At 36.6% G+C, this 288,358-nt stretch overlaps 17 protein-coding genes and 8 non-coding genes across 38 annotated transcripts; 15 read left to right on the top strand and 10 right to left on the bottom strand.

The window, feature by feature from the left end:
- Nucleotides 1–6,533: 6,533 nt before the first annotated feature.
- Nucleotides 6,534–14,379, top strand: LOC128507703 (claudin-4-like). The gene is made up of 2 exons (XM_053478770.1): nt 6,534–7,166; nt 12,879–14,379. The coding sequence occupies exons 1-2, from the start codon at nt 6,611–6,613 to the stop codon at nt 13,526–13,528; spliced, it is 1,206 nt and encodes a 401-aa protein (XP_053334745.1). The 5' UTR covers nt 6,534–6,610; the 3' UTR covers nt 13,529–14,379.
- A 4,328-nt stretch (nt 14,380–18,707) lies between these two features.
- On the top strand, nt 18,708–19,666 carry LOC128507942 (claudin-4-like). Its single transcript, XM_053479105.1, has one exon. The coding sequence runs from the start codon at nt 18,708–18,710 to the stop codon at nt 19,611–19,613; it is 906 nt and encodes a 301-aa protein (XP_053335080.1). The 3' UTR covers nt 19,614–19,666.
- A 3,462-nt stretch (nt 19,667–23,128) lies between these two features.
- On the bottom strand, nt 23,129–34,704 carry LOC128507826 (methyltransferase-like protein 27). Of its 5 annotated transcripts, none has more exons than XM_053478944.1 (6): nt 34,675–34,704; nt 25,831–25,949; nt 25,620–25,748; nt 25,377–25,512; nt 23,815–23,907; nt 23,129–23,664 (listed from the first exon to the last, which is right to left on the bottom strand). In XM_053478944.1, exons 2-6 carry the CDS (start codon nt 25,945–25,947, stop codon nt 23,459–23,461), a joined length of 681 nt encoding a protein of 226 aa, XP_053334919.1. In that variant the 5' UTR covers nt 25,948–25,949; nt 34,675–34,704; the 3' UTR covers nt 23,129–23,458. The 5 variants fall into 5 exon arrangements, with proteins under 5 accessions (XP_053334919.1, XP_053334920.1, XP_053334921.1 ...); XM_053478945.1 differs by lacking the exon at nt 34,675–34,704 and adding an exon at nt 33,749–33,767; XM_053478946.1 differs by lacking the exon at nt 34,675–34,704 and adding an exon at nt 28,546–28,563.
- A 6,290-nt stretch (nt 34,705–40,994) lies between these two features.
- On the bottom strand, nt 40,995–45,399 carry mettl27 (methyltransferase like 27). 2 transcript variants are annotated; one of them, XM_053478269.1, is made up of 6 exons: nt 45,248–45,399; nt 42,872–42,990; nt 42,661–42,789; nt 42,407–42,542; nt 41,482–41,574; nt 40,995–41,335 (listed from the first exon to the last, which is right to left on the bottom strand). In XM_053478269.1, exons 2-6 carry the CDS (start codon nt 42,986–42,988, stop codon nt 41,130–41,132), a joined length of 681 nt encoding a protein of 226 aa, XP_053334244.1. In that variant the 5' UTR covers nt 42,989–42,990; nt 45,248–45,399; the 3' UTR covers nt 40,995–41,129. The 2 variants fall into 2 exon arrangements, with proteins under 2 accessions (XP_053334244.1, XP_053334245.1); XM_053478270.1 differs by lacking the exon at nt 45,248–45,399 and adding an exon at nt 44,619–44,778.
- Nucleotides 44,653–56,764, top strand: nf2b (NF2, moesin-ezrin-radixin like (MERLIN) tumor suppressor b). 2 transcript variants are annotated; one of them, XM_053478268.1, is made up of 17 exons: nt 44,653–44,794; nt 45,443–45,549; nt 47,885–48,010; nt 48,147–48,269; nt 48,380–48,463; nt 48,757–48,825; nt 49,977–50,059; nt 50,365–50,440; nt 50,530–50,667; nt 50,850–50,924; nt 51,026–51,139; nt 51,312–51,434; nt 51,653–51,870; nt 51,972–52,074; nt 52,326–52,468; nt 52,619–52,772; nt 54,036–56,764. In XM_053478268.1, the coding sequence occupies exons 2-17, from the start codon at nt 45,460–45,462 to the stop codon at nt 54,081–54,083; spliced, it is 1,767 nt and encodes a 588-aa protein (XP_053334243.1). In that variant the 5' UTR covers nt 44,653–44,794; nt 45,443–45,459; the 3' UTR covers nt 54,084–56,764. The 2 variants fall into 2 exon arrangements, with proteins under 2 accessions (XP_053334243.1, XP_053334240.1); XM_053478265.1 differs by lacking the exon at nt 54,036–56,764 and having other exon boundaries at nt 52,619–53,112.
- Nucleotides 56,765–112,484: 55,720 nt separating this feature from the next.
- Nucleotides 112,485–161,354, top strand: caln2 (calneuron 2). The gene is made up of 6 exons (XM_053478655.1): nt 112,485–112,905; nt 129,711–129,832; nt 132,912–133,055; nt 135,799–135,911; nt 155,774–155,930; nt 158,234–161,354. The coding sequence occupies exons 2-6, from the start codon at nt 129,718–129,720 to the stop codon at nt 158,359–158,361; spliced, it is 657 nt and encodes a 218-aa protein (XP_053334630.1). The 5' UTR covers nt 112,485–112,905; nt 129,711–129,717; the 3' UTR covers nt 158,362–161,354.
- Nucleotides 161,355–162,894: 1,540 nt separating this feature from the next.
- On the top strand, nt 162,895–168,453 carry LOC128507563 (legumain-like). Of its 2 annotated transcripts, none has more exons than XM_053478575.1 (6): nt 162,895–162,981; nt 165,217–165,307; nt 165,409–165,538; nt 166,431–166,601; nt 166,695–166,762; nt 167,932–168,453. In XM_053478575.1, exons 3-6 carry the CDS (start codon nt 165,416–165,418, stop codon nt 168,014–168,016), a joined length of 447 nt encoding a protein of 148 aa, XP_053334550.1. In that variant the 5' UTR covers nt 162,895–162,981; nt 165,217–165,307; nt 165,409–165,415; the 3' UTR covers nt 168,017–168,453. The 2 variants fall into 2 exon arrangements, with proteins under 2 accessions (XP_053334550.1, XP_053334551.1); XM_053478576.1 differs by having other exon boundaries at nt 162,944–162,963.
- Nucleotides 168,454–168,796: 343 nt separating this feature from the next.
- On the bottom strand, nt 168,797–174,066 carry sdf2 (stromal cell-derived factor 2). The gene is made up of 3 exons (XM_053478574.1): nt 173,855–174,066; nt 172,680–172,876; nt 168,797–171,803 (listed from the first exon to the last, which is right to left on the bottom strand). Exons 1-3 carry the CDS (start codon nt 174,042–174,044, stop codon nt 171,507–171,509), a joined length of 684 nt encoding a protein of 227 aa, XP_053334549.1. The 5' UTR covers nt 174,045–174,066; the 3' UTR covers nt 168,797–171,506.
- A 2,050-nt stretch (nt 174,067–176,116) lies between these two features.
- Nucleotides 176,117–195,732, top strand: supt6h (SPT6 homolog, histone chaperone and transcription elongation factor). Of its 2 annotated transcripts, none has more exons than XM_053478485.1 (37): nt 176,117–176,227; nt 176,889–177,005; nt 178,270–178,422; nt 179,398–179,468; nt 179,627–179,804; nt 179,888–179,969; nt 180,116–180,371; nt 180,543–180,644; nt 180,731–180,844; nt 181,440–181,529; nt 183,315–183,457; nt 183,578–183,726; nt 183,810–183,923; nt 184,133–184,262; nt 184,371–184,521; nt 185,359–185,513; nt 185,655–185,850; nt 186,060–186,199; nt 186,327–186,444; nt 186,530–186,606; nt 186,751–186,886; nt 187,310–187,447; nt 188,528–188,695; nt 188,799–188,926; nt 189,013–189,220; nt 189,598–189,745; nt 189,849–189,991; nt 190,457–190,597; nt 190,779–190,974; nt 191,803–192,041; nt 192,198–192,311; nt 192,546–192,670; nt 192,760–192,872; nt 192,994–193,071; nt 193,520–193,704; nt 193,839–194,041; nt 194,229–195,732. In XM_053478485.1, exons 2-37 carry the CDS (start codon nt 176,900–176,902, stop codon nt 194,413–194,415), a joined length of 5,175 nt encoding a protein of 1,724 aa, XP_053334460.1. In that variant the 5' UTR covers nt 176,117–176,227; nt 176,889–176,899; the 3' UTR covers nt 194,416–195,732. The 2 variants fall into 2 exon arrangements, with proteins under 2 accessions (XP_053334460.1, XP_053334459.1); XM_053478484.1 differs by having other exon boundaries at nt 178,267–178,422.
- A 1,512-nt stretch (nt 195,733–197,244) lies between these two features.
- On the bottom strand, nt 197,245–202,962 carry rab34b (RAB34, member RAS oncogene family b). 2 transcript variants are annotated; one of them, XM_053478760.1, is made up of 11 exons: nt 202,815–202,962; nt 200,969–201,029; nt 200,617–200,702; nt 200,451–200,516; nt 200,162–200,263; nt 199,319–199,383; nt 199,176–199,227; nt 199,009–199,090; nt 198,829–198,919; nt 198,508–198,615; nt 197,245–197,813 (listed from the first exon to the last, which is right to left on the bottom strand). In XM_053478760.1, the coding sequence occupies exons 2-11, from the start codon at nt 201,020–201,022 to the stop codon at nt 197,749–197,751; spliced, it is 771 nt and encodes a 256-aa protein (XP_053334735.1). In that variant the 5' UTR covers nt 201,023–201,029; nt 202,815–202,962; the 3' UTR covers nt 197,245–197,748. The 2 variants fall into 2 exon arrangements, with proteins under 2 accessions (XP_053334735.1, XP_053334736.1); XM_053478761.1 differs by having other exon boundaries at nt 199,033–199,090.
- A 132-nt stretch (nt 202,963–203,094) lies between these two features.
- On the top strand, nt 203,095–206,417 carry rpl23a (ribosomal protein L23a). Its single transcript, XM_053477907.1, has 5 exons — nt 203,095–203,168; nt 204,116–204,296; nt 205,480–205,656; nt 205,837–205,906; nt 206,356–206,417. Exons 1-5 carry the CDS (start codon nt 203,144–203,146, stop codon nt 206,368–206,370), a joined length of 468 nt encoding a protein of 155 aa, XP_053333882.1. The 5' UTR covers nt 203,095–203,143; the 3' UTR covers nt 206,371–206,417.
- Nucleotides 205,324–205,394, top strand: LOC128508114 (small nucleolar RNA Z17). The gene has a single exon (XR_008355873.1). It is a non-coding gene; the product is annotated as a small nucleolar RNA Z17 (small nucleolar RNA).
- Nucleotides 206,217–206,282, top strand: LOC128508109 (small nucleolar RNA SNORD42). The gene has a single exon (XR_008355868.1). It is a non-coding gene; the product is annotated as a small nucleolar RNA SNORD42 (small nucleolar RNA).
- Nucleotides 206,418–209,240: 2,823 nt separating the features above from the next.
- tlcd1 (TLC domain containing 1) lies at nt 209,241–215,179 on the bottom strand. Its single transcript, XM_053478701.1, has 4 exons — nt 214,762–215,179; nt 213,361–213,443; nt 211,560–211,642; nt 209,241–210,811 (listed from the first exon to the last, which is right to left on the bottom strand). The coding sequence occupies exons 1-4, from the start codon at nt 214,965–214,967 to the stop codon at nt 210,428–210,430; spliced, it is 756 nt and encodes a 251-aa protein (XP_053334676.1). The 5' UTR covers nt 214,968–215,179; the 3' UTR covers nt 209,241–210,427.
- A 6,233-nt stretch (nt 215,180–221,412) lies between these two features.
- On the top strand, nt 221,413–228,610 carry ca4c (carbonic anhydrase IV c). Its single transcript, XM_053478568.1, has 8 exons — nt 221,413–221,510; nt 223,940–223,987; nt 224,192–224,359; nt 224,571–224,716; nt 224,817–224,909; nt 225,005–225,071; nt 226,660–226,823; nt 228,390–228,610. Exons 1-8 carry the CDS (start codon nt 221,456–221,458, stop codon nt 228,579–228,581), a joined length of 933 nt encoding a protein of 310 aa, XP_053334543.1. The 5' UTR covers nt 221,413–221,455; the 3' UTR covers nt 228,582–228,610.
- A 118-nt stretch (nt 228,611–228,728) lies between these two features.
- asl (argininosuccinate lyase) lies at nt 228,729–243,234 on the bottom strand. 3 transcript variants are annotated; one of them, XM_053478566.1, is made up of 17 exons: nt 243,006–243,233; nt 242,428–242,622; nt 239,082–239,165; nt 238,700–238,756; nt 237,888–237,985; nt 237,712–237,789; nt 236,413–236,490; nt 236,251–236,303; nt 235,301–235,363; nt 234,867–234,981; nt 234,487–234,571; nt 234,292–234,351; nt 234,101–234,184; nt 233,778–233,858; nt 233,597–233,703; nt 228,932–229,068; nt 228,729–228,853 (listed from the first exon to the last, which is right to left on the bottom strand). In XM_053478566.1, exons 1-17 carry the CDS (start codon nt 243,018–243,020, stop codon nt 228,849–228,851), a joined length of 1,395 nt encoding a protein of 464 aa, XP_053334541.1. In that variant the 5' UTR covers nt 243,021–243,233; the 3' UTR covers nt 228,729–228,848. The 3 variants fall into 3 exon arrangements, with proteins under 3 accessions (XP_053334541.1, XP_053334542.1, XP_053334540.1); XM_053478565.1 differs by having other exon boundaries at nt 228,771–229,068; XM_053478567.1 differs by lacking the exon at nt 235,301–235,363 and having other exon boundaries at nt 228,770–229,068; nt 243,006–243,234.
- Nucleotides 243,235–243,793: 559 nt separating this feature from the next.
- On the top strand, nt 243,794–251,364 carry crcp (calcitonin gene-related peptide-receptor component protein). Its single transcript, XM_053477848.1, has 6 exons — nt 243,794–243,874; nt 244,422–244,458; nt 244,613–244,711; nt 247,678–247,772; nt 248,439–248,496; nt 250,550–251,364. The coding sequence occupies exons 1-6, from the start codon at nt 243,867–243,869 to the stop codon at nt 250,691–250,693; spliced, it is 441 nt and encodes a 146-aa protein (XP_053333823.1). The 5' UTR covers nt 243,794–243,866; the 3' UTR covers nt 250,694–251,364.
- Nucleotides 251,365–252,891: 1,527 nt separating this feature from the next.
- tpst1l (tyrosylprotein sulfotransferase 1, like) lies at nt 252,892–261,070 on the top strand. The gene is made up of 5 exons (XM_053479216.1): nt 252,892–253,159; nt 257,912–257,969; nt 258,101–258,955; nt 259,414–259,612; nt 260,793–261,070. Exons 3-5 carry the CDS (start codon nt 258,117–258,119, stop codon nt 260,835–260,837), a joined length of 1,083 nt encoding a protein of 360 aa, XP_053335191.1. The 5' UTR covers nt 252,892–253,159; nt 257,912–257,969; nt 258,101–258,116; the 3' UTR covers nt 260,838–261,070.
- Nucleotides 259,929–260,000, bottom strand: trnaw-cca (transfer RNA tryptophan (anticodon CCA)). Its single transcript has one exon. It is a non-coding gene; the product is annotated as a tRNA-Trp (tRNA).
- Nucleotides 261,071–261,388: 318 nt separating the features above from the next.
- On the bottom strand, nt 261,389–261,460 carry trnaw-cca (transfer RNA tryptophan (anticodon CCA)). Its single transcript has one exon. It is a non-coding gene; the product is annotated as a tRNA-Trp (tRNA).
- Nucleotides 261,461–261,578: 118 nt separating this feature from the next.
- Nucleotides 261,579–261,650, top strand: trnae-cuc (transfer RNA glutamic acid (anticodon CUC)). The gene has a single exon. It is a non-coding gene; the product is annotated as a tRNA-Glu (tRNA).
- Nucleotides 261,651–264,126: 2,476 nt separating this feature from the next.
- Nucleotides 264,127–264,198, bottom strand: trnaw-cca (transfer RNA tryptophan (anticodon CCA)). Its single transcript has one exon. It is a non-coding gene; the product is annotated as a tRNA-Trp (tRNA).
- A 3,031-nt stretch (nt 264,199–267,229) lies between these two features.
- On the bottom strand, nt 267,230–267,301 carry trnaw-cca (transfer RNA tryptophan (anticodon CCA)). Its single transcript has one exon. It is a non-coding gene; the product is annotated as a tRNA-Trp (tRNA).
- A 371-nt stretch (nt 267,302–267,672) lies between these two features.
- On the top strand, nt 267,673–267,744 carry trnae-cuc (transfer RNA glutamic acid (anticodon CUC)). Its single transcript has one exon. It is a non-coding gene; the product is annotated as a tRNA-Glu (tRNA).
- Nucleotides 267,745–268,395: 651 nt separating this feature from the next.
- Nucleotides 268,396–275,987, top strand: zgc:152891 (uncharacterized protein LOC767741 homolog). 3 transcript variants are annotated; one of them, XM_053478891.1, is made up of 15 exons: nt 268,396–268,454; nt 269,223–269,393; nt 269,482–269,695; nt 269,930–270,011; nt 270,144–270,233; nt 270,413–270,528; nt 270,671–270,843; nt 271,050–271,193; nt 271,361–271,564; nt 272,558–272,644; nt 272,855–273,024; nt 273,526–273,647; nt 274,031–274,131; nt 274,286–274,456; nt 275,297–275,987. In XM_053478891.1, the coding sequence occupies exons 2-15, from the start codon at nt 269,247–269,249 to the stop codon at nt 275,474–275,476; spliced, it is 2,001 nt and encodes a 666-aa protein (XP_053334866.1). In that variant the 5' UTR covers nt 268,396–268,454; nt 269,223–269,246; the 3' UTR covers nt 275,477–275,987. The 3 variants fall into 3 exon arrangements, with proteins under 3 accessions (XP_053334866.1, XP_053334868.1, XP_053334867.1); XM_053478892.1 differs by having other exon boundaries at nt 268,449–268,485; XM_053478893.1 differs by lacking the exon at nt 271,050–271,193.
- Nucleotides 275,988–288,358: the final 12,371 nt, after the last annotated feature.

The raw sequence follows: 288,358 nt of genomic DNA, 5'->3' as shown, positions 1-288,358 counted from the left end.
CCCCACCAAGATAATGTCTGATGGAGCAAACAGTTCCTGGTCCAAGACTCCAGCTGCTCTCAACTGAGGTACCACATCGGCACTCAGAGTAGTCGCCATCGAACCACTATCTAGCATCCCCCTCAAACAAATTTTGTCTTCTACCAAAACACTGGTGTAAAACAGGCTATCATTCTTCATTGACTTAATAGTGTTTTGAAAAATCACAGTTTTGTCTTTATGTACGCTCTCACAGTAAAATGAATAGACAGACTCAACATCACTATCCAAGGAGGAACCTTCATTTCGCCCCACATTGCCCTCCCCCCAATGGAGGCTCTCTAGTTTCCCTGAGGTGTGTCATCTCTTCGTCTGCCAGAGCTTTCCCCTGGCACAGTTCTATCACAATCAAAGCTTCTATGTCCCGAGGAAAAGCACTTGAAGCAGAGATTGTACATCCTGCAATGGGCAGTAGTACTGTGGTCTTTGCTAGAACAAACTCTACATTCACGACTCTGTCTGTTAGAATTCTTGGACCAATTACCATGCACAGACTGTGCATTGCACACCAGGGCCCTTTCCAACATGGTCAAGACTTTGTCTAGGGTGCCATTATCTGCGACTGATGCGGGAGTTTCAGACCTATGAGAAGACAAGGGTGGGTCATCAACAGACTCCAGCACTGTTTGTTGACACACAACTCGCTTTGCTACTTTTTGCTCCCTAAGCATCTCGTCCAATCTCTCTTGTACCTCAGTAGCTGTCCACGACTGTGCAGGTTTGCTTTTAAACACTAAAGACAGTTCCTTGTCAGGGCAGTGCCGAATAAACATTACTGCCAGCTCTCTGCTTCGATTACCTAAGGTTCTGCCCTCCTCTCTGAGACCCTGTTCAGCTACTTCAGCTGCTTTGTTCAATCTTATCCAATAATCCAGGGAGCTCTCATTAGGGTAAGGTTTTACAGAATAAAAATCTGCTAGAGGCATCCCTGAGCTACTGTAATCGCTAAAATGGTGTCTTAGCACCGCGAACACAGCATCTACAGTTGGAGTAACCATCCTATTGCTTAACCAGACCTTTATGATGTCCCTCGCCCTCCCCATTAGTCTGTTCATCACTTCTCCAACCCTTTCGGAGTCTACTACTTCTTTCTTGTCAAAATACGCTCGCATCAGTTCCTCCCACTCCATCATGGAGCACTTATCAGTACCATCTCCACGATAATAGGGTGGTGCAGTTACCTCAGACTTCACTACCAGATTTAACTTAGAAGCATCGATAATGGTTGCATTCGACACATTACTCTCTGAAACATTAGGGTTATCTCCTAAATAACCACTAGGTGGCAGACTAGAGTGTCTAGCCTGCAGCAAACTGTCTCTGATAGCTTCACCAATTTCAGATCCAATTTGTCTGATAAGGCTACTCATGTCACTTGGAAGTCCTGAATCAGGTTTGGTAAATTCTAGGTTGCCAGGGTTTGTAATTGGACTACAGCTCACGTCAGGTCCAGCATCAACTAGTAATTTATTTGTTCTGCCCCTCCCAGTGCTTGCGTGTTTAGGACCCATAAACTGAAAACCTCTGTCAGGTGTGGTTGGAAGCGCACCCCTTCCTCTACCAGCCATAGTCACGCTGTGTTCAACTGCTAACCCCTCAATTTATTAGTAAGCAGACAAATAATATTGACCCACTATCAAATCGTCCTTAAAGTCAAGCACCTATACTTGTTTTAATAGAATAGAACAACATACATAAGGAGTTGTCCCTCCGAAAGATAGGGAAATCAGAGTCCAAACCAGCCACAGATGAAACGCTCCAGTCACGCCAAGCAGCGATGATGTCACCACAGCCCCAGGACAAACAGTCACTCTTGCAGCATCCCAGGCGGCCAGCTACCAGCAAACCAAACGTCGGGTCACGGCACCATTTTGTAGTGGATTTCCTTCTGCGTTGTGTGTTTGTAGAAAAATGAAAAGATCCAACGCTATGATGCGGTGGGCACGTGATTTATTTTCAGCTGCACAATCTGCATCAGAATATAACAGACACCATCAGACAGCAACAGGAAAATGTCTAGTCTAGCCGTGCCTCTCACCACACTGACATTCCGTGAACTAGAGAAGGCTATAACATATATCAACAATCATAAAATCAAGAATAGTAATATAAAAGAAAACAGAAAAATAAACCATAAAATAAATACCATAATGATCCATTTACGTACCTGCATCAGAATATAACAGACACCATCAGACAGCAACGGGAAATTGTCTAGTCTAGCCGTGCCTGTTAACCATTGCATACTGTTACATTTCACATTCTTATTACAAGAAAAATACATTCAAGCCACGCATGAATCATTAAAGTTAGACAGGTTTAATTTTATACAATCCTAAATGTGCAATCAGCACGTGTAGCAGTAGCCACTGCATGACATAAGGCTTCAATTAAACACATTTTTACAACAGTCATAACTTGGATTCCTAATCCCTTAAAATAAAAATGTTCATAAACAAATACATTTGGTGCCGAAAATCCATAAACAGTAATTAATTAACCATATCTTTAACACTTTTTAATTTCTTTGAGGAGCTGATAAAAACATACCTCTCACCACACTGACATTCCGTGAACTAGAGAGGGCGCCCGGAAATTACATCAGCTCTACCCTTTCTCTCACACACCCAGGTGACTTGAAATGACCACTGCTTCCTTTTTATATTCAGAATTAACAGTTCTCATTTCAGAGAAAAAGCAAAAACAATAGCACGGGAAACTATTTATACAGACTTCAAAATACAGACAAAAATAATAATATTACTGTGATCACATGACCATTTATCACCGTTCCAACTTCTCCCGATATAAATTTCAAAATAAAAGTCTCCTGCATTGGTACCATTAATGAACAGTAATTTCAATAATCTAGTGTAACAACATTACACTTGCCACATGGATGTTGGAAATTTATCCTGGTCCTCAAATAAACTGGAATTTTCTTTTTAGCCCAAAGATAAATATAAACCAATAATGCTTGATTTATCTGCTATAGCCTTAGTAACTGGGTGATTTTTCACTGAAGTTCCTTCTGTCTCAAGTTACATTCAGTTAAATACACAGATTTGCAGTTACTCAGTAATGAACATCTAAAGCTTGTACAAATCTGATGTTATTTTGTGAATGCAGTCATCTTTTTTTTCCCCAATAGTCTAATTGTAGTACCAGCTGGAAATTATTTAGATGGTAACGTCAGTTCTTTTTTATGGTAGGTATGCTTTAAACTGAAAGATGTTCCCTCTCTAGTAAAAACTATCAATGAAAAATATCAGCTAAATTAATAAAAAGTATATGTATTCCAAATTTTCATTTATAATGGCTTTTAATCAAAAGGATATTTCTTTTTGAAATTAACACATTTTGTAAATCATCCTAAATTTCAATTTTGTGAAATGTTCAAGAAACATTGTGTCTTACACTACATTGCTTTCCCTCATCAGTCTTTCTCTTTTACTTTTCTCTTAATCACTTGAACTTAAGATCAACCACTTTAAAAGGGAGTCAGGATTGCATTGCACTCCCAGCGGCTGAAATATTGCACTATGGCAATATTGTATACTGATTCTAAAATATGTCCAATTAAATCATTTCTTGCTGGGGAAATTAACGCGTTATCGCTTGCAAAAGAGGATTGTTTAACACATTTAAAAATAAAAACCTTGACGTCGTTAATAGAGCGTCCTTTTTCGTTTGTCGTTGAAGTTTTAACACACCATCGTCATTGAAACATACAGTATTCTTATGTGTGTTAGTAGTGACCGCTAGGGGCGCTTTCTCATACTGATTACTGTTCAGCACGTTCACTTCAGTTCATTATCATTTTCTAGGGCATTAAAATTCAGTCTGGACTTAAGTGGTATTTTTGTAGAAACGTAAGTGGCACATTGGAAGTCACATAATGTCACGTGACCTGAGTGCTGACAAAGATTTTAGTACAAAACCATGGAATGAAACACGATGTTTACTTATAAGACACTAGTTATAAAATATATATATATATTTTATATATAGCCTATATAAGCCTACAGTACTATAACAAGAGGTAAATCTGTTGCTGAGCATTTTATATTTGTGTGTGCATGTGCATTGGATATAGGTTATTAATTTATTCATTCATCTTCTATTCCATTTATGTGAACAGGGTCACAGGGGGCCTAGAGCCTACAGTATCCCAGAAGACTTAGGGGACAAGGCGGTGTACATCCTGGACATAGTGCCAATCCATCGCAGTGCAAAACAAAATTTATGTATGGATATTTTATAGTTTTCATAGTTTGACATATTTCTTTTAACAGCCTGACATGACTCAATTCAAATTTTTGTGCCCTAATGTGACATAGATTAGATTTTTTTATGGCTGTCTGAACGCACAAATCTGATGTTTTTTAATCAAATCTGAGTCACTTTCATTTGTGGTCCTAGATTGGATACATATCTGATGTCCGGCTTAGGAACAGGCAGGCATAGATAATAACACTAGCTGTAACTAATAAAACAGGTAAAGCAAGATGTTTTTCTTTATTCTGGACTGCAACAAATACAGCCCACTAACTGCTTGACATTCTCCGGAGCAAAATCTAAAACATATTTTTTGCTGAAATGGCATTAATGCGTTAGCACTTGCAAAAAAATGAGGATTGTTTAAAAAAGATGTATTGAGTGGTTGCATAAACTTGGGACATGATTCAACCTCTTAATCAATGATTCAACCTGTGCCATTTCAGAGGACAGATGTGTCTACATTAGAGTTAGATTAAAGTCACTTCTAATTATAATTGCAAACCGTCATGATATGCACATCCGATCTGACCAAAAAAATCTGAATTGAACAATGTGGCTTGTAATGTGAATGTACTATAACCCAATTTTTTAAAAGAGTACATAAAAAATAAAGATTAACAGTATAATATAAACCAATTGATATTTGACTTTTTTTTTTACCAGCCTTTATGACTGCCAGTGTGTGTGAGTTGTGTGCCCTTGTGTAAAAAGTTAAATACTGTGCATCAGCTTGTGTATGATATAGTACAGAGTGATCAGAAACTTCTTTGTTTTCCTGTGTTGCCTAATAGCAAGTGTGTTATTATTATTTTCTGCTACTGTAGTATACTGTCCTGCTTACCATTATTGGCACCCCTGGTTAATATGTGTTCTTAGGCTTCTGATAAATTATTTTTTTATATCTTTTTAAATCAGTTTATTGGTGGGTTTATTGTTTTTAATTATTATATGTAGAGTCTGCCATACAGTTCATGGTGAAAAATCTATAAGTACAAAATTGTTTGAATAAGAAAAAATGAATATAAACTTCAGAGCTCTGAACAATAAGAATTAAGAATTTAATATCCCATTGTATCTTATATTGGTAAGATATTGAAAAGAGATTGGTAAGAAGATCAGTATATGCTGTATTAATTTTTTAATATTTTATAATAAGTAAGGCTATACACCCCCCCCTCCAAAAAAAAAAATTAAAATTAAATAAAAAAATCATCATCATCAAATAAAATACAGAAATACACAGTCAGTTTGGATGATTATAATCCCAAAAGTGATCCAAGTGAATTAAAGGTTTAACTGAACAAATGAAAGTATACATCAAAGTAACAAACTGGCATAATTTCAATTGTCATAATTGTTAAATATATTTTAAACTGATGGCACGGTGGTATAGTGATTAGAACTTTGGCCTTGCACCTACTGGGTGGACGGTTTGATTTCCACTTCGGGTCTGTGTGCGTGGTGTTTACATTTTCTCCCCATGCTTGATGGGTTTCCTTCTAGTATTCTTAACTCACATAGTCGAGAGACAGGCAGATTAGACTGGTTTGTTCCCAAATTGCTCGTTGTGTGTGTGTGTGTGTGTGTGTGTGTGTGTGTGTGTGTGTGTGTGTGTGTGTGTGCACGCACCCTGTGATAAATTGGCACCCAGTTCAGTGTGTATCCCATCTTGTTCTGAACTTTTCCTGGGCTCCAGCCCCATGTGACTTTGTACAACATAAGCGGTATAGAAAATAAATGAATATGCTTTCTGTTATTCTTAGCACTAGGAGAGACCTGGCTATAAATAAATGATGTTATACTATGATAGTCTCTAACTGTGAGAACAGAAATCTGTCCCTGTGCTGGGCTTTCTGCTTTGTTTAATGATCATCTTTTTTTTTTCAAGTCACAGGGATACTAGAGAGGAATTTTAAACCTTACTTTGGGATAAACAATGAGTTCTTTTCATTTAGCTCTATTCCCACACTCTCTTGTGCTGCTCTTGTGTTCTCCTTTGTATAGCGTGCACATACAATACTGGTTGCTCTCTCTCTCTCTCTCTCTCTCTCTCTCTCTCTCTCTCTCTCTCTCACTCACCTGCTACGTTCACTCCTGCATTCTTTCTTTGTACTACAAGTAGTCAATAAAGAAACCTGTCAAACAGGAAACTGCAGTTCTGATAAACAGAATATCCACTCCTTCTTACTTTTACAAAGTGAATCGTTCTTACTGCTGCATGTCATTTTTTTTTTATCTCACGCATTAATTTAGTTGTTAAAACTAAAGAGGTAAGCTTAAATTTTTGACAATGATTGGACGGCAAATCTTGGCAGCGTTCCTGGCTGTATTGGGCTTCCTGGGTACCATCCTGGTAGCTGCTCTGCCCATGTGGAAGATGTCGGCTTTCATAGCAGCCAACATTGTGACAGCGCAGATTTACTATGAAGGCTTGTGGATGAACTGCGTGCTACAGAGCACTGGACAAATGCAGTGCAAAGCATATGACTCGGTTTTGGCTCTACCTCAATACCTTCAGGCCAGTCGAGCCTTGATCTGCTTCTCTGCTGCTGCTGGACTTGTTGCCTTTGGATTAATGGTCGTTGGGGGCAGATGTACCAACTTCTTCCGTAATGACTGGAATAGAAAAGCCAGGATTGGTATAGTAGCTGGGGTGGTCTACATCATTGCAGGGATTCTTTGTTTGATTGCTGTTAGCTGGGTAGCATACATCATCATCCAGACCTTCAACGATCCTCTCGTTAATTCAGCAAGCAAGGGAGAGTTGGGGGCCTGCATCTATATTGGATGGGTAGCTGGAGTCCTCCTTGTTTTGGGTGGAGCATTATTCATCTGCACATACAGAAGCAGCTGCTGAGCTTTAGAACAAACACATTTAAATCTGCATGTAAACTGCACAAAGAATGAAGGAATGACTGGTTTAACAAAATGATACTGATGAATCTAAAGCTTTCATCTTTACTAAGCACTTGCAAACCCCTGCTGGTCAGGGATGAGGAAGGAATACATTCTGGCTTGAAGATTGAGACATCACAGAGCGAATACCAAGACTTTAAAAAAAATTTCTGTCAGTTTTAAATATAAAAAAAAAACATTTTTGTATGTTTTAATGGTTTCTTAAATAATTAATGGTTCTTGACTTCTAAAATAATTAGAAGTCTATTTGTTAGGTAAACACTCTTTAATGGTTTCCCCAGTTGGGGTTAATTTTTTTTTTTTTATAGGATATATGTATGTATCTTTATGTAGTCTATGATTACATGTGGGTAAATGAAGTCTTACAAAACATAAACATAATTAGCAAAGTACATTTCACATTCCAACATTTAAAATGATGGACTCTGAATATTATTAATAATATTATCTACAATATTGATTATTAATTATAATATTGTCTATATTAGAGAATAACTTTAAAGACATATTGTCCTTGTAGCTTTTTTGGCCCTGTTTTCTGTAAAAAAATGTATATATATATATATATATATATATATATATATATATATATATATATATATTTGCTGAATCTGTAAAAAGAATTCCTAAAAAGAAATCCTACATTAATAGGATAAAAGATAAAATAAATAAATAAATATCTGGAAATTGATTTGTTGAATATGAACAACTGTTATAAATATATGTTGATAATCAAGTTGTATATGTATGTTTGTTTGTCTTTCAAGAACAATTCAATACCAGCACTGGTCCAATCATGTGTTTTAAACAGCAAGCTAATCACAACTACAGGACAATGTTATGTTGTATATACAATGTTAGGGAGTACAATGCACCTCTGTGGAAGTGCATTTACATGTGACAGTGTCTCTGCATGCTTATTTGTTTATAAGTTTTAGGCTTGTGAAAACCTTTGTGCGATGGCACTTTGTGGAACTTCATTTATGCATCAATTTAAATGTTTAATGTACAGCAGGTGTGAGGATTTTGTATGTAATAACACCTATTTAACTGAAAATACTGTATGTTTCTGTAAATACACCATATAGACATAACATTGCAATGCAAAACATTTGACCCAGTATTGTGTTGGTTTTTCTTGTGCTGCTGGGGTGCACTGGCCCCTTAGGGCAACACTCCACAAGACCACTGGGGGTGTGCTGAGCAGTTTTGTTTTTGTTTATAGATAGGAGTGCATGACATCGCTGGAGAAATGCATGTCTTTTAAGGACGCATTGGACTATCGATCAGAAGGCCTCAAGTGTAAACCCCACCACCACCAAGTTGCTTCTGCAGGGCCCTTGAGCAAGCGCCCTCAACTGCTCAGATGTACTGCACAGTATAATAAGATATAAATGTAAGTTGCTCTGGATAAGGTTATTTGGCCAATGTTATAATGTAATGTAAATATTTCATGACAGAAGATACATTTTCTTAGCTGATGACCTGAATGTACTTAATGAACAAGGAATCACATCAATCACATTTTTCTTTTCTGATGGCATGGCCATATAGTACACAAATTGAGTGGTCCTGGGAATTATTTTCACACATGAATGGGACACCGCATTACACACAATAATAAAAGCTTGAGGTTGACTTAGATGTAACCATTTTTCCTTGCCAGACAGTGTATAAAAGCAATATCACACTTACAATCACCTATGGCTAAAATAATTGTTCTGATATTAATAAAAACATAATTATTTGTGCAATATAGCTTAATTATATACTGTAAATTATTTATCAATATCTGTGATAAAATTATTTATCACAGTATGATACATTAATCTATCTGTCTACCTTATTAAAATGATAAGTTAAACTTTCTTTTCACACTTTTTTTAGATTTCAAATATGATTACGTCCACATCTGCATGGTTCACATAGAAAGGATATGATAGTACTGATGTGTTTGATTGTATTCTAATTTTGCCATATGATTGGCTGACTAGTGTGTGGATAATGTGCAAATGAAAATGTGTTCTGCAGATGCAGGAGATATCACCAGAATTAAGATGATTAACTAAGGCACCTGTTGCCAGAGGGCGCCACGTGAGTGTTCTCTCTCTCTCTCTCTCAGTCTGCTGAGGTGAATTGAAATATACCTACTGCACTCCTGCTATGACATACTGATTTTAAATCATTTATTTATTAACATTTACATTCAAAATCTAAATGTATTATCTAGTGGCAGTTTCTTAGATTAAACTAATCCTGCAGGTTAAGTTAAGATGCACCTAGATTAAAATAACCTTTAAATTCTGTTTGCCACACATTTTCTAATGTACATATTTATTTATTTTTATGCATGACATTGATGCATTATTATTTTTATTTAACAAAATGTTATGTTCCTTAAAATCAAACAGCATCATTGCTTTTGCTTGTAGAGTCATTACTAATATCCCAGTTTTGCGTGAACATGTACTGTAGTTTACATTAAAATCCAGTTCAAGTTCCTGAAGTGACCTACCCTTAGAGGGCGTCAACACTACAACTCGCTCAGGGCCCTGAGCACAGCACTGTTGAATCTGAATATATTGAATTATATTTTACACTATTATGAGTTGTGTGCTTAGTACTTTGTGTCTTTTAGTAAAAGAGACATTTTTAAGTTTCTGCATTTATTAAACAAACACCTCTGGGCCTTTATGGAGTAGGAAATCACTCCTGAGAGTCTCACCATTTTAGTCCTACTTTTTAGGAGTAGGAGTAAAAGTTATTTATCAAGATTCTTAAAATAGAAAAACACTCCTATCTCCACCAAAATTTGGGACATCTTCAGGGGTGTCCTAACTGGCGATAGGCGTAGCAAGGAAATGCCGTTCAGGCAGAGACGCAAGAGGAGAGGAGACGTTTTAGTAACACTGAGTGACACAGAGCTAATAAAAGACGTTTGGACAAAATTGAAATCATTTTGTTTAAACATCCAGTTACAAACGTCTAGTAACAAACATGTTGTATGTTATCTTCTCAGGTGACTGTATGTTTTTTTTTTATAATAACAGTGAAGCTTTGTAACAGTGACACAGTCGACAGTGTCTAAAATAACTTATTAAACTATGCACTGCATTCATGGAATTATAGGCATCATCCATGGCACACACATTATATACCCACGTTTGACATTCCTCAGCATTATGTTTTTTACATCTTTAGAGGTAAGAGTACAAACAGAACTTTTAGTTGATTATTTCTTTACCTATTACTTCCTTCTATGCAGGCAAAACTTTCTCATCCTCTCTCCAGTTTCGTTTTTTTTGTTTTCAAAGTCCTTTTGATCAGATTATGAAACTCCTACACAGCTCTATAATAGGGGCTTTAAAAAGATGTGACTGAAGAAGTCTGATTAGGATAACATCTTGCACCGAGTCATTCTGACTTTACCATTTCGCTTTACTACCATTTAAAACTACTAAAACTTCTTAAAACCACAACACCCACTATAACGTGCAGTCCACTTTACAGCTTTCAGTGTCATAAAAAAGTGCCATCACACACCTTGGAGCAGTTCTACTCCTCGCTTTATAAATTACTTTCATGTCCTACTTTGAGGTAGGAATATTTTCAGTCCTAAATAGACTTTGAGCTCAATTCTTAAACTACTAGTGATTTTGAGATGCTTTGTAATGTCACTGACTAGAGGTTTCACCTTTCTGACCTTGCCATCTGCACTAGGTTGAGCTTTCACAACCCTGGCGAGTTTGCACTCATTTCTTGGTGCACTGTAATTTTGTAGAATTACTACATCATCTAATTGTGAGTTTTGTGAGGTCTTTTGCCATTTCTCTGATTGTTGGAGGTTTATTAGGTATTCCTGTTTCCATTCTTGCCAGAATTTATTGGCTAAAAACATACATGTAACATACAACATGAACATGCTTTTACAGACTTGTAAATGTGTGAGAAGACCAGATTTCCACATCCTATGATCCATATATTGATTGCACGTAGCTCGTTCATGGTAAATGGAGGTGTATGAGCTCATAATGATGTCTGACGAGCAGGGCTGACACATGAGATTTCTTCTGAAGTATTACAGGATGTTTTATGGTGTAAGGCTTATGATGAGATAGCTGTCCTCCCACCTTTAGGACATTATTCTTGTTCTTGAAAGCATTCAACTGGCATAGCCTATTGTGCTTGTTCAGGGTGTCTTCCTTCTGGGCTTTGATTTTCTTTATGGCTTCAACAAAGGTTTCTCCATGCACAAGTTTAATGATGATGATTTCCGCTTCTGTTTCTTCTTCATGGTACAGTAAGTTGATTCCTTTATTCTTGTTTGAAATCCCTTAAAGTCTTTGACAAATCTTTCCCTTAACAGTTCTCGCCATTTAAAACCAGTCAGAGAATTTAGCGAAGAGGTTCACCATTGAATCCAGTTCTCTTGCCTTGACTGCATGAACCTTGCGTAGCTCAGAAAAAGTTGCCTCTATTCTCTTTATGTGAAGGATTCTGCTGCCAACAAAAGTTGGGTACTTTTAGCCAGTTAGTCTCAACTTAACTGATGGATGGACAATCGGAGTAACTTATCGCACTATAATTCTGTGGCTGGTTCCTATAGCATCACTGTCGGCTCTTGCTGGATTTAAGCAACAATGCTACAGCCAAGATCAGTCTGCTATGCATATGGATGATTCTCGTCACCAGACAGGATTTCCTTTGAAAGAAGGACTTATTGACAGTTAAAGCCAATTAGAAAGCTTACTTTGCAGTCCAACTGTGGTAAACAAATTTTTAATAATTAATCCAGAAGAGGCCCTCTTTGGGCTTGATTTGTACCTGCTGGGGATTAAGGAATAAGAGAGGGACCTGAGGCATTGAGAGCTTGTGCTGTGACTGGCAGAGAACGGGGTATGAATGGAGGACTTGATGAGGTCTCTTTGTCTGCTCATCAATAGTTTCATTGTTATGTAATGTATATGGTTCATTGGATAATTGATTGAAGGTATATACAGTGGTTGTGGAGTAGGGGGGTCTACAATGATGGAACCAAGCCGAGAATTTTTTTTCGTCTAGCAGTCAATAAGAGGGGTTGACAACATGAAAATAACTTTGGGATCAATCTTCTATTTATCTATATATGTCTAACATGATCCCAGAGTGCCATTCACTTTTAAAGGAACCTCCTGCATATTTCACCAAACATAAAGGTTATTTTTCCCTTTGCATGCTTAAAATGAGGATATTGAATCCACAAATGATGATAAGTTCATTCAAACAAAAACTGTAATGAGTGTTTTTTAAGTTTCAGGCTGCAATTTCCTTTTTTTTCCCCTTATATTATAAAACAGAAAATAGTTACTGTATAGTAATCATATCTAGAACAATTAAGTTTAGCCATGCACAAATCTACACACTTTGTTTGGTTGAGAAGATGTGAGAGTGGTGCCTTGCATCAGTGAAATTCTGCTTTCTGTCGCCTGGCATAGCAAAAAACAAGTCTGACTGGAAAAGCACAAAACTGGTTTCACGTACTGTATCAACATCAAAATTCCAGAGTGTCAAGCAAACACTCCTCCCTATACACTAAAGCAAACTGACAGTGAAGACCAGCCTCAGATTTTGCATACATTCACAGACAGACACAGAACGCTAACCTTCCTACAGCAAAATGATATCGCAGAGACTTCAAATCCTTGGTCTTGTCCTGGCACTGATTGGCTATGTGGGCACCATCGTCATCTGCGGCCTACCAGCCTGGAAGATGTCGGCTTTCATTGGAGCCAACATCGTGACTTTTCAAGTCTATTGGGAAGGCTTGTGGATGGATTGTGTGGTTCAAACCACAGGTCAGATGCAGTGTAAGGTCTATGACTCCCTGCTTATTCTTCCTGTACATCTGCAGGCGGCTCGAGCCATGATAATCGTCGCCCTCATTGTTGGAATCCTGGGAATCATCGTAACCATCATTGGTGGCAAATGCACCGGCTTCGTAGAGGATGTGAGCGCTAAGGCTAGAATCACCATCGTTAGTGGGATCATCTTCCTCATTGCAGGGCTTCTTGTTCTCATTCCTGTGTGCTGGACTGCAAATGATGTCATCAGGGACTTCTACAACCCTGCCCTTACGGATGCCCAAAGGAGAGAACTGGGACCTTGCCTCTACATCGGTGCCGGATGCGCTGTACTTCTCATTGCCGGTGGAGCCATCCTTTGTAGCTCGTGTCCACCAAATGAGGACAATAACTATCCTGTAAAATACACTCCGGCCAAATCTACAGTGAGCAGCAGCAAGGTTTATGTGTAAGAAGGAAACACATTTGATTTGCAGTCACTTTATTGGACTGGTAAAATGATCAAGCAATTTAATTAAAGAACTTTGAATCACTATCCAGTGTGTATATTACAATAAAATGTAGCATTGTGTCTACATTTTAGTGTAATGTGTTGATAAGATGGTCATTTCCAGTACATCATTGATAAACATCATTAACCAACATCTAGAGCATGGAATTTTACACAACACTAAACATATAAAATTGTATTTATTTGCATTTTGTTGAAATACGGTAGCATCTGAAAGTACAGAAACTAAAATCTAGTACAGAACTACTTTATATATATACCATACACATATGCTCATTTATATTGCATTGTTTGCAAATTACTGAAGTACTATGTCTGAAGGATAGACTTAACTTAATCTTATATCTTGCACTGAGGTTGGCTTGTTCAAACAAAAAAAGAGAAGTCTGAGAAGTCTTTATACAATAGATTCTTTTTTGTACATGAATTGAAGAATTTTGACACAATATGCGGAACAGTTAACAGAATGGTATGGAATATTGTTTTGTTTTTTTCTTTTCTGTCCACACACATATGTGAACTTGTCTATGTTAATGTCCAGAGACAAAAAGATGGCCAGAAATACTACTGACCTGGTAACTGTGAGAAAGTAAATGTCTTTTGTTTTTTTTTGGAAATGTTTATGATTTGTGTTTTTGAAGGAATGTGATTTATTTGTTTATTTAAATGAATCTTGCAATCAAACAATTATCTGAATAATTTGTCTGAAAAGTATTAATTTTGGAAGCATCAAAAAGTTTTGTTTTTATTCACTGGGTACCTTTTTATATTATTATCATTACCATCATTACAAAGTTGTGCATTAGTGTTGAATAATAAGACAAACAAAAATTTTTGGTGACTCTGTTGGTTTTTTTCTTAGTTCTCATATGATTTATTTTAGTGTTATTAAAAAATGTTGGCCACAAACTGTATAACACAAATATGAACAACAGTTCTCAGGTTACCATTCCACCCGTGAGAGGACTAGTGAAAGTGGAGCGCCACCCTGTCCAAATACTTCCTGAGATAAGTCACGTTTCGAATCAATTGTGGTAATTGTGGAAATTTCTCTAATGTATTGAATATTAAATTTCTTTTTTTTTTAAAATAACGTTCAGGAAGACTGAGCCAACTGAAAGAATTTTTAACATGCCTAAACAACATGCCTAGACGGTGAAGTCAGTGTTTCCAGCTCTTTTTAGTGCAAAGTAACCTATCTGCATCAAGGCATCATTCACAACACAATACTGTACATTAGATTACACAATGTTTATTACCTCCTTTGTGTGATTTGTTTTTATTTACTGTTGCTTAATTTGCAATGATTTAATTTGATTTTACTCATAAACATAAGCCTTCAAATTTGAACCATGATTTGGTTTTAAAAAAAAAAAATCTAAATCTAAATTTAAACCATTTCTGCAAACAATTGTGTAAACTGAAACCTAACTACCTTTGTTAATAATATCCCTCTCTATATAACTGACTGACAGGGAAAAAAACACCTGCTGTATTGACAACATATGAACAAAGGTACATCGCAAATCTCAAACAAAAATGAGTGACTAGACTGTGCGTTGTTGACTCTCAACTGACTATTAGGGAGTTACTCTAAAAATATAACCAGGGCCTGCCTCTCAGAGAGCTCCTATCTTAGCCTAAAAAGTCCTAGCTGGAAATCTTTAGTTAATGTATTTAGGAAACTTCTCAGAGCCACTCTTAGTAAGGAAAGTACTATTTGTATTTGTGAAAATAGAATATATGATAATATAATAAATGAAGCCTACTTTATGCAAAGTTTCTGTTATAGGCTAAAATAAATATCTGAAAGTTAACTAAAACAACCAAATTTTAAAGTGTCTTTTAAAGCAACCAGTTTCCACAGAGTAATTACTATATTTAAGTTCTTACATTTATTTACCCCACTGATCTTATTACTTATTATTTCAGATTGATGGAAGCAAAAAGGCTCAGCATTAAACAATTGACATGATTGCAGGACAGTCTATTTAAGTTACACTTTTGGATGGTATGTAACCACCAATCGAAGAGAGATGGAAGGAAGTAAAAGGATAAGAAAAGCGAATTGGACAGAAGAGCAGTGTTTACTTTTAGCTTTATGTTCAGTGTTTGGAGAAAATTTCTTCTTTTCGCCATTTTATCCTCTGATATAGAAACACTTAAGCCTTTTAAAAGTCCTCCTCTCTACTCTTAATTTTTTCTTCTGTTTTTAGGGCTTAGGAGTTGTTTTTAGGGCTAAGATGTTTCGTGAATCATATTTATCTTTACTGAGATTTACTCCTAAATTTAAGGGAAAATTCTAAGAAAATGTCTTTTATAAATGTTATTAGAATTGGGAACAGCTTTTAGACGTAAGAAGCTTTGTAAATATGGGCCCTGAAGTCTAACCCAAGTGTGGTGAACGCTTGACTTAACTCTGTCTAGCTGCTTTGATAACTTTTTAAAATAGACACAATGGAAATATTTACGAATGGAACAGCTCACATTGCTTAGTTGTAAAAATACAAAAAGGAAATTAATGATTTATTGTTGGAAAGAATGTTGATCAGTAATTGGCTATTGTGTCATTAAGAGTCTGCTGACAGAAGGTGATAAAGAATGCTTGGATCATTGAAGCCCTGCTAGCTGACATCTGCACCATCTACGCCTCCAGCTGCATTCACCGTTTGCTCAGTATTATCAGGGATCACTAATATTCCGCTTGTCACCTGTTCAACCTCCTGCCTTCAGATACAGCTCAATAAAAGCACAGACTACATGAATAAAAAATATTTTTTCCCCACCGACTGCTCAACACAAACCCCCAGCTCACAACCCTCCTTTACCCCCGCCCCCCTCCAACACATACACTACGTAACATCGGTGCCATACGAAGAGGTGTCTAAAGGGTTCCAGATTTACTCTGTTTACAAGCTCTGTTTTTCCTCCATATGCCCTCCCTCTACCTACAGTAGCACTAGATTTCGCTATTGACGGTCTGGCCCCTTGGGACAAATTCTTGGTGCACAATATCACGAATGTTGAAAACTGTTGTTTTTTTCCTCTCTCTCCTTTTTTTTGTTCAAGCCACACCTGATTGGTAAACTACATGTCATTATGTGTGGTGGTGTATGTGCACTGAGTAGGAGTGGAGGGGCAGGGTTACAGAGACAGCACACAGAGGGACGGAAAAACAGGAGGGAGGGAGAGAGAACAGACAATACACAGACGAGATGCTGGAAAAGGTGCGAAAATGAGTAAAAGCAGGAAATACAGTAAAATTTGGATGCATTTCATTGCAAATAGTTTATAAAGTTTATAAATAAAATGCATACAATCAGTGATTGGACCTTTTTTGTCTAACTGAGAAAGGTCTTTGTTTTTGTATTTTATGATTAAATTTTTTGCAGCACTCTTGTTGAGTATAATACGCCATATAAATAATAAACATTTGATATACTGTATGCTTTTTTTTACATTATTAGTTCATTAGTAGTTTAATTTTTATAATAAATTTTTTTAAGTAACAAAAAATATGAGGAGCAACTTGGACGCAGAAAGAGCCAGCTCTTTTTAGTGAGCCAAGCCAAAAGAACCATCTCTCTAAAAAGAGATGGAATTCCCATTACTAATGTACAGTCTTCACAGTGGAGTCCATCATCAGCACGACTGAAAAAGGCAATGCAGGTCCGCAGCTTTTCGCCTTTTTCGACATTCGAAAGTTCATCGCCAGGGGCCAGGCCATCAATAGCAAAATCTACATACCGTGAATAAACAGATCTAATCTCTAAAATTTCGTTTACAACATACAACATTAGTTTTCATGTTAGCTTTTTCATTCCCACTAATTTTGGGGACCTGCTCAGCCACCATCACTGCACCTTTGCAAATTTATCCAGTGACCCACAAAGTGACTCATTACAATCTCTTTAAGCATTATTCATTCTCAGTGCCCGACTTGTGGTTCATCTGAACATAGCAAAAATTATTTTGACAGCACAATATCTTGCTGCAATATCATACTGAAATATGGTTACATTATATATATAGTCTTCCAAAAGTTCATCAAACAAATGAAGGCGGCATGGTGGTTAGAACTGTTGCCTTGCACCTTCAGGGTCTGGGTTCGATTCCTGCCTTAGGTTTGTGCGGGTGGTGTTTGCATGTGCTCCCCGCACATGCCAGTTTCCTCTGAGTACTTCAGGATCCTCCCACATTCTAAAGACAAGCAGATTAGGCTAATTGGTGTTTCCAAATTGCCTGTTGTGTGTGTGTGTGTGTGTGTGTGTGTGTGTCCTGCAAAGGATTGGCATTCTGCCCTGGGTGTACCCTGCCTTGTGCCCAAAGTCCCCTGAGATAAGCTTCAGGCCCCCTGTGAGCCTGTAAATGAATAAGCAGCATGAAAGATGAATGAATAAACCATGTAATAAACCATGGCTGCAGAAGTAATAACCGTATCCTTTTTAATGTGGTAACAATGAATAAATTCTTTGATGTTCATTCATGTACAAACTTTAAAATGTTTGTAAACTCACAGACACTCCTTACATGAAGAAAAATACCTTTAAAACAACAAGGTAAGATATGTGTGTGTGTGTGTGTGTGTGTGTGTGTGTGTGTGTGTGTGTGTGTGTGTGTGTGGTTCTAAAATCAGAGAAATAAAATTCTCCAAGACAGTGCAACTGCTCACCTGTATGAATGGGTCAAGTTCAGCTTCCTGAAACATGACCAAAACAGGTTCAGGACAAACAAAAAGGCTGGATTTGTGTTTACAGGTGCCTTAAATTATAGAAAGAATAAAGAAAGAATCTGGTTTGCCTAGCAGTGTATAACTTAACAAACATGAAGGGATGGTCTGCTCAGGAGCACACACCTCTTCTCCTATTCTCATCTTCTTTAGTTTAGTGTACTGTATATGTGTGACCTATCCTCATATGAATGCTTTGCTGGTAACAGGAACGCCGTCTGAGAGAAAGAGAGTGAAACAGCTGTTTTGAAACACAGTGCCAGAAAAGTCGGAGAAATAGTAAAGTAGAAGAGAGTCTCTATTAAACAAAGGTTTTAATTTAAAGTTTTAGTTAACTGTAGTTTTTTTTACCAGAAGAAGGAAGAAAAACAGTGCAGTGATCCAGGGAGAAATGGCTTCACAAGGGATGCATTTGTTGGGCAGTGGTTTTGCCCTGCTTGGCTGGCTGGGTGTCCTTCTTGCCTGCCTCATGCCAATGTGGCGCGTGACAAGCTTCATGGGTACAACCATCATTACCTCTGAGATCACGTGGGAGGGCATCTGGACGGCTTGCGTGGTCCAGAGTACAGGTCAGATGCAATGTGACCCTTATGACTCCATGATGGCACTCAGCTCTGAGCTGAAGGCAGCCCAGGTCCTCATAGTAGGATCGCTTCTGACTGGCTCACTGGGTCTCATACTGGCCTTAATCGGAGGAAAATGCACAAGCTTTCCGGACAACAGTAGTGGAGCTGTAAAAAATAGAGTTGTCATTGTTGCTGGTCTGGTACTGATGATTAGTGGCCTGCTCTGTATGATTTCTGCCACATGGGTTGCTGCTGTTGTAATCCAGATGTTTAGCAACCCACAGATACCTGTCGCCCAGCGCAGAGAAATCGGTCCTGCTATCTATGTGGCCTGGGCCGGATCCGTCCTTCTCTTATTGAGTGGTATCATGCTTTGTGCCACATCCTGTTCCAAGAAGACAGAAGATGACAGCCCTTCAGTTGATTACAGGGTTGTTCGTTCATCTGGAACTGTATCCACCATCAGAAGTTCACAGCAAGTCCGGGTCTCCAGTCAAAGCCAGAATAGAAAGATTCTGTCAAAATCTTTCAGCAGTGACAGCACTCCACTTAATCAGCATGACAAATTATCCTCTGAAGGATCCAAGAAGAGCAAGATTTCTGTGATAGACTCTGAGCAAAGTGATGGGCCATCGACAAAGTCCCAGCTAAATCACACAAACTCTAATAACAGCCTTAGATCTTCTAATAGTGAAGCCATTTCAACTAGTCCTATGAAGACCTACATCTGATCCAGAAAGTCTCAAAAAAATTGTCTTAGGATGTATCACAGACTTTTACGGATTTAAACAGGGATTAACTTTTAGTGAAGAAACAGTCAGGACATTGGATGTTCTAGCAAAACAGTATGAACCTAAAAGTGCACCTTAAATAACATTTCACAAGTCTTCACTGGAAACTTGTTAAGGTAACTTGTAATTAATACTCTAAGTAATTAACATCCAAATTTGTAACCAAGATAAATGCTAAAGCAATGGTGTATACAGTACACTGAATTTAGCTAAAAGATTAATGGGGGAGCTATGGTTTTAATTTTGGCTTATTTATTTATTTATGGGAACTCAAGCTGGCAGTTTGTGTAAAACCTTATAACCATTTTATGGACAATTCTCATCAACAGTAGGAATAGTGTAAAATTCCGAACAGCAAATATTCGAATAATATCAATTGCATATTTACTATTCGATGTTTATTATTTATTACAATCATTTTTAACTGTCTTGTTTTATGAGTCTGTGGCTTTTGGCTTTTTTATTTTCTTCATTCTGTTCCTCGCTGACTGGAGCTGATGAGGTCTTCTGCTTTTGTCATTAATAATGCTTAAGGTTTGATGTTTGGTGCATGCTGAGATGTTTTTCTGCTCACCACAGTTGCACAGAGTGATTATTTAAGTTAATCTATCATTCTTGGCAGCTCATACCACTGTTTATAAATGTTATCACTTACACAACATTTTTGTTTTCCACACGATTCTGTGTAAACTCTAAAAACTGTTTTACATGAAACTCCCAGGTTTATGAAATATTAATCTGGCTCCAACAACCAAGCCACGGTTAAAGTAGTAGAGATCATACTTTTTCTTTTATTCTGATATTTGATGAAGTACTTCATTTTAATATTTGATTATTAAAAAAATTGCTGGAACTCTTGACCAATATCTATTTGTTTGCATTGTGCTGCTGCCACATGATAGGCTGATTAGGTAAGTACATTAATATTTAGGCATACTAGTGATAATAAATGAAGATGTGTCTATTCTGTTTTGTTTTTTGTTTTTATTGCAATTTTACCATGAGTAAATTTGAGTCTTTTCTTTTTCTTACTGTTTGCTATGGTCCCATTTTACTTTGATGAAAGCATGCATTTAAGCAGGCATGGACTCCATGTTATATAAACCCCACTGGAATGTCCTCTGAACACATACTTCAATGGAAAGGATAAAAGTAATAAAAAAAAAAAAACATGTTTTGTTCAAATTAGTTTAGGGTGATTAATATTTAAAAATTAGCGTAAAATTTAATTAGTTACATAGAAATAGTGCATAGTCTTGTATACCTAACATTTAAAATGCTAACCATTGCCTTTTTGGCATTTTAAATTGTTAAACTTACATTTCCAGAATGTTCTGCTTGTTTGTTTTTAAGTTATAAATGTTTTTTTGTTGTTTTTTTCTTTTTTTTCTTTTCTTTTTTTTTAAAGGTGTATAAGCAGTGCTATGTTGGGTTAAAGATTGCCTTAAATGTCCTGTAATCATACCGGTTGCACGATTTATTAACCTAACCTAATCTAATCTATTTCACAAAGATTGACTGAATGTTTTTTTTTTTTGTGGTCTCAGTATTTCAAAGTACAATATTATAAAGTTAATAACTAATTAACAACATATTGTTCAGCTTTAGCCTCCATAACCCCGGAAAAGATCTAATAAGCCATTAATATTTATAAATCAATTGAATTTTTCAAACAAAATTCTACACCAGGTTTTACTTGGATAGAGCAAGCTTTTGTAATCCAGAAATAACAAAAAGGGACAAACATGATGTGGACTATAAAAACTTAAGCTTTTTTAGAGCTTTAATGGGCTGTTTACGAGAATGATTGTACATTCTTAATATGATTTACATTTAATGGAAAATGTATCACTTTACAGTATTCAGCCTTCAGTGACCTGTATTTCTTTAATAAAAAAAATAAAAAAACAACAACACTAAATTATTTCAGTCAGAATTTAATCATAATAAAACCATGTTTACATTTACATTTAGGCATTTGGCAGACGCTCTTATCCAGAGCAACTTACAAAAAGGGCTTTAATGTTTACATCATTGGATACATACTTACACTGGGTTAAGCTTACTGTATGTTGAGCAGGTGCATCTGAGTAATATTTGCTCAAGAATAAAACCCCCTTTTGTTTCCACCCTTCTACATTACCCTTTCATCATGGCCTTCTGGAGTAAAAAAAAAGTTCCAGGCCAAACTGGTTTGACAGAAAGTCACCTCACGGAAGTGGTTTACATAACATGCGGTCTCAGGGCATTCATAAAAGATTTAAATAGTTTCACTGCCTTTAGTGAAGTATATTGTAATAGTGTGTAATCCAAAATACACAATTCACTTGCTGTGAGTAACAATGATGTATGAAGATATTAGTTTGAGTGGCAAATCAACTTTAGACTGGTTGCACTTGTTATTTCTGTAATTTTTATTTCTGTTCCTTAGACATTTGGAATTTTAGTTATTTCATTGCGTAAGTGCTGCTCTGTGCTGTTGTCTAGTTTTAGGGTTTTGGATTCAAAAACACTGACCATTATGGTCAACATGAAAATTTGAACTCTGAAAATTTAAGACTGGCCTACTTTCTTTTAGTAAGAAAGATGTTTTAAATATTAAAAAAAAAAAAAAAGCACTAAAGTATAAAAATGCCTTTATTTGGCTTTTCTAGATGTAAGGAAAATAGGCTTAAAATCCTGTAAATCCAAGTATAATTTATTCAATCTTCAGATCTAAATAAAAAAAATTGTGAATGTTCTGGTTAATCAAAATAACCTGTGCAAATTGAGGAAAATCCGCACACCAAAGGACTTGTTAGGAACTGGAACAAATGTTGTAGTAGTGCTGCCATCTAGTGGTGGTATAAGACGAGCTCCCTCTTCTTTTAATGTTAAGATTTGTTTAAAATGAAGAATAGATATTCATGTTGCATTGATTTGGTTAGAAAACATTTTATGCATTTATATTATATTATAGGATTCCTTGTTCTTTTTATTATTATTTTTGAACACTTTGAAAAGCATATATTAAAAAGTGATGTGTTAGCAGTAATATTTACTTAAGGAAATCTGTTTAAAAATCAAATAGGATGTTTGCCCATCCGGAATATGGGCTTATTCATTTATTGCTAAATAAATAACTAGAAAAAAAAAGGTTATTGCAACATAAATGTTTTTCATGTTGCAGAGAACATGAAACCTCCTCATCTTGAAGACTGAAGAATATATAATTGCAAACCTTTTTTTTTTTTTAAAGTTGCATGAAATAAATATTGTAGCTGGAGGTACTCTCAGATTATTTCCCCTTTATTTTTAATTAACATATTAAGCATTTGATTATTGATTTTACGTTACATTTTATATTATTCAATCAATCAATCAATCATTATCTTTATTTCAAATTTAAGAATTAGTTACTGTAAAAGAGAGCATTACATTTCAGCAAGACTTCACTGTGGAGACATTGGTAAGAATAATTTTGAAAATTATTTTTTATTATGATTCCTTTAACATTCTGGAACACCGAAACCATGGTTTTAAACTGTGATCAGTTACACAATATCGTTACTGTTCCAATAACATTGTTTTATATTTTAAAGATTTTAATAAAAAAATACTTTAAAATATGATCCTAAAATATGATCCCAAAATATGAACTGTTTTCATTAGCCATTGTTTATTTAAAATCACCCTGACTAAATATTACACACAAATTCACTGTCAGGCCCTTCTGCAATTTCAAGCCCATGCATGCATATACAGTATCATGTCTTTTCTCCCAGCTTCTAGCACTAAGTCTGTATCTAACAAGTTCTCTGATAAAGATAAACAACTCCTGTTATGTACCCACACTCTTGATCAGATACTGCCTTCTCCCACTCGTTCACTACATTGACAGCTATACGACGCCATTTCCTTTCTTCCTCCATCTCTTGAATCACTCGTTCCAGCTCTGCTTTGTACTCCAGATTATCAGCATTCCCTCTTGTAGTCATGCACACATACCCACCTGTAACAAAGAGCAAAGTACAGTAGTTTAAAAAATTTTTTTAAGATGATTTCACATTTCATATCCACATATTACATGTCTGAAAATGAAAATACACACTGGAATTCATGTGAATGTGTATGCAACTGGAATTGATCAGAATTTACCTACCCGGCTTGGTGGCTTGCCAGAGCTCCTTGATGACCGCCACTGGCACGTTCCCAATACTGAGAGCTCCCACAATTACTACAACATCATTTGACTCTGAAATGATAACAAAAGTGATCTTAGCAAAACATACAATAGTCATGTACAGTGATAGATACCAATGGATTGGATACTTACAAAATATCTCTAATATCTCTATACAGTATGGTAACATTAATGGATACATGTAGGTCCTAGAATGTCTTTATGAGTTGACAAGTATTCTTCTTGTTGTATTCTTCAAAAGTTTGGACACACCTTCTCATTTAATGTGTTTTCTTTATTTTCATGACCATTTACATTGGTAGATTCTCACTGAAGGCATCAAAACTATGAATGAACACATGTGGAGTTATGTACTTAACAAAAAAAAAAAGGTGAAATAACTGAAAACATGTTTTATCTTCTAGTTTCTTCAAAATAGCCACCCTTTGCTCTGATTACTGCTTTGCACACTCTTGGCATTCTCTCGATGGACTTTAAGAGGTAGTCACCTGAAATGGTTTTCACTTCACGCAAAGTGCGCATGCGCCGTACCCGTTCCCTGACCTAAGCAGGGGGGCACTGGCATTATTTGTTTGGACGAGAGAAGGAGAGATTGTTGTGGATCATTTCCTTTCGAAGATTTTTTAACCGGATTATCTTTGACTGGACATATTCCCCGGACTTCTCACCCTCCGTCATCGGCCTCTCGGACTTTATTAAGCCCGGTGAGACCGAACCATACTCCTCTAATACACATACAATCAACACGGACTTCTGACATTTTCCACTCCCTCGCACACGTACACATACCGTTTATTATATATAGTTTGTAAATATTGTTTATATCTTTGTTTGGTTGAGGTGCACCTTTTTCATTTACTTTATTTAGTTTTGTATAATACACGTTTGCTTTATCTACTTGTATGTGTTTGTCCTTTTTGCTCACCGGCCTTTTAACGCAACACCGACACAAAGATAAAAGACCTCTCGATTTTTGTAGAAACAGTTATTATAAAATTAGCTGGTCATTACACGGTAAAACCGACACCATCTTTTCTATGTATTGACTGGTCTCCAGAGCTGTCGTTCAGTTATGGTCATGGGCGTTTCATTTCCGAGACACGCTGTAGCAGTAGACCAGTCATAAATCACCGCACCATCTGACCAATCACAGCACTGAGGAGGGGTTTAGACAGACTGAATCTTCAAACTGCTTCACAAATGGGGTAAAATAAAAAATTTATTTTTAGAGAAAACTGAAGTGTTTTTTGACCTTGCATACATGTAAACCTGTTTTAAGAGACTCATTAAGCAATATTAGCAACCTTTAAAAAGGCATAATAGGACCTCTTTAAGGCAGGACTTGTATTAAACTGTCATCTACCATGTTTATTATGAGGTGAAGTCAAGTTTGTTCATTAAAATGTCAGCAAATCCAAGGTTAACTCAGTTGATATCATGGGATGAATCTTCGGTGACCCCTGCGCGTAAATTAAAATCTGGGTTTTCTCACATGTTCAGATTGCATATGAAAAGTTTACCATCTTCTACAGGCAAGGGATCCTGACACAGCATGCACTGCTTAAGCTCCTGATACAGGCCTGTTCTTCTGGCCAGATTCAACATTTTCTCGCTTCCGTCCACTCCCACAAAATGCAGAAACCCCATTTTCTTCAGCTGAACAAAGACAATTAATCACACTATTTTAGAGGTCATGTAACTCAAATGAATCAAAATCTAATAAAATTAAAAATTATGTAAAAATTTTAACATTGTTCTCTTACATGTGCAGAGACCAGCCCTGTCCCACAAGCCACATCCAGAATAACGGCTCTCTCTTTCTCGCTTGTGAAGTGTAAAGCAATGCATTCTGCAGCTAAAAAAGGGGCACGGTAGTCCAATATTGTGGTATCCTACAAAAAATTTTTCAAACACATTCATTTCATGGTCGATCAGATATAAACATCTAAAAGTGTGTTATTTTGTATTGATTACCTGTTCATAGCTCTCAGCCCAGGTGTCATAGAATGCAACCTTCTCCTTGGGCCCTGTGTTTTTATGGGCTGAAAGAAGTGTAGTCCTCGCATCTTTGAAAGTCCTGGTATCTGCCATTACTTATAAGAAACATGAATATAACTATGAATATAACAGTATGGATTCATTTTCAGATGCTCACAGCTTAGAAATGTCCATGACTGCTAAGTATTACGAGAATGTATGAAGAGTTCGGTCATTTATTATGCTTTCAAAATGTTATTCACAAGTATGATTATTTATTTGCTTTAAAAAGGAAATTAGATTAATTAGTGTTAACTGGAAGTGTGTTCAAACATTTTGCAATTATTATTGTACACTGCCCGGCCAAAAAAAAAAACCTGAAAAAAGTCAACACCTGGATTTAACCAAGCAAATAATTATTTCTTTGGAACTGCAGCCAAGTTTTCCAATTGCCACACGCAAGCATTTGTTTTTTTTTTTCTGATCTCTTGAGATATACACCTTCTAGATTGCATGTACAGGAACATTATCACAATTTTTTTTTTTATGATGAGGTCGATTACCTCACTATCATGACACTAAAATCCTTCTTCACTGTTATACTCCATCTTTCCTAGCATGAAATGAAGACAAATGTCAAGTTAGAGTAACATGAAAGTCACATGAATTTTGATTTGAGTGTTCAGACCAGTGGTGCCACTCCTTAAAAAGTTCTTGGGATTTGGGGATCACTATATGATTTAACATTAATTTAAACATCTTGTATTTATTATGGGAGTCTTCTCCAGCACGTCCCAAAAATTCTTAATGGAGTAAGGGTCTGGATCTATACAATTTGAGCCTAAGCAATCCTGGCACTGTCAACTTGGAATAAGCCTGTGCCATCAGCGAAGAAAACATCCATTGATGGAAAAACATGGTCATTCAGTACATTCAGGTGGTCAACAACCGCATTTTTCTGGACACAAAACGTTGCTGAACCTAGACCTGACCAACCAAAGCAACCCCAGATCCTAGCACTGCCCACACCGGCCCTAGACATGATGGGTAGACATGTAGACATGATACATTAGTTTATCCGCCTCTTTTCTTACATTGATAGACACATCACTCAACAGCTAGGTAAATCTGATCTCTTCAGAGAGTATGACCTTTTTTCAGTGCTTCACAGTCCATTATTATGCTCCCTACCAAATTGAGGCTTTTTTAATTACCTTTAAGTTTAAGTGGTTTTTGTAGGGCGACACAGGTGTTTAGTCCCTATCCCTTGAGTTCCACTCCGCATTGTGCCTGTGAAAATGTTCTTACTTTCAACATTAAATATAGCTATGAGTTCTACTGTAGATATTTTTCACAATTTGCTTTTACTATACATTTAAGTGATCTCTGCTCATGATCTTCAAAATTTTTGTGCGACCACTTTTCATCCTCAAAGATGATAGTTCCATTTCAGATTTGGAACTTCCGTTGAAATTATTATTATTATTATTATTATTATCGGAAAAGTGTGAATGATTAAAATAATGTGCATCTGATCTGCATCAATTGTTGTAGTTTAAACAGTGCGATACTCACTCATTGATCGTCTATACTGCTTTACCTTCTATACAGGGTTACAGGAAGCCTGGAACCTATCCCATGAGACCAATCCAACACAGAGACTGACACTTATTTGTGATTTTTTAAATTGATTTTTGATATTGCTATATTTAGATCAGCTTCTATGTGTTTTGTGCTGCACACTGTAAAGGAAAACAGATCTAATTTACACATAAAAAAGAAAAAAAAAATGTAGGCCTGCAGTGTAAACACAGCATTAGACACTACAATAAGTCCATGTTCTCCTTTGCGCCTGTAGAGCGCTTCTCAGTGCAAACTTCTGCCAACAATCTTACTCTACTCCACCAAATATTAAATTACAGCAGCGGCATGCGAAACAGCCAAATCATAACTTTAGAATTATACATATAGTCCTAGATTACGTGGCAGATGTGTTCACTCGGCGATGATTTTATGCTTATTGCATGTAGTGCGAAGAGGCTAGTCAGCTAGTAGAACAGCTCCGGTGCGCGCTGCAACTTTCATCCGCGCTGTTGTTCGCCTTTGTGCGGAGACATTGGAAAATTGAGTCCGGGGATTCGGCCTGGGACAATAACCGCGGGAGTGTGGAGACAGGTATTTTGTTTTCTTTTATTTTATTGTGTCTTCACAATACTTTAAAAGACTCCCGTTTAAAATAACAGTATATTGATTTGAGCATAACTAGCTAGAAGTTAAGTTTTAAATGCCAAGTAAAATGCAACACGAATAGCAACACAAGTGTATACAAGCTAACTTAGACACCGGTTTTAAAATATAAGCCTATATTTATTCCTTCACGCTCATTTATTAGTATTTTTTTATTTAAAATTAATAAACCTTTATTTTTAATGTTGTAAGTTCAGTTGTGTGCTGCAGCAAGCCAATTTACAACAACATTATTTTAATACGACTCGAGGCAACATTAGCAGACAAATGAGCTTAACAGCCTGCATGAGAAACTAGTGCATATAGCTGACAGCAGTTACTGAAACGTTATGTATTTTGTGTGTGTAAACGTTTTCTGTAAGTCATGGCACATGTAGTTCATATATCATCTCACTAGCGCTGTTTTTGGACTGTATGGTTAGGTTTAGGATTAAACACCATAAGTACAAACATGCTGCTTCTAACCTTCACTCTTATTGTTACTGTTTGTATTTGCTTGGGAATGAAATCCCCTTTTGTTTCCTCCCTTCTACATTACCCTTTCATCATGGCGTTCTGGAGTAAAAAAAAGTTCCATGCCAAAGGAAGACGTTTACATACCATGCGGTCTCAGGTAATTCATAAAAAATTCAAATAGTTTCACTGCCTTTAGTGAAGTGTATTGTAATAGTGTGTAATTCAAAATACACACTTCACTTGCTGTAAGTAACAATGATGTATGAAGATATTAGTTTGTGTGGCAAATCAACTTTAGACTGGTTGCACTTGTTATTTCTGTTATTTTTATTTCTGTGCCTTAGCCCTTTGGAGTTATAGTTATTTCATTGTGTAAGTGCTGCTCTGTGCTGTTGTCTAGTTCTAGGGTTTTGGAATATCATGCAAATTTACTTTCTTTTAGTAAGAAATATGTTTTGAATAGTTAAAAGAAGTATATATAAAGCACTAAAGTATATAAATGCCTTTACAGTGGAACCTTGGATTACGAGCATAATTCTTTCGTTCGGGAAGCGGGCTTGTATGGAAGCAGATCAGTCTTATAAATAATTCACACAAAAAACACGATGCACACATGCGTATCCCAATTCACATGCATGAAACCCAATTCACATGCACGAAAAAAATATACACAGAGGTGGAAAGAGTAATAAAATTTAGTACTCAAGTACTGTTACTTCAGTAAAATTTTATGCTGAGTAAAAGTTACCGAGTTACTTTTTTTTTTAACCGCGGGGGTATGTATGGCGTTATATAACGCCATAGATAGGGGTTTGCTTCATAAGAATTTTTTTGTCCGTCTCCATCGTTTTAGCGCGTTTGTTCTCCCCGCCCATCAATCAATCAGTGCACTGGTTTCTGGGGTGCAATTTTTTCGTTCCCCATTGCATTATTTTAATTATTTTAAAATTTGATTCATTTATTTTTTTACTCAGTAGCGAAGATGATTTCAAATGTAGCGAAGTACAATACTTCAAACAAAATATACTTAAGTAAAAGTAAAATTACGGATTTTAAAAACTACTTTAAAAAGTACAGTAAAACTACTCAATTACAGTAACGCGAGTAAATGTAATTCGTTACTTTCCACCTCTGAATATATATTCCTCCCTTCTACATTACCCTGTCATCATGGCGTTCAAGAGTAAAAAAAAGTTCCAGGCCAAACTGGTTTGACAGAGAGTTATCTCACGAAAGAGGTTTACATACCATGCGGTCTCAGGGCATTCATAAAAAATTCAAATAGTTTCACTGCCTTTAGTGAAGTGTATTGTAATAGTGTGTAATTCAAAATACACACTTCACTTGCTGTGAGTAACAATGATGTATGAAGATATTAGTTTGTGTGGCAAATCAACTTTAGACTGGTTGCACTTGTTATTTCTGTTATTTTTATTTCTGTGCCTTAGCCCTTTGGAATTATAGTTATTTCATTGTGTAATATGGAAGCAGATCAGTCTCATAAATAATTCGCACAAAAAACACGATGCACACATGCGTATCTCAATTCACATGCATGAAAGCCAATTCATGTGCACGAAAAAAATATACACAGAGGTGGAAAGAGTAATAAAATTTGGTACTCAAGTACTGTTACTTCAGTAAAATTTTATGCTGAGTAAAAGTTACCGAGTTACTTTTTTGTTTTTTTTAACCGCGGGGGTATGTATGGCGTTATATAACGCCATAGATAGGGGTTTGCTTCATAAGAATTTTTTTGTCTGTCCCCAATCGTTTTAGCGCGTTTGTTCTCCCCGCCCATCAATCAATCAGTGCACTGCTTTCTGGGGTGCAATTTTTTCGTTCCCCATTGCATTATTTTAATTATTTTAAAATTTGATTCATTTATTTTTTTACTCAGTAGCGAAGATGATTTCAAATGTAGCGAAGTACAATACTTCAAACAAAATATACTTACGTAAAAGTAAAATTACGGATTTTAAAAACTACTTTAAAAAGTAGAAGTACACAAAAAACTCAATTACAGTAACGCGAGTAAATGTAATTCGTTACTTTCCACCTCTGAATATATATTCACAAAAAACCTCACATGCACTATATATATATAATATACATTTCACAAATGAAAAACACAATTCAAATATGTAAACTGTGTAAAATTTTTTGAATGTTTAAAATTTACGAGTGCATCATAGACTGTGCATGTGAAAATCGACTTACGTGTGTGTGAATATCCCTGGATATTTGTGTGTATTTTTTAGACTTTCCTCGCTATAACCTGCCAGCAAAGTCTTAAAAATACGTCATTCGTGCTCTTTAACCAATCAGATGCAACCTCACCATTATCATTTGTATAGTGCTTTTAAAATGGCCATTGTCTCAAAGCAGCCTTACAAAATCAAAATAAAATGATAAGAAATTTAAATTATATATAATTATATAAAAATAAATTATATAAGGGAAGCAATGTAAATAAAGTTTTTATTCATAAATATTATAAACAAATATTATAGTATTTATTTTTTATTTAATGAAGTATTAGTATATACCAGTTTCGTTTGCCCATTGTGTGTTTTTATTTACGTACCTAATTACGTTACCATATAGCTCATTGTTAGACTACATCGACTAAAATTCAAATCGGATAACTTTACTTATAAACCTTTATTTACAACGCTTCCGTTAAGCGGTCGATAGTAGTGCCACTTGATTGGAGGAGAAACAACCGATCAGAAGTAGTGTGTGGATGTCTGTGATTGGCTGGTTTTGTGGCAGTTTTGTAACACTGGACAAAGTTGTGCGAGCGTACAGGCAGAGTCGAGCGCGCACAGAAAATAAGTGTTGCATGCGCGTGCAGGCAGAGTCGAGCGCGCGCGGAGAACATGTTGAGCGAGCAGGGGAGACATTGCACGCGCAGAATCGAGCTGTTGAGCGCGCAGTGGAGACATTGCACGCGCATAGAGTGCATTGTCTGCTCTCAAAATGTCAAACCACGCGCTCAGAATTGTGGCAGGAATATAACGCCATACAGGAGCGCGCAAGTAACTCAGCTTTGCATATCTTTTGCGCAGTCTGGGTTAATTACAACGGAAATGAAGTTTTACCTACTTAAACTATGGAGTAAAATCACTGTCAAAAATATTCGCACGTAAAAAAAAAAAAAGATTTGTGTGTAATTCTGTCTTTTGTCTGGCCCACACGGAAAAAACCTATATAAAACATATATGTTTTAATATAGGTTTGATATAGGTTTTTAATATATGTGACATATATAAAATTGGCCGTTTTCCTATATTATATGTACATATATGTACATATATGTGTACATATATGTACCTATAGACATATATGTGACATATATAAAATTGGCCGTTTTCCTATATTATATGTACATATATGTACATGTATGTGTACATATATGTACCTATAGACATATATGTGACATATATAAAATTGGCCGTTTTCCTATATTATATGTACATATATGTGTACATATATACGTGCATACATGTACCTATGTGCATATATATGCACCTATATTTTTACCTAGATATTAGTAAAATTATTAAAATCCAAAGCTGTTAGACAACATAAATAAAAGCCCAAAATGTAGAAATGTAATTTTTTAATTTTTTTAAGAACAATCAAATAGTAAAAGAACAAAAATAAGACAAAAAAACTCAACAGGAAGAAAACATATATATATATTTTGAGGACCTTCTCAGCTTCGTAAGCTTTGAATTGATAGATGTGCCTGTCTGCCCTCGGGTGGCTGCCGGCCACTTCTTCAATGTAGAATCTAGAAAAGACAAAAATAATAAGACAGTATAATAATAATAAATGATTATTTATTAAAACGTTTATAAACGTATGTAAACTCCATAAGGCATTAGCTTAGCCACCGGGAAATATCATGTTTGTGCTACATACAGAAAGGCAGCATGTTAGCATGATTTACCTAAACTATGTAAATGGCATTGAAAGCCAATGTGTCACACAAGCTGACAAGAGCTAGCTGAGGTGAGGAAAATATTTACTAATATTAGTTTAATATTATCAGAATAAGAGTTATATAAGACTTAATAACTTACCCAGTGTGTCCTCCTGGATTCTCTCTTCAAAATGCTCCCCGTTCGTCATCAGGGCCACACAGTCTTCTTCTGAGGTAAATGTAAACTCCTCCCACTTTCCAGAACATTCTGAAGAGTTTCCTTGTCCGGGGGCGTGGCCTAGTATGTAAATTAGCCGGACTGATTTCCGTGTGATTGGCGTGTGGGCGTGTCCTGCCTCGGGTCATTAGCAGATAATGCGACAGAAATTCTAAAATGTGTTTTTTATTTAGTTAGTTCTTAGTTATTGCCTTGATAATAGAAAATATGAGCGCATCATGTATGACAGTTGCCAAAGTGAGATATGAGCTAAAATGACCAGATCCTGCCATGAGCTACATAGGAGACATATCTTGTATGTACATATAGGGCTTATATGTGGATATAAAGAAGCAATACAGGAGACCTATATGGCCTGTATATGCACATATATGCACCTCAATTTTGCCAATATGCAGCATATATATTATCATATATATGCATTTATACTGCATATAGGCTTCATATATGCGCATATATACTGCATATAGGCCTTCATATATGCGCATATATCCTCATATAGGTCAGGTTATATGTGCATATATACTGCATATAGGTGAGGATATATGCGCATATATCCTCATATAGGTGAGGATATATGCGCATATATACTGCATATAGGTTTCATATATGCGCATATATCCTCATATAGGTCAGGATATATGTGCATATATACTGCATATAGGTTTCATATATGCGCATATATCCTCATATAGGTTCTTTCCATGTGGGGGATTCCAAAATCTACGGCCACGACAGCTTACAGATACGAGATTTTGTGTGTTTGTTACAATACAGCTCTGAAATATACGACTCTGACCGTTTATAGACACAAAACTCGTTTTTACAACTCCTCTGTTTCACGGACGAATTGCGAAATTACGCCCACGAATGCTATGTGTTAAACCACTGTCAAAAATACGTCATCAAGGCCACATGCACGGGTATTACTATCCGAGGACGCCTCCTAAAATCTTACCTACTATTGTTAAAACATCTCTGTAATTTTACTTCTCTTAAACGTGTCCGAATCTGTAAAAAAAAAAAAAAAAAAAAAACCGTACCTGAGACGATGAGAGAGCGCTCGGCTGCTGATCTGGCATTTTGGCGCCAGTGGTTTAAAACAGTGGCGGGGAGCATGCGAATATTTTTGACAGTGATCTTATTCCATACCATCGTCCCCTTTAAATTTCATATGAAAGCGGCGGCAGATTTCGGCTCCTCTCCGTCTTTCAGCGCGGTCTTCAATTCGCCATCACAGAGGGGAGCTTAAGGCAAGGTGTGTATTTTCTATAAATTGTTATATCTGCACCAGTGCAGTCCTTTCTCATGAGAGATTAATCAGTTAAATCTTCGCTGTGTTCATCCTCATCACACCAGCTGTTTTACTCGAGTGAAAATGAAGCCCTCTATGAATCTATAGTCTACTTTATAAAACAATCATGCCGTTGCTGTTTTAATTGGAAACCTAACTGTCTATATAAAACATTGCACAGTGCATATGGCATTAACTACCATAGAGTTCTGCACATAAATGTTTAAAAAAGTGACAGTGCACTCGTTTTAACTGCATAGCAGTGTGATTTACAGAGATAGAAAAATACATTGTTTTTTTTGTAATAAATTTAATAAATATTGTATTAAATAATGTCCCAAATTGTAAAATACATTAATGAGCCTTAAAGTGTAAAGTTTTTGTCACTTTGATTTAGTAAAAGTTACTTTTTTAATGAATAGAAACAAAAAAAAGGAATATTATAAAGATGTTTAATTACATTAAAACAATGTTTGTTTATAATAATGAATTTGAATAAATAGCCTAGTAGCTATGAAAATTTAGGGGTTAAATAGAGAACCTACTGTCTTATTTATGTAGCTAAAACACTAAATTATACTAGATAACATGATGATCAAAGTTTTAATATTTATATTTAACTGTAGATGGAAGGTTTTTCAAGTCACATGAAAAAAAAAGATATTCTATTCTTACCTGCTGCTTATTTGGAGACCTGCTCCCATGTGACCTAAAAACCCTTCCATCTCCAGTTCTCTGTTCAGTTCTACAGTACTCTGAAAGGGCGGCCTCTCAGGCACATTAACACTGTGTTCCCAACATTGATTGAAGTCATTGCATCAGACACCTTTTTTTTTTTTCAAATTTTTTATGTCTGCCTGTTTCCAACAAAAAAGCAGCAGTATTGTCAAAGAATTAACAGATAAATGTTTGACATTATTGGCACCCACACAGTTTATTCCACTGTCCAGCCTCATAGGTGTGTTGTTTATATTGCTAATTAATGTAAGTTTAAAGTTACTGTATATGCTGTTTTCTGGTTACATTTTTATGATTTTACCTGTACATAGAATAGGGTTTATATGGTAAACAGTGTGTGTGATCAAGAAGACTCATTTGAGTACTGATTCTGAACAAGCCAAATGTGTGTTAAACATCTATGGGGGCTGAGCCCCCCTTAACTAAAAATCTTGTTCCATATCACAGGGTATACTGATATATCTGAATGCCACCAGATTTGCTTTGATTTCAATAACACCTCAAATAATGTATACATAATATAACAATGGATTAAAGCTCCACGATTTCAAATTCGCTTTGGGGCCGTCACTGAGCCAGAGAGCGGTTGTCATTTATAGGTATTATTATTTCACAAACAGTTTCTTTAGTCAACATTATTTCTTACAATATGATTTTCTTACAATAATTAAAATTATCAGAGGTACTGGGATAAAAGTTTGTATTTCTGATATAAACACTAACGTACAAACCAAAATAGAGTTTTTGACAATTTAAAACATTTTAAAAGTAACTTTAGCTTCAAATAAAGGTTGTATCAATTATATCAGGAGGTGGCGACAAGTGGTTGCTAAAAATTTACTTAATTCATTCATTCATTCACTCAAGAGATTAGTTAAAAATGTTGATTTATCCAGTAATGCAATAAGTAAAGCCTTGTGGGAGAATTATGTTTATTGTAAAGAATCGAAAATCATGGCTCTCAATTTATCCATTCATGCAGCTTAGTTATATATTGGTGTATATATATTGGTGTGTATATATATATTGGTGTGTATATATATATATATATATATATATATACACGAAACACCAAAGCACCAGACACATGACCAGTTGGATGACTATTTAACAAGCCTTATGAGACAAGACCAGAGTCAGTGCTACAGTTACAATGTACTGTGCAAAATTACCGGCTCCTTACGTCACACACTCATCGTCGCTCTCAAGCTGAGCAACAGGCACGCCGCCTGTCTCCAGCAGGAGATAAACGGCATGGCAAAGAAGAGTCCTACAGCGTCACAGAGGAACTCAAGTCCGCCTGGTGCCATGATCCGTCAAGTTAACAAGGTGCACTCATCTCCCCCCTGCTGAGCACGACCAGGTCCCCTGTTCTTGGACCGACACGTAGTGAAAGCAGTGAGAGACGGAGTCGACGCATCGCCAGCTCCCTCCAAAAAACCCAACCTCCTCCCCCGTATAAATATGTTAATGACTCCACTTTGGCAAAACCAAACGAAAAAGCAATGGCAAAAACAAGCAAGAAGAGAATCTTTACAGAATGTGAATTGGAGGTGCTCTGATCGGAGGTAGACCGGAGAAAAACTGTGTTATTTGCAAGTTTGTCCTTTGGAATTAATAACAAAATAAAAAATAAAAAAAACTTAGCTGGAATAATATCTTTAAATACATCACTCACCAAGAAGCCATCCATCTTGCACCCTGCCACCCTGGAGCCTCATCCCAACCATGCTGTTTGTGAGGATGAATGAATCATGGGTTGTCCCAGGCCACCTTGCGCATTTGAGCATCACATATTATTTGCACATTTTATTAATTGGAAATGCAGTGTGCGTGCAGTCAATCGCTCCGATTACATTAGGAAAACCGGCGATCGCTGCAAATTGGGCTTTATTGTTTGGCTGGTCAACTGCATGGTATGGAAACCTTACATAGGCTACCTGCTAGACATGCGGATGATTCCGTCCCATACAGCTGGCATTGCTCAAAGACGACTGGCTTAACCCCGAGCGGTCTGCCAGTTCCCTTTGGAAAGAACCAGGAAACCAAGCGTTGTCAGCACCTGTAAGGGAACGGGTATTGCGTGGCTCCTCGCTGTCTCTCTTTCCAAATTTGGACCCAACTCAGCACAGAGCTCCAAAAGGATAGCTCTTGGAAATCTGAAACGGCTAATAAGCCAGTCATCATCGTGGGCCAGAAAATCACTGTGATCCCTAAAAACGCGTTCCCTTAGGATTCGGCCATTGACCATGTCCTCTAATAAGCCCAACACTGCCATTGCCTTAGACTAAGGGTTGTATACATTTGCAAATGCTTTTATATGTTCTAAATCAAATAATTGGTAGAAAAATATTGTGTCAATTAACCCATTTTATCAATTATAAATCAATAGCAATGTTTTTCATGTGTTGGTGTGATACTTTGTAGTGTGCAATTTAACATAATTGCCTCTAGGAGTCGCCAACAGAAATAAAACAAACACACACAATAAATACACGTACGCCAGACATGAAGTTGGAGTGGAAGAACGCACATTCTCACGTTAATTTCACTGTTAGTAAATCCGACCGTGAGCGTGAAAACTGGCGTAAGCAAAGTTTTTGTGCATACGCAGCGTTGATACATGAGGCCCCAGGAACCTGCTCGCCACAGCCATTGCACGGCGTAGACCTCAAAGACCTCGGCAAGCTTGCCAGGAACATTGATAAATTCACGCCGCATATGCCAGGCAGCCAAGCCAATCTTATGTATGAAGAGAGTGATTTTCATCTTGAAAAGAGATCCCACATCACTGATCAAGGTAAACTTTACTTGCTTCGAACAACATCCAGCCCTGAAGTGTGCAGCTTCCTAGACCAGCAGCATGCTCACACAAAGACTGACTACCATCTGCTCCAAGAAGCTTTCAAAGAATTTGCTGGAAATGAGACAAGGTCATCACAAACCTTTGCAAGTCTACTACAGCCGACTGAGACAAGCATATTTCGGCACTTGGAATGAAACAGACATGGATGAAAAATGGAACTGTAAACACTCTTACGAAATCTCCATTCTGGAGTAAGCCACCACCTTGGCACTCTCGCATATCCACGAACAATAAAAAATCAGCAGTTGCGAAACTTGGCACAGAAAGCCTACAGCAAATAGAAGATGACTTCAGGGAAGGGCGTCAAAACCACAGTAGTTGCAAGACTTGGCACAGAAAGCCTACAGAAAACAGAAGATGGCTTCAGGGAAGGGCGTCAAAACCGTAGCAGTTTGTGACTCCAACACTCGAAGTCAGAGTTAGTTGTCTTGACCTGTCTGTGTCCTTGTGCCTTTTTCCCTTGTGCTTTTCTTTTCTTCTGTGTTTTCCTTTTCTCTCTCTTTCATCAGGGAACTACCTTAAACAAGCTTGAGTCCAGATCCAAAATTAGATTGACTCCTTTCACCAAGAGTAAACATATTTTAAACGTCTTTAAAGTGTGCCAGTAGGGCAAAACGCATATACATATATTTACTCAGCTATTTTATTCCTGTGTGTATGTTTGATTATTCTGCATAACTTAAAAGGTGTAATCAGCATTTACAAACACCTTTTATTAGATAAAGGAAGGAATGAGTGGGTAAGATATGTAATGTTTGATATCAATCTAGAGCTGGCTTTATTCAAAGAACGTAGGTGAACACGGGTAATTGGTAGCATGAACAGAGCTCATGCAAAATTACTTAATATATATAAGGTATTAAAAACTCCAACCGGATGGGCCCCACGTGATAGCCGAAACACCGGGCTAAGGTATGCACAAAAGAGGGAACCACGTGAGGTGTGGCTAAGCCCCGCAACCACATCCGATTGAACCAATCATCCACGGGACGGACTGACCCCGAAGGGTCAAGAACCATAAGGAAGTCTACAACTCTCAGTTACAGTACCATCCACTACTACTGAAACCTACAACCACTTCCAAGCAGCTCGGGCTTCTGCCCTTGCGGGCGCTATGCCACCGCTGCTGGCGTCATCCGCTCTTCAAGAACTCTTAACGAGACTTTGTGCCAGAAATCCAAAGTCCCGCAACGAAGAAACCCTCAGGAGTTTCAGAGTGCAGCTATCGGTAACCAGGCAACCAACGCCTCACCGAAGGGCTTTCCCGTAAGATGTCATCTCTACAACAGCGCACCAACCAATGAGCAACGCCGTGATTTCTTTGCTCAAGGTGAACCACTGGATGAGAACAAAACCGCAGTAAACAAACAAAGCTGTAAACAAACAAAGCTGCATACCTTGCTGAAATGGGTGCTTGTTTTATAACTAACTTTTCCATAAGATTAAACCCAAGACTCTGCTCTTGTGACTTTCGTTTATCTTGTAAACAAGACTAGAATAGCTTCATTAATTTTTACCTTCCAAACTGTTTGTATATATGTGTGTTTGCGCATGCGTTTAAGTAACATAGTTTCATGTTTTGTAGATTAGTCAAATAAATTCTCGTTTCTTTATAAAGAACTGTTGTCTTGGTCATGTATTTTAAAGTCTAAACACTTGCCCAGATATTGTTACCTTGCTCATAATTGCTAAATTCTAGATTTTGTGTTATAGCCGTTGGCCACGTGATGAGCAGAACTGGTAAGATACACTGAATTGTGCTAAACGCTGCACGGGTAGTCGATAAAGTGTACACTATAAATTTTGACTCAGTTAATCAAATTAATCCGAATTGTTAAAGATTCGATACACCTCTGACCCAGAGCTAAATATTACATATTAATGGTGAAGAATGCGTTGGGGATTGTGTCCACATTGAAATGTCTATATATATTGGTAGAGAATGCCACATTCGTTGTCATTATCATGTAAACCCTACAACGCATACACGGATGTTAATTAAGAGACAGGGATGTTGAGTAAGAGACAACTAAGACCCAGCGGGGAAGACAATTACCCCCAATTCCGCAGCACAAGAGCGAGAAAAACCGTTGGTTCAATTGTGATAATGTGACGCTCTGTGTAAAAACAAGAAGCGCATGCGTGCTACATGGTACATCAAGACTTGTTAATGTGTAAAAACAAGAAGCGCATGCGTGCTACATGGTACATCAAGACTTGTTCGTTTTCCAAGTCAAAATTTATATAAAAAAAAAAAATCTTTGCTTGTCTTGCGGAACACTCACAAACCGTGTTACTCGCAATCTGAGGTTTCACTGTATATGGCTTCTCTAGATGTAAGGAAAATAAGCTTAAAATCCTGTAAATCCAAGTAAAATTTATTCAATCTTCAGATCTAAATAAAAAAATTATGTGGATGTAACCTGGGACTGTATGTATAGCAGTGAATTTTATGGTTAATCAAAATAACCTGTGCAAATTGAGAAAAATCCGCACACCAAAAGACTTGTTAGGAACTGGAACAAATGTTGTAGTAGTGCTGCCATCTAGTGGTGGTATAAGACGAGCTCCCTCTTCTTTTAATGTTAAGATTTGTTTAAAATAAAAAATAGATATTCATGTTGCATTGATTTGGTTATAAAACATTTTATGCGTTTTTTCTGTATTTAATATTTTGACTATTTTATGATAGGGTCCATTGTTCTTTTAATTTTTATTATTATTATTATTATTATTATTATTGAACACTAATAAAAGCGTTTGTGAGTTTATAATGCATATATTAAAGCATATATTAAAAAGTGATGTGTTAGCAGTAATATTTACTTAAGGAAATCTGTTTAAAAATCGAATGGGATGTTTGCCCATCCCGAATATGGGCTTTTTCATTTATTGCTAAATAAATAAATAAAACAAAATGTTATTGCAACATAAATGTTTTTCATGTTGCCGAGAAACCAGAGAGCTCCTCATCTTGAAGACTGAAGAATATACAGAATTGCAAACTTTTTTTTTTAAGTTGCATGAAATAAATATTGTAGCTGAAGGTACTGTCAGATTATTTACTATTTATTTTTAATTTACATATTAAGCATTTAATTATTGATTTTACATTATATTTTATATTAATCATTTATTATCTTTATTTCAACTTTATCAATTAGTTACTGTAAAAGAGAGCATTACATTTTAGCAAGACTTTACTGTGGAGACATTTGTAAGAATAATTTTTACATTTATTTTTTATTATGATTCCCTCAAAATTCTGGGACACTAAAACAATGGTTAACCATGATCAGTTACACAATATCGTTACTGTTCCAATAAAATTATTTTATATAGTGAGATTTTATTTTTTTTTAAAAACTTTAAAATATGATCCCAAAATATGAACTGTTTTCATTAGCCATTGTTTATTTAAAAAGACTAAATATTACACACAAATTCACTGTTAGGCCCTCCTGCAATTTCAAGCCCATGCATGCATATACAGTATCATGTCTTTTCTCCCAGCTTCTGTCTGTATCTAACAAGTTTTCTGATAAAGATAAACAACTCCTGTTATGTACCCACACTCATGATCAGATACTGCCTTCTCCCACTCGTTCACTACATTGACAGCTATACGACGCCATTTTCTTTCTTCCTCCATCTCTTGAATCACTCGTTCCAGCTCTGCTTTGTACTCCAGATTATCAGCATTCCCTCTCGTAGTCATGCACACATACCCACCTGTAACAAAGAGCAAAGTACTGTACAGTAGAAATGTAAAGATGATTTCACATTTCATATCCACATATTACATGTCTGAAAATGAGAATACACACTGGAATTCATGTGAATGTGTATGCAACTGGAATTGATCAGAATTTACCTACCCGGCTTGGTGGCTTGCCAGAGCTCCTTGATGACTGCCACTGGCACGTTCCCAGCACTGAGAGCTCCCACAATTACTACAACATCATTTGACTCTGAAATGATAACAAAAGTGATCTTAGCAAAACATACAAAAGTCATGTATTGTGATAGATACCAATGGATTGGATACTTACAAAATATCTCTAATACAGTATGGCAACAATAATGGATACATGTAGGTCCTAGAACGTCTTTATGAGTTGAAAAGTATTCTTCTTGTGTGAAATCTACTTATTTTAGTAAATAAATTGGAACAAATAAAAAAACTATTGACTCACCATTTATCCAAAGGAAAACTTAATATAAACTGTGAATTTTATGTCGGCTATGAAACTATGCAAGGTTATCGTTTATATATATATATATATATATATATATATATATATATACATATACATACATACATTCACATGTAACCTGATTAATTATTAAATGAAAAAGATGAAGAAATCTATAGTTAAATAATTTGTAGAGATATGGGGGGTTCTTTAAAATAATTGTCATTGATACAATGTTTAAATTTAAACTGGAAAAAGTTGCCATTTCTCTGTAATTCAGAGGGTGGTGCACTTTAAACTGTAATATCCTATAGTGTTAGTGTATGTGTGTAAATCATGTTCACTATTTATGACACAATACCCCGTAGTTTAAAGCAGGACTTAATATATAACAGTTTAAAACTGTCATCTCCCATGTTTGTTATGAGGTGAAGTCAAGTTTGTTCATAAAAATTTCAGCAAATCCAAGGTTACCTCAATTGATATTATGGGATGAATCTTCAGTGACCCCTGCGCGTAATTTAAAATGGTTTTAGTCTGTAAGTGTTTGGATAAAAAAAAAAATCTGGGTTTTCTCACATGTTCAGATTGCATATGAAAAGTTTACCATCTTCTACAGGCAAGGGATCCTGACACAGCATGCACTGCTTAAGCTCCTGATACAGGCCTGTTCTTCTGGCCAGATTCAACATTTTCTCGCTTCCGTCCACTCCCACAAAATGCAGAAACCCCATTTTCTTCAGCTGAACAAAGACAATTAATCACACTATTTTAGAGGTCCTATTATGTAACTCAAATGAATCAAAAGAAGATAGAAATGAAATAAATTTTTATGTAAACATTTTAACATTGTTTTCTTACATGTGCAGAGACCAGCCCTGTCCCACAAGCCACATCCAGAATAACGGCTCTTTTTTTCTCGCTAGTGAAGTGTAAAGCAATGCATTCTGCAGCTAAAAAAGGGGCACGGTAGTCCAATATTGTGGTATCCTACAAAATTTTTTTAAAACATTAATTTCATGGTCAATCAGGTATAAACATCTAAAAGTGTGGATTTTTTTGTATTGATTACCTGTTCATAGCTCTCAGCCCAGGTGTCATAGAATGCAACCTTCTCTTCGGGCCCTGTGTTTTTATGGGCTGAAAGAATTGTATTCTTCACATCTACGAAAGTCCTGGTTTCTGCCATTACTTATAAGAAACATGAATATAACTAGTTTTTCTAAATATATTACAGTATGGATTAATTATCATTAATTTAAATTAATAAAGTGTCCATGACTGCTAAGTATTGCGAGAATGTATGAAGAGTCTGGCCATTTATTATGCTTTTAAAATGTTATTAATAAGTATGATTATACATTTTTTTAAACAAGGAAATTAGATTCTGAAATTTTAACTAGAAGTATGTTCAAACATTTTGCAATTATTATTGTACACTGCCAGCCAAAAAAAAAGGCTGGATTTAACTAAGCAAACAGTTATTTTAGGGTTTTATTTTTTTTTGGCACTGCAGCCAAGTTTTCCAATTGCCACACACAAGCATTTGTTTTTTCCTGATCTCTTGAGATATACACCTTCTGGTTTGCATGTACAGGAACATTAACACATTTTTTTTTATATGGTGAGGTCCATTACCTCACTATCATGACACTAAAATCCTACTTCACTGTAATACTCCATCTTTCCTAGCATAAAATTAGGACAAATGTCAAGTTAGAGTGACATGAAAGTCACATGAATTCTGATTTGAGTGTTCAGACCAGTGGTGCCACTCCTTGAAGTTTTCTAAAGTTCTTGGGATTTGGGGATCACCATATGATTTAACATTAATTTAAACAGCTTGTATTTATTATGAGAGTCTTCTCCAGCACGTCCCAAAGATTTTCAATGGAGTAAGGGTCTGGATCTATACAATTTGAGCCTAAGCAATGCTGGCACTGCCAACTTGAAATATGCCTGTGCCATCAGCAAAGAAAACATCCATTGATGAAAAAAACATGGTCAATCAGTACATTCAGGTGGTCAAAGCAACCCCAGCAACAGCTAGGTAAATCCGATCTTTTCAGACAGTATGACCTTTTTTCAGTGCTTCACAGTCCATTATTATGCTCCCTACCAAATTGAGGCTTTTTCAATTACCTTCAATAAGTGTTTTGTGCCTGTGAAAATGCTCTTACTTTCACTATTAAATATAGCTATAAGTTCTACTGTAGATATTTTTTACAATTTGCTTTCACTATACATTTAAGTAATCTCTGCTCATGATCTTCAAAATTTTTGTGCGACCACTTTTCATCCTTGAAGATGATAGTTCCATTTCAGATTTGGAACTTCTGTTGACATATTTGTGATTTTTTAAAATTGATTTTCGATATTGTGATTTATGTAAATGAAAAGAGGCAGCACTGGTTCAGACTGTCTGATTTGGAAGCACATATGCCTGTGGCCCTGATCATAGTTTAATAAGATCAGCTTCTACGTGTTTGGTGCTGCACACTGTAAAGGAAAACAGATCTAATTCACACATAAGAAAGAAGAAAAAAAAATGTAGGCCTGCAGTGTAAACACAGCATTAGACACTACAATAAGTCCATGGCTGTTGAATGTTTTTGAGTTTGTGAACTCCTACAGGAGAGTCTAACTAGACTTTTTGCTGTTCTCCCTTGCGCCTGTAGAGCGCTTCTCAGTGCAAACTTCTGCCAACAATCTTATCCTACTGCACCAAATATTAAATTACAGCAGCGGCATGCGAAACAGCCAAATCATAACTTTAGAATTATACATATAGTCCTAGATTACGTGGCAGATGTGTTCACCTGGCGATGATTTTATGCTTATTGCATGTAGTGCGAAGAGGCTAGTCAGCTAGTAGAACAGCTCCGGTGCGGGCTGCAACTTTCATCCGCGCTGTTGTTCGCCTTTGTGCGGAGACATCAGAGAATTGAGTCCGGGGATTCGGCCTGGGACAATAACCGCAGGATTGTGGAGACAGGTATTTTGTTTTCTTTCATTTTATTGTGTCTTCAAAATACTTTAAAAGACTCCCGTTTAAAACAACAGTATATTGATTTGAGCATAACTAGCTAGAAGTTAAGTTTTAAACGCCAAGTAAAATAGCAACAGGAATTAGCGGTGAATGCAAGCTAACTTAGACACGAGTTTTAAAATCTAAGCGTATGTTAATGTACAACACAGCACTTTATCCGTGCTTATTATATATTATTTTTTATTTAAAATTAATAAAGCTTTAATTTTAGTGTTGTTCAGTTGTGTGCTACAGCAAGCCAATTTACAGCAACGTTATTTTAATACGATTCGAGGCAACGTTAGCTAATAAATGAGCTTAACAGCCTGCATGAGAAACTAGTGCATATAGCTGACAGCAGTTACTGAAAAGTAATGTATTGTGTGTGTGTAGACGTATTCTATAAGTCATGGCACATACCTGCAGCTGCTCACACATGTAGTTCATATATCATCTCACTAGCGCTGTTTTGAACTGTATGGTTAGGTTTAGGATTAAACACCATAAGTACAAACATGCTGCTTCTACACTAACCTTCACTCTTATTGTTACTGTTTGTATTATGTGCATTGTTGAGTGTTTATAAAGTTCTCATTCATTTATTTCTACTTTAAGGCCATTAAGAGGACAAAATGTCGATTCTTGGTCTTAAAAAGAAACAACCCAAGACTTTTAAAGTCAAAGTCATTACCATGGATGCAGAGATGGAGTTCAGCTGTGAGGTAATTCAGATTACTTTTAGGAAAGAAACAGTACTTCTATTTTTATTGTTTGTTTATTTATTTATGCCAATTTCTGAAACCATGTGCATATTCGACTGGTTCAATACAGTTCTTATTATTTTGTGGAAATGAAGGGGAAAAACGATTCAGCTATGTTTTGTAAAATCGCTCTGGATAAGGGCGTCAAGCAAATGCCTAAATGTAAACGAATCACGATTCTTTTGTGTGGCGTTTAGCGTGACTATTAAAAAAAATATATATTATAATGTCTCCCGTCCAGTATCAAAAATAAAGCGAGTTCAAATTAGTTGAAAATTGCATACGTGAAGCTGCACACACATGCGTACCTGCAGCCACTCAACTCGGGCACCCACTGTCAAGTTGAGTACTGAGACTTTGGAGGCGTTTGAGGAGGTAAACATCGTTGTTTATAATTTGCACATTGTGTATATTTGCACATTTTCATTCTGTGTGCTAGGAGTGAATTATTTATAGTTTGTTTTAAAATAACAGTTATGGTGGATGACTGAGGTACATGCTGCTCAGTAAAAATGTAGTTATTTGCTTAATTTAATTTTAAGTTGAATATTAAATTCTTGTATTTGAAGTTAATTTGTATTGTTTAAATGCCAACCTCGGTTTTTAAGTGAGAAACTAATGTTTTAAGGAACAAGCTACATTTTTTTTTTAATTATACCATTTTTATACCATTTCTTCCATATCATTGACATTTGAGGAGTTTGGGCTGAAGACCATCCGGTCGAATTGAAAGTCCTACCACTTCCAGCAGTTTCAACTGTTTGAACCAATTGATTTCTATAACGTGATAATCATAGCTTTTAGCATTGATCAAATGAAAACCAGCAGTGTGCTACAAGTCCTGTTCATACAGGATATGTTTTTTAATTATCTATCTATCCGTTAAGTAATTTTTCTGAATAATATGGCTATAGCTTTGATAAGTGATCTCTGTATAAGTCACAGAGATGAGATTCTCTTTACAGGTCAAAACTCCACGTACTGTGGAACCTTGTATTGCAAGTAATTGGTCTGAGAGCATTTTTGCAAGACAAGAATTTTTTTTAATGGAGTTGATAAATGAGCGAGGTCTTAATATACAAGTAGTATGCATGTGCTTTGTCTGTCAAACGTCACGTGATCACAACTGAGCCAATGGTTAACTTGTATAGTCAATATCTGTGTATGCGTGTACTGTTTATTATAAAATTGTATGTGCGACTGCGTAAATCAAAAGCAAGTGTCATAAGATAGGTCCCTGGTTAAAGATACAGTTTACGGAGTCTCTGAGAAGGAACAGAACAGTGTTTTCGTTAGTGTGTGCGTGTGTTTGTGTAAACATTGTCCTACACAGTAGCCCCCTCCATCTTCTCGCCCTTACACATACACAAACACACACTAACGGAAACACTGCCATGTAAACACTGTATGAAGACTTGTGCCAGAAACTTATAAATTTATCTTAAACTCGTAGAAGCATCTGTTATCTTGTGTTTCCTGTTTCTCATTTTAACCTTTTTTTGTAAATTTGTTTTGTTTTGGTGGGAGACGTTTAAAGTCTGGTTTTCGGAGTAAGGGCAATCAACATAAAAAAAGTTAAAAAAAATAAATAAATAAAATTTCCCCAAGCAATGATGACATTAGATGGGATTTATATGAGCATAAATTATTTTTATTTATTTATTTTTTGGAGTTATTAAAAATACAGTGTAATCTTTGCACACACAAACATTCAGGTCATAAAAATGACAGGTAACAGATTCAGACAGGACTAACATTCCAAGACACTGAGACATATTTTTATTGTTTCACCTTTTCAAGTAAAACTGATCCAAGATAAACAAGGCTTAAGTTAAAGTTTTTAACTTTTTTTTTTTTCAAAATTGTCCAGTCTCTAACAAGACTTTTTAAAATTCATTTAAAAAAAAAAGGTTTTTTAAAAAAACTTTTTTTTTTTTTTTTTTTTTAATATTCAATGCTGTACTTAAAAATGCTTTTTTGTATGATTTACCAGACCTTAATAACTCAGCAAGAGGTTTAGTAATTATGTCCTGTTCATGTACGTGTAGCAATAAAACTCTTATAATTGTATAAGTGTAGCTCTTATAAAGAGCCAAAGTTTACTGTACATATTTGTGTAATTTATCTAATGAATATTTGAATTATGTTTATGTCCTGAGAATGCTTATCACTAAATTGTCTTTTTAAACGTATTTTCATAATTAATGTTATACTGTATCTAACAGGTATATACATAATGTTATATAATATCAAATTCTAGTCATTTTGATGCTTGACATTATATTATCATTACTAGGTAAAATGGAAAGGAAAAGACTTGTTTGATCTGGTGTGCCGAACTATTGGACTGAGGGAAACTTGGTTTTTTGGCCTCCGGTACACTGTGAAAGACACATATGCTTGGCTGAAGCCTGACAAACGGGTATGTGTAGTTATTAGGTTTTTTTTGTTTAAATAATTATGATCAATTTAATTTCTTAGGCTTTTTTTTTTATTTTGAAGTTCAAAGAAAAAATGACCTTTACACAACATTCTCCTCACTGTTTTTTCATACGCAGGTTTTGGATCAAGATGTACCAACAGACTCTCCTATAACATTTCATTTTCTTGCTAAATTCTTTCCTGAAAAAGTCGAGGAGGAACTTGTTCAAGAAATCACACAGCATCTTTTCTTTTTACAAGTGAGTGAGAGTTTATTATTGAAAATAATCCTGCTTTGATCATTTTACATTGTTAGTTATTGGTAGAAATCTTACAATAATGTTGCACAATTTTGGTACGTCTCACCAAGGTAAAGAAACAAATACTAGATGAAGAGATCTTTTGCTCTCCAGAGGCCTCAGTCCTTCTGGCATCATATGCTGTTCAAGCCAAGGTCAGTTTTTATAACCAATTTTATAAATCACTCCAGTTTCAATATGTCATCAATCTCAGCATGTCATCAGTTAAAATCGTTGAAAGATTTCCTTGTAATGAAAATTTCATTTAATATGAATCAAATGTATTACATTTAGGAAGAAGAGAGAATTGTTTCTCTTTTTCTCTCTTTTTTCATATTAGCTGGAAATTTATAATGAAAAATTTTCACATCTGACTAATCATTAATCTAAAAAAAAAAAAATATTTAATTGCTAATACAGTATATAATATATATTTTTTTTAATGCAGTATGGTGATTATGACCCAAACTTCCACAAGCCAGGCTTCCTAGCCCAAGATGAACTCTTGCCTAAAAGAGTAAGTATTGTTGCCTGCACATTTAGATGTGATTTGCATGAAAATTGTGATAAGTAAAAATATGTTTCCTTTTTTTTTTTTTTTTTTTAGTTTATATTCAAATACGTGATGCAATTAAAAAAGAAAAAAAAATGGAGAAAAATAATTAGAAGTAAAGGTTAATGTTTTACTTTTTATATGATTTCAGTTAAGTTTATTGTTGTGGAATGTCTGCAAAAAGTTCATGTTATCACTTACAGTATGTTATACCAGTCACTCCCTCATTTACTACTGAGCTCAATACAAAATGTAAAACAAAACAATTGCAGGGACTAGAGACTTCTTCTAAATTTTAAGATTAACTTTTTAGAAAATATCACCATACCACTGATGTACAAGAACATATTTTTAATAATATGTAATTTCTAAGTTAATTTAAGCCTTTATTTGTCACCTACATTACAGCACAGTGAAATTCCTTCTTCGCATAACCCAGCATAACTGGGGCCAGGTTAAGGGCCTTGCACAAGGGCCCAACAGTGGCAACCTGGTGGAGCTGGGGATCAAACTGCCGATCTTCCAATCAGTAACTCAGTGCCTTAGCCATCTGAGCCACCACTACCACCCCATTTCGACCATAGAAGGCATTATAGAATTGATGACTTGCACTGCCCTGGCCAAATATAGTTTATGCTATAATAATTAATTCATTAGCTTTGATTACAAAACACAATGTGCTGGCCAGTTCCTGTGTAATCATGATGGCCCCAGAACCACACTTTTACTTTTTTTTATATATTTGCTGGAATATGCCTGTGCCATAAAGGAAGAAAAAGTTTTCATTAAATTCAGGCTTAATTTTTTTTACTCATTAACATTGCTAGACCTGACCAACTGAAGCAAACCCAGTGGCTTGTACAGTGGCCATTATGGATGATGAATTTCTTGCTTTCTAACCCTGATGGCCCCAGAATCTAATACCATCAGAAATAAAAAATTTTAGTTGTTTTGTTCACTTGATTCAGCTCAATTATTTGATGACTTTTTTTTTTGGCCAGGCAGTGTTTTAGAGTGAGTGCTTTTATATACAGTAAATGTGTCCTAAAAGGGAGGAAGTGAACAATTCAGGGGGTATAAACGCATTATCAGTGTTGTTATGTGCACCTCTCCAGGTCCTGATGCAATATCAGATGACCCCAGAGATGTGGGAAGAGAAGATCACAGCTTGGTATGCTGAACACCGAAATATAGCGAGGTAAAACACCATAATCTTTTTATGTTTTTGTGATTTATGTTTAACTTCAAGGACCTAATGAATATGATTTGCAGATGTTTTGTTTAGTAGTATCTAGTGATCATCATTACTTCCTCAGTCAGCAATGTGCCATTGGTTTGCAGAAGACTGATGTTAAGGTTAAACTTCAGTACACTTTTAACTTTCAAGCAGATTTCTACAAATTGCTTGTATTAAATAAAATCGCATTCACATATTATCTAAACTATTAACAACTGATACTTACATCCATACTGTTCATATACTAATCATATATATTTTTTTAGGGATGAAGCCGAGATGGAGTATCTTAAAATAGCACAGGACCTCGATATGTATGGTGTTAGCTATTTTTCAATCACAGTAAGTCATCATCTTATCTAATGATTTGTACATGCATAGTTTATCTAGAATAAACACCATTAGAAGAATAACTTATGGCTTTTTTTCAGCAAAATAAGAGGGACAAGGAGCTCTTGCTTGGCGTTGATGCACAGGGACTTCATATCTACAGCCCCAACAGCAAACTGAATCCCCAGAAGTCGTTTCCCTGGAGTGGTATCCGCAACATCTCTTACAGTGAGAAAGAGGTTTGGACCTGTTCCACAAAAACATACCGAATTTAATCTCTCTGCTTTTGTGCAGAGCAGATTCAGCATTATAACTGATTGAGTGACCTGGTGGAGCAGGAATGATGTTGAACAGTGCGGTGTTGTGTCCTGATGTATCTCCTTATGTACTGTAACACTACAATCTTGTGTTTGTGGTACAGTTTACTATTAAGCCATTGGACAAAAAGAAGGACGTATTTAAATTCTATTCTTCACAACTCCGAGTGAATAAGTTGGTAAGTTATCTGTCCTGTATAAATATCGCTCATGGCACATTTTTCAATATATAAAATGCTGTGTCAAGAAAACATATTAAATATTTATGTAACTTTTTTAGATTTTACAGCTGTGTATTGGGAACCATGACCTTTTCATGAGGCGAAGAAAGGTGGACTCAATTGAAGTACAACAGATGAAGGCTCAGGCCAAAGAAGAGAAGGCTAGGAAAAAGGTCTGCGTCTTGTTTTTTTTTTTTTTTCCAGTCTTTATAAAGTCATAAATTATTTATCCCACTGTAATTAGTTGCAAAATCTCTCGAGAGTTGGTGTTTTGTGATGTCGGTTTGGTCAGGCTGCTTTTAATCTTCATTTTCATCTTGTGGGGGTATTTTTTTTTTGTATCAGATGGAACGGCAGATACTTGCACGAGAGAAGCAGATGAGGGAGGATGCAGAGCGGGCTAAAGAGGACATGGAGCGCAGACTATTTCAGCTTCAAGACGAGGCTCGTATGGCTAATGAAGCTCTGGTGAGAAACTTGCCAATATGCAGAAGTCAATGTAATGTGTTTAAATGTGTGCTAAAGCATCCCTAAAGAGCTTTGAATAAATATTAGGAACATGTGCACAGTTTGCACGAGCAAATCTGGTGGAATATATTTTTGGGCTGTTCTGGTCTATAGACAGAATCTCCATGACTTTGTTCATGCGTGTTGTCAGACTGTCTTATCTTTATCCCTTTACATAGCTGCGATCTGAGGAGACAGCCGACTTGTTGGCGGAGAAAGCCCAGATTGCTGAGGAGGAGGCAAAGCTACTGGCTCACAAAGCTGCTGAAGCAGAACAGGAGAGACAGAGGCTGGAGGTCACGGCCCTCAAGACCAAAGAGGAGCACAGGCTAATGGAGCAGAAGATGAGGGAGGCAGAGCAGCTCGCTGTAAAACTTGTGGAGCAGTCAGAGAGGAGGTTTACTTTCAGAGCTTTCTCTGCATTTCCATTAAATTTGTTTGTGCTGGCATACAGCAGAACACCCAAGAGTGAGTAAGTGTTTGATTTGTGCTTTCCAGGTCAAAGGAGGCAGATCATCTAAAGCAGGATCTTAACGAGGCCAAAGATGCAGAACGCAGAGCGAAGCAGAAGCTGCTAGAGATCACCAAAACAACATATCCAGTAAAACATTAGGGCTTTTGGATTTAATTTAGGTTGTTTTTATTGCTGTTTTCAGGTTTGAAAAGTAAAGTTTAACTTGGGCAGCTGACATAATAGGTTAATATTAACCTTGTTGTGGTCTGTTATCAGAATCGTTGGTAAACTTTATACAATTCAGGTCCTAATCCGATGTAAGATTTACTTTTTTTTTAGCAAATGCACAAATACAGTTGTTAAAATGGGGGGAAAAAGTGCTTTATGCTGTTTTTCAGTTGATAGCTGCATATTCCGGTCCTCCACCGCCACCTGCTCCTGATAATACAGAGATCCAGCAGCTCGACATGGCCGCCTCATACCGACTGGACTTTAAAGACTCGGACATGAAGAGACTTTCCATGGAAATCGAACGTGAACGGTACAAATGTGAAGTTATAACGTTAAAAATTTAAGTGGAGCATGAACAAGCAGTACCTGCTTTTGGTGGAAGCGCTGTTTGGGATGTTTTTTACAATTGGTTAGTTATTGGGATACAAATTTGTGCATGTGCGCTATGCATTCCCATCAGGCTGGAGTACATGGAGAAAAGCAAGCACCTGCAAGATCAGCTGAAAGAGCTGAAGTCAGAGATCGAGTCCCTGAAGCTGGAGGAGCAGCAGCAGCAGGCAGGGCTTTACAGCCTGAGGGGCTACGCTGAGCCACCCTACATCCCCCACAGCAATGTAAGCCTTCACACACACAAGCCCACGCCACAGCATCAGCAAAGTGCATTCTGTGAAACCTCTAGTTACATTAAATGGGATTCTGTATAACTGGAGTCAGCAGATATTTGAGATTCAGTCTCTGGCAAGAGTTTCCTGCGTTTCAATTCTGCCTGAAGTTACTGTTTGAAGTATTGCTTATCTTATATTCATGAGGTATACAAAGGATAATCCACCCACCAGGCATGCGGACACTCCAAGCTATCCAGTGCAGTAGGTTTCACATAGTGTTTGTGACAAAAGAAGAAAAAACATATTTACGTCTTTGTTTTGTTGATGTGTTTAATTATTTGGTCACTGGTACTTATAGCAGCAGAGCTATATGAAATATTGTGCTGCATTCTGTTTGTGTTTGTTTCTGTGTTTCCACATTCTTTCATGATTCTGAAAATATCAGTTGTGCATGACAATTACTTTTTTTTTTTTAATTATTTTTTTGCAGAAAGTTTTTAGTAAGTATGTTTTGTTTTTTTTTCCCCTGAAATATATACTGTAGCTCAGCTATGAAATTAGTTTGTTCCAGTCTAGTAATTCATCCTACCATGTAAAGTAATAGGCAGTGTATTATATTTCTACCCAATCTATAACTCATACTTGTGTCCATGGGCATTCATTGACTAATTAGATGTTAAATATTGTGTAGACATTGTGGTAATAATGGTAGGATTGCCAGCAATTTTTTACTTGGAAAATTTCCAAGATCTTCTAAACTGTCAGAAGGTCACAAGATAGTAATGCCAAGCATGGCAAAATTGGACCTCAATTATGTACGTGATCTCATTGTATGGCCAAGAGAATGTGTGCACTTGACCACTGAATATATCCTGGTGTAAAGTCTGCATTCCAGTTCATCCTTGTTGTCTTCAATGAATTTGAAGTCAGGGCTCTGTGCAAAAAAAACGTTGTTGTTTTTTTTGAGCTCTCGCAGAACACTAGACAACCTTTAGGGCATTGTGTTGTTAAACTGTGTCATTACTGATGAAGAACAGGACAGCTTATATTCTGGTTTGAATTCATACAACTGGGTTTTTAAACATGGCTGTCTAGTATTGTACATTACTCCACTATCAGTCTACTAACCTCACAGATGTATAAATATGCAGACAATACCAGGACCCTATCCTGTTAGGCCGGATAATACCAATTACCACGGTCTTAATGCTTTTGGTTGTTTTCAAAACTCTGACGGGTAAAAGATTCTGACTGTGTGCTGGTGTTTTGCAGAGGAATTCGGCCTACATGGCTCAGATGGCTTTCTTTGAGGAGGTGTGAGTAGACAGAAATCTGACAAGGAGGCAGGAGGTGAAGAATTGATCACTACAGTGGGCGACTCTCATCAGGGAATGTACAATATCAAGCACGGAATTTCAATCGCACACTCCTGCGCAGAACACTTCAGGGTAAAAGTGCCTTTAAATCTTTTTACTGACAGGTTTGGAATCACAAACTGAAAGTGCTATGCACAGAACAACACCAGATTTACTGTAGTTGATAATGGGATGTCCTTTCAAGCAATCCATTTTTGCCATGTCAAATCCTTTTATTTCTTTATAAGACTGTATCCTAAAATTAGCTTTGGGATTTTTTTTCCTCCCCACTGTATATTTTACTAAGGAACAGTACATTTGGTAAATTCAAGTTCAGCTGATGTGTAGCTGTTCAAAATCAGCCATTTCATTTTATTGGTGCCACATTTCCTAAACAAAAAAAAAAACTCTTGCACTAGTACCTTTTTCAGGTTTATGTACTGTTTGTTACTAATACAGAGGTGAATTAAGAAGCCTGTTGACAGGATAACACTACACAGCTGGTCTAACAGGCCTGATGCATTACAGTTCTGGCAGCTCATTTTTAGCATTACTGTTTACCCACCTCTCTTAGAGGACATGGAACCTGGCCTGGTACACTTTCTGGATCAATGTTAAAAGATTTGGCATTCAAACTACTACTGCAATTCTATCCTTTTAGATGGCCTTGAACGTCTTCTTATTGTTGTTGAGGATGAGACTAATCTGACAGAACCAAGCCCTTATCATATAGTCTATAGAACTTTCCTAGACCATAAGTCTTTTTTTTCTTTTTTCCCCTAGTAGACTTTGCAACTTTCACAGCGAACAGAACGGGTTTGTGTGCGTGAGTGAAACACACTTTTGTTCTACAAAACATAAAATACACCAAGGAGTGCTGTTGTAAGCAAATATTTTATGAAGAAATGAGTGTTCAGCTTTTGCCACAGTAGTTTCCTAGTTTCGCAATTTTAGTGATTTCAATAATGAAATAATTGTTGTAAATCAACGTCAGCGAAGTTACTTTATATGGTTCATCACCTATCTAGGCTAATAATTTTTACAAAAATTTAAACAAAAACACAACATTTAAAAGCACATTTATTTAAACATAAGAATGTGCAGTGGGTTAGGTCTGATTCTGTGGCACATCTGATATGCACGTCCTTTTATAAGTTGTTACCATTAAAACATTGGCATATTTATATACACCGGTCAGCCATAACATGACAATGCAAAACATTATGCCTAGTATTGTTGTGTGGGATCCCCTTCTACCACCTGTGCAGCTCGACCCACTTCGGGGGAGACTCCACAAGACCTCTCAGGATGTGCTGGGATTACTGGCACCAGGATGTGGTGTTAAAGTTAAAGTTTCAGAATTATGTGTTGTTCATTTTATGGCTAAATGGTGTATAATGATACATTCAATAATGAAACATTTTACCAAATTTCATTCTTCAAAAGCTACAAATGGGATATTTTCAGGACTTTAGCAAAAGCAATACTGGTCTACAACACAGAAACACTATCAGAACAAAAAGTAAACTACACTTCACCATAAAGGGCAATTTGTTTTTGAAGTGGTGCCTTAAAAACAGCGTTCTAAGTCATTATGTAAAAAAAACAATGCCTGGTATGTATGCGTGCCTAAATTGGTCCAAATGTGCAGCTTTAAAAGTCTGCTTTCATATAATCTAAATAACCCATTTCAATTTGAATAATTTAAAAGCAGTGTCCCTTATTCATGTTTAATTGGTTATGGCACTACATTTTCTTTACTTTGCTCTGTTTTCTTCTTGTCAGTGTTGCAACTGTTTTTATATTGTGCTTAAAAAAATGACATCTTTATTTCATATAATTTATCCTGAAATCGAATGTCTTTTTTTTTTTTTTTTTTTTTTTTTTTTTTAACATATGGCGGCAGTTTCCCCATTTCAGAATGTTGTTGATTTTATGCAATTTTTGTAGCTGTTTCTTGGTATGTGCCTGGTCATAAAGAAACTGCATGATTATTAGATATGAATTTGGAATGTCCAAATTTTCATGCACTGATTTAAGTACCTGAAAATGTTTGTCCTTTAGCAATAAGATTTAAACGGTTTTCACATGATTCAAGCCGCTTTAAATTTTAAAATTTGACAATTCTCCATTAACACATGTAACACATAATCCTAATGTCATTGTATGTAGTGAAAAACATTCCTTTGTTCCTAATTCATAACCTTATGCAATGCACAGAAGGCAATTATTCATGTTTTAATGAAACCTGCCCGTTTTTGGCCACGTGTCAATCTCTAATTTATCATTATCATTTTATTAACTACAGATCATAAGTGCCTTGTGTTTTTGTGTAAGATTTAAAAAAATATATGTTTTTAAAATGTTTATACAAGTTCAGTGCTACGTGAGTTGCAGTATTATAGCCTTTGTTTTGAACCTGCCGTAGTTTACAATTGACATTTTGCATATGTTTTGATCCTTTTAACCAAAGTGACTTGCATGTGAGGCAGCAGAGCCAAACAGCAGCAGTCTGGCAGTGTGTGGATTTGAACTTATAACCTTCTGGTTCCCAGCACAAAGCACAAAGGCTTCATCGTTGAGCTGTTACACATACTGACACCTTTTATCTGGTGTTGTGAATTGAAAACTAATTCACCAATAAACTTTTTTTTTTTTTAAAAAGGCTTTAGTGATGTGTGGTCATATTATTCTCTAGTCACATGAACCTAAAGGTTCTCAAGTCTTCCTTTAAATCAAGGTATGTGTGTCTTTGGACTGGTTTTAAGCTAATCTTAAAAAAAAAAAAAAAAAAAAAAGGAAACATCTTTGGACAGACCAACCCTCATTCTTGCTCCAAAGCCATCCCAATTTGGTGAAAAAAAGGACATGGACATGGCAAGCCTGTTATGGAAACCATTTGGCTGATTCTCAATAGGATGCACAGTAAAAGCTTATTATTAAACGAAAAGTTTAACACTGAAGGTTTCGTAAAAATAAAGCTGTAAACATTCTTAAATTCCCACACTGCAATATTTCTAATTTTTACCTATAGAGGGCAGAATTAAGCAATTTATTTCAGCACAGGATGTGGTGCATTCATTTCTTAAATTTAAATAATATCCCAGTGTTCTCTGTTTTTTAGCATATGATATTTGGAACACAGCATCAGTGTTAGAACACACCTCTAGTTTCTCTAGACTGTCTTTACAAGGAGGCTGTGTGGTATATAGTTTCAAGTTGAACATTGAGTATGTTTATATACTTTTTTTTTCCAGCATGAGACCATTCTTTCACTTTATAAAATAAGTGCTTATTGTGTAGTTATAATAATTAGAAAATTAATTAATCGAAAAATAAACTGGGTGTGCATCTCCAATGCGAGAAACCAGATCATATTTAAACATTAAAAAATATAACTTGTACTTAAGATCGATTAACCATCACATGAAACATTTCAGTATTTCTCTGATTTGGGCTCACGGCTCATCAAAATCAAAACTCCAGTATGGTAAAATATTAGAGTATTTAAGATTAATCAAAAAGGATTTACAAGACAAAAATTCTAAAAAAAAAAAAAAAAAAAAACTTGTGGTAATTTATGCACTCAATACTTCTATGTAGCTCCTTTAGCAAAAATTACTGCATCAGTGCAGCATGTCATGGGAGCAATCAGCCTGCAACCGCCCCCCTCCCCCCTCAATATTACGTGTTTCCACTGAACCACGTGGCACCAGTCGACCGCATCTTTTCTAACTGCTCGCTCACGCATCATTGGGGGCGGCGTAACACACTCAGGACAGCGCTATCTGCTCCTTTCGCTTGCATGAACTCATAGACGCCCCTGATTATCTGTAAAGCCAAGATTAATGTGGGAGCACGAAGTACCTCTCATTCTTCCCCTCTGAGAGAGCTTGGCCAGTCAGCTGTTTCTAGGCCTCTGGTTGCGAGAGGTTACAGCATCACCCAGAGATGAACTCGCGATCTCTGGATCATCATCCAGATGTACCAGATGGGCGAGTACTGTCATCTTCCTCTTGACAAAACTTCATAGATTTTCTATAGGTTTCGGGTCTTGTGAGTTAAATGGCCAATCAAGCAAAATAAGATGATAATCATCAACCCAGTTACTGCTAGTTTTGGCACTGTGGGCAGGTGCTAATCCCTGCTGGAAAAGGAAATGAGTAACTCCAGGAACTTCACACTGGACTGCAAGCAGCTTGGATTCTGTGCTTTCCCACTCTCCCTCCAGACTCTGGGTCCTTGACTTTTAAGTGAAATGCAATTTACATTCATTTGACAAGAGAACTTTGGACCACTAAGCAACGGTCCAGTTCCTCTTTCTCCTCAGCTCAAGTAAAAATTTTCAGAGATTGTTTCTGGTTCAGCCGTGGATTGATACCAGGAACTGCAACAGTTAAAGCCCATTTCCTAAAGTGTACTTGGTGGCACTTAAAACCTTTCAATCCTTGTAAAGTTCTACCAAGTTATTCAATCAGCTTTGCTTGAGGCTGTTTACTAAGGCTCTGGTCATCCCTTCTTCTTCTTCTTCTTCATTTTCACATTTGTGTATTTTGTACAGATAAAGGTCTTTTGGACAAGTCAGCAGTCTTCCCTATGTGTGTACTGAACTAGACAGGGATACATGAACTGTATGCCATAATCATTGAAATGTAAAAAAAAAAAAAAAGCTTTCAATATTTCACATGGCATGTAATGAATCTATAATATGTAAATATCTGTGCTATTTACATTATGAAAAACAAACTTTTGCTATATTCAAATATTTTTTAAGATGCACTTTATATTGCAATAAAATATTTAAACCATCTCATAAAAACAAGTTGTTTTATTATTGAAATCCTTGTTGTGACTATTTGCTCATAAGTAGTATTATAAGCTGTTGTCTTTCCAACAAGGAGATCCAGTAGGGACAGAATAAATACAGTGAGAAGGAGGAGAATTACAAAGCTATCAGAGGTTTAAAAAACAACAATGAGCTGAAGTAAAACATAAAAATTTAAAAGTACAGATTTGGCTGTTTGTTTGTTTGTTTTTAAGAGTGGACCATACAATACTTACAGTACCTGAATGATTCTAATTAGTAAACCATTTTGAAGTTGCATGAAAATCTTTCCTTTCCATAACCTGGGTCTGCAGTACTACAGTAGATCATAGAGAAGGATCTGGAACATATGGGGACAGACAATCCATAATGTATGATGGTGCTCTGGCAAACTGACAGCAGGACATTACAATCTATCTTGAAATAAAATGGGGGCCAATGTAATATCAGCCAGGGCTGGTGTAATACTGTATATTTGTGTGTACCTGCTAAAACCCCTGCCTGTCAATTAGATTATTTGGTATATTCTCAGAAAAATGACTTAAACTCCATCCATCTATTATCTATGTTGTTTATTCTGTGTAGGGTCACAGGGGGCTGCAGCCTGTTCCAGGGAACTCAGGGAGGCCGGGTACATTCTGGTTTGAGTGCCAGCCTACATGTATCAAATATAAATGTGTATGAGATCCTGCATGTATGAGAACCCTTTAGTTTGGTGACCATTTGGTTTTTTATTTTATTTTTTTCCTAAGTAAGGACTGGTGGTCATTTTAAACGCGAAGGCTAAAATCACATATATACAGTCAGATTCCTGGATTTTAGAACAAACTTTTTTTTTCTGGCATTTGGCCTCCGTACACCACCACACTGAAGTTGAAATGAAAAACTTTTCAAGATGTGAGCAGAAGTCAAGGTTTTCAGCTTTAATTCAACGGTGGCATTAACCATTAAGGAATTCCATTCATTTCTATACACACACACACACATTGGGGATCCAAAAGTAATGGAACAGATGGCAACGACAAGCCTGCTGTGGTATTTTCTCTCATTATTTCATGACATATCGAGGTGGTGAAAGGCCTGGAGGTGGTTTAAAGTGTCGCATTTACATTTGATAGCTGTTCACTTAAATGAGGTCGAATGATGTGTCCATGCAAGGGAAGTAGACTGAAAAAAAAGCCTTTGTGAACTAGAATAATGCCCACCTTTCTTGTACCCAACTTTATTTCACTTGCACTATCAGCCTAAATCTCAGGGGTGTTTATCTTTGTATCATCACACATGATTGTGACTGCATGAATCTACAATCAGGCTAGAAGTAGATCAACTCCAACCTCACTTCTTTATTCTGTGCATTTTTTCTGACAATTGTTGGTTGTGGTTTACCTCTTAGTTCCCCAGGAATCCCAAATAACCAAGTTTATATAAACTTAATATGGTTGTTAAAAATAAAAACCTTTATTCATACTTATAATTATTTAATTTGAAGATAGGGGGACGCTAAGTCATGTTAAGTATTATAATAATCAATTTCTGATTATAATTTATATGTAACAGATTAAAGATTGTATCAATGTTTGTACCTGAGAAAAGAAACTCCAGCCTCCAGATTCAGTAGCGATTTTTTTTCTCTTCTGCATTCTCAAGCACATAACATAATGTATGAAATTAAACTTTCATAAATATTCCACATTTTAGAAGATGTCGTGGCTTTACCTGGATTTTCACCTTTTTATACCCTTGTATGTAAATTAGAATTTCAAAGTCCTTTTGATGTTTTTTATGTATTAAGAAAAAAGTTATACGTGTGCAGTAAGTTAATACGTGCTTAGATATATCAAACACTATAAAAATATAAAAATGCACCAGAGAAATGTTATGCCTTGTAATCTTTTAAATGAATATGCAAATGAAATTATAATCTGTCTACTAATCAGTTAAGGCCAGTTGCTTAGTAAGTTGAACAGAAGCTTTTTTTTTTTTTTTACTGTTTTTATAGCCATCTGGTACAAAATTGCAACCATCTGATGAATCAAAATGTTGATTTTTCTTCATTATATGCTTATAATGTTACATAAATTTACTCCAGATGGCATGGTGACACGGTGAGTAGTGCTCCTGCCTGCTGGATTGATGACTCTGAATATTTAATTTATAGGTTCCTATCTAGTGTATTTATATTTCTGTCTTGAACTCAAGGGCGCTTGGCTCTGGAGGTACTCCAACCAAAATAATATTTATAAATTATTATTATTATTATTATTATTCTCCCTCTCTACACTCTGTGTAACCTCAGCGTGCTCGTCCTATGCTTGTTCTTTATCTTACAAATGCTTTGCTATGGGTGTTTATTATTATTCTAGTCCTGTGTCTGGGTTTATCCTGTTATAACTTTTTTAGCTAATTGTGTTTACCTGTTTTGTATTACCCCTTAATGAATTTGTCTGTTATTTTAGTTTATTGCAAAGCCTTATCATGTGTTTATTGTCTTATTAAATCTTGTTCTGTGCTTTGTTGTTCTTCCTGGTTTCGACCCTTACCTGTCTGATGATTATGGATTACCCCAGTTTACGGCTGTGTCCCTGTGTACTGTATTGAAAGCCATGATGGATTATGACGTAATGAAACATCCTAATAAAAGCAAATTCACTTGCACTAGCATCCTGCTTCATCAAAACGCAAGTTACACAGTTGCTCACACAAAAAATACAAGAGAGACAGACAAGAAGGCTGTTGTCATGCAGAGTAAAGATTTTTTGGAATGGTGGTCAACAGCCAAAAAACAAATTCACAGACATCTTTTTCTTTTCTTTTCTTTTTTTTCTTTTTCTTTTTTTTTTTACCCTCATGGAGCGCGATACCCAGGGTCAAATCTTTTCACTTTTCACAAGTTTCACACTGCACAAAATGTCAAAAAATGCCAAATGTTTACATTTGCAATTGCTCAGACTCCAGTTAAACTGTTTTACTTGATTTTATTTTTTTTTTTTGGAACAAGCCAACTTAATTGATGTACTGTATACCTGAATGACATTACATGCAAACAAGGACTTTTGATGAAATATTTGTCATGAAAACCTATTGGGATTTTCAAAAAAGAGTTCTAGTAGAGAACAGTGATGAGACTCTTCATGGGCTGAGGTGGCATGGAACTGAGGTGCCATGGCGCCGAGATGGCATGCCATGGCATGGAGCACACTACAGCCCACTGGAACTCATCCTCCTTACAGTCCAGACATTTCTACCAGTGAAACACAGGGATCAGTTCATTAGAGAAGCGGGAGATTATTTATAGAAATAGATATAGTTCTTACTCCCATAACTGTGCTCTGTACGAAATCAAAAGTCCCGTTTTGACTTGAACGCCCCTCATTATACAATCAATAATTTAAAACTGAATAAACATCAGACCTCATTTATCACATTTTTAGTAAAGCTGTGTGTAAAGGTTTGCATAAGCCAAATTGTTTTTTTGAGACACTGATTTTCTTTGTACTCTCATGCACATGTTGATGAATGCTGATTACCTCGTGAGTTACCAGGCCCCTGCATGCTATGCTGATTTACATTTGCTGACACCCCAATACTCCATAAAAGGCAAAACACACACAGCTAAAATGATATACATGAAAGTTGACTCACTTATATGTCAGTACAAATATATAGTAGCTTATTTAGCAGCTTAAAATAATAATTGTGCTTCTAAAAATGATCAAATGTGATCAAACTTTACACTGGGTTACTAGGTTACTAACTAACTGCCATCAGTCAAACAGATGACTTTTTTTTGAACAAATTAACCAAAATATCTAAGAAACAGATTGCTCTTTAGTATAAAATTTATATTATATAAAATATACAGTATACTAGTATATTAATAAGGAATTGATTGGAAATTGATCAGTTGTGATCCACTTAATTTTTTTATGCGTATGCTTACGTAGGCAGGTAGGTATAATACAGGTATTTTACGGAAATTACAGAATTTCAATGAACTCTAGATGAACTTCTGAATAAATCTGTGAATATCCAGCTTGATACATGACTGAAGCTCATGGTGTTTATTTATAGCCCACTAAGACACCTGTAGCCTGTACTGTACATCTCTAAATACCATTCCTGCTACTAGCTGGCTGGGTTGGCTAGCACTAAGATTATGTTTCGAAATGAATTTTACAATGCAGCAATTGCCTTCAAATACATTCGCATTTAAGTAAGTAATTAACAGTAATTACATATTAGTATTAATAGTAATTAATTAGTAAGTACTGTAAGTAATCTTTGTACCATGGGCATGTCAGATAGCTGTTTTAGATCCTATGTAATATGAATGACATAGTGTCTCCTGAGAGTAAAAACAAAAATGTAAATTATGGCTATCGGCAAAACTTTCTGAGGTCTCGTGAGAACCAATTTAGTTGATTGAGTGGTCCACATATGAGACTAATTCTCTTCCTTTAATATTAGGATGTATATATATATATATATATATATATATATATATATATATATATATATATATATATATATATATATATACAGTATTTTGTGATGGAATGGTTCTTGCCTGTGATGTGTTTAATACAAATATATATATTTTTTAACTTTGAGACTAGTTTATACTATATAAATAATAATGCACTTGCTGATGTCACTATTTTACCATTAATTATTGAGGCCTAATAATGAGCCATCCATGCGTTTTGTGCCATCAGTTCTTCAGACAAAAGGCAAGTGTCTCCTTCTTTCTTGTGGCTTGCCAGGCTAAATTGTATATGGATTTTTCTGTCCTAGTTTCTGAGCTGATGTGTCCTCAGGTCCCATAACACATGTGTTGATTTTGTCTTTTCGTGCTGCAGTCTTACAGTCTCAGATCGACCCATCTCACCAGGGACCGTGAAGTGCTTGCACGTCTACTCAGGCAGCAGCTGAATAGAGCAGGTCCTTAAGGAGCATGCTGGGAATGTGAAGCACATGAATGTTTTTTTTTCTTCTAGTCTATGTAGGTGGTTTGTGCAGTTTTTAATAAAGCTCTGGACTTGCATTATAAACTAGACACATTGCTATGATTTGCTTTTTTTGACGAGACAGGAACATTAATGACATGGTAATTATCACATCAATTAGCAACAGGTTTGCAAGTCAAGAATATTTTTTTTTGTATTCCAGTTATTAGTAATTCCAATTTAGATTGTAAAAAATGGACAAACGTCTTACCTAATGTGCTATGAAGTGATGTGTTCACCTTGTGGAAGGAAAGTTAAAATTCATCATTAACTATATAATTTCACCAACCACTTTTTATTACCCTATCAGCCATTAACTGAAGAAATCACAGGCATCAGTTAACAACTTTTTGTTATCAAGGTCATCTCAGGTCATCCTCATTATTATTATGAATATGTATGGAGGCCTGGGTAGAACAGTGGCTTAGCGTATAGCACTTTAAATTAAAATAATGTAATTATAATTGTTCGTTTATGATTAAATAACCCTTATAAAAAAAAAAAAATAATTAAAAAAAAAATATATATATATATATATATATATATATATATATAAATGCATCTGATATACTATATTATGGTGTAAGGATTTCTTAGCTGCATACCGTCAGAGATGCATATAATTCTGTACTTAATGTTTCTATACTGTAATGTTCTGTAGCCTTGCTTTTTTTTTCCTGAGGCCAACTTTTTGTACAACCTGATCTTTCGGGTAGAAAAATCCACTCAATAAAGACATGAATCCTCCTCATTCCAACCCCATCTTTTCTGAAAGCTATAGCTGGATTGATGGAGTTCATTGCTAAATTGTAAACATACGGCCTTTTGTTCTTACAAACTCGATGAGCCATTAATAAATACATTCATTCCTGAAATCCTCATTAGCTCTGTTTCTGCTTCACTGATAATCATTTTCAATTAAAATGCCTCCTCTTCTTTTTACATTTCCATCACAGTCATGAGAGACACTGAGGTTGTAAAGAATCATGGATTTAATTAAAGTAACAAACTTAAGGGAACAAAAAAACAAACAAAACATGATGGCCAATATCTTGGTTACGTTTCTGTCAGTGTTGGAAAACAAGATGTTCTGCCAAATTTCATTGCCATTTAAAACAAATTAGGCATGCACAGGAGTAAATTCATCTCGTTTTAAGCAAAAATTAAATTTATATTGGTTTCTCATAATAAGCAAAGCTCCTTAGTTCTAGTTTTTTTTTAAACCTAACATGTAAAGAAAAAATATACGCACTACTTTTGGTAATGTTATAAAATGCCACTTGCATGTATATTGACTTAAAACAAGTACTCGTTCTACAAGCAAGTATGCAACCATGTAAAATATAATTGGAGCTTGTAATCACTTCAGCTATGGCTTAGTTATCTGTCATGATTAGCATAACATCTGTCAGAGCTGGATGTTTCTGTTAATTACCAGTCATTTTTGCTTTGCTTTGCTTGCAAATTTGTCCTGAGGCAGACAGAAGGACAGTGTGACTGGAAAAAGCTTTTAGCTTAAAACACATCTGTGGTACAGTAAGATCAGCAGCGGCTTGTGACCATAGAGGTTTGCGCGGGACGCCATTATTGATGACAAAGTCTCCAACAAATTCAGTTCAGAGCCTGTCATACTTGATATATGCTACAGGCAACCATCTTGTGGATTTTTTACATAACTTCGTAATAGGCCGTTGAAAGTCAATGACATACAGTCATCTGGCATACACAGTCTAGCAGCCTGGTTCTCCCTTCGCAGTGCTTGAGATGAATACAGAAGAGCTAATATCGCTGACATGTTGACAGGTTTCAGCAAAATTTTCTGCACAACTCCATTTTAAAACCACATATCAGACCTGAAAATAGCCCACAACATTTGGATATAGGAAAAAGCATTTGTGTGGGAAACAAGGTCACCTTGCTGTGCATGCATTTTTTATGTACATACATTATCCAATCCATAACCTTCTTTCCCTCTCATAGTCTTTAAAATATACAGTATCCTCCAGTAGAAATGGTTTTGTACATTATAGTCACATTGTCTTTACTGATGTTTCCCCATGATTTATTACGTTATAAGTCCAGTTATTTACTATGAGAAAAAATCTTAGGAGCCACAGGGTATTTTTAAACTAACCCAGTTTCACAAAAAGCAGCATTGTCATTATAACTGCTTTTTCTTCACTGATGATGTCAAAAAAAGAAAAAGCATGCATGGGGCACCATGGTTCCTACCCTAATGGGGCTCTATAAGCTCTCATTCTCGTTATTTCATTGATAAGGATGGGTGAAATAAAATATATCTAAAATATCTTGTGGCGGTCCAAAGTACTAGAAAGAAGGCAGAGCAAGCAGCCTGCCAAAACCCAAAACCTACAATCCAAATTAGTCACAAAAAAAATTATTTTAACTTTTAGCAAGAAAACACATCTGCTAACATTATGTAAAGTTGTCCATTCATCCATCCATCCATCTAGGAACCTCTGTAGTCCCACTAGGGACCATGGAGGCCAATTGCACTTATTATATTTGGATTTATTCCCATTTTACAACCATGGTAGGACCTCCAGTCAACATTCACACGCACATTTAATCACTATGGTCATTCGGTAATGCTCTGCAGTCTTACCGTGTGTTAGGAGGCTGGTAGTTCAGTATAACAAGAGATGTGTTAATATGGTTAAGTTAATATGGAGTCCGGTTTTGGAGACTTAGGTAGACTATAGGAAATTCCAGTCCTGAACTATTGTGCGACAGACTAGGAGCAACATGTATAGCTCGACAGAGAGACAGGGAGAGAGAAAGAGAGAGAGAGACAGAAAGAGAGAGAAAGAGAAAGAAAAAAAGAGAGAGAAGAGGAGAATTTTAATTTGATTTGAGAATAGAGAGTAGAAGAGAGAGCAGAAGAGAAGGAGAGAAAACAGTTAGCCTATTCTGCATCTCTTTGGACTGTGGGGCGCTGACAGGTTTGTCACTCACACAACATCTTTGTTAGACACATTGTTGTCAGCTAACATGAGCTACAAGGCTAACTAGCTTTTAACACAAATCTTGTTCCCAAATCCCTCTCTAACCCCTGAACAAGGGCAATACTTGCTGTGTGAAACAAGAGATTTTGTTTTCCATTGTACACTATTTTGGATTCAAAATCTATTAGGTAGCTGAGGCTGTTTTAAAGCGGAATAAATGGAGACAAGAGAAACTTATGACATTTACAGGACCCACAATGTTCAAGGTTTAATCCCATCACATTTTGGCTGCATACTGTAGTACCAACAAAAATTCTATGTCTATAGCATTGATTGCACGACATCTAAAAAGGTGACCAAATCAGTGGTCAATTTGTGAAAATACAACGTTTTATGATTGTATTTAAAAGTGGTTGTTAGTATTTAAACAGGATTTTAAAGAGTGGTAAATGGGGACTTGGTGGCGTCCTTGACCTCCCAGATGGGCCACTGTAATTTAAAATTGAAGAAAGCAAAATAAAACTTTAAAGTGATAATAAATCTGGCTAAAATTCCTTATAATTTAGTAGTTTAAAAAACTAAGAGGATTTGTTGTTTTCTGAAAAGCAGTCAAATGGTGTTCTATAAGTGTCACTGAAAGGTTTATGACGGTACCTCTGAATGATTGTCTCACTCTTAAAAATAAATTTAAAAAAATCACAAATCTTTATCAGTCACAGAGTCTCAGTTTGGCTCACTTTCTTTAGAAATGTATCATTATAACAACCAGCTAGTGGTACATTTTATCTTAGCCCCTAGCTTAGAGCTGATAAATGTTTCTGAACTTAGAAAACATTTGTCTTAAAGGCAGTCCTGTCTGGGTCAGTCTGGTGCAAACCGTTTCACTTTGAGTCTCCATAATTTTCTCCCTGCACAAATTTGGAGTTGAATAATTTAAGCCTTTTGTATCTTTTTCAGTCAAATTAAATCATTTATGAATTTTGAACACATTTGTGTTTTCAAGTTGAAATATTTGTGATTCTTTTGTCTTTGAAAATGTCCTTCTCGCTGATGTCAGGGTGGATTTTATTAAGCTTCTTTATTTTTAAAGAATATAACATTTTTAAAAAATAACATTAAAAAAAACCTTAAAGAAAAAGAGTTTAATTTTAGCTATGTATCTCATCATTATCCTGGCCAGGCTCGATTCCTGTCTCTGAGTGCATGGAGTTTGCGTGTTCTCCCCGTGCTTGGTGGGTTTCCTCCATGTATTCCGGTTTCCTCCCACGGTCCAAAGATATGCAGGTTAGGTTAATTTGTGTTCCCAAATTGTCCGTAGTGTGTGAATGAGTGTGTGAGTGTGTGTACAGTATGTGTGTGCCCTGTGGTGGATTGGCACCCTGTCCAGGGTGTACCCCGCCTCGTGCCCTAAGTCTCCTGGGATAGGCTCCAGGTCACTGCGACCCTGAATACAGGATAAAGCGGTATAGAAGATGAGAGAGTGAGTGAGTGAGTGATCATAACATTAATATTTATTGTAGTTTTTACATCAGAAATTCCACTTTGCTATAAAACCCTTATCGAGCCCCTTATGCAGCAAAATTTCTGTTTCGTGAAGGCCTATGTGAGTCTATTGTGCGCTGCTATATGTTTGATGAGATCGGACGAGACAGGTCTGGGTCACTCAGCTCCAGACAGGTTCAGTTTGGGTTTCCTCAATCTTTTGTCAGTTTCCTGTCCTCTGGGATTTTGCTTGGGAATTATTTATGTTTTACATCTTTATTTTTGAGAGCCTGAATAACTCATTAATATCTAGCTCTGAGTAGATTGAGAAGTGGGGCATATGCAAGCTATAAAATTTGCATTTTAATTCAGTATGCCAGAATAATAGGCAAAATCACTGTGTTTCATGGGGTGAAGTTTTCATCCTGCATTTTTTGTCACGTGCATGCCTTGTCACTGATTTTCAGTTCTGTCTTTATGACAATTTAGAAATGTCCTTACGGATGAAATTGACTTTTTTTCAGAATTGCTTTTACCCTCCAGAACATTACCTTTTCAAATTAAATATCTTACACACTCTTGATATTTCATAAACAGTCAGTAGTAGTAGCCCTGTTATGTTACTGTATGTTTTTATTATTATTATTATTATTATTATTATTATTATTATTATTATTATTATTATTATTATTATTATTATTAAAGAAATGACTGCTCTGTTAGTATGGATCCCATTGTCACACAATTAAGAGGCTGTCATACAATTGTTATTACTGCTAAGAAAAAATAAGGTAATGAAAACGAACGATGGTCTTGAGCTTAGTCCTTCTCGACATATCCTCCTTGTAAGGCAACACACTTCTTCAAACAATAGATGAGCTGGTGGATATCGTCTTTGAAACAGCCTTCTTTTTGGCTCTTGAGGAAAAGTTCCACCTCTGTACCCTCGTCTTCGTCAAATGCCTGCCATGAAGTGGTTTCTTCAAGTGATGGAAGAAGCTCAGGGGAGTAGCGGGAATGAGGCAGAATTTTTGTACCCCAAGTTGCCTGAAAGAATGCTTCCCCTAATGAAAGTTGTAATTAATTAGTTAATTCATCTTCAATAACCACTTTATCCTGGTCAGGTTCACAATTGATCCTAGGCATATCTTGGAAATCCTGGGTGCAAGTCAGATGTGGCCAATCCATATATATAGTATTTACATGTTTTTTTTTCTTTTCTTTTCTTTTTCTAAGAATGTGAACAGAATCACACATAGACAGGTATAGGAAGCAAAAAACTGGACAGGCAGCAGTCGCAGCTCAGGATTGATGCACATACTGTACTCTAGAGCATTACTGAACCAGTGTGCTGCTCTTACAGTAGGTATAATAGAGAACTGTATTGCAAACATGACGTGATTCTTATTTGGCTTCCACTGTCTCCTTTTAAAGGGCAGAACCCTTTTAGAACCCAAGTGGCTCAACAGAAAAGTGTTCCAACTGTTCAGTTCAAATCCCCATCATGCCAAGGTCTGGTAGAGTGTAACTGCAAGGAGGGACAATTTAATGCTTTCCTCTTTTCATTCAGTGCTACCCTAGCCAATCATTGGCTGTCCTTATACAGTAATGTGCAAAAATCTTGAGTCGCCCCTTATTTCTTCCTATTTTGTTTACACAGAGCCGGACTTGAGGAATATTTCTCCAGGATTCCTGAAGGTTATGACTCTCACGTTTGGCAAGTTTCGGCTCTCATTTTCAGTCCCTGTACCTGAGCAGTTTCAAAAGAAAAGTTTTAGTTTATTAAGCCACACAGTGGCCCATGAATTATTCAAGCATAAAATAAACATCTAACTTAAGGCATAAAGCAGCGAGAAAAAGGTGCAGATGATGACAGATGATCAGGCCGGTTATTAGTATACTGGTGATGTTGAATGCTGAGGGGTTGAAACAGACAAGAGGGAGAATTCTGCTGAGGTTGTTAAATTAACATGCAGTTTGTAAATTGTGTCTTTAGGCACATTGCAGCCTGTCGCAGTAAAACATTTCTTTCATTTAATCTAAAGAATTTAATTTAATTTAATTTAATTCAACTTAATTTAATTAAATTTGGAAAAATGAAGGGTGACTCAAACTTTTGCACAGTTTTATAGATGTTAAAACGAGTTAATTGGGCTTTCTACTGATTCTTCAGCTTTCATGTGACGCAGTGGACGCAGCACTTATGCACTACTTATGTAGCTCATTTCATCTGTCTTGGATGAAACATATATACTGTTTGTTTATATATATATACACCTTCCAAAGACATGCAGATTAATCTAATTGGTGTTACCAAATGCCCATGAGTGTGTGAGTATGTATGTGTGTGCCCTGTGATGGTTTGGCACCCAATTCAGGGTGTACCCCACCTTGTGCCCTAAGTTTCCTGGGATAGTCTCCAGGCTAAAGTGTATTGATGGTGATTGAGTGTATTCTATAAAGCCCCATAATTTTATGGTAATAGGTTTAGTTGGTTGTACTGTATGTAGTTCTATGTAATATGTAGTATAACAATGAAATCCAGGGAAAAGAGGTCTTCCCTCCTGGCGATAGACACTAGCCTCCAGCAGCAGGAAGACATTCATCATGCTGAAGCCAGCTGTCAGAGAGAAGATTCACCTCTGGATCCCAGCAAGGGATGGAGGAACAGATGCTCTGTTTTCCAATATCTGTACTTATGAGAAGAGGATCCATCAGTTTGCTTGTCAGTGCCTACAATAAGGGTATACCAGTGATGGCTACCACCTACGTACTATATTACTTTTAACACAATGATGTTGTTTGTTGGTTCATCTCACTTACAGCAGATTCAGTTTTTCCTGTTAGGTTTTTATGAATTTTTAACTCCTCTTTGCTGGATAATTACACAAATTTGGCTAAAATTTGCCAACACAGTGCCAAAGTCCAATTCTATCCTTTCACAACAAAGACTATAAGACTGTAAAACTATAAAATTGCTTCTATAGCTTAAAATAATCAAGTCCTAAAATGTACAAGATTAATAAATGTTGTGGTGGAATATTAACTATAAAAAACGGTCATTCATGTCCAGTTATTCATTTTCAGTAACCTATTTATCCTGGTCAGGGCATGCTGGGTCTGGAGTGATAGCAGGACAACTGAACACATGGCATGTGTCGAATAGAATGCATACTACATTTTGAAAAGGGTAACAGCTGTTAAGTCAATCGCTTGCTTAACAATGTTAATTAAGACTGATACTCTCACAGACACAAACATCTTGAGCAATTGTATACTAAATGTAGTTTTGAGGAATTGTTGTCCAGGCTTCATGAAGGACTTTCATGGCTCTCATTTCCAGTGCATACCTGACCAGTTTTACGGGTAAGATTTTTGGTTATTAAGCCACACCGTAACAGTAAGAAACAGGTGCAGATGATGAAGGATGATCAGGCCGGAGATTAGTATACTGTACAGTACTGCACTGTAAAAAATAAATTGTATATATTATGGTAAAAAAAAAAACAGCAGCTGTATTTGCCAGAACTTTACCATAAAAAACACAGTGACAATGTTTTTGGTTATACGGGATTGCACTCTTTACTGTATATTTTATGGATTTCAATAGTTTTTGTTTTTTTTTTCTTATGGTTTTTATAACTGTCTAATTAACATGTTTATGATATTATAAAAACAGTTTATACGCGTCAAATTCCAGGGTTTACATTGTAACAATTATGGATCATAACCAATGTTTTTTTTACGGCTCATAAATGTCTAATTTATAGATTTATGTTGTAATAATAATGGTTTATTTCCAGCTTTTTTACAGCTCAAAACTCACTCACTCTCACTTATCATCTATACAGCTTTATTCTGTATTCCGGGTTGCAGAGGACCTGGAGCCTGTCCCAGGAGACTTAGGGCACGAGGCAGGGTACACCCTGGACAGGGCACACACACACACATTCACACACCTGCAGGTCTTTGGACTGGATTACATTGCAAAGCTTTCTGATTTTACTGTTAAGAAACTATTAAGAGTACTTTTATACTAATTGATGAATACAAACAAAAATCAAATCATCAAAACCCATCAAAATCTATTTAAGACTTGGATATCAGCATGGTTCCATGTATTTTTTAAGACAGCAAAACAATATTTAAATTCTCAAAATATACAAATGTCAGGGTGGACATTTTTAAGCATTTTAGGCAGACAATCCAAACATATAATTGTGTAGAAGGGATTTTATTTCAACATCACACAAAAAAATAAGATTTTTCACACACATGTTAAAATTGTTTATGACCTCTGTCCTGCTTTGTGTTTTTTTAAGTGCACACAAGATTGTGCAGTGGTGTCGAATATGTTCATGTATTTTGTAACGGGTTTGGCACACGGGCGGCAACAACAAACACGGACATGAGACGAGGTCTTACGGAAAAGAATTAATTTTATTTAGGGAAGGAGGAAGAGAAAAAGGGAAGGAAAGGTGTGCACGTGCAGATCTGGTGGGAAGTCCACGCTGGCATGCGGGCACAGGCTGGTGACAGTGGCAGCGGGCAGAGTGGAGAGTGCTCGCGGCTGTCGTTGCCGCGTTGATCAAAGGGCGAAATACCATTCACCACTTTAAAGTCCCTGGGGCACGTTCCATTGCCCCACTCACGTGCCACTCTTCCTCGGTTCCGCACGACTCTGCTCAGTGACTTCTTTCAGTTTTACACCGATAACCCAACAGTCCCTGAGCTACACTCCAGGTGTGTTTTATAGCGCGGAGAGTTTTGAGTGTAGAAGTGCATATGCACTAGTTTTCTATTTTTTTCAGATATTATTCTAATAATCTGAGTAAAATATAAACTGATGGTCCAGTACTGTATATTAGTAACAAATACCTTCTCTGAAAGTTTATATGTTACATCCATGACACATAATGTTCTATCCATAATGCTTCAATTGACAAAGACAAAATAACGTTTATCTTTTTATCATAAATACAGTATATCGTGAATTTTAATGCAATAAACCATATTTTCATATGTTTTAACTGTTAAATTTAAGGTTTTACTTTTTAAAACTAATTTACTAGTTTTTTACTGTAAATTCTATGGTAATCGCATGTTTTGTAAAATACAGTTTTATCCTGTAGCATTTCTATGGTATTTTACTGTTAAATATACGGACATTTTTTACAGTCTGGCGATGCTGAGTGCTGAGTGGTTGGAACAGAGGAGAGGGGAAATGAGTTTTTGTGATTAGGGTTATTTTTGCAAAAAAAAATTGTGTGGTCGCCACATCAGATAATTCGGTCCACACATCAACTTGACACTGTTGAGTCCCGTCATTGCGGGAGCATTATGGCACTGCAAATGTAAAGTCAGCTGTAAACTGTCCACCTCATACATATTTCCCTGTGGGCACAGGATCAAATCAAGCTTTTGCAGAAAAAAAAAATACTTGCATAAATATGCAAGTAATTTGTCACAAGGATTCGGATCAGAGCTGCTCAACAGAGAAACGCTAAACCCGAGACCACAGGGAACTTTCCAGTAATACCTAAATTGAAAAAATGAAAGAAAAGTCATGTTCCATATTATTAAATCCTCTAAATGGAATTAATCTTAGTATGAAATCTATTTCAAGTGTAAGTAAACTGTCCCAGGTAGCAGGGTGGATTAGTGGTTAACACTGAGCCACATTGCACCTCCGGGTTCGATTTATGCCTCGGGTCTTTGTGCATAGACTTTGCTTGTTCTGCCCGTGCTTGGTGGAGTTCCTCTGAGTACTCTGGTGCAGATTACGCTAATTGGCGTTCCCAAATTGCCTGTACTGTGTGCATGTGTGTGTGTGTGTGTGTGTGTGTGTGCTTGTGGATTGGCACTCAGTCCAGGGTGTCCACCTTGTGCAGGGATAGGCTCCAGGCCCCTGTGACCATGTATACAGGATAAAGCGGTATGATAATGAGTGAGTGAGATGATGAGTAAACTGTCCCAGCAACAGTGAGAATTTATTTATTTTAAGAAACAAAGATTTTTTTTTATTTTTATGTGACTGAAAATAGCTGAAGCTGTGAGGAGACCTTTATTAATCATTTATGGAAGGAAACTCTAGCATCAGAGCTTTTGCAAGTTTTCCACCATGGGAACATCTTCGAGGCAGATTTTCTCTGTAACGTGACAATTTTGTTTTAAAAATAAAATGTAACCTAAAAAATTTAATAGTAAAAAAAATTCAATTTATAGTTTTTATAACATAAGTGATATCAATAACTACATTATTTGGTTAATTGTAATCATACAGGCAGCATGGTGGTAAAGTGGTTAGAACTGTCACCTTGCACCTCCAGGGTCCGGGTTCAATTCCCGGCCAGGCTCGATTCCTGTTTTTGTGTGCATGGAGTTTGCATGTTCTCCCCGTGCTTGGTGGGTTTCCTTCAGGTATTCTGGTTTTCTCCCACAGTTCAAAGATATGCAGGTTAGGCTAATTGGTGTTCCCAAAAAAAAATTGCCAGTGAGTATGTGTGTGTGCCCTGGAATGAATTGCCACCCTGTCCAGGGTGTACCTTGTGCCCTAAGTCTCCTGGGATAGGCTCCAGGTCCCTGCGACCCTGAATACAGGATAAAGCGGTATAGAAGTTGAGTGAGTGAGTGTAACTATACATGGTTAATAATTGTGCAAATTGTTATGGTCTATGAAGGAGATAATGCACCTCAGGCTATTTTGTTATTATAAAACAATCCATTTCTGGGAAGAGACAATCAACCGTCATTGATTCATTTTGGCACGCCTTGTCAAGTTTTATTCATGACTTATTATTCCTATATTTATTATTTTGATATAATGCAGGCACCATTTTATGAGCCATTTACGTTGAAATCCCCCCCCCCCCCCCCCCCCAAAAAAAAATAAAAGGTTTCAATCACCCAAACACCGTCATTATAAAGTATTTGACTTTTTACCACCAAGGTGCCTCCTACGCCATTTTTCTATTGTTCAAGGGATTTCAGTACTGTCATGCCGGAGCAGATGGAGGTGATTAGTAGCTGATATGAAGCACCTCAAATGGTATGATTTGCTAAAGCAATTACCCACCCAGCAGGCCCATTAATCTCTCTAGCAGCATTTGATTACAGTATGATTCAAATGCCTGCAAAACACACATTACTCTACAGTATCACAGGGGATTGTTCTGAATGAAAAATCATCAAAAGTGTTTCTCGCAGCAGCTGAGTCAGTCAGCTTGCTTACTGTATACTGCATATGTGGTGCAGTTACTGAGTGATGCTAAGACGACTGGGGCTTTCGTGAGCTTTAATTAGTGACATACTAGAGTAAAGACCCTGGCTCACTCTCAGCCTGGGTAAGGTTTGTTCCCAATGTGACTCTTTCCCAGACCTGCCTTTTAAGTCAGCACTTGCATCAGTGAGTGCCTAAGTCCTTTTTGTTTGACAGCGCTCATGTTTTAATGACTATGCTGCACTGAGTGAATGTGTAGACAGCTTTTATTCACTCAAAAACTCTGCCTTTTGTTCTTTCTTTTCAATAGACACGTCAGCCTGATTGTGTTGTCAATGTTGTTCTTCAGCTGAGGAGTTCTTTCATCTTTATTAGTCTGATGTCAACACTATAACTAGTGGCATTGTAATTTTAGTGGAACTTGCACACCTAACTCTAACTCGTACAGTGGTCATCTGTCTTCCTTAACATATGTGATAGTCAACACATTCGGCGCCTATTGAAACACAGGAACAGAAACTGGGCTCCTGAGGTTCCTAGGAACAGGGCTGTAATCATACAAAAGAGGTGGTAAACTAGTCTGGACTGTAAGTGTAAAAATTAAGAAACTGTGAATCTTCTTCAATTATTCTACATTTTTGAGTGAAATATTTTATGAGAAAGACCATTCTTCTCAAATTGTTTTAGTGGAAATTTTAAATAACTGTGCGTAAAGTTTTGCTTATTAATTACAAAGTATTTCAAAGTAAAAGTCGCACACTATAGCATTTCCTTCAATCACATCCACAGTAGCTTGATTACAGCTCAGTTCAGTGGTGGCCAGTTCATGTGTGAAAATGATTCCCCATGCTCCCAGATAAACTCTTCCACAATCCGAATCCAGGACAATACCAGTGCCATCAGGTCGAAAAAGTCGAATGCTCTGATAACCTGGTCATTCAGTTCATTCAGGTTATCAGTTGACTTCATTTTATTGCCACATAAAGTTATGTTTCTAGACCTGACTTATTGTAGCAACCCCATACCAATAGAAGCAATCCCATTCACACTGCCTCTAGAGTCTTGTGGCCACTGTACTGTACATGATAGGTGCATCGCATCATGTTTTTCCGTTCTTCTTCTTCTTAAGAGACTTCACACACACATCCTCTCAATGGACTTTTCACCCTGTTGCCTTCTGGAAGGAGGTTCTGCAGCATGAGGGCCAGGAAAACCATGTTCTCTAACAGCTTCAGGCCATCAGACCGCTAAACTCACATTAACTTCACCCTTGTCTCTCCACATCTGCACAGTTTTGCTGTGTTGTGTTTTTTTGGTGCAATATATTAACATTTTCTAACAATCTTCTATTGATATTTATTACTTATAAGTTTTAATTCTCTTTTTAAGGTCACTGGCGGCCGTGTAAGCATTTCACTACATTTCGTACTGTGTATGACTGTGTATGTGACAAATAAAATTTGAATTTGAATATGAATTTGAACATTAGTCATTTGTGCACGATATTATCTTTAGTGTATTATATTCAATATATTTATTATATTCTGCAGGTAACTTACGGTGCAATATATTTTTCACCATATTTTTTCCAATCATGTAATATTTTGTTACTTATTAATTATTCTCATCAGCTCTACAATATATTATTAATCAGCCTGTAATTTATTAATTTACTGTGCAAGATATTTTTTACTTATTTATTTACTGTTCACTGTGAAATACATTCTTTTTTCCCCTCCTTCTATCAGTCAAAACAGCGAGTCAACTGCAACATAATTTTGTTCTGAATGTGCAATACCATTGTATGTTTTTAAATGATAATTAAGTATTAAGTTTCTCCCTGGAATAGGATCAATCTGAACTCATCAGACCACATAACTTTTCTCCATTTCTCCAAAATCTAATCTTATACCACCTATAAAACATTATATATACTTTCATATCTATATATATATTATATGTTCCCTTTCTATATCTTTTAGCTTTTTAGCAATACCAAATGTTAAAGTGACCTGCATTTTTTCTTCATTTAAATTTTTTCCCACAAAACTGGTGGTTTAACACTATCCTTCCAGGTTGTGATTAAGTGATGAAGTGCCTTTAACTTACAAATCTCCTTAGTTGTTTGCTTTGCTTGATGCAGCCCAATCAATTAACCCTTCTTAAATGATGACATTTTTGGTCAGGCAATTAATGTTTTAACTTTAGATGTTTCTCTACAGTAAAAGTAACCTAGTGTCTGACCTATCTCCTGCAGTTTGTCAACACTTTTCCCTGCGACATTCTTTCATCCTCTTTCATCATCTTTTATAAAATGTTATAAAGTGTCCTCTGTGCCCAAATATTTTTGATTTCATGCCTAATCCTTTCAAATCCTCATAGCTTAGCATAACATCTTGGTTAACTTTTGGCTGCTTTTCATGTCTGATCTCATTGTCCATATGGTGAAAATCCATCAGAGCCTGGATGTCCGCAGTGGCTTTTTCTTCCCTGTGTCTATGGACATAAACACATTCCCAATGCTGTCTTGCTGGGGCTATACAAAAATGCATCTCGCTCTGTTATTCTCTCCCTCCATACAGACATACTTTGATTTATCCACCACATTCCTCACTGTAGGACATCTGTGTTTAGAGCTGCCCTCTGAAGTGGCCCTTTATACCTGTGGCCTACGGAGTTTCCAGGTGGTCCATGTGGGCAGCAGGCAGCAGCAGTCTGATTAAGCATAAAGTTTCCTAAAAGCCTCGAGAAAGCTCATTGTTTTTGTTTTGCTCTAAAGTTCCCCTTATTGCAATTAATAAACATAGCTGCTGTGTGTGTGTGTGTGTGTGTGTGTGTGTGTGTGTGTGTGTGTGTGTGTGTGTGTGTGTGTGTGTGTGTGTGTGTGTGTGCAATAATAAACATAGCTGCTGTGTGTGTGTGTGTGTGTGTGTGTGTGTGTGTGTGTGTGTGTGTGTGTGTGTGTGTGTGTGTGTGTGTGTAAATATAACCATCTGGATGAATAGATTATATCCTTTACTCCATTAAAAAACATATAGGCATACACACTACCAGTCAAAAGTTTGGACACAATGATCTTCTCCTCTGCAGCAGAAGTAAGTTTTGGTCTTGCTTTCCTGGGAAGGTCTTCATGAGAGCCAGTTTCATTATGGTGCTTGGTGGGTTTTGCAAATGCACTTGAAAATACTGTTCTTGCAAGAATGTTCCAGAACAGCTGACCTTTATGTTTTGTTGTTGTTGTTGCTTAATTACCTAATGCCATGTGTTATTTTATAGTTCTGAAAAAAAAACTCTATGGAATAATCATACATGTAAAACATATCATGAAATCTATTAAAAAATAAAAACATCCCAGGCAAATTCTACTTGTTTAGCTAACACATTCCAGTAGTTATAGTTTGCTTAGATAGCTAGCTATTGTAGCTTGCATAGCTGTCAGTCAAGCAATTATCTTTAGTAGCTACTGTAGCAGCAGATAAATCTAGGCGAGACAAATTGCTATTTTATTTTTTATTGAACTTTTTCATATAGTATGTATTACAATTGGTTTAGAAAATTTTTTTTGCATTGTATTGTATTTTATAAATTATGTATTCATGCGTGACCTTCATAATAATAATAATGATAATGTTAATAAATCATGTGACTTAGACTAGACTTGAATTTTTTATTTCAAACATGAAACAATGAAACAATATATATATATATATATATATATATATATATGCTTCTGATCAGGAACCCAGTAACTTACAGCCCCAAAACATATTGATTTGTACTTACAACTTTCCAATCTAAACAAACATTCCCCTACCAGGAATCGAACCCCAGCCACAGCAGTGAAAGCGCCAAATCCTAACCACTAGACCGCCAGGGAAAACTAAAGGTTCTTGAGTTATTTCAGCTGCATATTTGTTGTATTGTCTTTTATCTTCTCCAAACATTCACTTTCTTGCCTGATAAGATTAAATCCTTCTGTAATATATCCCATCGCTCCATTACTGCTGTTTGATGATAATGCATGGTGTTCTTGAGATCATATGCACAAGCCTTCTTTCTCTGATGAAGACAGGCTGAATTATTTCCATAGAGTTCTATTTTTGTTCCATCAGTCCAGAGTGTATCATTTTAAAAGAGTTCTGATTCATCAATTTGCTTTTAGGTAGGCATTTTTGTGCTGCCCTTTAAGAGAAGTTTTGCTTGTAGTGTAGAAATGGAGATGATCACAGTGCAGTTCATTACTTTTTGGTTTCTGTTGTTTCTGCTGCTTTCAGTTCATCATGCGTTGCTCCTGCTTCACATCTTCTCTCCTGGCTTGCGTCTTACATTCCTTATTATTATGAGGTGCACACAATCAGTGAAACAAACCAGTGACCAATACAGGGCCAAAAACATACCAAAATAAACATGAGCCCATGCTGACGGTTTCCATGGAAACCATGATGTGCGAAAACAGTTACACTTGTATAGAATTCATAATGAATCTCTTGTCCAAGTACATACCAAGTACAAGCACCAAATATTACCAGGACAGTTCACTTCTGTAGATAGATTTTCAGCTTTAATAATACAAATTCTGATTTGTAATATTGTTTTTTCCCTATCAATTTATGTAAGAAATGTTGAATCTATGCTAATGTTCAGAGAGGCAGACAAAGTTCAGTTGTCATGTATAAGTTGTCATGTAAAAGTGCTCCATTCATATTAAGCATGCCATTGATTTTAAGTTCAAGTAATGTTATAATGACTCCTACAGTACACCTCTCTCTCTCTCTCCCTCATTTTCGAACCTCCATCTTGCTACCTGATCACCTTGCACTACCTTGCTTTCCATTTACCTCAATATTTTCTAATTTTTACCTCATTTCTACATTTCACTCTCTCTCCCTCACTTATTCTCTATATTGTTTATCCTGTTTGTACACCTACTGTAACTATAACTCGACCTGAATACTGTAGGGTGTCAGTCCATCTAAGGGCACAAGAATGCACAAACAACATTTTGTATTGTAAAACCCATTTTCACATAGGAAATGATGTAAATGCAGAAAAAAAATATTAAAAAATTATAATATATATAAAAGACCCCAAAATATTACCAACATTACCAACTTCCAACAATATAATCATATTTTGCATATTAAACAATCCAAACATTTAGAAAAATAAAAAAATTGACATTAAACCTACAGTAACTTAACCTAAATTTATGATTCCTCTTGGCACTGGCTGCTTTAAAAACAGAACTGAAAGTGGCTCCCTTTTCTTCTTGCTACTGTCCTTGCTAACATTCTTGGGACCCATAGTGCTATGTCTTCACTAAGTCTTGCACAAAATATAAATAGAGTTAAACCTTGGATTGTAAGCATAATTAGTTCTAAAGTCGTCCTTGTATAGCAAATAGATTTTCCCCAGAAGGGGGATCAACTCCGATGATTTGTTCCGTAACCAAAAAATATTTATATAAAAATAATTAATACAAAATATAAAGTAAAGAAAAAAAATTAACTTGTACTTTACCTTTACATGGATGCACAGTGCATGAGTCTGTGTGTGTGTGTGTTTGTGTGTGTGTTTGTGCGTGAATGCTTTCTGGCAGAGAGAGATTCTGGATCTTTAAGAAGAAACCTTTCTAATAACACAATGTTATAGGGAGAGATGTCTGTGCACTGAGACTAAGCATGGAAGATCATTACCCATAATCCTACAGCATGAGAGAAAGAGAGAGAGAGAGGAGAACAATTTGCTCATGCGTACTACTCGTTTATTAAGCTCTCACTCATTTATTAAGTTAAAATGTATTTTTAATTTGCGAACCAAGTTACTCGCAATCCAAGGTTCCACTTTACCCACAAGTTTTAAACAGCTCCAGCATGTATGCAACTTAACTTAACTTGGGATCAGCTCGGTTCAACGTGTGTGTGTGTGTGTGTGTGTGTGTCCTTAAATGGATTGCTGCTCCATCCAAGGTGTCCCCTGCCTTGTGAGTTCCCTGTGATGCTCTCGGCTCACTTCGACCCTCTACAGAAAAGGAGGTACAGCAAATGGATGGATGCAATACTATGATGGTTAAATAAATTACCTGAAATTGTTATTCTGCTTTTCCCACAGCTTTTCTGGATCTAAGTGCATATTTGTATCTCCTTTCTGCACTGTAAAATGTAACTGATGATCTCACTAATAAAAGTAAGTGATTATAACTTATTTTGAATAAGTTTGTTGACTTTACTAAGTTTAACAAAGTAATGACAACTTTTGTGCACTAAAAGTAATTAAACTAAATAGGTATAATTAAACTTTACTTACAATAATGAGTATTTTGAAATAAGTGGTTATGCACAGTTCCACCAATAGGTGGTGTCGATTTGCGGCAGTGCATCTGACGATGGGAGAACCACATGGAGAGGTGAGTCATCTCGTGTTTGTCATCTTTTTCAGTTGCTTATTTTACAGTAATCGACCATGTAATAATCAGAGTAAGTAAAGTAGAGATACATAGCAAGATTGAATGTTATATATTTTTTTATCAAATTGTTGGATTGTGCTGGATTGTGTTTATCGGAATGAGCAGTCTAACATTTGCTAATCACGGCATCTGTGGCTGCATTTTTTAAAATCAAGTTTTTGTTTTGAATGGCCTCATTCTTGAAAATTCAGTTAATATGTAAGTTGTTCATTCCGTTCTGATGTAAATTTTTAGGTTCATGAAAGTGTTTTCTAAATGTTAGTAGGTTTTACACCTGCTTCCAAGCACATGTAAATTGTGCTTGAAACATACAATGTTCTATTCTTTTAAGCAAACTGCATTTAGTTAAAATTGTGTGCAAAAATATTTTAACTTTTACATCCTACGTTCACAACTACTGAACAAAAAAAGGAGAAATAAATATTGCCTGTGTGACTGCATTTTTATATTCAGTAATTGGTGATAGAACAAACTATATGCAAAACCAGATGCTGGTGTAAAATATTAAACTGTGGATAATCCATCTCAGCTGAAAAACGCTGTACCACCAAAGTGCTGTCACTGTTTGCATATAGACAATTTATTGAAAGGGAGATAATGCTGAGTGAATGGCACACATATGCTATTTAATGATTGTGATTTAATAACAGACACATGTTTGATTGTCAAATCTGTGGTTTATAAATCATTTGTGAAATCCAGATGAGCGTTTTCGTGAATGTCTGGTTTACGCACAGTTTTCCGTAAATTTATTCGGATATTTTCATGAAACTTTCAAGAATGAGGGAATGTGTGCAGTGCCTGATGAAAACATTAGAGATTACTCTGATTCACTGATTTATATTTGAATGCTATTTTAGATGTATGATGATAATAACACATTCTTTTACTTGCAGATCTTACTAGATGATGAGACATGCAGTGGAAGTGTAAGTATTGCTTTTTTTCCTGTGAAAAGAGATCTCTTCTATTGAAGCATTATCGCATAAATCATGGAAGCTACTCTCGAACTTGTCCAATTCCATGCCTTCACACAGACTGTTTGTGTTCATTCAAGTCTTTTAATGCATTGAAGGTACATCTGACACGAAATCATTCCCAACATGTGGATGCACCACAAACAATTGGATCAAAAGAATCTCCTTTAATATTTCACTGTTCACTCTGTGAATTTAAGGAACCTTGTTCAGAATCTGAGTTCTTCACCCACTTGCGTCATCATCTAAAAAATAATGAAAAGGTTCAGTGTCCGTACAATGAGTGCAATTTTGAGAGCCAAGTTTATTCCACATTTAATGCTCACAAATGTAAAGCACACCAATTAAGTAGTCAGAGGGATTTAAAACCAACCATTGCAGTTGAAACTCAAAACGTAGCTGCAGATTTGCCTCAAGATGTTAGACAAAATACAGTGTCTCAACATGAGTGGGTGGATTCTACTGAATTTGACCAGGATGAACATGAAGAAGAGGACCAGACTCAAAACCTGGATGTTTTACAGAATCAGCTAGAACGTAATATAGGCTTGCTCTTTCTTAAGATGCAAACCATTTTGCATATATCTGATGCAGCGGTACAAGAAGTAGTTCAACAAATTAATCAGATCTTTCTTCTCTCAAAGCCCCTTTTGTGTAATGCCATACAACAGATTCTAGATAAACATGGGGTCAGTTACAGTGATTCTGTTTTAAAAGAGATTGTGAAAGCTGTCACAGAGAATAATCTGATCTTGAAAATGACCGGTTCTGGTGAGTCACTCTCAACAGTGAGTAAGAGAGCATCATATTTTCAAAATAAATTTCCAGTTGTAATGCCGATAGAATATAAACTTGGGAAAGACTCGCAATCATTTGCTTATGTGCCAGTTCTGAATATGTTACAGGTGCTTTTAAACCGAACTGATGTTCTTGAGAAAATTCTTTCTCCTGTTGCCAATGCAGATGGGATCAGCTCTTACATAGACAGCACTAACTATCATGAGAATGATTTTTTGGTGACAGAGAAATTCCGGATTTTGCTTACCCTATACACTGATGAATTTGAGATTGCCAATCCGCTTGGCACCTCAAAAAAGAAACACAAGATGTTTAGTGTGTATTGGGTTCTTGCTAATCTTCCATCTAAATACAGGTCTTCACTTCAGGCAATTCAGCTAGCACTCTTATGCAAAGCTGGTGCTGTAAAACAATATGGACATGAGAGAGTCCTTCACCCTCTTGTGCAAGACCTCAAAACTCTTGAGAAACATGGTGTCTATGTGGAGCAGTTAGGAGAATGTGTAAAGGGAACTGTTCTTAATGTTGCTGCTGATAATCTTGGTGCTCATTCCTTGGCAGGATTTCAAGAGAGCTTCGTTGTGGAACACCCTTGCCGCTTTTGCATGGTGAAAAGGAGTGAAATTCAACAGAAAGATGTATTGTCAGGAGGATTTGAACCCAGGACAAAGCAGAATCATGACAGGCAAGTTGAAGAAGTTTTAAAAGACCCAAATTTGACGAAACAGTATGGTGTAAAAGGCAGATGTGTTTTAAATGAGCTTGCCCATTTTCACTCTGTCACTGGTTTTCCACCTGACATCCTACATGATCTCTTGGAGGGTGTCATACCCGTTGAAATGGCGCTCTGCCTTAATGCTTTGTTTAACAAAAAGTACATCACCCTTGAGTATGTGAACAGGATGATCAAACAGTTTCCATACCAATTCATGGACAAGATTGATCAACCTCAGGTCATTCCAACTACGTTTGCCTCTAGAGGCACGATAGGTGGAAATGGCTGTGAAAACTGGACACTTTTAAGACTTCTCCCACTAATGATCGGCTTTGACATCCCAGAAAATGATGCAATATGGGAGATTTTAATGCTTTTGAAAGACATTCTAGAACTGGCGACATCCTTCAGATTCACTGATGACACTATTGATTTTCTTGCGGCTAAAATTTCAGAGCACAGAGGTTTGCTTTTGAAAGTATTCCCTGATTTTGTGCTTCGTCCTAAACACCACTACATTGAACATTATTCGCAACTAATTAGGACATATGGGCCACTTAGAGATGCTTGGACCATGCGTTTTGAAGGCAAGCATAAGTTCTTCAAACAAATCATTCGTGAGACAAAAAAATTCAAAAACGTCCCACAAACTCTGGCTGTCCAACACCAAAGAATGGTGGTGTACCATGTGGTCTCGTCATCCTTTTTTAAACCTTCTGTCCAGATGGACAAAGTGAGGTCTACGCTGATTTCATCTTTTCCTGAGAGTGTTCAGAACATACTTCAGCAGATTTTTCCTACACAAAGCACTGTACTTGTCACATCTTCAGAGTGCATCGATGGCATCAAGTACAGTCCTGAAATGGTTCTGTCTGCTGGTGCAAGTTCATGTCTGCCTGATTTTAAGCAAATTGTAAAAATTGTCATCATCAACACCGACATTTTGTTTGTATGCAAAAAACAGACATCGTGGTACATTGAGCATCTACGTTCCTACGAATTGTGCAGTCATGTACCAGACATGACTGTCACAAAGCTCTCTGATTTGAATGACATTTTTCCACTGGCATCCTACAAAATTCTGGGTAGGACTTTTGTTACAGCAAAACATTTCATCTTGTGTTAAATTAAGCTTTTAAAAGGATAGTCATTCTGAAAATGAAAATAGTCATTTATTCATCCGTTTCTTTTTTTTTTTTTTTTAACCCTGTATGACTTTATTCTTCTGAACACAAAATAAGATATTTTTAAGAATGTTGGTAAACGCAGTTTCAGTTCCTATTGAGTTCCATCAGGAACCCGAAGTTAAGAAAACCAGTGTTCTTAAAAATATATTTTGTTCAGCAGAATAAAGTCATACAGGTTTAAAAAAGGGTGAAATAAAAAAAAATATATATATATATTTTTCCTTGAATTTCATTTGATTTCATTAATTTTTCTCATTTTTAGGTTCACAGGACACAATGGAGACAAAAACTATACTTAGAGTGGTAGTAAATGAGAAGGACATAAGGAAAATCACGCTGCATAGGAAACCACAAACTTTGACTTCATTGATGGAACAGCTTGTGGAAAAGCTAGGTCTTCCATACACGTTTTATCTTCAGTATGAAGATGCTGATTTTAACAATGCACTGGTTAACCTCACAGACATTGCAGATTTACCTGAAAGGCCCACGTTAAAGGTGATTGCTCTTGCAGCATCTCCTGCAGCATCTCCTACACCAAGTACAGCTGACACAGATATTTTGTCTTTGACCTCAGAAGAAGGTTCGTCTAATGTACGCCAAGCTCAGTGGCCAGAGACCTTTGAAATCCCAAATTTTCCTGTAGACATTGAGTACAGATTGCGCCAAGGAAATCTTCTCTACATGAAAGACCAGACATATATGCACGCTCCTAGGGACATGAAGCATGAAATCCTTGAAAAACTTGCTGAGTCAATGTACAACTTTAAAGCATATCCCTCTGATGACGAATTCAATGATGTTGCATCTGCACTAGTCAAAAAACATCCATGCCTTATTGAGCCAGGTTCCTCGACCGGATGGAACGGTTGGAAGAACAGCCTCAAATTTAAAATGGGGAACTACAGAACAAAGCTACGCCGAGCTGGATGCACAGATGTTCTTATAAATGCAGGGAAAAGGGGAAGCCAAGATCCTGTGAAAAGTGTTAAAAGACCTAAACGATTTGAAATAAATTTTCTTCCCAATTGTCCTGCTAATGAGGATGACTGCAGCATGGAATCTAAACGCTTACAACTTGTGGAGGAAATTAAGAAAAGTCATCCAAGTTCCACCTTGATATCACAGCACATGGATTCCACTTTCTCCTTAAGAAGAAAAGAGATTGTAGAAAAGGAGCCTCCAGTAAAAGAGACTCTCCAAAGATGGCCATCACTTTTCACAGAAAGACAGGTAAGTTATAATTAAATTACACCATAACACAAAATATAAAGAACGCTTCATTTACTTACCCTCATGCCATGCCAGATGTGAATTGCTTTTTTCCCACCAATATAAAAAAAAAAAAAAAAAGTGTTTAGAAAACTAGTCCATCTCTGTCCTTTTATTGCAAGTGAAGAGGTGCTACAATGTGAAAGCTCAAAAGCACAAACAGATATTGTTACTTTAATCCATACAACTCTGTGAACTCAGGGATGGGTTATTTTGTATATTATAAATTTAGTCATTTTGATTCATTTGAAGGTAGTTATGTAAATCTGGGACAGCATGAGTGTGAGTAAATTAAACAATTTGCAAGTATCCTTTTAAAAGAGTAACAAAAAGCCCAATATACTTTTGTTTCCTTTTACAGATCAAAATAGAGATTTGAATAGAATTACAAGCAAAAACCTCAAGCAAGAATTTTTCTCTGCACTCGATAAACATACTTCACGATTTCTGGACATTTTTGAGAGCAAGAAAGGGGCTGTTGGAAAAAGACTCTCTGAATTTCTTCAGCAAATCAAACCTGTGGTAAGCTTATCACTTTTTTTCCTAAACTAAATTGTTACTGTCTTATTAACTAATTTCATAATTAATTTTATGTTATACGTACACTATAAAATGTAATTGTTTTTTTTTTTTGTTTTTTTTTTCAGAGCACTGACATCACTGCAAAGCGCACAGCAGTTCTTCGTGGCCTTCCACTCATTCTTGGAGAAGACGCCTCTAACTTTTTTACAACAGCACTGGTAAGTACCTTTACTATAACCCCCACACAAACATCACATTTAGGCATTCGATTATGTTTTAGGCAACTCCCTAATTTGGACCAGATAAGTAAATTCTGCTTTTGTTTTACATTTCTTAATCAAGCCCTTGTACTGTTCATTTTGTCAAATTTCTACAATGTACTTTAACAACAGTTTTTATTAGTTGTACGTAGAACATGGCCAAGAGATGGTCCTGATTCTTTAGGTGACATATACTTTTGTGAGATTTCCCATTTATAATGTAACAAGAATTGTAATATTGCTGTTCCTTTTTTTTTTAATTAGGACTGTGAATGTGACACACCCCAGATTTCAATTGGGATACTGACTGTGATACCAGAAGATAGCCAGGATTCCCCACAAGCACTGCATTTGGAGGCTTTAAACACCGCAATCATCTTGGAAGGAATCATCGTGATGGATGATCTTGAAAATCTTCCAGATGCCATGTGTCTACTTTTTGGGCTGATATATGCACTGAATTTGGAGTACCCTCCACAGCTCAAGAACACCTTTGATTTTATTCAGAGAGTTTTTCTCTCTCTTGGACACAAATCTCTGAAACCAAAACTACAGTCACTTAACAACCTGCTGCTGGTGTAAGTTGAGGCTGATTGAGATTGTTTAAAAAGGATAGTTGAATCCCTGTAATATTTTGGTTGCACAGAAGTTTAATTAAACAGTTTGTTGCCTGTTATTTCTTGTTATTTCTGTTATTTCTTGTTGAAAATGTTTTTAAACATTAAAGAATGTTTAAAAAATGTTATTAAGTTTTAGAGCAATGGTATTGCTAAAGTTTTTTTTTATTGCCTTGTTAAGACTTAAGCTAGTGTTGATTATTTTAAAAAGTCACCTGTTCAGTTTCAGGTCAAAGATTCTTTTTTTTTTAGATGCACTTAAACTGCACTTTTAGTTGCTTTAGGAGATGATAACAATGTGTTTTTTGTTTATTAAAAATTGTTAATGCTACATTTAAAAAACTGTTTACAGAGTTGGGTCATCTGACTTTGTTTGGCTGTAGTACCTGAAGAGATTTAATATATAATAAACTGTTAAACTCAAGTTCAGTTGTTGCTTTTTGTCTTAACTTATTGTTTTTAGTTTGGCTTACTTGGGATTTTTGAGGCAATCGGTTTCCTAATATTTTCCTAGTAATGTGAACACTAATAGAAAGTTAACTCAAATAATGATTTTAAGTCAACAGTACTTGAGTATACTTGATTAACAAGTTGTCCCTACAAATTGTGTTATGCCAACTAAACATTAATACTCTACTTTACTTGGAAATTTTAAGGCAATCGGTTTCCTAACTTTTTCTAAGTAAAGTCAACTTATTACATTTTACAGTGTGTTCTCCCTCTAAACAGCAAAACAGCATAAGGGAAAAGATAGGTAGATACAGAAAAACTCCTGGCTTAACTGTTGCAATTGATCACAGCTTAAATTTGACATTTACTTCAAATTTAGTCAATATTTTCCCATGCCTGATTTTTTAAATCTAGCATTTTTCTGTGGGTTTTTTTCCCTATGGCTAAGTTTACACTTATAACGCTGACGGCTGTGAGATTTTAATCTAATAATTGGAGTAAAAGGGAATTAACCAGCTGTGTACAGCTCTTTTCCCCAAAGGAACGAAGTATGCCACTTTGGGGATTTTCCTGGAACAGAACACAAACCACACTCTGCACCTTTCTTCTCTAAAGACTGTCTCTAAAGACTGTCGTTAAAAATAGAGCACTGAGTCAGACTGCTGCCTGCACAGTTTATGACAGACAACCAGAATTTAGAAAGATATATAAAAAAAAATTATAATCAATTCAGGGTTTCAAATTCACAATAGCAGAGACATTCATGCATTTTAGCACTTAACCAGACCATTATTTTTTTTTCTACCAATAGCTGAAAATATACATGTTGCACAGTAAGGATTATGTTAATACGGTGCTTGGTCATCAAAAAACTGTAGTGTGCTGCATATATAGTAAAAAAAAAAAAAACAGTAGCCATAAATGTTTCACAAAAAAGTTCTACAACAAGCAATAAACAGTAGATTCGATTCCCAGATAATTAGATGTTATTTATTCAGTTGGTCAAGCTTAAAGCAGACCAACTGAGGGCTAAATATGGATGCGAAGACCTGTCCTATAGGTTCTTCCAGAAACCTTGGTATTTGAAATCACATAAAGAAAGTAGCTATGAAACGTTTATTCATTTATTCATCGTCAGGGTTGCAGTAGATCCTTGAAACGATAAAAAGAAGAATGATGTTAGGCTCCAGAAGGCATGATGTAAAACTTTAATAGTATGAGCATTATTAGATATTCTTTTCCTTGTACAAAACAAAGATAACATCAAATTTAGTCTTGAGAGCTCACATGCATAGGCATCTTTTCCCTTTCCCCTAGCAACATGCACACACACCCTAAAATAAGTTAGTAGTGCCCCTGGCATCCTAACATGATTACCACAAGCTAAATGTTAACCTATAAAATTGCATAAACACACTCCCTTAGAGATGCATTAGATACATGTAGTCCATAGAGTCCCTGATTTGTCAGGTGTCATACAGTGATGTATAATATTCAAAAAAATTGTTTTGGTTAGATAATTATAAATATGCAACAATCAGCTTTAACATGAACACAGAATAACATTGATTATTGATTATATAATGTACCAGGAAACTGGTGACAGGATCACCCAAGGCTCATCTATTTCTAGGGGAGGCTTGCCTGTCAATAAAAAGGTACCACAACATCCAATGCACCACAGTCCACTGCACATGGTTCCCAGCAGGCAACTAACCCAAGACTGCTAGCCTGCAAATTCCCCAGATCCCAATATGATTGCGCAACCATGAGAAACGCCAGACAATCAAGTCCGATCCATGGAGGCTCCACCCCACAACCCATAGCACCCAAAGGAACTGCTGTCAACATTCTGGTGCCAGGCACCACAGCACACCCCCAGCGGTCTTGCGGAGCCCTGCCCCAAGGAGTCAGCTCTGCTCAGGTGACACAGGGGAAACCTACACAATATTGGGCATAATGATTTGCGTTGTAATGTTATGGCTCATCAGTGTCTAGAGTATATGTCTAGTGTGTATATTTGCTCCCGATTTCACATATTATTTTTATTAACTTTGTACTCATTTATATGAAAAAATTGTGTATTTAAAAAAAAAAAAAAATGCTATGGGAAAAAAAAACATTTGGACACCATGACAACATAGGCTGCAAACCTGTGGCTGTCAATTACAGCATCAAGAAGTTTAGAGTTTAGAGGAAGTATTTCACATTTTGCAGGCAATGTGCCTTAGTTTTGGCCCACTGCTCTTGGCAAATCACCTTCAGTTCCCCATGGTTACAAGGGTCCCTCGGATGGACACTCATAATCCTCCATAAATTCTAAATAGAATTCAAGTCAGGAGATTGCCAAGGCCAGGCAAAACATTTTCGATTTATTTCAGCTTTTGATTTGTAGCTTGTTGTCTTGTTAAAATGTCTACCTCTTCTCTCCAGATTTATATACTTGGCTAAATATTTTCCAGTTCACTGCTTCGTTCATATTTTCTTTAAAGATATACCGTAATTCATACTGATTGCAAAGAAACAGGCCCAGATGATGTTAATACTGTAAGTTCAAACATTACATGACAAGCTGAATTATTACCAAAGAGTTACAATTCCTTTGTAAATGCTTATTTTTATTGCATATTGTGTTCTGTGCAACTTTCTGTTTGCTAGATTGACTGCTGTAAACTTTCTTATTGTTAATATGAAAGCATGTTAACACGGGAATGTACAAGGGATGTGTCAGTAACTTCCAGCCGAGCTCCATTAATGTGTACGGGATATTCAGGAATGATTATCTGAATGAACAGGTTTCACGCACTGACTGTTGATGGTAGTCAGCACTATTTAAATGTTTTACCGTAGCTACTAGACTCATCATGGTACTGTACTTAAAGTCTTCTGTAAATGCCAGACTTTCTTACTTTTTATGTAAACATGCCCCAACTAATAACATTAATAACAATGCCTTGTCATAGAGTTGACCATCTATGTCCATGTTGCATCAGCAAAAAAAAAAAAAAAAAAAAAAATATATATATATATATATATATATATATCACCCATACAGTCTGGACCTCACTCTAAGTGATTTCCACAAAGTTGGGCCATTAAAGGTGTTCCTGGGGGGCCAGGGTTTCAGACAAGAAGCAGGCAGACTGATCAATGCTCGAGCGTACTGGAAAACCTTACTATCTTGATGGTCCCAAGCACTAGTGAAACACTGGGGTAACTGCATTAGTGTACCAGTGGATTACATAGAGAAATAAAGGCTGTCTTTACAATTATTCCACACAGTCAAAAGTTCCTATTTGACTTGAACACAACTTTACATTAAGTATCTCTAAATAACTACAGAATATCTGACATACTGTAAGTAAAAAATCTTTTTTTAACATTTGGGATGTGAGACTGCTCTGTGTAAAAGTGTATCATTTAATATGACCTTCAGATCACTTTGCCTTGAAACAGCATCTCTCTTGATCTTCACATATGCTGTCGATGCCTACTGTAGTGAGACATGGAGTGTGTATTGTATGAAGCTGCCATTGAGGTGGAGGAGATGACCTTTCTATATACAGTCTGGCATTCCACATCAGTGATTCATATTAAGTGACCCAAGTAGACGTCCTCCAAAACAGAAAGGTGGTATTGACAAGACATGGTGTTGGATTCTTCCTTGTTTGTAATTTTCTCTTGTTTGCTCATGCATAGGAATGATTGAGGTATGTGGGTGTTTTTATGAATCCTTCCATAACTATATGCAAATAAAATAGCTCAGAGTGCACTTCACACCCTGCTGCGTGTTGCTTTAAATATTGTCTGCTCTCTCTTGTGGGCTAACAAATACAAAAAAAAATGCTTTATGTATAAGCTATAACAGCTAGTGGGAGGCTTTACGTGGCTCAGTGAGACTTTGCCCGTTTTATTACACAGAGCCAGACTGTGGCATGTCAGATTCAATTTCTTTTCACAGAGGACCGAATGACAGTAAACCAGGTCAATTTAATAATGACACAGTCACACACACGCTTCATCTGCCAAAGATATAGACGTGGTCTCAAATGCAGTTTTGTTAGAACTTGAATGTAAAAAAAATTTAATTTAGACAATTGTCCCAAGAAAAAAATTCTTCTTCAAGTTTGCTCGGAAGTTTGCTATATATATATATATATGGGTATTTTTGCTACTTGTTTTGAGTCTTTCAGTTGCTCCTGTTGCGGGGTCTTCACAGCAGCCCATCCAATCCACTCAACAATTGACATAGGGCTTGGGACTGCATTCACTGGCCTGGGTTTGGTAGCTAATGAATGCAAACCATCCCCATGTACCACTGAACCACCACAGGTTTTACACAAGATGCTCTTCCTGATGCACGTACAATAATCAGTGTATTACTTTATTTTTAAAATTTTCATTGGAAATGCTGCTGGCAATTATTTAAATAGAAAGAAAATGCATTTTATTAAGGAAAGTGGGCGATTTCAGCCAATTATGGTAATTAGAGAAATCTATTGTCATAATACAAAAAACTTTAAGTTTTAACAACACAGAGAAAGAGAGAAAGAGAGAGAGAGAGAGAGAGAGAGAGAGAGAGAGAGAGTTGTTTTGGCAGATGAAAGATTCGACTTATTATTGAGCTGAGCCGAATGATAAATGAAACAGCCAGAAATGAAACAATGATGTATAAATTATAGCCCACTTTCTTTAAATGACATAGTACACTAATACCAAATAGACATGAACATCTTTGTAAAATAGCAGAAAACATCTGTTATAGTAATAAACAAACTAAACAAACTACTTTTGAATCACTTTGTGATCCCGAGGTACAGTACAGTACAATGTCACTCAAAAGAGGTTCCAGTTAGAACCCTTCAAGGAACCTGAAGATAAAAGGGCCTGTTTACTTGAACAATTCCAGTCAATATCTTATAGTTAGTGTGTCAATAATTTGTACCTGACTTGTTGCTAGCTGTAGAGTATATTAACATTTTGACAACAAAATGAGATAAATTAATGTTCATTAGAGAACAGCTGTCTCCATCAGCCAAGTACAAGACCATCTTCCTGGTCATGTGGAACCCTCCCAAGCAGACCACATGGGGCCATGTTAGGTGCTGTATGCTAACAGTCACATATCTATGACAGGACTTAAAAGGAAAATCCAGATATGAGAGATATGATATGAGAGCTAGGAAGTAAAGCAACACAGTATGTTTTTTTGAAGTGGTGTAACATTATTCCTTGTTTCTTGATTTTCTTTTGAAAATATTACCGTAGTAACTACGTATATCTAAGTTAGGAAATAGGCCAGGATTCTATTTCACAGAACATACCTACAGTATACTCCATTAACGATGTGGTAACTGCAATGCCAAAAAAAATCCCCCCCATTCAACATCCTACAAAAATTCTTTGAACAGATTTCATTTGCTCACAGCTGCGACTGCTTACTTTGTGGTTTTGGAGCAATGTGTTTGCTTTTTCGGCCTGTGAGGCTTAAAGTGTCATTGTCTAAAGTCTGGAAGGTCAAGGCTTATATAAGAAGGTTACATAGCAGTTTCCAGATTAAAATTTAATTTAATTAAGATTTTAGTTTTGGCAGCCTTGTGTGCCAGAGGGGAAAAAAAGGTGTTTATCGTGTTGTTTCTCAAAATTCTGATAAAATAAACTTTTAATTTGTCACAATGGACTTTACTAAAATGTGTGTATGTGTGTGTGCATGTGTACTCTCAGACTCTTTATATACAATACTGTATATAGTATTCTCTAAACAGTATATATATATATATATATATATATATATATATATACTGGGGCCCCACGTGGGGTATCAATGAGGCTAAGAATGGTGAAGAATCAGCCCAGAACTATACGGGAGGAGCTGTGCCGTGAAGAGAGCTGGGACCATAATTTCCAAGGCTACTATCAGTAATACACTAAGATGTCATGGTTTAAAATCTTACATTGCACGGAAGGTTCCCCTGCTTAAGTCAGCCAATGTCCAGGCCCGTCTGAAGTTTGCCAGGGACCATCTGGATGATCCAGAAGAGTCATGGGAGAAAGTCCTGTGGTCAGATGAGACAAAAGTAGAACTTTTTGGTCTTAACTCCATTTGCCATGTTTGGAGGATGAAGAATGATGAGTATCATCCCAATAATACCATACCTACAGTAAAGCATGGGGCTGGAAGCATCATGCTCTGGGGGTATTTTTCTGCACAGGGGACAGGACGACTGCACTTTATTAAGGAGGGCCATGTATTGTGACATAATGAGCAAAAACCTCCTTCCCTCAGTCAGAGCATTAAAGATGGGTCGTGGCTGTGTCTTCCAACATGACAATGACCAAAAGCACACAGCCAGGAAATCCAAAGAGTGGCTCCGTAAGAAGCATATCAAGGTTCTGTAGGGGCCTAGCCAGTCTCCAGACCTAAATCCAATTGAAAATCTTTGGAGGGAGCTGAAAATCTGTGTTGCTCAGCGACAGCCCCGAAACTGGTCTCATGCTTTTTTTTTAGCTCATCCACAACAAGATGCAATGTTTTGTGCATGCTTTGATGCTTTTCTGCTCAGCATGTTTGCAAAGAATAAATATTTGACTCAATATATTCTTCCTGGCAGCTTAAATCAATCTGACCATTTTCCTCTGACCTTTCTTGACCTTTTTTGATAAATAAGGTATTTCCACTCACAGGCCTGTCACTCACTCAGTGTTGTTGCTTTATGCCATTCTGTGTAAACTCTGGAGCCTGATGTGTGGAAAAATCCCAGAAGGGCAGCACTTCCTGAAATACTCAAGCTTGCTTATGTGGCACCAACAACCATGGCATGGTTAGAAAAAGTGGATTTTTTCCCACTTCTCCAATTTGATGTGAAAATAAAGAAGCAGTTGACATAATTGAAGATGAGTGTACATTTAATTAAAGAAATAGGAACAAATGTTTTATTTCAACAGGCTGCGAATTGCCTAAAGAAACAATTTTTAAAACTGCAGCAGCAACCTCATTTCCCCTCTCGTCTGTTCCAACCACTCAGCACTCAGCATTACCAGTACACTTATCACCAGCCTGATCATCTGTCATCATCTGCACCTGTTTCTCACTGGTTCATGCCTTAAGTGAGATTTCTTTTTTTTTCTTTTTTTTTTTACGTTTAAATGATTCATAGGTCACTGTGTGGCGTAGCCCTTAAAGCTCAGAGCATTTTAGCCATTATTTTTTTTGCTTTGTCTTTAAATGATTAAAAATGATTTTATAAAAGTGTATCAATCGACATAATGATGTTTGATCACTGCCAAATTGCTCTGGTAGAAGAGGAATAAATGTTTCAGAATGTCTTGTTCTTGGAAAATAATCAATTTGGTGGTAGCAGTAGCTCTTTTCATAATCAATTTGTTAATTATTTTTCTATAACCGCATGCCCCCAAGCATTCATTATCTATACATTGGGTTTCCAGCTGTGTGTGTGTGTTTTATTATTATGATACAAAATGCCTACTTGGTTTACATAATTTATTTCCCACCAGCCTTTTCTCTCTCTCTGTGTATTTATGTGCTACATTACTTTTTCTTCTATTTTTTCATGGCATTCTTTGCATTTATTTTTCTGAAATTTGCCTAGTAACCAGTGGAGTATATCACCGGGGAGGTGGGTTGGTGGACGGAAAACGGACAGAAAGAAACACTGCTTTGCTGGGAGACATCTTTTGACTCCTCACTGCCGGCACACAAGCAGCAACCTCTCCTTTTCCCCTGTCAAGACAGATTTATCAGGGGGCCTTAGTGGGTGATCATTATTCTAAAGGCTCCTCCATGCCATCGGTTCCACTGGTTGAAGAAGAAATCAGAGAATAGCCACCAGGCTAGGCTTGACCTCATTTTATGGTATCTTTGCGGAGAGCATCGGTCATTGAAAGTCTGTGTGCGTTACACACTCCGACAATCCCCCCTATTTACTCCTCCTATGAAATTGTTTGTGAATCTAATGGTGTGAAGGTTGTTGTTGTTGTTCAGAGTACACCAGTTGCAATCATAGAGGGTCACGGCTGAATGTTTTCCCGCAATTAACACATCTGATTCGATACATCGGCAAAATGGCACATACTTCACCAGTTGAGTCAGGTGTATAAGCAGGAAGGAAACAAATAACCCAATTTTTCATCTCCTGGGAGTCAGTAAGCAGCTGATCTCATTTTCGGGCCAGGGTAGCTGTGTACATTTTCTCAGTTCCTGAGTTCTCTTCAGGCTTGTTGCAGGAGCATTTCTTTTTATTACCAAGCAATCAGCTCTGTTGATGAAGAATCATAGATGAGTCTTAATGTTGAACAGTTTCCAAAATGGTATCTCAGTTAATGCTTAAAAGCTTGCTTATGACTGAAATGAAAAGAAAAAAAACACACACACATCTGAAGTTTTTTGACAACATGAATCTGCATGGCAGTAACAAAAGGCTTTCAAATATATGTTAAAAGTATATTGCACAATTCATTTTTTTTATTACCGAGAAGCAATGAGGTTGTGACGCATGCAGAACAAAAACCATAAAATAACTGATCAAGCCATGTATGATTGATTACCTAATTTATTCCACAGTCTACATCATTTACTGCAGACAAGTGGATGATTTTGCCACGCTACATTATTCTTATTTGTCACTGTGATATGGTGAAATTTCCGTGTAGGTGAATAAAATGCCAAAATCAATCAAAAAAAAAAAATCACAACAGATCAGAACAAGTTTTTGAATGAGTAATGACATACCTATATTTTAGCCTGCATTAGGTGTTCGAGTCTAACTGGCACTTTAGCTTGTGCAGAATAACAGAACACAGAAAGCAAAAACTACCTTTATTCCTTTATATAATCATGTGCTACATTAATGTGCTTACTTTATCTCAGTGTTTCAATAGTGCATGAATTGAAAAATAAGGTGGAAAGTCTACTGCAGTGGGTTCTGAGTGACCTTGGACAGGATCATCATTCACATGAGTGCCACCTTCTTTACACTATTTGCACCATTCACATGTTTTATTGCGGGTAAGAGTCTCATAACCAAACTGTGCTGGAAATTTTATATAAATTTAAATTGCTTTTACATGTTTATTCACAAGAAATTATATCACAAGTCCTACTTTGACTTGAACATCCTTCATATCTAATATAAGATCATTTAAATTTCTGGAAATTTTTATCGATTTCTATGTTTGAAAATTTCCTATCCTTTTGGAAGACCAGCTTAACTCTTTATAATAACTCTTTAAAATAAGCACTATACCTGTCAATATTCACGCCATAACAATGATGGCATAATTGTGTTAGGTGTTTTGGGTTTTTTCTTTTTTTTGTGTGATGCTGATATTGATGACTAACTTAGTGGTTATTTGCTGCACTGCATATTTTACTTCCCTGTAGTCTTTCTACACAGCAGTCAATATCCATCTGCTCTTAATCACTTTTGGCAATAAGTTCCAGCTTAAAATTTAATCAGTCCTTCAATTTTAACCAGTTTCAACAGAGGGAAAACTTTTGACAAGGCACATCAAGGAAAACAAATTTAGCTTCCACTCGTTTAATTTTTCATCAATAAATGTCACCCCCTTTCAAATACATTGTCAATCATCCATGTTTTATTTATTCTCAACATAATTTTTTTGTTATAATAATAACACCTTAATAATGACATAAAATGAATAGTATTTTTTTCATTTTCAGGTAAAATCTTAACAAGAATTTAGAATTTTTTCCTACTTTTTAGGTTGATTTCTTAAAATGTAATAAAATTCCCCATCTCTTTAGATAATGTATATACTGCATGTTTAGTAACAAACAGTATTCATATTGCCAATAGTATTCGCTCGTCTGCCTTCACATGTTACACTTGAGTAACATCCAATTTTTAATCTCCTTTAGGGTTTAATAATATGATGTTAATCCACCCTTTTCAGCCATAACAGCTTCAACTCTTCCGTGAAGGCTTTCCACAAGGTTTAGGAGTGTGTTCATGGGAATTTTTGACCATTCTTCCAGAAGTGCATTTGTGACGTTAGACACTGATGTTGGACGGGAAGGCCTGCCTCGCAGTCTCTGCTCTAATTTATTCCAAATAGGTTCTATAGGGTTAAGGTCAGGACTTAATAAACTTTATTTAATACTTATATTTAGAACAATACTTAATAAACACGATCTCACACCAACATTCCGCTCACTTCACAGTAAAAAGTAAAAATCTTTGTTTGTAATCTTTGTAAAAGTAAATTTCATGCAGAATTGCGATGGGCCGATTGCGTTGAAACACAGCCTATATTCTACCTTAAGCAAAGCCAAATACACCTGTAAAAACACCATTAACATTTGGTGTTTTGGTGTTAAGTTTTTTTTATATGATGCGTGCACAAACAGACAGACAAAAATTCCAAAAACCATCTTGATGTGTTATATTACTAATCTTATATCCCCTCAAATAATTTTTTTGCAAATATTTCAGTGTACAGATGTTACCTTTACAATTTTATTATATGGATAGATAAGATATGCCCGTGACTTCATTCGCAGGGAATTTAATTGCACACTTTAATTGACTGTGCAGCTGAACTGGTGGAGATCTTTGCCACCATCATCTGTCCACATCATGTGCTTGCTTTAAAAAAAATCCACAATAATCTCCATACCCAAAAGATCACATATCACCATTTGATGATGCTCTAATGATATCTTTTTGTTATTTATACTGTTATTTATAACAATGACAATAAAGTTAAATTGAATTGACCTAAATTGAATTGAACACCATTTGATGAATGTTTGGAATGTTAACGTAAAGTCAGAACGTTAAGTTAGATACTAACTTAAAGAAATATTCTTGATTCTATGCAGCTTATTTTAGATATAATGGATTTACCTTAAAATGTACATGGGCCACTTTGTACTGACACTCAGAAAAAGCATTACACAAAGCACTACAGAGTGACTCCACTGTATGTCATTTCGCGATCTGCATTTTTAATCTTTTAAAAATAAATTACTTTTTCTTTTTTTTGGTGACTTGGTGTCTTCGAGATTATGATGCAAAAATGTTAAGCTGTAGCATGTCATAAATAATTCAGTACCTTTCCCAATTAAATGTTAGCAAAAGAAGTCTGTATCAAAGTGCTTTGAATCAGAGAGTACTGTATGAGATTTAAAAAGACAGACAATTCTGTTACTGCTGTTTTTAAATTCTTTCTTCATGTTATGGATGTTGACTAAAATACTATGTTATCCACTGCCTGGCCAAAAAAAAGTCACCATTTTAGAAGAGTCACATTATTGGGCTGCATCAAGCAAAGAAAACAACTAAGGAGATTTGAGGGACTAAGGAGAGCCACATGCTACTTTGCGCATTTAAACACTTGGTGAAACCGCATAGTAAAATATCAACAATAAAAAAAAAACATAGCCATGTTTAATAGTGAAAGTAAATGCCATGGTCATAAGAACCCCGTTGTTATTTTACAGTAATCAGAAAAAAGGCTTCAATTTGCTAGGCAGCATTTTGGGTGTATCAGCGTAAGAAGGAAAGCACATGAAGCGATGCAACCATCATGCATAGTGGCCACTGTACAAGCCTCTGGAGGCAGTGCTAGGATCTGGGATTGCTTTAGTTGCTCAGGTCTAGACTCAGCAATGTTATGTCGCAATAAAATGAAGTCAGCTGATGACCTGAATCAACTGAATGACCGGGTTATCACAGGCATATTCAACAACTTAAATTACATAAGGAATCATTTTCACACATGAACTGGACACAATATTGTGTGCTGTAATCAAAGCTAAACATGATTGAATGGAATCTTAGAGTGTGTAACTTTTTTTTTTTGGCCAGGTGAAGTATACTACATTAGACTGTTGCTGTTGTTGGTTTTGTTTTGTTTTTTGTTGTTGTTGTCATCAAACTCTTATTACCTTCACCTTACCTTCAGCCTCAATAAATGATCGTGTTTTGTTTTTATTCTACATTCTATGTGCATAAAGTCTTGAGTCGGTTTCTTTAAGGTCACTTTGAGTAACGCGATTGCCTTTTTTCACGCTGTGCAATATTTCAGACTGAAATGGGGTTTCATTTTATACATGCTATTCTGTGACCTGAGTCCAACTGGATTTACAGTGTATGGTTATCATTTATGGAGCTCACTGACTGCTTTTTTTTTTTTTTTGTCATGTGAAATTACTCAAACTAGCCCTCATGTTCACTGATCTTTGATTTATGGCCCAAATTACAAATGTGGTTTAAAGGGGTGGCAGCAGCAAATTCAATTCATGTTTATATAGATCTTGTTTGCATTCACATTTTACTTAATTATTTCATTTCATACATTTTTTTTTTTATTTTTATTTTTTGCTATTTGATGGATACAAGCTGATGTTCCCATTGATTTGTGCACACTTCTAGATATTGGGCAAGTCATAGTTTTTACAAAAGGCATTCAAGTCAAACCAGCACTTGGATGAAATTTCTCATGAATGAAGGCATAAAACCATTTGACATTTACAGAAGACTTCAAGCACAGTACAGTGATGAGACCTCTAGCCACAGTAAAGCATCCGAATGGTGCAAATGTTTTAAAGAAGGCCAAATGTTCATGGGTGGCACAGTGGCTTAGTTGTCATCTTGCACCTCCAGGGTCAGGGCTCACAGTCCAAAGACATGCATACTGTATTAGGCTTTTTGGCATTCCCAAATTGCCCGTAGTGTGTGAATAAGTGTGTGTGTGTGTGTGTGTGTGTGTGTGTGTGTGTGTGTGTGTGTGTGTGTGTGTGTGTGTGTGTGCATGTGTGTGTGCATGTGTGCACCCTACCCTGTCTTATGCCTCTCCTGGCATATGCTCCAGGCCCCTCGCGACCCTGTATGCAGGATTAAGAGGTATAGTTGCTAAGTGCTTAAGTGAGAGTTAATGTCCATGAATGATGATCCTGGCCAACGTGGCTGGAAGCCCACTGCAGTCATGCCTGTGAACATACAGCAAGTGGAACACCTGTTTCTTAAAAAAATCAACACATCTGTCTAGGGGAACTGTACACATCATTTACAAACACCACTTTCACATTACAGGAATTAATGCTAGCAAGTATTGTCATATCCTCCTTACAGTTCTGACCTCACTCCAAGCCATTTCCACATGTTTGGACTGTTAAAGGAGTTCCTGGGAGGCCAGTGTTTCAGACATAAAAAGCTGGCAATCCAATAATGGCTCAAGTATACTAAGAGATTTTACAGTCTTAATGGTATCCAAGCACTAATAAAACACTTTGATAAGTTCCTTAGTGTAGCAGGAGATTTTATAGGTAAACAAAAGTTGTTTTTATGCTTATAATTGTGTTCTGTTATTCCCGGGTTGACTTGAACATTTTGCTTCCATTAGGGATCACTACAGTGGATTAGATTTGGCACAGGTTTTATTACGTATTTTATACAGGCTTGAAACCAGGACTGAGAGTGACTTGTGTACCCCCATGAAAGTCAAGGGTACTCACACCATACAAATGGGGCAGATGGGACAGCAAGTGTCTGTCTTATTTAGCTACAGAGAGGCTTTTTTTTTTTTTTTTTTTTACTGAACCTTGTGGTCAATGTACGAACTGCAACAAGAACTAACAGGTCCAATGGTAGATTTTGTACACAAATGTCCAATACTACACATTTTGTTAATGGACAAGGTTTTGTTAAATGTCATTGTGGGAACATTCAGGGGAGTATGAATATCACTGCTCGCCTCTACCCACCATCTCTCAGGGATCGAGGAAGCCATTCATCCAAACTGTTCTGGCACCTATAGGTGGTGAAATGAACTTCCTTTAGATGCCCGTACAGCAAAGTCTTTGACAATCTTTAAACAACGACTCAAGACGTATCTGTTTCTTCAATACTTGGAATGATCCCTTCCACATAAAAAAAAAAAAACTTCCCAACTGTGTTTGGCTGATGGCACTTAGTTAGTAACCCAGTGTATCTATCAAGCCAATGATGGAAACTTCAAAGCACTTTTTGTATCTCGCGCTGGGTAAGAGCATCTACAGTATCAAATGCCTAAATGTAAATGAGTATGAGTGGCAGATATGACAGGGTTGCTGTTATGCCAGTTTGGGGTAAATCCTAAAGGATTCTTTGCCATAAGTAGCAAATAAACAAAAGTAAATGTAAAAATATATATACTGATATAAAGAGTGCATATAATTTACAGAAACATTTCTATTGTAAAATACAATAAAATAAAAAAGGTTGTTGTAAAATAAAAGAAAAAAGCAGAAAAAGTCTTAGGTCGATTTTACTTGGGTTGTAAATTTTGCTAAAAGCTCACATCGATTGTTGATTATATTAGCTTTTTGTGAAACACATGCTTTACAGAACAAAGTTGTGTAAAACATTAAAAGCCTGTAAGCTGGATACAAATGAGTTCAAAAAGTTACCAGATATTCAAGTGTAATAGATTCCCTGTTTAATTTTGGATGAGGCTTGGATATTGTTAATGTTGTCCTGCTCCAAGAAGATCTACAGTATGGTCACTAGTTACTGCTACAAGCCTCTCTTTTTCTTCAGGAACGTTTGCATATGTAAGAAAAACAGTCCAGTTTTCAATTAAAAGATTGGCCTTTTTTGGTCTGATTTATTAAACATACCAGTGGAAGACAAATTTCTTTGCTTCACTCTCTTTATTCATTGCAAATCATTTGTGAGGCATGCACATGTTTTAAAGCCTAATAACTGAATAGCCTTTCTCAAGGGCAAAGCAGCAGCTTAAGATTTTTTCTCCAAGTTGAATCCTAACAGATCAGTTTAAACGAAGGGTGTGGAAGTAAATAAACAGATGGGCTATGGTGAGAGCGTGAGTGGATTAGTGACGAGGAAACTCAGGCATTCATATTTGCTTCACAGCGCGGGATGAGAGCAGGCTGACAGTGAAGGGTTACACTCTTCTAATATAGTGTGACTTTGCACACAATCTGCCCAAGGTTTCATCTAAACTCAAGTCATTTTCATACATAAATCAGTGTTAGTGAACCTTATACACAGAGGGGGAAAAAAGGTGTTTTTCATCAAGTTCAAGTAAAGCATGCTGTTAAATCGGTTTTATATATTTCAGAACATTATTAATGTCCGTGCCAAGGTTTTTGTAGTCCCGGACAGCACATCCAAGCTGTCATATTTATTCCAACGAAAGATTACATTGATAATGTGTGAAATTTAACTGTTTATCCATGAACATGCTCTTGTCTTTGAATAAATTTTTTAAGTGATTTTCTATCTTTAAATTATTTCCAAGTTGTCATGCCAAGTTTTTTTATTTTTATTTTATATATAAAAGAACTGTTTACTTAAAGGGATATTAGGTTTCTGTTAAATCCTCTCCATCTCAGTTAAAGCCCATTAACAAAATTGCAGTTTTGGATTAACTGTAGCGGAAATTCATTTGTTGCTGCTAAATAACACTTTTTTCAATAGTTTGGACATCACAATCTGTGCAGTCTCACAGCAAAGGAAATCAACTTTAAAATTAGCACTCATGAATCTGGTGTACGTCCAACTCACACCACCAGAAGTACGAAATTAGAGCTTGAGGATGGTGTTTTCTTCATGAAGGTCACGTGTCCATGTTATACCCTCAATGTGTTGCATTATTCATTTGTAGTCACCTTCAGATGCTTTATTAAATGTCTTTATTTATTTATTTATTTATTTATTTATTTATTTGGCTCTGTAAATACATAACTGTTCTATTTTATTAGATAGAAACACTTTGAGTTAAAGGTGCAATTGTCTTTTTTGTTACTGTGTCTTAATGGAGCAAATAACCTTGAAAAATATGCAGAAGATGCTTTTAAAAATATTGTTGTGCACTTCACATCCATCTCATGCAACACGAAATTACACTGCGCCAATGAGGTTTGCAAAAAAACTGACATAAGCGTTGATAGTGCTATTGCAAAATAAAAACTATTATAAATTATAATATATATATATATATATATATATATATATATATATATATATATATATATATATATATATATATATTTTAATAAGTAAATATAATAAATAAGTATTTAAAGTTAAACTGTTTGAATGGGTGGCATTATATAACACATCAGGGAAATACATTTTTAACCCCTAAAAGTTTATTTGTTCTAAAGCTTTGGATGAAACACCTTCAAAGATATGTATAAAATGAGTAATACTGTAATTGTATCCAGTGCCAGTGCAGATAAAAATGATAAGTCAAGTTAAGATTATTTATATTCTACAACCTGGCTTGGACTAAACAGCTATATGGCCATAAGAAAATGACTTGTTAGTGAGGCTAATCAGTAAAAAAGACTTTGATTTGCTAGAGATTGGACGTAAAATTTAAAAAGGTCATGTAGTCTGGTGAGTTTAAACTGACTCTATTCCAGAGCGATGGATGCATCAGGATAAGAAAGAAAGAATAAAGTGATGCACCCATCATGTATTCAAGCCTCTGGAGGCAGTGTTATGATGTGGGGTTGTTTCAGTTGGTCAGCTCTAGGCTCAGCAATGTTATGTGACAATAAAATGAAGTCAGCTGATGACCTAAATGTTGATGGCTGAATGACCAGGTTATCACATATATGGAGTTCGTCGTCCCTGATCGCAATTGAACTGAAGCAATATTGTACAGAAAAATGGGACAGATTTCTCTGTCAATGTGAGAGATTGATAAAGTTATATAGGAAATTATTCCTTTAAGGTATATCGACAAGCTATTGAATAATGGGGGCGGGGGTGGGGGGGGGTATTTGAATAATACTGAAATGCACAATGATGAGTTGAATTTTATGTAGATTTTAAACACAAACGTTTAAATTAAAAACTGATTTTTAACCATGACTGTATATTTATTTATTTATTTAATCATATCTAATAAAGCTTATTTTTACTGACACATGTTTTCTGTGGTTCACAATATTTGGAACATTAATCACACTGCATACATAAAATTTGCAACACATTTACAATTTGTATAAAAACACTTACCTAAGCTTTTAAAACATTTATACATGTCCTATCCTTAATCTCATTTATGTGACAACATAAAATTGATACGACATTTAGTTAGAATTGATAATAAAATATGCAACAGTCTATACAATATCAATAAAACTGCATTTAGATATTTACATTTTAAGGGTTCTTGTGAATGCCATTGCACTACTTTCTTAAAATTTGAATTGTGTCCTAAAAGGAATATATTAACTATAAATAAAATCTCATTTAAAAAAAATTATTATACACCAAAGATGCTCGTTAAGTCTACGAAAAGCATAATGAGACCAATTTACTTCATATTTACTTCATTTATATTCAATTATATTTAACTCATCAAGTTTGCTTTTATGACTAGATATAAGAAGTGTGCATGACTAATAGAAATTAAACCTTTTGCACAAACTGAAAAAAAAATGTTGACTGTTTATAAAAATACATTATTGGTTTCAATATTTTTTAGCATACCTAGAGGAATATTTATTCCAAATATGGGACATGTCCTCATAAGCTTCTTTTAAATTTAGTTTTGTGAAAAATCTGACTTTGTTTTGACATGATTATCCTCTTCATCTTACTTGCAGGGTGCACCACACCCTAAAGTTGTTTTACACATTGTTGTCTATCAATCAAACAGCTTGGCCTTAAAAGTGCATTTTTTTCTTTAGTGCCACTTTGTGGCCAATTGATTTGCAACTTGTTAGACCTTTTCCTAATGATGCCTTGCATGTGTACATGAAATTATACACATCATAAATTATATGATGATTGATTACGCTCGCTAAATATTGATTTAGCTCGTGGCCATGATTTAATGTATTAAGAGCATTTAATGAATATGGGACACACCCCATAGGTTTGGCCTATCAACTGTGTTTTGATTAATCATGAGGGTCAGTCAATTGGTTCATGAGAAGTCAAAAAGTAAAATCGATGTGATAGCGCCACCATCAGGTCAACCAGGGTCATTTTACTTCTAACTTTCTTCCTTTTAACTGGGCATGGGGAATATATGTTCCACATTTTGTAATTCCAGGTATTACAGTCTCTTATCCTATAGGGAAAATATTATTTAAAAAATAATAATAATAATAACAACAATAATAATAATAATAATTATTATTATTATTATTATTATTATTATTATTATTATTATTATTATTATTATTTGGCATGATAGATCATTTCTAATTACCTAAGCAAAATGATAAATAATGAACAACTCAGTTTAACACAAACATAATAATAATATATTACAATATAGTTCATGATTGATGCATGGCTTATGAAGGTTTACGAATAGGATACATAGAAATGTGGATATATCTGGGCCTCAGGCCAAAACCTAACATCTAAACATCTTGTGAGTGGGATTTGAGCCTGCCTGATCTTGTGTTCCTCAAACACATGGGATTCTATTTATATCTCAGTGTAATATTACATAACCCATAAATCAGATCATACTATTAGCAGGCCGTTAACAGTGCTAGAATATTATGGGCTAAGATAAATTGCTCATATTATCAAAGCAAGGACATTTGGTCCTGTTTTCCCTCGCTGTTGATTGGGCTCTTTAATCCTAATCCAGAGGAAGTCAATACATCAAATTGAGACAATGATTACAATCTAAAAGTAATTTTCAAAGTGATTGGTTTCCTTTATTTATCTCATTATCTTTTTAATTAAAACACATTGGGTCCTCCCTCTTAAACACCAACTGATCCCATGCCCATCAAGTTTCTCTCCATTTCAATTGCTAAATAAAACACAGCTTGGGTTTGATCCTTAATATAGACGCTATTAATCAGTTTATGTTCATAGTAGTGAAACAATATAAGCAGTAACAGATTTCTAGTTTTTTTTTCGAGATTCTAGTACTTAACATTGCAAATGGCTGACCATTTGCTTGTGATAGATTTTAGATTATATATTTTGTATATAAGGAATAAAACCTAATATGCTATTACAGAAAAAATGTATAATGGGGTCGGATGGTGTAATGGGGACTTACTCATACCATTCAAACACCCTTAAATGTTTTAAGCCTCCTATGCCGGAGCAGTTCGCTTCTCTCTTGGTAATTTTCCCCATGTCAGTAAACTGAAAGGAACACCTTTACTAATGGGTGTTACAGAGCACAACCACTAGAGACTCCTTCCAAAAATGCTAACTAAACATCTCCATCAGTATCAGCAACTACACCCTTTTTTTTCTCTGTGAATTAGGTGTTATGATTATTCTAACTATTGTCATAGTTGGTGGTAAAGAAAGTTCATCAGTACCTTCTGACCAATTAGAATTAATAATTCAGCAGGATTGCTGTATGACAGAAGTGATGCATATCTCTTTGCAAATTTGTTATGCTGTACACTGAATGCTGTACAGAAGCATTCACATGGAAATATAAAGTGCCTGTCAGATGGCAGCCTGTAAGATTCTGAAGCTTTTGGCCAGAAAAGTGTAAAACAAAACAAATTATTCATGAGCTGTAAAAGAAGCACTTAAGGCTGAGGCCAAGAGTATCATGCTGTTATAAACCCATTTGGGGTATTGTCGAGCGATGGTTTTAATTACAGTCTTGCAGTATGCTCCATTATATTACAGTATCTTCTTGCTGTTATTTCTCCTGTAAGACAATCTAGTGCCAAACATCCAGACAGTGCTGTTGTGGGCAGTGTCATGTGACTTCTTTGACCCATAGAGTTAATTAACTTCCTGACTCTCGCCCTGTTCTCAAGATCACAATCAGGTGGAGATTTCAAAGCATGCTTGCAATTTCCCTGCGAGTGCCACAGCCAAGTGGTCTCAAGGTCAAGGTAAAAGGAGAAATCTCTTTTTCAGAAGAAGCAGACACAAAACAAGGCGAGTAGCCCGCTTTTTTTTGTTAATATCATTCCAGATTGATATGATTTGAATTCCTGTATGATGTTAATGTTTTTATTAGAGTAGTAGCTCCATACAGTATCAGTCAGGCAACTTTGGTGTGATAGCCAGCAGTTCCAGTCTACTTGTACTGTACATTAGTTTCATTTTGTGGCTTGATCTCAGCAAACCTTTGTTCTTGTACTCTTTCAAAAGTCAAAACTTCACTATTCTAAACATAACACTCACACAGGCAACACAGGATGTCCAAATAACTTTAGAAGATAAAACATGAAAAGCTTTAAAAGGATTTTTTGGGAATTGGTGGGTTTCCAGCGGGTGCTCTGGTGTCCTCCCACAGTCCGAACACATGCATGTTTTTAAATTGCCCATAGTTTGTAGAGTGTATGTTTGCGTGCCTCGAGTCTACTGGGATAGGCTCCAGGCCTCCTGTGACCTTAAATAGGATTAGCCATATAGTGAATGATTGAATGCGGATTTTATTTTGGTTATTTTAGGAGTCCTGCTGTGAGTCACATTACCATTACTCTGAGAGGAAAAACACTGTGGATACTGTATTAGGCCATGTGTTATAAATGCGTCTATAGTAGCAGTTACACATTCTTGGAATGTTCTGATGACAGTGAAAGTGATCTTTACCGAACTACAAAATAACGACTTGACTTTTGGGGATGTCAGTAGATGGCATTTTGTTAGATCAATATGTATGTCCTTAATTTGCTCCTATCTCCTTATCTTGGCAGTTTCTGGACATCTTAAATTATGGACATAACCTTGTATTTGGTCAAAGACAAAATGACACAAAAGCATTTTATATTTTAAAAATATTTTCTTGTTGTATGTGTTTTGTATTTTAATTCTTTTTAGTAACTTTTTGGAAAACAACAATTCTTTTTAATCATGTTACGCAATGGGTAGCATCTCATCTCAACCATGTCAAAAGGTATGTGCACAGGCCATGGAAAGGATGTTACTGTGTTTCCTGAGGGTCAAACTTATTATCCCTGTTCCAGTGTAACTGGTGCGTATGGTAAGAAGGGAAGTGCATAAAGCAGTGCACCCATCATGCTTAGTGACCACTGTACAAGCCTCTAGAGGCAGTGTTATGATCCGGGTTTGCACAGTTGGTCAGGTATAGACTCAGCAATGTTAATTCGCAGTAAAATGAAGTTCGCTGAATACCTGAATGTACTGAATGACCAAGGTATCACTATTGATTTTTTTCCTTCCTTGATGTCACAGGCATATTCCAGGATTTAAACTGTGAAGGAGTTGTTCTGGGTACATAAGGAATTATTTCCATATGCATCAATCGGCCACCACAGAGTCCCTACCTTAATCCACTGAAAGTGTTTGGGATGTGCTGGATAAGAGTTTATGAAGTGGTCCAACTTAATGGTCCAAATTCATACGACTCCTGGCCAAAATTTTATGCTAATCTGGACCACAATAAATGTTGTAATGTTGCATAATTTTGTCAAAGCAATGTTTAAATGAATAATTTATAGCCGTTGCTGTAATGTTTGTTTTATGCAATAGTTTTGCTCATCACTTAAAGGGTGCCAAAAATATTCAAGTTTACTATATGTTGTTCAGTTGGAAGGAGCACAAAAAGAAATTTGCTGAAAGTGTCAGTTAAATAGCACCAGAATTTATAGGCCTGTTGCGTATGAATAACCAATTAGTTAATTTTGTCCACAAACATATAAGATTTGTCCATTTTTACAAAAATGTATAATACAGTACTCAGTTTTTTATTCTTTAAATACACATAATCACATGACTGCCAAAAGATAGATTTATACATCATGATGCAATCCTAATGGTTTAATAATGAGCATAGCTTCAGCCGCCTGCTTATCTTTAGAATTTAAATTAGATCTTTGAAATAAAGGATGTGTAACTCGAGGTCACCACAACTCAGTAACATTTGTATTTCTCATGATGATGTCTCACACGGCTAGATCTCAGGCACCCAGGGCACAAACTGAGCTGTGATGGATGTCAAGGAGGAAAAAAGTATGTCAGTCAGTGTCACCATATTAGTTTACCCTTATTTTAAACCTGTATTTGAGTTCCTGTACAACATCCATGCTCGAACAAACCTAAATCCACTTACTTATTACCAGTTCATTGCAATTAACTTAATAAATCCATTTAACTTTTTTTTATGCAAACAAGTAATAACAGTTTAGTCAATATAATTAATTGGATAAGGATGGTAATTTCATGGACACATGTTTTATTCATAAAAGTAAACAGTGCAACCAGCTTCTTGTTTTACTTAAGTTTTTTTTTTTTTTTCAATAAGGTTCCTAGGTTTTTGTAAAGGAATTCCTCTGTAGTAGTGCACCAAAGAAAGCTATTAAGGTCCCCTATGTAATGATCAAGGGTTGTTAAGAAACAGCACTTTAAAGTCCTACAATAATTTGAGTTCTTTTCTTACAAGCTCACAAAGAAAGCTAACATGGTGTGCTGTTTGATCTAAAGGCTGTATTACCATCTAGGGGTAAATTTTTAGTTTTACCCAAAATTTTTACCTAAAAAATGAATATAATGTACCTTTAAAAACAGTTAAAGGTACACAATTGGACCTTTAAAACTTTATTATAGAACAAATTAAAGCTAGCTGACATGTTCCCTCCCAAGTAAAAGATACCTGCTAAAGGTAATGGAACCACCCTAGAGACAAGAAAAAGTACAGTTTGGTACTAATAGTTAGAATGTTCATTCTGTGACTGCTTTTAGCTTTTCACAGAAATCGATGAGGTTTAAGTCCACAAGTAGCTGGGGACCCTCCAGATCTAGCCAATGTTTTTTTTTTTTTTTTTATCTGAAGTCCATTTTTCTTTTCTTAACATGGAAAGTGTGACAAGCTGGTAACCACAATATGGATTACTATGCAGAATTGATTTTTATTTCATAATCCAGTCAGAGGTGATGACTGGTTCAGAAGTGACTGGGAAAAAGCTAAGAAGGACACTTTTGTTTCCGCCCATGTTTAGCTCATGCAGGACTTTACGTCTCTGGAAGAAACCGAAGTGTGAATTTTTGTACAAGGTTTTTCTTTTACACATCACGTGTTTGAAAGGTCAATGCTTCATCTATATTAGTTCAAATGTATACTGGACACATTACAAGTCTGTTATTAATTCCTGTAATTTGATAGAATGCTTGTTTGCATGATTTGTTCCATTTATTTAAGTAGAAAAGATTGATAAAATAATAAACATCTTAATAATGAAATAAAATAGATAGATTGGTTTTGTTAGATTTGACTTTTTTTATCCTGGATTGTTGGTATTATTACTCTCTCTCTCTCTCTGTGGGTATGTGTGTCCTGGTCTTTGTTCTGTTTTGTCTTTCTTTTAAGGAATTCTACCCACTGTCCTTGACGTGACCCTTACTTCCATACCTGCTCCATAAATATAATATTTAATAAAAATGAATAATTTTAGAGCTAGGATCTGGGTCAGTAATTAAGTAGTAACTTATTTGGCCCACCTAGAAACATACAATATTGCTCTATTTAACAACTGAATGAGCTAAGACCGTTCCACCCTCTATCAGTTTGGTAGAAAAAAGGGGGGAAACAGGACGGTACTGCGGAGATGGATGAAGGTGCGCGCGCGCACAAGCAAACGCACACGCACGCACGCACAAGCACACATTCACAGACACGCAAAGAGACAAGAGACTTCGCGTTTCCCTGGCGTTTGGCGTCATTCACGTGTAAAACTGGCGCCCGATCTACAGGTTATTGCGCATGTTTCTGGGAAGGTGCTGGCAGGAGGACGGAACACCTGCTGGAGAGAGGTGCTAGTGAAGGTGGTGAAGGGTGAGCGCTTCTCAACACAACATCACCTCTTTCCATCTTGATGCCATGGAGACTGCCGGAGCATCATTCCCCTTCACTGATCTCCCCGCTGTGGAGTCTGCACACACCAGCGCCAAGACGGATCTATGAAACCTGCATGGATTTGACAAATGCTTTCTCCTTCTCTCCTCTGACTTTCCTGTGATGATATGAGACGACGGATCGCGGACATTTCCCCCGCATCCTGGGCATCCCGAACGGACTGAGAACGCATCTGCAACAGGACTCAGCCTTCCCAGAGGTAGGAGGTGTAATTTCACACTAGCAGCCAGGTTGAAGTGCTCGCTCCTCTTGCAGTCACATTGTAATGTTTCTGCTCTTCACCTGTTGTAAATCTTGTGTCGTCTGGCTGAGCGTTTGTTAAACTGAAAATGCCATTGATTGCCATGGGCGAGGCATTTCTCCCACACTGTCCCAGATAGTGCTGTATGGCGGAGTCAATGAAGGTGGACATGCTGCTCAATTACTGGATTTCTCTCCATGATCACGCCTGTTGACTCCTCGTAAGCTTCACATTTGATCCATTTTGGTCAGTTTTACGCAAAATGTGTTTCTGTGAATTATAGTGAGTAGGATCCTATATGATCCTATATGAGTCATCTGTTGACGTGAAATTAACCATTATAACACACTCTGTATGAAACATATCAGCAGGTGTAAGTATATCCCTCAAAAAGAGAAAGAGAGAGAGAGAAAGAGAGATAGAGAGAGATGTCAAGAAGTTGGGTTGTTTAACCGTTTAGTCCACAGGATAGGGTTTTGGTTTGCACGGAGTTTTGACCCCTACAACTGAAGCGAGCAGACTCTGTGTAGACTACTTCAGGGTTGTATCCCAAATCACACACCAGTCTGGTTCGTTTGTCTGATTTAAAGCATGGTCATATTATTTATTTGCGTACAGTTTGCGCAATTTCAGTGTGCGCGCTCTTTGAGACGGTGTCCAGCTCACGTGGGCGCGCAGCAGCCAGGCGCAGGAGTTTTTCTGGTGCCCTCAAGAAAGTAAACTGGGATTCATATCTGGTGTCAGGAAACATCCAGCGTTCCACCGGGAGCATCTCCAGTGAAGTGAGAGAAGGAGCGCAGGCGGATCGGGAGTCCTCAGCGCGGGGAGATTTGGGCTCTGCAGGTGGCCGGTGAGCGCGTGTGCTCTGGGAATAAGTTTAACCCTCAAACTGGCTTATTGGACTAATCAGGCGATTCGTAGGTGACTGAACTGCAGTTTTCTTGCTTCGTTCATATATTTTTTGTATAGATGCTTTTAGAGGAACTGCTTGCATTTTGAATACTTATTATTGCAACTTAATAGCGCCAACTGGTGTAAAAATCCAGGCAATAAAATCAAGAGGTGAAATCTCTCTAGGGCAGGAAATATTTACACAAATAAACATTTAATAAAATAAATGCCAGAGATCTGCTTTCTCTGTGTGTGTGTGTGTGTGTGTGTGTGTGCGCGCGCGCGCACTTGAGCAGTGAATGCAAATTGCTGCCATTTTAATATTTTTATTCTTCTGCTAAGAGCATTTAAATTCTCAAATAGGCTTATAATACAAAGGCTTTTCAAGGAAATATTTTGTAAGAATTTTCACGTTTTTTTTTAAATGTAAAAAAAAACATGTAAATGACAAATGCATTAGAAATATTTGATATTTTATCTCATTTCATTGTTTGTCAGTCATGAACATGGGTTATCTGTTTTGACCTAAAAAACTTAACTATGCTCTAAATGTATCCATTCCAAATAACTTTGATTTAGTTATAAGTTAAAAGAGTCATTTAGGTCATTTGCTTTACAGTGACACCTTGACTTGCACGCCCTAACCTAAGGTGAATGTGTTGAATATGTATGCTCAAGAAGCTTAAGGATGAAGAATTTGACATTCATGACTTGTCTTTTCCCCAGTGTGCACTGACTAACTGTCGTGCACGGAGATCCATTATTGGGTCAGAGTTACATTGAACCATAAAACAACATTTGTGACCTTAGTCTTATAAGATACTGTACAATCTTAAAAAAATGAATGAATGAAAGTTAGGATCAGTCAGTATGGAGTCAGTTATGGTCTGCTGTTTTTTTTCTTTTTATGTTTATGTCTGAGGACTTGTCTATGATGTCTTAAACCTGCTTTTTTAACTGGGCTGTTTTATATTTGTGCACTGTTTAGTAATGCAAGCTGACATAACTGGATATAAAATAAAAAGCGTGTTCACTATCCTGACAGTTAGCCTGACTGGTTGATTTAGGAGGAGATATTATTGTGGGCTATATTGTATAGTGGCAGAACAAATCATTTCTGAAACAAGCATTGATTCTGACTCTGGAGATCTGACTTCTGAGACAAATGCAGTGTCTAGTTATTAGTGTTACAGTTTACTGTTATGATACAGTACACCATAAACACATAAACACCGTCCTGATATCACAAATCCACTCTAAAGTTCTCTAAATAAAAATAGCCTTTCCATTTGGGTTATTTATATGATACATAACTTAAATGCTTTAAACTGCAGATTTAGTGCATACTGTAAAAGTCGATTCTATGAAATAAAATTTGTCATGTACAGGTTGGGCTTTTATTCTAGACATTGCCATCCTTCTTGCAAGTTTTAAATCATTGCAAATCTTGCAAATCAACAGCCCCTGTAGCAATGGTTTGCCAGATTTAAGTGGAACCTTTAGTCTTTGGCAGGCCTGTCACTGTCTACACTTTATTTATATGGCACTTTCCATACATAAAAGGCAGCTCAAAATGCTACGTAAAAACAACATTTATAGAAATAGAAGAGCTTTGAAAATAAATAAGCTGCTTGAAAGAAAAGAGAAATTTGTGGTTGTGCTGCAGCGAGTAGTATGGCTGCTTCATGTCTTTATGGCCTGGTTTGATCCTGAGCTCAGGGGTTATGTCTCTGTGGAGTTTTTTCATGTTTCCTCTGGGTTCATCAGCTTCCTTCCCCCTCACATAAACATGCCATTATCTGCATTAAGTACTGCCTTGCCTTGGGATATACTGGCTTCCCATCAAATGTGTATTCCACCTCATGTATAGTGTTCCCACAATAGAAAACATTGAGAGAGGTCATATAATTTTTCAATTCCTACATTATAATTGTAAGCTACCCACAATGCTGGTCAGCTACCTGCTGATAGTATCACCAGTGGTAATTAATGCTTGCTTTACCTTTATTTAAAGACTGATGCAGTACTTTAGTTCTTGAATCTGTCCAGGTTTTTTCACCTCCTCTGTATGTTCTGCCTGAACATGTTATCAGCTAATCATCACAAATCTCTTACATAACTCAACACAGCTGTGTAGTATATCAGCATTGCATCCTGAAAATACAATGTTTGATGTTTCCACTACTTATACATTGGACACCACTGGAAAATGCTACTAGCATGCTAGAAAAGTAGCTTTTTTATTTTTTAGACTTAAAAAAAAAACTAACTGCGAACTTGCTTAAAAATGAAAAAAAAAAAATACAGCACATTAGCACTTAGAGTTACTAAGCATATCAGTATATAGGAACCTCTTGTAGTCCAACTGGGGACTGCAGTGGTGACCATATATTCCCATTTTGTAAAAACCATGTCAGTCAACATTCACACAAAATGGTCAATTTGGGAACTCCAATTAGCCTAATCTGCATGTCTTTTGTCTATGGAAGGAAACCAGCGAATCCTGACGAAACACACCAAGCACAGGGAGAAAATGCAAACTCCATGGACATAGACCTGACACAGGACCTGGAGGCAAAATGCGACAGTGATAACCACTAGGCCAACGTGCTGCCACACACCACATTAAACTAGCGTTGGTACGTGTTAAAGCTTAAAAAAAGATGATCAGCTTTAATGTAATCGATGAGATTATTATTTCAGCTTGAAACCCACATACTTGTTGGCTGTCTTTCTGTACAGGAGAACTCTCTGCCTAACTTTTTAATACAAAGAAATGAAACTTTGTAAGATTAAATACCTTATGTCTTGTTTATGCTAAGTTTTACTGCTTTCATCATCAACCAAATACACTCTCCGCTCAGGAAAGGTTTTTTCATAAAATGACACTGTGGTACAGTCGACCACTTCAGCCTTGTTTTTTTTAGCAGTAAAAAATATTAACTAAATATCTATTGGTGCAGGGGTTTGTTTACATAGATCAAGTAACATATTAGTATCTTGTTTTAAAGGAGATTATTAAATATGGCACATAACGGTTTCGAAACATATAAGACAAACTGGTTTCAAACTTCCTGCAGGAAGATTAAACATACATTGATCTGTCCATTCATCTTTGAAGGTTCAGTTTTCATTGTCTCCTTGCATTTTTATTGAATAAGCCATGTGTTTTGCTAGGATTTGGGTGCTTTGTTAGGTGCATTAATATAGTTTCTGTGTGTTCCGCATACTCTGTGTATTTACAGTCAACTATCATGTTGATTGGCTGTGTAAAGTGATGTGGACAGCCACACCCACCATGAGGGGAAAAGTTATACATTCTTCCAAATTAAAAAAAAAAACGCTGGATGCTGTATTCTAATCTGGCGCATAACTGCTCATAACATCCCTCTACTCAGTGTTTTGATTTATGGTGCATTCATTGGGCAGGTTTAACTTCAGGCAAAGGACTGGCAAAGTTTTATTAAATTCTGTGCTCCCAGTTTTGCATAATGCTGTGACAAAATCGGCTGCACAGATGTACAGACATTCTGACCAAGTTGTACAGACAAAACCGGTCTTTTATTTATATATACATTATATGTCTTACAGCGGTTTCCTTTAGCACATTCATGTTAGACCTTTGACCAAGAGTACTGAGATGACAACATATCCGAGTTATGCGGGATCCCATGTGGTGCAACAGAAATGCATTTGCCCTGTTGTCAGGTGATCATAAGTATTAAAAAATGTGTTTATTGATATTTAACTCCATTGGTCCCAAATGATGCTCTTCTGTTATGGGTCATCAAAGTGTCATGGGTCTTACAAATTTTGCAAAACCATTTGAGTGAGAAATAATAGTAAGCCTATATGCCTTTGATGGCTGGCTGTGCATACTTAGAGGAAGACTATAGGGTTTGATGCTTTATAATTTCTATGAAACAGCCATTTATTGCTCATGTATTTCAGTCTAGTGCAAATGAAGATCTATATTTATGCGCATGTATCGTGTAGGTGGGTTTGACATACATTGCTGTATTATTATAATAAGTATAGCTGACTGGGCTATGCCACGGTTATAGACACACACATTAGTGGAAATGCTAAAGGCGTTCTGATGAGAGGTGGTCCATGTGCTTCAGAAGCTCTGCTGATATTTCTGACAAACCTATAGCAAATCTATAACAAAACAGAGAGCATCATTGAGTCTCTTGCTCTCGCACTCTCTCCATCTCTCTCTACAGTATCTCTCTTTCACACTGTCTCTTACACACATTCTGTTATTCATTTTCCTTCCACTCAGTCATGTCAATGTTTTCATTACATTTTCATTATTATAATTACTCTTCATGAGTATTCTTTTGTCCTCATGAACTTTTTTTTATTTAATATTCATTGCTGAACCCTTTATAAGCTTGTCACTGTCAGCCTTTTCCCTGACTAAATCGGAATTCAATGTACTTGTCAGCACGGGGATTGCAATTAACCTTGTTGAGGTGCACCCCCTGTTTTCCAGGATCATTATCAGGACAAGCACATGTATGCCTTTTCAGAGCTGATTTAATGACATGCCAGCAGCTGTGGCCGGTGGCTGTGGTGTCTGTGACCCAAATGCCATCGATGGCTCTGTTACTGATCCTGGAGTAGAGCCAAGAGCAGATAACTCCCAATGACTCCCAATAGCACCTACAACTCAGAAGACAATAAGCTTCATTTTTGCACCAGCTTCACTTTTAGTTTCAGCAGCTCTGGCTCACTAAGAGGCAATTTAAGCTTAAGCTAAATCCATCAGTATATTCATATATACAGTATCTAAATAAAGTACACTATATAAAGTAAGTATCCCCCTCACATTCCAGCAACCACTTTATTATATGTTCTCAAGGGACAATACTATAGAAATAAAAAAATTGGATGTACTTTAGAGTAGTCAATGTACAGCTTGTATAGCGGTACAGATTTACTGTCCTCTAACAATAACTGGCAAGAAAAATGAGTACACCCTAAGTGAACACCCAAGTGCCCTAAGTGTCAATATTTTGTGTAAGCACCATGAGTACCACGGCTTTTTATCCCCCTGGGCATGAAATTCACCAGAGCTGCGCATTTTGCTGCTAGGATCCTCTTTCACACCTCCATAATGATAACGCTGAGCTGCTGGATGGTAGACACATGGCGCTCTGCCACCTTCCGCTTAAGGACGCCCCACAGGTACTCAAGGTCTGGAGTCATACTTGGCCACAAAAAACACATGAACATGATAAATAGGACATGTGACTTTGCATGTACAGCTGTTATCACTTAGGGAGTACTCACATTTGTTGCCAGCTATTTTGACAATAGTAGCTGTATGTTGGGTTATATTCAGAGGACAGTAAATCTATACTGTTATACAAGCTGCACATTGACTACTCTAAAATATATCCAAGTTTCATTTCTATATTAATGTTTTTGAGAAGTTATACTAAAATGTTTGCTAAAATTAATTTTTTTTTATACCGCTTCATTTATACCGCTGTTATTTCAGTGGTGCAAATATTAACTGATCCAAGTAAAATATTCAGTTTAGCATTTCTAATAAATCTATTGATTAATTAATCTATTGGTTTGTTTACATTTAACAAGTAGCTTATAGGTAGCTTATTTTGCAGTATATTAAATCTGGCACATAACTGTTCATAACATCGATTTAACTCAACATTTTGATTTCATTTATGGTGTAAGGTTCAGTTTTTATAGTGTACGTTTCATTTTTTTATAAGTAAGCAATGATGACTTGTGCTGTCGTGTCTGTGTATTGAGAATTTGGGTGCTTTGTAGGTGCATTATGGTCGTTTCTGTGTCTCGCGAATTAGCTTTGTTGAGTTGCGCGTGAAGCCACACTCACCTCAAGACAAAAGTGTTGAATGAGTAAAAAAAAAACACTAGATCCTGTGACGCCATCTGGCTGGGCAGACATATAGACAGAAATTTTCTGAAACTGTTTTTGTGTCCTCCAATGTATGAAACTTATACACAGTACATATATACAGTATATATACAGTATAAATATATATACTATATATAGCGAGAGAGAGAGAGAGAGAAAGAGAGACTGTCAGCCGAAAAAAACGTATACACGCTTTAGAAAATAATTTTTTTTAATAAATATTTAATGTATTGCTATACATGGTATATGATTCAACGTTATTTATAATAATAATAATAATAACATATACATCATCAAGTGTGTATATTTTTTTACACACAGTCAGTAAATTCTTATAGTGTGAAATTCTTATAATTCCTATAATGTCTCTATATTCCTTATTTTGTCTCTCGTAGTTGAGGTATACCTGTGATGAAAATTACAGGCCTCTCTCATTTTTTTAAGTAGGAGAACTTGGCTGGTGACTAAATACTTTTTTGCCTCACTGTGTATATATGATACACAGTTTGATGATCTATGCTAGAAATTAAACATGGAGAAAAATAATCAACGAAGAGAGAATGTTACTACTACAATTAGCAGCACCGCAAGGTTAATTATTTTTCCTATAATAGCATGTGATTTGCCAGTTTTTGTATTTATTAAACAACATGTAGTCTGTATACCATTGTAGTTAAATTCTATGCTATTTAATTATACATTTAATAGTTTACCAACAAAAATTGTTTAATTACTAGTCTCCCTCTACTATATGTGTGCATATGTGCATGATTAGCACTGACACCTTACCTCTTCGGAGTTGGGATTCAAATCTCACCTCTGGTCTTGTGTCCACAGAGATGCATGTTCTCTCTATGCTTAGGAGGTTTCCTCTGGGTACTCCAGGTTTCTTGCCACAGTCCACAGACATGCGGTGTAGGTTGATTGACGTTTCCAAATTGCCCGTGGTGTGTGTGCTTGTACTTTGCAGATTGATGAGTAAATTCAAGGTTTACCCCGCTTTGTGTGCCCTAGGATAAGTGCCAGGCCCACTACAACCCTTCTTAAGATAAATGGTATGGAGAATGAATGAATAAATTAATGAATAATGTTAAGAACTTCCAAAGCCTTCTGACATTAAGTTTAACCTGTGTCTGATAACTTCATAGACACTATAAAGTAATCCTAAAACGGTTATAATATTTCTTGTTCAATGTCAACACTGCACTGTCCGTTTTGGAACGGTGAAGGTGATGTCTGTAGTTATAAGCTTGTCAAATTATCATAGCATGAAATTATCCAGGCTGCCCCATCTTGAGTTCAGATGGCACTTTTGCATAACCTTAGGCAGCAGGACAGTCATGGTTCTTGAAGCACAAAAATAGTCATGGATTTAGACTGTGAAATCAGACTGTGTGTGAACTTCTTTTTGATTGTATACTCCAGTAAGAGGAGGAAGGAGGTATATGGAAGAACATTTAACTGGGTGGTATTGCACAGCTTGTATGACATCTTTGGCATTTCCTGGATTCGAGATAATGTGGATGTATTGTATTTATTTTGATGGTATGTTCAGAGTATGATTTATAGTCTTCAGTTTAATTACAGGATTAATAAGGATAGCTCATGGATGGATAAAATAAATGGTCACATGGAATTGTGTTTGTCACTGAAGAAAGTTCGACATTAAGTACTAGAGCTCTTTTTAGATAAATGCATCAATGAGGATGTCTGTAATTACCTGCAGAAAGCAAAAGAAGTGAGAAAAAGTCTTCGGAAAAAATGTCACATTTTTAAGTCACTTGGAAAAACTCACTAGCCAGGTTTATTATAAAACTGCCTGACAGGGCATGACTAATGCAGTTTTAAAGGCATAGTGTGGTCATGCCAAATATTGATTTAACAATTTGAGTTACTGTGTTTTGCTTTACGTAGTGATTTATTTGATATTTTAGACAAGTTTCATTTTTTAGCATCTTTAATCGTCACAGATTTTATTCATATCTGAAGACACACAGACCTTCTCTCTCTATAGCAACCATTAGGCTCTCAATTCATAGAAAAAAAAAAGCTTTCGTTTTTTGTTCATGCTTCACAATATAGTTTTTCTCTTAGGAAACTATCAAAGGTTTCAATACAGAACCTCTCCAGAAAGCCAAGAGAACCCACTTTTCTCTATTCATGCATGTGCAAGTGTAGTTTGTGGCTTATCATAACAAACGGTTCAGTTGAGGTTAGAAATTATTATGCATGGAGCATCATACAATTAATGAAATCAATAAGATGCGTAAATTCAGACTCTGAATTCTCCACCATGCGAGACAGCAACATCCAAATCAATAGGTCACGCAAAGTACAACAGACAAACCATCAGAATTTCTATCCATGTCTGGCATAGTAAAATGTAACTACGTGTGAAATTCAAGCTGTGTTTCACAGTTGTCTCGTGCTGATGGGTTGTCTCTATGTGAAGCGAGTCCAAGTGTGGGTGGACTGTGAAAGCACCTTCTTCACTGAGCTGTTCGAGTCCATTTTTTATTTTCTGGAAGTTCTGTGATAAAACCTAAGCTCAGACCTTGGTCTGAACCTTGACAGTGAGTGGGTCTCTGGTTATTTGTATCATATGAAATAGAAATTTTATGTCTCAAATTCTAACCCTAACCCAAGGAAAATAGGACAGAATGTGCTGATGTTTCTATTGCATTATAACCTTCCTTAATTAGAAAATGCTATAATGTTTTCTCAGTTGGAGTATAGAGTTAATAGAGTATATTAAGATTTTTTTTCATTACTGAACAAAACTGGATTAATCTTGTCATACAAAATGCAAGTCACTTTTGTGCATTCTGAGATGCTTTTCCCCTCACTATGGGTATAAGAGTGGCTATTACTGTTACCATGGAATTTCTGTCATGACCCGATCTGCCCATTTCTCATAAACAAAGCATTTCTTCCACAGAACTCCTACTCTGTGGATACTTATTGTATTTTACATCATTCTGTGTAAACTCTAGACCTTCTTGTCCCAGGAGATTAGCAGTTTCTGAAATATTTAAACCAGCCCATCTGGCAGCAACCACCATACCTTTAGTCAAAGTCACTAGAATCACATTTTTTCATCCAAAGCGTGTGTGTGTGTGTGTGTGTGTGTGTGTGTGTGTGTGTGTAAGAGAAAGAGAGACAGAGAGAAATGCACCAAGAAATTTTAATAATGACCACAGCTGATCACAGTTGAATTCTGATCTACAGTTGAAGTCCAATGGCTTAATCTGCCATTGACAAGGTGATTAGCTTCACCTGATTGAATTTACAAGTCATTTTTAGAAGGGAGTGATCCTTTTCCAAATCAGTGGTTAAACCTTGGATTACAGGTGGTGCTTATTTTCTATACCCTATAAATATTTATATCTTCATGTTAGGCGCAAAGCCTGTATATATCCAGTTAAACCTTAGATCGCAAGCAGAAGGAAGCCATGTATATCAAAGCACTTGTATATCAAAGCAATAAGAATACAGTGGAACCTCGGATCGTGAGTAACGCGGTTTGTGAGTGTTCCGCAAGACAAGCAAAGATTTTTTAGATGTTGAAGATTCAAGATTAATGAAGGTAAAATTTTGACTTGAAAAACAGATAAGTCTTTTTTTACAAGTACCGAGTATCATGTATCATGCATGCGCTTCTTGTTTAGAAGTCGAGCGTCACGTGATCACAACTGAGCCAACGTTTTTTCTCTCTCTTGCGCTGTGGTATTGAGGGAAATCATCTCCCCTGCTGGGTCTTAGTGCACATCTCTCACTGGTATAATTAACATCCGTGCACGTGTGTACTGTTTGCTATAACACTGTGACCACAGGTGTGCGCGTAAAACATCATTTATTTTGTGTTTAAATGTGTGTGTCTGTTTCTTATAACAAACGTGTGTGCACGCATGTAAAGCAAAAGCAAGTCTCATTAGAGAGGTTAAAGATCCATTTTCTTTTTCCCTCTCTTTATCAGTCTGCACTCACACCGTGCCACTTCACACACACACACACCTCCTGTCGCCTTCACGCACACACACCCCCTCCTCCCCTCCTGACACTGCTCTGTCACAATTCTTTTCAAAGGTAAAGTGCAGGTTAATTTGTTTTATTTTTTTACTTTAGAGCAGTGATTCAATTAAATTAAATTTGTCATTGTCGCAAAGCAGCAAAGATTCTGTTAGTTTGCGCTCACGCAAGAGTTATTAGCAAAGGTCCCAGATAAAACAGTCTTTCCGTTAATATGTGTGTGTGTGTGTGTGTGTGTGTGTGTAAAAAACTCAAATAAAAGAGGAAGAACACACACACACACACATACACACACACACACATATAGTAAGGGAAAAGGGAGAGCCAAAAGGAAACACAGACATGAGGGCTCCCTGAGATGAAAAGCGACCCATCACTTTACCGTCAACAAACCTGAGTGATCAGTGAGCGCGGGGAAAACAGCATTCAAACATACTGGTTCACAGTAATATTCTATGTCTGTTAGTCTACCAGATCTGCCCCTTTACCTAGGGCAAATCTATTTACAAAAATGCTTGGTTAAATAAATAGGTTTTTAGCCTAGACTTAAACACTGAGTGTCTGAACATTAATTGGAAGACTATTCCATACCTTTGGGGCTTTGTAAGAAAAAGCTCTGCCCCCTGCTGTAGTTTCCATAATACATGCTACTGACAAGCAGCCTGCATCCTACGATCGAATTAGGCGTGACGGATCATAAGACACAAGCAGTTCACTCAGATACTGTGGTGCCAGACCATTTAATGCTTCACGTCAAGAGTAGTATTTTAAAATCGATGTGAAATTTCACAGCAAAATTTCCTATCCAATGCAGTGTGGATAAGATAGGGTGATGTGCTCGTATCTTCTGGTTCTGTGAGGACTCTCGCTGCTGCATTCTGGACTAACTGAAGCTTGTTTATACACCTAGTTGAACAGCCAGACAGTAAGGCATTACAGTAATCTAACCTATAGGTGATAAAAGCATAAACTAGTTTTCCTGCATCATTTAGTGACAATATATTTATTCTATATATATATTTAAAAGATATATATATTTTATATCTATATCTTTTACCGTCGCACCTTATAGAACTAAAAGGCCATTTATGTTACAGTTTGATCAGTAAGCTTGCTTCTAACTGCTTGTAGTCCTATGACTAGAACTTCTGTCTTATCAGGATTAAACAGAAGGAAGTTAATTAACATTCACTCTCTTATGTCCTGCACACATTGTTCACCTTTGGTAAGCTGTTTTTTCTCATCTGGTTGTGCTGACACCTATAACTGTGTGTCATCAACATAACAATGAAAACTAACACCAGGCTTACGAATTAAGAATGTAAAGAGAAAAATGCAGTGGACCTAAAACTGAACCCTGAGGAACACAAAACTCCACTTTAGAGCATGCAGAATGTTTACCATTTAAATTTAAAAACTGACAACAATTATTCAATTGGGATCTGAGCCACGAGAGGGCCATTCCCTTAATTTTCTACTACCATTTTCTAATCGGTAAAGAAGAATACGATGATCAATAGTGTCAAAAGCTGCACTGAGGTCGAGTAACACAAGTATAGTGACGAAACCCTGATCAGAGGCCAATAGGAGGTCATTTACTACTTTAACAAGTGCTATTACTGTGCTGTGATGAGGCCTAAATCCTGATACCGTTCGTTTATGCCATTCCTATGTACGTATGAAGATAGTTGCTGTGCTACTATCTTTTCCAGGATCTTAAAGGGGAGGTTTGATATTGGCCTGTAATTTGACAGCTGACAAGGGTCAAGGTCAGGTTCCTTAATTAGCGGTTTAATAACTGCTAATTTAAAGGATTTGGGAACATACCCACTGCTGAGTGAAAAGTTAATTATTTTCAACAGGGGTTGTTATTGCTGGTACTATCTCCTTCAGAAAATGTGTCAGTATAGGATCTAATACACAGGTTGACGATTTTAAAGAAGAGATGAGTAAAATTAGTTCACTCTCTTCAAGGGGGGTAAAGTATTCTAGGTTCTGATGTGGTGTAGTTGGTTTATTATCTGTATAACTTAAATTGTCTGGTCTCAAAGCCTGAATTTTTTGCCTAATATTTATGATATTTTTAATTGAAAAAGTTAATGAAATCCTTAGTACTGTATGTTGTTGTGGAGATTTATGCAGTGTTCTTGTTTCGAGTTAATTAAGCTATGGTATTAAATAAAAATCTAAGATTATTTTTGTTATTTTCAATAAGAGTGAATAGATACAATGATCTAGCATCACTGAGAGCTTTTTTATAGTTCAGGATGTTCCATGCTATTTGGAATACTAGCAATTTCATTTGATGCTATTTACGTTTTAATTTCCGAGCGGTCTGTTTTAAAGTGCGTGTGTGGTCATTATACCAGGGAGCGAGTTTCTTATCTCTAATCATCTTCCTTTTAACTGGAGCTACATTATCTAAGGTATAATGAAATGTTGATATTCAGTCGCTTGATCAAGTTCTGTGGAGTCAGATTGCGGTCCAATCAAAGTTGATAACTTTGGGAGATTATTGATAAAGCTCTGTGTGATATTTGATGTGAATGTACGTTTGTTAATGTGCGTACATTATTACTATGACACACTTTAATTGAGACAAGACAGTGATCCGAGATACAGTAGCTTCAGACTGTGAAATTGTGGTTATATTTTTTATACTTAATCCGAAGGAGAATATTAAATCTAAAGTGTGACCTGCTTTATGTCCTACTACACACTGATTTACTCCCACTGAGTCCAGTATGGACATAAATGCTGTTCTCAGGAGGTCTTCTGCATTTTCAAAATGAATATTAAAGTCTCCAGCAATTAACAATTTGTCTACAGAAACGACAAGGTTTGATAGTAAATCTGCAAATTCAAAGTGAAATTTAGAGTACGGCACTAGGGGTCTGTAAATAATTAGTGGGAGCTGACTTCATATTTGTAGCTTTTTATGTCACCATAGAGAACTTCAAATGCATTAACAGATTATCATTGTAAATAACCTCCTCTACCAGTTAGCCGAGGCTGGTGTATGTAGCTGTATCCAGGACTAGCTTCATTTAGAGCTACATACTCGTTCTCTTTAATCCAGGTTTCTGTTAAACATAATATATCAACCTGATCTGTGATCATATACACCTGGTCTATGATGGTTTTATTAACAATAACTGCTTTAGATGCGAGAGATCTAATATTTAACAGTCCTAGCTTCAGATCAGAGGTGCTGGCTGTGTATTCAGTTTTGAATTTTTTTTCTCTATATTAATTAAATTACTAAAACAAACTTCCTGAGTCTTACTACATTTTTGCTTAGATCAGGTAACAGACACAGTCTCAATATAGTGAACCCTGAGTGATGACTCTATGAAGCTAGCAGACAGTTGGTTTAGCCTCTCTGTCTGCTGCCTGCCCCGGGCTCTGGATTGTCACCAATTAACTAGGCCTCTTCTGAGACTGAGAGCTATACTACAGGAATTGAGAGCAGCACCTTCCCGAGTGGGATGGACACCCTAACAGGCCAGCTTTGCACTCATAGGTCTTCCAATTATCTATGAACACATTATTTTCGAAGCACCACCTGGACATTCAGCAGTTCAGCGACCATAACCTGCTGTAAGCTATGTCGCCACGTCGCATTGGGATGGGACTAGAGCATACTACTTCATTGGACATCGCCTTCGCTAATTTAAACACCACTGTAAAGTTACCCTTACTAACCTCTGATTGACGAAGGCGTATATCATTGCTCCAGCATGTAACCTAACCACTGCCGCCCCTAAAGGCCTAGCTAATTTCACGTGCCTCTTTATAGAGTCTCCTATAACCAGAGCTCTTTCAGGTTTCTCAGCGGGTGCATCACTGAGGAGAGTAATGCACCGGCTGGTTGGACACGTGAAGCGCAGAGGAGGTGTGCTCCAGTGGGCTAGCCCTAGCATTAGCTTTGGCTGAACCAGTATGCCGCTGAGTCGTCAATGACAATGCTTTAATAAACAGTGTGTAATAAACAATTTAATAAACATGTGTGCTGTGGGATTTTGGGTAATCGTCTCCCATGCTCAGTCGCAGTGTGCCTGCGTCACTCATAGTTGACTATATGAGTGACGCAGGCACACTGCGACTGAGCATGGGAGACGATTACCCAAAATCCCACAGCATGAGAGGGACCATTGGATCAGTTGTGATAATGTGATGCTCAGCAGACAAAGAGCATATGTACTACAGTACTCGTTTATCAAGTCCTCGCTTGTTTAACAAGTTAAAGTTTTTTTATTTATTTTGCATGTCCTGCAAAACGCCACTAAATACCACTAAATACTGGTACGACATTAGTATTTCTTTCAGGCACTAACATATAAGGGTCTGAGAAGCTCATTCAGGGAAGACAGAAATAATCCCAAGGAGGAATACCCAAGTTTCTCCCTTACTCTGCTACAAAGATCTCTAAATCTTCCCCTGTCAGAAATATAGACTTTTATAGCAGGAGTTTTGCGCCACGCAGTGATAAACTTCCCCATTGTGGCAACTATAAATGTATGTTATTGATTATTTATTTATTATAATTTTACCCAGTGTCTTAGATACTGTAAAAATCTGTGACTGTGTGTATGTGTGTTTGTTGTATCTTTAGTTGCACCTGATTCTAGCAGTCTCTTAGTCTTATGTGAGATGTCCAACCATCAGCCAGGCAGACATGACTGTATTAAGCCCTTCTGTGGATTTGTGCCATGGTGTAAGATGGGTATGAGAGAGAGAGAGAGAGAGAGAGAGAAAGACTGGACCGGAGTCTCTAGAGAATCACGCCTGAGTAAATTCTGGTTCAAAAAGTCACAATGACAGACATCTTGTGGAAAAGACAGAAATAAAAGCACACACAGACATGAAATTTTTAAAATGATGATGACACATGAAATGGTGTGAGACCGGTGTTGACTACTTGACATTGGGATAACATTGAACAAATGCCCTGAATCCAATGTTGCAAAAACTACTTCAATATTTATTACCAGCATTTTTTTCATCACACAAACTGCAATGCATCAGTAAAATTCTCATACTGTGGCTGGTATTTTTCCAACTTACTTTTTGCAACTAAGCCAAATATGTGAGCAAGACTTAAACCCCCGTCTCAACAGTAATGATCAGCTAGAGAACCTGTTGCTCATGCTAGTAAATGCACATATATTAGTTAAATAAAACAGACCACAAAATAATTCCTTCAAGTTTAGGCAATTAGTAGGCAATTGCAAGTCAGGCAGCAACTGAAAGGGGAAGAAAATAGCCATTAGCATGTTAAGTCTGGTTTGTGATATGGATGTGGGCATAATGAAGGTAAAATATTTATTTAATCCTGTTTTAATCCTATATGCAACATATTGGAATGCTTTATTTCTTAAAAAAATTCTTAAAATTCTATCTGAATGAACATGCATACATATGTAAAACTAAAAAATGTTCCATATTTTAGTCATTGCCCAAGCAATATGTAAAACCTTTCTCCAGGTCTACTTTATCTTTGCCCTTAAGACTGTTAAACTGTTCTTGTTCTAACTCTGAATGTGTATGCTTTGGGCTCAAGGGTGAGCTCTTAATCATTTGACTGGTTTGTGGCCAACTAGAGACCTGTGGCCTCCGGTTATAGAGTTCAGGAAGATTAATTGAAAGAATAAGTAGCTTTCACTTTGTTCTGAGTTCCTGGACTTGGGGAGAAACTGTTGCACGTCTACCTGTTCTGAATAGTTTTAAAAAGCCAGAGCAGAAAGCAATGATTTGTAAAACTCTGACAATAAGTGCATTTGCAAATGCATTCTCTCTGTTGTGCTTGGCTCCTCAAAGCTCCAATTTTTTCCGTGCTTTGAAAGGTTTTTAATGTTTAGATGTTGTACTTCTCTGAGGTCTGCATTTTTGCATATATCATCTGTTTCATAAAATTGTGTGTGTGTTTCAGGGTGAAGATGCCTTTTCACCATGTGAGAGCAGGGCTGCTGTACACAGACAACTTCCTGGCCCACTCTCTCTCTGAGATCAGTGAGGAACAGTTAGCCCACATCTCCACCGAAGAGCTTGATGGTGCGTTTGTGTACCTGTCTGTCTGTCTATCTATCTGTCTATCTGCATAGACACCTCTGGCTTTTAGTATTCAGTGCAATACGCAATTTTATATCAACAGTTTAAATGAAATCCGTTTTATTTTATCTTTCTGAGCTACAAATATAAGAGAACACTTAATCTTTTTGAAACTTTTTAAAACTCGTATATAAAAATGTAGGCTTACAGTCAGAGTTCATTCCCCCAAATACTTTTCTGCTGCATGTAAACTGCTAGGCTAAGCTTGTAGCTATAAACTTGCCTTGCTTGTAAGCTGTATTAGCCGTGAGACTCAAGAAAACGCCTGCTTTTGGATTCACCTTTAAAGCATGTTTTCAATATTTCATTTAAACTTTCGAATTGTTTTGTCAACAATTTAATAAAAAAAAGATTGAACTAAAGTATTACTACAAAGATTTTTTTGTAGGGCATCATTATAATACAAAAATTTTACATTTTGGATGTTGTCAGATACATGTCAGTATCATGCTAGCAGTTGTGTGTTTGGGTGATTCTCTCCATTTGATACTGTAGATAGTGCCACTAAAATGCTTTTCTGTCAGTCTTTTTATCTAATGTTAGCTCCATTATGAATATTGTGGCAAATAACCATAAATAATACTTAGACAAACATAAATCTTTATGAGCCTTTGACTTCTAAACCTAAAATATTTAGGCATAAAATTAAACTAAGCTAGCTGTGCTTGTTAGCATTATGTGATGATGGTGACTGAATACTGTTCAAGTCTGGTTGTAATAAATATACCTGTGGATTTTCACTCGTCGAGTCACTCTTTATATCGATAGAGTCAGGCTTTGGAAAAAGAAAAATATTTTTCATTTGCCGATTTTTTTTTTTTTTAATCAGTTGTCAATGTCCCTTGACTAATGTTAGCTAGATTTGGCTAGCTACTATAACCTATAGACTATCATGCTTGATAGTAAGCAAACCACTGGGTGAGTTTTAAAAGCTGCAGAGAATTATTTTTTTTTTTTTTTTTTTTTAAAGAAAATTCTAATGTCATTAAAATAAAGTTACCACAGTCAGAAAATACCACCACATTAAGTGTTAACTTAATCTTCTGTTTTTCCACTTCAGTTCATTAACTGCGTACAACTGCATGCACCTTTCACTGAGTACAAGAGTACAGGAGCATAAGTGATAGCACAGAAGGACTGCGTTCAATAAAGACAGCGCTGGTGAAACATCTAGGAATGTATCACAAGCGCTGTTCAATGGTCTGATGAACTGTCTTATGTTTGCAAGCTTTATCGTTATAAAATGCAGCCCTCTTGTACTCTCATGCCAGGGAGGTAGTCTATCACAGGATTCACGATTGCTGCATTGTTTTGTGGAGGATGGCGACTGTCAGAATAAAACTAGTTGCAAAATAACATTTCAGCTACCATCTAGAGTTCTGAACAAGGAAAGAGTAACATTTTATAGCCCTATAACAAGCTTATTTAAATAATAATATCTTTGTGCAGGCGAAGGTTATTTAACTTTTAAACCTTGCAACCCATAAAAAGACATTCAAGGCTCCTGGATACTGGAGTGTATATTGCGCTTATCTGCAGTTTTCTAAAACTATACAGTATATTTCACTTTACCTCAACCATGTATCGTAATGAGTTCTCATGGACTGATACTGGATGAAAGAGTAAACAACAGTATTTAAAAGTATTTATTTCAAACAACAGCTCCTTTTCAGTACATAGAGACAAATCTCCATTTCATGCAAATCTTTGTTCTGTAGCGTATGATTGTATCACCTGCTTAGGGAGGCTTGTAGAAAGCTGGAGGAGTTGAAGGAGAGATGAGATCGCCTCGTAGGCCACGTTAATGACAAGATTGTGAGATTCCCATGGGCCTCGCCAGGAGCAGGAAGGGCTCTTATAATCACAGCACAGAGCACACGCAGCATCGACACTCCACTCCAATCACGTCATTGGTTGTTTTTAATGGCCTTTAAAAAAGATAATGAGGAGAGGTATGGGAGTTGAGAGGAGAGATGGATGGTGTTCTCATTGTTAGTGAGTGTTTGCCATGAAAATCTGCTTTAAAAAAGGAAGCTGTGAAACAAGCAGCAAAAACAAATTACAGCAGTTGGTATATTTATTTACTGGATTCCAGTTAATCAATTGTTAAAACAGGTTAAATTAAATAATAATTAAGACTCTTTTTTTAAACAAACTTGGTATCTTTCTAGTTCTAGATAAACACATTTGACGACTATATTATATGATAGAATTCACTATTTTAAATACCAGTAGCTAATGAATGCAGCTGTTTTCTTACATAATGCACTAAATTACCTGATATTAGCTAGCTTGTTTTTTAACTTCGCTACTGATTTAACTTAGCTGCTGATCTTAATTATATAATGCATTTTATTAATCCATCGGGAATACCAATAAGGATAATCTGCATGTCTTTGGACTGTGGGAGGAAATCCACTAAGCGCAAGGTGACTCCAAACAATGCATTAGATGGTGAATTTCACTACTGGTTTTAATAAAATTAAAAAAAAATTTAGTTATAGTGAGCTATAGTGACCATTGCTTTTTTAATGGCTCACTTTACCTTAGCTAGCCAACTTTTGCTAGCAAACATAATTAAATAGTTATGTAGCATACACATCAAGTCAAGTCAAGCAGGCTTTTATTGTCATTTTAACCATGTACAGTTCAGTACAGGACCACAGTAATATACATCATAAATTAACAATATACATACAACATAAATTAACATGCTACATGTTTTAAATTCAGAATTAAAGCATTAAATCTTATTACTATGCACACTGCTGTGATATTATATTTAAGGATGATACACAGTTATGGTAGGTTCTATTTCCTATTTGATAAAGAAATAAAACTAAAGGTTTACAGTGATTAAATGCTAAAAAAAAATACTGAAATAAAGTAAAACAAAAAACAACAACAATGGATCACTTAAAGCAAATCTGTTTGTTACTTGTTTGCACGTATGAAGTCCAAAAGCTACATTTACAGTATTAGTTCTGGAGAAAATGTTCTTTACATTTCTCCCTGTTCACAGAGATTCGGGAGGCGTTCCAGGTACTAGACAGGGATGGGAATGGCTTCATCTCAAAACAGGAGCTGGGTGTGGCCATGCGCTCACTGGGCTACATGCCCAGCGAAGTGGAGCTAGCCATCATTATGCAACGCCTGGATATGGATGGTGAGTTTCTCTTTTCTTCTCTCCTAAATCCTCTTTTAGACTCTGTCTGTATTTCAGCCTTTGATACTCTTAAATCTCGCCGTCTGTATTCTATCCTTTGTATCCCACAGTATTCGTTATCAGTAATTATATTGTGAGGAGCGTTATTTCTGTGATAAGACAGTTTCATTTGCGCTGTAAAGTCTGTATTAGTTGGTAGTCTTTAGATGTTTAAGGAACAAGGAATTCTTAAGATGTTTGAAGTAAAAATACACATTAAAAGGGTGGAATGGTGTGACAGGGAAAGTTATGGGTGCCACTCATAGGCATGGGAAGTTGATTGTTTTCCAATATAAGAAGCTTACAGTGCATTTATATTACGGCAATGTGCCAACACAATTTTTTAAATGTACAGTATAAAAGAATGATGATTACTTCTTGAAATCTGTTTACAGTTCCGTGTAATTTTGTGCAATTTCCACCATTCGAGTTATAGTTAGTTTCGACATTTTTTCACTTAAAATTTTCACTCAGTGAAGAAAAAAATCCATGTCTTCCCGTTCCTGAGACACTGAAAGCACAAAATCACCTGTCATGGAGGCTCCTCAGTGTCAGAAAATTGAAAGGCAGCACCTTACTTCTACTTTTACCAAGTGTTACAAAGTGCTGACACTGGAGACTCTATTTCACTGGAGATTGTATATAACAACACATCATTCGCATTTGTTTACTATATTATACTGAGTATCTGCTGTACACGTCCAATCCGATAACATACTGTATTAGATTAAATGCATTATTATAAACCTGGGATTTGCTTTGCAGCTGAACCTAATTTCATAGCTGCTGTTATGGAATATAAATCTACACCTTATGATCAAACAGAATACAGAACTCAACAGCAAGGTGGTACAAATAAATATAGATTCTACCTTTCTGGATCTTACTTCTGCTGTTGGCGAGATCTCTTCTGTAGTGAAAAATAAGATCTGACAGGTAGTGAGTGCATGTCGCTGTAACATGCTGATTGTACCGCACAGACATAATGCAGATTTGTTTAAACATAGTGGGGTTTCACATCAACACCATACAAGATAAACTTTGCACCTAGGATTTATCTTTTTAAAAAAGCAGTTCTTATAGTTCTTCGGGAACTATACACACAATCATTCATAAACACCACATGTTATTGCCACATGTCTGTATGCTCCTGACATCACTCCAGTGCATTTCCACACATTAGGGCCATTAAAGGGACGCCACGGTTTCAGACATGAAGCGTGAAGTCCAATCATGGCTCCAGGACACTGAAAAAACTTTCTGCCTTGATGGTATCCAAGCACTAGTAAAACGTTGCAAAAAGTGCATTAGTGCAGCAGGTGATTATATAGAGAAATAAAGGTAGTTTTTACTCACATCACTGTAAGTAAACCAGTTATGTTATTAGATACTTGGACCAGAAAGCTGATCAATTTCACACAATATGCAGTCTAACTAATGTTTTCCTTTTGACTACAGATCCTTTCTCTGAACTAGGTTTAAACAAAGCAGATTTATGCTTTCACACTCAACATACACAAATCTGAAACAAAGCTTAAGTGTAAAAAAAAAAACATCCCTATAGTGTGTACTAGCCTCATTTTTAAAGGGCAGATCAATGTAGCCATGAATAGAGGACCTGTAAAGATTTGTCTCATCTGTCTTTACGACAGGTGATCAATCCTGACAGCAGACCTGGACACTGGGGACGGATGCACAGTCCAGCTCTTGTCTTAGAACAGAATGTGAAACATTTTGAAGGTTCAAAAGATACTTGTGCATTTTGTTAATTTTGCACCCGATTTTAAATAGTCTTTTAGAGTCCCTCACCACTTTAAATAAGTTTATACTCGTCATTCATGTGGCACGTTTTGGTTCTACACATCTGGTAGTATTGGTAAGATTCAAACTATCTCACATATGAGATCTCAAATATCTGGTCTAATTTTCGTGTGATGTCCAAATAATGATGCTTGGTTAATCAATACATCAGGGCGGGTAACAACGCGTGGTCAGATTACATACACAAATTAGCCTTTACATTTTTTAACTAAAGGTCTTACTGTATACACACAACCTGGTCATTATTTGACTACGTTTGAGTCAAATAATCGTCAGATTGTTCGAGTAGTCATTTACCTGGTAAGGTTTACCTGGAAGCAAAACAACACCACCTTTCGCCTTGCTTGTTTTAATTTGCACTTAAGCATAATTGCTGCCCCAAAGAGGAAAACACACTAGGGTTCAATTTAAATAGACCAAGCATAAAAAAATATGAAAGCAGCCCAAATATATAAATATCTATTGTTTCTTTAAACATTGCTGATTCCTTAACAGTTGTGTTCTGGCAAGTGAAACACTGGAGGTTACACTGAGATTTTGAGGCGTGAAGACCTTCTGGCATACTGTAGCTGTCTGGTTGAGATTTAAGTCGTTTGTTCTATAAGGTGGGTTCATGCTGGATGATTTTTCCTCCAAAAAGTACAAGACACAGAGGACTAAAAGTTGGCTTCGCAAGAACCACCAGATTTAATGAGGTCATGTGGGATCCTGTGATATTAATAGCAAAATGAACATTGCCTATGGGTTATGCAGCATTTTGCAGCAGTTAGTTGTGCACTCTTTATAACATCAAAAAATGATTACATTAAGCAGGTAAAGTTTGTATGTTGCATTAATAGTGTGAACGGAGTAACAATTTTCAAACATGTTTTTCTTGCTGCAGGTGATGGACAGGTGGATTTTGATGAGTTTGTGACGATACTCGGACCCAAGCTCCTCTCGTCTGACAGCAGAGAAGGCTTCCTTGGCAGCACTATAGACAGCATCTTCTGGCAGGTGTGGAAATTTCTTTTAACCTCTTGTTTTTCTTTTCCTAGTGTTCCTGCTTTATTTTAACGTTTGTGGCTTCTAAAGCTTTCAGCTCTAATGAAGAAGACGACGTGTTGCTATGCTACCTTCATGTCCTCCTTACAAGTCACCTATTGCTACTTTAAGTTTGATGTAAAAAAAATTTGTGTAGTACAAATATAATAGTAACATGTTAAAATGTTTTTCTGTGGCATAGTGGCTTAGTGGTTAGGACTGTCGCTTTGCATATCCAGGGTCTGGGTTCGATTCCCACCTTGGGTTTGAGTTTGCATGTTCTCCCCGTGCTTGGTGGGTTTCCTCCGGGTACTCCAGTTTTCTCCTGCATTCAAAGATATGTAGATTAGGCTAAGTGCCATAGTGTTTTTGGCACTTAGCCTAATCTGAGATTGATTGAGCTAAATGAGATTGTGCCCTGTAATGGATTGGCACCCTGTCCAGGGTGTACCCCTGCCCTAAGTCTCCTAGAATAGGCTCCAGACGGCACCGCAACTCTGTATAAAGTGTTAGTGAGTGAAATTCACTCTGAGTGAAATTGTTTTGTTTGAAAACAGTACTCTCTTGGGTTTACTGTCATTTTGCTGTCACGGAGAACATATAAACTCACCAGCCATTTCATTAGACACACCTATGCAAATGCTCCTTAACAGCTGGTCTGAGTATTTCCCATAATTGCTGATCTTAACCGTCTTTAAGGTTTACAGAGAATGGTTTAAAAAAGAGAAAATATCCAGTTAGTGGAAATTTTCTGGGGGCGAAAAAGTGTTGTTGATGCCAGAGGTCAGAGGAGAATAGCCAGATGGGACATCAGCCAAAGACCACACTGGGTGTCACTCTTGTCAGCTAAGAACAGGAAACTGAGAAACTGAGGGTTCAATTATGATGAGCTCAACAAAATTGGACTATAGAAGATAAGAAAAATATTACCTGGTCAGATGAGCCTCGGATTCTGCCTCAATATTTAAATAGAAAGGATCCAGATTTGGGGTAAAAAAATAAAATTAAAAAAAACACATAAAGGCATGAACCTATCCTGTATTGTGTTAGTGGTTCAGGATAATGGATGGGGTGTAATGGTGTGGGGCAGATTTTCTTGGTGCAGTTTTGTCCCTGTTGGGCCCCTATGTGAGGCCCCTAACCCTCAACTGATCAGAGGTATAATGAGATAAAAATGTACGTTGCTCTGGATAAGGGCATCTGCCAAATGTATTATGGATTGTATCAAAATTGTAGAACAAGCACTCTCCCTATGACTAGTGATGGACAGGCGAATGATAAATCTGTGTTTAGACATTTAATTATTTATATAGTATAACCTTCGATATAATTTAACTACTATTAGCTTTATCTGAGATGATTCTCTGGCTTTTCTGCTACTCTCCATTCACTATGTTCCAAAAGGAACCTATCTTAAAAGTTTTTGTTTTTGCATCTATCACTATTTTCTTTTACATATTAGCCTGCAGATACATCTGCAGTCTCTCTCACATGCACAGAACAAGCCTGCAAAAATGCTCACTGCTGAACGTTCCCATTGTGTAAAAAAAAATAATCCAGCTTTTCTGGTTTTGCACATCAGCATGCTACACTGTGGGTATTCTGACCCATTCTATAAATGTGTCTATATGTCCTGTACCTTTTGCTTTTCCCTGCTGGCATGTCAAGGTGATCAAAACTCTCATTTCTCATCATGTTGAATTTTGCAGTTCACCACACAGCAACTCTCTGGCATATGCCTATTAGGTTCTTGAGAAGGTGGCATGGACACTGTGTCTGTCAGTGCCAGTGGAGGATGCATTGCCTGTGTACCCGTTAGTCCTAGTAAAGGGGTGTGACCTTGGTGTCTGCCAGTTCCATTGCAAGATATCATTGTTTTCCCCAAATGTATCATTCATGCATACGATCATTGTCATAAATCAAAATTAAGATGCATACAGTATTAATACCTTACAATAAGTACAAAGATTGAAAGATTTAGCTAGGTGGGACTTTAGAAGCTTCATATGAAGCTATAGTCCGCACAGTCAGCTTCTAAGATGAACCTGATGCTGGAATGCATTTTTTCGCATGGAACAAGGGTTGTGAAATTTAGCCCTGATTATTTACATTGTGCTCTCTCCTGACAAACACCAAGGTCAGTGATTTATAGCAGGAAAATTTATAACAACTAAGACCTGTGGTAATGTATTTATATGCACCTCAATTTTGACTTAAGACAGATAAAAAAAAAACTATCCCTTTAAATCCCAGAAATGTTAGATTTGGTCAGTGCAATGTTTTTTTTTTATATTTAAAAGTCCCTTACATTGCACTTCAACAGATTTTCTCGGTAGCATGTTCAGATTATTCAAAAATTAAAATCTCGCCTTGGGTCTGTATGCATAGAATTACATGTTCTCCCTGTGCTTGGTGGGTTTCCTCCTGTTTCCTACTACAGTCCAAAGACCTGCAGGTGTAGTTGATCAGGTAGCACTGAACTACAGAGGTACTCCTGAGGTCAGAATACATATGAGTGAACAGTAGTTTCAGTGTTAAATCCTTACTATCCATGCATAGCTCAAATGTGAATTGAACCCTGTGTGTGTAAAAAATTTTTACATTCTGAGCACGTTGAATAGACTACTCCCACATAAAGCCTGTTTTCTACGGATTATAGCTCACTCGCCCCCCTACCTGCCTCCCTCGTCCCATGATGAGCAACCAAAATGATTCTTCCATCAAATCCAAGCTTCAAACTAAGGACAGAGTGCATGACTACAAAGCGAAGCTCATCCATGTACACATTTAGCCACCGTTTCCCTTCCGCGAGCTCTTCCGAGGGAATTCCAACGGTGTTACTGAATGCATATTAATTGAATGTTGCACAGTTCATTGATTTAATGTGGATCTGGAGTTGGATGTCAGGGCAGCTTGGGGAGATTCACTTGAAACTAATCTAACCAATATTCGTTGGCATACTAAACACTTTAGTGCAAAATCAATAGCACCTGAATAGAAAATAGTAAAATCCCGTTTTCAAACACAGCTGTTGCAGTACCCTAACACATATGTGCGTTTGTGTAGCGGCAAGGTCACAGACACCGCATGTCTCTGGAGTGATTTAAACGCTCTCCTCAGCACACCCCCAGTGGGACACAATGACACCAGAATGGAAGTATAATTCAGGTAATATCTTAACACCTGCTGAGCAGCATACCAATCACCCAGCAGCCTCAACACACACAAACAATTCCTCTTATTGCAGCTGAAGTTCCAATATGGGTTTAATAATACCACAGCGACAAGCAATATTGTGGTTATGATGGAGGAAATATCGTCCAAAACACACTCTTCATCATTCATTCATTATAAGCTAGGTTATTTCTGTTTTCATTGGATAAGCTTCATTTTTAGATGACATTAATGGACATGATAAGAATATTATTATTGATAATAATAGAAGTAATAATAATAACAACAATATCATCATCATCATCAATTGTGAGGAATTATGATGGGTCCCGTTTAGGGGCCCAAACCCTAAACTTTTCAAAAATGATTTGTGATAATGATTTATTTTTTTATTTTTTTATTTTTGCTACTATAAAATTCAGTTGTATTATTACCTGCAATAATGAATGTACCTTTAAGTGTGTGTGCGTGTGTATGGACACGTGCTATTCTCTCAGCACTCAGACAAAGTCGGACAAGGTCAGACATGCAATGTACCTGATTCAGACTTTTCTGATGTGATTGCTGAATTCTCATGAGGTTCCTACCAAATGAATTACATCACAATCTGTTTTCTGTTTTATGCTTTGAGAACAGAAAAGCTCTGCGGCTTGAGCAAATTTTCAGGTGTGAAATTGATTAAAGCCAAATTCTCAAACCTGTTATTTGAGTTTCATTGATAAAGTATGAAGTCAAATAAGACAGCTGTAATGAAAATGGTTGTATTTTGCACCATGTTGTAATTTAAATGCAACAGTTTTTATTACAATTTATATTTTTTACAATACCTTGAGTAAAAAAATACTGTAGAATTTGTGAAATATTTACATGAATTTTAGAGTTTATAGTATTTGCCACATTTCATTTTTTTCTAAATGACAGTGTGCACTTGTGATGGTATGGCAAAGGTTTTGGGATGAAACCTTCTTAGCCATTTGAGATTTGTGTGTGGCAGAACGGTGGCTTAGCGGGAAGCATTTGCACCACCAGGGTCTGTGTTTGGTTCCTATCTAGGTTCTGTGTGCGTGTTCTCCTTGGGCTTGGTGGGTACTTCTGGTACTTCGTTTTCCTCCCACAATCCAAAGACATGCAGATTAGACTAATTGGTGTTCGCTAATTGCCCATGGCATGTGCATGTGTGTGTACCCCAGGGTGTGCCCCACCTTGTGCCCAAAGTCTCTTGCGGTAGGCTCCACGCCCCTGTGACCCTATACACAGGATAAAGCGATATAGACTATAAAAGAGGGACAATGAGTGTCGAGTGTCATCTGAACATGTGCAGATTAGACATTGAGAAAAATTTGACCTTTTGTACAAAGCAGTCTACATGATCTGTTATCAATTTCCTTACATAGAAATAGTCTAAAATCTTAAATATTAAATAATCAAGATAGTGAACGAGTTACTTTGTTTTTAAACGGTTTTCAATGCGATTGATTACATTGAATAATTTCTTCTCTGCTTAAAGTCGATATACACCAAAGCTGCTCCACCAGGTTTACAAGTTGTTACGAGCTGTTATGTCGACATCAAGATGATAGTGAACCTTTTCATAACTGCTGGAATAGCTTGCCTGCTCTAAAACCACTTTAAATATAATATATGCATAAAGAGCGAAAGAGCACTTTTTAGAAAGAGAGTGGGGAGAATAAGAGAAAGTATAAAAGCTAATGTGTGCATTGTATATAAAAACTCATGCTTTATTTATATGCTTAGTCAGGTTTAATGTTTAAATGTGTGTGCTTTACAAATACGTTTAAACCTGAGAACTTCACAGCACGAGTGAAGCATAAATATGAAGGTAAAACAGTAGCAAAACCCGAGAGCTTGCAAATTTGAATGTAACAACTTGTAAAATTGATATTTGTATTGTTAAGTTGAAATTTATACTCACAGCTCTGATGTGAAAAGCTGCATCTATCGATTTGCACACATAGACAATACTCAGAACACCTGTGTTTTAAATTCGAAGTTGCAGATTAATAGTGACAAATGTGTAAATTGTCATTCACATAAACAAAATGACAGGCACAATTGTGTACTACACATTTATCTTTGCACTTTACTTCAGTTTCGCTGTACAACCACAAGTCGGCACTCACAACCTCTCAGATCTGGCAGTACAACCTCAAATCCCAGCGCTCTGACTTTTGCTACGCATTTTGCGATATTCCTGTAGCAAAAATCACTTGTGCACTTGTAAACGCGAACTTAAGAGAGATTTGTACAAATACAAATATTAATTTTACAAGTTCTCACATTCAAATTTGCAAGCTCTCGGGTTTTGCTACCGTTTTACCTTCATACATAAAAGACTAAACGCTCATAATTGGAGCTGTAAAAAAAAAAAAAAAAAACTTTTACAACTAACAAACTAATTAAAGAGAAAGCCAGAAAGCAGTAAGTGCTACAGACAACCAGTATTTTTTATTATTACTTTTATTTTGAGAACAGACAACTACACAAGCTTTCGTGCTTCTCTTGCTACCTAGAATCTGTTATGCTGTAAAACTGTTAAACTGTGATTTAGCTAACATGACACTTTTATGGCTACGCTACTATTGAGTTGCTATAGCTTCTCTTTGGGTGGTAACAGACATTCCTAAAGATATCTTGCTTGCTAACATATTTTGAAGCATTTTATCTAGCTACAGTAATAGCCTGTCAAGATTCCATTTCCTAGCAGTTTAGGTAGCTGTCTAGCACAGCTGACTGACTCACGTTAGCTTAGGCGTTTAGATTTTAGCTTACTATTTACAAGAAACAAGCAAATGTGACAATGTTTTAAAAAGTTCTGTAGGAATATGGACAAAAAAACAGAATTTAAAACTATGTAAAGTGGTACCTCAGCATATGAATTTAATCCGTTCTGGTTGGGAGTTTTTAAGGTGAAATTTCATATTGTTTGTCCCATAGGTAATAATAACTGCAGACACCAGCCACCTAAAAATATTACCAATATTACCAGTTTCCAGCACTATAATCATACTTTTGCATATAAAAACAATTGAAAAATATAAGATAAATAGACATTAAACTTTCCTTTCCTTTAACTGATGATTTCTCTTGGCACCGGCTTGCTTTAAAAACAAAACTGAATGTCGCTCCATTTTCTTCTTGCTACCTTCCTTGCTAACATTCTAAGAGATCCATAGTGCTATGTCTTCACTAAATCTTGCACAAAAAGCAAAAAAATAATAATAATAAATTGTAAACTCGCATCGCTTGGCCTTCCACTGGCGCAAATAAGTTTTGAAAACACAACTTACCTGGTGTTCTGTTTGTTTTGACTCGGTTTGGTTGCTTGTATGCCAAAATCCTTCGTATGCCATGGCAAATATCTTGCAAAAGTTCTTAAGCAGAAAATTCTTGAGGCCGCGCATTCGTTTGCCACGGTACCACTGTACTGCCATTTTGTTTACCAACCTAATCTGTAGTTGTTTTCATTTGTCCGTTTGTTTTTCTGTACTTAATGGATTGTTTTAGCACTGTAAAAGCATTTATAAATATTGAGTACTCTCCTGGTTTTTCATTAAACCAAAACTTTCAGCAGTCACTGCATGTGCATTATTTATACTATTAAGATTTGCATGCAGTGTTTTCTTCCACAGCTACTTCCACAAAGCTACTTTGCTAATTGCATTCTCCTCGTATATCTTGCAAAAGATCAAAAGAAAGACGTGTCTGAGTGAGTCAGCTGAGTCTGATTTATTTTCACATCCTTCATTATTCTAAAACCCTTCAGCTGAAATATGATGAATCACAGCATGACAGAGTCCGGTTGTGTTTATTAAGCAGACTTTTTTTTTGAGCTGAGTGATGAAATGTAATTTATAAAAACGAGTAGTTTGAAACAATGCCTGCTAGACTGCTAGAAGTTATTAAACGTAATTGTTGCATTCACTGCTTTTTTAAATCACTCATTTAATGAACTATGCCAAAAGCTCTGGGCTTACATTCCAGCCAATACCCTGCACCAGGACCCACTCCCTTAGTGCCGGTCCCAAGCCCAGATTAAAATGGGATGGTTGTACTATCAAGTGCATCGTGAGTAAAACCTGTGCCAAAATCAAATTGCATGGATTGGATGATCCACAGAGGCAACCCCTGTTGGGAGCAGCCAAAAGAACATCAACAACAGCAATGACATTTCTAATTCATCTAATTCATAGGTTCTCAGTTTGGGTGTTTTTCTGAAATTGTCTGAGAAGTTTTATGCCAAAATAATCCTGATTTATAGAATCTTTTCAAGCAGGAATTCTCTTGAACAATTTTCTTGAACATATTTCATTAGCCATTAATATCTTTTGACTCCAAATTATGGCTGTACCATGTCCAATACTTTCTCATGTTAGTCAGTGTGCAATCAAGTGCCATCCTGTTGGTTTTTCTTTCTTAAATTCCAATGAGAAATTCTGCAATATTTTTTATTGTATCCAGGCTATAACACAACATTTTGTGCATGTTGTTAAAGATGTATAGACGTTTCAAGGATTGTGGTCTCTTAAAATGGAGGACTGACTAATAACCAATGAAAACCTCTGGATTCAGGAGGCTCAAGCAATCAGTCATAAAACCAACCATTCTGTTCTTTTAATTACATTATGGGTGCCCAATTATGTCCTAATGAATCCTTGCTTATTAGCCTTTGTCTGGTTGTCTATTCATGCACTAAATTTGTTCATTTGTTTGCATTCAGCGTGATATTACTTAGCTTAACACTCATGCTAAACACGAGTGTTTTTTATAGAGATTTGTCATAAACCCACAGGAGCTTAATAAATTAAAATGACCAAAAAGTTTGCATTTCAGTAGTAAAGTCCAATAATGAAAAATTAGTGCATACAGATGTACTGCAATGCTAATAGTTTAGTGTAATCAGCGGGTTGAATTTATATTAGCTATGTGTGAGAGTTAGATGTCAAGTACTTAGAAGTTAGCAGAAGCCAGGAGTCAGATCATAATGAATGGGAGCAAGTGTAGGTAATGATGATGAGCATAAACATGAATGAAAATGGGAATATTCAGTGTTATTGGCGGGCTGATAAACCCCACACTCCGTGCCGTAATAGCACTGCTTCCAGCCATACCATGCACTGTGAAACACCATCTGTCCAACTCATACTTCTCTAAATGACACTAGAAGCTCTAGGGACCGAATTTCAGGCTTCTACTGCCTTGGAAATTGATTCCTGAAAAATGTAAGTGTGCGTGAGTGTGTGTGAGAGAGAAACAGAGACAGAGAGTGTCTATTTAATTCAAGGTCAAAGATTAAGTTATTGCCAAAACATACAGGTGCAATTTCAAATGGTAATGAACCGTTGAGTCACTGGGTCTGGGCTGATAAGAATTTTTATCTTGTGGCCTCTAATTTCTTTCATGGAATAATACAGTATTGACTGGATGATGCGATTAAGAAGAGAATTGTGCGACTAGATTGTGGAGCTCTGAATCATCTCTAGACAGTATCTATGAGGTTAGATTAGTGTATCGTCATTCAGTTGTACCTGGAATGAATAGGGACTCCAAGAGAAATATCTTTAATGTTGTCTATAGTCTTATCAAAGAGCAATACCATGAGGATTGGTGTTCCTGGAGCTATTGCCCATCTGTTGTTAAAAAATATGTTTTTTTAAACAATTAAATTCGTGATTGTATTTATACTGTGTATTTGCCCAGATGAGTCACTTAGCCTTTGAGAGGAGTAATTACAAATGGTGCTTCACAATATTTGATGTAAATAATCTCCTAATTGATAAGGATGGAAGGAAACAGACTGTATGGTGTATTGAGAAAAGGGCAGTTCCAGCATTATGGATGTGACATTTGGACTAATATTGGTATACAAATAGCCTCAAAGCAAGCAAATCCCCAAAATTCATATAATCATTTACAGAGGGGCATTCAAGTCAAAGTCAAGTCAAAATCTTCCGCCTTGAAGGTTCTTTTAATTAATTTGAAAAGCTTGCGTTATGTTTTTGCTCAATTATTTGTTTGATGTGAGCTTTGAATTTGAAGCAGTGCTTATGTCACCACAAAGCGGAAGGAGATGCAAACAGTTAGCTGCGTATTGATTTGAGGGAGCGTCATTTTGCGGGCTGCAAAATGGAAAGGAGCGATAAAAATATTAGCGAGCCAAAGAAGAGAACTTTTAGTTCTGAAAGTTAAGTTGCACAACTTAGTGCTTTTGTATTAATATTTATTTTAATGTTTGCCTTTTTTAAGATTTTTTTTTTTATTTTGCATCTGAGAGAAGGCTTTAAAATAAGAATGTATGACACTGTAATGCACTTAATTCATCTCAGTCAACTTTAAGCTATTCCTTGTATCGTGAATAATGACAATGTTTATTTTTGTTAAAATGCTGTAGGCATTTAAAAAATAAAAGTAGATTTTTCTTAAAAAAAAAAAAAATTAATCTTTGTTTCTCTTATATATTTTACATTTCTGTTTAATTAAGCAAAAGTACATTTTATCTGATTACTTAATTAATCGATTCAATTTTTGGTAAAATATTCAATTACTAAAATATTCGATAGCTACAGCCCTAATTCATTTCACCTGTCTGTGATTTTAATGTTATGTGTAATTGGTCTTGTTACATGTAATGTTATGTCTACAGAATGGATCTCACCATAACTCCTGTTATAGCAGCTCTAAACAGTCGATCCCTTACCACGTTTTACTTATTTAATGGCACAAGCACTGTTAAACTAAAATGACATTCTATAATTCAGAATTGTCTGCTCATACAAAATATAGGCATTTTGTCCAGTGTGAGTCAGGATCTTGTCTCACAGTAACAATTGGATAAATATGAACAAAGAGATTCAAACTTTTTACATTTAATAACAAATATTTTTATGGGTATATATCTTTAGAAAATTTTTATTCTGCAAGTGTTACATAAGAGTACACAATCCTTATGTCAGTATTATATTATATGGTGATCAAAACTAAACTACTGCAATTGCATGCTAAACTATATAAATAGTTATAAATAGCTAAATAGTTAAAGTTATAAATTATTCTTGTGACAAATTACATTTTACTAGCAAATAACCAGTAGGTTAGATAATAGTAGCTACTGTATAGTACAGTTCAATTATTCATTAACAAATGGCCCCATTTTATGTAGTACCTTACAGCTTATCCAGAGTAGTGATGGAAAGGGGCATGGTTGGGATAGCGGTAAAATGTGTTGGGGGTTTACAATTGGAAATATTCATGCGTGATCATACTGTAAGTTGTTGCTTCAATCTGGGTAAATGTGTAGGGTGTTTATTACAAATTTATTACGTTTATCAATACCTTGCCTTGATTTCTTTTTTCTATGTATGTCTCTATGGCCGACGGTGAATTATAAAGAGAAATGAATGGGATAGACAGTGAATCGAGTTCCTCTTTCACACATGATAAATGTGTCTGGACACCTTCGACATACCGCTTCTCGCATTCTTTCCTGCACTGCAGGTCAGCCAAAGACATCTGCCTCTGACACTTCACTTCATGCTCCATCTCTTTCCATGTTCAGATCTGTCATGACTTGTTACATGCAGGGAAGGCTGTCTTATGGATGGCAGACAAGTTTAGAGGTCACTGGGCATGTTACTTTTTCTGAGATTTTTTTACCAATTGCCATTTGAACAATTTTAACTATTGCTAATACTTGCCTTTTGACCAAACAGCGAGAAACAAGAAAGTACCAGATTTTTACAATATTTCCAATAATTATCCTTAAAAACATAAATGAATAGTTCTGTAATCTATTATGCTGATTCGCCTTTCTTCAGACCGTGATAATAATTTTTCTTTTCATTTAATAACTGATTTGTGTTTTTTTATGAGCCAAGGTATTTTTTTTAAAGATTTTTAAGAATAAGAATGCTGCAACACATGTGACAATGTGTTTACCATCGACGTAACACTTACAGTATGTAATATTCAGTAGAGGTATTAATTACTGGTTTTCTTAATATGTTAAGAATTTTAAAGACCTCTCATATAATGTTTCATGGTATACAGGTACTATAGAGCACTGCAGTATTAGAGAATTAAAAACGGTGCTATACCAGCATTTACAATCTATACTCTTGCTATATAAATAACAAGAATATAGCTTTTAGGTAGAATGCTGAGAGCACTGATGTTATATTTGATACAGATGGGGCCATGACTGAGTCTGACTGCATCTTAATGAAAGATTAAGTGAGTCACGAGCAATGATATATTTGAACAGATGGCCACAGTATAGAGGCAGTCCAAAGTTAAATATGGAGATTTTAGTTTATAAAGTGAGTAAAAAAGAGTCCATAAAAAACAGCAGTACAGACCTTTTTAAACCAGTTTTATATTGGATTTTCACTGCACATTTGAAATTCTCTCTTCTATTTCTTCACAAAAGGGCAAAATATGTATTGTCTTACTCTGGAGTGGACTAAGAACCAAGTACAATTAAATACTCTGCCCAGCCGAAAGAAAAAGTCACACACTCTAATATTTCATCGGACCGCCTTTTGCTTTGATTTTTCATTGCATCATTTTCAGATTTATTTCCATTCAGTTACATTAATTTCTATCCAAGGGCTAGTATTGATGATGGTAGAGTCAGGCCGCTGCATAAAGTCTTCTTCAGGACCAGCTCGGAGATTCTCAATGGTTGGATCACAATTTTAGCAAACTTTGTCATGTGCGTGCAGTGCGCATACAAGTGGTTGTGATGTAGTGTAGTCCAGAATGTCCAGAAGCAAGCATAAATGACAGACAGACAGACATTCCCCGTTCTTTTAGCATAAATCATTTACCATTAGCACGATTCCAAAGAACACTGTACAGTAATATACTGTTTATAGCCGATTGTGTTTACTTCCTAATACATAGACAATGAAACATATTTTTTCTTTAAAGATGACAGTTCCTCAATTTCCTTTCAGGTTTTAATAATGAGTTTTTAGTTCCTAACCCAATTTTAGTAGGTTCAACAAAACATGCCAGCCTTGGTGAACTGTTTAAGATTCTACAAAGATTAAAAATAATTGTCACAGCATACGGTATGTAACATGTTGCGGATATGGATACAGAATATATTTACTTTTTCTAGCATATACAGTATTTTATAAATGATGATTCATAAAACACCGTTTTAAATGAGTGATTACAAACTTTTATAAAACCCAGGGGTAGTCTTAGCAACTACAGCTAGCTGCTATATTTTAGCTAGAAGGTCAGAGTTTTTTTATTTTAGAAACAGCCCCGGACAACAACCTTGAAGACAGTGGAAAGTTTTAAAGAAAAACAGAGCTCATCAATGTGTGTAAAGGAATTACAGGAATATATGGTCATTCCCTGCATGTTTTTTTAACAATTTTGTGTATTTTTAACATATCTTGGCTGTGGAGTAGGCTGGCTAGCTGCAGCTGTTTCTCACAATAAAATGTGACAAAATGCGTTAACGGTCCTGTGCCTGAAATCACTAAATATTTTACAATTCCCCTTCGAACAGAGATGTTTTGGCTCTGATGTGCCTTCAAGTAGATGTTGCTTTTATATTTCAGATAACATAAGATACGCATGTGAAACAAACGCAAGCGTTAAAAAGTCTCTTTATAACCAGCTGTCAGAATGTCCACACTGTTCTTTGGCCATGGAATAAATTATATCTTTAAATGCTTTCCATTTGCACCTTTGGAGGTAAAATGTATTTGTAAGGATTTGTGCAAGGAAATTGCACAAATAGTGTACAACCAAAACTCACTCACTCATCGTTTATACCGTTTATCCTGTATTCAGGGTCCCAGGGCCAAGAGCAGGGTACACTCTGGACAGGGCCATTTGGGAACACCAATTAGCCGAATCTGCATGTTTTTGGACTGTGGGAGAAAACTGGAGTACTCAGAGGAAACTTACCAAGCATGGGGAGAACATGCAAACTCCATGCGCACAGAGATGAGAATTGAACCTAGCCAGAAATCAAAACCTGAACCCTAAAGTTTCAAGGCGACAGTGCTAACCACTACACCACCGTGCCGCCCCCAACCAAAACTGAAAAATTTAAATAGTTAGCCAAAGGGGTAATATAGAGAGAAATTACTTGTACCTTTAGCCATCTGGGTGCTAGCTTTCAATTGTTTTTCTTTATCACTTCGTCATTCCATCTGTTTGACCCTACATTCAATTTATGGCGGTATTTTTCTCATCTCCCCTTCACTCCTACCTTGCTATGAAGCAGGTAAATGAATTGTAAAGCCACATTGCTGAGCAGTTATAGCTGGATTATTGATGTTCAGTGAGCAGTGGCACAATATGTAAAGATGTGTGAATAATGAGTGGGTTGTAGCTGTATGTGCTGCATGGAATGCAGTCCTGTCTGGACATACCGTATACATTACAGACAGTCTTATTGATTGATTTCACTCTGGTTATTAGATTTGGTGTGGGAAGCCGGTAGCCTATAAAATGACTGTGAAACTAAGTGTGTGAAAAGAATCTTGATTATGAGTTTGCGATTGAGTGAGAGTTTCAGCGCAGGAGGATTGAATCTAATTCAATTTAAACAAGATCAGCTCTGTGTTTTCAAAGTAAAATACATTTTTATTAAATAACCCCACTAATCCCAAATACACAAAAAGACAAAATGTGAATAATTTTACAACTAACCAAGTACAACTAATTATATACAATAGCTTACATTTTCTCCTGTTAAAACTTACTGAACCCTAATCTCTCAGCGCTTTATATACAGTCAGTAATGGAGCGTCTAAAACGAATATGATCTGGGAAACTACATAAGATTTAATAATAAAGAAATTCTTCTACATTGTGGGATACCTAATATATTTTATATTAGTGTGCCCTTGTTCTAATATTTTTCCAGTTGTATAATAACGGCTAATTCACGGGGACATGAATGCCAGTCACTCTACATAATCTAAGTCTAATAATAAAAGGCTTAAAATACATACATGCTGTTCTTTTAATACATAAAATTGTCTGATAGTGGAAAAATCTATGGAATGATAATGTTGCATTTGTGGTTCCTTAGTACAGTATAGTACAACGTATCAGCATAGAACAGCACAGTACCATGCTGATACTTTGTTTTATGTCCATTATAAACAATTCAAATAATTGGATTAGAATACCTATTTCCTTTATAGTCATCATATGTAAACCATATAACGGAATTACAAAATTCTATCTCTGGTGTGAAAAAAAACGTTACTAAGTCTTGGTTAATACAAATATGAACACTAGTCACTCCTAATACATAGAAGAAAAAACATAGCTTTAAGTCATTTAATTATTCAATTGGACAACTGCTGTAGGGTAGAAGGTGTTTCTTAACCTAGTTGTCTGTGATTTATTTTTTAATAGCACCTTCCAGAGGGCAAAAATGTAAACAGTTGATCTGAAATCATAGAACTTTTCCAGGGTAGTCAGTGATTTTCTCCTGTATTTGTTTTCTATTGTTGCACTTTCAGAGATGTGAACCCTTAAATATTTCAAGGAGAATCTTTTTTCCAACTCCTTAACATCAATTATAAGTGGTATTATACTTATCTAACTGCTTTTTCTCATAAAGATTACAGTAGATACACAAAACAATACTTTTCCCTTTTTGTAGCATTTGTAAAATAGTTTTATAACTAATAGCTTATGAAAAAAAGGAAGTGCATGCAAGTTTCTAAGTTGCATTGCACTTTATTGCTTTTTTATAACCACAATATGTTGAATTCTTGACAAATTAGTCACAAGGGGTTTAATTTTCTTTAATATCAACTGACAGCAGTTCTGGCTGCAAGGCAAATCGCAGGTTTTATATTAGTGTGCACTTGTTTTAATATTTTTCCAGTTGTATAATAACGGCTAATTCACAGGGACATGAATGCCAGTCACTCTACATAATCTAAGTTTAATAATAAAAGATTTAAAATACATACATGCTGTTCTTTTAATAAATAAAATTGTCTGATAGTGGAAAAGTCTATGGCATGATAATGTGGCACTTTGTGGTTTTTTAGTATAGTAGAGTACAGTACAACGTATCAGTATGTTACAGTACAGTACCATGCTGATACTTTCTTTTATGTACATTATACACAATTCAAATAATTATAAATAAATAGGATAAAGTGTCAGCCCTTTAAAAATGTTTTTAATAATGTTTGAAAAAAAATGTGCAAAAAAAATGCAGAATGTGCTGTTATAAAAAAAAAATAATAATACATTGGAGTTACTGTGACTGGCAGCACTGTGGTGTATTGATTAGGCACTGCCGCATTGCACCTCAAGGTTGGGGGTTCGATTCCTGCCTCGGGGTATGTGTGCATGGAGTTTGCATGTTCTCCCCATGCTTGGTTGGTTTCCTCTGAGTACTCAGTCCAAAGACATGCAGATTAGTCTAATTGGCGTTCCCAAATTGCCTGTAGTGTGTGTGTGTGTGTGTGTGTCCAGAGAATACTCCACCTTGTGCCCTAAGTCTCCAAGCCCCCCTGACCCTGTGTATAGGATAAAGCGATGAGTGAGTAAGTCACTGCTACCATGGTAATGGTAACTCTCTTTCATGTCAGGACACATTACCCTGTCTTTGATTATTTTCCCATAACAGCATGCACTATTACATTTTATAAAAGTGCAAAACAGGCAATTTAAGGGCCTTTTGTGCTACATTGAAATTCATCAAAACTACCTTAGTTAGTACTACCTTAATTAAGGTATCAGACTGTGAATTATTAATATTATTAATCAAGCTGTAAGCAGTTTGGTGGTGTGTGCTACCTTTTTCAGGATTTATGGGGAAATGTAGGTTACATTTCAGTGAAATCACTTATTAGGTACTGTGGGGAGTATGTCTTTTTCCCTTTAATTTTCTTCCAACAGACAATTCATCTGTCACTTTATTGCTGACCAGCTTTTTTAAAACTTTGTGAATTTAAACAAATGTACCACATCATCCCGTAATGCCAAGTATGTCTATAAATTTACATGACAATGAAATCAGGCATTAGCTGTGTCCCATGAGGCCAGTCCTGCATTAGACCACAGAGCCTGTCTGTAGCAGAGAGCCAGGTGCTTCTAGGTTCAAAACTCTGCATGCACTTGTTGAATATAATGCTCTAGATTTTAAAGCGGCTTTCTGGTGGATCCTTCGCCTAGACAAGGCCTGAGAATATGAGGCATAAGTTAGGAACACAATCTGTGTAATCTGTTACACCTAGGGGCAATTTATTTTAAGCCAGTCCACCTACTGGTAGTGTTTTGGAAAGAGAGGGGGGAAACTGGAGAACCTACAGAATGGAAAAACTTTTTTTTAAACAGACAGTCAACTGAGCTCAGGAGTAAATGTTAATAATATGACAGAAACCATTCTAATATGTTACTGTTTTTATAGTAAAAAAATAATTTACATGGAATTATAATATTGATATTGCATATAATCCTGGGCAAATAATTCTAGTGTTTTTCATAAATAATCAAATAAATGTTTGTATAGAGGTGTTTCTTTAGACTTTTTCAATTAGTAGGAAAAGGGTGTTGTTATAAATTTTCTTGGTAACATAACAAGCTTTTTGTTTTATTAACTTCAAGGCAATTCAATCTAAAGAAAAAACAGAAGGAAAAGAATGATTGTTTATAGATGATATAATAGAACTACTGTATCCATCCATCTAGGAACCTCTGTAGTCCAACTATTGACCGTGGAGACTAGTGACCATTGTATTTGTTTCCATTTGTACATCATGGCAGGACGTCCTGTCGACATTCACACACATATTCGCACACTACGGGCAATTGGGAAACGCCAATTAGCCTAATCTGCATGTCTTTGGACTGTGGGAGAAAACCGGAGAACCCAGAGGAAACCCAAGTACGGGGAGAACATGCAAACTCCCTGCACACAGACCCAAGGCAGAAATCGAACCCCGGGCACGAGGTGCAAAGCGACAGTGCAAACCATATAAGCCAAAAAAAAAAAAAAAAGAAATGCAGGTTTAGATTACTTGCATTGCAGATAAAATTAAAGGCAAATTTAATAAGGACTAGGTGGAATGCTGAGATATGCTGACTATCGGACACCCAATCCAGTATGCTCTGGGGGTATATGGACTAAGTTCTACCCACAGTGTGATGGGCTAAAGTGAAGCGCACAGCAAGCTAATGAATTTGATTAAAGTTTAATAAATGTAATCCAATTTAGTCTAGATTTGAAAGCAGCATGTGTGCATAGCTGAATAAAAAGTGTCTAGATTAATTAAAAAATATGTAATATAATAAAAAAACACTGATTTTTCAAGAACATTCAATTTCAGCAGATTATTGCTCTATATTGTTTTTTCTTTTTATATATTCAATTACTGCACATATTCTAACCCTGCTTTGAGGACCATTAAATGCTCAGTGCTTTAATGTTCCATGATTTAGTGCAGATAATGGATTAGTAAATGCATTAGTAAATGTTAGAGTATAATAAAGACCATCGAAAAAGCACTCTTTTTTGACTCTGCACTTACCTGTTAGGGGGCAGGAGATCCAAATATCACTGCATGGCTGGCTCAAGGATTTTTGTAAAATCTTTGGAAAAAGGCTAAAATATGAACCAATGCAAAATCCTTGTACAAATTGTCCCACCTTCACTTCTCTTTAATCGTTATGGAACAGAAATGCATTTTTCCCCATGTTTTACGTAGAGGATTGTGTCTTGTCTTTAATCCAGTTTGTATCTCAAGAGTCTATACTGCATTGTCTATTCTTCTGAGAAAGCTGGGTTGTGATGGACTCTGTGAGGGTGAGGACAGTGCAGCGGTTGTGATGACAGACATCTAGGATAATATGTTCCCATAGGTGTATTGTACTAAAATGGCTGGTTAAAGAATGCCTTGTACTTTTCTTACTGACTGGCATCATATATCAGTTGGGAAGTAGCGTGAAAAAATGGTAAGTTTCTCCAGTTTGCTCTTTTCTTAGAGGGTTTCTATTGCTATTACACAACTCTTACAGATCTAAGTATGTCATAACACAAACAGAGTTAGCCCCGAATTCCATTAACCACAACAAAACACAGGCTATAATAATGGCCACCATGGAATACAATTCCCAAAATTGCACTACACAGTCACATTCACACTCACCTGAGTTCTGATCATGCATGTCTGTTTCTAATCAGTCACACTCTATATAAACAGACTCTGAACTCATGCTTATTGCAAAGTATTTGCACAGTTGCTTATGCTTGACATTACGAAGCTTTAGTTTTCATGTGTTTGGATATATTACAAAATTGACAACCTGTTCTGTTCGCTGTTCTTTGGATTTTGGATTAACCTGTGAAGTTCTGTTCATCAACAGACCTTCTGTCTGTCCCTGTTTATGATCCTGTTTTATGTCTTTGATGTAATTTATATGCCTCTGCTGCTTTAAGCAACAAACTGCTAAACTGCATTTGCGTCTGTCTATGCTTTTATCATTGCACCATTCACTGCCATTTGTTTATTCATTATTTATCCTGTATATAACCAGGATACTTTAATTGTTTATCCTGTATATAACCAGCATACTTCCTTTTGGTGTAGTGGTGTAGTGGTTAGCACTGTGGCTTTGCACCTCCAGGGTCGGGGGCTCGATTCCTGACTCGGGTTTGTGTGACCGGAGTTTGCAAGTTCCCCTGGGTACTCTGATTTCCACCCACAGTCCAAAGACATGCAGATTACGTTAATTGGCATTCACAAATTGCCCGTGTGTGTCCTCTGCAATCAATTGCCAATCGTCTTGGGTATACCCTGCCTCATGCCCAAATTCTCCTAGGTTAGGTCCAGGCTCCTCGCAACCCGGTCCAAAATAAGCAGTATAGAAGATGAATGAATGAATAAATAAAAGGATATTTCCTTTCACAGTGTTTTTTTTTTTATTTCATACTCATTATATATCATAATGAACTATAACTTGATAAGAGCAAGCCTTTTCAAATACCGCTTACTGCAACCATCATGTTGTTGTACATTCTTACAAGGCTGTAAATAAATCACATATTGAACACTTCTTCAATTAGTAATTCATTAATCTTTAGTAAGCACTTTAACCTGGTAAGGGTCCCAGTGGAGTCATAGGCAACAGGCAAGAGCTCACGCTGATTCACACCAGTCCATCAAAGCCTCATTCATACAAACATTCACAATTAGGGACAAACTTATAATTACCTGCCAGTACATTTTTGAGAAACTGATTATAACACGAACTCAGGATTGAATCAGGGATTTTGAAGCTGTGAGGCGGCCGTGATGCCCACTGTGCCACTTAATTATGTGTAAGTGACAACAATACTAATAGGATAGACTGGTGTTATTTAACCACTTTTATACTGCATATTTGTTATGAAGGCTGTATTCTTGGTTTAATGAAACAGCAGTATGATGGAGATTGCTACAAGAACCAGGTTTTTTTTTCCCATAGTGATAGAAATTACGTTTTTCTTCTGATTTAAAATAAAATAATAAAAGGCTACAAGAAATCAAAATTTTATTTCAACTTTAAGCAAAGTGTATTAGTGGTTATCTATTTAGCCACTCTCGTATGCAGCTTGTCCACTGAGAAATCTCTCACTGTTCGCCTGTGTTCTCTCCGTGCAGTTTGACATGCAGCAGATGTCTCTGGAGGAGCTTAAACAAGTCCTGTTCCATGCCTTTCGAGACCATCTGACAATGAAGGACATTGAAAACATCATTGTGAATGAGGAGGAGAGCCTGAAGGACAACTCAGGAAACTGCCAGACTGAATTTGAGGGAGGTGAGTGGTAAAGACTGCTGGCATTATATTTCACTGATTTCACAGGATCTGTACTTGATTGATTGATTGATTAATTGATTGATTGATTCTTTTTATTATTATTATTATTATTATTTCTTGCCTATGGCTTTAGCACATAATTGAGTGCTGCAAATCAAACACATGTGAATGTAAATATCATTGTGGTTGTGACTAGGTAGCTACTTTTCGAAACATTGGTACTCACATACCCATTTGTCTCCAGATGCCTTGATAGACTCAATTGGCCATTATGCTTAATGCTCACAAGATGTTCAACTACCAGGCATTACACCTATTATAGCCTCCCGAGACCCAGACTCTCTCATTCTGTACATAGCAGTTTCTCCTTACTGTTTCTGTTTTTTCACACCTAATAGCTATGAACGTAATGTTCTATAATACCATAAATAATACCAGTAATACCCATATAAATGTGAGACTACCTGTAATGTTGCTAGTCAAGTCAGTTTGCTTGCTGCAGTGATATTAGTTGATCAGATTAGGCTGAGCTCCTTGGATGGCTATAAACCAACACCTTAATGTTAGTTTTATTTTATTCCTTAATAACATACTACAAGCATGGTAAATGATGTGTATTATCAACAAACCATGTGAGGCAAGACATTATCAGGCCTTTTCTCTGAGTTTGAACGAAATTAAAACAGTCTATTTTACTTTTTCAATTTTGGACTGAAAACTCCAAAAAAAGAAAAAAAAAACCTGCCCTATAATTTATTGTTTCACATACTCATCTACTGTTCTTTCTTCCCTCTTTGCTCTGAATGCTGCTTTTTTTTTTTTTGCTCATATTCATTCATTTCATCTGCCATTCGGATTTGCAATGTGCCAGATGAGAATGGCCTTTTGTTTCTCTCCGAACATTAGAGTAGATGAATAAGACGTAAACTAGGGCGAATGTGGCAAGAAGACAGAAATCAGACAGGCAAATGAAGGGAAAGAAGCATAATGTGGTCTATTTCCTCACAAGGACGAATGAGTGGTTCTGGTTTTCCTTTACACAGCTACACACTGGAGAAGTAGTGGAAAAAAAATGAATCGGGTAGGAATGAAAGAAAATCCCTGGTGAGAGTGAATGGGAGGCACAAACCTGTTTTCTTAATCAGTGATGTAAATTAAGAGCACATTTGTAGATACACTTCTAGTCTCACTCTCGGATCTCAAGAGAGACACACAGCCTCACAGATAAGAGAGTGGAAGAGGTGAGATATACTTAATAAATAGCAGTTGATAAAAACCTTAATCTATAATTGAAGGCTACGGTTTGAGCTGAGGAATATTATGCATGCAACATGTGAGCTTAGCTATAAGTTAGGAGTGTAACCCAACAGCACTGTCTGTATCTGTATCAGGTTGGTGCAAATATCTGTATCAGCATTAAGATTTAAGTGAGTGTGATAAAAGGACAACTATTACCAAATTTCAATTTTAGTCAATTTATGTCAAAAAAAGTTAATACAAGAATGTGACATCCCATTTTTTTATTATTTTTCCATTTTTGTTCCGGCCGGAGCTTTAAAAAAATCCATTTTGATTTTCCTCTAATGTGACCTCATTTAAGGAAAACCCTCCCCCAGCTTGCTTAGCTTTGCTGATCTCTGTCAGGACCTGGCTAATATGACTTGGTTAATTACATAACCACTGAAACAGTGTGTTTGAAGAATGGTTGAAAAACCTAGAATAAAAAAGAGATGCAAAAATGCATTATCTAAGGGGTATTTCCGCTGGATCTTTAACAGACACACTTTGGGGAGCTCTGAGACCTGTGTTAACTTTTAACAAGAAATAGAAAAAAGGGACCTTTGTAACGATTGATCCCATCATCCTTTCAGGCAAGCTTTCTTTAAAATATAATGCTCCACCTATTCATATTTCTATTGGTATCACATTATCTGTTTATTCTGAATATTGTATGCATATTCACACTCATAGTATAAATGCAGGTCAAGTCTGAAACATGATATTGCTGATTGCTGATTTTCATTGTTTTAGAGCATGTTTAAACTATTTTTATATAAACGTTATCTTTTTTTCAGTTAAAGTATTTGCACCTTTGGCTAATAATTCTGCTGCCTTTAAATTGACTTTTTGCTCCCTGCCTCATCAGCAGCCAATTAGAGCTAACCTAAGAGGCAAGAAAGGAATGTGAATGCTTAGGTCACTCAATACAATGATGTTTGGTCTCTTCACAAAGTCTGACTGTCTGTTTTCACTATCAGGTTCCAGCTGCATATTTAGTTTTTTCTTCTGTGTGACTTCTTTAGTGCACTCTAAAGGCAAGAATCGGCAAACGTGCGTCCGCAAGAGCCTGATCTGCGCTTTCGCGATGGCCTTCATCATCAGCGTCATGCTCATTGCGGCCAACCAGATGTTGCGTAAGGGTATGGATTAGCTCTGTCCACTGTGACTCGTGACTGATAATACCTCTGCTCCACTTATTTAGCCAAACAAGACATATCAACGAACAACTAAATATGTCGTTGACATTTATTGCTTTGTAATTGGACTTGCAGTGAGCAAGCGTCCCACTGTGCGGAAGACACCAGCCCACTACGCTCTGGATTTAATGCACTCTATAGACTTCTATGCATCCAGCTTTAAAGCATATAATAAAGAAGTACTTCCTCAGAAGAAACGGAGCCAACACATGGGTGTAAGGAAAGTCACAAACTGACATCATAAAACTCTAATAACAGTTGTTTACCCTCCCTTTATCTCTCTGACAGGAAGACACAAGGGCTCCCCTTCGGTGCCCCTTTAATGCAATAAAATTTTGGCCCCCTCTTGTATTTGTATGTGTTTTTCTCCCATCTTCTCATCAACTTCAGACGCCATCTGAAACAGGAGTCATGAAGAGGACGCCATTCACCAGTATCTCCCATCAACTTTCAGTTCATTGTCTGTACTTGAGCATGTGCATGTAAACCTGCTTCAATCCGAATAACAGCATTACATTTTGCTCTCAAGAGTCATTTTCTTGATTAAAAATGGAGTCACACAAGCTGTAGCGAAGCACAGTGATTGAAGGATGATGCCATATTTTCCAGACAATAAGTTGCTCTGGAGTAAAAAAAAAGGTACATCTATGTTTATGAAAGTATGGGATTTGATTATATATATTTTTTTGTATTCTGATTAGATGTTATTTTAACTTTTTCTATGCACTAACAGTTCAACAGGAAGCATTCTGTCAGACATTTTTTGTGTATATTGTATCTTTACAATCATGCAGATTTGGGTCATACAGGCAACATGATTGATGGACAGGCCTGAATCCTTCCTGATCCTAATTGGCTAGATGTGGGTGGTGCACATAATTTGAATTTTCTCTCATTTACAGAGCCTGGTGCAGCACAGAGACCAAATGTTTTGCCTCTGAGCAGATATTTAATTGAATATGAGGATAATTTTGACAGGCACCAATGTCTTGATTTATAAATCCCTCAGCCCACTTCTGATGCAAAACATTCAGCTACCTGGAAGTGGGCATTTTATAGTCTGGAAAATATGGTTCATAATTACCCCCAGCGTAACTGATAATACCTATACATGGAAACCTAATGTATGTGTAGCTATAATAAAAAGAATAGCTAGGTTAGTAATTGTTAGTCATGCTTGAAAAAGACATATGAGGGGTTAAGCAATGTAAAGACATATCAGGGGTTAAGTCATTCTTTTTGATCAAAGCTGAGTATGAGGTCTTAAGGTCTGATGAACATTTTGTCTGATTACCAGTACAGTGATTCACTTCTGCAGAAGTGTCTATGACAAGTTTTTGGACTTTTTTTGGTCCATTTTTAATTACTCATTCAGTTCAGACTCAGGCTCAGTGAATGCAGCATTTAGGTGCACCTGAAATAAACTGGTCTGTCTCTTCTCTTTATGTCTTTATATCTCCCGTTACTGTATGTAACCCTTTCTCTGTGGTGAAAATATTCGACCTGTTTTTGAATATATTTAAATGTGTCAATACTCCCCTTGCCTGTTCACGCTGTTTATGTGGAATAGTGTAGCAGAGTCATGTTCTCTCATATAGCACTGCATGCATGTCTGTGTATATAATGCTGTGTTAGCAGAACTGTCTGTTGGATGCATACCTAAATGTCTATAGTCCATGCATGTCTGAAACTGTTTCTACACATATGTGTAAAGCACTGGGTTTTGCTTTTTAAAAATCATTTATTTTAATGGAAGCATTCAGGTGTCTTCCTGTCATATCTCATGTTTAAAAAGAAATGATGAGGTTGTTGAATGAAATGAGTCATTACAAGTGATTTATGTACGGAATAATACACACCAGGGCGTGCTGGTTAAGAAAAATAATAGAGAATGATTTTTCAATGACAGCATGTACTGAAGTGTCTTATTCCGTTTATACCACAGCAGTTTGCAAACTATCATATTTTTTTTTTTCCAATAACAACACATTTTATGTTACTGAGAACATGCAAATACCTCCCTCTTTTCGAAAAAATGAAAGAGACAGCTTTGCCTGTCACTGTTACAAAGAGCTGACACTGGAGACTCCTTTCCAAAATGTTAAATATTCTTCTGCTAACACATTACTCATCTGTTTATGTGGACCATCTGCCTTGCAAGATGTAAGTTGTTATATTATAAACAAGGTTTAGGAAAGGTGAACATTAAAGTTAATATTAAATTAATATTAAACTTAAGTTCACCTTGCAGATGACACTACTACTATTAGAGTTTAAAATGAATGACAATTGACATTGAAGAAATCAGCAGTGCTGTGGTATAAGTGTGGAATAATAATTGTACCCTATGAAGGGTCCAAATCAGATAAATTCTTAGGGGGTGAAGATTTGCTATCCAAGACACAGTTGCCAAACAGTGGGACTCCAGCAAGAGTCAGGAGGCAATTGTGAATGGATATAGACAACTGCAGTATCACACACGTATCTCTTTCATATTACTATTATTCAAATATTTGTGTAAATGTGTAGAAAATAGATAGAAATGCTCCCGTCCCAGTGAAAAAGGTGGGGTGTCTGTGCAGGTCAGGTCCCTTGAAAACAAGGCTATTCATTTATTTTTGTAGAATTCGGAATGACATCAAAATCACATAAAAACTGCTTTAAAATGTATTATTCTGAATGGACAGATCTTGGATTGGATCCTAGACTAAATTGTTGATGTGCAGGGGTTTTGCAGAAGAGTTGCCTACCTTTTAAGTTAATATGTGGTCAATGGCTCCACCTAGTGAGGCTTCAATTTAATTTTTAAAAAATTATCATTATTATTATTAAGGAGAAAGCAAATATTGAACATGAGCATATAAACTACCTTAAATTACCTAAACATCTAAATCATTAACTGAAACCAATACTATATATTTAAATTCCATCATCCCCAGTTAAAGTATACTTGTAAAAAATATATATATGCAATGTTTTGTCCATATACAAAATGATGTTTAGGTCTATGCTTCTGTCGTGTACCATTCATGTTGATGCCCTGGGCTGAATGTGCCAAAATTCGAAGTGCAATAGTCTGTTTATGCCCCTGTCATTCAGTTTAATCTACACATTACTGCCAAATCTACTTCTGTGACTGTCCTCTGTTTTTTGTGACTTCACTCTTTTTTGTTTGTTTTTTTGTTTAGTGTTCAGGTTTTGAAGAAATTTTGTTTATTACACTTTATTACAGTTTTTATTTTGCTTCTGAATTGTTTGTGTTTTCTTCCCAGGTTTTTTCTTTCAGGATTTTTTTATCTGGTAACGGGACAGTGGGCTCTTGAATATAATGTGCTCTCAATCCAGAATCCTCACTTTTAGCATGCCAAGTACAATGTTCAGAAGAAATTTGTATTATGTATTTATTCTTATGTATATGATGTATTTTATTTTTAAGAGGGAACGTGGATATGCTTAATGGTATACACTTTGCATGCAGGCTATGGATTGACAGTAAAATTATAGCAATATGATTTTTAAATAAGAAAAGAAAAACTTCTAAGAAAATATGAACGTATAATTTGTATATTGAATAAATGACCTATACAGTGAATGTCAAAATAAATACCTTGTATCAACTACAACACAGACTTATTTTCCCTCCTTTCTCTAGTATACTTGCCTTTTTCTTTCTTTATTTCTTTCAGTGTTTCAGACATTAAGCAGGCAATCGGATCATGGCTCCAACACACTGAGAAAACTTTCGACCTTCATGGTGTGAAAGCAGCAATGAACGACTAGGATATGTGCATTAGTATATTAGGGGATTATATAGAGAAATAAAGCTAGTTTTTACTCCCATAACTGTGTTTTGTTATTCTGCACAATAAAAAGTCTTCATTTGACTTGTAGTTACTAGCCTGTATCACTGCCAACTTAAATCAAATCTGAATTATCCAAACACAATCTATGAACTAACTTTAACAAAAGCATTTATGAGGTCAGACGCTGATGGTGGACGGGAAGTCCTGGCTTGCAATCTCCGTTCCTGTTCATCTCAAAGGTGCTCGATGGGGTCCAGATTAGGACCAGTCAAGTTCTTTCACACCAAACTCATCAAACCATGTCCTTAGAGTTCTTGCTTTGTCCACTGTGGCACAAACTTTCAAACTTTGCCACAAAGTTGGAAGCATAACATTGTCCAAGATGTCTTGGTATGGTGAAGAGTTAAGATGGGGGTCTGATTAAAGCACTTGAATTGTTAATGTAAATACATCCGGTCATTTAATTGAAGAGAAGAAAAGATGCAGAGAGAGAACAAAATAAGCGAATATGAAGGCCCTGAGTGAGATTAACAAAAAGAAAGATGATGAAATAAATGTTGTGACGTTGCATAGCGTTGACGTAAGAATTATCAAAGCTAAAGAATGTTTGATGTAAGATATTAAAGTGTGCAACTGTTTGGGAGTCTGGGAGATGACGTCGTCTTCTGTGCTGTTCTGTGATTGGAGGAAAGCACGCACGCGCTTATTTTCCGTTTCGTTTCTACACACAGGAGCAGTAAACGGAGGAGTTCTGTGAGTACACACGCTACGGTAGGTTAACGATGGCATATATTATAACTAGGCGTTTTCATATAAGGTTGTTACACCTGTATTTACAGAATACTATTATGTTTTTTTTTTTCTCAAAGCGTTTTCTGTACGGCCACCTACAAGCCGAGCACGAACTGTTTTAATTTGTATGTACGATTACAGTTTACTGGTTTTGACTAACTCACTGTTTAATAAACAGAACCGATTTACTTTAGCAAATGTGGCAGTGTGTATACATGAGGGAGGGTGAATTAAACAAACAAAAAAAACCCACTATTTTGGCAGTTGTGCCATAGGGCGTGTATGGAAAACACGGAAGCGACAGCTCATGTGATTTAGAATAACGTTATTCCTAAAGCGTTCTTCCTGTAATTTCCTTAAAATTATGTAAACGTTTATATAAAATTATTAGAGACTATAAGACAGAGGTTTATATAGGTATACGTCATGCATGATGTCATATTCAGCTTAAACCTTTTTTGCTGAGTATATACTTATTTTATTTATTTAATAATAAACAACAATGGCGTTTTTTGAGACAAACATCAACTCACTAATGTCGCCATGTTGGTTCTGCTTAGAGTTGCCAGATTTGCATAAAAATCAACTCCTTAAAATTCAACATCCTCTCCCAGAAGACTTAGGGTCCAAGGCAAGGTACACCCTAAACAGAGTGTCAATCATCGCAGGGCACACACACCAACACACACTCACACGCCCATTCACACAAAACGGGCATGCCAGTTAGCCTAATCTGCATGTCTTTGACCTGTGAACGTGGAGGAAACCCACCAAGCATGAGGAGAACATGCAAACTCCAAACAAAAAGACCCAAGGTGGGATTCAAACCTGAGCTCTGGAGGTGCAAGGCGACAGTGCCACCCTAATGAAAAACCAATATCAAAAACCCAGAATAAGTCCATCCCAAACCCTGCATGCTGATTAAAATCCAACATTATTTATATCATTTCGGAATCAAAAGTTTTTTGTGATTGATCTTTGTAGATGTGGTGAATCTGCAGCCTATCTCAGGAATACACAAGGTGTGAGGATAGTACCTGCATGCCAGTCTATTCCAGCTTCTCTGGACACAAACGCACACACACTTGCAAACTCCCTCTAAGCTCCTGAAGTTACCAGAAGAACTCATAATCTCTAGCATGCTCAGTAAAACCTAACAGCTGTTTTACTTACAGTATTGTGCAAAATTCTTACACATGTACAAAGATGCCTTTTTTATATATATAAAATATATATAAAGAGCATTAAAAGTAATAAAATAAATAATGTCAATATTTGGTGTGAAAACTCTTTTTGAAAATAGTCAGTAGTGTTTAATACAGATTTGTATCTTTTTTAAGTAAAACAGCTGTTAGGTTAGAAATACTTCCGGTAAATTTGTCACATTTTCACACATTCAAATACTCTTCTGTAATGTCATTTATTTATTAACTTTTAAGTTACGTTCGGAAATATTGAATGTTTAACCCACCAAAATTTAGACATTATAACTGTATGTAACAAAATTTGAACTAAAGATAATATGGTGCTTGAGAGAGCAGTGTAAGTAAAAAATGGCTTCAGTTTAATGTTAAAGGCCTTGTATAAGAACCCAGTGAAAGCACTCCCAACTTTGATTGTTGGCTCTTAAGCCAATGTGCATTTACTTATAGAAAACTTATTGTCAAATTAAATGACAATACTCTAATACTCTAAAACTGTACAGGGACTGGACTGAAAAAGTCATTCAGGAAGCCAAAAAACTTTTAGACAAGACTCCATTAAAAAAATATATATACATACTTTTGCACAGTACTGTGGGTAAAGCTTTTCTTTTTTTTTTAAACAAAGGATGATTTGTATGTTCTGCGCATTCCTCACATGTTCATACAGGTTTATGTTTACGAGTTACAACTGAAATGAAAAGAAAACTTTCTTTTTTTTAACCTCACTGTACCGAAAAACATACCACACCATGACTTCAAGCCTGCTACATTGTATGTACAATTTGTGTCCCATTCAAGTCCTAGTGTCTTTCTATTTTTACCCCAGTTATACCTCAATGCTGCCAATTTTACAAAAACCCTTTTTTTTTCTAAACACAGGTTACAGTTAACCCATTCGTTGTTACTTGCTAAAGGGTAAACAGAAGCTTTAAACATCCTGGCCGCCATATTGAATATATCATGTAGTGTATCATGTTAAAAGTAAAGTTCTTGCATTGTGTCATTACAGTTCCCAGGATGGCCTTGTGACTCCTATATCGGCTGTGCATCAACAAAACCCTGCCGAGAACATATTGGTGGAAGAAAAAACATAGACTGATGTAACTCTAGTCTTACTTCCAGCTGTGCTGAATTCTATAATAATGTGTGGCTGTAAAAAGAGGAAAAAAAAGTGACACTTCTCCTCTGATATGTTTCTCAGACAAGTCATGGCTCGTGACATTGTGGCAAACAAGGATGTCGCATTTGTGATTTTGCAGAAGAAGATCCAGTCTGCAAAAACCCCTGAGGAAAAAGAAAGATATGAGAAGGAAAGGTTTGACCTTATGCAGGTAATCTATAATTGATTGAATGATTGTATTAATTATGCAATCATCCTCCAACACCGTAACAACATAATATAGGTCTGCTGTAACCCTAAGTTAATAAAATCTGCTCTTAACTGCACAGTAATAACTAGTTATCATACAAAACAGTAATTCTTCAGCAAAACAAACAAACAAACAAACAAGTTCTGTAGACCTTACATTCATTTGTTAGTAGTGTGTTTAGCTTGTGCATAAATGCTTAATATTGCAGTAAGTTATAGCTGAAGCAAATGATTTGTTTCCTTTTCCATGTTTGAGATCCCTGTTTTCTTATAAATTCACCCCCAAACTAATTTATTTCTTCTATACCATACCAGTTCACCAATGTTAATAAATTTTTAAGCGTGTTTATCATTATACGTGTATGTAAATTGAGTGTCTGTGAAACAGTTCAGTTCCTGCTATGATGCTAAAAGTCAGACTCTCTCATTTTCTTTTTAAAAGGTGACAAAACTAAACAATCAGGCTTTTATCTTAATGAGAAATTTCAAAGCTCTACATCCTGAAGGCTTTTCTTTCTAAAAACATTAAGCTCTACATCCTGAAGGCTTTTCCTTCTGAAAACATGAAGAGCAATTTTGCCTCTGCTAGCCTTGACTCTGGACTCCTCTTTAGAAATGTTCAATAAACATCTTATCGTTAAAAAACTTTATTATATCAATAATTGTGCAGTTTTAATCATTTTGTGTGGTGCAACCACCATGAAAGTCTCTATGTAATGGTAGAATTTGAATAATAATATCATTTAGGCTGACAATCAGTTCTTGGCAGTTCTGTTCCTTCCTATTTCTTTAAAGGACAAACTTTTTTTTCATATTTTATGCTAATAATCTTTTGGGGGTATTTCTTTCCTTAGGGAAGAGAGCTGGTCATAAAATCCATGAATCAAATCGTGACAAAGTGCACAAACTCCCCTGAAGAATTTGAAAAGATTTTGCACGGAAAGAGCAAAGCCCACGGAACCCGGGAATATAAGGAAGTTGCTGAGCACTACAAAGAAAAGTGCTTTAACTGGCATGAGACAAAGGTGAATATCTTACTTTCTTGCTGTAATTATAGATGTGTATAACATCGGCACGTCATTCTGCCTGTTTTCACACTGCGTTCATTGAATTTTCAGTATCACTCTGCGATGGAGCACCTTTATCTCTTTGCTAACTTGCTTGAGGAGAAAGTTTCAGTTGAAAGGTAATGTCGTTATAGCATTTAAGCAGATTACGCTACCTATGTATCACCAGAAGCATCAGTGATCTCTACTACTTCCTTCCACGTCTTAATACACATTTATTAAGAAGTTATATGGTGTTACTAAAAACATGGTATAAAAATCTGCTGTAACATTTGTGCTGACACAGTTAAATGGGAACTAATTGTATGGACTAAAGCTACAATAGGGAACTGAAGAAATGTTCAACCAACAATGTATGCCATATGATTAGTCTGATGAATCATGTCTCATTTGCAGATCTTAATTTAAATGTCACTTATGTTGTCTCTATAGTGTGGACAAGTATAGAAATAGTATAATCGCTAGTGTCAACACAGTGTGATCTGCTGCTGTAATCATTAATATCACAATAGTGATCCTGTGTGCATCTCAGCACAAAATCTAATCACACTATTTAAATTTAAACACACTCACTATATGTATTTGTTCTCCTACACTTATATAATGTGTTGATTTAGCAACTCTACAGTTCTGAAAAATGAAGCTAACATGGGAGTGCCAAAATGTGCAGTTCCTCAAATGTCCACTAGGAGCTCTAACTTTACAATAGACAGAAACAAGAATCTTTTGGTATTGATTTTGAAAGATTGATTTTGGTCTTTATAATTTGATTCCCTATTCATAATAACTGCATGTGGGTAAATTTTTATGTAAGTCATAAGTAAATGGCAGCTTCAATGTAGGTTTAAAACCGCTAGAGGTCTGCTATACATTACTTATAACTAACGCTAGATCATTATAGGCTAAAACGTTGTAGGTTAACTTACCACAAGAAATGTAGGATGGTCTGGAAATCGGTGTTCATTCAAATAGAGTGTAATGTCAAATCTATCATTGACATCATGGACGATTTGGACGATGTTCTTTTTTTTATGAATTAATTTATTATAAATTATTTTAAAATACCTGCAACACTGTTGTACCTGATGCACTATATCACACTAGCACAGAGGCAATGCGAATAGTCAAGCAGGGCGTTATGGTGAATTGCAACAGACAAATAGCCAATAGTATTGGTGCTCCTACATAACTAAACATACTCTAGTAACAGTTTAACATTTTATCACACTTTGAACACATCATGTCTCCTAATAACTGCCTTACACTGATTCCTTTCTTTTTGTGTCAGGATTAAGAGTGCAATTGATGAAGTGGGTGAGGAAATGAAAACCAAAATGGAAAACGAAAAAGAACAAGGACAGGAAAAAGATTAATACTGAAAATGGAGAAGAATAGGAGTTGGACATGTCAAGAATGAATGAAATGAAATGATTGATTTTTTTTTGTTTGTTTTTTTCAATTAATATACGGCAAGAGAGGCTATAAAGACTGCTGTTTCATATTACTAAATACCTTTTAAACAAACTTATCACTACATGTGGTCTTAGTGGGATCTTATGATTATGTTGTGTTTCTTCAGTTTGTCTGACCAAGTTTCTCATATATCTTCTGGGATATTTTTAAGTTTTCAATGAGAATTTTTTTCGGATTTTTTTATTTTATTTTCTCTTATAATGCCTGTGAGCTGTCAAATGTCTTTCTACATAACTAATGCATTAGAATCCTCAATGAATAACTGGAGACGTGTAAAAGTCTTAGTCAATCTTAAGAATTCTCAAAGTTTAATAAAGTAAACCTTGATTTACTTAAATTTATTGCTGTTCTTCTTTTCTATCTGACTTTACATGAATTTCTGAGGAAATATATTGCCTGCTAAAGCAAGTGATTACATTTTTGTAGCTGTATTCAACTTACAGTACCAGTCAAAAAATTAGAAACATTGTCAAAAAAACAAACAAAAACATTGAATTAGGTGTTTCCAAACATTTGATTGCTACTGTTCATGAGTAAATGATGGATTGGTCTCTTTCCTATATTAGTGCTGATCATCCCTTCATCTTTGGACATCCTGATGCAAGTATGAACTCACATACACAGGCACTGAGTAATTATCATTCTCATTAAATGGAAAAAAAAGATATATTTTCTACAAATAAAAATCATTATAATTCAAGGATGACTTTATTTCAAAACCGTCCCTAAAATCAAAATGTCTTAATTCAGCAGTACAGATTAGAAAATATACAATACAGCCAGCACCAGAATTATCAGCACCCTTAGTAAATGTAGGTTACATTTTTTTAATGATACAAAATGTATTTTTTGTAGATGTATTCATGAATGTCTTTGTCTTTATGTTTTGTCTTTCATGGGCAACACAAGAGAAATCCAAGCTGTAACAAATTTTTAATTTTAAATAGCATATCACACATTCTCACTTCTATTGTTACCTGAGAACAAGGGGATAATGTTGAAGCTGACTGTGTAGACAGTTAAAAAAAAAGATATAATCCATTTTTTCCCACAGCTTCCTGCTGGAGTAACAGCTTGGAACAGAAAGCCATTTAATTACAGAGATAGTAAAGATGCCTTTCCAGGGCCATGGCAATAAAACATTCTTTGAAAAACAAAAAGAAAGTCAGATCCAAATTAATGTCAAGCATCTCAGTCCAGTTAGTGTTCTGAACTTCAGTTAGCAAGCCTGACAACAAACCTTTATTATGGGAACAAATAAGCTAAGTCTTTTTAAACTTGGACTACAGTATACTGATAATTTTACGAAGGCCGTACCAAACATAATGCAAAACATGTTGGTGTAACTAACTGACATAGGTCGTTCAAATTGCATGTTTGTAGGGTAACTCTTCCATCACAAGCAATTGCACCATTGCTGAACCCAACTATTGAATCCTCACTGAAAATCCACTTTGTCGCAGTTGATGGTCTCTCACTGCGCTACAGAATGTTTACGAAGATGGCATCATTATTACCAAGAGCAATGTGCACTAAAGGAGAAAAAAAGTTAAAAGAAGGAGAAACCCAGCTTTGAAGACCATCAACAGAGAAACTCAGAAATGGTGCGAATGCATCGCTGGTGATGGTTAATCTACCATGTGCAATTTGAATCACCTATGTCAGTTAATAAAAAATAAATTTATTAAAAAAGTTGCCCACTTTTACATTACTTTGAGTAAAACCCTTGTATAATTATTGTAGTACCTTTAGTGTATTTGCTTATAAAAAAAAAACTTCTTCTAGTTGTTGCAATGTAGTAACAGTTTGCATAATGTTAAAACTTTAACATTGCTAAAGGGCTTTTACTTATGCAGGATCTGGCCTATTTGATTTAAAGTGCAATTCCCAAACCCAGGACATGACTAACGAATTTAAAACAATCATAACTCAAATTTAACTTACTATAATACTGAACTGTGCGCACAGGACAAACAAACTGATAGCCCAAAGAATAACAGAATAATTATCTAGACAGCTTAAAAATACTAGGGAAAAAACCATTTTACAATAAAATTAATAATACTGCAAATCAAATATAGGTCAGCTCCTCTGTAAAATTTTATAAATGAGAAGTAAAAAGCTGTAAACATGCAGTGCCTCATAAAATCTAGCATCCTATAAGAAGTAATGACATGCTAAAGCTTTCACATGAAAAGATACATACAGTTTTCTGCAAAGGTTTACATCCCACAAACATGGTTTCTGGGTGTTTATTGTACTAATATACTAATTATGAAGAGGTCATATCATTTGGGTGAAATATATTTACAGCTGAGCTGTCAGAGTTTATTATTAGCCTGGCTCGTACATATGCACAAGATAGCTACCATGTGCGTCCTGTGGTTATTTGGACCGCAACTGTAATTTCCATCCATTACATATATAAATAATTAAATATTTAGGTTTTATGTACTCAAGATTCTAGACAGGCATTGACGACTGATGTGAACTGGTTTAGCTATTATGATGTGTTTCAATTTTTCTGAAGATCTCTTTTGTGTACCAGTCTTGTGGATTTTTGAACACAAGGGCGAACAAAGGCAAAGACTGATTAAACCCCACACACTTAAAATCGTTATGTTGGGGTCTTTCTAACGATGCTGATATGATGAACAGTACATGTATAAAATCTGAGAAGTGTCAGTTTACCAGCTATTACATTGTTCTACCACTAGGGGATCCCGCATACAGTTGGTCAGGAGTATACAGATACTGTATATTGTATAAGAACATCCTCACAAACAAAACATTAACATTCCAATGCCAAGCATACACATAAAACTTTGCATAGGCATAGGAATGTTTTGGCTCTGGTGTGCCATCTAGTGTAAATTTTTATCTTTTTTTTTTATCCAAATGTAAATAAACTCTCGAGGTACTATGTGGGAGCAATGCTGCTTACAAGCAAAAGCACAAGTCACACATCTGCTGAAGAAAAAAAAAATCCGGCGCAAACTTTTTTTTTGGCAGTAATGTGTAATGGTTTAACCCAGACTGCCGCATATTTAGAAATATTCTTTGTTTTGTTTAAAGGTATGCAAACTTTTTCACACAACTGTGTACATGGCAAATAGTTCATCTACAGTATTTCTAAAGTGCTACACTGACCTATATTTTTTTGCTGTTGATGAACCCTCAAAATGTCCAACTTATTAAATATTAGATATTAAATAAGGATGAATTAAATCAAAGTCTCTGTGCTCTTCATATCACTGTGCAGTCAGAGTAATGTGAGCTGTCACATTTTAAACAGATGTAGAATCCTTTGGTGGGAGATTTCTGTATTAAAAGAAAAATAGAACAAACGCACTGTGCTGCCAGACAGACAGCTTGCTGGAGTGAAAACAGTCAGAACTCAGTGTGTGTTGGACCACTGAAGTCTTTGTATGCCATTTCATTGGGTTTCATAAAAATCCCCTCCATAGCTTTCCAGTAGCTGTGTTGGCTGCTGCTGGTCATCGCGTGCACTTCTCTCTGGCCGTGGATGGGCCTGCCGTACTGCTCGCCTGTCACCGACAGCAGTGCCTCTGTGGCAGCGTGCTGGAAACGCACCGACTCATCACGCTGCCATACAGAACCCCTACACAGGACAGTCCACTCATCCAGATGGTCACCTTCACCGTCCTCTCCGAAGGCACTGACTTCCTAAAGATTCAGGAAACAAGTACAGTAATAACTTAGCAAACAATTTATTATGAGGATTTTTCTTCATAATCTTCATATAGCTCCTTTAATGGCACATTTGAGACAATGACCATTGTTAAAAGCACTATATAAATAAAATTAAATTGAATTAAATTAAGTTAAATACAAGGGGCGTTCAAGTCAAACCAGAACTTCCAACTGCTACACTAAAAGGATTAAAGGATTAATTCAATTATCGACTATTTAACTGTTTAAAAGTTTACCTAAATAATGTAAAAAGTGTAAATTAATTTTAAATCAAAAACTGATCAACAAAAGATTGATTACATTTCATAATTGATTCTATTGCACAGCTCTAATATAAATGTACCTGTTTTAATTTTTAGACATTTAAGTTATATAAAAGGGATTGTACATGTGTAACCTTCCCAAGTAAAACAAACTGACAGGGAATGGACCAGTACACACTTGCTGTATCAGACTTCCTGTACAAAATCTCAAATCTTTCAAAATTAGCTCCTAGACTGTTCATTAATGTTTTTATGTAATTCTCTTACAAGTGTTACTCTTAAATGTCCTATATAGAAGTATATATTGTAATTCCTGCATGACAATGCTTGATATAATCTTGCTGGAGGTTATATCGTTATTAACCTGGACCGTCCTAAACATATCATTACGCGGTTTAGAATATATTTTTGTGAAGCACCTGCCATACAAGTCCATGTATATTTACTGTAGCTATAGAAATGGAAATTTATTACAGTGAGGGTATTAAAATAAATATATCAAATAATCAATAAACAGCTAGTTATTAGACAGGTTTCCTCTTTATGAACGAGTTAACATTTGGAGAGCAATGAAATGTCTACAGACCTGGTTGGACGACAACGGAGATGCAAAATAGTGGCTGTGCAGATTACGGCCTGTGTTTACGTGCGTAAGTCTGATGCTCTGCCCACATTTGACTGGAGTTCCTCGATGACAACCTTCCCCATTGGTCCCACGCACGCTCCAGTAACTGTTGCTGTCTTCCACTGTAGTCACTCCAGTCACAGACTGCTGACCGCTACCTGAGACGCACAAAAAACAAGACACTTTCTATAATGTAATTTTTTAAAACAATTTTTAGTTTACTGTTTAGGAGTCCAGCCAAAACTTTTAGGAGGTTTTACACTTATATATTTAGAGTACAGTATATTACTGTTGGAATAGAGCTAACCGAGTCTTATACCAGAGCACTGTAAAATTCTTAAATCTGGTTGTGTTGTTTAATTTCATACAACAGCATTCCTGACTACAAGACAAATCCCAGGTTTACATTAATGATAAAATATGTTATGTCTTCTCACTCACTAACTTATTGTCTACACTTCTTTATTTCGTATAAGGTTGTTTGAGGCCTGGAGCCTATTCCAGGAGACTTGGGGCACGAAGCGGGTGCCAATCGATCGCAGGGTGCGCACGCACACACACACACACACACACACACACACACACATGCTCATTCCTAAATTATGGGAAACTTGGGAATGCCAATTAGTGTAATCTGCATGTCTTTAGACGGTTGGAGGAAACTGGAGTAACCAGGGGAAACCCACTAAGAAACCATGCAAACAGACCCGAGGTGGGAATCGAACCTAGACCCTGGAGGTGCAAGGCAGTTATGTCTTCTTTACTCAAAACATTGCAGCATAAAACACTTTGGGACAAAGTGGTAATGACTCCAAAGTCTCAGACTTGATCTGTGTACAAGCCAGATCCATTACGGGCAGTGATGGTTTACTGAACATCTCAATGTGATCTCTAGTTGATCCATGGTCACGTGACTCTGCCCTTTCGGAAATGTTCGGAAGCGGTCGGACAGGTTCGCGCAAATAGGCGTATTAAAAAAATTAACAGTTTTCATTTTACTTTAACACGTTTTTAAATGGTTGTCAATAGATAATACATATTTTTAATAGCTATACAGTTTATATATATATATATAGTTTAAACATTTAGCCATTAAACTGACTGTACACTGACTGTAGTGAGACCTGTTCACTCACCGGAGCCGTACCGAACATCATGAGAATGCAGCCTGACGTTGTGTTTGACGTTCAGCAGCTTCACCACCGAGCCGCACGTCACAAAACTGATTTCTGACGCAAACGAGAAGCTACACAAGCACGAGAATAAAAACAAAACCAATAAAAGCACCGAGAACACGGTATACTTTCCCATTTCTGTAACTTCCATACGCGTCAGCCTCAGCGCAACGTCATCATAGAAGAAATATAACGAAGAAGGGCGTGCTTTAACATGGAGCGCCCTCTTGCGGTCTGGAACACAGGCGTGTAACTACTGTATGTTGAACTTCTGCCGAGTGCCGACCTCACTCACTCACTCATCATCTACATACAGGGTCGCCGGGGGCCCGGAGCCTATCCCAGTAAGGCAATAGGCGGGGTACACCCTGGATGGGGTTCTAATCTATTGCAGGGCACACAGAAACACCCACAAGCAATTTGGGTACGCCAGTTAGCCTGATTAGCAGGTCAACCTATCAAGCACATGGAGAACAGGGAAACTCCATGCACACAGATCCGAGGTGAGAATCAAACCCCTACCCTGGAGGCGCAAGTTCACAGTGCTAACCACTAAGCCACTGTTTTTAATTTTATTAAATCATTTTTAATAAAGGCTGTTGGCTTGCATTTCCAGGGTCTGGGTTTGATTCCTGCTTTAGGTCTGTGTGCATTGAGTTTGCATGTTCTCCCATGCTTGATGGGTTGCTTCCTTCTGGTACTTCGGTTTCTTCCCGCAGTGCAAAAATTGGTGCGTCCAGGTGTGAGTGTTGGATCGCCACCCCTGAGATGTGGTATAGACAATGAGTGTATGATACATTGTAAGCAAGAGCGATCTTATATACTGTATACTCTGGAAAAGCGCCACTTTCTCAACTTAATTTATATTATCAAGTCCAGTTATAATTAGCTCATAAGAGCTCAATGCAGAATGCAACACACTTTTTTTTAGGTTTTTGTTTGACATTAAGGAATAACATATTAAATAGATATGCATATAACAATTACAATAGATTGCTGCCTATAGAACAAGCTTACTAATCCTTACTGTTGATGGACTTCATGATGTAGCAGCAAAATAATTCACACATTTACAGAAACATTCTGTCTGCCAATTTACAGAGCATTGCATCTAATCTAATTGAAAGGTATTTCTTCATGCAGCAGGAGAACGACCCAAAACACACCATTAACCAGGCAAAGACTTTAAACAAGTCATTCACCATTCCTTAATTCAACAGAGCAAGCATTTCACTTCCTGAAAAAAATGCTGAACAAAGATACTCATCCAAACAAATCAGCTGAAAGATGTTGTGGTGCGAGCTTGGCAAGGAAACACAAAAAATGGATGCCCTACTTATGTCAGTGGGTCGCTACAAACATGGGGTATGCAACCAAATATTAGGCCAAGTGTTATGTTAATTAAGATGATCAGTTTCAACACTTTTGCTTTTTTCCCCCTACGCTTCTGGAAGCATGGGGCATATCCCAGGAAATTTGGAGCATGAGGCCATGTACACCTTGGACAGGGTGCCAATATATCGCAGGGCACACACACGCACACAAACACTACTGTGAATTGGGAAACACCATTTAGCTTAATGTATATGTGTCTTTGGCATGTGGGAGGAAACCGGAGTACCTCCTGATCTATTATCTCATATTTATTATTAAATCTCAAATGTCTTCAGTTGAAGGGTCGCCACAACCGCACACAGCTGCACACAACTTGCCACAGTTTTTATGCTGGATGTCCTTCCTAACACAACCCTCCCATTTTGTCTGGGCTTGGAACCGGCACTGCTTCCAGTGGCTGGGGTTTGGCCATTGCGTGAAAAAACAAACTACAGTACTGTACTGTATTAGGTACACTTCAGTATTCAGAACGCATCAGTATTCCATACATTTTAGTGTTGGGTACTTTGTCGGTAGACTTTCGGCTGCCCCCATCAAGGGGTCGCGACAGTGGACCATCCACACAAGAACTTGGCACAGGTTTGACGCCAGATGCAATCCTCCTATTTTATCAGGGCTTAGAATGAGCACTGAGCCACCATTTATTTAATACAATTCTTTGACCTTTTCCAGCTGATAAACCAGCAACATAATGTATTAAATGTTACCCAGTATACTTCTTAAATCTCTTATAAAAAGACTATAAAGACTGTGATTTAGCTTTAAATCTAAATAGGTAATGACAGACTGTCTGTATGCCGGATGTTACGTATTCCAGAGCGGAAGCAAAATCAGGCAGATCTTTGTCGGCCATTTTTGTTGTTAGTAGCTCGAGACGTTCTGTTCCTTTTATCCTGTAGATATTTTCACGGTTTTAGGAGACCCGCACCGCAGGGGAACGTAAGTGTACTAGCGAATTATATGAATAATAAAATGGTCAAATAACAAGAATAGTGAAGTTAATTAGCAAATGTTGGTTTTATCCTTGTTGTCGAACTTCGCCTTGTTAACAGCGTTAGCTGTGCCGCTGAAGGCCTTGTCTCTTCACTAGCACATGCTAACAGTTTCTCTGTTCCTTCTTCTAAATAATGTTGTTCGGGCGATAAATCATTGTTTCTGTAAGCTGAATGGTATTAATGTCTTTTATCAAGGTTATTGGTGATATTTTCGTATACCCGGTTAGCGTTTAGCCAGTTCACGACAATGCGGTTAAAATGCCTGCTGGTAGCTAAGCGTCTGCGTCAAGCGACAGTTGTTCAGCGTCGTGCTCCTTCATCGTGAGAATCAGATCAAATAAACGGCTTACAGTCAATTGCACAGACACATTTTGCTCTCTGTTGGTAATATCAAATACACCAAATAATTTTTAGAAAATGTTCTCCTTAAATATTTTATGCGTGTCGGTTTTTCAGCTTTAGATCTGTTGCCATGGTAATTGCAGAAGCTTCGTTTAATTCAAGATACTGGGTTGTTTTTGTGTTAGCTGCTGAACTATATAGAGAATTACTATACGACTGAAAATTGTGCGTTAATGTTTTGTGTTTGCAAATTCTTTCAATAGCTCTCGCAGACATGTCTGACTTTATCGAGAGCGAGGCGGAGGAGTCTGAGGAGGAGTTTGAGGAGAAGGATCTAAAGCCCAAGAAGACTCAGAGGTTTATGGAAGACGACGATGATGGTAAGAGTTCAGTATTCAGCCAGCACACTGATACCAACCAGGCTTGAGGCTGAAAACCATACTGTCTGTATTCTATTCACTAAGCATGCTATTGCATATATGTTACCAATACTGTGCACACTAAAGATAGAATACAGTGAGCTTGTTATTGCAGACATCTCTTATTAGTAGAGATGGGTAAAAAAATCGATTCAGTTATGATTGCACAGAAGCTTCCAAGTGGCACAACAGAAACATGTTTTTGTGGTGATACATTATCAGAAATTGCGTAAAAGCGTCCAATCTGCCTTTTTTTTCAAACTCTAAGCGAATTAGTCTCACATCCACTCATCACACACACCTACACAAGTCTCAAAACGCACAAATTACTCGAAAATCACGTGAGTTAGAAGCCGCACACTGCCAGATTAAGTGTTAAGATTTTGGAGGCATTTGAGATGGTAAAACAACAACAGTTTCTTTATAATCCTACAGGTAGTACATTCTGTACTATTTATACATTTTCATACCATTTGGTAGGAGAGATTTATTTTCTAAGTTTGTTTAGAGATATAGGCAACTCAGTAAAAATGTAGCATTTTCACCTAATTTAATTTTAAGTTAAATTGTAAACTCCTGTTAGTTTGTATTGTTTAGTTGCTGTTCTTGTTTTAAGTTGGAAAACTAATATTTTAAGTAATGGGCTAGATTTAATCAATCATTAAGGTTTAAAAAATTGTAGCAGGATTGGGGGAAATGTAGTATTGAATCCAGGATATTTATAGAATTGTGAAGCTTACAGAATTGCAATTTTAATCCAATCGTCGCCTAGGTATCTAGCTAATATCATATCAGGTGATAACTGGTGATTCCCATCACTAGTTACCAGTGTTGAGGGACGTTACATTATAAAATTAACTATATTATTATATTATATATATATATATATATATATATATATATATATTATATTATATTATAATGTAACTAATTACATTATAAAATTACTGTCATTAAAAAGTAATCAGTTACATTACAGTGTTACTTTTTGATAAAAGTAACTAGTTAAAGTACTTTTCCATATCAGAAAATGAAAACTCCTTTATGATTCCTCATTCGGACCTTACACCCAACACTGCCATTTACCAACACATTATTAACCCAGTTGTATAAACTTGTGTGTTACTCAAATTGTATGTGTAGCTGTTCCACCAGCATAAATATATTTACAAATTTAAAAACATGTGCATCCCTGTTTTGTTGTTCTTCTTTTTTTTTTAAGAAGAGGAAGAGGAAAACACAGAAGATCAAGATGAACATGGGAACCTCAGGGGCCTTATTGATGATGGCAATGTGGAAGAGGAGGAAGAGGAGAATAGCAGCAGAGGAGGTGACAGTGATTCTGGAGAGGAGGTCAGACATCGTCGCCGGAAGCGAGGCAAGTCTTTACTTAATTTTTTGTTGCTTTTTCAAAAAATATAATACTCTTTACCAGGCCTCAACTAATTTTCTGCTTACTAATGGCTTCTCATTAATAAGCTGCAGGGGCAGGCATTTATTTATAAATATAAGAATTTTGGATTTTAAGAGACAGTCCTTTTCTCTTATCGGTGTGTGTGCAGCCTCGCTAAACAGTTACTCACTTCCAACTTGTAATCATAGAGCCATGATATTAACCCAGGCTTTAGAGCTGGGAATCGTGTTTTATTTCCATCTTAATTATTTTTATGCCATTTTCTAGCATTTTCACTGTCTTCAGAATAAGACTTAAGCTGCTTAAACACTTCTGCTATAGGTGGTTAAGTGAGGGTTAACTTACGTGGTTTATCTGCTGTCTTTGCAGATAACAGCTTTCACACTTATTCACACTCCCTTGCTTTAAAGTGGTAAATAAGGTTTGTTGAATCTTAGTGCAGACGTTCCGTCGTGTGGTTTTGGTTTAGAAACATCTTTATAGTTGTAACATTTTTTAAAGAGACTTTAAAGACGAGGTAGGGCCTGTTGATGTAGCTGTCGATGTATTGTGATGATGTATTTTGCATCATCACAATAATATTGGTTTCTGTGATCTGCCTGTTGAGAGACGACCAGTCAGTAGTAATTATGTTTATAATTATGTAATTATCTGACAAATCAGATTGGTGGCTGGTCGATTGGAGCGCCCCTACCAGAGAGTGAAGGAAAAGCAACTAACAAGTATTCAACGTCTCTGGAAAATCCTGAACATCATAAAGCTTTAAAAAAAAGCTATTTTCAGTCTTAGGCTAATCGACCGATGCATTGTTGTTATAAATCAGTGTTGTAATGCATGAATTGGCACACACAATAATTGTGATTCATAACTGAATATATTACCCCCCTCATGTGCATGTGTTTATTAAGCTTAATGGTGTAAACCTTCTTTCTTTTCAAGATTATGATGACCTTCTGGATGATGATGATCTCGATCTTATCGAGGAAAACTTGGGTGTTAAAATGAAGAGGGTGAGTTTGCAAAAGAAGAATTTTCCTACAATGCTCCTGCTGCCTATAAGGGATAGGTTATACATAAACATTATATAGGTTGCGATAAGCACTTAAAACAAGATTTTAAATTTTTATTTGTTATAATATTTCTTCTAAAATCACTTTTATCTATACAGAAAAAGAAGTACTCACGTGTGAGAACAATGGACGATGATGGTGAAGATGATGAAAAAGACCAGATTGCAGACGAGATCTTTACCAGAGATGGTGATGGAGATGGGGAAGAAGGTGGAGAAGGTGGAGAAACACTGCACCCAGAGGATGATGTTGAGGAAGAAGAGGGAGAGGAGTCAGGTAGAGTTTCCTCATGTAGTGTGGGGTGTTTAAGACTAAATACCATTATGGTGTTTATGTATTTTGCTTGTTTATTTTTGCAGACATAGACGATTTCATTGTGGATGATGACGGACAGCCCATTACCAAAAAGAAAGGAAAGAAATTTACTGGCTATACTGATGCGTAAGTCATGGTGATACCTTATCCTTCAGTGATACGTGTTATTTTTATGTTCAGATTTGTTTATTTTTAGTGCATATATTCATATAAATTTTGGTTAGCTACCCAACATAAAATCTTTAAATGAAAATGTTCCTTTTTTTTTGCAGTGCTTTACAAGAGGCCCAAGAAATTTTTGGTGGTGACTTTGACTTTGCCGAGTTTGACCCTGAAGCATACGATCGTGCTGAGGAGGAGGAGGAGGAGGATCAGGATGAAGCATGGGATCGACCCAAGAAGCAGACAAAGAGGAGAGTGGGCCGTCGCAGCATTTTCGAGATCTATGAGCCCAGTGAGCTGGAGAGTAGCCACATGACTGATCAAGACAATGAAATACGTACCACAGATATGCCTGAGAGGTTCCAGGTGGGTTCATAGTCACATCAAACCGGCACAGACAAATTACAGTATAAATTAATTGTTAATAAAATTGTTAATTAAATGTTAAACATTTTAGTTATGTTTAATAAAACTTTTTTTGGCACATATGTTTTATTGTGTGCCTTAATTCAATGGAAAATTGTCTGTCGTCTCCAGTTGCGCAGTTTACCTGTAAAGCCTGCAGAGGATGATGAGCTGGAGGAAGAGGCAGAATGGATTTACAGAAATGCCTTCTCGACACCCACTATATCCATGCAGGTGTTGTAAAGCCTTTTTTTTGCATTTATGAACATATTTAAATGACATAATCCTCAGTGCTGAGTACCTGTTTGCCTTCATTGTAGGAGAGCACAGACTACTTGGACCGTGGAACCACCACTAACTTTAGCAGGAGAGGCCCCAGTACCATTGCTAAGATTAAGGAGGCGCTCAACTTCATGAGAAACCAACACTTTGAGGTATTCAATTCAATTTTATTTATATAGCGCTTTTAACAATGGTCATTGCAGGTATCACTTTTAAAGAACAGAAATTTACCATAATAAATCAGTATTTTAAAGATCAACTTTTAGGTAAAATTCATTTTTGATCATGTTTAGGATTACATATAGGTGTGTAGAGACACACAAAATATAAGAAAAGATAATCCTTTCCTTCTCTTTTTTTCCCATTTATGCACACACATTTATGCCATTATAAAAAAATAATAATAATTAAAAGAACAGCACCAACCAGGAGTAACTGACAGAACTGCTTTGATGTGTACCATTGTAATTACTTTGCAAATTAACAACTTGTAATAACTATCACTCTATGCCCAAGAGTAGCACAAGTGCATGGTGTAAATCTCGCATCTCATGTTTTAAGGTCCATTTTAAGGTCATTTTAGTGATACTGCAAAGGGTTCTTAATTACACACGAGTACTTTCATCCTAAAATAAAATATCTCCGAACAGTATGTCATGTAAACTTTACACAAGCTCTGTCGAAAATGATTGAAGTAAGCTTTTGTTCTAAAATAATAGACTCGATTCCTTTTTCTCCTTTTTGCAGGTTCCCTTTATTGCCTTTTACAGGAAGGAATATGTTGAACCAGAGCTCAACATTAATGATCTGTGGAAGGTGTGGCAGTGGGATGAGAAGGTAAACTGTTCTGTCTTGCATGCCTTACAGTGCCTACGGAAGGTTGTCTGCATTAGGACTGTAGCTATTGAATATTTTAGTAATCGAGTATTCTACCAAAAATTTAATCGAGTAATTGGGTAAAATGTAATTTTGCTTAATTAAACAGCAATGTAAATTATATAAGAGAAACAAAGATCAGTTGATTTTCTTTTTTAGAAAAATCTACTTTTATTTTTTAAATGCATACAGCATTTAATCAAAAAATAAACATTGTCATTATTCATAATAGCTTAAAGTTCACTAAGATAAATTAAGTGCATTACAGTGCAATACATTCTTATTGTAAAGCCTTCTCTCAGATGCAAAAACTAAAAAAAAAAAGGTATTTCAAATGACTTTAAGTATCAAAAAAATTGCCCCCAACACACACAAAATCTCTATCAAATATTCTATTAGAAAATAAATTCATAGCTTTATGATTTACAAATTGCACCAAACAAATTTGATTTATAAAATAAGTAATATAAAAAAAAGACATGTTGTATATATATATATATATATATAAATAAAATTTTCATATACAACATATATTTGTTTTTATTGCATATTTTATAATAAAAATTTTGTGTAATTTTCATAATAAACAATATTTATTTAGTGTAATCATTTTTGTATTACATGACCGACCCCTGCAAAATAAATGGGCCACAAAATTATATGAGAATTTGTATTACGTGTCTTAATTTTCTATTAATTTGACACATGCCTAGGGTTAATTATAATAGTAATAATATATTTGATAATAGTATAATATATTTGATAGTAATATGAATTTTTGATTGTGGTATCCTAATTAATTTAATAGAGATAATGTAGAGGGGGCAATCCGTGGCAGGGGGGCATTTTAGCGCATACAGTAACACACACATTAAAATAAATAATTATACAAAAACACTATGTTGTGCAACTTAACTTTCAGAACTAAAAGTTTAAAAATTTACAGCTCAGACATAACATGAACCTTTACTGACAATTTCTGTTTTCTCTTGTTGGTTTCTTCTTCTCTTGGTTTGCTGATATTTTTATCGCTCCTTTCCATTTTGCAGCCCCCTACAGAACACTCAATCAAATCAATACACAGCTAACTGTTTGCATCTCCTTCTGCTTTGTGGGTGACGTAAGCGCTTCTTCTTCGTCGGTGTTAAGTGGCGGCTTGCACCCGGAAGCGCGCTGTGTCACGCCAAACAAATAATTGTGCAAAAACATAACGCAAGCTTTTGAAATAATTAAATGAAGCTTTGAGGCAGAAGATTTTGCTTCGATTATTTTTTGTAATCGAATTACTCGAGGAATCGTTTCAGCCCTAGTCTGCATTTTTGTTGTTTCACACTCCTCTTAAAATGGACCTTAGGGAGGTTTACCTTTCTTAATTATGTCTAAGTAAGGCAAAGGTGGACTCCAGTTGCTTTGTAGAAGCATCTCAAGGACCATGGTAGTAAAATGCACCAGTGGACAGTTGCAAGTGTCGTAGCAAGAGGTCCAATTCCTGTTTTAAATGGATGTATCATGTTTTAATCAACTAAACTTCCCAAGCACTCGTTTATACTTTGTAGAGTACTGTCTATAGAATAATGGTGCAGGGGAGGGGCGGTTCAATTTCAAGATACGTGTGAAACATAATGAAATGTGCAAAACATAAAAGGGTTTGAATGCTTTCTGTTGGCACTGTATATTGTATGGCTGTGTTTTTGGTGTTCACACCTTTGTGTGTGTGTGGTTTTTTTCCCCCCCTTTCTTTCTCAGTGGACTCAGCTAAGGACACGCAAGCAGAACCTAACCCGACTTTTCCAGAGAATGCAGTCGTATCAGTTTGAGCAGATTTCTGCTGACCCTGATAAGCCACTGGCTGATGCTATTCGTCCACTGGACACAGCTGACATGGAAAGGTAAGCTAATTAACTACACATTAAGTAAAATGGAATATCGTGTTTATTTTGAAATATTTGTATGACCTTATATTGCTCCAATTTCAAATAATGTATTTTATTTTAATTATTTTATGACAGACTAAAAGATGTCCAGTCTATAGAAGAGCTGAGTGACGTGTACAATCACTTCTTGCTCTATTATGGACGAGACATCCCCAGGATGCAGAATGCAGCCAAAGTCACCAAGAAAAAACTGAAGAAGATTAAGGAAGTGTCTGAGGAAGATGGTAATATCATGTTGCAGTCTAATGAGTTCCTTAGTAGAAAGACTGGATGTCGGTTGTGAAATTGTTCTTTGGTTACATACCAGGTGAGGAAGCTGAGGTGGAAGAGGAGGAGGAAGAGGAAGAGGAGCAGAAGGGGCCAGATCTAAAGCAAGCCTCTCGTAGAGACATGTACAGCATCTGCCAGGCTGCAGGACTTGGTTTGTTTATTTGCAAAATGCTGACATATTGGGGTCCATGATGCCTAGCGATGTGGAGAAAACATTTTTTTGGGCATTTTAGTATTTTAAAGATACTGTTTTTTTTTTTTTTTTGTTTTGTTTTTTTGTCTTTTTTACAGACAAGTGCCTGCTAGATAAAAATGTTAAAATAATCTCACTGGCTGTTTCCTTGTCAAATTGCTTTATAGATGGACTGGCCAAGAAGTTTGGTCTCACGCCTGAGCAGTTTGGTGAAAATTTGCGTGACAGTTACCAGCGACATGAGACTGAGCAGTTCCCTGCAGAGCCACTCGAGTTGGCCAAGGACTATGTGTGCAGGTAACAACTAACATCACCTTAGCAGTCACCTTGACTTTTTTTATTTTATTTTTTTTATTTAAATAGCGATACAAGGTTACTTATATATATATTATTTTATATTCACAGCCAGTTTAGCACACCAGAAACCGTTCTCGAGGGCACACGCTACATGGTAGCCATGCAAATAGCTCGTGAACCTCTAGTCAGACATGTCCTGAGACAGACCTTTCAGGAAAGAGCCAAGGTCAACATCAAGCCCACTAAGAAGGGCAAGAAGGTAAGGGCCTAGAGATATATTATTCTGCTAATAAAAGCATAGATATGTGATGCATTATTTTATTGACAAATTCAGTGTTTGGTATTACTTTTTTCTTTTAATGTGTATGCCTTATTTGACGTGATACAGTAACTAATTATTAATCAATTAACGATCTTAAATGAGTTGTATCAATATGCTATATTTATGCCAGAAATATCACCCTGAATAAATCATGCCTTTATGGTTAAGAATCTTGAATTACATATGATATGCATTCTCTGTGCATTATCATAAAGATTTTAGTGTCATTAGTTACTTTCATTATTATTAATTCAGTTTTCACAGAAAACCCACAAAGTGCATTTACTGTTTATTTCTTAATGAAAGCATTTAAATTTTCCTCAATCTTAGTTAATGTCATATTGACTCCATTGAGCCATTCTTGTACTGTATTCTTGTAAGTATTTCATATTTATTAAATGTCACCTAAGCAGTTTCAACTTGTTTAATAACATGATGCTGACGCCCTATAAATGTGTTTTCCATTTATTCTTGTCTAAGAAACAAGGTGCTATGAGCCATATTTTTATTCAGCATTCTGTCTCAGGTTTTTTATCACTATCAGCAAAAGTAACAGTAGTTACCTGGGCCCAAATATCCCACTAATAATCATAATAAAAGCCCAATCAGTACAATATGAAACAATCTGACTTGATCGGAGTGAGAGGGATGGTGTAAACCTTTGATAATCTGTTCAGCAGGGAAATAGTAGCCATGTAAACATTAATTTCAGTAAACAACAGAACATTGTTGCTTTTATTAGTGAGGGATTCAAGTTTTTCCCCTGTGTTCCAGGATGTAGATGAGGCACACTATGCATATTCCTTCAAGTATTTAAAAAACAAGCCTGTGAAAGAACTAAGCGGAGATCAGTTCCTGAAGATGTGCTTGGCAGAAGATGAGGGACTACTCGCTATAGACATCAGCATTGACTTGGTTGGAGTTAAAAGGTAAAACACAGAACTATCTGTACTGTTTAAATCATATACACTTTTTGAGAATTTTCATAGAGTGCTTGATTTAGCAGATGATTCAGGATTATTATGCTTTTTTTTTCTAATTTTCCTTCCATTCTCTTGTGCTCCTTGCAGCTATGCGGGTGATCAAACCTACTTTGATGAAATAAAGCAGTTCTACTACAGAGATGAGTTCAGTCACCAGGTACAAGAGTGGAATAAGCAGAGAACACTGGCCATTGAGCGTTCCCTCCAGCACTTTCTTTACCCTCAGATGGCCAAGGAGTTGAAGAATAAACTTGTTGCAGAGGCCAAGGAAAATATTGTCAAGGTTAGTTTAAAAGGCTTTGAAACTGGTTTTGGTGGGTTTTCTTTTTTACTGCACACACAAAAACACACTGACGCCATAAGAACATGGAATTGAATTCTATAAGTGAAACACCAAATGCAACACCAAATTGTCAGTTATCCTTTTAAAAAGTTCATAATGTGATCAAGTAACCAGTTAATTTTTTATGATGTTTCTGCTCTGTGGTGCAGTCATGCTGCAGGAAACTGTATAATTGGTTAAAAGTGGCTCCATATAGACCAGACCAGCAGGTGGAGGAGGATGATGATTTAATGGATGAGACTCAAGGCAAAGGCATTCGGGTCTTGGGAGTGGCCTTTGCTGCTGGCAGGTACTGACCACTCCTGTTTTATTAGTTTAAAAAAACAAATAAACTTGCAGGCTCTAGTGTCACTAAAGTCTTGGCTGACATACTTATCATTTTCAATATATTTACATGTGGTTTTGTGTTTTTACAGAGACACACCAGTATTCTGTGCTTTGATCAATGGTGAGGGGGAGGTTGTGGACTTCCTCAGACTTCCGAACTTTTTAAAAAGGAGGAATGCTTGGAGGGAGGAGGAGCGGGAGAAAAAGGTGAAACATGGATGGATGACTACACCTTTTATAGTTGGCAGACTTAAATATTTGTGTGCAATTCAACAATATCATGCCTCAACAGCTTCAAGACATTGAAAACCTGAAGAAGTTTCTTCTCAGTAAGAAACCCCATGTGGTGGCCGTTGCTGGTGAAAATCGGTATTTCTTCATGCTTTCTGTTACTTTAACGGATTCTTCATACCAGTAATAACTGCCATGTGCTTATGTGCATCTGTGGCATTGCCAGTGCCACTCTGTCAACGATTACTAGTGTGTGATTGTCTTTTCTCTTCTCTTTTCCAGTGATGCTCACATGCTAATGGAGGACATCAAGCGCACAGTCAGTGAGTTGGAGCAAGACTCGTCTCTGCCTGCCGTAGGAGTCGAGCTGGTGGACAACGAGTTAGCCACACTGTATATGAACAGCAGAAAGTCTGAGGTGACTTGTATTTTTCTTATACAATCATGCATAACTTCGTCCCTATGAACAAACATCCCAAATTTTGCATGTTTTTCATGTTGTCTTCAGCATGCAATTAATTTTTTTGTTCGAATACTGGCAGTAAGTCAGGAGTATCCGCTTTGTGATTTAATCCAACTTCCATTTACTTGATTTTATTTTGGTTTTGGTTTTATCTATGTAAAGTGTTTAGAATGCATAATATACCCTTTTCCTTAGGTAGTTCAGGCTTGTTAAGAGTAATTTCACTGCTTCAACTCAAGCTTAATTATGCCTTAAAAGTGCCTTTACTGACAAATTCAGGTTTACTGTCTATAAAATTGAACGTTTTTCATTAGCTCCAGTTCATACAGGCATTGGGATAAAAAAAAAATCCAGTGCTTATATGTTTCTCTAATGCAGGCGGACTTTAGGGACTACCCTCCACTTCTTCGTCAGGCTGTGTCCGTGGCTCGCAAAATTCAGGATCCGCTGGTGGAGTTTGCTCAGGTGTGCAGCAGTGATGAGGACATCCTGTGCCTTAAACTGCATCCATTACAGGTATTGAACTTACTGCTGAGCAGTAGATAGTAAATTGTTTAATTATTTTTCATGTATGATATTTGCATGTTGTATTATTTATTAAATGAATCATCTGTTCAAATGAATCAGCAGTTGGCTCACATGGTTTACATAATAAAATATCCAGACAAATTTTAAGTGTGATTAATATATTACTTTATAAGAGTAAATGTGTATGTGTGTAAGTAAGTGTGTGTGTGTGTGTGTGTGTGTGTGATATATAAATTGTGTTGCCTGCTTGCAAAGCATTGGAGTTACATAGGGATCAATATCCGTCATGTTGTTTGCCGTTATTACACTTCAATCCGCCTAAACTATTTATGGGAATTCCACCAAACCCTCACAGAACCTTAATTAAGAATCATATGTGCACTAGGTATTTCATTTTCAAATTTAATATATATATATATATATATATATATATATACATACATACACACACACCACACAACCGCTCAAAAAGTATGGGTCTCCATGGTCATTCCTGACTTTTTATTTCTTTCTATTATGTAAAGCAATGCTGAGGGCATCCAAGATATGCAATAATCTCCTTTGAACAGTCGATGTTGAGATGTGTCTGCTACTCATGATCTGTTAAGCTTTTATAACGCCTCTCATCTGAGGTACTATAATTGATGATTTTTGATGTCTGATAACACTAATTGGTTTTACAAATGCATTTGACAGTACTGCTCTTGCAAGAACTATTTCAGAAAGGCTGACTTTTAAATAACAATTGACTGGTGTTCTTGATATTGTTATACAATTACCAAATTCCATGTGTAATTTCATAGTTTTGAAATCCCAAGTGTATTGTGTGTGTATAATGTGTGTGGGGAAACAAGGCAAATATTACAGACATCCATGTGTTATGCACAAACCTATCAGCAACTTGGACAACAAATAAATACCTTATTTGATCTGCAAGAAGAAATGTCTATGCCCAAACCTGAGGCTTGTCAATGCTTGCTCTATCTTAGCTGACGTGATAAAGTGTAGGTAATTGTTTCAATATAATTTAATTTTGTTCTCATAATTTGTCATACCTGCATTTTTTAGGAGCATGTTGTAAAGGAAGAACTGCTTGGCGCACTTTACTGTGAGTTTATTAACCGTGTGAACGAAGTTGGTGTAGATGTGAACAGAGCTATTGCTCATCCTTACATGCAGAGCCTGGTACAGTATGTCTGTGGCTTAGGTCCAAGAAAAGGCTCACATCTGCTTAAGGTAAGCATTCTTTTTTGTATCAATTGTGCTAAAGCATATGGATTGTGTCGCTTTCAAATGGTTAATAAATGCTAAATTAGACTCTGCGGTTTTCTTTTATCAGATTCTTAAACAAAACAACACGCGTTTGGAGAATCGGACGCAGTTGGTCACAATGTGCCATATGGGACCTAAAGTATTTATCAACTGTGCTGGATTTATCAAAATCGACACAGCTTCCCTTGGAGACAGGTGACTTAATTTCCCTGATTCTATTTATAAAGATCTGACAAAGGAGTGAAGTTTGTTTATTTTTAAAAATGGATTTTATCCTATAGCACTGACTCCTACATTGAGGTTCTTGATGGCTCTCGTGTCCATCCTGAGACTTACGAGTGGGCTCGTAAAATGGCAGTGGATGCCCTGGAGTATGATGAGTCAGCTGAAGATGCAAATCCAGCAGGAGCTCTGGAAGAGATCCTGGAGAACCCAGAGAGGCTAAAGGATCTGGATCTGGATGCATTTGCTGAAGAGTTGGAGAGACAGGTGAGTCAGTGATCAAGAGCAACACAGCTCATTAAGTGTGTTGGCATGCAGAAAATAACCAGAAAGATCACAGAAAAAAAGTTATCCAGTTAAGTTTTAGGCAGTAAAGTATAACTGAGTAGACTGCATGGTTGACAAGGTTTTGGGGTGTAAGGGAGTTAAATACATGACCTTTAAGGAAACTCCTTGTTTTTTTTTTAGATTGTTCTTGATTGGTTTCAATGCATCCATTCCATCTCTTGTCAATTCAGTTATAATGAGATGTATTATTTTTAAGCTTCTGCATTGGTTTATTTCTTTACAATCTTGTCTCCAGTGTGTAAGCAGTAATTACTATTCTTTTCCCTCATTTCCTTTCTTTGTGTTTGTTACATCAGGGTTACGGCAATAAGGGAATCACACTATATGATATCCGTGCTGAACTCAGCTGTAGGTATAAAGACCTGCGAGCCCCATACAGACCTCCCAACACAGAAGAGGTCTTTAACCTGCTCACTAAGGAGACTCCTGAAACCTTCTATATTGGTAGGCTGTATTCCTAGTGAACTTAAATGAATTATGTTGCATTTTCCTTATTTAAAGAACTTTTTATTAATTAAGTTCCTATTCTTATGTCTTATGTATATAGGTAAGTTAATCACCAGTGTTGTAACTGGCATCGCTCACAGAAGACCTCAAGGGGAAAGTTATGACCAGGCTATTCGCAATGATGAAACTGGTCTATGGCAGTGTCCCTTTTGTCAGCAGGACAACTTTCCTGAGCTCAGTGAGGTAAGGCACATTGTCTGGTTTTTTTTCCAGTCTCACCTTGCCTAGTAATTTTATTAAGCAATTATCATTTAAATCATGTAATCTTAAGATATGTGATGATTATAGAGCGATTACAGATATACTTGGATGCCTTCATATCAATCAACTTGGCTAAAAGGGGGAATTCCACTAATATTTAGATTTTGTTTAATTCTTAAAGAGCAGAGAAATTTTCTAAAATTTTATTTGTGTGTTTAAGAAGAACCCTGCTGTCCAAAACCTGTGTTTAGTGACCATTTAGTGTAAAACCTTCTGTAAGCTATCTCGCAGAGCCTTTAATCGTTTCCATCACTGCTACTACCTCTTGGGTTTCTCCAGCACTCTGATTTTCCAAGCAATTCTCAAGCCCCCTATTTTACAACGCACCACATCAAGCTATGTAACAATTGTGCTTTTTTTTATAATTTTTTTTTTTTTTACCTTCAGGTCTGGAATCACTTTGACAGCGGCTCCTGTCCTGGACAAGCTATTGGTGTGAGAAGTCGTCTAGACAACGGTGTCATGGGTTTCATCCCTACCAAGTTCCTCTCAGACAAAGTGGTTAAACATCCAGAGGACCGAGTAAAGGTGAGTTCATTATACTCCTGAGCCTAAATTGTTGTTCTTTCTCGATTTCATATGTAGTAAGTAGAGCTAGTAATGTTTTAACCTCAATCAAATGTGTCAGTTTTATGCGGTCACTGGTTGTAAGGTAATGGTGGAAGATATGTTATTCCTCATACAGTACCTCATAGTTATTTGTCTTCAGGTTGGCATGACCGTTCATTGTCGTATCATGAAGATTGACATTGAGAAGTTCAACGTGGACCTTACCTGCAGGACATCTGACCTCATTGACAAGAACAACGAGTGGAAGCTTCCTAAGGACACCTACTATGATTTTGATGCTGAAGCCGAGGATATCAAACATGATGAAGAGCAGAAGAAGAAACAGCAAAGGACCAGTAAGCCCCTCATTTAATATTCGAATCAGCTTGCACGTACAAGGAATTTGTTTTAGTGACAGAGCTTCCAGAACAGAAAAAAACAAATGACAAGACAAAACAGCACGACACAAAAAAAAGTAATAAAAATAAAATAAAAAAAGGTTGACATCAAATGGAGTAGGGTGTGAGATACTTTTAAATACGTTACATAAATATCTGAAATCTGTGGTATTATACAGTATATTGCACTGTGGTACTGTACACAATATTGCACATAGATTTATTGACGGTGAGAATGATGTTTAACTGTATGAGGTATATTGCCTGGGCGGAAAAAGCTGTTTTTGTGCCTGACTGTCCTAGTGTTTGGTGCTCTATAGCGCTGACTCGACGGCAAAAGTTCAAATAGAAGGTGGCTTAGGTGTGAGGGGTCCAAAGTGATATTCAGAGCCCTTTTTCTCACTCTGGATGGATACAGTTCTTGCAGCGTGGGCAGGGGAGTGCCAATAATTCTTTCAGCAGTCCAAACCGTCCCTTGTAGTCTTCTGATGTCTGCTTTCGTTGAAACCAAACCAGACAGTTATTGAAGTGCACAGGACGGATTCGATGACGGCTGAGTAGAACTGTATAAGCAGCTCCAGTGGCAGGTTGAATTTCTTCAGCTGGCGAAGGAAATACAACCCCTGGTGGGCCTTTTTAACAATGGAGTTAATGTGAATGTCCCACTTCAGGTCCTAAGAGATGGTCGTTCCCAGTTTTTCAATGCTCAAAAAAGGTAGTGAGGTATTGTTCAGATTATAAGAATTATAAATGTCTCTTAAATTTTCGTCCCCTTCTTTTTCATAGCTTATATCAAACGTGTCATTGCCCACCCATCGTTCCACAACATCAACTTCAAGGAGGCAGAGAAAATGATGGAGACAATGGATCAAGGTGATGTGGTGATCAGGCCAAGCAGTAAAGGGGAAAACCACCTAACTGTTACCTGGAAGGTAGCAGATGGGATCTACCAGCATGTGGATGTACGAGAGGAGGGCAAGGAGAATGCCTTCAGCCTGGGACACACGTTGTGGATTAACACTGAGGTGAACACACACAATGACCTGCTGCTCTATTTACCGCAGTTCAATTACACTTTTGTTACATCTTTTTATATTTGGTCAGATAATGTACGAAGGAATTTGACAGTAAGACTGACCGTGTTACATATTTTTGTACTGATCACGCATTCTGCATTGCAGGAGTTTGAAGATCTTGATGAAATCACAGCTCGTTACGTCCAGCCTATGGCTGCTTTTGCTCGGGATCTGCTTGGCCACAAGTACTTCAAAGACTGCAACGGTGGAGATAGGAAGGTGTGATAGAAGTGACCGATGATTAATTATAACACAAGTGCATTAATAAATATTTTTAAAGTAAAGTTATTCTAAACGTGTTGCAAGATAGAAATTTGGTATTAACGAACAGAAGTTAACTGCAATTGGATGGAAGCAACTTGGGATTTACAAAAGCATTGCCAGTTTTTATATTCATTTGTAGTATGTTTTCTGTTTGATATGTTTATGAAATCTATTCATCCTGTTTTGCAGAAAATGGAGGAAGTCCTCATTAAGGCAAAGAAAGAGAAGCCCACTTTCATTCCCTACTATGTTTCAGCCTGCAGAGACCTGCCTGGAAAGTTTCTTCTAGGATACCAACCTAGAGGGAAGCCAAGGTAAGCCAAACCTAAATTAAATTTGATGTTCACTTTGAAGTTAAGGTAGACAACAAACAAACTTACAAATATGTTAAACATTCTTGCAGGATAGAGTATGTTACCATCACTCCAGATGGGTTCAGGTATCGCTCACAGATATTCCCCACAGTTAATGGACTCTTCCGGTGGTTTAAAGACCACTACCAGGAGCCTGTGCCAGGTCAGTGACTGATTTTGCTTGATCCTTAACCTGGATTGGTTTGCAGTGTCAGATTTTATCAACTGATGGGGAAACCTGCATTTCCAACTGTAACTTCACCTCTTTGTCTATCTGTCTAAAGGAGTGACACCCAGCAGTAGCAGCAGAATGCGCACACCAGCATCTGTGAATGCAACTCCAGCCAACATTAACTTTGCAGGTCAGTACTACACTATAATAATATTGTAAGATCTCCAAGAATATGGTAAAAAAAAAAAATCATAAATCTAACTAAATTAATGAGAAACAAAAAAAGGTAACAGAAAACGCTACAGAAATCAAACACAAAAAGCCTGAAGCATATTGGAATTGTTTAACCCTATTTATACGCAGTAAACTTACTCAATTATAGACTCATTATAGTAACCTGTGCTTGATAGGTCTTTTTTTAATGCTAGGTTTCTTAGATTTGAAAAGCCTGTCTAAGTTGGAATATGGTCTTAGATAAGCACCATCAGCCTTTATTTAAGCCTTGTGCATTTAAAATTATTAATTCCAGCACAGTGCATGTAGACATTGAAAAATTACTGGTTATCCATGCTATGTTCTATTACATAGTTTTCCTGCAAGAAAAAATGTATCTGATTATTTCTTCCTTTGTCTTTTAGACCTAACTCGGGCCGTCAACGCTCTGCCCAGGAATGTGACATCACAGATGTTTAATGCTATAGCGGCAGTAACAGGGCAGGGCCAAAATCCCAACACAACTCCAGCACAGTGGGCCTCAAGCCAGTATGGTTACAGCGGAGGCAGCAGTGCAGGAGGAGGAGGAGGCAGCAGCAGCGCTTATCATGTATGCATATCATACTCTGTTTAGATATTAACTTAATCACAACTAAACATACAGTCAAGCACATTAGAGTCAATTTACAGTTTCGTACATTTTAATATACACGGCTGTTTCATTTACCTTTTGTGGACTTGCAGGTGTTTGCAACGCCACAGCAGCCCATTGCGACGCCCATGATGACACCGAGCTACTCGTACACTACTCCAGGCCAGCAGCAGACCATGAGCACGCCGCAGTATCCCAGCAGCACACCGCAGTCCTCCCACAGCCACCACCAACACCCTTCGTCCACACCGTCATCATCATCCTCATCATCCAGGGTTCGGACACCACAGCCAAAGTAAGTGAATGGTTCCACTTTAGAACCTTCTACAATATCCTAGTCTGAAAAGGAGTTGCTGTTTAGCCAAAACTGCATAGCATAACGCTGATAGAGAAAGTTGTTATGGAGATTTGAGAGAAATTAATAGTAATGTACTAATAGAACAGGATTATGAAATGCAGCTCACTCATTTACTGTTTTCCAGACCAACCTCTCACGGAGCTGTGGATTGGGGTAAAATGGCTGAACAGTGGCTGCAGGAGAAGGAGGCTGAAAGACGCAAGAAGGCATCTCGCATGACACCACGGCCCTCACCGAGTCCCATGATCGAGAGCACACCAATGTCCATCGCCGGGGACGCCACACCACTGCTTGATGAGATGGACCGATAGATAATGTTAACTCGTCCTCATTGCAAAAAAAAAATGTCTCAGAATTCATTTCATCTCCATGTCTCTTTCTCATCAAGTGCGTTCTTAAAGTTGCTCGTTCTTAAAGTGGTACATTCACTGTTTGCAGTGTTTTCGTTTTTGAAAAGCATTCATTCAGAACTAGTAAGACATACCCTACAAGAAATAACAAACTGATTCAGGAAATGGACCTGTGATGAAGTTTTTCTTTTTTTTCTTTCTTTTAAAAAGGAGCACAAGTGTGCATCCTCTATTGCTATTTTTGTTGAGGTTTTAACAAGAGCTTGAAGTTAAGACTCTGAATAAAAACGCATGTTGGACGGGCTATGTGACGTTGCTGCTTGTGTTGAGTTGTGGGAGTTTGCTCACCCAGACCTTCTTCAATAAATGGAGAGCTGTTCACTTTTTATATAAAGCATCCTAAGATATAAAACTGACGTGGTATCATTTGCAATGCTGTGATGCACATGCTTTCACAGTTTAACTGGGATGATGGGAATGAGTTACACAGCCATTATAATAGGGCAAGGTGTTCCTTACAAGATGCACTTAAAACAGTGTTCATATTTTATGCTGTCATAGACATTATTAGGAAAAGACAAGACTGGAAAAGGATCTTCCTCTTTATTGCAAATCTGCAAGTTCTGATGCATAATGTGTTTAAAGGCCAATGTTGGAATATGTTATCACTGGTTCACCACTTCTGTGGTACTTTGATACTCATAACAATGTGATAAAGGTTTACTGTAATATTTTCTAAAAAAAAAATGTTTTGGGGCCATAAATGAAAGCTTGCTCTCCCCAACTTTTATGTGTTAGTTCTTTGAATTTGTTAATTTTGTCACATAATTATGGTCACCTAGATACAAATTATTGTTCCTCAGCATGTTTTTCTTTTTAAAGCCAGACTTTAATTGGTTTTCCTGTGGCACATTTTCTTACCCATCACAAAAATGTGCATTAATTTAAAATACATGTCCTGATGTGACAATTTTCTTATCTACTGTGACTGTTTTAAATCTTAATGTTAACCAGATTATGTTGAATTTTTTTTCCAATTAATTAAACTTTTCTTACTTTTTTTTTTTCTTTCAGTAAAGAAAAAAAGCTGCCTAGTAGTATAGCCACTGTGGAAATGGCTGTCCTTTTTTTTCTTCCTTTTTTTTTTTTTTTTTTTGCTCTGTACAGGATTGTGTCATGAGGGTATAGTGTGACCTTAATGGTGGGAAGTGAATGCTGTTCAGTATAATTCACTGCTGAGATCAAGTTCATTTCTTTTCTTTGATAAAATTCTTAAAAGCAAAACTCTGAATGGAATCACTTATTTCATTATAGAGATTGTATAACACTGAATGTTGTGAATGTTGTGTCACCAGAAGGACCAGGCACTGCATTGTGTTATTAGTGTTTGATGCAAGATACAACAGGTGAATAGGGAAGAACAACTGATATTAAGATCAGTCTTGCTAGCTGATTATTAATATCCTTATATAGCACTATTTTAGCAACAGTATTTTTACTGTCCTTTAAATAAATTACTGTTCTTAAAAACGTAAATTGTCCACATATATGAAATAAGTACCACCAAAAACCCTATTCTTTGGATGATGTTTAAATTTGTACATACTTCTATCAAAAAAAAAAAAACTACAAATTATTTTGCTGGAATATCATTTACTCAATATTGAACTGTTACGTAGTCTTTGTGCTGTTCGACTCTCTAAAGAACAACCCTCTCACTGTATGTCTCGGTGAGTTCTTGCTCTTAAAGTCACTAAAGAAATGTCAGCCAAGTATTAACATATTTATTGGTTCATTGGTTGATGCGTTGCTGACCATGAATAGCTTCGACATGTAGGGTGTGAACATTTTTCTGTTGCACCACCCTGGAGCTGTAAGAATAATGTAAGCATGTACAAGGACAAATTTTTTTCAAGGCCAATATCAAAAGGCAAGATTGTGCAAGTCGATAAACCATTAGCCTTCTCCAACACTGCTAATATTAAGATAATGCAGTGGTCACAAGTGGACAAAAGAACAGTAAGTAGGTAAACAGTAGTAGGCTTCTCACCTTACATGTGAAAGGCCCGGGATTGGCATCCTTGGAGTGGTCCGAGGCCTGCATAGAACGGGAAGGTACTAAGTTGTATGTGGATTAGACAGTCCATTGTGGCGACCCTTTTGCAAGAGCAGCCGTAAGAAGAACAATAACAGCTACTGGGTTTGGACATGTCAATTTCTACTACAACTGACTGATTTGACTTAATTTTTATATTTGTCTTAATAATTCACTACTTTATGACAAAGTTTCCATCGCAGAGATACAAAGAGTCAGTACATGTAACCAACAAAGACCAGGCCACAACATGATCAGCTTAACATTTAATTGCTGTACAATATGATTGATTCCGTGATGACCATGGTATGCATGTCATCTTTAACAGCTGAATGAAAATCCTTGTAATTGTGTCCATGCCTGGATAATCCCCCAAATAATTTTCTTCATGTTTGGAGTCTAGTGATCTGCAGTTTCTAGTCACGGGTACTAGCATGAGTCTTAGATTAGCCAAAGAAACACATGATGCAGTGAAGAAAACAAAGACTTCACTTAAAATCTGTCTGTCTAAAACGCTCCGAGGGCCTTTATGGAGAACCATGTATTCACAGTATTTTTTTTTTTCATTTTTATTTTGCAATAATAAAACCAGTGTACATAAATGAAGCTGTAGAAGAGAAGAACCAGTTTCAAATCTCATATAAAACAAGCAAAATATAAAAAATAAAATTACAGACATTAAAAAACAGTGACAAGTGACATGAATGTAGTATAAATGTATAGATTATATAATGTTGATTGAAATGCAGATGGAAGGGCAATATTCACTTTGCAAAATAGTTCTTCAGTGCAAATGTACTCAAATCATAAAATTGTTTGGTATAACAAAAGAGTGACGTAATATTTCTTTCGCTGCACAGCAGCACCCATCTTAAACATTTTTAGAGAAAAAGTACATTTTAAACATTTTATCTAGTTTTAGTATTGAATAACAAAAACTGACTCTTGCCATGAATATAGCATGTTCATAGCATGGTGTTAAAAAAGAAAGAAAGAAAGAAAGAAATTCAGAAAGGAATATTTCAGGATATTTCCTTGGCAAGAGTTCTTATAAGGGAAAAAGAATAAGCAAAACTCTGCACACAGTCTGCAGCTTCAGGATTACCAGCTCAACAAGGTCATGTGGTTTAGTAGTGCTGGAGACTGTGTTCCATGCTGTGGGATCTGTGTCACAGTCTCAGTCCTGGCTCGATCCTGATTTAGCTACAGCAGTTTTCATGCTTCTTTTTCTTTGATGTTCCGTTATCATCACAGTCTGTGATTTCTGAAATCAAGCAAATTGCAAAAAAATTTTATCACATTATTTATTGCACCCAAACTAGATGTGCATAAGGCTATTTTATTTTTAATTCTATGCCCAGGCATTCTGACCTTTAAATTAATTAAGTTCTAGAAAAAAAGTGGCTTAGTGGTACCCAAGTTGTGGGGGTACAAATCCACTTTGTAGGCATGTTTGGTGGAGTTCTTTTTGAGCACTGGATACCACTCCTAGGATAGGGTCCAGGCTCCCTACGACCCTAGATAGTATAGATAATAGATGCATAGTTGGCTAGTTATTAGTTGTTAATACATACAAGTTTCACTTAGCTTGCCACAAGATTATTTATACCTCCAAAAATATAGAATTGGAAGAGGGGGTACTAACTTTTGAACATGACTGTGTATATTTTAAGGAAAAAATATCAAATGAATATTATGTGGATTTTCTGTCTGCCCATTTTGTTTCATATGTCTGCCCATTTTGTTTCCATCAAAGTGTTTGTGCTTGGTGGCACGGTGACTTAGTGCTTAGCACTGTCGCCTTGCACCTCCAGGGTCTGATGAAAGTTTCAAGAGTTTGGTCAAAATAAATCCAGCAAAAAATTTGTAAGAAGCTTATGAAGACCACCCAAGTGTTTCTTAGCTATATATATTTTTCATTTTAATTAAGTTACTATCTTGATCAACAGGACACTTACTAACAATACCATCCATGTGTTTATTATTGTTTCTCTCCAGTTCAGCTATTACACGTGCCTCAAACGTCAGCGCTGCAACCCGGAAAAAGAATTCCCTCACACTTTCTCCTACACAGAAAAAAAATACCAAAAGGAATTACATTGACATAGAAAAATTATAGTTCATAGTAAATGTTTGAACACTGTCCTACAGCACTGAAAAAAACTTTTACTGTAAGGATTATGTTAAACTCATTAAATAGAATTAAGTACATTTACAAACTTAATTTATTAAAAATATGAATGTGTTAAAGCTACACAAGGGCCAAATCATTATTTAACCTGACAAAGCGGAAACGACCCAGTACTCAGCTCTTATCTCCTCTGATAACTTGATGGCTTCTTGCTCCATTTCAGCCAACACATCTGGATGCTGGCAAAGAGAGAGAATATCACAGTACCATCATACATGGTTGAATAATTTCTTAGGATTTACCAGATAAAATTAACAAATGAACTCACACTCAAGTCTTTCTTTGTACCTACGAGGAACAACAGCACACTAGAAGGATCGTTGTCTATCATGGCATCTTCAAGCCACTGCCTAAAGTAAAAACATGTAACACCAAATAAAGCAAAACTTGCTTACACAGTATTTATCTAATTAGCTGGAAAATGTATGAGGTTACCTTGCATGGTCCAGGGAGTAGTAGTTGCTTAAGTCAAACACAACTATAATCGCTGAACATAATGCACAAAACAAAGGTTTGACCTGGGTTTTAGCTCTAAAAATTATTGCACATAAAAGATTAAGCATTACAGCTGTTATTACCTTGAGCTCCTCTATAGTAAGTGGAAGCAACACATTTAAATCTCTCCTGACCTGCAGTATCCCACCTACACAGACCAAACATCATTAAACAAATGATTTACCATCAAGAATTATTGCAACATACAGTACTGTGCAGAAGTCTTAAACCACCCCTTTTTGATTTATATTTTGTTTGTTAAGCTACACAGTGACCTAAAAAATTCTAACTTAAGCCATGAAACAGTGAAAAACGGTGATTAGTATACTGGTGATGCTGAATGCTAAGTGGTTACTGCTAATTTTTTTTTATTGTATCTTCAAGCACTTTGCCGCCTGCCACAGTAAAATATCTGTTCTCATTCTTTACATTTACATCATTTAAATTAATATAAAGAAATGAGGGGTGGTACAATTTGTGATATTTGTACTTTATTAATTAATAATCCTAATTATACACAAGACATGCCAGGTAGTACTGTAATATGATACTTGCTAAAATAATTTTTTTTAATTTCATTTTTATTTTATACAAGTTGTTGGTTCTAATATGTTTTTGATATGTTTTTTTATGTTCAGACTGAGTCTGTTTCTCTATTGTACAACATCTGGGTCAAAGCATGACACTGTACGTAAACATAGTAAGCTTGCAAAGTTTTCATCATCCTTTGTATTTAGTGCTTTAATTGTTCAGCCAGCTCCTAACACAACGTGACAGAAGGTACTGTAGCATTCTGCTAGGTTTTCCCAGACTGCTACAGATTAACTTTAAATACACAATAGTTACCCAGTGTTTTAGGTGTGTGTGCTTTGTATATTGATATATTTCTGTGTATCTATTATTCTCCACAGTGATTTATGACTCACAGCTGCAGATTAAAAGGCACTCCCAGGATTTCAAACCTCTCCATCTCAAAGTCCACTCCGATGGTGGCTTTGTAGCCTTTCTCATAAGCATCCTTGCAAAACCTGCGAGCAAAAAGGAGTTCATCAGTTGATTTCACTGAAGTGCAGTAAATCTAAAGTGTTACATTAAGCATACTATACAAAGTATGTTTATATATCATTTTTCTTTTACTGATCTTTATATTTTTTTAAATGAAATAATGAATTTATTTGATAATTACTAAGATAAAATTAAAGAATATTTACTTACCTGTTTATCAAACAAGTTTTCCCCACAGCGACATCACCCACAACTATGACCTTGGCTACAGTGAACCTGTTCACAAAATGAAAGCATTTTTAAAATAACATGATTACTGCATATCCAGTGACAAGTCCTATTTGAATCAAAAAGACAGATTTGTCATTAGACTTACCTCACTGAGTCAGAGCTCTGGCATGCATTTTGCACAGTAACATGGAAATCTGTATTGGTATGCATTGCAGCGTCTCTTGTGAAATACTAAACAACATATCAATTAAAAAACAGAAGCAGGTTATTATGGATACATTAAAATGGAACAACCTAAAGAAAAAAATGGGTATTTGGGTATTTGATTATCACCAGGTAGTAATGAAGTATTTGACATATAATAAGACATATTATTATTATTATTTTTTTTTTTAAAGAATCCTCCACATTGTAGCACATCATATGAAAACTTGTTCAGCGAAAAAATTTTTTTAAAATAATTGCAAATAAAGAGTGCTAAGCAGAGTGAGGATTACCTGTGGGAGCTTGTGGATGATCCTGTCTTCTCGTATAGGTGGTAAAGAATTCATAACTGGGCTGTTGTGATAAACAAAACAAAAAGCATGTCAAATATAATGAAAGAATTTTTCAATTATTACATAATAACATAGTGCATATAATGATTAACATTTTCCCATTAAATAATTTAAACAAAACAACAAAATAGTCTTTATGAGGACATTTCACACAATTGCTCCTACTCCACAGAAACTACTGGGCTGCCTTTAGACCATTACACTTCCTGGCACACAACCCAGTGCGTTTTATTCCTTTTATACCACAGCAACTTACAAATGCCAATGCTGAACTTATTAAAAAATGACACACTGAAGATTGCAATTCATTTATATATGAGGGGAGTTTAAGTCAGACCAGGACTTGTGATAAACTTTCGGGTGAATGTAGGCATAAAACTCATTTACATTTACAGAAGACTTCAGGCACAGTACGGTGATGAGACTTCGTACAAATGTAAAACATTTTAATGGTGCAAACATTTTAAAGAATGCTATACATTTTTGCCTGGCTGAGGTGGCACTAAGCCCACTCATTCCAGTGAAAATTCAGCGAGTGGAACGCCTGAACCTTGATGGATAACATGTCTCCAACTTGCAGAAGAGATCTATCTGTTTGTGGGAACTGTACAAACAGTCATTCACCAACACCACTTGAAGATTACAGGAACCCAATTGTGAGTTATTGCCACATCCCCGTCCAGTCCTGACCTTCCTCCAAGCCATTTCCACATGTTGAGCCATTAAAGGAGTTCCTGGGAGGCCAGAGTTTCAGACATGAAGCAGGCAGTCCGATCATGGCTCCATCATGGCTCTACTGAGAAAGCTTTCTACCTTGATGGTGTCCAATCACTAGTGAAATGCTGGGATAAGTGCATTAGTGTAGCTGTGGATTATATAGAAAAATTAAGGTAGTTTTTACTCTTATAACTCTGTTTTGTTATTCTACACAATCAAATCTCCTAGTTTCAATGGAACACTTAACAGCAGTAAACAGTAATGCCCTTATCAGCCTAATTGTTTCCACTTTGTTTAAAAATAATCTTTTTTAAAAATGCCAGCTTGTCAGGTTACTGAGATTCCAAACAGTACAAAATGATCTATGATGATGACTTATAGTTTTTACATCTTAGAACTGCAGGCATTGGAGACTTCAATCAACCAATCAGACCAATCAACAGATCTCCCAGCAAATTACTACATAATCACCACATAAATAATTTATAAATCATTAAAAAAAACTGACTTTTTAAAACAAAATAGAAAATATAACATTATAACAAGGGGGTATTAAGATTAATCTGTTACATGTTGTGTAGTCAGAGCTTCATTTATATGGGAAGAAAAATCAACATCTGAAGAATCAGAATAAATAATGGAAAAATCATACTGGAATAAGCTTAAAAAGGACTGAGGGCTCAGACTTTATTAAGGGCATTTGGAAGAAGAAAAATTAAGAAGTGCATACATGAAAAAAGAAAAGCCAAATTCTGGTGGCGGATATGAGATTTCTTTTTTTAGTATGAAGGGGCCCTTGGCTGTAACCCCTGGTATACAGTATAAACATTTTATACCAAAACTAAGATTAACCTCATTAAAAACGCCCAAAGAAAACTGAGGAAGCATTATTCATTTATAAATTTTCATAAAATAATTAAAATTTTACTAATTAATTTGTTTATATTAAATTAAGTAAATATATAAGTAAAATTTAAATAAAAAATAAAGGCAAAATGGACTAAAGTTATAATAAAATTCTACATTCGATAATCCTGAAACCGAATAAACAGTCCAAAATTATACATACCGGAAAAAATAAGCCTACTTCAAGTTTGATCAATTTACAACAGCTCACAAGAGTCCTTAAGTCTCTCTTCTATAAAAAGACAGTGATAAACAAATACAGGATATTCCTTTACATATTACTTATATAACTTAACAAAAATCTAAACGCCAGTTTGAGACCAAACGCACTCTGGGCTCACAGTTAAACCCTGCCTTCTACTGGCTATCATCAGTACTACAAAATTAAACTACATTACCCAAAACTACACCGCAAACATCTCGCGATATTTCCGTACTACCGAACCCCTGCAAAAAAAGCAGAGGAAACCCCTTTGCTCTTCCTTTCTCAACATGGCTCCGAAGGCGAAGAAGGAAGGTGTGCGATTTTTTATGAATTATTCTGTAAAAAATACGTATTATGCGTAAAACATTTACTCCAATACCATACGCGATGGTTATTAAAGTGTTTATGTTTGTCATAATTACAGTTTGGGGTCATTTAAAGAGCAGTAATGTGTTTAATCTCGTGAAAAAATTCGGACTGGTAAGAAGTCCTCTGTACTGAGGCACACGTTAGCATAAATCTGCTAGCTTCCAATTAGCTTCTAAATAACCGCTCTATTATAAGCCATGCTCTTGAGTCTTGGAGGTAGCGGGTGATTTTAAAAAGGTGTCGAAATGTGTTGTCTTTCGTACGTTTTGTTAAAATTAAATGTACAAGTTGATACTATGCGCTTTCCATTAAACGGTTGACGTTACTTTGGCTAGCCGGATGGTATTCTGAGGTAAACGCACGTGAATGAGATTTTAGGCTAATGGTACATCCAATCACGAGTAACACTTGTGGCATGTACATTTGGTGTTTTTATTTTATTGGAATAATGTTATAATTGTGGCCTCAGTTTTTTTTTTTTATTTTAGTTGTTGGACAGGTGAGAAACTGTACTTTCAGACTTGTACAAGTGTACAGTGTTAACGGAGAATATTGGAGTCATGATTGATTTTTTTTTTTTAACCTTTTTTAAATCTAACATAACATGTCTGACTTTTCTTTATATGATTTTATATTCAGACCTGTCTCAATTCACAATTCTTTTAGGGAAAACTATTTAGCAAACTTTAAACACATTACAGCTCATAAAAGTTGACTTTGGATATTCCCTTATAACTGAATATCAATCATTTGAAAATAGTTTGTGATTTTGTTGTTTAATTGGACAATATCGCTCTTTAGTTCTGGTTATGTGTTCATTAAATGATTTTGCTTGTATTTGCATTCACTTGATGTGTTTTTAAATTGCTGTCCCTGGGTTCTTTACATAGTTGTCCCAGTCAAGACTGAAGCCAAGTCGAAGGCTCTGAAGGCCAAAAAGGCCGTGCTGAAGGGGGTGCACAGCCAGAGGAAGAAGAAGGTCAGGACCAGCCCTACTTTTCGCAGGCCTAAGACTCTGCGCCTGAGGAGGCAGCCCAAGTACCCCAGGAAGAGCGCACCTCGCAGGAACAAGTGAGTTTTCCAAAAAATAAACATGAGCAAAGTAATTTCGTAGTGTTTAATCAGTAGTTTTAATAGAATAGTGGAGCCCTTAGACAGTCTATGGATTTACAAACACAACCTTGAAGCGCCTAGTCTGAAAAACGCAAGTTGCTAAGAAACAATAGGGTAGCTAATGCAGCTTTAACTTACATTTACATTTAGGCATTTGGCAGACGCTCTTATCCAGAGCGACATACATTTTTTATTATCTCATTACACATCTGAGCAGTTGAGGGTTAAGGGCCTTGCTCAAGGGCCCAACAGGGGTAACTTGGTGGTTGTGGGGTTTGAACCTGGGATCTTCCGAACCATAGTCCAATGCCTTAACCACTAAGCTACCCCTGACCCCCAAAAATGCAAATGAAGTAATCTGGGACAACTACCAATCAGCCATGTCATTAACACACTACAAAACATTACTTTTTTAATTATATACGCGTAAACTGGTGACAGATCAAGGGCACCCAAGGGTCATTTTTTAAAACTTCTCAGTCTCTCTGGTTTAGTCCCAAAGAGTTAATTTAGCGCACTCTGCTGAACATGTGGTGCTTGTTGTGTATGGGGCTTGGTACACAAACAGTTCAAGTTCGTAGATCTGCCGTCCAAAATTCCCCCAGGGATGTTCTGGATAAACTAGTCTGATCCATGGTCGCCCCACCTTGTAATATATAGCACTTAAAAGATCTGCTGCTAATGCCCTGGTACGAGATGCAACACAACTTCCGCAGCTGTTTAAAACCTAGATGGTGTTGATGTAAATTCTTTTAAGGCTAATCAATGTAAATTGGATGTTCTGTTGTATTGCATATAGAATTTAACTTACTACAGTTCAGGCTGTACATACTGGGGTCAGATTGAACAAATTAAATGCTTAAAATGTGATGGTTAAAATGTTGGTACATATTTTAACAAGTTTACAGAGGGAAAAAAAAAAATGGATTGGTTTTGTCCAATCCTGTTTGTTTGCCGGGTTGCCAGGGCGTTTTCACATATTTCGGATGCAAATGATGGGAATTGCGATCAAAGCATGATGTTTTGTGATTACAACTTTTTAAGTACTGATGCATCCTCATGTCTTATCACATAGATCTGGGTTAATTACTAATAACGTGTCCATAACAGTCTGATTTCTGATGCCCTCACATACATTCAGGTTGGACCACTATGCCATCATTAAGTTCCCCCTGACCACCGAGTCAGCCATGAAAAAGATCGAGGACAACAACACTCTGGTCTTCATTGTTGACGTCAAAGCCAACAAGCACCAGATCAAGCATGCCGTCAAGAAACTGTATGACATCGATGTGGCCAAAGTGAACACGCTCATCAGGTACAACTTCAACTGTTTTGGTTTCTGGTGTTCTGCCACCTCCTGTGTAATGATGTAAATAAATCAATACCTCTGATTTTCTGATGTTCTCAAAGGAACCACTGAACCAGGAAGTGTTATATTAATGGAATATTGGTGATTTTTGATAAGAAACATTCTAAATGTATTTGTGCTGTTTAGGCCTGATGGTGAAAAGAAGGCATATGTTCGTCTGGCACCAGATTACGATGCGCTGGATGTTGCCAACAAAGTAAGTGTTCCTATGTGTCAAGACTTATTTATATTATACTATTATTGTATAAACCTAATTTTACATTAAAAAAGTTACTAAAAGTGCACAAAGTTGCTTGTGATAATATTTTTTAATAAAGTTTTCACACAGACCCAATGCTTGCACTTCCTTTATTTATATTGCCTAAATGGGTGATGAAATAAATTCTGATGCCCTACAACACAAGGTTAAGTTTATAGACTGGTGGAATTTCATTCTTCAAGGCATTTAAGTTTTGCACTCGTGCCAAGTGTATCATGTTTGTACTCTGAACAAAAGGCCCTGACATGAGCATATGATGTCATTGTTTCTGACTGAATGAACTTTGATGTATTCAAAGGAACCACTGATGCTCCAGACTTTTTTCAGCTTTATCTGCATACTCAATTTTCATGAATGTTGACGTATTTTTTTTTTTTCTGTTGCAGATTGGCATCATCTAAACTGTTCTTGGCGATGTGTACAGAAGAATAAATGTTTGTAAAACATATACTCTGTTGTATTTATTGACTCATTGAATACATATTTTGAAGTATGTTTTTAAATTGGGGAATTTGGTTCAATTTCGTTACAAAGCTGCACATAAAGGTGTCACACCATATTACATGGGGGTTGACTTCAGACCCCAAAGAACAATACGTGTTGGGTCTGGTTATATATTTTTTTCTTTGTTAGTTTTGAAGCCATGTTGGATTTGAAATAAATAAATATCCAAGTCGATAAAAGATGACTGCATCCTGACATCTGAGCCACCCTTTAGTATAAGCATGGTTTTTGTTCATACTGATGAGCTTGGTGCGTTTTTTTTTTTTTTTAATAGTATAAACATATATATTTTTTAATATTTTCTCTTAAATATAAAACGTCTACATTTGGCAAATACTTGTTAACCCTATGATCCCCTTCTGTAAAAGCGGTAGTTTATCATGATTAAGAATTTACAGGACTGCTTTAAACAAGCATTTAAAATAAGGCTTTGGCCGGTGTGGTATCCTAATCTTGTCAGTGGTAAATCCTGCATCACTAATTACCTTACTGATTTGTTACACTAAACACTTTCTTTTGGGAGGAAGGCATTGGGGTAGCAGGTGACAAGAGTATCGGCGAGAATGAAAGGAAAGGTGTACAGGACAGAGGTGAGACCATCAATGCTATATGGCTTAGAGACAGTGGCCAGAGATGGAAGATGTTGAGGTTCTTTTTTGAGGTGACATTGATGGATAGAAGCATGTTCAGAGCAGAGATTGTGAGCATATTGGTAGAAGGATGCTGAGGTTGGAACTGCCAGTCAGGAGGTCTAAGGGAAGACCAAAGAGGAGATTTATAGATAGAGTAAGATGGGGTGGGTGATTTTTGTGGCAACCCCTGTAAGGGAATAGCTGAAAGACAAAAGTGTAGGCAGACACTGAAATAAACTATTCAGTAATGTGAGACCAAATGTTCTGATTAGTGATGGTGAGGTGAAGCTTCATTTAGGTGTCGAGGTTTCCCCATTAATGTACAGCCATCTAGTGGATAAATTTTGTGTAGCAACTAGTACCTAACATCAGAAGCAGCATAATTAATAATGACATGCAGCTGCAATTAATGTTCCATTCATCATTGACCGTCGTATGTCAGTTGTGTGTGTTTGGAAATATCCTGTTCAAGGAAATGTTTATGCACATAATCACTATCTCTAAATCTTTGAAACTTAACTGAAGATCTGAAATAGGAAGGAAATATAAAGAACAAATCTCTTTCTTTCCTTCTCTTTTTTAAATATAAACACGAACATGAATACAATTAAGCAGCCACTGTTTGAAATATTTGAACAGAAAAAATAAATAAATACAATAACACTAGTTTATGAGAAGTTGAGGTCATTAATATAAACCAAAAGGTTTTGTGTACATTTTTTTCATATATTGTATAAGAAGTATTGTAAAGTTCATTGTGAAATACAAAAAACAATTGCAAAGTTTTCCTAAATCTTGATTTATGAATTTAAGAACAAAAGTTTTCAATATAATGATAAGCTTGTTTGTCATTGGTGACGTGACTCTCAGGGAACCGGTGTGGGGGATGTTTTCTTGGCACACTTTAGGCCCCTTAGTGCCAATTGGGCATCGTTTAAATGCCATGGGCTACCTGAGCATTGTTTCTGACCATTTCCATTCCTTTATGACCACCATGTACCCATCCTCTGATGGCTATTTCCATCAGGATAATGCACCATGTCACAAAGCTCGAATCATTTCAAATTGGTTTCTTGAACATGACAATGAGATCACTGTACTAAAATGGCCCCCACAGTCACCAGATCTCAAACCAATATAGCATCTTTGGGATGTGGTGGAACGGGAGCTTTGTGCCCTGGATGTGCCCTTTAGGTGAGTGTGTATATATATATATATATATATATATATATATATATACACATACACACACATACATACTCAGCAAAAAAAAGAAACATCCTCTGCCTCTTAACTGTTTTTACTTTCAGGAAACTTAATGTGTAAATATTTGTATGAACACTAAAAGAGTCAACATCATAAGACATAAACTAAAAATGTTTCACAATGTGTCCCTGAATGAAGGAAGGCTCAAAAGTACCAGTCAGTATCTGGTGTGGCCACCAGCTGCTTGAAGTACTGCAGTGCATCTCCTCCTCATGGACTGCCTATTGCGGACAGTCTGAGCACTGATGGAGGGATTGTGTGTTCCTGGTGTGACTTGGGAAGTTGTTGTGGCCATCCTGTACCTGTCACGCAGGTGTGGTCTTCCAATGTGAGGATGATCAGCTGTCCTTCCTGTCTCCCTGTAGCGCTGTCTTAGGCGTCTCACAGTGCGGACATGGCAATTTATCGCCCTAGCCACATCAGCAGTCCTCATGCCTCCCTGCAGCATGCCTAATGCACGTTCACGCAGATGAGCAGGGACCCTGGGCATCTTCCTTTGGGTGTTTTTCACAGTCGGTAGACAAGTCTCTTTAGTGTCCTGCGTTTTTAGAACTGTGACCTTAAATGCCTACTTTCTGTAAGCTGTTAAGGTCTTAACGACCATTCCACAGGTGCATGTTAATTAATTGATTATGGTTAATTGAACATGCATGGAAAACATTGTTTAAACCCTTTACAATGAAAATCTGTAAAGTTATTTGGATTTTTACAACATTATTGTTGAAATACACAGTCCTGAAAATGGAACGTTTCTTTTTTTGCTGAGTATATATATATAAATGGAAGTTAGTCCTCCAAGTGTGTGGTCTTTGTGCAGGTTAGGAAAAACAATGATGAAGCTTATAACATTTTGTTTATAATTTATTCAGTTGATGAACTTCCTCCTTTATTTTACATGCTGTATACATTTTATTTAGATAATCTACAGTATTGTGAAAAGGAAACATCTGACCCATCAATATAGACAAGCTGAAGGATCAAAGCAACACTTCAGTAACACCTAAGCAATGCCACAGGCTGATTGCCACCCTCGCATGCTGCATTGATAAAGTAATTCATGCAAAAGAAGTATTAAGTGCATTTATTAATATCATTTTTAAGAATTTCTTTTCAGAAATTCTTTTTGGATTGATCTTAGAAAATATTTAAATATTTTGACATTTTAGGAAATATTAAAAACATCTCATGTATAAAACAATATGAATATACCTATATTGAACTGACTGTAAACCATAATCATTAAAATGATAAAAAGGCTTGAAATACTTCACTTTACATGTAATAAATCTAGAATATACATGATTTATTATTTTTGAATTAAGTAAGAAGAAAATAACTTATTCATGACATTAATTTTTCAGAATGCACAGTATACTAATTACTACACTGGAGTGTGCACATACTTAAAATATTTCCAGTTTCCAAAATGTTTTCATGAATTTTGAAAAGCATGGTTCCAAACTTTTCTAAAAGCCTGTTTTCATTTCATGCTTATTCTTTCTTTAAAAATCCCAAATTAGATTAAACAACGCATAAAGGGATTGCAGAATACAGTGAGCAATATCATTTATTAAGTTATGTTTATTTGTAAAAGTGAAACATCACCATGAATCTAAGGTATATTTTGGTTGTATTTAGGATTACATCAGAGTAGCTGTTAGCAATTACCTGTTTTACTGATGATTCCTGGGAAATGCTCAAGGTCTAAACAATTTAGTGTTTAGATTGTAAACCTTGGAGGTGAGGTTATATAGTATAAATCTTTTTTTTTTTAATCAGCACCATGAATTTAAATGTTTTATAGTACGGAGTAAATCAGTGCTATGCAGTAAATAACACTGCATGTGGACTCGGGTGTGAGCTGAGAATTCCCCCATCCTGAACAACAGGATTAGAAAAAACTAATACCTGGAAAAAGTCCAAGTGTTTAAAAAAAAGAAGATAAAAGTCACATATGAAGTTTGTGAGTTGCAATTTGCAATGAATTTCAGAATTTATAATTTATTTTAATGACTTCAACTCATGTCCGATATTCTAAATCTGCACTTGTTGCAGTTTAGTCCTGGGCAAATTTGCGGATGCCGTTGGATTGGCTTTGCTTTGAAAAGAAATCTGCTCTCAGTAAGCGATAAAAATATATGAGGATCATAATGTTCATAAGCATCATAGATGCCAGAAAATACCCAGCATGGTCCAACCAAGAGTAGTTAAAAATGATGTACCCGGTTAGGTAAAACTGCGCTGCCAGACGAAAACCGATGTACGTTGTGACATTGAGAAACTTGTTAAGTTTGTACAGGAGCGAGTCTTTTTGTACTTCGGCCATTTTTAGCATAAGGCGCGAATGCAGGAAGACACTGTTCACTTCGACAAACAGAGCCACCACAGCGCCGGCCACATAGCGTCTTGTGAGAACAGCGTACAGGAAAGTCCATATCACCTGAAAAGTTAAGATTTTGGAGAAATGTAAAGTACACTATAAGGCCAAAATATGTGGAGACCTGATTATCACACTCATAGTTGTTCTTCTCCAATCTGTTGCCACGAAGTAGAAGGGGTGTACTGAAAGTAAAAGCATAAAGTTTTTCAAATTGCGCGTGCTGGTAGAGTTATTCTTCCTCTTCATAAAAGATGCACAGATGGATGAAGAAGTTTAAAGAAGGAGAAACCAGCATTTTAGACAAACCATGCCATCAACTGCGACTAAGGGGATTGTGTGATTTGAATGACCTTTTTAAAAAAAAAAAAAAAATGCAAACTGTTGCAGTACTTTTGATACTTGTGATACAGTGTTTGGAGTGAGGTCCATGAAGATATGGTTTGAAGAACAAGAGTGACCTGCACAGAACATCAATACTCAATACCTTTGGTACACTGATGGAATGCCAGATCTTCTAACTGTTCACCAGTGCTTGACCTCTGTAATGTGCTTGGTAGGTAATTTTCTTATAGCTGAATGAACATAAATACACACAAAATGCCCCAAAATCTAACGGAAAGACGTCCCAGAAAAGTGGAAGGCATGACAACAGCAAAAAAGTGATTATATGGAATACAATATTCAAATTGCATATGAGTTTGATGGTCAGGTGTCCACAAACTTTTAAATGTATTTCTTTGTCAAAACCCATTTATTATAATAAAAAACAAATGACTAGGAAGATTATATTGGAAGTAACTGAATTTACCATGACGTGATGAAGCAGAAACTCCCATGATTCTCGTGCATACCCACTGAAGATGATGTCACGAGCATCGTGGATAAAATACCCTGACATAGAAAGTTCGTTAGTTTGTCAGTTTTTAATATAAAGGGAAATAATCTTGTAGGATTGGACTACGCATTTCAGTTGGGTTGATGATAATATTAAATATTTACCAATAACTTTCTTCTAGACAGGGTCATGGACATGAAGCAAATACTAATACACACACACACAACACCACTGATCAACCATAACATTAATACCAGCGCCAGGTGAATTGAATACTAATTAACGAAATATTAATTATAGCACGGTGGTGTAGTGGTTAGCTCTGTCACCTTGCACCTCTGAGGGCCCATCTCTGTGTGCATGGCGTTTGCATGTTCTCCCTGTGCTTGATGGGTTTCCTCTGAGTACTCCAGTTTCCTCCCACAGTCCAAAGACATGCAGATTAGACTAATTGGCATTGCATTGTGATGGATAGGCATGGAACAGCCTAGACAGGGTGTCAATCCATCACAGGGCACAGACACATACACACATTACGGACAATTTGAGAACGCCAATTAGTCTAATCTGCATGTCTTTAGACTGTGGGAGGAAACTGGAGCACTCAGAGGAAACCCATCAAGCACAGGGAAAATCTTCACTCACACACACAAAAGGCAGGAATTGAATCCTCGTCTCTGGAGGTGCGAGGTGGTTTTGGAATCACCATGATCAAAATAATAAAGTTAAGGAAAATTTATATTAAATTATTTCTTATAATTTATTATTTTATATTAAATGTTTGGCGTAGCCATCAGAGAGGTCTCTTGTCAAACTGATCTCTGGTAATCCTCTTGTTTTATACAATGGGTTTATAAAGTGTTTGCCATAATTATTACCCTAGCATTTAATTTGTAAACACACTTTTATGTTGAATAATCATAATCACACATTTAATTCCACTTCTCAATTAAAAATATCTAAATGGCAAAATTTCTGTTTTTCTGTCCTTCTGATTATCAATATGTTCTGTGATATGTATTAGACTAATACAGGCTAAGTTCCTTTCTCATTTACTACTATAATTACCCAAATGAGTTTAATATGACATTATTTAGCTGAGACAGGTAGGATGGAGTTTAATTAAACAGGTAAACTCAAAGAGACCTAAGATAAAACACCTTTATCATGGTCCGGTTTCAGAAAAGTGTCTATTAACCTACTAAAGTTCCATAAGAAGGACAAACCCTTTTTGAACAAAGTCAAATACTTGTTCTGAAAAGTTTAATTGTGAGAAATGGTTTTGTAGTCACAGGGAAACCACAAAGCATGGTGTAATACCAAGCAGGTTTTATTATTATTATTATTATTATTATTATTATTATTATTATTATTATTATTATTATTATTATATTAATGCCACTGACATGGTGGTTAAATGTTAATAGGAATAATATGGACTAATTATTACAACCAGAATAAATAGATTAGGTTTGAGATCTGTATGTATAATAAGTGTATATGTAGTGGATGTGTATAAATTTATACATTGTATGTATAAATTAATTTAAATAAAATAAAATAATGTAGATTCAATTAAAGAAACTAATTAATACCCTCTGCAGCAACCCCATTTCCACTCTTATCTGTATATAGATCAACTAGGTTTCCTTGTGCCATAAATGTCATATACTGTATATGCCATATATATGCATATACACTATATGGCATATACTGTCATATGCAGTGCAATTTTCAAACATGGTGTTGAATGAGTTAAAGGAAGAGGACTAACCTGTTGAGACGACAACAAGCAGATATGAGACAGGAGTGAAGGATGAGTGCAGGTCATACACAATCAGTGGATACTGAAAAACACTGAGTACACCAACGAGAAGCAGTTTATGAGAAATTATACACACAGTTTCTCTAATCCAACCTTGAGAAATCATGTTTTCATAAAACTCGATTTGTGCACAGGGATTGGTCATGCTGGTACAGGTTCGGGCCTCTTAGTTTAAGTGAAGGGAAACTGTAATGTTACAGGATTTAGAAATGCTCTAGACAAGTGTGGGCTTCAATCATTGTTGTGACAGTTTAGGAAAGAAGCACATATAGGAGTAGTGCTCAGGCACCACACCCACAGCCACTGTGTACTGTACATTTCCTCCAAAAAACATATTAATCTGATTAATTGAGACAGTTGGGAAAATGAAACATCACTTTAAGTCTGTTCATGCTACTTGACTTTGCAATGACTAATGGATTATCTAGGCAAATGTTATGTTAACAAAAACAAAGCTTGTTTGAAAAACTTAAAACAATTAATTTCATTTTTTATAATTTAAGATGATTTGTATAATATAAATGATAATAAATGATAATGACTTATTTGATAATATAATTTAATATAAGGTTTTGGGATTTACTTTTCTCTTTTTTTCTGTGTGTGTGTTCTTGTGAGAATTTAAGTTCAATTTAAAATTTTTAAAAGTTGCTTTAAATAGTGTGTGCAAATGTCTGAATTTTGCCGTACCAACCATTTTATATCATTAGAGCATTTTCTTCTGGATTAATAGAAAAAAGATGGACCGCTGTAATAAATCATTTTTGATTGATTGATTTACTTTGCACAAAAGGCTATTTGTTTGCCAAGTTGTAAATCGTTTTTGCTCTTTCCTTTAGGATTTTGTTTACTTATTTAATTTTGTATCAGATCCCTTTCTTGCATAAGGAAACCAGAAAGGTGAATGTGTAAATTTGACATGCACAAAAGCATCTAGAAATATTCTATAAAAAAATTTATAAAAAAGCCAGTTGCTGTGCTACCGGGGCAAACACTCAACTGCTTCAGTTTCTTATTCATTCTCACGAAACGTTCCTGTCGGACATGTTTTTCTAGTTCATGCTTTTTGTGGAATCTTCAACTGTATACACAACACACACACACACACACACACACACACACACTGTTAACTGCACATGTATATATTTCCACATCTTTTTAACATTAGACCCTCAATTGCATTTTAATTCAATTTAATTTTCAGTATGACTTTTGCCCAGAAGGACATTACACGAGTTGAGTGCTGTGTGATAAGATATCAGAAATCGTTGCATTTCTAAAGCATTACAACTTTCTCACACGGCCAAGTAAATCAGTCAGAATATTGCGTTTAGCAGAACATTCACTTACCAGAAAATGGCCCAGGGGCCGGTCAGAAGTGAGTGCACGAGTGACACCGAGAGATTCTTCCACTTGTAGCTCTTCCATGGGTCACGGTTAACAGCATGGGGTCTGGGCAGAACCTTCAGCAGTGTGTGGAGCAGCATGAACGTTAATGAGCTGCAGAATACAGAGAGGACGGGTCGACGCTCCACCTCCTTCAACCAGCCATCCATCCTTCACCTCCGTTCTGTTACTTACCTGCCTTAAACACACACACACACCAACACACACACACTCTTTCTTTTACGTAGGGGTGTTTTCGTTTTTTGTGTCTTCTACTCTCCTATATAGGGTGTTGCTCAGTTTAGAAAAGCAGTGTTCTTTGATTTCCTGAAAAATTGTCTGAAGAGTCTGAAATTCTCCTGCCACTCTCTCCTTCTTCTTCTTTCCCCTTCTCTCTCACTCATGCTGTGGCTTAACAGTGGGTGTGTGGTTGTCTCAATCTTTGTATGCTTAGCAGTGATTGGATAAGGAAGAATGTCCTAGCACGACTGTTACAGGAAATGCTGGTCATACCTCTCTTTTTTTTTTCTCCTGAGATTCTATGTGTGATCCAGTATTACAGCTACACTTATCTGACACCTATAGAATGAGAGAAGGGAGCGGGTTGTGCATTGTCTGTACATGCATGTGCATATGTGTGTGTGTGAGGGAGAGAAAGAGCAACAGTTAGTATACAATAAATCAGAAATCACATAGTTGATCCATTTGAATGCACCATTGAGCTGGAAATAAATTAGACCATACAGGTTCTTCCAGACACATTTACTCCTTTTCTGCCACGACATGCTGAATCCTCCCATATTTTCTATGGCTTAGTTTTATTGGCTGAATTTATTACAGCTAGGTAAAAATCCATCCTACTTTATCTTAAACGTAATCTTTTTTTGTTTACATTCTAGGGAGAAGCCTACACTCTCAGAACAACTCATTGACACTTCGCCCATTATTAACACACAATTCAGTGCTAACATGCTGTAGTACTGTACACTGTGTACTGTATATGAACTTACAAACCAAGTGCCAGCTAAGTAGATAATCTGATGACTCACACAGTTATAGTATACATGCATAATTTAGAAGTTGTAGATTACACCACAGTGCTGTTGATTTATGAAATTTTGAAATTCTTGCAGTTGTGGCTGCAAGGCAAATAACAGGTTTATAAGCAGTTTGTGCAATGCTCCTCATACATCATTTCTTTTATATGAGGGGCATTCAGGTCAAACCAGACTTGTGATTAGGTTTCTCCTGAATGAAGGCATAAAGCCGATATATACAGTTGTGTTCAAAATAATAGCAGTGTGTTGAAAAAAGTAGGCTAAGTAAAGCTCCATATCCATTAAATAACTTTTAATTTAAATCACACAAACGCATTGGGCACCCTGCACGTTCTCTTCTGAATCACAACATGAAAAAAAAAGAGCTAAATGTATTATTAGTTTACAGAAAGTAAAGAAAAACAAATATTAGTCTGTTCAAAAAAATTGCAGTGTCATCATTCATCTTTACAAAGTGATGAATTTGCCATTTAAACAAAAATGCCTGAAGCATCTCTGAACTAATATTTAGTTGTATAACAATCCTTTCTGAGAACTGCTTCACATCTGTGCTGCATAGAGTCAGCCAACTTCTGGCACCTTTGAACAGGTATTCCAGCCCAAGACAATTGTAATACATGCCACAATTCCTCTGCATTTCTTGGTTTTGCCTCGGAAACAGCATTTTTATTGTCAGGCCACAAGTTTTCTATTGGATTAGGGTCTGGGGATTGGGCTGGCCACTCCATAACGTTAATCTTGTTGATCTGGAACGAAGATGCTGCTCACTTACTGGTGCGTTCGGGGTCGTTGTCTAGTTGAAACACCCATTTCAAGGGCATTTTCTCTTTGGCATAAGGCAACATGACCTCTTTAAGTATTCTGATGTACTCAAATTGATCCATGATCCCTGAAAAATAGGCCCAACACCATAGTACGAAAAGCATCCCCATATCATGATGCCTGTGTCTCCATGCTTCACTGACTTCACAGTGTACTCTGGCTTGAATTCAGTGTTTGGGGGTCGCCTGACAAACTGTCTGAGGCCTCTAGACCCAAAAAGAACAATCTTGCGTTCACCAGTCCACAAAATATTGCCCCATTTCTCTTTAGGCCAGTCAGTGTGTTTTTCGGCGAACTGTAACCTCTTCAGCACATGTCTTTCTTTCCGACAATGGGACTTTGCGGGGACTTCTTGCTTATAGCCTGGCTTCACATAGCCATCTTTTAATAGTAACAGTACTCACAGGTAACTTTAGATGTTCTTTTGATCATTGGCTGAGTCAATTTGCCAATTCTGTTATTCTTCGATCCATTCAATTGGTAGTTTTCTGTTTTCTTCCACGTCTTTCTGGTTTTGGTCTCCATTTTAAAGTATTTGATAGCATTTTAGCAGAGCAGCCTATCATTTGCTGCACTTTTTTGTATGTTTTCCCATCTCTAATCAACTTTTGAATTTGCTGTTGTTCTGAACAATGTCTGAAACGACCTGTTTTACTCTGATTTTCAGAGGGAAATGCACAGGACAACCTTTTTTGCAATTATCCTTAAATAAGGGGAACTTGTTTGACACCTGTTTTTCACAGAATAATTTACGTCTCTAATTGAACTCCACACTGCTATTATTTAAAAACAATTATTGATCTGGTTACTGGTGTTGGGCTGCTATTATTTTGAACACAACTGTATATATATATATATATATATATATATATATATATATATATATATATATATATATATATATATATACAGTTGTGTTAAAAAAATAGCAGCCCAACACCTGCATATATATATATATATATATATATATATATATATATATATATATATATATATATATATATATATATAGAGAGAGAGATAGATAGATATATATAGATATATATATATATATATATAATAAAGGTATGGTTTTTACTTTCATACTGTTATTTTGCACAATCAAAAGTCCCGGGTTGACTTGAACATCCATCATGTTAATAATATAAAGATGCAGGAAACCCACGTAACCGCTCCAAATACTCTTTATGCTTTTCGTCATCTTGTTTACTTTGAGAGAAAGTAAAAAAAAAAAAAAAGAGAGAAAGATTGGTGGGACTACTTTTATTAAATGTAGCTGGCAGAAATAAACTTGTTTCGCACACATTCCACAATCGTAAACATAGCAGTAAACATAACCATAAGCTGTCAAAAATGTGTGTGTGTGTGTGTGCCACTGTGACGTCTCATCATCAATGGTAAAAAACAATTACGTTTATTTGCACATAAACAGGATTCATGACTAAATTGAAAATACCATTCACTAATAGAGAATGTTGTGCTACCTAGCTTCTGGTGGCTGCAGGACAAACGGTGGTCCCAGTATCTGAAAAATCCCAGCAGGGGGTGGCATTTCCATGTCAAAAAGAGAAAGAAAAATGGAGGAAACAATTTGTACAGTTGCAATGCAATGCCAAATGGCAAAACTGACGAGGAAAATGCAAGTGGACTGAACCATACTTATATATACAGTATGTTGGCACTACTGTATAATGTTATATTCATTCATTTGCATTATCCTGAATACAGGAATGTGGGGAGAATGGTTTGAATGGAGTTTGAGGTTCAATTATTTCTCACATGTACATAACAGGAGAGTGAAATAATTTTCCCCTCATTTAGGAAACTGGTGGCAGAGCACAGGCTCAGCCAGCATACAGCACCCTGGAACAGATAGGGTTAAGGGCTTTGCTTAAGAGCAACAGTGGCAACTTGGTTGTACTGGGACTTGAACCCCTGACTTCCTGATCAGTAACTCGGAGCCTTAACCATTTGGGCGACCACAGGCCTCCCTGTGACAGACAAATTAGTAAAAGATGGCGATGGTGAAATCACTCCAAAATTAAAACAAGTTAGTTCCTGTTATCACTTCCATAAACTGCAAACAGTCATCCTCCTCTTTCCTTTTAATTTCTCTTTGAATTAATAAGGAAAGATAAATGGAGTGTGTAAGTTCTAAGGTTGCCAAGAATTCTCAAAGCCCTCCATCTTAAAGATTTTCCTTTGGCAAAAAAACAGTTAGTTGATTAATAAATTATTTAATTAACTAATTCATCAACCAATTAGCTAATTAATAAACATGGTTACAGGTTTAAGTAACTGTTGCAAAGTAAAAAAAAAACCTGTCATATCATTAAATATTAATTAATGTAAATAAAAAAGTGTAAATTATAAAATCATAATTAGAAAACTAATTTGCATTTCATTATGTTCTTCTTGTTTTATTTTATGAGGCAGAGAGAAACTTTCATTTTTCTTTTTTTCTAGCTTGCTCACAGGTGACATTCCGGCCAATGATGGTTCACTGGAGCCGATGGTGCTCTTCATTCTGCCAATCAGAGACAATGGCCATGTAATAGAGGCGAGGCTTTAAGTATACACACATGAGCATTAAAACACATGAGCTTAGCTATGGAATCTTGACTCATTGAGACCAACTTTTAAAGTGTGATGGTATTCATCACATTCTACAGGTTGTCCTAGTGTGACCTGGTGTGACCTAGTGTGACCTAGTGTGCTATGGCTGTAAACATGTACAGGTGCTCAGGATACCTGTCCACACTTGAGGGCAAAGAAGAAAAAAATGACCTAGAAAGTGCTGTGTGGTTGTTTTGTCATTCCTTTGTGTCTTCTTCTCTTCGGCACCCACTCCAGCTTATCTTTCACCTCTTTATTTCAGCAGGCAGTATGGGCGTGCCTGTCGATTTCCAGGATAGCACAACTCTATAGACAAACTAGGTTAGCAGAGAGCGTCACCATCTGGCATTTCGGTCAGGTTAATTCCTGTGAGGCTGGATAGAAATTTAGATTCGTTTGTTCTCTTTGACGTCACCTGTACTCCACCTGACAAGGTTGAGTTTCATATCAAAGGTGATACTTTTTCATGGAACTACATGAAAGATTTTAAGAAATTAATGGCAGAAAATATTCCATGCAGAATTTGTTTTAAATACATAATTTTTTTAATGTAATCTCCATGCTTTTTACTTCGTCCATCTGTCAACAAGCTTCCATGTTTGCTCATTAAAAAAGTTTTAGGCCAATACAGCAAGATTAGGACTATAGGGAGCATGCTTTAAATGCCTAAAAACAAAGTTTTTGCAGAGAGCTGACATTTTGGGCAAAAGTGTGTGGACGTGCATTGTCATGCAAGATCACAACGCTCTTGCATACAGTAGCAGTCCTCTGCGTTTAGACTTCAGCTCTGTAACATTCCATGACTGGCCCTTGAGAATCCCAGAAAACAGTAGGGAGTAGTTTTAAACCTGATGATCTACTTTTGACGTTTTATTGGTTGGCGATTGAAGATGTTTCCGTTCCATACTCTGGCGTTTTCACCCAAGCTCGTAGTGATGAATCCATGTCTTAGAGTATCGGTCCCAATTTAGGTTTCCTATATCCAAACGCTTCTGTTTATGCTCTTGTGTTAATTGTTTCGGCATCAGGTACATCCTCAGACTACAAAAAATCATCAATGCACACTTCTTCTATGCAAATCACAAGTTGGGCATACATTTTTGCTCACACTGCAGCTACAAATAAAGATGTAACATATTTATACCTGCACAGCACTGACTGGGGAGACAGTAGCCTTGAACAGAAAGCGCTGAGAAGTGCTGGCAACAGAAGTTTTAATACAACCAGAGTGCGGATCATTTTTTGACTGACCCTCGCGTATAAAAAGAAAAAAAAAGTCTTCATTTATCTATGAAACACACATTACTACATAAAAACGGACAGCAAAACGCCAAATGGCAGCAGCAAGTTTAACCCATGACACATCCAAGCAAAGCTAATTCAGGGAGCAGCAAGACTTGTCTCTATTGGGCACATTGTAGAAGAGCAATAATCTCTTTTTGGACATTTGGGGATAGAGTCCCTTTTGATCAGGTGTCCTTCTCATGCTTTGACTTTTCATGATACTGTAACCTTTGGCTTGCTCACTGGACCTCTAAATCTAAATCTGTAATCTGACTATGTTATACTATTGGTGGAATGAAATATTATGGTTGTTCAAGTCAAACTGGGACTGCAAACTAAGAATAACGAAGCCTCAGTCCAAGCCATTTCCACATGTTTGGGTCATTATAGGAGTTCCTGGGAGACCAGTGTTTCAGACATGAAGCAGGCAGTCTGATCATGGCTCTGGTGGTCTGAGAAAACTTATTTTCCAACCACTAGTGAAATGCTGGGATAAGTGTAGATGGGGATTATATAGGGAAATAAAGGAAGTAAGTACTCATAACTGAGTTGTGTTATTGCTCACAATCAAACTTACAATTTGACTTCAATGACCTTTGTATGCATTGTGTTAGTAGAACAAGCTGATGATCTGAGAATGTGAAACCATCCATGGCTCAAAGGACTTCATTACATTTACCTTAAGTAGTCTTAAGTGGACACTGGAAAAACATTCTCTCTCTCTCTTTCTCTCTCTCACACAAACACACACATACTGTACATACATTCCCTCCCTCCCTCCGTCCCTCCCTCCCTCTCTCCCTCCCACTTTCCCACCCATTCCATCCTTACAGGTGCTCTTCTGCTCCAAATGCCAGACTGTCTGTTCTATTGCAGTCATGTGGTCCACTCTCCTTGTGTTATATCTTCTGTTTGCTCCACAAATCCACTCTGGTAAGACTTCCACATTAGACAACTTTCTAATGGCAACATTGTCATCATAATAGATTTTGTGAGTAATGTGACAGTTTAAAATATAAGAGAATATTGTAACTTGTTTAGTGCTGATTAGAGAACTTGGTGCTGCTGCTGTTTGTTGTTAGTGTCCTTAGGGTTTCTTTTGCATATTCACATAAAATGTAGTGACATTTATTTAAATAGAATACTTCATTAATCCATAAATATATTGCAGGAAAAAATTATTTTCTACTCAGGTAATTAGTTATTATAGTACTTATATTTATTTGGTTTAAATTGTCATGGTCGTTAATCGATTTTTCCAATCAAATGTTATTTAAGAAAAAAATTAAATAAATGATACATTCACATATGTGCACTGATGAATTTTATGCATTTCAACTTTACTCATACTGTTTCATTGCTGTTCCTGTGCCATTCATTGTTTTTGTTTTCCACATTAATTAAAAATTATTACATTTATGCAGTAATTGACTGCTTAAGCAGGTCAAGCGCTATCAATGTACAAAGCTTCTAGAAAATGATGACGTCCAGGCATTGTGTAATTTGTGTGAAAACTCGTACAAGCGAGTCTATTGTGAGACTTAATGATCACCTCTGGATTTCTCCATTGCACCCTTAATAACCAGTTTTTTTTCCCCAATAGCCATTACATTCTATTTGATTTGAATCACTTTCACATCAAATCAGTTCACCTGAGCTATTGTATAACAAGCTGCGTTTCCAAACTGGACGTAATGTATTCAATTTGTACTGGCACTAATCCGTGTGGTATTTTAACCAACCTTTTAATCTATGCTTTACCTACTTTTATGCCCATTGTCTGTTTTGGATGTGTTTATTACAGCTTATTCAGAATATAAGGCCAGTTAATGTACTACCACAAAAAAGAAGGGGGGGGGGTTAAGGGATTGTTTTTCTGCTGCATATTTAAAAAACAACCAACGAAAACAAGTTACAATGGCAAAAAGTGGAACATGGGGTACAATTATTGTCTCAACTGTTTAAGATGTTTATAGTTATTTGAATATGGTCCAACTGTGAACTTAATACAACCAACCACTGACTATCAGTTGAGTTCTTGAATCTGATTAATCAGAGGATGATTAATTGTTCATTTGCTGACAATAAATCATACTCCAAGACAAAATACTTAAACAAAAATAGTTTACAAAATACTCCCAAAAATTGTTGGACACCTGGCCATCAATCCCACGTATGATCGTCCCCAAGTAATCAACACAAAGTTGAAAGCATACAATGCTGCACATTAAGGATTTTTCTTGACTGGAATTAAGAGCTCAAACCTGCATTTTAGTGCTTTTGCACACAAAGTAAGCACCATGGTTTGCCAAGGCTTACATGGAAGAACTTAGGTGGTCTGCTCAGTGAGAATCTAGTGTCTTGGTATAATCAATTTCTTAGTGATGAGACATTACTGTTTGCATCAGCACTTTGTAACACTGAAAGTTCTGGCACAGGAGAATCTTCAGGACAGAGGACTTTGCACTTTGCAGTATGATGGTTACATGAGAAGCTTGTCTTATTAACTTTAAATGAGAGAGAAAAAAAGGCTGTTGAGGTGATGACACTATACAGTACCTGCAATTAAAAGTCATAGTCACCCAGTTATACTGGAAAAACACTAGTCTTGCACATTTTAGTGCATTGTGTATTCCCAACACATCTGATTAAATGAACCAGATAATGAACAGCTCATCAGCTAGAAACATGCTCCAGATATAACATATGCCCTTTATAGATTAAGTGTAACCATATATAAATAAATAAATAAATAAATAAAAATTAAAAAATAATCATTATTTTTCTGTAACATCATATATCAAAGGCTTTATTTCTAACATATCTAACACTTACCAATATGTAACACAATGCCAATATGTGGCATTTCAGTTTTGCCCTAAGATATATTCAGATTTATATAACAATATTATAGACAGTCATAGTATTACGGTATGGGTAACATGGGCAGCATGTTGCCTGGAGCACCACAGCACGCCCACACACACAAAAAAATATCAGAACAGTGGTGACATTTGTGCAACAAAGATATCATGACACTGGGAGGGTCAAGAGACAACAGAAAAAGAGAGTGCAAAATTATCATGGAGCACAACTAGTAATCACAGCCATCGGCATGCATTAATGCATTTTCTCAATTTTTGGAGAAATGGTACACATCAATAAGAAAGTCCATCAATAAATTATGTAGGTAGTTGGCCAGTAGTAGGACACTGTCCTCAGCTTCAAACTAAAACAATAAAACACTTCAGAATTTCTAAGGAGAACCTCTTGTTTTTGGAAACTGAGATTCCTTAAATTATCCGATGAACTAAAGTATTCTTAGAAAGCCCAATTTCAACAGGTTGTTTTCTCTGTTGCAGTTCAGTGGTGCTACCAGAACCTGTACTTATTGGATGAGATGTGCAGTGGTAAGCTTGGTCAAGTTTTTACCATTTATTTGTTGACTAGAGGGGCACATTTTCCTTGGTTTCCTCTGTGCCACCCAAAAACATGATAATATGTGGACTGGCCACTAGAAATCACCCCCTAGGTGTGAAAGTGTGTGTGAGTGCATGGTGCCCTGCAGTGGATGGGCTAGTTTGTTCATTTTATATTATTTGATGGTGTTTCAGAGCCCAGTCAGTGGGTTAAAGAGTTTCCAGTTTGTGGAGGCCAGAAGCAGTCACCCATCAACATTGTCACAAGCAAGGCGAGGCATGACCCCAATCTATCCTCGATAATCTTTGAAGGTTACACAGAAGCAATAAACGTCACTGTGCAGAACTTCGGAAACAGTGGGGGTAAAATTTTGTGTTTCTTTTCTTCAGGCAAAAGTTGCTTTTATTCCAGTTCTAACAATCTCAATAGAATGTTTTGTCCATTTCTGTTTCATTAGACTTTGAAATTTGATTCTATTTATGCTACGTATGTAACACCGTTAACAGCAACAAAACCCTTCAATCTTGCGCATCACATATTCAGCTTTTTGTGTGACAATTTGCACTTTTCTAGCTGTGCTCGTGCTTCCTCCATCCGTGCGGATCCGAGGTGGGGACCTGCCTGCTACCTATAAAGCAATTCAGCTGCATTTCCACTGGGGAGTGGATCATGCGTCAGGCTCCGAACACACTATAAACGGAGAGCAATACGCCATGGAAGTAGGATCATATAACTAATACATAATTAGTTCAAAAGCAGCATCACAAATTAATTGTTTTTTGTTAAACTGGTGTTCACTGTATTTTTTCTATCCCAAAGCTCCACATAGTTCATATAAAAGAGCAATACAATTCCCTGAAGGAAGCCAAGAATGATACAGTAGGAATAGCAGTGCTTGGCTTCTTCTACGAGGTAACAAACTCTGGACATCTCTGGTCAATGAAGTGTCTCTGCAAAGCTTAAGTATTCCATTAATGATAACACAAGATACTTATTCTTGGCCTTAGGTATCAACAAAAGAAAACCAAAAATTTAATCAAGTAATTGAGGCTTTTGGAAGAATTCCATACCCTGGTGAGTTCCTGCAGACATTCAGAACTTAGATGGACTTTCAAGTTCTTTTTTTATCCTATTTTATTAAGATTTTAATACCACAATTTTTTAATAATTTTGTCACTTGCCAATTCATACTCAATAACTAGCTTTCCTTCTCACATGGAAACTACAAAATGGTGGGGATTAAGGTTAAAACATACTTCTTCCAAAACATGTGAATCCAGCTGCTACATCCATATTTATTCATTTGTTTATCGATTGTTTCTCATGCTGTGTTTTGCGTACATGAGCACACCAAAACCATCAAAAAGTTTGTGTAACAGTGATTGACAGGTAATAATAATAATAATAACCCTTAAAACCCAAGCGGCACAGATACATACCGACAACTTAGCTTAGGTCAATAATTGTGTTTATATGCAAGCCTTTCTCGTGTGTGTTAATGGGTATTTGTATATGTCAGGAAGAAAACAAAAGTTATGATTACTTTTAAAAGGTTACATTTTGGGAATAAAGTTACAAAATAAGCATATTATAATAATTTTTTGGTCATAGAAACAACTTCAGAAACCAACCATAGAAACTTGTGTTTGTGTGTATTATATGCCCTTGTGACCCAGTTTCAAATTTTTCATTCAGTCATGTTTGGGGAAGTTGGCTAAAATTAACTAAAGTTCAGTTCATTATATTGCCTATTTTGTGCTGAAAAAATAAGTGATGAAAATGAAAAAAAAATTATACTGCACATTCTTGAGCCCTATATATGTTTATTAAAATAAAAACGGCAAAACAAATAATGGCTAAAAATGCTCTGAGGTTTAACTACAAAAAAACAACAAAACAAAACCATACTGTACCTCCTTACAACACAAAATACAGTGCTGAAAAATTTGATGTCTAATTTAAAGAAAAAGTCTGACATCAGGACAAAAGTAAATAAGTGTGACCGCTTTAACAGGGACCGTGTGCACTGACACACAGCGAGCTCAAAGCAGGAGCTGCGAGTTTGCCCTTAAACACTCGGTCACACCATCGAAGCAGCGTAGAGAGCAGGAAAACGCCAGAGCTCTAAGCTTTAACTACAGTGGCTGTGGCATTGTCCGTGTTCAAACCCTCAAAATCTGGATGGAGTGGCGAACTCATTCCTACAGATTCTACATACAGTAATACAATGTCAGATACCTGGACACAGACAGCTGTGGTATTGTCAGGATTGATACTCACAGTTGCATGAAGAGCAAATGCTTTGCCTTTCTTAATGATGATGACACCATCACCAAAGGTCAAATACAGCATTGTTATTCTAGGTGGAAAGGATCAAGTTTTACTCTGGTAATTTAACATCACACTGTCCTATCTAGGTCAGTTGTCTTGTTACTTAAACATTCAGCTGCTCTATAATGCTGCCTTGAGTTTAGAATGACGTAGTAGCTGGCTTCATGTGTCTTGAAGGAATCACATGTCACATCTCACATTACTTCTTGTTATGCGATAGAGAAGTGATAACAGGGTGCGAATTGGCAATAATATTTGCAAACAGTAAGGAAAGGTAAAAAATAGCCATATCTCACAAATTACATGTTATGTTGTTATCCTATTCCCAAAGGAAACATCAGTACTATTCCAGAATTCCGGTTGACTGATATTTTGCCTTCATTGGAGAAACTTTCCAGTTACTACCGTTACATGGGATCCCTCACTACGCCAGGCTGTGACGAGGCCATAATATGGACCGTCTTTCAGGAGACATTTCCTATCAGCCAACAACAGGTAGAGAAGACGGAGCGCTAAACTAGTGCCACTGTAGCATTTTGATTCAATTTAAGTCCCACATTGCTTTTCTGTATGAAAGGAAAAGTGAAACATGACAAGTGATCATGCTATTAGATTTCCTTTCGCTGGCTATTCAAAATAGTCTTTTCATTAAATGGACACGTTGTTCCTGAGATTCTTTGCAATGAATTACAGAATGTCTGTGACAATAAAACAATCTCAACCTGTAAATGATAAATCTTATTCATAGCTTTTTTTGTAATAGCAGATTTTAACTACAGTGAATAGAACAATTGAAATCACTGCAGCAAAGAAACTGCTTGAAGTAGGTGTATCTTGTGTCTTAAGCCCTATTCCCACGAAATTAGTATTATGGGTAGGGATCTTGAGTGAGAACCTCCTGAAGATGAGTTGTGGATGGTTCTTCCAGCATGAAAATGACCCCAAACATACTGCCAAGGCAACTAAGGAGTGGCTCAAGAATAAGCATATTAAGGTCATGAAGTGGTCTAGCCTGTCTTTAGACCTTAATCCAATAGAAAATTCACGGAGAGAGCTGTAACTTCGAGTTGCCAAACAACAGGAAAGAAACCTTAAACATTTAGAGAAAATCTGTAAAGAATAGTGGATTAAAATGCATCCCAAGACGTGTACAAATCTGGTAAACAACTACAAGAAACATCTTCCCACTGTGCTTTCCAGCAAGGGTTTCTCTACCAAGTACTAAGTCATGTTTTGCTTGGGGATCAAATACTTATTTCCCTCATTGAAATGCAACTTAATTCATAACATTTGTATCATGTGTTTTTCTGGATTTTTCGTTGATATTCTGTCCCAATCCTTTACCATAAACCTATAATAAAAATTATAGACCCTTCATTTCTTTGTAAGTGGGCAAACTTACAAAATCTGTAGGGGATCAAATACTTATTTCCCGCCTGTATGTTGTATAGCGATATTACCCAGCACCCGAAATACTTTCAAAGCCCTCCAACGTGGTATCCATTTTTTCGCGGAAGATAGAAAATAAAACAGAAAATAAAAACTTTGAAAAAATAATATACAACCCATCCAAATCCTGGCCAAATCTCAGACATGCTGATTTGCACAGGACTAATATTATCACTTAACTTTGTTTTTGACTTTATCACTTTTTTACCTAGCGGTCCCCAGGTAATACTAATCCCATGCAAATAGGACATTAAACAACAGGTCTGGACTTAACTGGGGACCCACTGAACCACCACTGAACCACCCTGCAGTCCTAAAATGACTTTGCTGTGCTTATGTATCCTCACTGTGTGGGGTATAGCCTTACAAGGCAGGACAGCTTACTCATGAAGCAATGACTTTAAAACGGACCACAACCATTTATAGTTCTTTGGGATCATGGTTCTGATCTTGATTTCATGCATGGTAAATGGTGAATTTTATATATGAACAGAAATATGGAACAAGTGTGTTTTACTAGAAAGCATTACCAACATAGGAGGGTACCTCTAACCTCCTCACGGCTATAGGAATACCTCCTGACCACTGTTCTTGTTTGTCTGTGTTCCATAGGTGGACAACATAAACAAGCAGATGTGGTTTGACGTCGGAATACCCATGACTGCCAACTTCCGCCCAGTGCAGAAAATCAACGGCCGCATAGTGTACAAATCCAGGGCATGTTGTTCTACATCTTCAGGATCGGTCATCCTGTGTCTTTCTCTGCTCTATATAGTTGTGCTGTTTGAGAGTATATTAATGTAATGCATTGTATTGTCTTTTATAAAAAAAATATGATTTGCTTACTCAATTGTCTGGTACTACAGTATATCTTGTTGATTTCAGCATTGTGTGACCCACAAACATAATCTGTAATAGATCACTGTCTTAATTTAAAAATCAAAAACCCAATTAAATTTTAGGATTTGTTTATTTGCTTTTTTGTTTATCTATATCCATCATCATAATCACCACCATCACCACCACCACTCATCATCATTATCATCATCATCATTATTCTTGCTTGAAGGTCTAACCTGTGGGATGTAATAAAAATTTCTTTTTATAATATTTGTGGTTCCATTTTAGCAAGGGGGTACGTTACAGTTACACACTGTGCATCTTCAGCCAGGCTCTCATTTGTTCGATCTGTGCTGTAACGCTGCTCCGTGCTGTGCCACCAGGGGCGCTGTACTGCTCCACGCTGCTTGTGTAGTCCCACACTGAGGACACATCACTGTCAAACAGAGGACTAGATAAAAGAAGAGGACAGAGAGTGAGTGTCCATAGCCCATGAATCCGTATCCCATGCCCATAATGAATTTTTAAAAAGCATACCATGCTCTTCTTTCATAAATAAATGAAAAAATAAAAATGATAGTGGGCAAATTGCTGTGGTATAATAGTAATAAAGCACATATGCTGTGATGTGCAAAAAAAAAGTAAATAAAAACCTACAGCTATTCCATACGCAAGTGATCAGGGATCATATGTGTAAAAAGCATGTACACATTATATTACTACTAGGGGATGCAAGCATTAATTCCTAAAACATAATGAGGAATGTTGGGGAAAGACTTAAGATGATGCTTACAATGCATGCCTTGTCAGTTTGATGCATTTTTTTTTATTTAAAATTGATTGTGTACATGATTAGTAGGATAGAAGTTCACTACACAAGTGGTTTCCAAAGTGAGATCCAGATATCTGTGAAGCATAGTCAGGGTGTGTTTTATCGCAATGAAGGAAATCATAACTTTTTTTTCATTAATTTTCTCATCTTTAGTAACCGCTTACTGTGTTCATGTGTACTGTGTTATGTTCCTAAAATAAATCTGTACTGAGGGGGCATGGGTTCTTTGAGACTGGTTTATTATCTGCATTTAGCATATGCTTTGCTATTACTTAAAGAAACATAGGTGTCTTTAATATGGAATTAATATACAGTGATACCTTGGCATATGAATTGCCTAAAGAATAATTTTTTTTAGCATACGAACCCTTTTCAGCATACGAGCGAATGAAGTTGCATGTGAGTCCAGAACCTGTTCAAAACTTGTTTGTGTTAGCGAGTTTCTTTCTTTTTTTTCTTTTTTGCATTTTGTGCAAGATTTAGTAAAGACATAGCACCATGTGTCACAAGAATGTTAGCAAGAACAGTAGCAAAACAAAAAGTTAATTTTTGATTCACTTTCGTTTTTAAAGCAGCTGGTGCAAAGAGGAATCATACATTTAATTTGTATGCTGAGGTACCACTGGGGCTGGGCGATTTGGCCTAAAATCAAAATCTCGATTAATTGAACATTTTAACTCAATTACGATTAATGAACGATTATTTTATTAATTTATTTATTTTTTTGCCCTCATAGTTCACTTTTCAAGTTTTGTACAGTAAATAAGCTCACATATTACAAGTGAGAGATTTTTGAATGAAAAACGCATTACTTGATTTTAAAATAATTGAAGGAAACACACTATCTACTATCTATGATTATTTATTAAAAATCAATGTTGAACAACTGAAATTAAAGCACACATTGCCTAAAACGAACAGCTACTTTGTTCCTATATATAAAAAAAAAAAAAAACTTGCACTTTTGGAAACAAAAAAAAGTGTGTCGAGAGTTTTAACGAGGTGTTTAAACCCGCTTCACTCAACTGTAGCCAAAGGAATCATATTTGTTGCGATGTAATAACAAATAGCGTCAGTTATTTCTTTCCATCTTTTTGCACTCATCTCATACTGTGTGGTATTTGTGAACGCTTGTGTTATCGACATCTGCTTTGCGGAGGCACTTGTTGCTGGACGCTTGACGGTCTCTTTTTGTTTTTTTTTAAGCCAGGCTCTGTTCATATTCAGTAACATGATTGTGCTTCAAGTGTTAAAACAAATTGGTGGTGTTACCTTTGGGCGTCGAAACAGTTTTTCTACAGTGTCTACATCTGACTTCATTTTGGTCGATGTCATCCTTACTGAAGCCAAAATGTGTCCAAATAACGGAGACTGCGTTTTTCTTTGGTACAAGCTGCTCTTGTTGCTCAGTGTTTAAGCTCCCCATGCACCACATGTCAGCGGGACAACGTAACGTAACGGAGCGGGTTCACGTGACTCCACACGCGGTTGTGTTTTTGAAGTGAAAGTAATCAAAATAATCGACCTGGGAATTTTTTTTTTTTTATCAATTATAGGTTCTGAATGTCGATTTCGATTACTTTTCGATTAATCGCCCAGCCCTACGTAGGTACCACTGTATCTATATAGTCAGAGGTGGGTAGTAACGAGTTACATTTACTCTGTTACATTTACTTGAGTAACTTTTTGAAATAAAAAAAATTACTTCTATGAGTAGTTTTACTGCACTTTTTACTTTTACTTCGAGTAGATTTGTAAAGAAAAAACGCTACTCTCTCTTTGCTACATTAATTTTTAACTATTTATTCCACACATGCAGTCGGTACCATATGACTGTTTCACCAATGAAACGCAGCAACAATAATCACATGTAGTTAGGTGGCATAGCCGAAAAAAAAAAAAATCTTCAGACGGCATCCCTGGGATAAAGTAAAAAGCATCCTTCGCTTGCAAAAGAACAACTTTATTTTGTGGTATCTTTTCTATCTGCCAAAACAGACACCCACTTCAGCATATAAAAACTTGAATGTTGGCATATATAATTCTACTATAACATACATATAATATATATATATATAATTATATGTATCAATCTGCAGATCTTTGTTTTAGTTGTTTCTGTGATGTACTGAAATATAATTACAAGTAAAGAATTACTTCATACGTTTCAAAGGCTTTTATCGACAATTACATGCAAAGAGTCAGTATTTGCAGTGTTGGCCCTTCTTTTTCAGGACCTCTGCAATTCGACTGGGCATGTTCTTAATCAACTTCTGGGCCAAATCCTGACTGATAGCAACCCATTCTTTCATAATCACTTCTTGGAGTTTGTCAGAATTAGTGAGTTTTTGTTTGTCCACCCGCCTCTTGAGGATTGACCACAAGTTCTCAATGGGATTAAGATCTGGGGAGTTTCCAGGCTATGGACCGAAAATTTCAACAATTTGGTCCCCGAGCCACTTAGTTATCACTTTTGCCTTATGGCACGGTGCTCCATCATGCTGGAAAAGGCATTGTTCTTCACCAAACTTTTGTTGGATTGTTGGAAGAAGTTGCTGTCAGAGGGTGTTTTGGTACCATTCTTTATTCATGTCTGTGTTTTGGGGAAAAATTGTGAGTGAGCCCACTCCCTTGGATGAAAACCCCACACATGAATGGTCTCAGGATGCTTTACTGTTGGCATGACACAGGACTGATGGTAGCGCTCACCTTTTCTTCTCCGGACAAGCCTTTTTCCAGATGCCCCAAACAATCGGAAAGAGGCTTCATCGGAGAATATGACTTTGCCCCAGTCCTCAGCAGTCCATTCACCATACTTTCTGCAGAAGATCAATCTGTCCCTGATGGTTTTTTTTGGAGAGAAGTGGCTTCTTTGCTGCCCTTCTTGACACCAGGCCATCTTCCAAAAGTCTACACCTCACTCTGGGTGCAGATGCGCTCACATCTGCCTGCTGCTATTCCTGGGCAAGCTCTGCACTGGTGGCACTCCGATCCCGCAGCTGAATCCTCTTTAGAAGACGATCCTGACGCTTGCTGGACTTTCTTGGACGCCCTGAAGCCTTGTTAACTAGAATTGAACCTCTTCCCTTGAAGTTCTTGATGATCCTATGAATTGTTAATTTAGCCACAATATCCTTGCCTGTGAAGCCATTTTTATGCAATGCAATGATGGCTGCACGCGTTTCTTTGCAGGTCTCCATGGTTAACAATGGAAGAACAATGATTTCAAGCATCACCCTCCTTTTAACATGTCAAGTCTGCCATTCTAACCCCAATCAGCCTGACATAATGATCTCCAGCTTTGTGCTCGTCAACATTCTCACCCGAGTTAACAAGACGATTACTGAAATGATCTCAGCAGGTCCTTTAATGACAGCAATGAAATGCAGTGGAAAGGTTTTTTTTGGGGATTAAGTTAATTTTCATGGCAAAGAAGGACTATGCAATTCATCTGATCACTCTTCATAACATTCTGGAGTATATGCAAATTGCTATTATAAAAACTTAAGCAGCAACTTTTCCAATTTCCAATATTTATGTAATTCTCAAAACTTTTGGCCACAACTCTCTCTCTCTCTCTCTCTCTCTCTCTCTCTCTCTCTCTATATATATATATATATATATATATATATATATATATATATATATGTTGCTCAGTGCTTGAGTAATATTTTGGTATTTTGGATGACTACTTTTTACTTCTACTTGAGGAATATTATTTTAAAGTTCAGCTACTTTTACTTGAGTACTTTTTTGGCTACTCTACCCACCTCTGTATATAGCATATATCCATATGGGCTGAGTCAGTTTGTACCCAGCGCCTTGTACTTCACAGGTCTGATGAAGCTAATTAAAATACCCATCAACCAAACATCTTATGAATCTCTAAAAAAAAAAAAAAGAGTGCAAGCAGTTGAGCGAAAGAAGGTGTGCAGTTGATGAGGGGGTCATTGTGTTAAGCTTTGGAAAACAATAGAATTTTATGAAAGCACTTCAATGTTTGCTAGTTTCAGTCAGCTGCTGATTTTAATATCAGTGTGCAAAGTGAAACCTTTCTGTGGAAAATTATAAACAACACAATGGATATGGTAAATAAATAACGTGTGTATGTGCGTGCATGTGTGTGTGTCTTGCGCCCTGTGCTAACCTGGCAGTACGTAGGTCTTCCACAGTAAGCTGGTTCAATGGGACACCTTTAGACTCAGCCTGATAGACAGCTTTTCCTGAGCAGCTATGAGCTTCCCTAAAAGGCATCTTCAACAAACACATTAATGATTCAGTTTAATTAATAACCGAGTATTATAACTGTGAGAAGATGATTTACTCACTCCTTTCCTGACGAGGTAATAGGCCAAATCAGTAGCTAGCATGTCTGGACTGAGTGCTGCCTCCATGGCTTTCTGATTTACCTGCATTAGATTCCGAAGGTTATTATGTATATTCACTTTTGAAGCAATTTATTATATTTAATTATGAAATCTATTAAAAATGATAGTGTGTGCTTGACTAATTTATCCAACGGGCAATACCGTCATGAAATACGAAACGTATATACAGGAAAGTGCTTGAAAATTTAAATGCTGTTTGTGTGGCCGATCTGTTTAAAATGGAAATGAACTCAGGTAAGATCTAAAGCTGTGAGAAGTCTCACCTCCAGTGTAGACATGACACCTGTAGCCACCTGCAGTACAGCATGCAGGGATTCATAGGTGTCAAACATGGCCTCTTTATCCTCCTACAAAACACACACATGAGGGTGACCAGTGCCTCACAGTAAAGGAAACCTCACACTGTAACACACATTATTAAGCAGTTCTCTATATAAAACCACTGTTCATTTACCTGTAGGTCTTTGTTGTATGTGCTGGGGAGTCCTTTAAGGACCATCATAAAACCTGCACACTGAGCCACAGTAATAGAATTATAATAATATTTAAAAAATTCACATGACACTTCACTGTATAAAGTGATTAGAAGGACCCTGACAGTGATTAGGTCCTTAGGGACTGATTTTTTGTTTTTAATTTTTTGTCTTACTCTGCCAAACACTCGTCCTGCTTTGCTGCGGATCAGTTCCAGACTGTCAGCGTTCTTCTTCTGTGGCATCAGACTGCTCCCTGTGCTGCTCACGCCAAATACATAAGCAGAGATCTAACTAACACAGCACTTCTAAACACACTACTACAGCACCAACACACACAAAGGATAATCACTGTGTTGCTTCAATTAAAAGACAAAAACAGATCTCTGGAGAATTAAGGTGGGGAATTTCCAAATGGAGAAAATGCAGGAAATTATTGTAATAACACGCGTTAATAAAATAAAAATCTGTTATAGTACATAGTGGGAGTTTTAAAATAAATGACACATTGTGTCCTGAGGAAAGAATGAATTTTAACTGCAAAAAAGGTACTGACCTGTATGCATCTGACAGCTTGATAAAGGAGAATTCTTTAGTGCTGTACAGGATCAAATCCTCTGCCATCTTACTGAGGTGCATCAGACACATCGATCCCCAGAAGAGAAACTCAGCTGCCAGAAAAATAAAAATGATGAACAAAAACGAGTGAATGACTTAACTGACTATTATTATTATTTTTATTAAACCCAAAACAGCTAAAAGTAAATACACCTACGATTGGTGTACAAATATCTGTAGCTATAAGTTTAAATACATCTTACTTATTTGCTTGATTTAAAAAATTATTCCTAAATGTTTAGCTTTAAATGTATATAATGAATGTTCGCATATGATCAGATTTGACCCTAAAAGGTTTGATAATTTTTGTTCCAAGCTACTAATAGGTGGTAGATTTTAGGAACCTTCAAGATCAGCATACAAGAAACATACCAACGAAATCTCTCTGTCCGGTTGCATCCATACTGTTGATGCTGATCCCTTCGAACTCGAGCTCTGCAGGGAATTTCAAGCCACAGAGTAAGGTGAACAGTATATTACAAAATAAAAAATAACTTTTTTTATGTAAATAACAGAACATGTATTTGAACTACATAGCAAGAACCCATGAATATACCCGAGCAACGATGTGCCACCAAACCCGGCACAAATGATCCAAAATATTGAGGTTGCAAAATTTTAAAAGGGATTTTTCAAACAGTACAGCCATGGTGATGCCTTAGACTTATGCCGCAACTATAACTTCCCGGGTTTTGGAGGTCTTAACATACTCAAAAGACACACAGGTTATATGTTGCTCCTGAGCGTATAAATTCCCTAGGAGGAGTATATTAAAATCGATTACGTGCATTTTATAAACAACCCAAAATAACTGACCTTCTGTTGCGTTAAGCCCATGATATGTATAAAAACTGTTCATCTCAATGAGATATCAATGAGTTTGAAATGTATATGTGCAAGTGTGTATGAGCTATACAGCAAAATCTCCTGTGAAGTCGCTGTGAGCCACGTTCCTGTGAGCCATGCTCAGGGCCCAGACTCTCAGGCGTCCTAATGGCAGCAGATTTCAACGCAACGTGTGTGCTGATTTTCATGACTTTTTGGCCGGGATTTTTCATGACTTTTGACCAAAAAGGCCTGGATGTTTAAAATAAATAAATAAATGAAAAATAACAATCCTTGTGAAAAACCCTCACACTATGACATCTGCACTATGAGATGATGAAGTGAAGATGTCACTATGATGTCATAGTCACTACGCTGTCATGGTCACTAGGCTGTCATAGGGCCCTAAATATAATGTTTTGGAATTAATAATTTCTGCGTCTTATAATTCCTACATGACACAGGGTGCAAAAAAATAAATAAATAAAGATTCTCACCTTTCTGAAGAAGTTCCCTATCGATGTTGAAAGGGTTCCCAGCGATGGCTCCACTGTAAAACAACATTCAAAATAATTAGACACAATTTATTCTGAACATACGTAGGATGCATCATATATTGTAGATTTAAAAGTATGAATTTAATAATAATTAGCACAGACCTTCCCAAAGGTAAAACGTTGACCCTCTTCTTGATTTCCCCCAGTTGCTCAACATCTCTGCTCAGTGCTACTGCGTGACTAAAACAACAGTTAACATGGAGTTTTTAGATTTGCTGTTAGTTGTAAACGAAAGTATTGAAAACGGAATGCACTTTAATTGATAAAATAAAGTTATAATTTAGTCAGTAAATTATATGCATATTTATCAAAATCCAACTAATTTGTTCCACTCCGAGTCGAGTTCCTGTAATGTGCAACAATATGAGATCGGTGTGAGGGCCATTTAAGATTTCCTGGGAGTCCAGCATTCCAGATGTGAAGCAGGCAGAGAAAAAAAATTCTACTTTGATCATAAAAGCACTAGTGAAACACTGGGATAAGTACATTATTGTTTTTACTGTCATAACTATGCTCTGTTATCTTACACAATAAAAAGTCCCAGTTTGACTTGAACGCCCCTCATACATCATCAGATTGGCCATAGTGTGCTTTATTTTACACATTGCATGCTTCATGAACATCAGACTGGATAGAGGCTTCATTTGTGCTTGCCATAACCTTGGTCAAGCTTTCATTAATTTCCAAATAAAATCAGTTTATCTGCTTTTTACAGCAGTAGGCTAATTCAAAATATAAGCATACCCTTTTTTCTGGTTGCTCGACACTGGTGTAATTAATGCCGGAGTTCACAATTTATTTATGTGAACTAATGTATTAAATAATGTTAGGTAGGTGAACTTTAATGTAAAGTGTTACCCATTTAATCAAGTACTGCTCTACAAAGTGATCCATGTAGTTAATGCTTTATTAATGTCCTTTTTGCATTGGAAACTCACTCTACCACAAAAGATTTCGTACTAAGCCAATCTGAAAAATGCTAATTATGAGAAATAGGTTCCAGAAATGTCAACATTTCTGTTCCTGCATGAATTATCACCTACCAATCCCTACCCCCCAGCCAGACAGGGTAGGACGCATTCAGCAACTATCAACTGGGAAGAGTGAAGGCAGGAACATGCTTTCTCTGTGCCACATGAAGCTACAAAACACATCTTTCCTACTTTCATGGAGCATTAATCGGTTAGTTTCACTGTGATTGACAAAAGACAGAGAGAGCATTGCACCACTCCTAGCCAGAATGTTAGGTGGATCCATGGTGGATTTTTAATGTCATTGTGTGTTCATATTTTCGGCTGTTTCCGTCGAGGGTTTTTCCTGTACTGAGCCTAAATGCTAACTAAACTGAGCCACTGTCAGCACATACATAGTGCATAGACGCTTGCTTGTATACAAAAGTACCTGAGAATCCAGTGGCTCCATCTGATTGGCTGCGCTCTTTGCATGTGCGTGTATCCAGGAAAAAGGATGTTAATTTCTCTACAGAGCAGAGAAAATTAGGAAGATGTGAAACGATGACAAGACAACCTCATGTATAAAACAAATCCAATAAAACCATGTTATTTTTATGTTTTTACATGGCTGCCCTTTCCACCATTGTAGTTATAAGCTGGATGGTGTTTCCCTTCAGAGTGGCGATTGCATCCCTTAACCACAGCCTCATATCTGTCACAACCTATTCAAGCAACAGATAAAAATAAGCAATAGTTAAAAATACTAAATGCACACAAACTAGTTTAATTATTGTATGTTATAAAACATGACAGGACGTGCAGTTGGAGGAAAATATTCAACAATGGCATGGTGTGATGAATGTTGCGGTTACTGTTACCACCTTGAATTTAATTAGCTTCCAAAGACAGCATGTTACAAAGTGTTTTACTTCTCTTTATACTACAGCGATGTGCCAACTATTACATTCTAATGAATAAAGCACTACATGTCCTACTATTAATTGATAGATTAATACAGTACATGTAATGTTGTTCCTGCAATTATAGCAAATATAAACAGCTGCTCCCTCACACAGCTCTCTTTTTGCCTCTCTCTCTCCTTTTTCTTTTTTCGAAGATAAAAAAAAACATCATGTTGCTGCTCCTTCTCCTGATTCCTACAAATCCTGATTCAATAAATGCCAAATAAATAACTTCTGTGTGTCCAGAAAGCTTCCTCCTATCCCCTTATTTTATTTTTACTTCATATACATTTATAGAAACTTTATATACATTAAAATAACCTTGTGATTTGAATTACAGCAAAAATTAAAAATTATTACAAAAAGAATCAACATTTGTCCGACCAATCAGCTTTGAGAATTCAATGTTGCTGTGGTCGGAACTCTAATAAAATGAATAATGCCTTGTGTAATCGTATACAAAGTGGGACACACCTGATCATTCCTGCTCCTGCCAGTATGAAGCTTTCCAGCTGCCTCTCCAATCAGTTCCTATAACACAGACACACAGTGTTAATGATGGAAATCACCACTGTGCAATTGCACATCCTGCCTGAAGTACGTAGTCTGGGGTTAATTTAATTGAACTGTCACTGCTGCTCACAGAACTGTAGGCAGTTTGCACAACATTTGAATCACACAAAGCCACCAGCAATTAATGATTTTTTTTTTTAATCATTGATCTGAATTTCTATCTAGATATATTGTTTGTTTTAACCCTAATGTGTACTTCATGTACATATGTGTCATGCAATGATCAAAGCATCTTCCATATTAACAAGTATAAATAGTAGTTTGACAATACAATATAGCTCACCTTTAGCCTACGCTCATTGGCTGTGTGGATATCTTCATCTCCTGGCTTGATCTGGAACTTACCACTGGACCATTCACCCAAAACCTGGTTTAGCACAATAAAACATTTCAGTAAGTACTGATTACTAGGGATGTGAATGTGTCATATATGATATCATGACATTATCATCTAGGTGCAGATTCAATTAGTATTTGTATGAATAAATATCCCTATTATTTTATTTTTTTAGATTTTGTTACAATTCTAAATAAACTTAGCAATCTTAGCAAATAAACTACACAGGATGCTGCACCACCTGTAGGATTATAGAGGACCAGTGGTATAGGATCCTGTAGAATAATGGAGAAACAAGTCAGTGTAGGAATAGATGGATTGCTTTTTTTTCTTTTCACTCCTGTTACGGCCCGGTCTAGGTCGGGCCGTAACAGGAGTGAAAAGAAAAAAAAGGGGGTGAGACCAAAAGTGCGTTTGCTTAGTGTTTATTTTACAACAAGGTGAAATAAGCAAATTCCCAAAATATGGCTGTAAGCTTCAGAAGCCGACAAGGCCAAAACAATAAACAAAATTCCCTCTACCTAGTACCAAAGTGAAACAACTAACCTTCACCAAAAACAAAGAAACAGAAATACAAAGTTCTTCCCTTACTCCCTAACTAACCACAAACCAAGGAAAAACAAGGGGCAAACAAAATGGCATCGACTCCTTACTAAGCCACTAAATAAAGAATTAAGTACAAATATATACAAAAGTATTTACAAATTAAACAAACAAAACAAAAAGGGCAAACACAAAAGCGTAGTCAAAACAAGCAAAAGGGTCATACACGGAATAGGCGAACAAAAACCAAGCAACAGTCAAAAGGGGAAAGTCTAAGAGTAGTCAAAACGTAGCAAAGGGGTCATACACAGAATAACATTCAGAATAAAGTATTGGATAAACAGTAAGCAAAAACAAGGTCTGAAGCCTGGTGGTCTAAAGGCCTTAAGTAGGCCTCTGGGTTGCCTGGAGGACCAATCATCTGGGAGGAGGCGGGACCAACAAAGGACAGGCCAATAGATTCCTGGCAATGGCAGAAGTGGGCGGCATCTGCAAAAACAAGGAAGAGACAAGCCCAATCCCTCCCCACCAGCAGAGACATAGCAGAGATAAAGCAAGCATCACCAGACACACAAAAATAAATCCAATATCGTAACAAATAAATCCAATATCGTAACACCCCCTCCCTTAAGAGTGAACATCCTGTTCACAATTATAACCATGGCAACGAGACAATGAGTCAGCTACTACATTTTCTGAGCCTTTCTTATGCTGAATATCCAGATTAAAACCTTGCACAATTAAACACCAACGCATGAGACGTTGGTTGCTGTTTGACATACGATGCAAAAATACAAGGGGGTTATGATCTGTAAAAACTGTAATAGGGACAGTGCTGGAACCAACGTAAACTTCAAAGTGGTGAAGTGCAAGCAAAAGTGCAAGGGCTTCCTTCTCAATAGTGCTGTAGTTCAGCTGGTGACGGTTAAACTTATAAGAAAAGTAACTTACGGGATGATCTATACCATCTCTATCCTCCTGAATCAAAACAGCACCAGCACCTGTGCCACTGGCATCCACCTCAAGTTTGAAAGGTTTGGAAAAGTCAGGAGCAAAAAGGACAGGTGCACTACATAAAAGATGGAAAGAACTTTGATACATAACTGAATCGATTTTCCCCCGCCTATATTGGTCACATAAAATTTCGTGAATTTTCTGGTCCAAATAAACAACAAACAAACATGACTGTATGAAAACAAGAATTTGCAATGGCACTTCTTGTTACCTCTTTCGACTAGTGCCATAGACTCCAAATAGCTAAAACGTGTGTTTTTATTTGATGTCAGGAGAAGAAACATACGTACTTCTTCACCCGAAATAGAGTTAAACTTTCTATTCACAAATCATCAGTTTGATAACCCTGCCACAGGCGCTAAGTAAAGTCTATGGAAGGTCTGTGAAAACTCTTCCTGACAAAATGTCTCCAACCTGGCAGCTAGTCTAGCTTTTAGCTAATAATTAACTAAATGCATGTGATTTGGATGTGGTTTAAAAAAACAACCAAAAATAATGCAGGTATACGTTATATGATGAAAATACAGGCATTTTTTAAATAGGTCTTCTGCTACAATACTGACTATGAAGCCGCCAGTTGTGTGATTTTGCAGATATACTGTATACTTACAGACTGTAGGCAGTTTGTTGTGCATATCAGGGACATTGACATGCTAGTGTGTTACGTCCTGGCACAAGAGAGTTATTTTTAAAGCACTTTACTTCACATCATATTGTGAATGCTGTGTGTGATAAATAAAATAAAAAATTATATCTGGTGTTTTTATATGCTACAGTTACAAGCCACAATTCCACTGAAGTGTTGTAGTGTTTTGTTTTTCATTTGATAATTGAAATGACTTGTCTGTTCACTGTTGTGCACCTTCATGTTTTGTGTAGATTTGCAAGCGTGTTTGTTCCATCTTTCCCAGGACTGACAATATCTGCAGAGCCGGGCTGGGTTCATATGGGACGACCAGCATCAAGGCCAAGAACAAGGCTAAGAGTTTTTCAGCCTTCTTCGGTTCATGTGAAGTTTTCATGAATTTCTTTAAGTTTCGTGGTTCTAAAGCCGCCTGCAAACCCAGCCTGGGGAAGCACCCTCTTCTTTTGGTTTATCATTTCTTTTGTTTTCTTAGACTCTTGGTTTCGCCTCAAATAAACCACTTTGAACTAAGTCTCCCTGCATCTGTGTCCGCCTCATTGTAAACAGACATGACAATCATGCCATGAGTTGGGATTGGTTACTTACACCGTACACTGTGATTAACATGACCGCAGTGGTGTATCAGCTCATAATATCACTCCTTAAACCTACAGCCTGAAGTGTGTGCAGCTTATGGAATAAACCAAATACCCTAAACAGAGAGGGGTGTCTGTGTGCACCGTTCAGATTTCAAATGAGAATATAAATATTTGGAAAACCACAATTAGCTTCAAAAATTTAATTGTTTTACAGTTTCTACAGCCATCTAATGTGAAAAATTTAAGGAGCACTCTTTAGGGCACACCTAACTTGGTTGCCCCCCATGTAAGTGTACTTACACCAATAACAGTGGTCACTTTCTATTATGGACAAGGCTCGGTGTAGGTCTGTGTTGGATTAAGTTGCAAAAAGAACAGGAAATAATTAAGTTACTAGAAAAAAAAAAGTTTTCATTTCCTTGAATGTGATTGCACAAATCTCATCATTCTTGTTAGGCCACAAACATTGAAAGGATTTCACATAAGGAAGTAAGCCTTCAAGTCAACAAACCTGATCAAGGCCGTTCTGAATTTGCACCGTTTCCTCCTGAGTGACAAGGTTGGCTTTGTGCAAAGCCTTCACATAAGCTTTACTGCCCCTTATGTCTGCATCCCACATCCGCTGATCATATAATATCGATGCGTTGAACTTCTCCATGATGGGATCGGTGCTCCCTACAAATCTACCACCCCATAACTTGCTTCCCTGTATGGCAGAAAGGAAAACAATGACCGTAACAAAGTGTAATTTAAAGAAATTAATTAATACAGAGTTAATAATTGGCTAATAATTACATATTTCCTCAAATATACCATTTATTTCTAGATCATTATTTATTTCTATCATTATTCCTAAATTGATCAGATCCTTAGTAGAAGGAAACCTATCATTGTGGAGTGAAACAGAACACTGCACTTTATCTAACTTACAATGATCCTGTCATGCAAAACAGTAGGAAGGCTAAAGTAGTACAGCAAATATGCCTTTGGACTAAAAAGTAACATTACGTAAAAGGTAAAGGAAAAGGGTGTGTACATGCTTTTGGTCCTGCTACTACTTCTATTCCTATAAAGGTGAAAGGACTTTACCTCGGACGCTGCCATGGTAACTTCTTTCTTCTTTGAGGTTTGAATCTAACGTTCAGTTCTTCAGTAGCTGCAACATTTCAAATAGAGCTCGCTGAAAGACTTCAACGACATGCAGAAATTAGAGGCAAATCTCTCAATGATCTCGCGAGAGCACAAGCAAGCTCGCGTAAAAACGGAGACGCACCAAGGGTTTACGGTTACCAGGGGATGTAAGCAACTGCCTCGCGATTCATTCAGGCAGGGAGACGATTCAACAAATGAAGAGTCGATTCTTTAACATTATCATTAAGAATCTAGAGTCGACTATTACGTACTGGACACGAGAAAGTTCTTCACATTATTATTATTATTATTATTATTATTATTATTATTGTTGTTGTTGTTGTTGTTGTTGTTGTTGTTGTTTTAATGTGTATTTTAATCCCTTTTTCTTTTGTCCTGTGGATTATTTTTTTTTAAATCAGAATAAGTGTCGGCTGCAAATGTTCTCGACTTAAACAATAATACGTTTGTCGCTAAAAACGAACATATACGCATTGTTATGCAAGTCGCAAAAAATTACCATATACACATTGTTATGCATGAAGAATTATTCAGTTGGTTAGAATGGTTTATTCAGTGTATCACAGCTATAGTAATGCAGTATGACCTTATGGTCATTTTTAAATACTTATTGTTTATGACGATAACAAAAACTCTTTTGTCCTGAAATGAAATATTATTTAAAATAATAAGAATAAGAATAATGTTATATAGCTATATACATAGCTAAATTACACTATTTGGTATGGGGACGTACAGCCTCGAGATAATGTTTCCACCCGGCTGTTTTACGGGAGTGCACCGGGAAAGACATCAAGGATGGAAGTGTGAGAAACGATTTTTATATAACTATAAATTAATGAATTTAACATGTTTTTGATGTATTTTTCGCAGATGTTATTTAGTTGTGGAATTTTTAAGCAGTGTAAGATAAGATTATAATTTGGCTGCACGTGCTATATGAGAACAGCGGTAGGCGAGTAAGTGAGTGAGTGAGTGACAGCCTTACTCCGTATTTTGTACCTTTTGAGTATTTAGCAACTATCCTGCAAAGTCTTCCCATTATTTGACCTCATCAGCTACCTCAAGTTGCTTTGAATTCTTACATTTCATATTGTTAATTTTTATTTCCATTTCAACGTTGTAGCAGATACGTGCTTTTAGTTTGCAATCAAGTTAACAAAGCTCATCTGTGTATCGTCTTGTAGTTGTAGTCTTGAAATGTATATATTGCTCAGTTGTCCGCACGATAAAATAAAAATCTTTATATTTTAACTATATTCGTGCAAAGGGGTGACTTGAGCTGTTCATAGTTTCCGAAGTAATAATTCCTTTGCATAATAAATGTAATAATCTGTCATGACTGCATTGCAGAAGAGACTCTAATGCAGCGATGCTCAGCAACTATGAGGTCAGTAAAAATGTATTGAAGAATATTTATATTATTATTATTATTATATAGTGTAGAATTTTATCAAAAATGTATCCGATTATGTAAACATATATGAAAAAGTGGTACATGTTAGCCAAGTGTGTGTTTGTAATGTGTGTTTCAATCATACTAGGTGTATCAGCTGCTATCAGAGCTAAAGGAGAAGAGGAAAGAGAGTGTTAAAAACAAGCACAGCACTGGGCAGCAAAACCTTAACACTATAGTGTATGAGGTTAGTAATTCCCTTTGTTTAATATTCGTGTTGATGTCTCAGCAGTTCAATGAATAGTTCAATGTTTCCAGTTTACCCCAGATATGGTTGATAAACCAACAGGTGTGGTTTGTATTTCGAAATCATTAGTGTTCATTTTTATGAACACTGTAGAAATACTGAGTAGGACTTTATATTTCAAAATCATTATTTTTTATAAACACTATAGCTATACTGAGCAGGACTCAGATTCCTTTCAGAGCAGCACTTTTGCTTTATTCGCATTGATCCCACTAGATGTTAGAAAGATTTCTCTGACATTGTGGTTCATGTTGACGTGATTCCATCACAGTTGCTGCAAATTTGTAAGCTAAAATTCATGCTTCAAATCTCATTTTCTACCACATCCCAAAGGTGTTCTACTGGATTCAGAGCCAGTGATTGGAAAGGCCACTGAAGTACAGTGAACTCATTGTCAAGTTCACAAAACCAGTTTGAGCAAATTGTGCCTGTTGCATGGTACATTATTATGCCATACCCATAAGATGGGCAAATGTATTTAAACAATGCTTACATGGTATTAAGAGTGTTAATGTCTGCTAGAGAAACATTTCCCACACAATGCACCACTGGCAGCCTAATCTATTCACACAAGGCAGGTTTGGTTCCTGCTGTAATTTTCAGATTGTGGCCCTGACATTTGCATGACACAGCAATAATCAAGATTCAACAGACCAGTTTATGTGTGCGCACTGTAGCATTAGATTCTTGTTCTTCTTCAGCAAAATAAACGCGTCTTTTTTCGAGCCATTTCGTTCATTTCCTTTATTTTAGCAAAATGTAATTAAAATGTTATGTGTTACTTCTCTAACATCTACTACTTACACAAACATTGATTACACAACAAACAAGACAAAAATATAGTGTTATAGGAAAAAGAAAAGATTAGTTTATTATTTACATGGGTCTTTAGTCTACGATTAGCTCACCTCTTCTCTGACTATTTGGTTTGAGTTTGAGGTTTAAGTAGCTCGTTCATTACAGCCTCACACTCAACCAATGCAGTCTGGGCTGGAAAGTGAATTGATTAATTCACCTTTTAAGTTCTCAGGTTTTTCGAGTCATTCGTTCATAACGTGACAGCTCCATAAACTTAACCTATGCATTCTAACCCAGAAAGAGAATTGATTAGTACATCTCTCAAGTTGTTCGTGTGCACGTTTTTTGTGATGCGACATGAAAACACACTGTGGGGTTGGAAACCCGGGTCTTCCCTACGATTCGTTCATTTTGAACATCTCTACCACTAATCCACTTTTTAAAAATTCAATAACTTGTGCTTGTCTTGCTCGTATACTTGGTTTAAGGTTCCAAATATTATTAGACTGATTCATTAAGGTAGCATGCAAATAATTTTTAAGGAAAACAATAAAGCTTGTTTATGTAAGTTACTCTAGCTAACACCATGGGCTGAATGCTGTCAGTGAAAATGGATAATAATGAGAGCCTTCTCTTTTACCTTAAGTGTTTAAAGTGCGTAAACCAAACTGACGATGCGTCAGAGTCATACAGCTGAACCATAAATTTGTTTCTGTCCACCACCACAATAGACTCGAAATTAAGCAAACATTCACAGTAACTTTAGGAAGTACAGTCCATTTTCCTAGACTCAAAAGTAATTAGACAAACTGATGTAGTTAGAAATTATTTTTAATACTTGGATGCAAATAATTTGTAATCAGTCACTGCCAGAAGTCTGGAACCCATGGATATCACCACAAGCCAAGTTTCCAACCATGAGATGTTTTTAAGATTGCCCGGCCTTTACTGCAGCTCCCTTCAAGTGCTACATGTTTGAGGGACTTTGTATATTCAATTTTGTCTGTGCAAGCAAGTGAAAAAATGCTCTATTGATTTTAGGTCAGTTGACTAACTTGACCATTAAAGAACATTTCATTGCTTTGCCCTACAAAGCTCTTGGGAGAGTGTCGCAGTATTATTTTAGTCATAATTTATCTGTACTGTAAAAAACCATTTTATCAGTTTTGCAGCATTTGACTAAATTTTAGCAAAACGTTTAGCCCTATAAAGTCCAGAATTCAACGAGTTACTGTCAACAGTTACATTATCAATACACATCATGTTAGACAGATAATGTTGTAAGCTTTGGATCATGACCAAATCCTTTTAGGATCATTATTTTTTCCATGTCCATATTCTTCTCTTCCATCCATTATGGGGCAGGTTTAGTTTAGAAACTTGTTCCAGAACAGGGTAGGTTTTAAGATGTTTTCTAGCTAAGTATCATCTGCCTCTTAGAGGGTTACCAGTGGTTTGCATAATAAGATGATCTGTTTTGTAGTTACTCATGAGGACATCTATTGGTTGTAGACAGTGTGATACTCCTACCACCTTCAGAATGTTTTTCACCTGGTTAGATATTGTGAATTGTTTGGTGTTGCCCAAAGGTTTGGCACTCCTAAAGCTGCTGTTTTCTTTTTGATAGCTGTTATTTATTTTTTTTTTTTTAGCCTAAGAATGTTCTTCATCACTTGCATTGAAACATTTTAGGACTGCGTGAAAGTTGAAAGTTCCCATGAACATCTGCCAAATGCAAAGCCAACATATGGAAACAACTCTAAACGTTTTAGATTCTAAATTTGTCATGCAATAATCAGAATACAGGCCAAAACCCGCCATGGAACTGCATCCAGTTGCATTGGAGACTTTAAAAATAAAACAGCTGCAATTTTTAAATGGCTAGTGGAATTTCTTTTGTTAAACCACTTGAATTAAAGCTGAAAGTCTACACTTCAGGCTCATCTTAAATCCTTTACGCCAAGACCATTGTGTACAGAGGCAACATGAAGAAAATGGTGTTGCTGTCCAAATACTTGTGGACATGACTATGTGTATGTGATGCAAAATAAACTTATTCAGCTTCTTTGTTCATTTATTTTGCTTTTCATTTGTCTTTTTCTAAATAGACACTTAAGTACCTCTCCAAGACACCATGTGCTCGCCAAAATCCTGACACTGTGAAAGACTTCCTTAGTGCGATGCTTCCACATAAACTCACCAAGTGAGTAAAGCGGCTTGTGTTGTTTTAAACCCGTGTTATATGAATGCACATTATTCCAAACACTGTTTGGGTTTGAATTGGAATTTTTGTTTTAAAACTGCTCTGAGGTGTGAATTATCCGCGTTATATATTACTTATCACTGAGAGGTTTGACTGCCCTCTGCTGATAAGCTGTGTAATTTGCACTGTCAGATGTGACACAAGTGTCATGTGACTTCGCAGTCAACAGCACTATTTCCAAATACTATTTGTGGGGGATGTGTGCATTTGTTGACTTTCAGTTCATGCTGATGTTACTTGATTTTATTCTGATGTTACTTGATTTTATTCTGATGTCTGTGGATTTTTTTCCCTTCTACCATTTTCTGGTTTACATCTTTTGATTCTAAAACTATGTCTTTTGTATTGTTATCATAAATCCTGCTATTGTATCGTATGACACATCAACCTTTTTTTAGTATTTTAAAATATTTTATTTCTATACTTTTGTGTTTTAGTTTGTGTGTGTACGTGGCATGGTGTTAAAAATTAAACAGCTCTCTAACTTTATGTCTCATAAATGTGCAACTTTTTATGTCCCCTTTTTATTTTTGACCTCAGACAGATTTTGTCTTGACGAAGACTAAACATACTGGCTTGTCTTGCATTTTCTTTTTTCCTATGCAGAGCAGAGAAATTGCAGCTGCTGAACCACAGACCACAGACGGCTGTTGAGATCCAACTGGTCAGGTTTTGATTTATTCTCTGCCTTGTAATTTGTGCCTATTCTGACTCACACGCCGGTCTTTCATCAGAATAGGAAGTCGTTTCATGTGCCGTATTTTCTAGACTATAAACCTGTTTTTTTCCTCCCCTTTACTAGCAGTTACTCCAACATGTACAATGAAGTGATGCTTTTGCAGTAACCTAAGCAGTAGGCTAAGAGTTTTCTGTTTTTTTTTTTTTTTTTTAAACAAATAAAAACATGAAAACTTGGAGGGGTTTCACTGTGGACTAGGTTGTTCTGCTTAAAAGGAAATCATGTGGCAGAATGGTTGATTTATTTTTTACCACAGCATTGTCGAATGCTCAATTCTGATTGACCAGAAGGTGGTGATTAACCCTTTACAACAGTATCCATGAGAGACGTTTAAGTTGAAAGGGAAATCAAATGGTTATAATAATGTTCTTTTTGATATATTTTACCTCAATATTTATATTTATTTAAGAAGAAGTCCCTAGTGACAGCAGGGTTTAGTATCAGTCACCAGCAAGCTACTTTATGGTTTCTCAGTGACGTGACAAAAAAACTACAGTGTAATAAAACCTCTCAAGACTTGCTGTTATTAAAAAGTGTATAACTTCAGGGCTGTAGTAAACTACCGCTTAAAATTTTGGGATCACTTTCTAACTCCATGGTCAATCCTGATTTTTATTTCTTTCTACATTGTAAAGCAATGCTGAAGGCGTCCAATATATGCAATAATCTCCTTTGAACAGTTAATGTTGAGATGTAGCAGATGTACTGCTACTCATGATCTGTAAAGCCTTCGTGACGGCTCTAATCTGAGGTGCTGTTAATTGGTGATTTTTGAGGCTGGTAAATTTAAATGAACTTCTCTGCAGCAGAGCTAAGTTTTGGTCTTGCCTTCCTGAAAAGATGTTCATGAAGCCAGTTTCATCATGGGTGCTTGATGGGTTTGGCAAATGCACTTGACAATACAGTTTTTGCAAGAACTATTCCAGAAAGGGTGACTTGCGTGTCTTAAAATAGCAACTGACTGTTGTTGTTAGTGTTGTTGTTTCATAATTATCTAATTCTGTTGTTTTATAATTACCTAATTGTGTTATTTTATAGCTTTGAAATCCCCAGCATTGTTGTAGAATGTAGAAAATTAATCACTGAACAAAAACAAAGAAATTTGCAAGTGATCCCAAACTTTTGAGTGGTAGTGTATATAACCATGCCTTTGGAAAAAAAGTCACATCACCCCACTCTGTTGATTCTATTGTCCTATAATACGTTGCCAAGTTTCATTGTGCCTTCAGTTTTGATTACTGCATGCGATGTGGTGATCAAATCCTGTGGGAAAATGATTCCTCATGCTGACAAAAAATAACTTTTTTACAATTTGAATCCAGGAATGTGTCCATACCATAACCGTTCTTGTGATTCAGTACGATCAGGTTGTCAGCTGACTTTTTTTTATTGCCACATAATGTTGCTGAGCCTAGACCTTACCAACCTCAGATCATAACATTGCTTCCAGAGGCTTGTACAGTGACCACTATGCATGATGATTGCATCGCCTTATGCACTTCCCTACTTACCCTGATGTACCCATCACACTGGAATAGGGTCAATCTGGACTCATCAAACCACATGACGTTTGACATTGCTCCAAAGTCCAATCTTTATGATCTGTATAAAACCTAAGCCTTTTTTTTCCGATTAATCTCGCTAACAAGTGGTTTTCCTATGGGCACACGGCTGTTCAGTAACAACCCTAAATTCTCGTCACATTGTGCGCATCTACTGTTAATCTTTTTTGCAACAGTGCAACTTTATTAAAATTTAAGTGATCTCTTGTTGTATTGTAGAGTTCTAAACCCATTTTCAATAATTTTAAATCACTTTAGTTGTGACTGATGATGAAGGCCAAAAAGTGTATTTAAAAAAAATGGTGATTTATTTTGTTTTTGGTCAGGCAGCACATATGTTTCATGCTTTGAAAGTTCTTTCCTGGAATGTTCTATTTAACCTAAATATGATGAATATACTGTACTTTTTTGCTTAGATGGTAGAAGAGAGTGAAGAACGGTTGACAGAAGAACAAATAGATGAGCTTATTCAGTCTGTCACCGACATCCTTCCTGGAGATCCACAGCAAGAAGGCAGTGCTGCCGAAGGTGCCGAAATGGACGTGAGCACAGATCAGTGATTTAAAAAAAATCTCAAAATTTCTTCACATAATTATCATTAAACAGCTGTTTGAAACTTCAGTTTAATTAAAATGACATGCTGTGTTAGTTGTTTGAAGTTTTGCTTCGGTTAATTTTTTTTGTATTACCTTTTTTTTTTGCACTGGAGTACATAAAGAAAATTACATTTATTCAAAACTTATTTTAAATAAAGCAATGCAGATCTTCTATGTGAACTTGTTAATTTATATTGCCTTTCAGCCTGCAACCTTTTACATTCATTTTTTGTGTAACGTTTTGCAACTGAAGCTTGCAGCATGTGTGCACTTTTACTAGTAGCACGTTGGTATCAGATTTGCAATGATCAAAACAGAGAGTTTTGATATTGGTTTCCAAATCGAACTGAAAATTAAATGGCATCTTTGTTTTTCTCAGTCATACGCTGCCAAACCACAAAAGCCCCAGTCTATGTGAGATTACCCATGAAAGGCATGGTTCAAGACAGTTTCCACAATCTCTCGCTTTTTTTTTTTACAGTGCAAAATTAAAGAAAGAAACACTGCACATTCGACATGCTTTAAACAGAAAATTCTGTAAAGCTAAGCTGTTAGTGAAACATTTTGAGGTTCATTACATTAATGAAAGTTTGTATTACTTATACATGTTGTAATAAATAAAAGCTGAATCATGACATGCTGAGGGATATTTATTTGCTTTATTTTATCAGCAGTGTTTTCAAGTCAGGTATTTGGTGGTTTTTCACCTTGCTAAATGTGAAAGAGTTTTTTTTTCTACTGTGGTTTTGTTGGAAGCGTTTTCAGCAGCATGTTGGTTGTTCATACTGGTCAGATGCAAAAAAAAAAAACCATGCTCATCTAGAGTTGCAAAGGTGTACTTCCGCTCCTACATACTTCCTGCCTCTTTTTTATGTTGATATATATGTGCAAAATGTTTCATTGCCATTTAATCATTCAGTTTAGTGGCTAATGTATGCAGAAAGATGTTCAGTGTAATGAGTTCTTTTTGTGTAGCAGTACTGGACTTATCTTTCTTTACACAGCCTTTCACACAGGAAGTTTTATTTTGTGTGTGTATGCCTATAATGCTAATTTTGCTTTTTTTTTTGCTAAGCTTCTTCTTTCACTACTTGCTTCCATACTCTTTTATAGTTTCTTCTTTATTTTACAAGGACATTTACATTTTATTAGATTTGAACTCCAAGTCATTAGCTTAAACAAGAGACAAACAAGAAATTTACATTACAAATGTGATTTTTAGACCTAATTTACTAGTCCATCACAGTTTAATTATTTTTAATTATGTAATTGAGGTCACAATTACCTACCAGCTAATGTTGTAATTACAGCTTAGTTATTATCATTTGCTTGATTCGGAGAGGTTTAAATTAGGCCAGTTGTAGCAATAGGTTCCTTTTAGGAAGTTTCTTCTTTTCTAATCTTATAAGGCATCTTAATGTAAAGATTAAATACAAACTGCACATTTGGTGTCATTAGCAAACATTCCAGTACAGATGTTTGGGTTGTGTGTTTGTAAAGTTTAGGAGGGAAAAAAATGATTTAATAAATGCAAACATCAGATGAACGTGAATTCGTATACAGTACACGGCTGTAAAAAATTTTAAAACCCGGAAAATATGCCTTTAAAACTCATCACACATAAATTAGGCTCTTGCAAATGGTATTGGTGCGTTAGGATCGTTAGAAACGAGAAGGGTCTCTACCCTCTCTCTACGGTCTCTACTGTTGCCACAAAGTGTATGTATGAAAACATATTGTCCAAGATGTCTTGGTATGCTGAAGCATTGGGACTGCCCTTCAATGGGGATAAGGGGACTGGCTGAAACACCTGAATTCAATAATTACAAAATACCTTTGCCTGTATAATGTACCTTTCTGATCAGCTTGGGCTATGTTTTGTCAGTTAGTAGGAACTTAGGCTTGCCAGCTAACATGATGCTAAAAATGGTGGCTGTAAACGTCCCTTTTATAGCTCCAGTATTAAATCAAGGGGTTTGCGCACTGAACATGCCTGGATAATTGTCTATATCGTGTGGAAATTTGCAATAGGGACAAAACTGAAATACTGTTCCATGACTGAGTATAGTACTACGTATGTGTGTTCAAGAGAGAGAGAGTGTGGGTGTGAGTATGTTGAAAGAGAGAAGTGTGTCTGTGCGTGTGCGCGCGCTTTAAAAAAGGAGCGTGTAATAGAGAGAGAGAGAGAGAGAGTGTGTCTGTGAGAAAGTACTGAGACAGCTCAGAGCTCCAGAGTTAACTCTTAAAGTGTGTTTTGTGCGTTTCCTATTGCTGATGAAGGTGATAATGCAGTTATGAGCAGAGGGAAAAGCATGATTAGTGAAATTGTTCTCATGTCCACATCAGCACTTCGGATTACTACAGTCGTCTCTTTCTCCAAAATGTACACCGTGAATATGAAAGACGGAAGAATGGAGGCGTTTTTCTCTGGTGAGACTACATCTATAACTCTTAATACTGGTGTGTTTGTGTTGCTCTTATATACACCAGGAAACACAGGCTCGTTTAAGTTGTCACATTATATGTTCCTGTTTGTTTATTTGTTTGCGTGTTTGTTTGTTTAGCTTCACACACCGTTGTAGTATTCCTAAATTGTCTTAAATATTAGAATTTATGAAGGCTTTAGCTTAGGCTAAGCTAAAATTTCTCCCTTGGACACTGTGCCTCAGGTAGGTAGCTAAGCTAATGTTTCAGCTCGCACCAGAAGCTTGAGTGCAGTATGTACATGTGTGGTTGAGGGTTTTTAATTTCCTGCTTATTTTAATACGGTGTGTGTGTGTGTGTGTAAGCGTTGACGTGTATGGCGGTTTTTGTATGTATCGTGTACTGTAGCTCTGTCTACTAGGATTTTCCGGCAGCGCGTGAACAACATTTGGTCAAAAAATTAATAATTTACGCATTTAGTGCGTGACGCAAAATGCTCTACGTTAAAGGGATACGCATGTAAGCGATGGATTCTGCAGACTAAAAATACAAAGGTGCAACAACGTGTACACGGTTTGCACCGTTCACACGTTTTTTTTCTTAGAATGTCTCGCATCTGATGATAATTAAACCCCTGACGCCCCCCTTTCTCTCTCTCTCTCTCTCTCTCTCTCTCACACACACACAGACACACACACTAGTCAATATGACTGTATCGAAAAAAAAAAGAAAGAGATTTTCCATTTAACTTAATATTCCCTTTATTAAATAGACCTTAGGCTGTTATAAATGCATGTTGGTCATGGTCAGTATTGCCAGAATAGCTGTACGATGTGTACGTGGAATCAAAAAGTTTAGAGATTCATGTGCCACAGATCTGGTTGCTTTCACCATTTGTTTTCCCACAGACAACTTAAAACATGTCAGTAAAATTCACTATTGACATTCTGGCCCCTGGGGACAAATTCTCTATGCACAATGCCGTGAATGTAGAAAAAGATGATGAGCATTCACTTGGTCATTTCACTGCCTCACCTTTTCGGTTATGGAGATAAACGACTTTTCCACTGTGAAGACTGTTGCGTCGTCTCAGGATCGTACACATACACCCAAGTTTCGTCACCGGTAATGATCCTTGGCTTGAAGGACGGGTTATACCAGGCACGCTGACGGAGTTAGTGGCAGACATTGATGCGATGTTCCTTCTGCTCCTGGGTCAGCAGCCTGGGGTCGAACTTGGCAGCAACATGGTATATGTTCGAATCACATGTGAGGATCGCCTGGACTGTTCCGTATGACACTGCAGCAATGTCGTTGATTGTTCTCCGATGGTCATCGTGCACAAGTTGCCAAATGGTTTTGACATTTTCAGAGGTTGAGGTTGTTGAAGATCTTCCTGATCCCATGTCATCTTCCAGTGATTATTCACCACTCTTGAATTGCAGCATTACCATAAATTTAACAAATCATGTCAGACATCTCTGTGGAAGATTTGCCCAGTTTCATGCAAAATTTACGTTTGCTCTTTGCTGTCCATGATGAAATAGCAGACAAGGTAATGCACATGGTCAGAAAAGCACCCACTGCACAGAACACTGCAATATAAAAGTCTGAGCTCTCTGTGACTGTTACAAAACTTGAAACGTTTTGATATCGCCTCGAACAAAGTAAAAAAGTTTCAACACATATACACACCGAACATACAATGTTAACACATATAAACATACAGACATTCCAAAAATCCAATTAAATAAACAAACACGGACTAAAAAAACAAGCAGATGGGAATTCCAAATGTCCAAAATAAATAAATAAAAGAGTTATGGACAAGAAAAGAGAAAATAAAGATTTATATATGAACTAAAAAATTATGAAAAGCAATGGCATTGTTTCAGAAGAACTTAGTTTAAAAGATTTTTGATAACATTGGAGAGGGTAGGGAGTCCAAATTTAGAATATTTTGTAATGAATTCCACTCATGTGGAGTACAGGTCCTTCTAAAAAAATTAGCATATTGTGATAAAATTCATTATTTTCTGTAATGTACTGATAAACATTAGACTTTCATATATTTTAGATTCATTACACACAACTGAAGTAGTTCAAGCCTTTTATTGTTTTAATATTGATGATTTTGGCATACAGCTCATGAAAACCCAAAATTCCTATTTCAAAAAAATTAGCATATCATGAAAAGTTTCTCTAAACGAGCTATTAACCTAATCATCTGAATTAACTAATTAACTCTAAACACATGCAAAAGGTTCCTGAGGCTTTTAAAAACACCCAGCCTGGTTCATTACTCAAAACCGCAATCATGGGTAAGACTGCCGACCTGACTGCTGTCCAGAAGGCCATCATTGACACCCTCAAGCAAGAGGGTAAGACACAGAAAGAAATTTCTGAACGAATAGGCTGTTTCCAGAGTGCTGTATCAAGGCACCTCAGTGGGAGGTCTGTGGGAAGGAAAAAGTGTGGCAGAAAACGCTGCACAACAAAAAAAGGTGACCAGACCCTGAGGAAGATTGTGGAGAAGGACCGATTCCAGACCTTGGGGGACCTGCGGAAGCAGTGGACTGAGTCTGGAGTAGAAACATCCAGAGCCACCGTGTACAGGCGTGTGCAGGAAACGGGCTACAGGTGCCGCATTCCCCAGGTCAAGCCACTTTTGAACCAGAAACAGCGGCAGAAGCGCCTGACCTGGGCTACAGAGAAGCAGCACTGGACTGTTGCTCAGTGGCCCAAAGTACTTTTTTCGGATGAAAGCAAATTTTGCATGTTATTCGGAAATCAAGGTGTCAGAGTCTGGAGGAAGACTGGGGAGAGGGAAATGCCAAAATGCCTGAAGTCCAGTGTCAAGTACCCACAGTCAGTGATGGTCAGGGGTGCCATGTCAGCTGCTGGTGTTGGTCCACTGTATTTTATCAAGGGCAGGGTTAATGCAGCTAGCTATCAGAAGATTTTGGAGCACTTCATGTTTCCATCTGCTGAAAAGCTTTATGGAGATAAAGATTTCATTTTTCAGCCCGACCTGGCACCTGCTCACAGTGCCAAAACCACTGGTAAATGGTTTACTGACCATGGTATTACTGTGCTCAATTGGCCTGCCAACTCTCCTGACCTGAACCTCATAGAGAATCTGTGGGATATTGTGAAGAGAAAGTTGAGAGACGCAAGACCCAACACTCAAGATGAGCTTAAGGTCGCTATCTAAGCATCCTGGGCCTCCATAACACCTCAGCAGTGCCACAGGCTGATTGCCCCATGCCACGCCGCATTGAAGCAGTCAATTCCCGACCAAGTATTGAGTGCATAACTGAACATAATTATTTGAAGGTTAACTTTTTTGTATTAAAAACGCCTTTCTTTTATTGGTCAGATGAAATATGGTAATTTTTTTAGATAGGAATTTTGGGTTTTCATGAGCTGTATGCCAAAATTATCAATATTAAAACACTAAAAGGCTTGAACTACTTAAGTTGTGTGTAATGAATCTAAAATATATGAAAGTCTAATGTTTATCAGTACATTACAGAAAATAATAAACTTTATCACAATATGCTAATTTTTTTAGAAGGACCTGTATATACAGAAAAAGCAGTTTGCCTAACTCTGTTTGTGTTATATATAAATGCATGCATATATATTATGTCACCATAATCTAATACTCATAAGAAAGTGCTAGTTCATTGGTTATTATGCCTACATAGGCTACACTGTGTACTACTAGCTACCTAGGAGGCAACAGCGGTTGCCTCATAACATTACGAATTAACTGCATACAGGCAATATGTGAGCAAATTGCAATATATGTTCACCCTGTAAAAAGAATTTACAATTATTTTCACTGAATTGTAATTATAAAATATAAATTTTTAGAAAGATGTATTGTATCCTCAACAATATATTTTAGTTAATGAGATAAGTCAGTCAAAGATGATCATGATGAAATCAACTCAAAACAAAGTGCACATGCCCACCCTGGATTGATGACCAGGTGGACTATGACACCCTTTTTTTTTGTATTATTATTATTTTTTTGGTTGTTGCTAAAGTTAGTATTTAATGAGCACATGGTGGATCTTCAGCAAAGAGCCTTACCTGAAACTATATAAAAAAAACACCTGTCTATGTTTTAAGGATGTTGAAAATGGAACCATATACAGGCTTTCAGTTAGGAAAGTAAAATTATATTAAACTTATTATTAAGTATAAGGTAGAATGCGGCCAAAGAACAATCAAAAGATTTTAATTATATTATATCCTTTTTACCAAGTCTCATTTGAAAATAAGATTCAGGGTATTACATAACTATGGTACCCTGATGTACTTCTCAGGGTGGTGGTATGTACTGTATAAGGGAAAGGCTGGTCAATAAATGTCCATGCTTTCTAGGAAGTGTGTGCTCAAATCTATGTAAGAATGTATTTTTGTTCTGCTTAATTTTTAAGGTAATATTGTCATCTAAAATCTGGCACTTTTACATTTGTCGGCAAATTCAAATATAATTCCATAGAGTCAAAAAAAGATGTGAGTTGTAATGCTCAAACAAGTTCTTATTATATGATGCAAACTGATAGGCATGATTAGTTTAGTTAATGTTTCAATTTGCCATGGATGTCAGTTTTAATTAAAGAATAGAATGTGGTTTATTTGCAGCTGCAGTGTTATAATGTTAACATATCATAAATAATCCCAAAAGTTTACATTTGGCCTGTATATTTTTTAACTTTCTGCCTTCTTTTTTCTAATTTCCAGAGACAATGGAGCAGATCACCAGCCAGAGGCTTAATTCAGCATTCAGCCCATAAGAAAGGTTATAAGGAGCTCCTCTCTGTCTCCCTTCATTACTTCTAATTATCTTTTTGCAATGAGAATGTTTGTGCTTTATTTTATTTTATATAACTTATTTCTCATTTCTCCACACCTTACACAAAATTATTTCAGTTCCTGGATTTTCACCATGAGGAAAAAGACTCACCATGTCTTGCTGGCCTGCGTGGTGTTCATCTCCATCACAATCTTTTATCTTAGCCTTACTGCCATGGAATGCCCAAAATCCCAATCTGGGACCAGTGCTTGGGCTGTATGGGCAGCTAACCAGCGTCTGGGCAAGAACCTTAATTACTCACTGCCTCTTCCTATAGAATACAGTGAAGACACTCCTCTGATTTTTGTTGGTGGTGTCCCTCGTAGTGGCACTACTCTAATGCGAGCAATGCTGGACGCCCACCCTGAAGTACGCTGTGGAGAGGAGACGCGCGTCATCCCCCGTTTGTTAGCTATGCAGGCTAGCTGGAGCCGCTCATCTCGTGAAAGGACTCGCTTGATCGAGGCTGGCGTCACCGACGAGGTCCTGGACTCTGCTGTCCGTTCCTTCCTCTTGGAGATCATAGTGGGACATGGTGAACCGGCTCCACGCCTTTGTAACAAAGACCCTTTTGCTCTGAAATCTCTCTCGTACCTGTCGAAACTTTTTCCACGTGCCAAGTTTGTGTTGATGCTGCGTGATGGCCGGGCCACGGTTCATTCCATGATATCACGCAAGGTTACCATCACAGGATTTGATCTGACAAGTTACCGGGACTGTCTAGTGAAATGGAACCGTGCAGTGGAGGTCATGTATGAACAATGCCTAGCTGCGGCAGAGGGGAGCTGTCTGCCCATTCACTATGAACAACTTGTTCTAAATCCAGAAATAGTGATGCAAAAGCTGCTTCAGTTCCTGGAGTTGTCCTGGGACCAGGGCGTTCTGCACCATGAGCAGCTGATTGGAAAAGCTGGAGGAGTATCATTATCTAAGTGAGTGATGCCCTAGGCATTTTAACATGTCAAAGTTCTGAAGAGCAACTGTATGATCTCACAGATAACACAGTATCCGCTTTATTAGTGCAATGGCAAACCACATTTAAAACAAAAAAAACTTAAAGAAGTTTTTTGACCAAATTTCTCGGGCTGGTCGAAATAAGCACTGTACTAAGCAAAGAATACAACTAAATAGATTTGAAATTGCTAGAACTGTAGTAAGAACCTGTTAACACGTTATCCATACCTGGAAGGTATATTCCAGATCTCAAATTGGTTCTAGGACCATGAGGACCACGTTATGCTTAAAAAAAAACATAAAGCTTAACCTAAAAGATTTGTAGTGAATGTTTTGCTGAATACACAAACCATAGACCACTCTTTACTGTTAAGTATGATCACCATAAGCTGTGTCACACTCTTTTTTTTTTTTCTTCTTTTTTTTCTCTCTATAGATTGGAACGGTCAACTGACCAAGTTTTCAACCCAGTGAACACAGAAGCCCTGTCCAAGTGGGTGGGACACATTCCTGATGATGTAGTTAAGGACATGGCTAACATAGCTCCCATGCTGACACGCCTGGGATACGACCCTCTTGCTAACCCTCCAGACTACAGCAAGCCTGAGCTTTTACCCCTGCACAGCATGTCTCTGGTAAGAAGTAGTACTGTTTGAAAGGAAAGACACAGGGTGCTTTTGAATGAGATTTTTTAGCACAAATATATGTTTTATTTGATGTTTTAGCACAAATGTTTTATATGTTTTTGTGGCAGACTGTCAGGTAATGATTGCAAGTTCTCAATAAAGTAATACAACCTAGCTACGTCCTTTATAAACTGCACATAAAAACCTGAAACTAGGATCCTGGAACGATTGGAAATTGATTCAGTTATGTATCGCGATTCTTCTGTGTATTTGCGTGTTTGTGGTCTCTAAGCCCAGAGCGAAACTCTCTTGAGTTAAAACTATTTGACCCCGACGTGATTTGAACACGCAACCTTCTGATCTGGAGTCAGACGCGCTACCGTTGCGCCACGAGGTCAACATATGTGTTTGGTTTATATTTTAATATTTTAAGCCACAGCCTTAGCAATACTCATGGAATCTCAATTTTTATCTAATCGGCACCTAAGAATTGGAATAATATCGTATCAGGAGGAAGCTGGTGGTTCCCGTCCTAAGTGGCTACTCTACCGGGGAGTCGGCGCCTGGGCAAAATGACCCGAAAGAATACAATAAAGATTAATCAATGAAGTAAAGAAACAACCCAGAGTGACAGCCAAAGGTTTGAAGGCATTATTAAAACTGGCTTTCATCTGTGTTCATAAGTAAAACATTAGGTTGTCCATGGCAAGACACCATGAAGAAAGCCGCTGCTCATTAAAAAGAACATGAATTTCGAGAAAGAGCGCATTGACACTCCACTGCGGCATTAAAATAAATTGTCGACTGATGAAACTAAGAATGAACTATTTGGAAAGAACACGCACAATGAAATCGACATGAAAACATAATTCCAACTCTAAAGTATGTTGGAGAAAAATCATGATTCAAGTCTGCTTTGCTGCCTCAACCAGTTTGCTAAATCAAGCAGTAATTAATTCCAAGGGTTAGGTTTTTTTTCACTATCATTTTGAATGTTGAGTTAGTGTCTTTAATAAAAGCATAAAAGACCAGAATTTTGTTCTGTTATTATTTTAGGCACATTATATTTGTCAAAAACCTTGACTTGGATAAAAACATTGATTATGCAAACAGTTAATATTTCGGTCTCAGTCGTGCTGTCTGTCTGTTTTTTATGCATAATCCAACCCTCTTTTTTTCCTTTTCACAGAATAAAGGAGCTAAAGAAAATACAGATGCTTATCATCTTAGTTAATCTGTCACGGAGCATCTTTCATGTTTCACAATGAGTCGAATTCCACCTTTTTTAGGTTTGTAGGTTGATGGAATTTGCAGGACGCTCGAACTCAGACTTTGTTGACTGATGCTGCACAATCACCAGCTCACTGATGTTTTGTATAAATGATGTCTGTTTCATCTGTGAAATTATCTCTATTCATTTGTTAAAGTGTCTGTCAATGAAAATAAATATTTATTTAAAAAAAATAATCTCAGCTGACTTTTACTGAGGGTGTCGGATATCATGCACACATGCGCGCGCACATACACACACTGTTTACACAGAATTTAAGAATTTAAGTGATAGCCAGACAGCTTCTCCTTTTCAGATGTTCAGGGTTTTCATTTCATTTGGCAGTTATTTTGTCAGCTGTCTTGCCCACTGTCGTGGAAGTTAATAGTTAGCAGTGTATGTTAATGGTCGCACAAAAAGGTTTGTTTAATTTTGGTAATAACATACATTATAAATAATATGAGAAGGAACTATCTTTGCGTGTTCATGGTTTCTCTCTTGAATAAAAAGTAGTTTGACCCCGACGTGATTTGAACACGCAACCTTCTGATCTGGAGTCAGACGCGCTACCGTTGCGCCACGAGGTCAGTGTAGTTAACCGAGTCGCATCTTAATCTTTATTTATGCAAATGTGTTTATTTATAACGGCAACATATAAATAGATATACAACATGGGTTAGAGGTAGGCTATGTCGCCAGCATATGTCCCTGGTGGTCTAGTGGTTAGGATTCGGCGCTCTCACCGCCGCGGCCCGGGTTCGATTCCCGGTCAGGGAACAAACGTTTTTCAGAGGTTTATTGCCAAGTACGTTTGCACGTACTGTACAAGAAATTACTTTGGTGACAGAGCTTACAGAGCCAAAACAAACAACACGAAAAAAAAAACAACAACAAAAGAAGTACGATGTGTATTTTAAAATCAATTAAGTCAAATAAATATAAGTAGTATTACACGTAATATAACACATGTATTGATTACACTGTGAGAAGAATGTTTAAATGTTCAATAGGTAATAGGTAAATTACCTGGGGGGCGGGCGTTCTTGTGCCTGACCAGGGCTGGACTGGGACAAAAACATCGGCCCGGGCATTTTGACTACAGACCGGCCCACTAGGTATTATTGGCGAAGCCATAAAGCCTTTGAATGTAAACAAACGCTGTTCTGACAGCGATGTACACTGTCCTGTTGGTATATATGTATCAATCTAATAAACTTAAACCTACACCATCCTCCCTATTCTGGTATTCTAAAAAGTACTTAGCGGAAAACAAAAGACTGCTTGGTCGAGTTAACTTCCTGAACTATCTACAACACATGGTGGAAACCTAAAATTAAGCCAGAGAAGACTAGAGGTGAGACATGATCTATAATGAGTATTAAAATTAATAAATTAGAGATTTAGTGATATTTCATAAACTATTTATTTACCACATCAACAAACAGCATGGCAGCACAATTTTTTTTAAACATGGCAACCTTTAAAAAGTGAAAGAAGACAGAAAGAAAGTTAAGAAAGAATAACACTTAATTTAATTTTTGATGCCATTTTACACACAGTAAAAGAGCACAAGAACTGACAACACAACAAAAGAGACCACGATCGCTGGAGTGTCATCCAGAGACCTGGGCTGCCACAACCAGCTAGATCGTAACACAAATGCACAGAAATTTATTTTTTTTCTACAGTAATTAAATAGATTCAACATCTTTCTTCGACATAATTTCAGACTGCACACATGGTAAGCTTACTGGGTTTACAGAGACTTAATATTTTTAGACTTAATATTTACTATAAACGAAAATGGATTTCTATACATTTAACATCAAATGACCACTTTGGTTGTAAGATTCAGATAATTATTTAAAAGCTAGACACATAAGAATAAGAAAGAAAAGTATTTCTTTGTGCCCCCCTTTCCTTGTTAATGCCCTACCTGGCCCCCTGGCAAAACTTTGCTAGACCCGCCCCTGCACAGTTACCAGCTGTCAGCTATGTAGAAAAGGATCCTGGTGTTATTTGTCTCTCAGAAACAGTTCATAACTTCCCTTCAACTCATTCGTGTCACCTAAAAGATAAACCTGTTTCTCCATCACCTGTTCATCTCCCGGTTTCACCTTTATGTTTTTCTCTCACATATCCAAACCGATCATGACTAGCAGCTTTTATGGCTGTGGCTCCAGCAAACAGCTGATAAACCGATCAGCTGATCAACAGGAGAAGGAGGGGGAGAGAATGAGAGAAGCCGAGGCTGCTGCGCAGCGTAAAGACACAGGATAACTCCAGCTTTATGTGTGTTTTTTTTTTTTTTTTTTTCATTCTAACTGAAATACAGGACAAATCGCGCTCCTTTTCACCTCAATACGTAACGCGTAATATTTTCTCTGAATACGGGACGATTACGTTTTTTACGTTTGGCAACCCATACTAACTAACCTTATCAATAATTCACTCTCAGTAACATCATAGCACCAGCATAGAAACTCTGTCATCATGCTAACTCGTACACAGTAGGAGTTATTGTAACTGACTGTAAAAAGTTAGCAAGCACAACGAAAATAAGCTACACCTACTTTTTTATGGGTTTACTTGGGCTACCTCAAGTTCAGTTCTGCCACTTGGACCGGTGGCCGCCTCGGGTCTCTCCTCCTCCTGCCTCCCCTTTCACTCTTCAACCTGCGGCTGCTGGCCTCCATTACTTGCTAATTTTACTGAAGTGGAAGCTCCACTATAGCCACCAAACAACTGTGACATTTTAGCACATTTGGCAGCATCTGCCTGAAGGGCTAGTTTCTTTTTGGCGCTAATTTTTTCGGCTCCTTCTGCTGCTTTGCGTTTTTTGTTCTCCATTTTTGTTCAGCAATATGTGATTGCTGAGCCGTTGCAAGGGGGCCCAGAGTCGATCATGACCAATTGGCCAATCCGCGCCCTTTAATAGTTTATAACGTTACAAAAAAAACAACAACAAAAAAAAACATTGGCGGCCGGCCCACAAAGGACGAAAATCACCATCGGCCCACCGGGCAAATGCCCGGTATGCCCTATGGCCAGTCCAGCCATATGCCTGACCGTTCATTTTGTTCAGTGCACCAACCAGACGGCTAACGTTCAAAGAAAAGGTGCAAGAATACATCAGGGTAAATATCGTGTAGGAGCTTAAAAAGAACTTATTTTGTTAGAAATGCAATATTTATTATGTATTTCCGCGTTGACAATCTGTCAAAACTGTAAGCACCAATGTGAAAAAACAGATTGACCCCGACGTGATTTGAACACGCAACCTTCTGATCTGGAGTCAGACGCGCTACCGTTGCGCCACGAGGTCCTCTGCTTACGGTGCTGTGATCCGGGTTCGATTCCCGGTCAGGGAACAAAAGTTTTTCAGAGATTTATTGCTAGGTATGTTTACACGTACAAGAAATTACTTTGGTGACAGAGCTTGCAGAGGCAAAACAAACAACATGAAAAAAAAAAAAAAAAAAGTTAAGAACAAATGGAGCATGATGTGTTTTTTTATTTATTTTTCTTTGTTTTTCATCTAATCCATTTCAGGGGTCGCCATCGTGAATCATCTGTTGAACTCAACCCTTTTACGTACTTAAAGGCCCTCTTTACTTTTGCTCCTTGTAGCCTTACTGTTCCATTTAGGTTCCTCTCATTCACACACAGGTATTCTGTCTTGCTATAGATAACCCTCATTCCTCTGCTTTCCAGAGCATACCTCCATCTCTCTAGATTTTCTTCCACCTGTTCCCTGTTCTCACTACAAAGCACAATGTCATCTGCAAACATCATTGTCCATGGAGACTTCTGTCTAACCTCATCTGTCATCCTGTCCATCAGCAAAGAAAACAAGAAGGGGCTCAGAGCCGATCCTTGATGCAGACCCACCTCCACCTTTAACTCTTCTGTTACACCTACAGCACATCTCACCACTGTCTTACAGGTCTCATACATATCCTGCACCACTCTAACATACTTCTCTGCCACTTCCTCATACAATACCACAGCTTCTCTCTCGGCACCCTATCATACGCTTTCTCTAAATTTGCAAAGACACAATGCAACTCCCTGTTACCTTCTCTGTATTTCTCCATCAGCATCCTCAAAGCAAATACTGCATCCGTTGTACTCTTTCTAGGCATGAAACTATATTGCTGCTCACAAATGCTCACCTTTTCCCTTACCTAGATTCCACTATTCTTTTCCAAAGCTTCATTGTATGGCTTATTAACTTTCATCCCCCTTGTTCTTGAAAATCTGCACTAATACACTTCTCCCCCATTCCTCTGGGATTCTCTCACTCTCTCTGTTAAACAGACTGGTCAAAAACTCTCAACCTCTCCTAAGCACTTTCCCTCCATAGTCATCAGGACCAACTGCCTTTCCACTCTTCATCCTCTTTAATGCCCTCCTTACTTTACTCTTACTGAATTTTGCTACTTTCTGCTCCACAACAGTCACGTCTTCTACTCTTTGTTCTCTTTCATTTTCCGCATTCATCAACTCTTCAAAGTACTTATTCCATGTTCTCATCACCCTCATGTCACCTGTCAGTACATTTCCATCCCTATCCTTAATCACTCTAACATGTTGTACATCCTTCACATCTCTATCTCTTTGCCTCCCCAACCTGTACAGATCCACCTCTCCCTCCTTACTGTCCAACCTAGCATACAAGTCCCCATATGCTCTTTGTTTGGCCTTTGCCACCTCTACCTTCACCTTACGCTGCATCTCCCCGTACTTCTGTCTACTATCTTCAGTCCTCTCACTGTCCCACTTCTTCTTAGCTACCCTCTTTCCCTGAATACACTCCTGGACTCCCTTGAAGTCTCCTTGTTCACTTTTCCCTTTCCTGACGATACACCAAGTACCCTTCTACCTGTCTACCTGTGTTGTCTTACCAGTACTTCGCAATCACTGATCTCCTTCAGATTACAACATCAACACAAGATGTAGTCCACCTGTGTGCTTCTGCCTTCACTCTTATACAGTACGTCACCCTATGTTCCTGCCTTTTCTGAAAGAAAGTATTTACTACTGCCATTTCCATCCTCTTTGCAAAGTGCACCACCATCTGTCCTTCTATGTTCCTGTCCTGAAGACCAAACCTACCTACTGTATCACATTCTGATCACCTCTGTTCCCTTCCCCAACATGTCCATTAAAATCTGCACCAATCACCACTCTCTCACCTCTGGGGATGCTCTGCATTACTTCATCTAACTTACTCCAGAATTTCTTCTTCTCTTCTAATTTACACCCTACCTGTGGGGCATAACCACTAACAACATTGCACATCACACCATCAATTTCCAGCTTCGGACTCATCAACCTGTCTAATACTCTTTTCACCTCTAGAACATTCCTTACAAACTCCTCTTTCAGGATAACTCCTACTCTACTTCTTTTTCTATCCACACCATGGTAAAACAACTCGAATCCTGATCCTAAGCTTCTAGCCTTGCTACCTTTCCACCTGGTTTCCAGGACACACAGTATATCCTTCCTTCTTTGCATCATGTCAACCTACTCTCTTGCCTTCCCTGACATAGTCCCAACATTCAAAGTCCCTACTATCTCTTGCCTTTTCTCTTCTCTTTTTCCCTAAGAACATGCCTTCCTTCTCTCCTTTTTCAACCAACAGTAGCCCAATATCTACGGTCGTTGTTAACCCAGGCCACGACTGATCCGGTATGGAAGTCCTCTTAGTGATTCGCATCATTTGATTTGGCAAATGTTTTAAGTCAGATGCCCTTCCTGCCACAACCCTCTGCATTTATCCAGACATAGGACTGGCACAAGGATACACTGGATTGTGCCCCCTGGTGGTTGCATTGTGTGTGTGTTTTTAAACAAATAAGTCAAATAAATATAGGTAGTATCACACATAATATTGCACATATATTGATTGCACTAGAGAAGAATGTCTAAATTCTGGGGTTAACATTCTTGTGTCTGACTGTTCTGGAATTCATTGATACTGTAGCGGCAACCAGATAGCAAAAGTTCAAAGAAAAGGTGCAAAGTGATATTCTGGGCCCTTTTTTCACTCTGCATATATACAGTTCTTGCAGCATGGGCAGGGGAGTGCTGATAGCCCTTTACATGGAGTCAATATGATTGTCTCATTTCAGGCCCTATGCGATTCATAAAAAGAACATTTCAGAAAAGGGACATTATATTATCAATATGTCAGAATACAGAACATAAATATTGAGAATACGTCAGAGTAAATATCGTCTAGGATCTTAAAAAGACCTTATTTTGTTAGAAATGCAATAATTATTATTCATTTCCGCGTTGACTTTTTGTCAAAACTGTAAGCACCAAGGTGAAAAAAAAAAACAGATTGACCCCGACGTGATTTGAACACGCAACCTTCTGATCTGGAGTCAGACGCGCTACCGTTGCGCCACGAGGTCCTATAGTCTTTTTGTTCTGACTGTAATACTAACTGTATTACGACCCGTCAAAAAAAAAACAGTTACCATACACATGAAGAAAATGGTGACCACGCACATGGTGAAAATTATTTCTCACGATTCATCAGTGAAAAGAAATACCTAAGCCAACAGCACATTGTGCGCAGTGTACTGTATGTTCAAAGTGAGTGCTGCAAAGTGTGTTGCAGGTGGTTTTAGGGTTAATTTCTGGGTTTTGAGTTCTTCAAATTTGTTTGAAATACGATATGTTATACACAGTTATACAGTCATTATCTTTAAAAAAAAAACCTTTTAATCATTTTTGTCTAATCAATATTTATTTACGCATATCGTAAAGAAGTCTGCAGTCTTCCCTGGTGGTCTAGTGGTTAGGATTCGGCGCTCTCACCGCCGCGGCCCGGGTTCGATTCCCGGTCAGGGAACGTTCGCTTTTCCCCCTCCTTGCTATCATAACAATTACTGTTACTTTGCAATTGCTGTTGAACGCCGTAGCGATTTCCATAAAGGTCACTCAACATGTTACAAAGAAGGCTTTAAGCTTATCAACATCCTACGCACTGTGCATAACTGAACATCGACACAGCACACTGAACATCAGTAAACATGCATTTTAAATAAAAAAACAGTTACAGATTTTACAGCAAGTACTTTGAAGTTTGAACCCAGCCAATTTCATTGGCTGACACTGAGTTCCACCTGTAGGCGACTGACCTTTCTTATAAAGGTATCGAACACATTATCACTCAACTCACAGTTGCTATAATTTAATGATAATCATAAGCAAAAAGTGTAAAACAACAGAATTTTACAATTAATATTACAATTAATAATAAATATTACCTGGTTAAAAAGCTAATTTAATTGGCTCTCCCTGAGTTCCACCTGAGGCCCCCACGGCTGTGGCTAGGGTTCAATTTCCAGTCTGGGAACGTTTATCCTCCCCCTCCTTCTTCATACTGGATATTAGTTACTTTGCAGTTGCTATTGGACGCTGTAACGATTTCCATAAAGGTCACTCAACTTGTTACAAAGGAGGCATTAAGCTTATCAGCATCCCACGCACTGTGCATAACTGAACATCGACACAGCACACTGAACATCAGCATTGTGCTTCATTGTGTACAGAGGAAAGGTAGGCCAGCAAGCGTTTGTCTTTTACACAGGTATAAATGAAACATTTTTAAAAAATAATTATGTAAGCAGATTGCCATAAGGGCTTGACAAGTAAGCTATAACTGTGTACTATTGCAGTGCTGAAATTAATATACAATGGTGTTAATAATGACAGTATGGTATCACTTCTGAAAAAAATAACCAAGGAGCAGCTTGCTATTTGTAAATAGTGAGGATATGCTCATCAATCAGTATGCTTATGCCTTGTTAAAATAAAACAGGACTTGACTGGATCAGTATGGTTGTCATGCTTGTTTAAGAGTTTGTGTCACTGCTGGGCTTAAACATTGATACAGGAACCATGGTAATGTTTGGAATTAAATGCATGATTTTAATAAAAAACTTTTAAATGTAAAAAAAAAAAAAAAAAAACATTTTCACATTTTATAACTTTAACCTTTATTAACATTTGCATTGTACATCTCTATTTTTATGAAATGTTGTTTGTGCTATTTGCAATTCAAATGTATACGTGGCTTGTTGGTGCGATATGTAAATTCTGACACTACGCATTGTGTATGAAAAGCAGTCTATAAAAGGTCCAACTTGTATTATTATTATTATTATTAGTATTATTATTATTAAATAGTAGTAGTAAGACTCGTAGAAGTAGCATGTTTTGGGGCTTAAAGCATCAGATACAGTATATATTGAGTGAGGATTGTCTATGAGTGACAATATGTAAATTTCTTTTTTTTTTTTTTTTTTTACTTATATATGTGATTAGTACACGCCACGTGAAGTCAAGAAAATGGAGGGCATTTATGTGACAGTCCGAACGTCATTATCCCCTCTGTCAGGATCATACAACATTCTTTGGGTCTCTCTGATCGGTTCTCAGTGTGAGTGTCCACCAGTTACATCTGTTACAGACGCACAGTGTCTTTTTCCTGGTTCGGTAAGGTCTTCAAAAAAAAAAAACTGCTTCTATTTTTTTCACTGCTTGAACAGCAATTTATTTATTGCATTTTCTTATTTTGAGGTAGAGTTGCACCATGTTGGTGAAGCCTGATAAGGAAATAGGCAATGTGGTTCTGGTGCGTTTGCGGCTTGAGGCTCGGCCTGGTTTCCCTAATCTCGACTGGCATTGTCTAGACGTGGAGCTGAAACTCAGCTCTGATGCCACAGAAGTGGAGTGCTTTCCCTGCAACAGGTGGATCAGTACTGCAGATGGTGATGTGGAGCTTCGAAGCAGTAGAGGTAAGGCATGCACTGTGTTTAACTGGTGCACTTTAGTCAGGTTTTTTTGCACTACTTACCAAGAAGAGTCTAAAGTTAAGAGTCTAGATCTTAGGAGAATGAAAATACCTAAAGTAATGAACTGTAGTGAAATTATACTTTTGGATATTTTTGCTGTGATGTTAAAATAGGAAGTAATGGGTATCTAAAAACTCAACAACCAAGTTTTATTTGTGTTACCTTTATTATCTTTAGTGTGTCTGCTGAATTGTGAGTCACTGCAGATTCTTCGAGAGCACAGGGCCAGGGAGCTCCAGAATAAACAACAATATATAAGGTATTACACTAATCCCCTACGGTCTAATATCTGACCTTAAAACAATCGAAATTCTACACTTTACACTAAAACAAGTAAGTACCGGTGTCACTTAAGAAATAAATAGGATAACAAATAAATTTTTTCTTATAGATGGATGACTTTTGTTGAAGGTGGCCTCCGTTGCATTGACACAACCTGTGTGCAGGACCTGGGACCAAACTTGGGTTACACACGACAAAGGTGTCGCCAACACTGTCACCAAAATCAAATATGTCATGTTTCACATAAGGGTTGCCTTTAGTGTACAAGGGTTACTTATGCTTTAAAACCTTGCAGGAAGTGCAGTGGTTTAATTTTCTATCCTTATTACTTTCGAAGTGATAATCAATCAATCAAATTTTTATATCTCTGTCTTTCAGCCCAGGCGTCAACGTGCACTACCTTAGGGGTTTTACTGATCGAGCTGAACCATGGAGCAGCATGACGGAACTGGAAATGCTATTCATCCACAATAGCAAAGATAACACAGTTGCCAGTATGTCAGTGATATATTTTCTTCTTTTTCCGTAAAAATAATGCAAATAATACGACACTCTATGCCATTGAATAATATCTCTATTATACTTTCATCTTTGGGCCTTATTTGCCTTTCTTTCTTGCATTCTTTTGTTTTTTAGAGTATGTTAAGTCTCACTGGAAAGAGGATGCCTTTTTTGGTTATCAGTGTCTGAATGGATGTAATCCCCTGATCATCAAACAGATCCACAGCCTTCCACCTAATCTAGCTGTCACATCTGAGATGCTCAAGGATTTCTTGCCAGAGAGTTCTTCTCTGGAGCTGGAGTTAGAGGTTTGTGTATGCATATGAGATATTAATTAGTGCATGCACATGTTCAAAAGATAGGATTCTATGCAGCAAATTATGCTGACACAAGAGAAAAAAAACACTTGTGTGATGTCACAACAATCCTGTTTCCCAGAACAGAACTCCTTAATGCATTTTAGTTTTTAGAGAACTTATATTACTTTGAATGAACATATTTTTTCGCACCATAGCGAGGAACTATATTTCTCCTGGACTATGAGATACTCGATCAGGTACCTGCCAACGTTATCAACGGCAGACAGTCATACATGGCAGCTCCACTTTGTCTCCTGCATTACAACCGACTTGGAGAAATGAAGCCTATAGCTATTCAGGTGTTTTTTAGTCTAAATACTTTTTACTGACACATTACTACTAAACCAAAGTGCTTGGTGCAATATACATTGATACATTTTGTTTTATACGTAAGGTAGACCAAAATTTTAGGAATCAAAAATTTGATGCACTGTAATAAAGAAGCTTTTTGAATATTTTGTGCTAGCTCCAGAAAAATGCTGGGCCTCAAAATCCTGTCTTCTTGCCTTCTGACTCTGCAACTGACTGGCTGTTAGCAAAGATATGGGTCCGTAATGCAGATTTCCAGGTTCACCAGCTGCTCTCGCACTTCCTGCGCACTCACTTGCTAGGAGAAGTTTGCTGTATCGCTACGCTTCGGAAACTGCCAGAAATACACCCCCTACATCAGGTATGTAGGAAAAACTAAAAAACTAAAATTAATGGACATTATGCTATAGAGTATTATGTTCCCCTAAATCTAATATAACTGATGTTCAAGGTTTTACAAATTAATTAATTTGACCCTTTATCTTCACTGCAACGTGTGTAATTGTTATCTCTTTGCCTCACCCCAGAGTTGGGGGTTCGATTCTTGCCTAACATCTAAGTGTGTGTGTGGAGTTTGCATGTTCTCTCTGTGCGTGGTGGGTTTCCTCTGGGTTCTCAGATCTCCTCCCACCGTCCAAAGACATGCAGATTAGACTAACTGGCATTCCCATATTGCCAGTAGTATGTGTGTATGTGCCCTGAGATGGATTTTGCACCCTATTTTGGGTATACTCCTTGTGCCCAAAGTCTCCTGGAACCCTGTTACAGGATAGGCGGTATAGAAGATAAGTCATTCCTGCAACCCCCAAAACTCTTTTTTTTTTAAGACATGGACATTGATAGTACTATGACACAATGAGGGAAAGCCTCATCTTTTAGTAAGTGCAATTGTGGGTGCAGGCTTTTGTTCCTGTCTGTAGCATGCATATTTTTCAAAACTTTAAAAAAAATGATTCCATATGCTTCCAGAACCATTCTTTTACAATTTGAGTCCTCGAATATGACTATGCCATCATGGAATGAAAACTTTTCTTGACCTGACCAGCTGAAACAACCTTACAGTCTTTACAAGTTTTACTAATGTATTACACTGTACCCAATTCCAGTAATTTCAAATATCCTTGGTTGTATCCTTTGCTTGATGGAGAATAACATTTAGACTCTTCTGAAATGATGACTTTGTTTTTGGACAGGCAGTGTACAAATAGCAAGTTTGTTTAACTGCTTTGTTGGGTCAAAATTCTTCATGAAAAATAGAACATCTGTAAGATACCTTTCACAAAAGCAAAATTGTTTTATGGTTTAACTAAAACAAAAAATGTTAATGTTGACTAATAGGCATTTATTTTTACAGCTTCTGATGCCTCATATAAAGAATTCTCTTCAGATCAATATCCAGGCTCGAGGTTCTCTTCTGGCTGCTAATGGTGTATTTGATAAGGTTGGAATCATTATCCTTAATTACTATTTAAATATGCATCTGTTATGTTACTGTCTTACTTATCTTACATGATAAGAGTCAATCACAATTGTTCTAAAATACCTGGTTCTGATTTTATTTTAGAATAAAAAGTAAAAAAAAAGGGTGCTTGTTGTTTATTATTACACAAATTCACTGGGATAATCATTATGTTTCCTCTCTTCCCACCAGGCTATAGGTTCTGGCCTTAAGGCATTGCCTCTTCTGCTTGCTCGAGGCACTGACCAACTACGCTACACTTCACTCTGTGTCCCAGATGACCTGAAAGAGCGCGGACTGGACAAACTACCCAACTGTTACTACGCGCAGGATGCACTGAGGGTGTGGAATGCACTTCACAGGTGCTTTGAAGGATACACAATAAAGCTGAGAGTCTGATAGATCATTTTGGTTCAAGCTGAGGTCAAAGGTCAAATCATAAAATCATAGCGAAAGGATGATAAGATACTGTTTTTAAAAATAATTCTTCTTATAATGTAAGAAATGAAACAGTGCAGGATTCGCTGCTATAGAAAAAAATGCATCATCAAAAAAAGCAATTTTTCCAGAATTGACAAAATTACAAAATTAATGCTATAAAACTACAGCATTGCTGTCATGTACACTAAGGGATTCAGACATAAAATTCTGGAACACCTGTTTCGAATAAATGGGTGATTTAAGTCACAGTGTAGATTTCTGCTTCTCTGGGTTTCATATTGTTGCCATGTCAACATGCTTCTCTTACCAGATTCTGATTAATCTCTATATTAGAATCATGCACATTTCTTTTGTCTTGCATGTGGCACATGCTAGGATTAATTGATGTATGAGAACATTATGTTCACGAATTTTGGTTGTAGGTTTGTGGGAGGTTGGGTGAAATTGTATTACAATGACGACCAAGAGGTCCAGCGTGACTCAGAACTCCAGAGCTGGATCCAAGAAATACACATTGAGGGATTTCGTGGTTTTACCCACACAGGTAAAAGTCTGAATCTAATAACAGTCATTCGTGACAGCCAGAGCAGGATTTGCCATAATTACCAGGGACCATTAGTATAAATGCCTGTCAATTACACAAAAAAATAATATACTGTTAATATACTGGCACAAGCAGCAGATTATTATAATTACTAGTATCAAAAAGAATTACGTATTTTGGATTTTCTGAAATATGTATTATAAAAAAAAGAGCCATAAGAAAAAAAAATTACAGAATTGTACTATAGTGAAACTTTGGCTGATTTCTTTCTAGCCCAAACTGTAGTGATTTGAATAGAATAGTCATAGGTTTGTCATGCCATTATATGGTATGAAAAACTATAACTATATAATTGAACCTTTTTTTGTTATTATTTCCTCCAGGTTTTCCACAGACTTTTCAGACCACAGCAGAACTGACCAAATACATCACAATGGTGATCTTTGCAAGTTCAGCATTGCATTCTGCTGTCAACTTCTCTCAGGTGAGTTCTCCTGAGATAAAACATTTTAGTCCAGATGTTGATACTTCCTTTCTTTTCATTTAGTCTGTACTCCGTCCAGTTGTTAAATTAACGGGAAGTCTATTTTTTTCCAACAGCATAAAATTCTTATTGAAACTATTGCATTTATATTCAGATTGACTTCAACTTATGGATGCCAAACTGTCCGCCTGCAATGTCACGTCCTCCTCCCCAGGTGAAAGGCTCAGTGACAGAGGAAGATCTTTTGTCATTCCTCCCTGATGTCAACAGTACCTGCAGTGTACTCGTTGTACTGTCTTTGCTGTCAAAGCCTTCTCTCGACTATGTGAGTAAAGTCATGACTAATAGCAAAACACGACCAACAACAAAAAGCCCTAGGCAAGATAAAAAAAGTGCAGATTTTTTCCTTCAAAGTGTAGTGAGTAAAAGTAAAAATATTACAGATTAAAAATATTTAAGTAAAGTACAAATACAAAATTTTAAAAGTACTATAACAAAGACAATGCTATAATAGCATGGTGAAAAGCAGACACTTTTTGTAGCTTCTGTTATATTATATCACAGCAATCTAAACTATCGGTAATTTTTTTAGCCATTTAAAGGCATTTTTATTTAATGTCAAGGAACACCTGCAAGACAAGGCGTAATTCCTGAATATGCAAACGCCTGCAGAGACCTTCCTATGGGGAAACCCTAGTGATGTTTATTTAATTATATTAATATGTTCCTTGTTAACTTGATGTAAATAAGCTTTTGCTACAAATAAGGATTTATTATATGGGTACTTGAATATAAAACTGTGAAAATTTAAGAATGCTGTAGTATAATTCTAAATAACTAATTAACATCTAATTTAATGAATGCTAAGAATTTTTTTCAGTCCCTTCTCACCCCTCTATGCAAAGTTTTGTGCACATTTTGCTCACCAAGGAGCTTCTGCTCATAAGGGTTTTTTTGGTCATTGTGAGGCTTTGGGTATCAGTGGGCTGTAGCTAGAAGTCACTTGTTAAAGCTTTTTAACTGATATGGTTACATTCATTAATGATAGCAATGCACTTATTTTGTTTCCTTAGTGGAATACTTTTAGTAACAGTATTTAATTGTTTCTGTGTTAATTAATCAAAGTACTACATGATGTTATGCAATCATTGTGGTTTTACTGTAGGTGCCCATGTGCCATTACCGTGAGTGGTACTTCAGCAGCGGCGCTCCTCACAAGCTTGTCCAAATGGTACAGCAAGACCTGAGGACCATCGCTCATGACATCCTTAAGAGGAACAGCAAACTGGAGCTAGCTTACCCATACCTCTCTCCAAATAACATAGAAAACAGTGTGGCTATCTAAATAAAACTGATTTATTAGCCATTGTTCCGCACCTAAACAAAAACAAATCACACAATAAGAATAATTAGAATTAGAAAACAAATCACACAATAAGAATTATTATGTCTTTAATATTTGTTACAATAAGCCTTATGAAGGCTTAATGCATAATTACAAAGTTAATTAAAGCTTCTGCACAGCTGCATGAATTTTATATATGTTTCAATGCACATAGATATGTAACTGAGTTAAGTGATAGCAAAAAAAAAAAAAAAAAAAATAAAAGCCACAAAATATCATTGGATGCACAATATGTATTGTTTAAATGCTGAGATGAGATGACAGATGTGTTTCAGTTTTTTTGTGGTTGTCATTCATGTTTAAGTAGAGTGTTTATCATCAAATTAATTTTTGCATTCAATTTTACCATCTGTTTAAATTACACATAAACTTTGACCTATGTGAACTACATTCCAGACTGAATCTAAAAACTGAAAAATACTGTAAATCACAATTTTTATGATAACTAAGATATGATATTATTATAAGCGTAAAAACCTTCTTTTAAAATAAGAAATGCCATCATTATAAAATAAACTTGTTGTTTTATCACTCAATCTGATAATATCAGATGTACTGTCCAAATATCTTCATTATAATTTCAACACTGATTATGATATGTGTATGTTAACAAGTATCCCAAATAGGAGATTTGAAAGCTGTTTAACTGGTCAGTCCATGCCAGTTTATGGCTGTGTAATATGTATAATGTAAAGATAATTGGTTCCTGGGTGGAACCAAATCTAGGCTCCAAAATCTAGTGGAATGCCTTCCCAGAAGAGTGGAGGTTATTATAACAGCATGCTTTGTGGTAATGTCCATAGCCATGTAGTGTATTTTAGCCAGTTTCAGTAGTGTTGTAGTTGTGTTTAAAAAAATGGATGGGTTTCTCAATCATCTATTATTTACTTTGTAGGTAGAATTCTCGCTCAGTGTGTAGAAGTTAAAATGTCTGCATAAAAGGTCTTGTGTTTGCTCAGGTTTTTTTTTTTTTTTTTTTGGTATGTGATGCCCCAGTGTTTTTGCTTGTGTTGTCTTGTATTTGAGCTTAAAGTAACTAAAAGGTTTAAATGTTGCATTAAATTGTGTAAGTACTGTGTATTTGCATGGGAGTGTGGATTAACCTTTGCAGGTCCAGGAGAGTTCTCTGTTTTCTTTTTTTTCCCTTTTGTTTTCAGAGGGGTTATGTGTATGTTGTGTGAATGAAGAAGTGCCTGATCCTTACTAATGGAACCTGTATTTTGAAAGTGCTAAAAACATTTTCAACAACAAACAACTTTAACTTAATCGCATTTTCTTGCTTACCCTTGCACCCATTTGTGGGATGGAAAAGAAGTCTCCACTTCAAAATAATGTTAAAGGGGTCATACAGGCCTACATGCACTTTTTTTAAGCTGTTTGGACTGAACTGTGTGTTAGGAAAATGCGTACAAAACCACTCTACAATGATAAAGAGCCGCCCAGTGGTTTTTCTCATTTATTACAATAACATCCCCCTTCTGAAATCAGGCCAATCAGAAATGCCTGTCAATGTGACGCCAAACCGACAGAGGCCGCTCCTACACTAGTTGATTGACACTGGTGTTTTAGCAAAGACCCGCCCCGAGTGAGAAGAAGCTGTCGGCCATTGTTTTTAGCCGCTGGAGCAAAATGGCGCCTAAGCGAGTGTTGTGTACAGTTGTTGGGTGTAATAGCGAACACAGCAGTCGTCATTCACTACCTAGGGTTAGTGACCTAGGGTACCTGAGCCACTGAAAACGCAGTGGCTAAATTTAGTTTTTAAAGCTAACGTCCCCGCTGATTTACCTAAATGCTTCATGTTTGCGATAATCATTTTTCACCAGACTGCTTTATAAACGCGGGTCAATATAAAGCTGGTTTTACTAGGAAGCTGCTTCTAAAAATGGATCTGTACTAACGCTTCGTGTTCCTGCTTCATCTTCACCAGGCTCGGTGAGTGTGATTTGTTTTACTATGACTCTTTGCAGATCGCCTTTTCTAATAATCACAATGAATGCGGAGTGTAAGTTAACTTATACTCTCATAGAACATGGTTATGTCGTCTTCTCTATGTACATCCGTCTCTATATAATCCCTAATCGCCCGTTTATAATAAACAATGCATTAAGGTGATTGTCTAGTTGCAAACTGTGTACGTAGACGGAAAACTATATTATGCTTACCTTTGTTACGTTAGATGGTTTATAACGATGTCTGTCGAAGATTAAGAAGTCATGTAAACACATCAGTAAACACATCGCGTCTGTATCTCTCTCGGTAAGCTTCTCCGTTTTATGTTGTTGTTGCTCGCGGCAGCGCAGCCCATTAATTCATGCCCATGCAGTGATGAGAGACAAATCGAGTCGATGCATGTCCATTCTTTAAATTTCTGCGTTGTCAGGCGATATTACAAACTTCCGCGTAGGTTCCGTACTTAAATCAAACCAAAAACGGGCTCGGGCTCCATATTCCACAGTTTTCCAGTTTGGACTGCATTACCCACAAAGCACTGCGTTGTGGGCAATGCTTTGTGGGTAATGCAGTCCAAAGCATTGCCCGCACTGGACTACACTTCCGTGGCTATACCCCACGTGTGTTGTGAAGACACGCCCCACAGAACTGGGGGGCGGGTTTAGCAGAGGTCATGAGCATTTAAATTAGCATGTACTGAAACAGGTTGCTGAGAACAGAGCTAGTTTTTACCAGGTAAAATTAGTGTTTTTTTTACACAATAATTTTTAATTTTTAATTAACGTATAATACAAACTTTTCATTAGGACCCTAAAGATCATATTAACATTTAATGAAAAATATGATGTGTAGGACCTTTAACAATTAACAAGCTAAAAATAGATTAGATTTTAGTCTCATCATCAGCTGCCCCGATGAGCAATGTATTCTTTATGATCAAATCAGCAGTGAGGTATGACAAGGTGGTCCCTTGGACCTTATGTGTTTGGAGGTTGTTTTGTTTTTTTCTATATTGGGTCTTATTCTTTGTCTGCTCACAGTCCCATCTCACAGAGGTTCTGAATTTTCTTGATCAATTGGATTACTTAAACTCCACAGGTTTACAGTAGTATTTGTGTTGCATCTATTGTTTGGGATAGGTTTTCACAGTCTTCCTGTTCATGTTGCTTTTCATATTCTGTTTTGTTTTCCTGTTTAATTAATTTTAGAGTCGTACTCTGGTGTGGTGCATTCAAGCTGGCATTGTAAAAACTAGCTCATGTGCAAATTAGTATATTTGCATAAAAACTCTCAGGCATGTATCATCTTTCATATTTCTTGGATACATGCTGCTATTAATTATTTATTTTTTGCTTTCAAATTCAAAAGCTTGTAAATTTGCATGACAAATATTCCATTTGTAATGGCAAAATTTGGTACAAAAGTTGCCTGAAAATATCTGATATTATATCAAATATAAATTCATACGAATTAATCTATTTAAACATACAGTAGAAAATAAACAAGATAAAGAATAAAATGGAATTTAATGTAGAATAATGTACAGTACTGTATGTGTGTGTGGATGGTATATTAGATGAAATGGCCACTCACTGTCCTTCACGGTTTTTGTATAAATTTTTATAAGGAAATGGTTATATTTTGTTTACTCAGTTAAAAAGGGCAGCTCTGTCTTTCTGTTTTATTTATATGCACCAGTCGCACAGTCTCTTCTACAGGTTGTTTTGGTAGCTAGTCAATGCTATGTCAATGTGTTTTTCAGTTTTGGATTACTTTAGTCAAATATTTTATATTTTTGTGTAAATTTGTTGATTCAGTTTGGGTTTGCGAATTCCTTCTGGTACTAAGTCTTTATTGTGATAGTATGTGTGTGTGTGTGTGTGTGTGTGTGTGTGTCTTAGTGCTGTAGAACAATGCTGGCTCATAAAAAGCTAGATGAGTGGACTGATGTCCTTGTCGATGCCTTAAAGTTGCAGAAATTTATAATGATATAAATTCTGGTTTCTTTTTTATAGGTTAATCTGATTGGCCCTTTTTTAAATTATTAGCCAAATTCTGCCCTGCATGCGTTGTTTATACTATTCCTATTTTACCTATGCTGGGTCTTGATTTAGATATTATCCCATTTATTGAATTTGTAATTTGATGCTTTACTTCCATATAAAGTAACTGGTTTAATCACTGATTGAAAAATACTGAGCCAAATCTAATTTGTATTAATAGCAAAGAATGTTGCGTGTGCTTTTTGTTCAGTTTGCTCAATACCTCAATTTTATGTTTAATTTAATTAAATTTAAGTGAATTCAGTTCAATTCAAAATTTTAAAATATATAATTATTAGTCTGTCCCTGTTGAGCAAGCTGAGAGTGAAGGTGACAAGGAAAAATTCCCTGAGATGGCAATAGGAAGAAACCTAGGGAGGAACCAGACTCAACAGGGAACCCATCCTCATTTGGGTGATAATGAATAACATGAATCGATTAGAAGTTGTACTGTGTGTTAGGAGGCTGGAAGTTCAATATAACAGTAAAGTTGTCTTTATGGGGTCCACTTTCCTTATTGGTGGCTCAGGTACAAAACTGTTTACATGTACTTAACTCAAAAGTGTTTTTTTTTTCCTGAGAGTTGGATCTGTTTGGAAATTTGATTATTTATGTCTGTTTGGGGTTTATTGTTAGGGGCCAGGTCTTACAGTACCACTGCAGCAAATCTTTAGGGGTGCTACTGTATGTGGTCCCCTTCAATCTCCTTCAATATGGAGAAAAAAAGTTAATGTTATGTATAGTGTAATGTATAAAAGAATGATACAAATGTGATTATACAGTTTTACAAATGTAACTGTATAATTTGCACTTTGCCTACTTCTATTGCACCAACTACTATTACAACTAATTCTTCTTAATATTTTAATTAGAAGTAGTAGTTTTACATCCCGTCCCCAACCCCCACTCCCCATGTGTATTTTCATTTCATATGTGTGATTTTGCTCAAGTCAGGATTTCATGTGCTGTTTGCGACTATAGAACTCTGCTACGTGCATTCCTGCTCTGCATGTTGCTGTGTGGTGTAACCTGGCATGTATGCAAATCAGTAAATTTACGTAAAACAGTCAGGCTCACACATTTCACCTTCCTTGGATATACAGTATCCCTGGTTTTGCTCTCAGACTTAAAAGATGCTTTTATTGTCATGGCAAACAAACATTTAGCACATAGTAAAATAGAACAATAAATGCATACAATATACGTATAATACATAAAAAATATGTACATTGATCTTAATATGCACATGTTAAAAACTAAAATTAAGGACACTGAGAATAAAACAGAATACAAAGTGGAATAATAGTAGTATGTGCTGTTACGGCCCTAATGTAGGTCTAGGGTAGACAGCAACAGAAATAAAATGTTTGGTGGCGAGACGGTGTGTGGTGGCAAAAACAACTCCAAAGTTCAACCCCAAAATGGAGCAACAAGACCCAAACAACCAATTGCAACAAAAAGAGAAGAGAGAGAAAAAGAGGTATGGTAGATACCTTTCTAAAAGTCAATAAAACTCATAACAAGTGGAATAAGAGGTACATGTTCCTTGCAAACAGAAGTGCCATACACCATAGCATTAGCCATAACATTATTACCACACGCCCAATATTGAGTAGGGCCAGCCTTCGTTCCTCATGTGCTTCAGTGAGCCTTACCTGCCCAATGACCCTGCAGACATGGAATTAATTATACAGTTATGTTTTATGTTGAATAGTTGGAAGTCTGTGTACAGTCTAAGGTATGAAATCCAGGCAGAGTCACCATAGGTGTAGATGTCATATTCAGGATCCTGGTTCATCCTCTTCACCAGGTTCTTCTCCTAGAGCAGAAGGTGCAGGCTGCATCTCTGAAGTTCTGATAATAGTGGGAGAGGTTGGTTTTGCGGCATGGCGGTAAGAACTCATAAACTTGGACCACATTGCATAATGACGTTACTAATAATTTCCCTGGGTGTAACACGAGACGTCTTTACAGAACATTAAGTAATTGCGCAGAATCCTAAGTTTTCCCACACCACCCCACTTCTCCGCTCCCTGCACTGGCTTCCTGTAGCTGCCTGCATCAGATTCAAAACGCTGATGCTTGCCTACAAAGCTAAAAATGGCCCAGCACCCACTTACCTCTCTGCTTTAATCACACCACGCACTGCACCACGCTCCCTCCGATCCTTCAGCACTGCTCGCCTCATCCCACCATCTCTCAGGGATCGAGGGCAGCATTCATCCAGACTCTTTTCTGTTCTGGCACCTAGGTGGTGGAATGAACCGTATGTAGATGTCCGTACAGCTGAGACTCTGACTATCTTTAAACGTCAACTCAAGACATATTTGTTTATGCAGTACTTTGACTAAAGGTCAAAGTTTTGAGTCTTAGATTGAAATGTGACGAATGTTTTAGCACATCTGATCTCTTCCAGAAGCTGCAGCGGCATAATAGCTAAAAACGGACTCCTCTTGTTTTGTTTGAACCCTTGGTATTTATAACTGACTTAATCCTAATGATCGGAGTGGTCTGTTAGGTTATTCCGTGAGCATATCTGCAATGTATTTAGGTCCTAGGCCATTGAGTGATTTATAAACAAGAAAAAGTACTTTAAAACCTATCCTAAATGTTACAGGAAGCCAGTGTTAGGACTGAGGACTGGTGATGTGCTTAAATTTTTTTGCTTCTAGTCAGAATCCTGGCATCAGCATTCTGGATGAACTGCAGCTGTCTAATGGTCTTCTTGGAAAGGCCGGTGTGGAGACCATTTCAATCATCCACCCTGCTGGAGATAAAGGCATGGACAAGTTTCTCCAAGTCTTGATTGGAAGTGGCTTAGTGATTTTGGGTGGCTTAGTAATTGGTTGCCTTGTACCTCCAAGGTCTGGGTTCGATTCCTGGCAAGGTTCGATTCCCACCTTGGTGTGCATGGAGATGCATGTTCTTTCCATGCTTGATGGGTTTCCCTCGGGTACTCCGTTTTCCTCTCACAGTCCAAAGACATACAGATTAGGCTAATTTCGCGGTTTCAAGTTGCCTGTAGTGTGTGAATGAATGTATATATGTGTGTGTGTGTGAGTGTGTGCCCTGTAATGGATTGGCACTCTGTGCAGGGTGTACCCTGCCTTGTGCCCTAAGGGTTCTTGGATAGGTTCCAGGGCCCCCGCAACCCTGTATACAGGATTAAGCGGTATAGAAGATGAGTAAGTGATTGAGTGTTACTATTTTTGTGTTTGTTTGTGTGTAAAGAAAATACAGTATATAATCAATTACTATAGCAACAAAAGATTAACCAATAGCCAAGTTGTTTTACCTTTTCCATACCTAGCAGGCCTGAGGAAGTTTAGTTCTTTTGAATTGGGTCATCCATGTTGTCTTGCAGAAGCTTCCATAGCTGCTATTCCGTTCTTGGATGTAGGATATAAATCAGTTGTTTAGGGTGCAGCCTTCTATACTGCTGATACTGTTTAAATATTGGATATTTTGTCTTTTGGTACCACTAGAAAAATAAAGAGAATGGAAATTTTTGTCACTTATCTACATTTCTTCTTATATCGATACATTATCATAATGACATTGAGCTTTTCACCTAAGAAATTACTTTTATAAAAATTTGGTTTCTATGTGTGCAACTTGAAGTTGTATTTTAATTTCTGTGGAATCCTTATTCTTTGTTTTTAGTATCAATGGTATTATGTCACATAATAACAATTAACAATAAACAATTCAGTGATGTTTTCATTACAAGACTAAAAGTGACTAGATAAGATCATAAACTAATCTGCATATTTATTAAATTGTCAACATTATTTGAATGTTAACACACCATGTTAAAAAGTAAAAAAAATCTAAATACATTTAAAATATACCTTTAAAAGCCACTTTATTGGGTACACCTGCTAGTTAATGCAAATATCTAATTATACAATAATGTAACAACAACTCAATGCATTTAGGCAGGTAGGCTTGGTCATAACGATCTGCATAGGTTTAAACTGAGCACCAGAATGCGAAAGAAAGGTAATTTAAAAGAATTTTAACATGGCATTGTTGGTAGTGCCAGACAGGCTGATCTGATCTACTGGGATTTCTTGCACAACCATCTCTGGGGTTTATAGGTAATGTGCTGAAAAATTCTGTAAGTGGCAGTTATTCGGGTGAAAATGGCTTGTTGATGCTAGAGGTCAGAGAAGAATTGCCAGACAGGTTTAAGCTGGTAGTAAACAGTAACTCAAATGACATCTTGCTATGTCTCGGTATGCCAAAGAGCATCTCTGCCACATTGGAAGCCACTCCTGTCAGCTAAAAGAACAGAAAACCTACCCTAGATTTGGCATGCACTAAAAAAAAAAAAAAAATCTGTTGTGTCTTGATTTCTGCTGCAACATTCCAATGGTAGGGTCAGAGTTTGACATAAACCACATGAAAGCATGGATCGATGTTGCCTTGTATCAGTGGTTCAGGCTGTTTATGGCAAGGCGTACCTGAGCATTGTTGCTAACTGATTTCTAGAACATGACATTGAGTTAATTGTACCATGGCCTCTGCAGTCACCAGATCTCAGTCCACCTTTGGGATGTGGTGGAATAAGAGATTTGCATCATGGTTGTGGGGCCGGCAAATCGGTAATAAGAGCCGCAACAAAACCTGCTTAATGCTATTTTGTCAATATGGACCAAAATCTCTAGGGAATGTTTCCAGCAAATTGTTGAATTTATGCCATGAAGAATTAGCGCAGTTCTCAGGGCAAAAATGGGGTCCAACTCAGTTCTAGCAAGGGATAACTAGCAATGGCCAGTGAGTGTATATCACAATACAACATTGTAGGGTTTTATCAGTATAGTTAAATACAATTGCATTTAATTTCTCAATTACCTAATGCCATAAGTGTTAATTCATAGTTTTGAAGAAAATATTATAAACACACATACACTGAGAGAGTTGTGTTCAGTTGATTGACACTAGAGTTGATTGACTGATTTAAAGTGAATATTTTTTATTAGAATTGCCCTATGTTACATAGTCATTAGAATTAGTTTTTCTTTTGGGGTTTTAGAAATACCTGAGAATTAATCAGGCGGATTGTAGTTTTAGAACCAACGCCTTTCTCAAAACCCATAGTGGGTGCAGCATTGAATCGTACCACTGCATCATGGGCATCTGTAAATAAACATTAAATTTGATTAAAGCTGTGGTACTTTTTACTGTAAAAAATGTGATAATACATTTGTAGAGTGACTTTTGTAACACGGACAAAAGTCTCAATGAGTGAAATTGTTTTAAAATTATTTTCTTTTATGATTAAGTGCAATTTTAGATTTTTACCCAATTCTAGAGTGAGTTATTGTGCCATATTTTGGATTATTATTATTTTTTGCTTTGTTGTTTTTAATTTATCATTAGCACATATCATTTCATGTTTAGATAACACTACAGTTATGGAAATCATAATGGAAATATATATTTTAAGCAGCAAATAGGGGGACCAAGCAATTTTTTTGGCCCTTAGTATTAAAAAAACACTAGAAGCCATTGGAACCATCACCATTAATTCTCAAAAACATGTCCAAAATATAAATGCAAAAAAGTCATCCATTGTTGAGCTATTCTAACACATTTTTAAAAGGCATTTTAATTTATAATTTAAATAGGGTCACGTTGCTGAACATATGTGACAAGTTTGTGTGTTTATCTGTGGCAGTATGTGACAGCACAGAGAATCAACTACTGTTGAAATCATCTTGCAATCCTACTATGTAAATTTTATGGTGGTTGGATAAAACTTAGTAGATGACATGAAAAAAAAAAAGTTTTTGTTCAAAATAATTGTAGCAAGTTAACTAAATTGGGAGTTATATTGCCATCTAGAGGTTAAATTTAACAATCCTATATCCTGTGATCCATCGCACACTTACTGTACTGTATACATTTTATGGTTGAGCAAAGGCTCTTGAGCAAGGCTCTTATCACTCTATGCTCCAGGGGCTTATACTTTTTGACTTGACCCATACCTCATACTGTTTGTATTTTGTCTCACAATGCTGTTCACCAAATTTAGTGACTTACATCATCTAAAGCAAAATTTGTAAAAGAAAAAAATCATGATCGTGCTTGAGTGGGTTACACCAAACATTACTGTGTTAGCAACTGATACTGTCCTTCATTGCTGTACCAGTAAAAATTATTTTATGGCTGCCTTGCCTTAAAAGAATGACTGTTTAAAGTTACTAAAATAATGAATAAGGCTCTTGAAAAAAAAAATCACACACGCTGCATGTCTTTGCTGATTAATTATGTTGTGAAGTAAAAGTTTAATAAAAGTGCTAATAAAATTTTTAGATTAAATAGTTCTCTTAATTGAAAAATCTATGATTTTCATTAAAAAAATCTTTTTTATGAAAATCATACACACCAATCTCTTGCAGAGAACCTGCAGATGTCACAACAGCGCATGTTTTAAATAGGCAGAGTGCAGAAGTCAGGGGTTTAGTAGGCAACTGGGAGGCTCAGAGAAATTTAGTAAAGGGCTCCATCTCTGCTGTTAATGTGGAGATTTGCACCATCACTTTGAGTTGGCACCAAAGCTCTGGGCCACTCAGTTTTTGTCTTTTTTCACCTTCTGAGTTAGAAAAATTCACACCATATATATTCACCTGAGTGCCTTGGCCATCTGACCATTGTTGACGTTACTTAACCTGAACACCAGTGCACTGAAAGCAGCATGTGGTATTTTACTCACAAATCCCAGGAGACAAGAGGCCACAAGGCGGGGTACTCCCTGGACAGGGTGCCAATCAAACACAGGATACACAATTATACACACTCCAGGCAATTTGAGAATGCCAATTTGCCTAATCTGCAGGTCTTTGGACTGTGGGAGGTATATGCAAACTTAAACCTGGCCAGGAACAAACCCAGACCCTAGAGGTGCAAGGCAAGACTGCTAACCACTACACCACTGTGCCACCTGTGGTATTTTACATTTTTATTATTATTGTTCTTCCTTTAAAGACCAATGTCCAGTCATGTTGCATGTGGGGATGCAACTATTTATTTCTTGAGGAGCATGCAACATGAATTTGACTGATCTGCCCTCTAATTCCCTCTTTTGATACTTGAAATTTGAATCGATCCAAACATTGTCAAAGTCACAGCAAGATCACCTTTCCCGAAAGCCTCTTTTATCAATATCTTTCTTCTTTCTTGATGTCTGTATTTTAGGGCATTTTAGAATGTGTTCTATTTGTAAAAATGTTGCTTAGAACTATGATAGAAATACTAGTTCAACATTTTGTGACTTATTGAATAAATAAGAATGAACAAAATTTTAACAAAGTAAAACAAAAGCTAATATCTATGAATTATAATATATACAGTATATAGGATAGACTAATATAGATATTCACTAAGACCATTTTATGGTGTTAAGTAATTTGTCTCTGCTCTTTAGCAGCTTAAAAGGTATTATTACCTACAGTGGTTTGACAGTAAACTGTACAGTTTGTACAGTCTGTACAATTCATTACCCAAGACAAGACCATATCATATATAAGTTTCTGCTGTTGAAATATTTTTATGAAATGCATGACTGAGTTTCCGTTACCAGAGCAATGACAATGCTGATATGCAAGCTCACCAAAGGTACATTATCTTTTTACAATTTCTTATGAAACTGGTTTAATTTAATTTACTACCATGTTTTCTTACTAGTGGATGAATACAATTAGACAATTCCTGGAGAAAATGGGAATTATGGGCACAATGTTGCACTGCTTTTCCAAAGCTAAATGCTGAATATGACTCATTCTAGTCCATCAGAGACTAAGGGCGCCCTAACTAACAATATGTAGGAAAATGCAGGACAAATCATGCCCTGTATTAATTTGATATGAGATGTATTTTATTTTTCAATACAGGAAAATCCTATTTTCCCATATGGAACAATATTATACAAGATGGCTGTCAACCCTACTAAGGGTTTGGTCAAACATACTCTCCCAGTGCAAAACACTCATCAGTGTGTGGTCTGATGGAAATGGTTACCAATCAAGCAACTTTCAAAGAAGGTTTAGTAAGTAGGGGCGCCAACACTGTTGTTATTGTTAGTTTTAAAGCACAAAAACCTTGGTGGAAGAATGCAGGTCATGTCCCACTGGGAATAGTGTGCTATTATTTTTTTCCAAATTCCATATTTTTTCAATACGGGACTGGGCAGCTGTATTGCCCTGAATTTTGAATGCACACCCACAAAACATATTGAAATTTTCACCCAGGTCTTCTGAGTGCAACGGAACAAAAATAGCCACTTTGATCCTGTGATGCCTATAGCTCGCTCATTTAAAAAAAAAATCTGACTGTAAAATAAGATCTGCCAATCCCACGGGCTTGGTAAAAATCATATCAATAAAAAAAATTTACCCCTCCAAATATGGCTCTGAATTTAGTGCAACAATCACTCAATATACCACAATGGGATTTATAGAGTGCACACACAGAGACAAAAATGCCTTTTCAACCTTTGGAAAATAACCCAGCATGCATTCAATTCTTGAAATACACATATGAAACCTGTCATTCCATAAGTGTTAAGCCTTCTCTCTCAAACAATTCAAGAACTATAGCTACCATTAATAGTTTCTCTGTTATAAGTAAAAGTAGCACAGGAGTGCAGTGTCATTTGAATTTTATCCCAAACACATTCTCTGTGCCTGTGAGTATCACATGCATGGGGAAGGGTGGTTGCAGCAAGTGTCCCAGGCCACGCCCCCTCCCCACTCACACTCTCAAAGTTACCTGTACTCGTATGGGCTCGATCCAGCCATTTTTTTGTGTTCTGCACAGAAAAAGT

Source organism: Clarias gariepinus, chromosome 19 (genome assembly GCF_024256425.1).
Source record: "Clarias gariepinus isolate MV-2021 ecotype Netherlands chromosome 19, CGAR_prim_01v2, whole genome shotgun sequence".
NCBI classification, from domain to species: Eukaryota; Metazoa; Chordata; class Actinopteri; order Siluriformes; family Clariidae; genus Clarias; species Clarias gariepinus.
The sequence above is the reverse complement of the archived record's forward strand: the minus strand, read 5'-3'. Positions and strand labels throughout refer to the sequence as shown.

What these genes read in the sequence shown, in the direction of transcription:
- LOC128507703 (XM_053478770.1), top strand. Translation starts at nt 6,611, where the DNA reads ATGATTGGACGGCAAATCTTGGCAGCGTTCCTGGCTGTATTGGGCTTC. An exon ending in ATTCATCTGCACATACAGAA is followed by an intron (nt 7,167 to 12,878) that starts GCAGCTGCTGAG and finishes CAGAACGCTAAC; the next exon opens with CTTCCTACAGCAAAATGATA.
- LOC128507942 (XM_053479105.1), top strand. Translation starts at nt 18,708, where the DNA reads ATGGCTTCACAAGGGATGCATTTGTTGGGCAGTGGTTTTGCCCTGCTT.
- LOC128507826 (XM_053478943.1), bottom strand. An exon ending in CAGGGCTGGTCTCTGCACAT is followed by an intron (nt 25,513 to 25,619) that starts GTAAGAGAACAA and finishes GTCTTTGTTCAG; the next exon opens with CTGAAGAAAATGGGGTTTCT. An exon ending in CTGGCAAGCCACCAAGCCGG is followed by an intron (nt 23,665 to 23,814) that starts GTAGGTAAATTC and finishes TCTTTGTTACAG; the next exon opens with GTGGGTATGTGTGCATGACT.
- mettl27 (XM_053478269.1), bottom strand. Translation starts at nt 42,988, where the DNA reads ATGGCAGAAACCAGGACTTTCGTAGATGTGAAGAATACAATTCTTTCA. An exon ending in CAGGGCTGGTCTCTGCACAT is followed by an intron (nt 42,543 to 42,660) that starts GTAAGAAAACAA and finishes GTCTTTGTTCAG; the next exon opens with CTGAAGAAAATGGGGTTTCT. An exon ending in CTGGCAAGCCACCAAGCCGG is followed by an intron (nt 41,336 to 41,481) that starts GTAGGTAAATTC and finishes TCTTTGTTACAG; the next exon opens with GTGGGTATGTGTGCATGACT.
- nf2b (XM_053478265.1), top strand. Translation starts at nt 45,460, where the DNA reads ATGTCGATTCTTGGTCTTAAAAAGAAACAACCCAAGACTTTTAAAGTC. An exon ending in ATGAACTCTTGCCTAAAAGA is followed by an intron (nt 48,826 to 49,976) that starts GTAAGTATTGTT and finishes GCACCTCTCCAG; the next exon opens with GTCCTGATGCAATATCAGAT. An exon ending in AACTCCGAGTGAATAAGTTG is followed by an intron (nt 50,925 to 51,025) that starts GTAAGTTATCTG and finishes TAACTTTTTTAG; the next exon opens with ATTTTACAGCTGTGTATTGG.
- caln2 (XM_053478655.1), top strand. Translation starts at nt 129,718, where the DNA reads ATGCCTTTTCACCATGTGAGAGCAGGGCTGCTGTACACAGACAACTTC. An exon ending in CTCCACCGAAGAGCTTGATG is followed by an intron (nt 129,833 to 132,911) that starts GTGCGTTTGTGT and finishes CCCTGTTCACAG; the next exon opens with AGATTCGGGAGGCGTTCCAG. An exon ending in GCAACGCCTGGATATGGATG is followed by an intron (nt 133,056 to 135,798) that starts GTGAGTTTCTCT and finishes TTCTTGCTGCAG; the next exon opens with GTGATGGACAGGTGGATTTT.
- LOC128507563 (XM_053478575.1), top strand. Translation starts at nt 165,416, where the DNA reads ATGGCTCGTGACATTGTGGCAAACAAGGATGTCGCATTTGTGATTTTG. An exon ending in AAAGGTTTGACCTTATGCAG is followed by an intron (nt 165,539 to 166,430) that starts GTAATCTATAAT and finishes TTCTTTCCTTAG; the next exon opens with GGAAGAGAGCTGGTCATAAA. An exon ending in TTAACTGGCATGAGACAAAG is followed by an intron (nt 166,602 to 166,694) that starts GTGAATATCTTA and finishes TTGAATTTTCAG; the next exon opens with TATCACTCTGCGATGGAGCA.
- sdf2 (XM_053478574.1), bottom strand. Translation starts at nt 174,044, where the DNA reads ATGGAAGTTACAGAAATGGGAAAGTATACCGTGTTCTCGGTGCTTTTA. An exon ending in TGATGTTCGGTACGGCTCCG is followed by an intron (nt 172,877 to 173,854) that starts GTGAGTGAACAG and finishes TGTGCGTCTCAG; the next exon opens with GTAGCGGTCAGCAGTCTGTG. An exon ending in CTCCGTTGTCGTCCAACCAG is followed by an intron (nt 171,804 to 172,679) that starts GTCTGTAGACAT and finishes CTGAATCTTTAG; the next exon opens with GAAGTCAGTGCCTTCGGAGA.
- supt6h (XM_053478484.1), top strand. Translation starts at nt 176,900, where the DNA reads ATGTCTGACTTTATCGAGAGCGAGGCGGAGGAGTCTGAGGAGGAGTTT. An exon ending in ACAGCTTCCCTTGGAGACAG is followed by an intron (nt 188,927 to 189,012) that starts GTGACTTAATTT and finishes TTTATCCTATAG; the next exon opens with CACTGACTCCTACATTGAGG. An exon ending in ACTTTCCTGAGCTCAGTGAG is followed by an intron (nt 189,992 to 190,456) that starts GTAAGGCACATT and finishes TTTTACCTTCAG; the next exon opens with GTCTGGAATCACTTTGACAG.
- rab34b (XM_053478760.1), bottom strand. Translation starts at nt 201,022, where the DNA reads ATGAATTCTTTACCACCTATACGAGAAGACAGGATCATCCACAAGCTC. An exon ending in CAGAGCTCTGACTCAGTGAG is followed by an intron (nt 200,517 to 200,616) that starts GTAAGTCTAATG and finishes TTTTGTGAACAG; the next exon opens with GTTCACTGTAGCCAAGGTCA. An exon ending in ACACATGGATGGTATTGTTA is followed by an intron (nt 197,814 to 198,507) that starts GTAAGTGTCCTG and finishes GCTTGATTTCAG; the next exon opens with AAATCACAGACTGTGATGAT.
- rpl23a (XM_053477907.1), top strand. Translation starts at nt 203,144, where the DNA reads ATGGCTCCGAAGGCGAAGAAGGAAG. An exon ending in TCCGAAGGCGAAGAAGGAAG is followed by an intron (nt 203,169 to 204,115) that starts GTGTGCGATTTT and finishes TTCTTTACATAG; the next exon opens with TTGTCCCAGTCAAGACTGAA. An exon ending in AGCGCACCTCGCAGGAACAA is followed by an intron (nt 204,297 to 205,479) that starts GTGAGTTTTCCA and finishes ACATACATTCAG; the next exon opens with GTTGGACCACTATGCCATCA.
- tlcd1 (XM_053478701.1), bottom strand. Translation starts at nt 214,967, where the DNA reads ATGGATGGCTGGTTGAAGGAGGTGGAGCGTCGACCCGTCCTCTCTGTA. An exon ending in GGCCCCTGGGCCATTTTCTG is followed by an intron (nt 213,444 to 214,761) that starts GTAAGTGAATGT and finishes TGGTGTACTCAG; the next exon opens with TGTTTTTCAGTATCCACTGA. An exon ending in TTCTGCTTCATCACGTCATG is followed by an intron (nt 210,812 to 211,559) that starts GTAAATTCAGTT and finishes TTAACTTTTCAG; the next exon opens with GTGATATGGACTTTCCTGTA.
- ca4c (XM_053478568.1), top strand. Translation starts at nt 221,456, where the DNA reads ATGTGGTCCACTCTCCTTGTGTTATATCTTCTGTTTGCTCCACAAATC. An exon ending in TGCTCCACAAATCCACTCTG is followed by an intron (nt 221,511 to 223,939) that starts GTAAGACTTCCA and finishes TCTCTGTTGCAG; the next exon opens with TTCAGTGGTGCTACCAGAAC. An exon ending in ATTGGATGAGATGTGCAGTG is followed by an intron (nt 223,988 to 224,191) that starts GTAAGCTTGGTC and finishes ATGGTGTTTCAG; the next exon opens with AGCCCAGTCAGTGGGTTAAA.
- asl (XM_053478565.1), bottom strand. An exon ending in TTCAGAACGGCCTTGATCAG is followed by an intron (nt 239,166 to 242,427) that starts GTTTGTTGACTT and finishes GTGCTAAACCAG; the next exon opens with GTTTTGGGTGAATGGTCCAG. An exon ending in GTGTCATGTCTACACTGGAG is followed by an intron (nt 233,859 to 234,100) that starts GTGAGACTTCTC and finishes AATCTAATGCAG; the next exon opens with GTAAATCAGAAAGCCATGGA.
- crcp (XM_053477848.1), top strand. An exon ending in TTAACACTATAGTGTATGAG is followed by an intron (nt 244,712 to 247,677) that starts GTTAGTAATTCC and finishes TTTTCTAAATAG; the next exon opens with ACACTTAAGTACCTCTCCAA. An exon ending in CGGCTGTTGAGATCCAACTG is followed by an intron (nt 248,497 to 250,549) that starts GTCAGGTTTTGA and finishes TTTTTTGCTTAG; the next exon opens with ATGGTAGAAGAGAGTGAAGA.
- tpst1l (XM_053479216.1), top strand. Translation starts at nt 258,117, where the DNA reads ATGAGGAAAAAGACTCACCATGTCTTGCTGGCCTGCGTGGTGTTCATC. An exon ending in GGAGGAGTATCATTATCTAA is followed by an intron (nt 258,956 to 259,413) that starts GTGAGTGATGCC and finishes TTCTCTCTATAG; the next exon opens with ATTGGAACGGTCAACTGACC. An exon ending in CCCTGCACAGCATGTCTCTG is followed by an intron (nt 259,613 to 260,792) that starts GTAAGAAGTAGT and finishes TCCTTTTCACAG; the next exon opens with AATAAAGGAGCTAAAGAAAA.
- zgc:152891 (XM_053478891.1), top strand. Translation starts at nt 269,247, where the DNA reads ATGGAGGGCATTTATGTGACAGTCCGAACGTCATTATCCCCTCTGTCA. An exon ending in GGAGCTTCGAAGCAGTAGAG is followed by an intron (nt 269,696 to 269,929) that starts GTAAGGCATGCA and finishes TATTATCTTTAG; the next exon opens with TGTGTCTGCTGAATTGTGAG. An exon ending in AAATACACCCCCTACATCAG is followed by an intron (nt 271,565 to 272,557) that starts GTATGTAGGAAA and finishes TTATTTTTACAG; the next exon opens with CTTCTGATGCCTCATATAAA.